The sequence below is a fragment of the Saccopteryx leptura genome, chromosome 2 (genome assembly GCF_036850995.1).
Source record: "Saccopteryx leptura isolate mSacLep1 chromosome 2, mSacLep1_pri_phased_curated, whole genome shotgun sequence".
Lineage (NCBI taxonomy): Eukaryota > Metazoa > Chordata > Mammalia > Chiroptera > Emballonuridae > Saccopteryx > Saccopteryx leptura.
In genome coordinates this window covers 240,234,546-240,522,194 of record NC_089504.1, presented here as the reverse complement: position 1 = coordinate 240,522,194, position 287,649 = coordinate 240,234,546, and the positions used below count along the sequence as shown (strand labels likewise).

Sequence of the window (287,649 nt, the reverse complement as noted above, 5' to 3'; positions counted from 1 at the left end):
GACGAAGAACCAGCACGTAGTTGTGTCCTCTTCCGGGGAGGGGGAGTAAACTCTGGACGCCGTAGAAGCTGCTGTGGTCGTGGAGAAGAACCTGACCCAGGTCCTGGAGGGTCTGCAGACCCTGGGTTCGCCCTGCACAGACCCCCCCAGCTCCGTGATTTCTGAGAGAACTGCTTCTGGGGTGAGGAGCTGAAACTCATCAAGAAGATGAGAGACACCTGAAATGCATTCATCTGGGCCACCCTCTCCCTAGGGGTTCTGGCGATGCTAGGACAATCCAAATGTGTGCTTCATACCTTGTCATTCTTCCACAGCTATGACCCCAAGGCCACAAACCAACCGGGAAGCTCCTACCTGAGCCTACAGCGAGGGGCTGACTGCTCTAAGGAGTACATTCAGCCCCCAGTCAGGAGATGGGATAACTATTCTGCTTCTTGGAATGATTTTCAGGTTCAGCCATTCAAATATTCTTCAAATGCTAATTGGGCCCTTACAATGTTCCTGGGGGTACATGATTGGATGGCTAGGAATGTCGCTGGCTGTGAAAACAGGGCTCACTTACATGCCAGCTCGGCCCCTTACTAGCTGTGTGACCTTGGGGAACTTACTTAACTTCTCTGAGCCCAAGTTTACTCATATGGAAGGCAGAGATCAAAAGACCTACTTATGGGGCTACGATGATTAAATGAGATGTGCATGTAAAGTGCTTTGCAGAGTAGCATCAAGTGGGAAGTAGATCTGATGTTACTGTTGTCGTTATTACTCTACATTCAGAAAACATTAAATAAGTCTGTAATCCTTGGACTCAGAGGCAAAGGGACAGTGGTGGGCAGCAAGACTGGTTGGTAGGTAGAACAGCATCACTTCTGCTAAGAGGGCATAGGAGCATAACATTTGAGAGAAGAAAGGAATATTTGTGATTATCTGGTTCGCTTTACAAGTACGGAAGTAAGGCTGAAGTACGCGGACGTGGGGTAAGATGACTTGTCCAAGGTCACAGAGAAGATCTGGGGCAGGCCTGGGTCAGAGTTCAGACTTCCTGACCCCTCTGGGTAGATAAGGTAGATAAGGCTACCACTGACGAGTGGATGGAAGGGAGGTCTCTCCTCCCTCAATGTAAACCAAGCCCACGCTCGGTCGGAAACAGATGTTCCAAAAGTTTGCTGGTGGAAAATTCAAGTCAATGTATAGTATTTTTAAGGAACGTTTCCATAGAGATGGGCAAATAATTGGGAACAATAATTCTTTGTGCAGACAGAAAAGAACCATTCAATCAAGCAGGATGGGCAGAGGGAGTGGGAGGGGTGTGCCTGTGCTTGTGGAGCATGGACAGGACAGGCTGAGACCTCGAGGTCCAGGGTTAAAAGCCACTATTCCAGAAGGGGGTGCCTGGAATATTCCATCAGTCCTGTACATCGATGAGGCCCAGCCAGCAGAGCTGCACTGACCTGTACTGGACCTTTCTGTAAGCCAGGCCCTGGCTAAGGTATTGACTGCATGATGTCAGCCCTCTCTCAAAAAGCATTTCTGCCTGCAAGAGTTTCCTCTTGCTGCTATAACAAATGACCACAGACCTACTGGCTTAAAACAATACGAATTTATTTTGTTTACTGTTCTGGAGGTCAGAAGTCTAAGATCCAGATGTCAGTGGGGCTGGTTCCCTGCGGAGGCTGCACGGTGAGTATCCATTTCCTTGCCTTTTTCTCCTTCTAGAGGCTGCCTGCATTCCTTGGCTTGTGGCCCCTTCCTCACATCACTCCATCCTCTTGTTTCTGTCATCACATTGCCTACGAATGCTGATGGCACAGGGCAGGCGTGTGCAAGCTGAGGGGCAACTGGAAAGGTACTTAGTGTCGCTTGAGCCCCAGTTTCCTCATCAGAAAGACAGGGGTGATGGGAACACATCAAATGAGGTAAGCGTAAAGGCTGAGCCCTGCAGCCGCACACAGTGAGGACTCAACAAAGGCTGCCATGTTTATAACAGCAATGATCATTATTATCGCCATCGTCATCATCCAATACTCTCATTTCCGTAACAGAATTTGGGGGACACAGATAGAGAGGTGTAACGATGTCTGCCTGGGGTGTCAGGAAAGACTTTTCAGAAGCGGTGACCCCTGAGCTAGCCTGATCAGATGCCTGAAAGAATCTGACTAACAGGCATGGGGGGGGGGGGGAGGTGTTCTGGACAGAGGAACCTGCATGATGAAAGTCCTGGGTGTCAGAAAGGATATGGGGCACTTATATCATAGAATCGGGAGAGGTCTGTGCCAGGAGGCAGGATAGATAAAGGAGAGCTCAGGAGTTAGGTCTTTGGGGCTGTGGCCGGTAGCTCAGTTGGTGAGAGCATCGTCCCGAAACACCAAGTTGCGGGTACAATCCCCAGTCAGGGAACACTCTGGAAGTAAACAATGAGTGCACAACTAAGTGGAACAACAAACGAATGTGTCTTTCTTGCTCTCAAATCCTTCTGTCTCTGTCTCCCTCTCTCTAAAAAAATATCTATAATAATAATAATAAAGAGGTCTTTGGAATCAGGCCCGGGTTCAAGTGCCGCAGCTCCACTCAAGAGATGTGTGACCAGGGCACCTGTTCACCCTCTCTCGTTGTGCCTTCATAAAAAGTAGATGACAAGGGCGCTCACCTCTTAGGATTATAGCCACTAAAGGCCTTTATGATTTGAGAGAGGCTTGGGAGGCCCCCTGGGAAGGGTGCCGCTGACAAACCGGGGAGTCTGGATTTGGGGAATCATTTTCTCTCTCCCCACCTGCCCTCCCCTCCTCGCTCTCTGTCCCTTCCCTTGGCCAACTGCAAGTGCGAGGCGCTGAACTACTCAGTCTGGTGTTTCTGTCCCCATCCTCCTGAACTTAAAAAAATAATAGATTTTTCACAGGTGGAAAAGATGTTACAAGACCTTTGCTTGTCTAGAAAACATGGATAACGATAGCATCAACCTCACACGGCCGCTCTGAGGATTCACGGAGCGGACTTACAGAAGGTGTTTGCTATTGTATTGTAGTAGGTTAACAGCTTACGCTCCGGAGTCAGACAGATTGAGCCCAAATCCTGTCTGTGTCAGTTACTGGCTCTGTGATTGTGGGCGAATGACTTAACCTCACTCTGTCTCAATTCCCTGTCAGCAAAATGAGAATAAGGCTAACCACAGAGGTCCTTTGGGGGGTTCCTAAGAGAATACATACACTATGCTCATTATTATTATAATGAGTATGTTTTTATTGTTCTTCTGCCCTTTCCATTTACATACGGGGAAAATTAGACTCAGAGAGGGGAAGTGCCTTGCCCAAGGTCACACAGCAAGTTGGTGGCCATTCATCACACAGGGCAGCTTCCTGTGGGATCAGAGGTCCAGGAGATTTCCTGGCCTGAGTTCCAGGAGCTGAAACCCGAGATGGTGCAAAGCACTGCCCCTCTGTAGGCTGCTTTCCTCTGTGAAGGGCAAGCCCCCCCCCCCCCTTGCAGCCTACAAATCCGCCTTGGTGGCCCTGCGTCCCAGGACTGTGCAGCTCCGCCTGCTGAGGAATCAGATGGCACTGGCAGACGGTCTCTCCATGCTACTGCAGCCTGCACAGCTCTCATCATTTATTTTGGACAGGACACAAGATGGAATAGCAGAGGAGTCAGCTGCTGGTCAGAGGAAACAGCCAAGGGGCCAGGACCCCTGCCGGGGCTTCCAGGAGCAGGGTAAACACCCCCCACAAGTCGGAATTTGCCCCCCCCCCTCATTTTAATCTGACTTCATCCATTGAGGCTTAATCTATTCGAAGACATAAGAGGCAATCTCTTTTCTTGGCATAAAGTTTTCTACTAAAACAAGTTAGGTAGTATTTACACATTTGTTTAAAAACCAGAGGTTATTTCTAGAAAAAAAGATTAAAGTTAAGATTGGAAAGTTTCAGGCAACAGTTAAGGTCAATGAAAGTAAAGGTTCAGAACCCCTCGCTCCCACCTTCAAACGAGACAAAGGATGACCTTAGACACATCTATTCAGGGTTTAACTTTTCAATCAGGCTCTGCTGCATAGCTGAGCTTCTTGGACCTTTCTAGAGCAGATGCTGGTCTGAATAAAGCTTTCCCTTGCTTGAGGCACAACATAGACACCCCCTAAAGCCCAGACACTGTGCCCACCAGATTCCAACTATTACTCAGACCAACAGGCACTGTTGTAATTGAGAGATGACTGTCAACAACCTGCTGTAACAGCAAGAACGCTTGAGGAGAACGTTCAGGGGAGGGTGGCCTTTAGGGGCCGCAGACATCAGTGTCAGCTGGATTCCATTCCGGGATGGGTCACCAGCACACAGATGGGTTGATACCGACATTTTTCCTTGGCAGGTAGGGCACAGTGGAAAGGACAATGACCACAGGGTCAGGAGACCTGGGGTCAGATCCCAGCTGCAGCCCAGGTCTACCTTCAGCTTCCCCATCTGTAAAATGGGACTCTCCAGGAGCCCGCCCAACAAGCTTCCATTTTGTTTTTTTGTGTTTTTTTTTAATGCATGGTCTTTTCTTTTTGCTTTTTTTTAAAATTTATTTATTTATTTTTACAGAGACAGAGAGTGAGTCAGAGAGAGGGATAGACAGGGACAGACAGACAGGAACGGAGAGAGATGAGAAGCATCAATCATTAGTTTCTCATTGCACGTTGCAACACCTTAGTTGTTCATTGATTGCTTTCTCATACGTGCCTTGACCGAGGGCCTTCAGTAGACTGAGTAACCCCTTGCTGGAGCCAGCGACCTTGGGTTCCAAGCTGGTGAGCTTTTGCTCAAACCAGATGAGCCCGCGCTCAAGCTGGCAACCTCGGGGTCTCGAACCTGGGTCCTCTACATCCCAGTCTGACGCTCTATCCACTGCACCACCGCCTGGTCAGGCTCGTTTTGTTTTTAATAGCCTTTAATTTTTAGAGCAGTTTTAGGTTCATAGCATTGAACAGAAAGCAGAGATGTCCCAGAGATCCACTGCCCCCTCCCACACATGGGCAGCCTCCACCATGATCAATATCGCCCACCACAGTGTCGTAATTGGTGAACCTGCAATGACACAGTATTATCACCCAATATCCATAGTCTACATTAGGGTTCACTCTTGGTGTTGAACACGCTATTGGTTTTGACAAATGTCTAATGAATGGCATGTGTCCGTCATTACAATGTCATTGAGAATAGCTTCCTTGCCTTCAAAGTCCTCTCTGCTCCGGTTAGTCACCCCTCCCCCCACCCAGCCACTGGCGACCACTGATCTTCATTCTGTCTCCATTGTTGTTCCTTTCCCAGAATGGCATGTGACTGGAATACAGTACATAGCCTTTGCGATATGCATTTAAGTTTCCTCTCTGCCTTTTCACGGCTTGATAGCTCCTTTCTCTTTAGCACTGAATAATATTCCATGGTCTGGATGTACCGCCGTTTATTTATCTATTTACTTACTGAAGGACGTTTCAATTGCTTCCAAGTTTGGGCAGTTACGAATAAAACAGCTATAAACATTCATGTGCAGGTTTTTGTGTGGACATAAAGTTTTAACTCTCCAAATTTTAAAACCAAACCAGCTGTTTCTCAGATGCACAGCACCCTCGTAACAGTTTGTAGCGTGTAGGTGAGCCTGAAGGAATCTACTCCGGTTGTGTAAGTCATATGAGTCACTAAGAATTATGAAAACATGTAGCTGACAATACCAGGGAAATGGCTGAAGGGGAGTCCAAAGGGGACGAATTGTCCTTAGACCTATGGGAAATAGCAACCTTTTGTGCAACCAGTTTTTTATAGCAAAATCAAGAGGTTATTAAGGGACTTCCCCACCTCCATCAATTACTATTGTTACCATGAATAACAATAGATTGCCCTCCACTTCAACCTGTCTAGGATTCAAAAGTGCTTTTCGAATGCTAATCCATTCATCTTCACAGTAACCCTGGAAGCGTTCCATTAGGCAAAACCTGTATTATTTTTACCACTATAAAATACATAGTGCTGTTCTCTTGATGGAAAAAATAATTAAGCTGTGATCTGAAAAGAAAAATGGGAAGAAAGTTCTCAGAGTGGTCTGAGCTCACATGGATAGTGTGAGTGACTCCCAGAAGTGTCACACTCAGAAGACCTCTGCCATGGTGCGAAGTGTTGCTTTGGAAGGGCCCCGATGGAAAACCTTCAGATGATCTGAGTACTATGGGGCCCCAGGAAGCTCTTAGGTTCACTGAGTTTAAGTCTACTGCAATAATACTATTTATTATTCTTGGCTACAAGGCTCACGTACTGGGCAACTTTACAAAATCATGTCACCTGTCCACTTTCAATACTTGTATATGGGGCTTATTGTACTTGCCCACCTCGTGGAGGTGCTGTGTCACCAAAACAATCAATGGTGGAGCAGAGAGGCCCTTTAATCATTTGGTGGGCTGTCTCTGGAATCCCACTGCATGCAGTAAAAGAGTTAAATGTCTTAATGTGGATGTTCGTGGTCCTGGAGGGCAAATACCAATTGGTGATCCACTGTGCAACCAGCAAACCAGTGCCCAGGGTGGGGATAGACTAGGGGCAGTGCAGGTAAATGCATGCATGGGTTTCTAAGTGAGAAAGACCTGGGTTCAAATCCCAGCTCTGCCATTTGCTGGCTGCAAAACCTTGGGTAGGTCGCCTAACCTCTCTGAGCCTCTGTTTCCTGCTGCGTGAACTCGGGAAGCCCAGTCTCTCAGGGAGGCTGGCTGAAAGGCCTCTGCAAGTGTGATGATGTTAAGAATCTTGAGATGGGAAAATTATGCTAGGCTATCCAGATGGGTCTGGTGTAATGACAGGGGTCCTTACAGGAGGATGGCAGAGGATCAGTGAGAAGTCTCTATGTCAACATCCAGAAATTAGAGTCATGTCCTCTGAAAATGGAGGAAGAGGCCACAAGCCGAGCAATACAGGTGACTACCAGAAGCTGAAGGACGCAAAGAGTGGATTCTTCTAGAGCCTGCAGAAGGCACTTGACCAGTCAACACCTTGATTTTTAACCCGATAAAATTGATTTTATACATCTGATATCCAAAACAGTGAGAGAATAAATTTGTATTTTTTTTTAAGTGAGAAGCATAAAGGCAGACAGACAGACTCCTGCATGCACCCCCAGTGGGCCCTTGCTCAGATCCCAACAACTGAGCTATTTAGTGCTTGAGGCTAGGTCATGGAGCCATCCTCAGCACCTAGGGCCAACTTGCTCCAACCGAGCCATGGCTGCAGGAGAGGAAGAGAGAAATGGAGAGAGACAAGGGAGAGGGGGAGGGGTAGAAGCAGATGGTCACTTCTCCTTTGTGCTCTGACCAGGCATCGGAACTGGGACAGCCACACGCCAGGCTGACACTCTCCCACTGAGACAACCTGCCGGGGCCTGTACTGTCTTAAAGCCTAGTTTGTGTCAAAACAGCCATAAGAAACTAACACATAATCTTACATTAAACAATTTCACTTTATAAAACAAAAAATGGAGTTATTTAAAATGGAGTCAGGAGGCCTGAAGGGGGCGCTCTCACACACTTCCACTCAACATCAATTACATACCCCAACAGGAAGACTCATATCTTGCATTCCTAACAGGAAGTGTCTCTACCCTACAAGAAGAAAGAACATTTTTCTCCTTGCCCATTAACAAGCTCAGCCAATGGAAACCCTCACCACCCTGAATTCTCACTTTCCTCCCCAAAACTTTTATTCAAAGCACCCACTCCCCAGTTCCTCCGTTTCCTCTATGAAGTAACATTCCTCTGGCTTATTTGCTGGACTTACCTATAGTTTTCTTGCTATAAGCAGGCTTGTCTCAAATTGCAATTCTCTGCTATTCCCGAATAAACCCATTTTGCTGGCAAAATAACTGGATGTTTTATTTTTTAAGGTCAACAATTTCTCGGACTTCATCCTACAGATACAATGGAATAGGTGCAAACTGATCATGTATGGGGTTCTTCGTTGACACCTGCAGGCTAGTTGTCCTGCAGATAAACAGGTTCAGGCTGTGACTCCGTGCCATCGATCGGCAGGGCCTGAGTCACTCCAATGTATGCTCTATCTCTCCACCTACACTGAGATTAGGAGGTGATGTTCCCCCCAGTGAACCCTCCCTCTGCCTATGCCACATCCAGCATTTAAATCATGGGGTGATCACCGTTGTATGGCAGGCTCCCAGCGGCACCCCCAGCATCCAGCACTAAGGGTCTCCCTAATGAGCTAACCCTGAGAAGACCACGCCTGAGCCCAAACAGGACTCGTCTCTATCATAAACTCAACACGCAGTTCTTTGTCTCCGGTGCAGAGCGAGCCTTTCTCCTGATGTGTGAGAAATACTCCTGCCTAATCTACGAGGATTCCTCGAAGAGGGAGAAAGAGAAAGGTAAAATAAATGTATTTCCATGACTTCAGGCACAAATCCCTGTGCGAGGCCTCATGCAATCCTCCGAGCTGGGCTAGAGCTATTTTAAAACTAATGTTGTGCATGAGACAAACCTACTCAATTGAAAAATCTTCTGTTACAGGATAGAGACGGGCAAGAAATCAGTGCTGGGCTCTCGAGTGCTTGATTGCGGTTATAAACACTACTGGCTGCCTCAGCAGAGCTGCTCAGACTCGACCGTAAACCTTCAGTGGGGACTCGAGAGGCAGGGCTGACAAGGCAAGTTCAGGTCCTGAGCCTGTTTTACTAGGAGGCTAAAAATACCCAGAGACTTGCCTGCAAGGGACGCTTTTCTCCATCCAGCCTCCCTGTCCCCTGCGAGAAGAGGGACCAGATAAGGAGGTGGGGACGATGTGGTGGGAAGTAAATTCGCCAAATGTTAAGGACCAGGGATGCAGAAGTGTTGCCTTACACAAAGAGACCTGAGTTTGAATCCCTGCTCTGCCATTTATACTAATTTGTATGGCTCTGTGTCCAAAGCATGTGGCTTTATAAGCCTCAATTTTCCCATCTGTAAAATGCAGCTGATAAGAGCCACCTGTGGACCGCAAGCTTTAGCAACAATGTACGGCAAGCACCTGGCGCAGGCCGGGCCTTTGACAAATGGCAGCTGTTTTGACTCAGTCAAGAGGAGAAAGATCCTTAAACACAATAGGAACTCAAACGAGGAGGAAGAGGAAAATCACGTGCAATCCCAGAGTGGTATGGTTCAGGCAGCAAGTGTCAGAGAAATTCTCAGAAGAGTCCTGCCACGACCGCCCCAATCTGTAGTCCATAGAAGTCTCTCCCCAGCACCTGAAGCCAGATACTAGATTTCTTCAAGCCTGCCTGACTGGCCAGGGCTGGCCCTTCCTTTGCACTACGCACCTACTCAGCGTTTCTAGAACTGAAGAGCATCACTCCTTCTCCGTCACCCGGCTAACCCAGAAACAGCACGGGTGTAAGAAATGACTGAATCAGAGGGTCTGGGTGGACAGTCCATGGGGTTTCTGGCCCCTTCTCTGCATCTAATTGGTTTTCTCATCCATGACTTACTCAAACCTCCGATGAAGCAGAGCAGACTTCACCCATGGGCTGTAGCATCAGGTTCGTTTTTGGATCGTGTTTCTACATGAGCCGAAGGCAGACTCAGAAGCTCTTGAGCTGACGATGGCTCTGCATCTCACTCCCTGAATCCACCCACCGTTCTCATGAAAGGGGACACACTAAGGGCTCACCACGCACCGCAGGCTGGGTGTGGCTGGGAGCCCTGCTTCCTGCAGGCGCCGGGCAGTGATGGGGGGGCCTCTCCCGCCACCTCCTTCGGCTGCCTCTCAGCCACTCCACAGCCTGCCAGCACTCTGTCAGCGAGGAGGAAACTCCGAATAGCTCGTTTCGCACCTGGACACCTGTTCACAGAAAAAGGATGGAGGGGAGATGGTAGATCTGGATCTACAAAGATGACTCAGTTTATCAGTTCCCCTCAGTCATCCATTCACAACGCATCTGGGGGTAATGAAAACATCCAAGGGAAGTAGATGCAGAAGAATATTCTAGATACCTGATAGGCTACTAAGAAATAGGAGCTAGGTCCCCAGTTTCCCAGTAATTGTTTAATTTCAAACCTTCAAAACAGAATGTTGCTGAGTGATATATATATATTCCCCCCCCCCTTAAAAAACATGGCCAAGCATGACCAGGTGGTGGCACAGTGGATAGATCATCGGACTGGGACAACACAGAGGACCCAGATTTGAAACCTCATGGTCACTGGCTTGAGCATGGGATCGTAGACATGACCCCATGGTCGCTGGCTTGAGCCCAAAGGTCGCTGGCTTGAGCCCAAGGTCACTGGCTTGAGCAAGGGGTCCCTCGTTCTGCTGTAGCCCCACCCAGTCAAGGCACATATGAGAAAGCAATCAGTGAACAACTAAGGTGCCACAAAAAAGAATTGATGCCTCTCATCTCTCTCCTTTCCTGTCTGTCCCTCTCTCTGTCTCTTTCATAAAAAAAAAAAAAAAAAAAGGATGGCCAAAATATCTATAAACTGGAAGCCAGCATCTGAGCAGGCATCCTTGGTTCCTGCCCCTCCTTCCCCTGCATCCAAGCCTGCAGGTGCTGCCTCCACACCACCTCCCAGTCCACCTGCTGCTCCTTCTTTGCTTCTGTAGCAGCGCCCAGGCAAACGCTCCTTCCTGTGGGACTGTAATGGCTTCCTAACTGGCTCTACATGTCTTTCCCCTATTGACTTGGGACTCCCGTCATGTTCCTAGAATATGACACATTCTTGGCTGCCTTCGTGAAATAAGGATATCCCATCATGATGCCTGACCTGTGGTGGCACAGTGGATAAAGCATTGACCTGGAACACTGAGGTCGCTGGTTCGAAACCTCAGGCTTGCCTGGTCAAGGCATGTATGGGAGTTAATGCTTCCTGCTCCTCCCCACTTCTTTCTCTCTCTTTCTCCTCTCTAAAATGAATATTAAAAAAAATCCCATCATGAAATTCCCACCTCTTCAAAGTTTTAGACGTCAGAACTCAAATTCCCAGGCCCCCTTGTGGACACGTGATCTGGAACCCACACACTGACTATTCCCCATGCAACACATCTCCAAGGGCCGTTTGCATGGGCGTAGGTGGCAACAGAGACTCCCACCGGTATGTGGCCAGAACAGCGGTGGTGGTGGCCCAGAGGCTGCCATGTTCAGAGGTGATGCTGGTGCCGGGGCAGTGGTACTGTGGAGAGCTGTGCTCCTGGCTTCTGGGGTTCAGCAGCCGCAACAGCTCACAGAGTTTTAAGCACCAGGCCTTTTGCAGGCACTGTTTGGGGGGGGGGGGTGGCTCTTGGAAGCTTTATTTCAAATCTGGTTCTCTCCAGTCTTCCAAATAACTTTGTGAGTGACCTCATATCCTTTAATAAATAAATCTCTTTTCTGCTTAAATTAGACAAGAGTGGATTCTGTTGTTTACCCTCAGGACTGACTAATAGACCCCTCTTCAATCTGTTCTCCAGTCGGCAGTCAAAATGATCTTTTTAAAAATGGAAATCATATCGCTTGCCTCCTTGGAAGGCCCGGTGCATGGAGGGGGGGGGGGGGCGGGGCGTTCCTCGACTCCCTCCGCTCTCATGCCGCATCGCGCTCCCTCCACGGCAGCCACACTGGCCCCTATATAAGTTCTTTCCGTCTCCAGGCTCTGCACCGGCCATGCCCTCCACCTGGCAAGTTTTCCCTCTGGCCCTTCCCATGCCTGAGTCCTTGACGGCAGCTTCAACGCCACCTCTCCCAAAAACCTTGCCAGGACCACCGTACATGCAGCCAAAGAGCATGCCCCCCTGAGGGTTCTTCTCACCGCACCGGGCCTTCCCTTTGGAGGATGTACACCAATCTGTGATGATTTCACTCGCCTCCTTCCTCATTGTTGTATTGTATTCTTGTTTATTGCATTACCTGTTGCATTGGTTATTGACCATCCCCTTCACGATATGATCGACCCCATGAGAGCAGAGATCATATTTTCTCATTTATGCGGGTCCGCATCACACAAGCCCTGCTCTCTGCAATAACTCGATGGATCTTAGTTGAATGAAGGAATCATAATAATAATGGTCAGCATTTATCGAACCCCTATGTGCTAAAACTGTTTTAAGCACTATACATGCATAGTAACTCATGAGACTTCGCATTAACCCTGAGGTAGGCACTGTTATCCTCCCTGTTGGACAGATGAGAAAATTGAGCACAGAAAGGTTAGGTGATTTGCCCAAGGGCACACAGCTAGTACGTGAGAGAGTGGAGTTTGTACCTACGTAGTCTAGGTTAGAATCCATGGTTTTGGTACAGCTGCCTCACGGAAGAAAGGAAGGGAGGGAGGAAATAACATAATGAATGAGCTCATGAAAAAAAAAGCACTATCGAAGTCCAGTATTTCCAGAAGCCGGGCGATCTCTTGAGATTCCTTTGCGTCCTAGGAAGCCCTTATTTAATCGGGTAGGAGCTAACTGTCACTGCCGCACTAATGAGAATTTCACTCGTGGAGCACTTGGGTATTTTACCAATCCCCTTGCCAGGTACCAGTAAATATTATTACATCCACACCTCGCAAGGGAAATGGGGATTCAAACTCAGAGTCACGGATCTTCTACTGTGTGCCGAATCACAGAACCCTGTGGGAAACTCAGAGATTCGCCCCCCGGGACACAAGTTCAGGCTTAACCAATTTAAACCCTACAGGAGTAGCTGGGCTCATCGATGGGTTCAGACCTCGGCCAAGGAGAGCCCTCCAAGACATCTTGTGTTGCTCTTGAGCACCATCAAAGTGATGTATTAGCTAATGGTTTTCTTAGCACACCCCCCCCAAACACACACACACACACACACACACACACACACACACACACACACACACACACACTTTGGACTGAATTCTGAACAGGTCAAAAAGTACATTTTTCATCAGCAATAGTTGAAAATGCCCAAACATCATCGGCGCATGTGTGAATGGTAGAATCTCACGTTTGGGTCTCTTCCGAGTATCTAGACTAATCATGACAGAGGCCAGGCAGACTCTCCCCACGCTATCCCAGAGTGAATGGATGAAACAGAACGCCGGCCAGAAGACCCCTGGCGTCACTGCTTTGAAGGGGTCGGCACAAAGACCTTGACCGTGTTTTCCATAAGGGCTGGGATTCAGCGTGATCTCTGCTTAGCTCTCTGTTTTTATAGCTTCGGTGTATTTACAGACTCTTGCTATTTTTCTGCATTTGTTGGTATTCTTTATGGGTGAGCATGTTCCAGTTGCTTTTATAGTGAGGAAGAAATAATAATACACCTGTTTGTGAACAAGGAGCCCAAGGAAGGAGTTGGATAACTAATTCCGGACACCCTTCAGTGTGGCCACTCAGGGAGCGCTACAGAGCCCTGCCGCGACGAGCGGGGACGCACAGCATTGCTGAGTGGCTCTCAGGGCAAACTGAGGCGAATGCCTGGAGACCAAAGGGCCCGGGGAAAGGAAAGAATCAGGGTTTAGGGCCCAGGTAGGGTATGCGGCTCTCCCGATCTGAGCACTAAAAATGTCACGTCCCAGGAAGCCCTCAGGGCCAGGCACCCAGGGACAGTTGGTCACCTACTAGGGCATGGGGGCAGTGATACAAAGGGACAGCAAAGTTAGACGGCAGCTATGACCACCCTATGCCTTTTTTTTTTTTTTTTTTACAGAGGCAGAGAGAGAGTCAGATAGGGACAGAGAGACAGGAACGGAGAGAAATGAGAAGCATCAATCATTAGTTTTCCGTTGCGACACCTTAGTTGTTCATTGATTGCTTTCTCATATGTGCCTTGACCGCGGGGCTACAGCAGACCGAGTAACCCCTTGTTGGAGCCAGCGACCTTGGGTCCAAGCTGGTGAGCTTTGCTCAAACCAGATGAGCCCGCGCTCAAGCTGGTGACCTCGGAGTCTCGAACCTGGGTCCTCTGCATCCCAGTCCGACGCTCTGACCACTGCGCCACCGCCTGGTCAGGCTGCCACCCTATGACTTTGATGAACATGCAGAATCCTTTAATAAAATGTCTCGTCCAGGAGGCCTGGTCTTTCTCGTTCCCCGAGAGGCCCCCTTCCTTTCCTAAGAGATGACTTTATTCTCCATTTGTTTCCACCGTGGTCTCTTTAAAGTCTCAGCTGTTCCAGGGAAAGCAAATAGGTTTTAAAATTAATTATCAATTAAAGGGAGGTTAATTGGCACCAGGCTAGTCATCTATTTTGTCTGTAACTGAGGCGGCCCGCCCTGCCCCCCACCCCAGAACCCGAAGGCCTATGCCAGGCAGGCCCAATAAACCCCGGCAGTAGAAGTTGTTCATGTGTGACCTGTGGACTAATGAAAGTAATTCTTGGTATTTACATGGTTCCTTTCCCCTGTTGGAAGGTGAATTCCATGGCCGTTTTGATTTTCCAGTTCATCGGGACGCGAGCCAACCTTCTAGGTGGGCTCACCAAATTAAAAGGGGGAAAAAAAGTGTCTTGCAAATGTTTTTACTGGCGTACAGATTTCTCACCAGTCCCCGCTGCACTGAGGGAAGTGACTGTGATCGAGCCGACGAGGGTGGCGAGGCCCATCCGTCACCGGCCTGTACTCTCCCCTCGTCATTAACATCTTCCCCGTCTTCTCCTGTCCCGACTTCATTTCGGCTCTGTCTTCTCGCTTCTCAGCTCTTGGGATGGGATCTTGGGCCATCCTTGCTCCTGTTGGAAGGCACAGGATCCCTTCAGGAAGGGAGAAGGCTGTGGTTTGTGTTAACAATGATCCTTTGCTGGATTCCAGGGCTTCCTCTGACCTCACTGCTAGTGAATATTTATCGAGAGCCAAGAGGGAACATTTGCAAACTGAGCTCAGACCAGACAGGTGAGCCCTTGCCACCAGGACAGTTACGTCATCTGGGGTTATGATCTGCACGCATTTTAAAATATATCAAATTGCAAACAAGACCCAAGAAGACAGGGGCCAGCTCTTCTCTGCATGCTGTCACCAACTCAGGATGCCTTCCAATGCGGAGAACAGGACTTCCAGAAGCCACACGTCATTTGGGTATCCTGGGAATATCAATTGACGATTTGAAACAAGCGAATCTCTTGGGAGCTGGTGTGGTGTGACGGTTGTTAGTGTTAGGCAAAAACGCATGTGGGAGATGTCCTGTAAACACGGCCATGCTTTCCCCCCACCCCCACCCCCACTCCGCTCTCAGTAGGCTCAAAAGGGTAAAACCAATGTACCTCTGCTGGAGTGACATGGGGCCGTCGCAGACCACGTTCACCTACTCAAAGCACCTGATGAAGTTGCTCTCGGCCGCTATGTCACACACAGGAGGCTGGTGTTCACCCCATCGAACAGAGAAAGACACTGAGGCAGAGGGGAGAAGGGACTTAGTGATTTGGGAGAGGAATCAGACGCAAGGGAGAGAAGAAAAGACAAGTTCACTTCCTGGCTCCCACACTGCACATCTGTCTGTGCCCCACCTGCCTCCCCTCCCCCTCGCCCATGGTGTAATCTACTGTTTCTTTTTCTCCATCCTCAGCCCTCCCTTATTCATGTCCAAGTCCATTTCTTTTCCTTCCTTACATCTCTTAGCCCCGGGGTTTCTCCACAATGGCACTGTTGACATTTAGGGCCAGGCCATTCTTTGAATTAGGGCTGTCCTGTGCATTGTAGGATGTTTAGCACCGTCCCTGGTCTCGACCCACTAGATGCTAGTAACACCCCCCCCCCCATCAAACTGTGACAGCCAAAAATGCCTCTAGACATGGTCCCATGGGAGGCACAAGCTCCGCCTGTTGAGAACCAGTGTCTTAACTGGACCAGAGACACTGAAAGTGGTCAGGTCAGCATTCCGGGGACATTCAAGCCTAAGTGCTGCAGCTCCTCTGCTGTCCACCTCACACCCCGAAGGCACACCTCTGGTTGCCATTTGTGGACCCCACATCCTCCAAAGTCTCCAGAATGGACCACCTCGTCCTCCAGTTTCCTCTTCTCCACTGATGACCCCAGTTTACAACTCTCTCCATAAACATGGTGACCATATAACTGCTTGTCCAAACCAGGATCTTCCTGGGAGTGAAAGGGTGTGGCACTAATAATGACGCTGGGATGACAGGTGTAAGCCGAGGAAGTCCTGGGCAGACAGGGACATATGGTCACCATCACATAAGCCTCTTCTTCTAAGGGGAGGATGCACTTGTTTGTGTGTCTAAACCCTGACGAAGGGACTGCCCAACATCACGTTCAACTTCTAAGTCTCCAGCACTGCACACCTGTGCCAGGTTCACCAGATTATTGCTCTGAGGAGTAGCTCACTGAGAGAGGTACGGCACTAGATGAGGCCTAGAATTTTAATAAAGGAACTAGACTCGCCCATGCTCATAGCAGCACGACTCATAATCACCCAAAGGGTCCGGCGATGGATGAATAGAAAAACAAAATGCTGTCTGTATACACAATGGAATGTTTTCTAGCCATTAACTAGGAAGAAATTCTGACACTGCTGCAGCATGCATGAACCGTGAGGACATTATGATAAGTGAGATAAACCAGACACAGAAGGGAAAGCTCTGTATGATTCCACTTAGGTGAGGTGCCCGGAGCAGTCAAAGTCATGGACACAGAAGGCAGAATGGAGGTTGCGGGGGCAGGAGGGAGCACAGAATGAGGACTTAGTGCTTAATGGGTAGGGGGTGTCAGTTTCGCAAGATGCAAAGAATTATGTGATTGAGTGGTGGTAATGTTTGCACAACAACGTGAATGTATTGAATACCACTGAATTATATGCTTGAAAATGGTTAGGATGATATATTTCATGTACGTGTATTTCCTACAATTGAAAAAAGAAATGATTCAAAAAAAATAAAAGGAATTAGATGCACTTTCAACAAAGGCCAGGGGTGTGTCAACAGCACCGGAGGCTGGGTGTTCAGATTCTTCTCTGTGTGGTTGGTTACATTTGCACCTTTCGGGCACGAGGTTGGTGGGGAGCATAGCACTTGTCCTGAGAGAGAAGTCGTACTCTCCTAGGCTGGACAAAACCCGGTTATCAGCAAGAGCCTCGGACAGCATTCCCCAGTGCTCAGATCCTACTGGCCCCTTAGCTCATTTCCAGAAAGTCAGTCACCATCCTAACCCAAGCAGCTCCCAGACACAGCAACCTCCGCCTTGTGTGTCTCTGTGCGGCATCCCTGCAGTCTCTTGTTTGCAATGATTATCTCGAGACGCTATTTTTAAATCCCCAATTAGGAAAAAGGGACACTGTGTCTTCCACCACAGGCAGCCTCACCACCCCCCTCCGCCCAGCCCAACCCACTGACTCCTTCCAATGTGACAACCTAGAACAATCTGTTCTAATCTGCCCCTGTGAGTTATTAGAGGGAAGCTCGGGTGTCACCTTCTCCATGGGCTGTATGAAGAGCAGTCCCTCCGAGGCTGTGCTGTGTGGAGGCCAGACTGGCATCACCGGGATTGGAGTGGAACTCTCTTGTAAACGGGGTTAATCTATACGATCCAGAATGAATGCCATAGGGCTCGTAAACGCAAAAGAGTGCAAGATTGGAAAACTTTGCCGCTCCGGTATATGCCGTGTGAAGTGGCCCTGGTCAGAGGTTAGGAGGAGCTGGGGCAGAGTGTAATGGGTCATGAAGTGTGGACAGCAGGTACAGGGTCAATTAACAGGGTGAACGGCGGCAAGGTTTCCAGATTGCTTTAGCACTATTTACTTACCCTGCAGAAGGAGACGTGAATGAACTGGACAGCTGAGGATTCTGAAGGGGGGCAACTCTGTGTGTGTGTGTGTGTGTGTGTGTCTGTGTGTGTGTGTGTGTCTGTGTGTGTGTGTGTCTGTGTGTCTGTGTGTGTGTGTGTCTGTGTGTCTGTGTGTCTGTGTGTGTGTGTGTGTCTGTGTGTGTGTGTCTGTGTGTGTAAGGGTCTAGAGTCAACCTGAGATCCAGGCAGAAGTGAGGCGCCCTGCTTCCCTATCTGCCGAGCCACGAACGTCTGTGTCAAACAGCTCAAGGTCAGGGCTGGCGAGTCTGGAGAACAAATATTAGCAAAGCTTTTACTTCCAGCAAAGTCAGGCCGCTTCATCTTTCTCCCCGCTCCTTAGGAAAAATATTTTCCAGGAGCCTAACCATTTCCAGACACTACACAAAACCCACTCACCTCCTCGGGAGTTAAGAACGGAGGGAAATGGGAGTTGAGCGTGTTTCCGTAAATATTCATTAACTCCACAGAATGTCCTGGCCGCGGGCGCGCTGTGGCGCCATGCGATGGAGCTCTGCGGATAGCGAGATAAGAGCCCGTGAAAAGGACATACGCTTAAGTGAAAATACCTTGTGTGTAAACACCAGTGCATCCTTCCCAATTTAGGACAGGGAGTGGATATAGGGCTGCATGCCGGCAGCAATGTAACTCTCCATGGGTGACAGGGATGGGTTTTCTTTTGTTTGATGTTACTTCTGCTCACCACACTTCTCAGAGAGAAGATAAACATGAAGGCCAAGGGAGCTTCACGAATATTTGTTCTTCGGTTAATATTAATGTCTGTTCGTGTTTACTCAGATTTTCAAGTGTGCTCTGAATGGGTACTGGCTGGCCCTCGATGAACCAGCAGCAAAACTGTTGACAGAAACAACAGGATAAGGTGCCAGTTTCTTCATAACGATTTTCAGAGCCTTGGAATGGTATCCAGGTGGTTCTTTTTCCTGTTTTTGTTTATTTGTTTGTTTGGTTTTGGTTTTACCACCAATACTAAGCCCCAATATTAAGGGAGAAGAAACTAAGCATTCTTATGTAAGTATTTTAAACTCATGCCCATTTCATGACCTTGTTTGGTCCTTGACTGGCCCCCCGAGAAAGAATTATCATTCCCATGATACAGACTTGAAGAAACAGGCACAGAAATGAAATCCCTTAACCAAAGGTCGAATGAGTTGAACCCCGGCCTGTGAGGCTCTAAAGTTCTCCCTAAGTATGCAGATAGATCTGAAGGTACACATTCCTTTATAAAGCACAGACACACGGAAAATAAATGGAACCAGAGTTCGTCTTCCCTAGTGTGCCACACGAGTTGGTTTTTCAGATCATGAATCACTTGAAGGAAAGCAGGGAAAGGGTGGGGAAACCGAGATCTCACATATCAGAACCCCCTGTCAGGGGAAGATGGGGCATTGCTGAAGTCACAATGTTGATCGCAGGGAAGATGTAACTCAATTCGAAACGTCTGATCAACACCCAACTCTTAGTAAACTCATACACAGCGTCAATTGGAATAGCTCACAAGAGCAGAGAAGCAGGGGGTGTATTGGGAAGAGGATGTGCCTTGCAGTCGGGTGTTTAGGATCCAAATGTCCCCTGCTACTTCTAAGCTGTGCAACCTTAGGCAAAATGCTTAACCTCTCTGAGTTTCAGTGTTCTCACTTATGGACCAAAAGTGATAATACTCATTTCAGCAGGGTTCCCGTGAAGTTTAAGTTGGATGAAGTACACAGAACGCGCATCCCATTGCAGAAGATCAGTAACTGTTCATTTCCTTCCCTTCTCCATTCACTAGATACAAACTTGTGACTGAAGTGACCGAGGCTAGTTCTAAGGCAGGATTGAAAATGGTGTTAATAGACTATGAGGAAATTAGAAAATAATCCCACTAGGAAATGTATCAGAAGCAGAAAAATGATCTATCTTTATGACCCAAATATGTGCATCTATGATCTATGTTCACGCCCTTGTGACCCAAATGTGAAGATGTGCCCGTTTCTGGATTAGTGCCCCAAATGTGTCAAGAGACACAGGCCTACTTTCACAAGTAAAGAGTTCATCCAACACAATCCTTCCCAGAGTCTGCATCTTAAAGCTCCAAATGGAAAACTAAGTTTGTAAATCACAACATACTGTGTCATCTCTCCCTGGGAAATTTTATTACATGTTATTGGCACACTTATTTAATCTCATCACCCTTTTCCACTGAAAACTTATTATTCAACTCATGTCCCAATAACAAGCGCTGGAAAATGCTGTGTTTAGACCAGTCAAAAACCAATTGTGTTTCAACAGTATTAAAAGAAAGAAATATAAATTTCTAGTCACTTCTAACTTGACCTCTGCAATGGGGAATCGGTTCCCACTGGCTTTCTCTTTCAAAGTCATTTCAGCTTCTACATGCACTCACTTTAGTTTAGTCTACTCACTGTAACAAAGGGTGACTTATTCCAGTTTCAGAATGTGAGAGCTAGACTGTTATACCACAGAGGGAAACAACTTTGCCAAGAATAAGGAGTGTCCCCTAAACCTAATGTCCACCACAAGAAACGAACAGAAAGACTTTGCTTGTGTCTGTATGGGCAGATACACATTTTCTGTGCTTAAAATTTCTTAAAAGTTCAACTGTCCATATTTGGCACAGCAAAGAGGATTTCATTGGGCGCATCAGAAAGGTATTGCTTTCAAAAGAGCCATAGAATCAAACAGGACATAAAAGTGCAATTTATCACTTTGTCAAGGTTCAGCAAGGTCCCAGTCCACATACTAAGAGCTCCTGAAGCCAACAGGAGTCATTCATTCAATAATCAATGACAAGAGTCGGTAAAGAGAGTATCAACAAACTTGGAGAATGTTGTCGCTCTTTACACATTGTCGGCCAATGCCAGGCATAAACTGAAGTTTTTTGCTATAGCTGTGCTAGGAAATTAATATAGTCATACAAGAGCTAAACGACATAAAATGCCTTCATTTTGAACGAATAATTGGGTAGTCATTTCAGTCAACATGGTGGCGAGTAAAGGAAGACTCAATGTTGTGAAGATAACCTGTCACATCTATGAAGGCTACATGGAGGAGGCATGATTGTGGTAGCTGTAAAGAAGGAGGAAAGTGGTAGACAGAGATGGTTTGATGAGCTGAGACTTATGCCAATAATAGCTGTAAATTCTAGGTAAGAGGCAAGATATAAAGTAGCATCAATGCCAATTCTTGACTAAACCATCAATTGGGATCTTTTCAAATCCTTGATATGAGTAGTGTCAAAGATAAGAAGATATATTTAAGGCTTTAATGGCAGGTTACAATTAAGGAGGAAGAGGTAACTGAAAAAGAAGGAAGAGGAGGAAGAAGAGGCAATACACAATTGGAAATAAAAATGCAGTTCCATTTATAATACCAAAGAGCATGAAATAAATTTAACGAAGTGTACATAAAATCTGCACAGTAAAAACTACAAGAGATTGTTGAAAGAAAGTTTAAAAGACTAAAAGAAATAAAATGATATACCACATTCATGGATGGGAAGAATCAAATTGTTAAAGATATCGATCCTCCCCATATAGATCAATAGATTCAACATGACCCCAACAAAAACTCCAGTAGAGTTTAATAAAAATTGACAAGCTGATTCTAAAACTTATGTGGAAATGCAAGTGACCTAGAATAGACAAAACAATTTTTAAGAAGAACAAAGGTGAAGGAGTTACCAAACCATGTGGTACTGCATGAAAACAGACTTAAACCAATGGAATAGAAGAGAGAGTGTGGAAATATATATTGAATTAAAATATGATTTGGAATTGGTATATGACCAATTGATTTTTGATAAAAAGCATGAAGATAATCAAATGAGGAAAGAAAAATTTTGCAACAAATGGTGATGGGTCAACTGTCTGCCTACATGGAAAAAATAAACATCACCCCTTACTACATAACAAACACGAAAATTAACTAGGCATGGGTCACAGACAGAAGTGTAAAGGTGAACACTATAAAACTAGAATGAAACATAGGGGGGAATCTTTGTGATCTTGGGACAGGCAAAGATTTCTAAGACAAGACACAAAAAATACCGAGCATAAAAGAAAAAAATTGATAAGTTAGACTTCATCAAAATTTAAAACTTTGCTATGTGAAACACACAGAAAAATGAAAAGAAAAAATCAAGCAGTAGACTGAAAGAACATACCAACACACACACACACACACACACACACACATGCACACGCACACACGCACGCACAGGCATGACAAAGGACTTGCAACCAGAATCTAAAATGAACTCTTATAACTTATTCAAAAGATAAACAACCTCATTTTTTAATGGGCAAAAGATTGTCAAGACACTACTAAAAGAAGGTATATGAATGACCAATAAGAACATGGAAAGGTGCTCAACACTAGTCATCAAGAAAATACAAATAATAACCACAGTGAGATACCACCACACTCCCATTAGAATGGCTAAAATTAAAAGATTGACAATAACACGTGTTAGCTAGGATGTGAAGCAACTGTAACACTTATACATTGTTGGTGGGAATGTAAGAATGAGAAGAGTACATCTACTTTGGACAATGGTCTGGCAATTTCTTAAAAAGTAAAGCTATACCAGCCATACAACCCAGCTACCCTTAGGTATTTATTTACCCAAGGGAAATAAAAACATATGAACACAAAAAGACTCATACAAAAATGTTTGCAACAGCTTTATTCATAATATCCAAAACCTGGAAATAACCCAAACGTCCAACAACAGGTGAATAGATAAACAAATATGGAATGCTGCTCAATAATAAAAGGGAACGAATTACTGATCTATGCAACAGCGTGGCTGAATCTCAAAAGAGCACATATTGTCTGATTACATTATGTGAAATTATGCAAATTGTAAATCTAGAGTGACAGAGACCAGAGCAGTGGCTGCCTGAGGCCTGAGGTGAAAAGGGGGTTGACTTCAAAGAGACTCAAAGGTATTTTTGGGTGCATGTGTGATATAAGTATTCTATACTTGAATTGAGATGATGGTGACTTGGGTGTCTGCATTTGTCAAAACAACCCACACACTTAAGATAGATGCCATTTATTCTATGTAAATTATACCTCAATAAAGTTGATTAAAAAATAGTAAAGGCAGAGGCAAAGATCTCCGTGACATTTCTGGAGCCTAAGGGGGTTTTGGCTGGGTTGTCTTTTGACTCTGCTCTGTGAGTCAGCAAGCGACATTACTTGGGCGTTTTGTTGACATGCAGAGAGAGGCCGGGATTCTGAGTTTTTCTCTGCTGACTTACGCGCATGGCTTTCCAGCACTCAGGAAATGATGACAGTAAAAGGTTTGAGATCAATTCTCATCTGTGTGCTCAGCAGCAGGCAACTCTGATTGTGATTCGCAACATTCTCTCCCTGTCAGCCTCTCTTTGAAAACGCAGACAGAATGAAAAACTTGTCATTTACCTGCAAGAAGGAGGCCAGTTTGGGTAAGCACCAGCCTGAATCAAGAGCCACTTAGCACAGCTTCCGAATGGGAAGAGATGAGATGCTTAGCTCCTCCGTAATGGTCTTCTAACCAGGAGCATGGGCGGAGTCACCTGCACCCAGTGTAAGGAATCTGACCTACTAAAAAGTGACAGTCTCATTGACTGAGGCCCTACCACGTCAGCTTATGCCACAGACTCAGCAGAGCAGACAGCATCTGGAGAACCACTGAGACGCTCGCCTGATTCTCAGGCCTGATGCTGCATCGAAAGCGCCCGGGACAGGTGACATAATCTTCTACCCTACACTTCTGGGGAGGACAAGTCCTTGGACACCAAATGCTGTGTCGACAGTGAGTGACTATGTCAAATGCTAAAGGAGCAATAGACAATCTGAGGTTTAAGATGTGGACAATCCAAGGTCCAGTGTCAATCCACCTGTCACTTTGGGGTCCAGGCAGCCCCTGCCTGTGGGTCTAGATAACCAGGGTGTGTCCTGCAGGTGCTCCAGGACTGGTTGATGAGTCATGAGCTAGTCTACATGGTGCTACTGGCAGGGAGGCAGGGTGGACTTCCATTAGCTGTCCAAATGGTCTGTCCACCTTGCTCCTTAGCCCATTCCACTCAATGCCCGCACCCCTCCCACCAAGAGGCAAAACACGTCCTTAAAATGGACTGCACCATTTCTCTTTTCTAAACCTTTCCACGGGCTCCCTTTGCATTCAGGATAAAACCCAGAATGCCTTAGTGCAAACTAGGAAGCCTCATGCATGAAGTGACTCCCTAGGGCACTTGCTCATTCAGCAGATTCCAGGATTTTTGTCCAGAGATGCTAGTTCCAAGGGTCTGAGTTGGACCCAAACATCTGCATTAGTGACACGCCCCCGAGATAATCCTGAAGCACGGGACCCACGAATCCAGCTTCAGAAATTCTGTCCACCAGCTTGGCCTCCCCTCCCTCCCTCTTCTCCTGTTCCCCTGCCCTCCTCTGGCCCCTGATCCCCAAGCGCATGAGTCCTCTCTCTATCCTTAAAAGGCACAAAGTCTTTTCCCAATGGCGGGGCCCAGAGGGCCTTGAGCAGGCCTTAGCCACCAGCCCCAGTTTCCATCAGCTCCTCCTGCATACATTCTTTGATTTAGACAATTTTCGTTTCTATAAGTACTAGTTTAAACTTAGCTTCAAGGCAAGTTATCAACATGTGTTTTTGAAATGGAAAATTCTAGAACTACCATTGTTCTTTCTTGTTTCAAGATGTTCCAATGGCCTGTATTTCTCTACCTGGAACATCAATCTCAGCCCAATGCCATCCTGTCCCATTCTTTGAGTTAACAAAGTTAGTCCACAATCTGGGAGGCCACCAAGGCCGAAAGGAAGAGGCAGGTTAAAAAAAAGTGAGCAGATGCCTGACCAGGCAGTGGTACAATGGATAGAGCATTGGACTGGGATGCAGAGGACCCAGGTTCGAAACTCCAAGGTTGCCGGCTTGAGTGCAGGCTCACCAGCTTGAGCAAGGGGTCGCTGGCTTGAGCAAGGGGTCATTCACTCTGCTGTAGCCCCTCCCCCCCCAAGGCACATATGAGAAAGCAATCAATGAACAACTAAGAGGCTGCAACAAAGAATTGATGCTTCTCATCTCTCTCCTTCCTGTCTGCCTGTCCCTATCTGTTCTTTTCCCTGACTCTCTCTGTCTCTGTCAAAAAAAAAAAAAGAAAAAGAAAAGAAAAGTAAGCACATATAATAGATAGGTCATAGGCTAGAGAGGAGCAGAGGCCTGCCCCCTATGTTCCTTGTAGGGAGGCAATGCAAAGCTTCTCCGTGTGACTCGGGGACGAGCCCCACAGACACCGCAGCAGAGAGAGGCTCAGTCCTCATACCCATGAACACCTGCAAATGGCCCCACTGTGGACCCTTTAAGTTCGGTTCTGATTCAGGAAGTACCTGCAACAATGGAACCCCGTGCTTACTCCCCTCCGCAGAGGCAGAGTGACACCACCACGGGGTCTCAGGGTCTCATCATCCCACCTCCGACCCCTTGGAGATCAGACTCAACGCTCCTGGAAATCAAAGTTGCCTTAAGTATCTCTTGGGGGAAACACTAGGTTGACGGAGATGCTCTAGTGAACTTCTTTTCCTTGATTTAAGGAAAGAAAGGATATGGGTCACTTTTAAGGATTCCTTCTCTGTTTTTACTAAAAGCTTTGTTTATTTGTTTTCCCAACAGGTCCGCCATGACAATTAACTGGAACCGCTGGACTCCTCCCGGGAGGTGATGGCTCTAGCGGTCATGAACCCCTCGTGTATGTATGTGCACGGCTTTTGATCCTGTTGTGAAAGGTTGGAGACCATGGGTCTCGCAGGAGTGGCTTTGTAACCAGAATGCTTGTGCTCCAATGCCAGCCCTCCACCTCACAGGCAAACTCCCCCTGGCGGGTCCTGTACATCATGGGGGCTTCTGCCAGGGCTGCTGCGGGGTCTTCCGAGATCATCTCCATCAGCGGTTTTCAATTGTCGTGCTAGAAGAATTTTTCAAACATGTAATAGTGACTGTTTAGGTCAGGGGACATGACCTCCTTTCCTTTAGATTGTCAAATTAAAAAAAAATGACAACAGTCCCTGGCCGCGTTGCTCAGTTGGTTAGAGCTTCGTCCTGACACGCAAATGTCGACAACCAAAGTGGAAAAACAGATCAATGTTCTCTCTCTGTCTCCGTCTCTCTCCCTCTCTTCCTCTCTCTCTAAAAATCAATCAATAAATTAATTAAAAATGACAACAGCCAACACAATAGTATTCATCCAGTGTGAATGAATCAAAATTATACCCATTTCTTTGTCAGCTTGGCAAAACATATAATACATATTTTAGTGTGCCGCAGAACTTTAGTAATTAGTTTATGTGTGCCAAGAGATGAAAAAGGTTGAAAATCGCTGGTCTACACATGCGCCCTCCTGGCTACAAAGGTCAGCACGCACATGTGTCCTCTGAGAACCGCAGCCAGCCCCCCAGTCTCTTTCCCCCTCCTCATCACTGCACGCCATCTGTACAGGTGGTTCCCACCCTACAGAGAAGGAAACTGAGGCCAGCGTCCCTGATCAGTGATTGAAAAGGGCTGGACCTGGGAAGTAGAAGGGAAAAGAGAAAAAAAACAAAGATAAAATCGTGCTTCTTTGTTCGCCTTCCAGAACTCAGACTCCCGACTCTCCGAAGCGAGCATTACGTGGAGTTCTGGAATGTCGTTCGGGAGGAAGACAGCTCTCCCATCCCGCCACGCTTTTCGCTCTCCTCTGCTTCCCACCTGCTTGTTGCTGTCTGCTGGTGTCACACCTTCTGCACACTCGGAGCTCAGAGCAGAGTGGGGCTGGGTGAAGCTGGGGCTCCATCTGCCTGCCTGCTTTCTGGGGGGGAGGGTGTCTGAAGGTAACTCAGCACCGGCACCTTTGCCAGGAGCTTGAGAAGCCTTCTGCAGTGCCACCCGGCTCCCATCCTCTCTCGGCAGAACAAGCCGACACCAAATCCAGCCCCTGGTGCCACCCGGCCAGATGGCAGGGGAAGCAAAACAAAAGTGACCTTGTTAGCAGAGTGTGTCTTCCCCGGGAGAAGCTATTTTTGTTGTGGTTGTGAACTGAAGTTGTCTCGGCTGAGTTCGCCTTCCCTACGAGGGTTGTGGAATGTTAATTTGTTCCAAAGTTCAGTATTTTGATTAGAACCAGGAGTGCCAGATTTTGTCAGAAACGTTTTGGAAGGAGGTAGGCTAGTGTGCACTTGCTCTCAGCCTCTCCCTCTCCCTCTCCCTCTCCTTCTCTCCCTTGGATGCCGTACAAAGTAAATGTTGTTGCAGCAGCTGCTCTGGGGGAACAGCTCGTTGCAAATGGAAGCCGGGGGGTGAACTGCCTCCTCCCTCATATGTATCCATGACTTCATCGCCACAGAGGCACAGACCGGGGACAGAAGTAGAGCAACACCGTTAGGACATGCCCTGGGTTTGCAGAAACAGAGGAAAGAGCCCAGCACAGCGCCTGGAACACAGGGGTTCTCAGTGAGTCAACGCGTGCGGATCGGGGAACAAGCTTCGCCGGGGGTGGAAGCCAGCAGTTTCTGCAGCCGAGAGGTCAGGTTTAAAGGCAGTTCTGGATTCTGAAAACCCTCTTTCTCTTTTCTTTTTAAAGATTTTATCTATTGATTTTAGACAGAGAGGAGAGAGAGAGAAGAGAGAGAAAGTAGAAAGGAGAGGGAGGAGCAGGAAGCATCAACTCATCATTGCTTCTCCTATGTGCCTCGACCAGGCAAGCCCAGGTTTTGAACCGGCGACCTCAGTGTTCCAGGTTGATGCTTCATCCGTTGCGCCACCATAGGCCAGACACCTTCCATCTTTCTTTGTCTCTGGTTCCCTTCCCCTGACCATCTTCCCTTTCTCTCTCCCTCTTTTAATGAGTTAGGAACCCAAGTAATGTGTGACTGTCTTCTGGTTACAACACAAACACAGATGAATGTGCCCGGAACCCCTGGCCTCGATCCCCGCCCCACTCACCCCCTGCCCCCTACCCCCTCGCTGCTTTGCCTACCAGGAAACAACACCTTCACTTGGGGGCGGGCTGAAACTCTGCTGTACCCAGGCTGCTCGGGCTGCATTTCTGTACCTCTTTCTTCCTCTGCCTGATGATCTAAAGGGGCCTCGGTTAGGGGTTCAAAAGGGCCGGGCAGCCTGTGAACGGTCTTCTCCAGCAGGGAAGTCTGGGTACCCTGGGCCGCTCCCTCATCCACTTGGCCAGCGTGAAGGCTTGACAGGCTTCTCCCGGGTACTGAGGAATGCAGTAGCACAGCCCCCGGGCAACAACCGTTTAGGAGCAGAGTGAGCCTGCAGCCAGACCTGGCTCTCCAAGATGCCTACGCACTCTCGGCCTCTGATCAATACTTGGAGAAGAGGAACAGATGCCTGCACTGTGCACGCGGAGGCTGCCGCTGCTGCTGGAGGCTGCGGCTCCAGAGGGGCCTGGCCGGCCTCCTCCCCTCCCGTTCCCCCTGTGGGGCCAGGGGGACCAGGCCAGCTCTGCCGCAGCCTGCCATCTGCTGCCGCACACATCTGCCGCCTTCCGTGCCAACCAGCCGTCTGTCCTTCGTCCCCCTTCCCTCCCGCAGCTCCTCCTCCTCCTCCCTCCCCTGGGAAGGTCATTAAAATGGGTGTGCAGATGTTCGAGATGCTTCCCGGCCTGTCCAGGTACAGGGCAGCCAGCACTTCCGCATCGGGACCTGGGCAGCCCGATCTGCAGGCCCCCAGGTAGCTCACAGGGGTGCCCTGCTTTGAGAAAACCCACTAGGAACAAAGTCCACCCCTGCAAAGCAGACGCCTGTGAGCAAAGTGTCTACACTGCACCGTGACCATTTTAACCAATTTAATGATTTCTTTGTGCCACTGGTTCTAGACTCGTGACAGGCACAGGGATCGGGTCACCTGGGAGCTTTATCCACCGTCACCTGGCCAGTCCCAGCCAAAGCAGATTCGGGAAGGTACTGAGAGATGTCCGGCCCAGAAAACACTAACGGAACCCCTCCTCCGTCGCCACCACGGCTATCCTTGCACATTTCAGTTGTGATTTTAAAATCCGTAGATACCTACATAACGGGGAAAGGACGGTCTCTTCAACCAATGCTACTGGGATGCCCGCATGCCAAAGAATGAAGTCGGACGCTTCCCTGACACCATCTATAAAAACTAACTCAAAATAAAGACCTAAATAAGACCTTAAACTACAGAACCCCTAGAAGAAAACATACGGGAAAAGCTCCAGGGCCTTGGACGTGGCAACGATTCCACGGGCGTTATTACACCAGAAGCAGAGGCAACAAAAGCAAAAACAGACAAAGGAGACTGCTTCAAACTTAAACACTTCTGCACATTGCGGGGAAACAATCAACAGAGTGAAAAGGCAGAAGGAATAAAACACAAGGTGTGGTCTTGAGCCTCAAGAAGTTGCCTGACTAGTTGATCTATATACTAACCATCTACTACCTTGTCAATAAGGCTAATCAACATTGTCAGAAGCAAGCACATCCCAGGATGGAAAGGATAAAAATAAAAATGGAACTCAGACCCAGGCATATAGGATACAGAAGGGGGACCTCATCAACCATTTGGGTGACAGATGGAAACACTGCACCTTTTGGCTCCCACAATAACCAGAATAATTCTGGCATAAGGGAGGAAGGGGACAAAACAAGAACCAGGGTGGGGCGGGAGTAAGTAAACAAGCCAAACAACCCAACAAGTTACAAGAGGCACGACAGTCGCCACGTGGTGCTGTGCCAGAAGGAGAGCGCCCGGCACCTGCAGCCAGGTGTGGCTGCAGACATTCAGAAGGGTGAGCAACGTCCACGGCAGGCTTTGAGAGCTGTGCTTCCCCGAGACGGACCTCCGCTTCACTCCCAATCACGTCCTTGCCCCTCCAATTAAACAGCAGCCGACAAGGTGAACCATGTGTGCAGGTTGAGGGGGGGAACCATACTCTCAGGGGAAAGAGGTCGGAGTCAGAGCTGGGATGTAAGGTTGCTGTTTTATGCTTTATTTCTTCTGGGTATTCGTGAGTCTTAGGGTGGTGAACGCAGACCACGTGTTCCCTCTGAGCATTTTGGGCTGTGTAATTATCATCTGCGTCCAGGCGGGGTTTGGGGAGAGGAGGATGGCTAGGAGGATGGCTAGAGTATGTCCTTTCCTTTGCAAGTACTTGGAGGCTACCCCCCGGCAGCTTTGGAAACAGGCCTGTGGAATGCAACCTGTCGTTAGGACACCTGGCCAGGCAGACCTGGGCACGACCACTTAATACACACATATCATGAAAGGGGGAGAAGGGTGGGGAGCAGAGGGAGAGGGAAAGGGAGAAAGAGAATTGCCAATTCCTCAGAAACACAGGAAAGGAAATCCTCTGGTCTGGGTTTGGGTTCCGAGTGACTGTCACACTGAGGAAACTCCCTAAGATCCTGAACCCACCGTGACTCCGTTTCTCCCTTGTGTGTTTTCAGGATGTCACCAGGTTCCTTATCAGACACATTTCTCTTCCTCAGACTCGTGCATGGCTGCGGCCTCAGGGATGGTACTAATGGTGAAGCGCATCCATGCTACTTAATATTCTGAAATGTGATTCGTGACTGCTTTAACAGAACCTGCCCCTCCCCACCCGGCTCAGCCCTCCCTGGGGAGCTCCGTTTTTACTCATTCCCATTCTACTGACAAGGAAGCTGAAGGTAGAAGGCAAATGTCTCTTGTCAACCAGCCAACAGCTGACAACTCCACGACCAAAGATTCCAACTTCTGTTATTTCTTGAATCCCTTTAGACCAAGGGTTGTCATACTGCAGCCCGCAGGCTAAACCAGGTCCAATGTCTGCAAGCTAAGAATGGTTTTTACATATTTAAATGGCTTGGGTGAAAAAAAAAAGTGAAAGAAGACAATTTCATGACACGTGAAAATGATTTGAAATTAAAATTTCTGTCCATAAAGAATTTTATTGACCAACAGCCGTGCCGGTTCATTATGTGGCACCCATGGCTGCTTTCCTGCCTCAGTGGAGTTCAGTAGTTGCAGTAGAGGTTGCGTGGCCTGAAAAACTGAAAATGTTTACTGTCTGGCCCTCTTTAGAAAAGGCATTCCCCAGTGACCTGCCATGTTGGCTGCTGGAGGTTGCGACCTTCCATGGGAACTACTCTTAGTTTGAGAGCTGCTCACCCAAGATTCTCTGCCCCCCCCCACAGCAGCCCTCATCCAAGGAGGTGCAAAGGCCCAGCTCCCTGTCTTCCACATGTGATATTTCTGAAAGGCCATCTCAGCTCCAGGGAGGCCCTGCACCTGCCCAGTCCTGTCCTTACTTCCTTAGGGATGCTATTCCCAAGAACACGTGCCCATAAAGCTACATGAAATCTCTGCCTCAGGATTTGTTTCCTGACCCAGTCTAGGATGGGGCACATAATGAAGTTTAGGGAAAATACTGTCTTTTTTGCTCCGCTAACCAAAGACTAGCCACCGCGTCTCCATCTCTTCTTAAGGTGGGGGTATCATTAATGCCTGATCAATCCCAAGCTGGTTTTTCTGTTGGTCCGATTTAATAGAGAGAATATGGGTACACTTTGGTACATTTCTGGTCAGCTTTTCCTATTGATACCTTCAGAATGCCCCTTTTTGAAGCATTAAAAATTTCCCACTGCTCTGGGGAAAAAGTCACACTGATTTGTATAGCCCATATGGTCCTGCTTTCTTTCTAGCTTCACTTTACCCATGTGCCCCCTTGTTCTCTGACTCTTTGGATGTTAGTGTCTTCTACCACAGTGCCTTTGCATATGTTGCTTCCATTGCCTCGACCCCACTTCATCTCTGGTTCACTGAGTTAACTCTTGTTTAGACTTCAGACCTCAAGACAGTCATCCCTTCCTCAGGGCAGCCTTTCTGGGTCTGATTTCCTCATTAGATACAGCAAGTGCAGTGTCCCAGGCCCACATTCCTTTAGGGGTCCACGAAGAAAAAAAGCTTAATTTCTTTTAAAATCAGGAAAAGAACAGAGATTGTAATAATGACTATATAATGATGAATCCAGCGTGGATTTATACTAATGCAGCTGTCAATGCAATTTTTAAAAATAAGAAGAGGCCCCATCAAGTTGTGAATAATGCACCCCTGGCCTTTCTAGGCCTCCACTCAACCTCCCAGCACCCCTAGGTCAGGGCTTCCTATAAAATGCTTTCACTGTGCCCCGGGCTCTTCCACCAGAGCACTTAGTACAGTTGGCATTTGCCTTTGTCCCTTGAACTGTGAGCTTGATGAGAACAGGGACTGTGCCCGACTTACTTTCCACCCGTCATCATGACGAACTCGGGGCTGCAGGTGTGACTAAGGGAAGGCAATCCAACTGCATAAGTTATCCCACTTTTTAAGCAAGAACACTCATACCAGCTACTTTTCACTGCCCGCCTCGCCTGCAGGTCCGCGGGGAGGGGACAGGACGGAAACCCGGAGGAAAGACTCACAATGGACACGGGAGAATGGATGGTGCCAAGCTTCTCCCCTTGGGGAGCAGGGGCGAGGGGCAGCAGCGATGGAGCATAAACAAACATTTCCTTGTCTGGTAGGTCATTCTGTAATTATGTGCAGGTCAAGTGCTTTAGACTCCCGGAAGTCAAACAATATCTGCTTCCAGAGGCCATTAATGCTCAAGGGCCCCTGGAGTGAAGGGCGACTTTCATTGGAAGGTCTTGTCCTAGGCAGGCAGGAAGCGAGCTGACCGCCAGTCCAGAGTGAAACAACGTAGCAGCAGAAAAGCAATAGGAAGGGGCGCTGACCTCAAAGTTCGGAGAAGAGGAAGGGGAAACAAACAAATATATGAGCCTGGGGAACTGGCCAAGAGCAGCCCAAAGCCCCAGGCCAGGGGCTTGGGGGGACGGGGGTGAGGACGACTCTGACTCTGTGCTCTTAGAAGGAGCTGGCGTCGGCCTAGCGTGCGGAGGACCCGGGTTCGATTCCCGGCCAGGGCACACAGGAGAAGCGCCCATTTGCTTCTCCACCCCTCCGCCGCGCCTTCCTCTCTGTCTCTCTCTTCCCCTCCCACAGCCAAGGCTCCATTGGAGCAAAGATGGCCCGGGCGCTGGGGATGGCTCTGTGGCCTCTGCCTCAGGCGCTAGAGTGGCTCTGGTCGCAACATGGCGACGCCCAGGATGGGCAGAGCATCGCCCCCTGGTGGGCAGAGCGCCGCCCCATGGTGGGCGTGCCGGGTGGATCCCGGTCGGGCGCATGCGGGAGTCTGTCTGACTGTCTCTCCCTGTTTCCAGCTTCAGAAAAATGGAAAAAAAAAAAAAAAAAAAAGAAGGAGCTGGCAGGAGTACTGAAGGCTGGTGCTTTCGCCATCGGACATCCTGCACGACCACGGGCACTCTCCAAGGACGGAGAGCGCGTGGCGCCAGTGAGGGGTTGGACAGCGGGAGGCCGTGTGGACAGGGCACATGAGGCCGTCGCCAGAGGTGAGACTCAGCGTTTGCCACCTTGCTGCCCTCATGCGTTTCCACTCGGCAAAGATGGCGGAGATTTCTCGGTTGGTTCTCAGCACCGCGGCTGCAGTGCTCCGGGAGGGATGGGGCTGGAGGGTAGTGAGGGTAAAGGGGAGGCCTGACTGACAGCCCGAAAGATAAAACTTAACCACACACACAAAACCCCCGACTGGTGGCAAACAGGATGGACAGGTGGCCGCGGGCCAAGACCCTTTGGGTTCCCGTCTGACTTCAGCTCAGCGGCACGGGAGCCAGGGCTTCCCTTTGCCGGAACCGGGCAGATTATGGGAAGAAGCACCAGCATTCTTAAAATTCTCCTGTCCTCACAGACCTAAAATTAACGTGGCTGTTTATAGAGCTGGCGGTGGGTTTGGAATATCACAGTGGTGAATAACATAATAAAAATCCAGTGATCCGGTATCTGAAGTGCAGTTATTTCTGCCTACAGCTACCAACTACAAACGCATTTAATAGGTCATAATGATTAGTGATTATGTCACTGCCCTTTGTGTTCAAGGATGAAGATGATTGATGTTGTCCCTGCATGTGGCAAAGATCACCAAAGAATGAACCATGTAATCTTTCTTTAAATAGATCTCTTTTTTTTGGAGATATCATTCACACACCATACAATTCAATGGTTTTTGGTATATTCTCAGGGTTGTACAACCCATACCACAATCTACTTTTAGAATGTTTCTGTCTTCCCTAAAAAAAAAAAACAAAAAAACAATAGCCGTTAGTCCCAAGTTCCCCTTCCTTCACTTACCCCTCCCCCCCCGCCCCGAAACCACTAATCTCCCTTCTGTCGCTGTGGCTGTGCTCATTCTATATATTTCATATAAATAGAATGGTACACTGTGGTGCGGGACCGGCTTCTTTCACTCGGCATGTTTTCAAGGTTCATCCATGTGGTAGCATCCATCAACGCCACATCCCTCATTTTCATTTCCAAATATTATCCCATCGTGCAGACACGCTACATTCTGTTTATCTATCCGCTGATGGACACCTGGGTTGTCTCCACTTTATGGCTGTTGCGGATAGCGCTGCTGTGAACATGTGTGTGTATGTTTTGGTGTGGACATGTGTGTTATGATTTCTTTTGCAATATACCTAAGGAGTAGAATTACTGGGTCACATGGCAACTCTCTGTTTAACTTTGGGAGGAAATAGCAGACTTTTCCTCAGCAGCTACCTCATGTTACATTCCTACCAGCGATGAGGAGTGTTCCCATTTCTCCACATCCTCCCCTCTACTTATTACCCTGTCCATCTTTATTACAGTTACCCCAGCAGGGTAGTCTCATTGTGGATTTCATTTGCTTATACCTAACGTAAGGAGGTTGAACATCTTTTCATGTGCTTATTGGCCATTTGTATATCTTTTCTGGAAAATGTCCACTCAAGTATTTCGCTAATTTTTCAACTGGGTTGCCTTTTGATTTAATGAATTGCAAATATATATATTTAGAGAGGAGAGGGAGAGAGAGAGAGAGACAGAGAGAGAGAAGGGGGGAGGAGCTGGAAGCATCAACTCCCATATGTGCCTTGACCAGGCAAGCCCAGGGTTTCGAACCGGCGACCTCAGCATTTCCAGGTCGACGCTTTATCCACTGCGCCACCACAGGTCAGGCTGCAAATAATTTTTTATGTAGTCGGATACAAATCTCTTATCAGATATATGATGCACAAGTATTTTCTCCCATTCTGTGAGGCGTCTTTCACTTTTTCTTGATAGGATCATTTGCAACACAAAGTGTTTTTATTTTGATAGTCCAATTTATTTTTCCTTTTGTCACTTGTGCTTTTGGTATCACATCTAAGAAACCACTGCCTAACTCAAGGTCACGATGATTTACAGCTATATTTTCTTCTAACTATTTTCGCAGCTTTGGCTGATACTTAGGTCTTTGGTTCATTCTGAGTTAACAATTTTTATATACGGTGTGAGATGGAAGTCCAAATTCAATATTTGCATGTGGCTATTCAGCAGCCCCGTCACAATATGTTGAAAAAAAGTATTTTCCCCGATTGAATGGTTCTGGCACCGCTGTCAAAAATCAATTGGCATAAATCTAAGGGTGTATTTCTGGACACTGCACTTTATTCCACGGACCTGCATGGACAGCCGTATGCCAGTCCCACACTGGGTTGATTACTGAGGGAGTTTTGAAATCAGAAGTCCCCCAATTTTGTTCTTCTGCAAGCTCCTTTTGGCTAGCTGGACCCCCTCTTTCTCCCCCCCCCCCCCGCATTTCAGTGTGTACTTTAGGGTCAGCCTGTCAATTTCTACAAAGAGTCCAGCTGGGATTTTGATAGGGATTAGGGATTAGCCGGAACACTATGTCGCTCCTAACACCAAAATAAACTCCAAATGGACTAGTGTTCGACTGAAAAAATTAAAACCATAAAAAGTCTAAGGAGAAAAAAAGTGGGTCATTAAAAATACATATAAGCGTGGAGAGAAAAGGCAAACGCGAAACCCAAAGGCCGTAAGAAAAGATGGACAGATCCAGCTACATAAAAATGAAAAGCTTCTATCTGGTGAAATATATATATATATAAACGCAAACAAGAAACTGGAAAAAACTGGCAACACATTTCTTTTGAATTCAGAGAGCTCTTATATACATCTCTATGAAAAGGACAAAGCCAGAACGCAAAACGTACGAAGGACACGAAAAAAAACAACAACAACCCAGTTCATAAAAGAAAAATGGCCAATAAACCCATGAAAAAAAAATGCACTCATAATGCAGGCAAATTAAAATGAGCCGATTTTTCAGCAGTCGGATTGGCGAAGATTAAACAGGTGGATGGGGCCCGGGGCAGCTGAGGACGTGAGGCCAGCGCTTGCAGTCTGGGGGGAGGGTAAACCGGTGCAGCTGTTTGGAGTACAATTCAGCAGTACCCACTAAAGTTAAAGGATGCACACTCCGTGACCAGCAGGTCTACTTCCAGGAATTTACTCTACAGCTATGTTGGCTTGGGTACTCCGAGACCTACAATACGTGGATGTTTCAGCAGCCTCGCTATTTGTAAGAGGACATTCGGCATAACCCACATATCCATCAACAGGCAAATGACGAAGTAATTAAAATTAAGCAGGCAGCAACATGAAAGAATTAAGAGGTCTATATGGGCTAATCCGGAAAGATCTCTGAGATACGCTGATATGAAAGAGGGAATAAAAAAAAAGGCAAGAGCAGAAGATTGTCAGCCCAGCCCTCCAGCAGCGGCGTCGCCTCTCCGCTTTATTTGTCAGGGCTGACTTACTAACTGAATGGCCCTGGGTAAGTCCCTCAATCTCTCTGTGCCTCAGTTTCCTCCCTGGTGAATGGGGACTACACACAGTGCCCCTGTCACAGGATTAAATGGATTCATGCATAGGTAACCTTTGGAAGAGTTCATGATACCCGGCAAGCACGATCTGAATTCTGAATTTTTTTTTAAAAACCCATTATTACGAAACAAAAGAGCAAGAAGTACGACAGTGCCGATAACGTGCTATATAGCTTCGTAGTTAAAAGAGAAAGAACACGTGCAGGTGTAATTGGTCTGCCTGTGCGTGACCATCTCTGTATAAACACAAGCAGACGGTGACACTGGGAGAGGACACAGCAGCTGGGGACCGCAGTGGGGGACAGAATGTTGTGCGCGTGTTAACTAGGCAAAAACAGATAAAATAAAAAATTAATAAAGAAGTGTATACATAAATATATAACCTCATATATGGACAGCAATTTTCAATACAAGAATTTGTAACAGCAGTTACATCTTAAGTGCCATGAGTTGAAAGGAGACTTAACTTTCATCTTTTATGCCACTCAACCTTTTTTTTTAATTTATATGTATATATGAGCTTTATAGCAAAAAGTTAAAAAGCACATCCAAGCAAAAAAAGAAGAGGAAAGGAAGGGAGGAAGGGAGGGAGGGAGGGAGGGAGGGAGGGAGAGAGGGAGGGAGGGAGGAAGGAAGGAAACAGGGAGGGAGGAAGGAAGGGAGGAAGGAAAGGAGGGAGGTTGATTGGGAAGGAGGGAGGGAGGGAGGAAAGAAAGAAAAGAAAAGAAAGAAAGAAAGAGAGAAAAGAAAAGAAAAGGAAGAAAAGAAAAAAAAGAAAACAAGGCCCTTTTGGGCCTTGCTGGAGAGGAGAGGCTCCTCCTGCCTGAACAGCTGGCCCCACAGGGAGCCGGGCAGAGCTGGGTGGGCAGCACTCAGAGCGCGGTTCCAGGCTGCAGTCTGACACAGAGTATTTCTCCCATCCATCTCCCATCTGTAACAGAATCAATATCCACTTAAAAACCTCTGCTGGCTTCCCAGTGCCTACAGGAAAAAGTCCAAACTCCGTAACACAGCGTGAAAAGTCCTTTGCAATGTCCCCTCCACCTCCCCAGCTCCATCTTCTATGCTCCGACCATATGAAGCTGTGCGAGGCTGGGGAGAGTGTGGGAAGGCGGGGAACGGCAGACCTGGGCTGGGGTCTCAGTTCTCCACTCACTAGCCTTGGCTTTGGCCAAGCAATGCAGTCTCTCCCAGCATCATCTGAAAAACAGGGCTAATACCCCCCACTTTTTGGAGAACACTGGAGACTTCATTGAGATGACATACCTTGAGCAGCTGGCTTTCCTGAAACTGAAGCTCGCAGGCACTCAGAGGGAGATGGCCTCCTCTTTGCAGAGGGTGAAGCCCTGTGCCTATCTGGGGGTCCTATAAAAAGGGCAGGGGTCGGAGCTCCATAGAACTGGGAGTAATTCTGACCGTGCTACCTGACTCCCTATGAGTGCAGTTAGCACACCGTCTGGTATACAGGATGGCATGCCATGATCAAATGGTGCTGTCGGGTGGCTCTGGCATTTCTGTCACCTCTGCTGGTCTTTGCAGAAGCTCTTCCTTCTGCCCCCAATTTCTTCCTTTTCTATCTGGCTAACTTCTCATGAAACCCTCCCTGATTCCCCCTTTGCATTCCCATACGATTTATTCATTCACTTGCCCAGGGTGACGCTCACCCCTCTGTATTATAATCACGTGACAGGCCATGGGCCATGTCTTCTTTAACATTCGGTCCAGATGTGGGCAGAGTAGGTGCTCAGCAAAAGTTTTCTGAGCAAATACGACCTTCAGTGAACCTCTGGGCACCAACTTTATCATGTTCACCTGGAGAAGGGGATTAACAGAGAGAGAGAGAATAGGCTTCCAATCCAAGAAAGCGGAAAGAGCTGCGTTGACTCCCAGTGGCTGGTCTGTTGTCTAAAGGAAAGTCGCACAGACCTTTTTGCGTGGGTTTCATAACACTTTGCCATTTCTCACTTATGAGACGTCCCTTTAATGCACACCTGTTTGCATACAATGTAACCCCTGGGCACAATATCGCTGCCTTCTCTTTCAAATGAAATGTTTATGAAGACGTGGCAAGGCATGGGGAAACATTCAGCTTTCCAATTACAGACGCAGGGAGGCAGCAGCACCTGAGAAATACCAACCCTGCTCTCTTCCTGTCTGCGACCCCGGCAAATGTCAGAACAGATGTTTCAAAATTGTGTATAAAAATAAACAAACCGACAATAAAGGGCTCTCTGGCTGGCCCCCACACACTCAATGGCAGCCTGGAGTGTGGTTATATGGCTGTAGTCTGAGGTCCACGTGGGAACACATGTCTATAATGACCCATTGGGTGGGGATAGAGCCCTGAGCTCAGGGGCACTCTCCACTGCCTGCCTCAGCGGGAGCTTCTGGGGTTTTGCATCACCCTGTGATCTGAGTCACTCATAGACAGGGAGTCAGGTAGCACCGTCAGAATTCCTCCCAGTTCTATGGGGCTCCGACCCCTGCCCTTTTTATACGACCCCCAGCAACAGATAGGCGCAGGGCTTCACCCTCTGCAAAGAGGAGGCCATCTCCCTCTGAGTGCCTGTGAGCTTCAGTTTCAGGAAAGCCAGCTGCTCTCGCTGTCACCTCTGCCCAAGCAACTCGGCTTTCTTCAGACAAGAGGAGAGCTGTTCCTAGAGAAGCCATGCCCTAAGGCAAGGGAGGAGGTGGTACTGCCCCCTAGTGTTGGACGAACCACACACACCTCTGTGGCTCAGCAGCTCTGCACAGGGGTTTCAGAAGGCATAGGCCTTCTTAGGATGCCTCTTTCCCTTTAAGGCTGCCCTGCATATCCATTTTAACCAGATTTAGACTTAATAATGGAAAAGCACTCTGTCATTTACCCTGTCGTCCATCCAGAATTCTAGAGGTGGCCCTGGCCCAGCAGTCATTATGCACAAAAGAGGCCATGTGTGCAAGTGCCCAGCAAAGTCCTGGCAAGCCAATGGGCACTGGGAGTTAGTGGAATGAGATTCCAGGGCAACCTTCCCTTTAAAAGGCATGTCCATCAACCTCAGTACAGCAGAGGCTCTGGTCCCCGGCACATCTGTGCTGAGGCAGTGTTCTGGGCAGGCCAGTGCTGCCCCGACCCCATCTATGCATGCAGAAGGGCTCACCCACACAGGGCAGGAACTCCATCTCTGCTTGGGGGCTGAGGGCGGCTACATCTAATGGGGAAAACCTGAAGTTCTTATATAATCGATGCAAGATGTCTTTCTTTTCTTTTCTTTTTTTTTTTTTTTTTTTTTTGGATCAGTTAAAAGATTTTCTGGTCTTCGTCTTACCAAAGAGATTTTCTGTAAGTTTTTTTTTTTTACAATAGAAGTGCTCAGTCATCAGAAAAGAATACAATTCCAGATAAGCTCATGCCTTCAAAAAACAGAATCTGGGGCCTCCCTCTCCTACCCACCCCCCTCCTCCAACAAGGCACGGGTCCCAGTTTCAGAACACTTTCTGCAACTCTCTGGAAAGTTCCCTGACCCTTGTTTGCCTTGGTTTCTCCCACCTATAAAGTGGAGCCATACTGGCTATGATTCATAATGAGACTCAAGGAAAACTGAGGCTGTTAGAGCAGCTTTTGAGCGTCCTAGACTAGGAATTCTCACTATGATAGCTTGTTTCGCCTTCAAAGCACTATAGCATTAACCAGATCTGCCTAATTACATCGCAGAAAAATTGCTTGCATTTATTTCACTTGAATGTGACAGAAATTGGGGTGGTCATGGTCAAAAATATTCCTGCACTGGAGAGATAGACAAATAAACTCTCAGTGTTATCTGATTATCAATGAAGGGTGTGTGTGTGTGTGTGTGTGTGTGTGTTTTAAGGTCTAAACACTGGGTGCACCATAAAAGAACAGTGTCTTTGTGCAATATGCCAGCTGTCATGGGATTCTAGGCAAGATATTATTTCTGATAAATAGATATGGACAATAGATAATGTCTATATTAATATCACTAAAATGTGGTCCTCTGTTGCAGCTCACCCGAGACGGAGACAGGGACGACAGTGTATAAAGAGGCAGATGCCAGACAAGAGACTTTCTTCTTGTGACAGTTTGAGCTCCCCGCTGCAATTAACTTTTTCTCCCCCTCCCTCTCCTCCTTCATCTCATGCAACGCGGTTCAGAAAAAAGGGGGACTGTATTTTCCTCCTGCTGATGGAAGTTGATTAGCAGTCAGGTGGAGTGATGCTCAGGGGACAACACAGCGGATTAATTAAATCACTTCTACTGGCTAAGTGGTGACACTTTGATTTATAGCAGAGCTCACTCAACCAGACAGCAGCTTTTCTTGCATGCCGGAGGAAGAAGGACCAAACTGGCCAGTGGTTGGAGGCCAAGGGCTCTGCAAACTTTAAAGACAAGCATCCTAGTCATTAAAGCAGATGCCCCCGCTGGGCTCTTCTCTCTGGGGTTGGGGGACCTGCAGGCCCGGGAGAGGAACCACAGAGAATGGAGCGGCTGAGGCAGGCCAGTAATCGAACAAGGAGCTGGTGGATCTGTGTCAAAGCACACAGAACTCAGTGACACCCCTGCAGAAAAAGCAAAGCAGGCTTGAAAGAGTTCAGTGCGATTTTCTCCAGGTCTGTCTCTACCCAGTTGTGTGTTAGCACAGCACCTTGGCTCGTCCTGAAGACACAGCCCCTGTGACAGTCCTAGCGCACTGACTTGGGGGCATTTCTGACTATTTCCCACTAAAGCACGGGATCTTCGCAATGAGGAGCCTTCAGACCAGAATGTACGCAACAGCTGTGCTTCTGCTGGTATGTTTTCTGTTATGAGCTGGAGAGAGATTTTGTGGCTGATTCACCCTTTGCTTAGGCCGCTAAGAAGCTCAGTGGCGAACACGCAGCCCACACTGCGTGCCTCTCACACACTTCTGTTTATGAACTTCCTTTATCTGGGAAACTTTTGTTTATCTTATCTTAAAATGTTTTGGGGGGAAGCTGCCTCCAATTCCCTGAGGAGTGAGATCAACTGGGATAGGAGTCAAAGCCCTAGACTTCACAGCGTCTAGAGTGAGATCTGGCCTTGCTGACCTAGGCTGGAGTCAAGCACTTGTGAAGGCACAAATCCTGGGGCCCCCCTCCAGACTTCTGAACCATAATAGCCCAAGACAAAGCCTGGGAATCTTTCTTCTTTAACAGATTCCCCTAAGCACTCCTGGAACATTTGAGAAGTATAGTTTTAGAATTAGACAGCACTAAAGACAAATTTCAGTTCGACTAATTAATAGCAGCTGACCTCAAGCAAGGTTCTTCATCTGTCCAGGCTTCCCTTCCTCGGGCATGTAATGGCCTTGGTGAGAATTAAACCAGACGTCTGGACGAAGGTAAACATCTAACACGGCTGGCCACAAACTGTAGGTCTCAATACATGGTAGACAGCCCAAACGCCCATCAACAGATGAGTGCATAAACAAATGTGCTACCTACATAAACAGAATATTACTCAGCCATAAAAAGGGAGCTCTGACACCTGCTACAACATGAATGAACCCTGAGGGCATTATGCTAAGTGAAAGAAATCAGACGTGAAGGAAGAAATACTGTAGGATTCCACTGGTATGAGGTCCCCAGGGTAATCAAATTCATAGAGATGGAAAGGCAGAAGGCTGGTTACCAAGGGCTGGAGGGAAAGAAAATGGGGAGTCGGTGTTTAATGGGACGGAGTTTCAGTTCTGAAAAAGGAGGAGGGCTCTGTGGATGGGAGGTGGTGGTAGCTGCACAACAATAGGAATGCGCTTACTGCCATTGCACTGTACCCCTAATCATGGTTAAAATGGTAAATGGTGTGTTTTGTATATTTTATCACACAATAAGGGAAAAAATGAATGATAGCTACTGTTACCACTAGGACCAACAACAAACCAAATTTATTCGGGGCTCCCCATGCCCCACCTTACCCCTCAAATCCTCTACGATCAATTTAGCAACAAAGCATCTGGCTGAGGGACCAGAGGAAGGGGAACAGATGAGGAATGGCAAAGAAATGACAGCATCTAGCCCTCTGATTGTTTTTTCCTTAACCCAGGGGTCCAGAAAGTCCCCAAGAAGCCACAGAATGCTTATCCCAACTACGAAGGAAGCTGATGCAACATCAAATATTAAAAGGATGGAGGAACCAGCATAGTTTTCCATATAAATGAATCCAACATATATGAAGATTGCGTTTAAAATTCAAATATAATTATTTTTTAAAAGGCATCCTGTGAGCTCTGTCTCTCTCCCAACACTGACACTTCTGGGCCCTTGTCATGCTCCAGTGAGGTGCCTGTTGGCAGCCAGCCCAAAGCACTTTGTAACATGCCCTCCAGATCCTAAGTGAAAACTGATCAAAGAATTGGCACTGGCAAAGACAAGACTGAAATCAGCTCTCAGAGGGGTGGGGCCAGGCTATTGTCCCTCTTTGTGGGAACAGCTGCTTAACGGGGAATTGGAGCGTCGTGATTATAATATGCATACGGACTGCTCTGTTAACAGAAGCCGGCTCAAAGTACTCCAGGGGCCTCCACCTCGCGATCTGGCAAAGGGCTCAGCGAGGGTGCTGTGTCAAACCTTTTTGAAAATGTCTCCTTGACACGGAGGGTGAGTAAAGGCGCCTGCGAATCTCATTACAGCCCCGCGCCTCCCTCCGCTGTCCGGCTCCCTTGTCCTGGGAGCGGTAGCTGCGCGAAGGTCATTCTGCCCCTGCTCCGGTTTTGGTCAGGACGGGCGGGAGCTGCGGTCATCTGAGTGGCCCTGGGACCCCTGCCCCTGAGTCCTACGGAGGAGGCTCATTTGTCTGCAGGTCGGAAGCTGGCTGGTCTGCAGGTCCCCCGGGGGCTGGTGGAGCGAGGTTCTCCCAAGTTCGAATAAACGATGCTACGCTCTGAGCAGTGAGCCTTCGCCGTGCTGGCTGCAGGATGCCTCTCGCGTGGATGAGGAAACGGCAGGCCATCCCCACACCAGGGGCTGCAAGGAACCCCCAGGACACGCCTGACCTCCGGGTTCTAAGGCCAGGGGAGGGGAGCGAACCACGCAGGTGCTAGAGGCACGGCGCTGGGTTCTCCTGTGCTCATCTGCCGGGATCCTCCCGCGCCAGCCAGCCTCCCTCTCCGCAGAGACGGAAGCTGCACATCAAGGTTAAACCAACCCCACCAAGGTGTCACTGCCAGAAAGTGGCAAAGGCCAGGGCACTCCTCCGGGTCTGTCTCACTCGGAGGCCTTTTGTTCTGTGAGTTGGTTTGTTTTTCATTGCGCCCGCCCAAAGGAAACGGATAGGGTTCTTTTTTTTCGGGAAAAGCTGGCTGCTCCCAAGGCCCTGCCCCGCCCCAGTTCAGCCTGATCTCACTGCCTCCTCTGCCTGCTGGCAGCTAAAAGGCCCCCTGGCCTCCACCTCTGCAGCGACTCTGGGTAGATGGGAAGGGAGGAGGAGGGAGAGGGAACAGTTTTGAAATGAATATATGCATGTGTCTCTCCTTCTAATCACTGGAATGCATTTTCAGGAGAGGTGAGCAGAGGGATTAGCTGCAGGACTCCCATTAATGTTAACTTTATTTCAGTAATGAGGTGCCAAGGCGTGGAACAATCACTGCGGCTAATATAGTGCAATCACGGTGATCAGAACGAAGGCTGGGAAGGGAAGGGATGGGAGGGGGCGGCGTCAGGAGGGAGAGCCACTTGCTGGGGGTGGGGGGTGATGACACAAGAGGCAGCAGGAACAAAACTCTCCAGCAAAAGAGAGGTGGTGGGTGAACCTTGCCGCGGGCTGAGCAGGTTGAATGAGAGCCCCGATACGGAGGAAATACTGATAGCAGCCCCGGTGTGAATACTTACACTGGCCAGGCCAGGTAACGAGCTCTGCTCACCTCACCTAATCCTCGGGAGGAGACAGAGCTCAGCATTATCCCCATGGCACAGATCAGCACACTGAGTCTTGGCCAGGTAATGTGTCCATAGTCACACAGCTGGGGAAGAAGCTCAGTTTGTAGTGAGGTTCCTCCAAATCCCTACATTTGGTGGGGCTCTGCCTCGGCTAGAACACAGGGGGAGAAAGGACATGCAGATGCGGGGAACGCACACGGAAGCACGGGAAGCAGCGGGAAGTGCTCTACTCATGGGCCCGCAGCTCCGACGCTGGGCTGTGCTCACAGGGCTCACCACGCTCCCCCACAGCTGTCCTTCTGCAGTCTCGGTGAGGCTGGGAGGAATGCGGGAAGGGGAGAAAATCACCCTCATCAAACAAATTCTCGGGGCCATCTGCAGCCAGAAAGAAGATCCTCAATGCGCCTGCGAACACAGGTTAGCATGTCATCCGGATCCCCAGGCCACCCAAATCCTCCAGTTTGCAAATGCTTGCAGGCCAGGGACGGTTTCCTCTTAACAGAGCCGAGGTGTCTCCAAGTGCGGTCTGCAGGCTCACCTGGGTGTCTGCTCCGGAGTGCCCACTAAGCACTTCCGGGGAATGGCCGTGGGGCTGCCCTGTAACAAGACCCCTGGCCTGGGTTTCCCGAAGGTTTTCTGTGCTTTAGAGAACTCGCAGGAACACAAGACCCAGCATTTCAATTTGTCTAGAAGCATAAAACACACTGTAGGCCAGTCCTGTCCAAATTCCAACTCCATGAGTCCATTGCCCCACCGGTTGTCTGGAACTATAAAGTTCCTAACATTCAACACATTTATTGAGCATCTACTATGCTCCAACCTCTATTGTTTGCCTTGGAAATTCAGCAGGGGGGCAAATCTCAGTCCCTGTTCCATAAAACATGCGTCCCAGTGAAGAAGATAAGCACATTGACGGGACGTCCATCCTGTCAGAGCCATGAGCAAACTGTGGGTCTGCTAGGGCAATGTTGCCCCCCCAGGGGACATTTTTGGGTGTCACAATTGAGTGGCATCATCCAGACAGATGTGGGGCCTGCACAAGAGCAGGAGAAGTGGGTAGCGAGAAGAGGTCTGGTTCAAACCGTACCATCAAGGATGGGATTGCTACTGGATTAGATACAGGTGTGGGACACAGCGAGCAATCACAAATGAAGCCTGGTCCCTGCTCCAAGTGCCTCCCTAAAAATCATCGACTCCTATCTCTACCTCTCCCCTTAACTCAGTGGTTCTCAGCTAGGGGTGACCATCCCCAAAAGGGACACTTGGCAACCTCTAGAGACATTTTTGTTGCAACCAGGGGAAGGTGGAGGCCAGGGATCTGCTCAACATCCTAAAGTACACAAGGAAGCCTCCGCCCCTCCCCAAGTTCCAGACCCTGCCACAGAGGGTCACCAGGCCCCAAATGACACCAGTGCAAAGGCTGAGGAATCCTGGCCTCCCCCCCCCCCCCCCGCCCCCACCGCTGCTTCCTCTCGCCCAGGGCCTGGCCTGCCAATTTAGTGGGGACTTGGTCGGAGCCTGGAGATTCCAAATCAATGCATGTCGGTGGCTAAGGGCCACACTAACTACATCTCACTTGCTTCTGCCGGTGACACAGATCAGATGCTGCTGCTGTCGCCGCTGCCACCACCTGAAACAAGAATGTTGGAGAGCAAATTCATTATCCAGCTGTTAGGAGCGACAGAGCATGCACACCTCTCCCCCGAACTGGGGTACCTGAGAGCCAGCCCTGCGGGATGATTGATTGGCTGCCAGCCTCCTCCTCTCCGTAACCCTGACACGCCAGGGCAGGGCCTCCGGAGCACAAGCTAGAAAGCCAGAACGCGACGATGTTGGCGGCAACAAATGGATGGGTTAATTTGTTTCATGCCCCCATTGCCACCAGGCTCTTGCAGAGAGAAAAAAAAAAAAAAAAAAAAGGAAAGAAGAAACCCTCCATGTGCAGGGTTTAATATCCCAGCTGCTAGGAATCAAATTAGACAGAAGGAAGAAAATGTGACGTTGGTTGCAGAGACCTGTTTATATTCAGTTATGTTTGCTTAAAAACCGGTTTTTTATCTGCAGGTTACTCGTGCTGGCTTGGACCCCAAGCAACCAAATACCACACTTCCAGGTGGTATCTTTAAGGAAAGCTAATTAGGATTCTTGGCACGTGTGGCACGAAACATTTTACAATTTTCTTCAAAGCAATTTGCCAACATTAGCTAATTAAAACACCCAGCCCTCCATTGAGGGACAATGGGAAGAGAGCAGAATCTTCATTTCTCAGCATCTGCTGTAGGATTAAAACTCCAGGTTCCTGTTGCTTCTACTTGGTTGTGGTTCTTCTCTGAAGGTGGCCTTTCATTGTTTTCTACAACCTTCCCAGGAGCATTGAGAAAAAGAGTCCAGTTTTTCTAGCACATAGTCTCTGGAAAAAGGAAGGGCATGCTAATAAAGGAGTCTGAACAATTGAGACTGGGCTACTAAGCCAGAGGCCAGCAAACTAAGGCCCACAGCTGAATTAGGCTCTTAACTTGTCCGTGTAAATAAAGTTTTATTGTAACACAACCATGCCCATTTGTGAACATATTGTCTATGTCCATTCTTGAGCTACAAAAACAGAGTTAAGCAGTTACAACTATTAATCTGCCTTCTATCTCTATAGATTTGCCTGTTATGGACATTTCATATAAAGGGCATTATACAGTACGTGGTCTTTCGTGTCTGGCTTCTTTCACTTAGCAGCATGTTTTCAGGGACAGACATGCTGTACCATGCATTAGTACTTTATTTCTTTTCATGGCAGAATGGTATCCCATTGTGTGGATGGGCCATGTTCTGTTTATCCATTCATCTCTTGATGGGCATTTGAGTAGTTTCCACCTTTTGGCTGTTGTGAATAGTGCTGGTATAAACATTTATGTACATGTTTTACTGCACATTTAAATTAATTAATTTATTTATTTTTACACAGAGATGGAGAGTCAGAGAGAGGGATAGATAGGAACAGACAGACACAAAGGAAGAGAGAGATGAGAAACCTCAATTCTTTGTTGCAGCACCTTAGTTGTTCATTGACTGCTTTCTCAAACGTGTCTTAACCGGGGGGCTACTGCAGAGCCAGTGACCCCTTGCTTAAGCCAGCAACCTTGGGCTCAAGGTGGTGAGCTTTGCTCAAACCAGATGAGCCCGCGCTCAAGCTGGCAACCTTGGATTTCAAACCTGGGTCCTCCACGTCTGACTCCAAAGCTCCATTCACTGCGCCACCACCTGTCAGGCTGCACATTGTTTTAAAATCACATTTTGTTTATTAAAGACTAAAAGAAAAGTTATAAAGGCACATTCTCCCATTGCACAACATCACAAATATGTATTGACATGACTGAGGCATTTAGGATGGAGAAGCCTCTGAGCAGGGAGAGTAGAAAAGTGGATCAGCAGTCAGGACACAGAAGTTACTTTTTTAAAAAATTTTTCTGAAGTGAGAAGTGGCGGAGAGGCAGACAGCAGACTCCTGAGTCCACCCAACCAGGATCCACTCCGGAGGCCACAGAGCCATCCTCAGTGCCCGGGCCAACTTTGCTCCAATGGAGCCTTGGCTGCGGGAGGGGAAGAGAGAGATAGGGAGAAAGGAGAGGGGGAAGGGTGGAGAAGCAGATGGGTGCTTCTCCTGTGTGCCCTGGCTGGGAATCAAACCCGGGACTTCCACACACCAGGACAACGCTCTACTGCTAAGCCAACCGGCCAGGGCCACTTTTTTTTTTTCATTCATTCAATAAATCCTTATTTTAAAAAGTGTAGGCCCTGGCCAGTTGGCTCAGTGGCAGAGTGTGGGCCCAGCGTAAGGATGTCCTGGGTTCAATTCCCAGTCAGGGCACACAGGAGAAGTGCTCATCTGCTTCTCCACCCCTTCCCCTCACTTCTCTCTCTCTCTCTCTCTCTCTTCCCCTCCTGCAGCCATGGCTCGATTGGAGCGAGTTGACCCGAGCACTGAGGATGGTTCCATGGTCTCCACCTTAGGCACAACACCAGATGGGCAGAGCATCTCTCCCTAGTGAGCTTGCTGAGTGGATCCTGGTTGGGGTGCATGTGGGAGTCCATCTCTCTGCCTTCTTTCCTCTCACTAAAAAATAAAATTAGCCTGACCTGTGGTGGCACAGTGGATAAAGCGTCAACCTGGAAACGCTGAGGTCGCCGGTTCAAAACCCTGGGCTTGCCTGGTCAAGGCACATATGGGAGTTGATGCTTCCTGCTCCTCCCCCCTTCTCTCTCTCTCTCTCTCTCTCTCTCTCTCTCTCTTTCCCTCCTCTCTATAATGAATAAAAAATTTTTTTAATTAAATTAAAAATTTAAAAACTACAGTGTAAGACATACTTGGTACTAATGATATCACACCCTGACTGCTCTACTACTCATTAAAAAAATAGAGAGTCGTTGCCCATGCTGTCCAAGAAAACGAAGGCTAGTCACTTATCCTTCCAGGGCTGCATTCTCATCAGGCACATTCACCTGGGCAGGCAGGAGAAGCAGGTATGACGGTTCACCTGAGGGAGTTCCGGGTAGCAGAAGCCCGACGATGATAATATTACCAATATGACTCGAGAAACAACTTGCCCCATTTCCCCTTCCTCCTCCGCGGTAAAGTATCGCCTCTTACCCCGTGATGAAATGTCTCACTCGCCGGAAGCTGCCCATGGAACAAGAACCACCCCAGGTTTCCTTGCCTTGTAGAAAAGTAATTCAGTTTTAGTAAGTGGTTTAATCTTTAAACATTGGCTCCACAGGAGAAAGACCTTTCGAAGCAACGGGAGCCAGCCAGAATGAAGAGAATTAGTGGGTACCTGACCATCTGTCATGGATACGGGAGAATAGGGAAAAGAGTACCTGCAGAAACAAGTTCCTGGCATTGCACTTTCCCATTGTGGCCAGCAGATGGCGACGTGGTCCTGCAAGGTTGCGTTAGCATAACTGCTGACAATGAAATGACAAGGACAGAGGGCACCTTAAGTGGTGGTAAGGGGACACTTGTGCACCTTGTGAATTGTTTTGCAGAGGTGTAAACACTTCTAAACACAACCTTGGGGGAGAAAGAGAGGCCTCCATGTAACATGTTTATAAAGGTACAGGGATTTGACAGAACTTGCAAGTGGCTTGTGGTCTAATTCTCAATGTCCTCAGAATAAAGCTATCAGTGGTGGTGGGGAGGAAGGTGCCAACGGCATCTGAAATAAAGAGCTTTAAGCAAGTTACAATCAAATAATTATCCTCCAATATTACAGCCATTCCAGGGGACATTATCATTAAGAATCAAGTGGCATTAGATATAACACCAAAAGCACAGTAACCAAAGAAAAATTAGAAAAGCTGAACTTCACCAAAATCAAACTTTTACAATTCAAAGAACACTATCAGGAAAGTGAAATGACAACCCACAGCATGAGAGAAAACATCTGTAAAGCATATCTAATAAGGCACTTGGATATTCAAGAAAAAAAAGACAACCCAACTTTATAAAATTGGCAAAGAAGATATACAACCAATAAGTAGATGAATGCTCAATATCACTATCCATCAGAAATATGCAAGACAGAGGCACGATGAGCTACCACTTCATGACCACTGGGATGGCTATGATAAAAAAAGACAATAACAAGTGTTGGCAAGGATGAGGAGAAACTGGAATCCTCATACAATGCTGGTGGGATTATAAACTGGTACAGCCACTCCATAGACTCAATTTTAAATTCCAGAGAGCCATCTTTCAGTTCTTTGTCTCCCCAATATCCAGCATCCAGCAAGGCACCCAGCGAGTGCTCATTAAAAACCTGTTGAATGTGCCCTGGCCGGTTGGCTCAGTAGCAGAGTGTCCGCCTGGCATGCAGGAGTCCCGGGTTCAATTCCCAGCCAGGGAACACAGGAGAAGCGCCCATCTGCTTCTCCACCCCTCCCCCTCTCCTTCCTCTCTGTCTCTCTCTTCCGCTCCCACAGCCAAGGCTTCATTGGAGCAAAGTTGGCCCGGGCACTGAGGATGGCTCCCTGGCCTCTGCCTCAGGCGCTAGAATGGCTCTGGTTGCAACAGAGCGACGCCCCAGATGGGCAGAGCATCGCCCCCTGGTGGGCATGCCGGGTGGATCCCAGTCGGGCGCATGTGGGAGTCTGTCTGACTGCCTCCTGGTTTCCAACTTCAGAAAAATACAAAAAAAAAAACACAAAACTGTTGAATGAATTGACTGGCTAGTAACTCAGTGTCGTCACTATTCAAGAGGTAATAAAGTTGCATTCAAGGTTTTTCTACCTTGGCACTAGTGACATTTGGGGCCACATAATTCTTCGAGGGGGGTCCTGTGGAACATGGGATACTGAACAGCATGCCTGGCCTCCACCCACTGGATGCCAATAGCACCTCCACCTACACACTGAGAACAACCAAGAATGACGGAAGATTTGACTTGGGGTGGTAAACACACAATGCAATATACAGATGATGTATCCTAGAGTTGTACAATTGAAACCTGTATAGCCTATTAACCAGTGTCACCCCAATAAACTTAGTTCTTTTAAAAAAGTGTCTTCAGACATTGGCCAATGTCCCCCTGGGAGGCAAATTCTCCCTCTAGTTAAACAGCATTGATGTAAACCAACACTTTCCAGGTCCTGGAAGCTACCAACTAGAACCTTAATACCTGGGACGGAAGGACCCTCAGGCGCGATGCTGCAGGAGCACTTTCCCAGAGGGCCAGCAGGCCCAGAACAGACAGTGCTTCCCAGTGTTCCTCCCTGCCCCCTGCTGTCCTTTCGTTTGCATATTAACTCAGCACTTCCTTCCTTTGAGGGTTGTATTAGTCACCGGGGCCCATCATAGACTGGGGAGCTCAACAAGTTTATTTTCTCCCAATTCTGGAGGCTGGAAGTCCAAGATCAGGTGTCGGTAGATTTGGCTTTTTATTTTTTAATGTTTTATTATTTATTTATTTATTCATTTTACAGAGGTAGAGAGAGAGAGAGAGAGAAAGGGGAAGGTGAAGAAAGCATCAACTCCCATATGTGCCTTGATGGGGCAAGTCTGGGGTTTCAAACCGGAGACCTCACGGTTTAACCACTGCGCCACCACAGGTCAGGCAGACTCAGCTTCTCCTGAGGCCGCCCTCCTTGGAGTGCAGCTCCAGTGTCGCTCCCTCTGCTCACGAGGACACCAATCCTACTGGATTAGAATCCACCCTAACAGCCTCATTTGAACTTGATCACTTCTTTAAAGGCCTTATGTCCAAACATTTGGAGTTATCGGGGGTTAAGATCTCCAGTGTATGGATTTGGGGGGCGAGGGGACAGCATTTAGCCCACTATGAGGACTCTGCTCAGTGGACATTAACACAGCCCCTCTCACCAGGGCTGTGCTAAAAGGTTAGGCCCCCCTCCAAATACATTCTTCAAAACACTTTCCTGGCAGGGTCCAGCATCTAGAAGGTGAAACATTCGGCTTACATCAAGGATGATCCCAATGCAAACCTTCCTCCTCCTTTGTACTTGTAGTGCAGGGCAGGCCTTCCACACCACAAGGTCGCAAAGTCCAGGCTAAGAGGAAGAAAGATTTGGGTTTAATCAATATTCTGGTTTGAACTACCGCAACAGTGTGTCCCCAGGCAAAGTCCTTAGCCTCTGAGTTTGTTTCCTTAAAGCGAGGACCCAAAGACCTACCGACGTTCGAAGAGTCACTGTTGGGATTAAATACGAAGCCTTAGCTCAGCGCCTGCCCACAGGAAATGACCGGGGGAAGGTCGGGTCGCCACTATCACACTGCCGAGGCAGTGAGCTGTCCCTTGGCCTGCCTGTAACTTCAAGAGCTCTGAAGTCTGCATGTGGCTCTCCATCCCATGGTGCGGCCTCAAGCAAAACTTAGCCCGTGCATAGGAGTCTTCCTCCATAAAACGAAGATGCAAAGGAACACCTGCCTCAGAAGAGGGTGCAGTTTAAGAGCAATCGTGCATATGCGGCATGGCACATTGTAAGCACGTCACAAGGGTCAAGCAACCTACCCTTCTTTTCATCTTGGTGAAAGGGACACACAGAAGGACCAGGTAGCCGTGGACACTCGGCTGAGCTTTGGTCTTTGACAACACCAGCAGCTGACCACAGGCTCCTCTGTCGTAAGTCCCTGTGCACAAATGCAACAGGACCCAGGGCAGCCCCGATTTGCCGTCACTATCGGAGGGTCGCCCGTCCACAGAACAGCTTCCTTGTTTTAGAGGGACGGAGTCCATGCAGGCAGGGGTCCCACAATATCTCGACAAGGACTGTGTTGAGGACAGAAAACCTATGGAATTGGTGCCACCAAGTGGTACAGAAAGCAATTGTTGGTGCCGGTGCCACCAGCACCTCCTTCTCCTCTCCATCTCGCTGTCCTTGTCCCCTGCCTCCCCTAGAACAGCACCCACGAGCACCATTTAGCGAGGTGGCTGTCCTCACGGCTCTGAAAGGCTGTGGTGAGAAGATGGGGCTTTACGATCACAGTTGTCGCGAACCTGTAGTTCCTCCGAGCTCAATCCGGTCAGTGAGCTTATTCGTGTCAAATAAATGAACCCCACTGACTGCTAAGCTGCTGCAAGACTATTATTTATCTCGCGCTTCCAAGCTGGCACTTGGCAGGCTGCAGGCGGAGCTCAGGGAGGGCACGGATGTCAGGGACTGAGCTCCGGGAGCACACCCTGCGCTGCTGCCCGGACAAAAACCCCTGGGAGAAACTGAGTCCAGCCCGTGTGGGCGACCAGACCTCTGAGTCTCCTGAGAGAGAACACAGCAGTTTCCAAAGAGTGCCCATTTAGGAACATCTTTCAAAACCTCAAAAACACTCCTTTAGACCAGACTTGATAGGGGCCTGGCTTCGGGGGAAACCTGGACTGCCTTGAGCTCAGATCATCCTCTCCCTGCACCAGCCGTCCGGGAAGATGGTCCGTGTGTCCTTCCCAACCATTATATAGATATACTTTAAATTTCTGCGTTTAGTGGTTCACTAACATGAATGTCATGCTAATATTTGGATTGGGGTTTGCCCCATCTTCCCCTCAACTCCCTCAAGAAAGTGGAAGCCTGCATGCCAATCAACTCTGGCCGAGGTGCAATGCCTACAGTTTACTCATGAGGGAAAAGACATCCTTCCCCTTTGGGTAAAAAAAATCAGAATGGAAAGAGAGGCAGAAACACAAAGCCAACATCGCGTGCCACTATACAAGGGCTTGCGCCTCTACCCTGACTTTATTTGAGGCCAGATGATACAAGCACATGCACTTTCCTGCTTCGTCAACTAGTTTAGCTGTGATTGATCTATATCAATTTCACAGGAACTGTCCATTTTAAATGACCAGACAGCAGGATTCCACCTTGATTGAGGCACTAATACAAAATACACGTTCATGTCCAAACACAGAAACAAGACTTTTACATCAACACTTTAATTAGTGGTTACCTGTGGGGGCTAGAAATCTGATTTAGCAATTTAATTCCTTTGTCATCTTCTACATTTTAAAATGTAATTCCCTATATTTTAAGGTTTCTGCCTTGTTCTCACAAAATAAAGGAAGACCTTTCACAGAGTGGTGCCTGCAGAAGCCCTCATCCGGAATTCCAAGATGCTCTGGGCATTGCGGGTTAAGCACACCTAAATAATTTAGCAGGGGTTTAAGGTACAGCTACCGAGCACAGCTCTGTGCTCCCATGCCAAAAGGCAGCTGTTTTCATGATGGAAAACACAGCAGCTGTTTCCACAGGTGCAGAGCAGCAATACATGATAAGTTGGTCCCAGTAGAGAAGAATGTGGTGTCTATTTAAAATTTGAGGAGGAAGAGGCAGAAAATGGCTGGCCCCAGTTGGAATCTTCAAGGGGGGGGGGGAGCCCAGGTTTGAGGAAAATGGGCTCCAGATGGCTGGTCTCCACTCACCCTGAGAGTCAAAGCCAAGGACCAGCCGCGGGGAGACACGGGCTCTGGTCTTGCCTTAACTCATGGTGGGATCTTTGTCTAGTCACAAAAAATCAGAGTTTTGGCTCTGCAAGATACCTCTGCAAGAGGGAACTGAAGCCGGAAGGGTTAACTGACTGAAGGTTGTGAACGCCTGTGCTCTTGCCAATAAACTTACAATGCTACTCACGTAGTTCATATCGCTGTTGTCACACATACACACTCCTTAGTGCTAGTGAGATGTGGCCAACATAGTCTGAAATCTTGAATCTCACTAATAGTGATTTCTCATTTAGCCAATACTTCAATTCTGCAATAATCTGGATGCAAGCTGGCAGAGCTTGCCCACTGCACATCACATAAAAATATCTATGAACTAAAAAAGTCCAAAGACTGCAAAAACTATTTATCCTGCCAAAAAAACTTTGGAAGTACCCACTTAGAAATGATGCATCTCTAAGCAGTTATATAATTTGGTCCCTCTGGGTCTTTAGACCATGCAGTCCTGAGAAACAATAGAACTGGAGTCCAGTTCGAATATCTCAATGAACTGCTTGGCTCACTGATTATAACTGGCAAGTTGGTTTGTTTGTTGTAACGTTAAAGGCTGTACTTTCATCATTTCATACAAAGCCCAGCAGTTTGACTTGAACACCAGGCACACATTAAGGTGTCCACGCACAGAAAGAGATGAAATCCCGCTGGGATGTGGAATCGCCACACGAACAGGACGCACGCTGTGCTCCCGCTCCCAGCAGTCGGCTGTGGCCACCTGTCCCTCTTCACGTGGAAGCGGGCTGGGCAGGGTACACTGCAGACATGTGAGCGAGCGAAAGCAGGGGTCCCAGTGCCCACACTGTACTCCCACCACGAGCTCTGCAAGAAAAAGCCCCACGGGAAAGGGCCGGGCAGGCAATGTACTGCCCTGTCACAGTCAGGAAAAGGGACTGTGCTGAATCTCACTGGCTTTAAAAAAAATGACTGTTTACTTAGGTGTACCTTTCCATACTAGAATGCCTAGTTTCCCAAACGGGCTCTATAGAGGCCTTTCCCATCCCCTCCATCCCCCCACCAGTCCTTCCATGTGCAGAGCTGCTGTTGGGGGCCCCTGGGAGCACGGGTCTGCAGCAGAGAGGGCCTGTCTGGAAGCCTCCAGGTTACTCTGCAGACGGGAGGCTGTCTGCACCTGGGGCCTGTCGGTGTGCGAAGGACACGTGGCGGAGAGACGAAGGCGCTCCAGAGGCAGAGCCGGGCTGCTGGAGACCTGTGAGGAAGCAGCAGCCCCGTGGGAGCCGCGGGTAATTTAATCAGCAGCACTCCGGCACCGCAGAAAGCAAGGGCAGGGACATAATGAAGTCAGCACAGGGCTCCGGCCGCTCTTCTGTGCAGCCCGAGGGGGGAACAGGACCCGAGCACAGGGCCTCTGCACTCAGCATGGCTCCCGGTGACTGTGTCCTGGGCCGACCTGGCCACTGCAGGGGGTAGGGCAGCATCCCTGGCCTCCGCCCACTCCGTGCGCCACACTCCTCCGGTTGTGACAACAATGCCTCAGACAAAACTGCCCCCATTCACTGCCTGGAAGTCAGTTTGGTAACACGTGAGCCACTTGCTTCTGTACACACAGTAGGTAAGTGTAACACGGGGTTGAGAAAGAAGGGGTTTAGGCTTCTTTCATATAAAAATGCCCTGTAAGAGTCACCTGGCAGGCACTTCACATCTCAATGATAAATGGCCAACCAAACGTGGGCAAGGGTTTACCTCACTAGGAGTTAATAAATGAAAACACTAAGATCCATTAGCAAAGAGCTAAAAACTGGTTAACACAGGGTTCTCAAGGGAATGGCAAAAGAGCCCCTCCCATGCAGTTGAGAGCAAAAACTGGTGCAAAGTTATCAGATGAATATAAAAAGTAGGGCCTGACCTGTGGTGGCGCAGTGGATAAAGCGTCAACCTGGAACTCTGTCACCGGTTCAAAACCCTTGGCTTGCCTGGTCAAGGCACATATGGGAGTTGATGTTTCCTGCTCCTCCCTCCCCCTTCTCTCTCTTTCTTTCTCTCCTCTCTAAAAATTAATAAAAAAATAAAAATAAAAATAAAAAACTGAACAAAAAATATTTTTTAAAAAAGCTTTATAAAAAGTATATGCAGGCCCTGGCCGGTTGGCTCAGTGGTAGAGCATCGGCCTGGCGTGCAGAGGTCCTGGGTTCGATTCCCGGCCTGGGCACACAGGAGAAGCGCCCATCTGCTTCTCCACCCCTCCCCCTCTCCTTCCTCTCTGTCTCTCTCTTCCCCTCCCACAGCCGAGGCTCCATTGGAGCAAAGATGGCCCGGGCGCTGGGGATGGCTCCTTGGCCTCTGCCCCAGGTGCTAGAGTGGCTCTGGTCGCGACAGAGTGACGCCTCAGAGGGGCAGAGCATCGCCCCCTGGTGGGCATGCCGGGTGGATCCCGGTTGGGCGCATGTGAGAGTCTGTCTGTCTATCCCCATCTCCAGCCTCAGAAAAATACAAAAAAAAAAAAAAAAAAGTATATGCAAAAGCATATCATCAGTGCATTACTTCTAGTAGCAAAAAGAAATAGTAATAAGCTAATGTGTCCAGCAGGGAATTAATATTACTGTGTATCTGTGAAATTGACACCAGGTGGTCATTAAAAATTATTATATGGGTCTTATGTAACATACACGGATGTCCACTATAGGATTGCTTTCAAGAGGAAACAGTGCTCTCAGTTCTGCCTAGAAAAGTCACGAGGAAAGAAAGACCAGGGTTTATCACTAGGAAGTATGATTTTAGATTACTTCCCCCTTTACATCTCAATTATCTGAAATTTTTAATCTTTAGCACGAGTTCTTTTAAAAATACTAATAAAAATAGTACCAAGAGCTCTGTGATGGACACCCTTCCACCCGGGGGCCAAGCCGTCCCCACTGCCGACGATCTGACATCACTCCCTGATGGGTGTACTCGGGCTTCCTGCCCAGCGCTGGGCCTTGCTGACCCCTTGCAATGCTGTGAGAGGCAGGTGTGACCCCATTCCACACAGGAAGGGCCTGAGTGCCCAAGGCCACACCACTAACGACACAGAATTCACCCCCACCTATGAGTATACCAAATGGACAGCATCTCTGAAAGTCTACAATTCATCTATACACCTCAGCGATGGGAAAAGCAAATTATAGGGCCCGTCCCCAGAGTTCCTGTGCAGGTACACCGAGACACCCCAGGGCCCTCCAAGTTGGTTTTGGGGAGCAGCAAGCTGAAGGCTCCAGCCCCTCCTCTCAGATCCTGTCCTCTGCTTTCCAAGAGCTGCCGAGTGCCCCCTTCAATGCCAGCCCCAGGGTGGCTGGGTCCAGCGCCAGCAACATCCCTGCCCAGTGGAGGCAGGGCCTCCTCTCTTCCACACACACCCATCTCCGCATCCTATCCCCACTCCACTGGCTTTCTTTCCCAGTTGACATATCTCATCTTTATTGCCTCAGTAAGGAGCATAGTAATTAAGAGTCAGAACTGCAGGAAAAGCTTATTTTTTTGAGAGAGAGAGAGAGAAGGGAGAGAAAGAGGAAGAAAAAGGAGAGAAAAGCAGAGAAAGAGAGAGGAAGGGAGAAGGGACAGAGAGAGAGGAGAGAGAGAGAGAGAAGCATCAACTCACTGTTCCACTTAGTTATGCATTGATTGCTTCTATATGTGCCCCGACCAGGGATCGAACCAGCGACCTCAGGCTGAATTATCCAATTTCCTTTGGTCCCAAACACTCAATATTTAATAATTTTTTTCTAAACTAAAACTGTTTTGTCCCTTCTCTGATCTTTTCTTAAAATTCCAATTTGTCATGCACTCTGCTAGGCTCTGGGTACACAAAACCAAGATGAGGTCTCTAATTCTAGAAACCTTGGGTCAGGGGAACAAACCAGAAACAATCCAGGGGCAGGACAGCAGGGAGGGGTCCTGGGTGGAGGGCTGGGGACGCCAGCCCAGGTCCTCGGGTGACTTCATTATGTCTCTGCTGCGCTGGGAGTTTCCAAAACAGTGGACACACCCCTACTTGCCCTTCAGTACAAAAAACATATTCCAGGGCCAAATGCAAACGACCTTTGGATTATCGACCCAATTCAGCTATTTTCACCACCTTGCCCCTCTCCTGGCCTGGACAGCTGAAATCTATACGCTCTCAGGGGGGCTATTTGCGAGTGAGTCAGCACTGGAGCTGGCGAGGGCCGGTGGGAAGGACAGGGGACCAGAGACCCAGATGGAGCGCTTGTTTTGGTTCTGCCATTACATCTCAGCGGGGATCCTGGGAAGTCACAGCACCTCTTACTATTGCCTCATCTAGGAGGTGGAAACACAAGTAAGCTTAATTATCTACCACAGGGTTGTAGAGACTGTTTGTGGAAGCAGTGGAAATGCAAAGTGTTCTCAGTCAATATTCAAGTACAAAGTAAACATCCACCAGTTAACCTTTGTTTTTAAAACTCTTTTCACGTTAAATATATGTTATATTACATTGCTCAAGAGTTCAAATAAGCTCCAAGGAGAGGCTGATACCACTACAACAGAAAACGAACTCAAATCTCACGCCGAGTCACAGAAAATAACGAGACGGTACAATATACGATATGCACATTTCTTTCACATACAATGTTTGATTTAGCACCAATGAGTACACAGAGAACCCGGAATGCCCACTGCAAACTGAACATGTTTCTTGGGCTCTAACATTTAAAAACAACTGCCAGATACACAGTTTCCCCTCTAAGAGAGTATCTCCGCGGGGACAGACTACCTCGGGAAGGTGAGGGTAAGCAGTACCAGGAGGAAGTTCGGAGAAATAACCAATACACACTGATGACACATACTGAAAGGCAAATGTGGCCTGAAGAAAAAGCTCCGTTGGAAAAAAAAAAGTAGATTGTAATACTAGTGCTCAGCTCCAAAGTCAACAACTTGATCGATCAAAAATAACGGAGAAAACCTTGTCCAATCCTGGGGCCAGTGTGGGACTCCAGGAAGAGGCGGACATGGATGAACTCCTGAGAGCAGAGAGTGGTACTATGTGAGGGGCACGTCTTGATCTGAGGCCTGTTGACCTTGACCCAGATTTAGTGTTGTTCTGGAAACACGGGATGTGCCTGGAGCGTGTGGGCCAGCATCCTGCACGACCCGTCCCCGTGAGGGTGGAGGTTAAGTCTCTTTTGGCTCCTTGCTAGCAGCTGAGGTGTTCTTTTTCTTTACAAATCCCAGTGAAACCGGGCGTCTGTACCTGTTACATCTCATGAGGCTGAATGCGGTGATTGTGACTGTTTAAAGCCAGCTGCTAAACAGGTCGCCATTGATGAATCGCCTTAACATGGGGTGTCCACGACAGGGGTGGAGAGGAGGAGGCTGCCGGGATCTTCCTGAGGCTCCCACCAGGCCTCGCGGGGACCAGTCACTTCACAGGAAACGAGAACCAAGTCCCTCAGAACAGCGGGTCAGAACCCAGTTAGAGCAGAGCTCGCACAAAGGTGCACAAGCATCCCAGACGCCCCAAGGAGGAAACCTGAGCACGCGTGGGGCCAGCTGCTACAACGGTCACCGGACGAGTGTGGAGCCGGGCCTGAGATCTCAATGCTGACATCAGCCACGGCGTTCAGGACCCACTCCTAAAGACGCTGTTAAAACACAACCAAATTAACTACCTTGAGAGAACACACATGTTCCAAGAGGCCAAACATTATACCTAGGTGAAAGGATGCTTTTAACTCATGAAACTCAAGAACACAAGAAAACAACAACTCTTTGAATATATTCAAATATCAAGGCAAGGCATTTTGCTATATAAAACATTAATTTTCCCATTATTCCAAAGAAGTCCAATAAATAACTTTACAATGCAGGGCCCCCATGAGCACTGCGAGTGGCCACAGGTCCCCGAGCAGCTGCACTGGTGGAGGCGTCCAAAGCGCCAACCCGTCCGCAAAGTCACCTGCAGTTCTTTTCAAATGTGACCGGCTGGTTGTCTCCAAGCTGTATTACTGATCAGTCCATATGGTCAAGCCCGGCAGGGGGTGAAGCCAGAGAGCACAACCCAAGAAGTGGTCAGAGCCCAGGTTTCTGCACGCCAGCTCTCTCTTATTCCGAAGGACCAGTGACCGCTGAGGACTGGCTCCAGCTCCAAGAGCTCCAGCAGCATGTTCCCGGCACGCCGTCCGCACCCATCACGCTGGGAAGAGCTCGGGAGGGCTCTCTCCATAGCAGTACTTTGCTATGGGATCCCTGTAGGTGTTCTCGTGCTGCACGCTCTGTTGGCAAAAGGGAAGATAAAGGTCCGTGAGAGAGAGCAGTCTCACACCCTCCCTCTCAGGGCTGCGAACGGCAGTGGGCCGGCTGTCAGACACTCCCTGCAGGAGCCTGGACGAGTCCACCTCCAAATGTCACTAAAAGGCTCCAGGGCACCTTCTGGAACATAGGCAAACGCACAACGTGAATGCCAATGAAGAGCATGAAAATGGACATAACATCACTGCATGACTGTTTCTTTTTATGTATACTACTGAGTTTTTAACAAGCTTGCTGGGACTCAGGCAACTCGAGACAACTATTTTTTCTCAGATTATTTTATATTAGATCTTAATCAGATGGGTGCTTAGACCTGACCCTGTGTACCAGAGAATTTCAATCGCTGCTACCGAACCCAGCAGAGATGGAAAAGATACACTTCAAAGTCGCTTTCATAAAGTTTTCCGTACCTGTAAGTTTGGCATGTGAGCCAAATCCCACAATACCAGACAAGCCTCATTTGGCTAAACAAGTGGAAAGTGTGATTTAAAACCAACAATCATCCTGATGGCTAATTTTTCAGCAATTCGTTTTCATGCAGGCGACCTGAGTTTTTGGCTAGTCTGAAGTTCATTAATTAGCTAGCTCAAGACCAATACGAAACATCTACATTGTAGGTATTAATCCAATTTACAGACGTGCAGCCAAAGCTTTTCCTTCTTAGGATACTGTTATCAAAGCAAATTAGCAACTGGGAAATCTCTCTTTATAATAAAAAGACTAAGTCAGAAAGTTTAGCATCTTCACTCACAATGGGAAATAACTCCTGGGTTTTTTTAGTTAAGGAAAGAAAATATTTCGCCTTTCTGGCATTTCTCACAATGAGGGCGCTCTGAATTAAAATGAGTCATGCGTTCAGCCCGCCTCCACATTTCCTTTAAGGCCCATTCAACTGGAAAGCTCTCCCCACAAAACAAGCCCATCAGGAATTTCTTCATGTTTTCAAATGCTCATTATAATCCCTGAAACATTTACCCAATGATGCTGAGTGCTCCAAGAGCGGACCAGAGACATAAAAAGCAGCGTAAAATCAAAAGGTGGACTACAGAAATCTGGCAGAGTACAAGAGTTCCAGAAAATGACAAATGGAGTCAGTTATCTCAGACGAAGCCAGGACAAGCTTGGAGACACCATGAATAGGAGCCAGGAGGAGTGTGGTTGTACAACAAACACGTCTGGTGATTTCACAAAGACAGCCCCCACAACTGCCCAAACACAAAAGCCGAGAGCAGAGGACAGAGAGTGATGGAAAGCAAGACGTTCAGTCGCTTTCAGCTGCAGGTGCAATGTTTAGTGCCCAAAGAGCAAAGCGTTTAATGACAGCATGCTAATAAGTATTGAGAGCTTGACAACCTACACATTTACTCATGTATTTTTAAACACCACCTGCCCCATCCCCTTGAATCCTAAAATAAACCATAACTCTGTCCCTGAACAAATTACTGCTTACTCTCAATGAGGGGTTGCTGGAAAGCCTTAGTCAACTTTCAGTCAAAGAAGGAAGAACTTCTCCCAGAAACCAGACTATAAGGATTCCACACAGACTTAAAAATAATTAAGCTCCCACTTAAAGTATAGTCGTGCCAATCAGTTAAGGGAGATGCAAGTTGATTAGACCTTGATTTAATATAAATAGTTTACTTCTTTAACTTGTATAAATCTCATGTTGATATTCTAAACACTATCATTCCAGCAAACAAAGCTTCACATCAATCTCTTCCCTGTTATCACCCAGATCATACATCTGAAGTCTTATCTCCATTATCACATTTTCATGTTTCCTTCTGGCCCTTACTCCCCCCACCCCTCCCCAAGCTAGAAACACCAGAGCTTCTGACCTGGGATGAGGTCCTGCATTTAGCCAAACACAATTCAAAGTGATCTTCCACGGCCATGAAGAGATTCTGGAACGCCACCGCTGCCCGGTTGAGGAAGCGCTCCAGGAGAAGTTGCTATGGAAACAAAAGTTAGTACCTATAATAAATTCCAGACTCAGCAGCACAAGGTAACCTTGGATATTTCTCCTAAACTAAGAGACTGCTGATGGGGGTGGGGGTGACAGAGGGGAAGACAGCCAGTTCAAACAGGCTAGAGTGCTGGTATCCTATTCATTAGGTATCTGATTGACAACACAATGGCCCATTCTGCAAAAGAACCATTCAAGTAACTGGGAACCACCTCCTTCCTCACAGACAAAGACTACTGCACAGCAGCCATTTCTGACACCTACAAAATCCCCTCCCAAGTTCTCTGTTCAGAAGAAGCCAGGGCTTGTGGTAAAATAAAGGCAGCTCCCTGTACCTTGCTGGGCTGCAGGCAGCAGGAAACGCAGTGCTCGTAGGCGCTGCAGCAGCCGTGCGACAGGCAGCCGTCGCAGCAGTACTGCTTGGTGCCCGGGACGTTGACGTTACAGCAGCCATTCACCAACAAGTCCTTCCTTTCGCAAACGTATCCTGCAAGTCAGAGACTGCCCTGAGTATAAGACCAGCTGGCCTCCCAACTCCCTCCCAGGGGGATCTGGAGCAGCAGTGAATGCACTGCATGCTGAGAACAGACGGAAAAACCTGGAGCCTGGAGCATCCTAAGCACCAAAGAGGAAGGAGGCAGACACTGTGACAGGGGCTTGCTTCTTACATGCGGTCCTTTACAACACGAACTCCCACTGTATAAATAGGCTCTACATCCTCCTCTACCTAAAACAACCTGTTAGTCTGCTGTCGTGTATTTGATTTAATTGCCCTGTCAAGTCACGCCTGTGTTTTCCTGTTCCACCCCATGCAAGCCATTTTTTTCTATTTATGCCTGAATAAAAAATGCCATTTTTTAAACAAAAACTGAAAAAAAAAAAAATCAAGGCATTAATCCCCAAAAGTGAGATCCTTCTAGATAAAAACAACCCCTACCCCCTCCACATACAAGTATCTTCTAAATGCTTGCTATTTCTTTAGTAGTTTGGAGGATTTTTAAAAAATAGTAGTCACACCTCACCTTTATAAATTGACTTAAGCTGTTTTCAGTATACATGCCAGTACTCAATTACCCCTCAGCATCAGGTAAAGAGAGAACTCTAATACCCAAGAAAGACAAATCCTCCTAATTCCCTCCACTCCTCATAAATCCCATCACCTATAAACAGACACTCCCTCCAACCCAGCCAATCCATGCACAACTTCAAGGAAAGAATCACCTTGCAAAAGTTAACTTATTGTTCAGAGATGCTAAATTGACATTTCTCTACATCCTTCTGGGAGTGGGAAAGAAAAGTGTCACAGTAAGTGCAAAAGGGACACCACTTGGCCCTTGGGAAATTCCCAGGTGCATGTATGGGCCCACAGGTGCATTCACAGGCGCATAGGTATACACCCAGGCTCACAGGTGCGGCGCAGCTGTTCCTAGATCATTCCATTTCAAATGCCCCAGCTTCTTAATCCTCAGAGAACAAGACTTGGTGAAGTACGTATAAGGTTGTTTTCAGAAACTACTCCGTAAAACAGTCTGTGCAAAATCAGGAAGCAGAGGTTAAACAACAATGGACGAGATTAAAAGAACCCTTACTTGACACCTGGAAAACTGAGCCTTACCAGGGAACTGGTGCTTTTTGGTACTTTAGCTGTGCTATTCTGTCTTCTAAATTAAGAGAGGATGATACTAATGCCATTTAAACGTTTCTGGGTTCTTCCGAACTAACCTTACTCACTTTCTTTACAGGGATCAAACAAATCCAGGTAAGCCAACATGTTTCTCGAAATTCTGCCCCAAATAAGAAAGACACAGCAATCTTATCACTTCTGTATCAGAAAGATAAATATAATGTGACACAAACTCCACTGGGTGAAATTCTTTTTGCCCTTTTCTCTTTTTCACATTCGAAGGATCAGCATCTCCTGCCTTCTTTCTCTCCCCATAGTTAACTACCAGTAGCCTTGAAACCATAGGTCTTTCTCATTTCTGGTGAAAGCTCATCAAGATTTCACCTTCTGGTTCATAAATCTAACCCTGCAATCATTTCTAACAAGGAATCCTGTAAGATCACAACCGAAGAGTGTGTTGCTATTGACTGAGAAATTAACTTCTAACCTTTGAAAGGTCTGAAATTCTAATTGGTTGTCTTATTTAATAACGTGCTACCCTGGCCATATTCATGATGACATCTACTTTCTAAAAGGCATAAATTCGTGCAAGTTTTCTTTATTAAACTGCTTCTCTCTTTTCCACATTCATAAAGATAATATATAAGCTATGTCTCTTGAATTTTTCATTAATTGATTCTTGGAACTTTTTACAAAGTCTGAGAGTCTTTGTCTCACTCAGATAACCAGAGGAAAATTGATTATTCTTTGAATAGCCACAAAATGACAAATTGTCATTCATAACCTAATATTAAATATTAAAGCCAAGGCACAGATTTCATGTTTTCTCACTATGAGTGTCATACAAACTAAACAGTCTATAAGAAAAAAGAGCACTAAACTCCAAGTTCAGTTCTAGTCCTAGTCCACACCTGCCCACTGACTAGCTGTGTTATCTTATGGAAGTGACTTCCCTTCGCCAAACTTTACTCTGTTAAAAAAAATAAAAATACAGGTTATTTGCAATGTTATTTGATTTTTCCTTAAGTTCTTTAATCTCTTGGTGCCTGTGTCTACACCTCAAAAGTGACAATACCTTTATAGGTATTATAGCAATACCTTGATCTCACAGGACTGTTGCAAAAATCAAATGAGCTAATGGAACAACACAATTCTAGAAGAAAGCACCAAAAACAGACTAATATTTTTAACTCTAAGAGTAACACATTTTGAGTATGTTTATAATTCACTTGAGATTATCTACACAGTCATCAATAAATGCATTTTCTAAGTGCCTACCAAGGCTATAAGAATATCATTTAGGTCACCAATGGGGCAAACTGAGCTCCTATCCTACAGAGTTGACCATGATAAGAAGAAAAGATGGGAAAGCTGTAAGAGATTGACAGGAAGTAGCCTAGGGGCTGATGTGTGATCAGATGCTAAAGCTCTACCTTACAGGCACAAGGAACTGCAGAGTTAGAATTATCAAACAAGCTCCTCTGATGTTGAGGGGAATCTTGAACAATGAGTTAGACATAAAAGACAAAGATGTGAGAAATGTTGAAAATGAGCAAGGGGGAAAAGGAACCATATAAAATGCCTACTTAAAAACCCTAGGAATGGACACACTAGAACACTTTGCTGACTGCAGAAGGAAGCCAGCCTTACCTAGCTCGTCTGTGATGAGGTGCTTCCCTTGAATGGAGTTGCGGCACTGGTTGCTGGGCCGACTGCTGTTTCCCAAGTTAAACTGCACTTTCCACAAAATGGGCTGATCATGGTCCTGAACTTGGAGGAGATTCCGATCTCTCACTGCCCTCTCCTCCTACAAAGAAACCGTAAAGGAGAAAGTTAAAGTATTGTTTCTTATATTTTCACCAAGTTTGTTTGTTTTTTTTCACAGAAACTACAGCAACAGGACAGAAACAAAAATACCTGCACGACAGAAATCTGCACTCCTCTGGTATGAGCAAAATCAAAATTGCCTTTCCTGTACTGCACCATTAAAGAAACCAAGAGGAAGGCGCCTGAGCACCAGAAAGCAAGTGAAGCAAGACAGAGGGCCGCCCTGAGGTCCCCTTCCTAGGGGCTCCCTCCTAAAGGCTTTTCATGTACTTTAAACAGTCCACATTTTACATTGAAGAATATTAACCAATGTTACCTAAATAAGTATAATTTAAAAATTAATTCAAAAATAATCTGTCAAGTGTCACTGAGCAAATGGAACTAACCCTGAAAGAGTGATGGTACAGGTTATATACTTCAAAAAATAGAAAAGGTCTTGGCTGGGTGGCTCAATGGATCAAGTGTCAACCTGGTATGATAAGGGTCCACAGGTTCAACCCGTCTCAGGGCACAAGAAACACCCAATGCATGCACAACTAAATGGAGCAACTAAGTGAAACAGCAAGTTAATGCTTCTCTCTCTTTCCCCTCCTCCCTCCCTTCTTTTCTCTCTCTTTCTGCAATCAATGGGGAAAAAAATTTTTAAATGGAAAGGATCTTTATAGTTACTAAGATTTTTCTAGGAAAATAATCTGAGTTATTAATATTTAAAATGAACATATCCAAATATACTTTGGCACAGCAAACACATTTTTGAGGCCTATCCGAAGAAAGTACCAATGTGTAAGGATGCACCAGGATGTTTACCACAGCACTGCTTATATGGTTCCTTTTTTTTTTTTTAAGTGAGAGGAAGAGAGACAGAGAGAGACTCCTGCATGTAGCCCACCAGGATCCACCACGCAAGCCTCCTATAAGGTGATGCTCTACCCATCTGGGACTGTTGCTGGTTGCTCGGCAACCGAGCTAATTTTAGCTCCTGAGGCCCAGGCTCCACAGAGCTATCCTCAGCACCCAGGGTCAACTCCCCCGAACCAATCGAGCCATGGCTGCAGGAAGGGAAGAAAGAGAGAAAGAGAGAGAAGGGGGAAGGGTGGAGAAGTAGATGGGCACTTCTCCTGTGTGCCCTGACTAGGAATTGAAACCAGGACATCGCATCAGGCCAATGCTCAACCAGTGAGCCAACCAGCCAGGGCCTAAAGTAGTTCTTAAACCTGACTTGCACACTAGATTACGTAGGGAGGAACCTTAAATTCTGATTCATGAGCTCTAATCCAGAATGAGTAAAAATCTTTGTCAATGAGACCTGGGAATCAATATTTTTAAAAGCACCCAGATAATGTAATATACAGATATGGTTGTAGACCACTGAATGCCCGTGGTATATTAAGTGAAAAAGGCAAGTTACAAAATAGTGTGCATATTATCATACATTATATTATAATATACACATACAGATTTATTAGAGTTGAGATAAAGGTATGGAAAGGTATACCACAGACTATTTACATGGAAGGGACAAAAGTGACTATTAATAGCTTTTATCATCTTTGGAGTATTTTAATTTTTAAAATAAAATGATGAAAATATGATTATTAACAACAGAAGACACTAAGTGAGGGATCTATAGGAACCTTGCACTATCCTTGAAACTTTTCTATAAATCTGTAATTATTCCAAAATAAAAAAGTGTATTCAAAAAAGAAAACATAGTTACCAACATTAAAAGACAAAAACTGCCCACAACACCATCATGTAACTAAAGCTATACAGTATCTATTTCTGCATATTTGACCCTGGCATTTACACTTACAAAGGAAGATGCTCTATGTTCAGCGCTTCTTGACACTAATTAGATGGTGAACCATTTGAGCACCTACAATATCTTGAGAATCACATTTTTAAGGCTATATAATAATCCATCATGTTGATGTGCCATAATTTAGTAAACATATCCTCTACAGATCAACACTTAGCTCATTCCAGATTTTTATCATAGATAGTACTGAAATAAAAATGTAGTTTGTTTATTCTCTTGAATAACCTGTAGTAGTAGTTATTAGAAGCAGTCAATGCAGTGCCAAAAACCTCGCCCAAAGTTATAGATGTTACTGTATTTGTAAAATTACCAGCACTTACCTAACAGTGGTTACAATTTTACGACCACCACACCAGGACTGGATTTTCTTCTTTAAAGTACTAAGTGTCAAACAATCCTTCTGTGGCTGACTTTCCACTTCTGTTCTGCCCCTCCCTTTTGTTTCTTTTAAAGGAAAGAACTGGCACCAGCAGGAACAGGATGGGTTATACAAAAACAACACCTGTATTCCTCGGTTGGTGCAAGAAGAGGAGCTAAGTGCAGAAGCCTTGGGAATAAGGGGCAAATCACTTAGGTGCACACTGCTTAACTACCTGTAAATTCATACTCCTCTGCTCTGCTGGGACCTATCAGTTAACTGCATAATCAAGCTATGTGCAAACCCAAGATAAATTAACAGCCATAAAGACTGTTAAGAGGCTGGTCAAAGTACAGTAAACTGGCTCTTACAAGGTTAAAGTGCTTTTAACATTACTCTCAAACTATCCTGTTATTCTTCCTGGGGGGGGGGGGGGGGACAAGCATTCATGGACAAGTGCATCCCAAACAAACCTCTTCCATATAACTACATTCTTGGTAAACAGGAAGGCAATTTTTCCAGCACTTGAAATTGTTTTCAAACATGAATATTCAAGACCTTGCCAAAAGGATTGGGTAAGAGCTGTACAATCAGAAAAAGATTGTACAAGAGATAGTGTAAAATGGCAAGCATAATGAATTAGTACATGTCTGCTTTTGTGGAAGTCCAGTCTTTCAAAGGGTGTGGGGAAGGGGCACTGAGGGGTTTCCCTTATTGGATAGGTTGTTTTAAATTAAACCCTTTCAAAACTGTTTCACTTACCCTATTAGGTTGTCTCAATTTTAAGCTTTTATATACAGTGTGTCTGTAAAGTCATGGTGCACCTTTTTTTTTTTTTTTAACAGAGACAGAGAGAGAGAGTCAGAGTGAGGGACAGACAGACAGGAATGCAGAGAGATGAAAAGCATCAATCATTAGTTTTTCATTGCGCATTGCGACACACTAGTTGTTCATTGATTGCTTTCTCATATGTGCCTTGACCATGGGCCTTCAGCAGACCAAGTAACCCCTTGCTTGAGCCAGCGACCTTGGGTCCAAGCTAGTGAGCTTTTGCTCAAACCAGATGAGCCCGCGCTCAAGCTGGCGACCTCAGGGTCTCGAACCTGGGTCTTCCGCATCCCAGTCCGACGCTCTATCCACTGCGCCACCGCCTGGTCAGGCCATGGTGCACTTTTGACCGGTCACAGGAAAGCAACAAAAGATGATAGAAATGTGAAATTTGCACCAAATAAAAGGAAAACTCTCCCAGTTTCATACCTATTCAGTGCAGTTCGATGTGGGCTCACGCACAGATTTTTTAGGGCTCCTTAGGTAGCTATCCCATATAGCCTCTGCAGACTTGTCACTGACTGATGGCCTACCAGAACAGGGTTTCTCCACCAAACTGCCAGTTTCCTTCAACTGCTTATCCCACCGAGTAATGTTATTCCTATGTGGTGGTGCTTCGTTATAAACGCTATGATATTCACGTTGCACTTTGGTCACGGATTCGAATTTAGCGAGCCACAGAACACACTGAACTTTCCTCTGTACCGTCCACATCTCAGCTGGCATGGCCGTAGGCTGCTCCGCTGTATACATGGTGTTACATCATTGTCTGCGCATGCGCACATGCTGCCACAACATCCTACAGAAACTGGGAGGGTTTTCCTTTTATTTGGTGCAGATTTCACATTTCTATCATCTTTTGTTGCTTTCCTGTGACCGGTCAAAAGTGCACCATGACTTTACGGACACACTGTATTTATATACACATATATATTTTCATTCAAGTTTCCTTCAAAGGTATCAAGATCGTACAATGCATTAAGTAGATAGAGATAAAGGTAGCCAGTGTTCCTATTATCCAAGAGCCTCCAGAGCAGTTGAGAAAGGTGTCAAAAATCAGTGCACGCAACACGACAGGTGCCCACAGGGGCAAACACTGGGAAACAAAGAAAAGAGCCGGAACAAAAAGGAGTGAACACACAAACACACACACAAGAACTTTCTTCATGAACTGTAGCTAGAGAAGTGTTATTCCTAAAGTATGTTACTTAACCTCTGATTTTAAAGGGGGCATATTAATAACTGCCCTGTTCATTGTTCAGGGGTTATCATAAGGCTCAAATGAGATAAGTGCCCCATGTAAGTGGTAAAGCTCTTAAACAGAAGGCATTATCATTAAAAGATTTGCTTATGATTTCCCCCAAAAAAATAGGGGGATAAAGGCCAGAAGGCACCCCAAATGTCTAATACATATTTGAGAAAAGGCTAACTGTAGCCCAATCATGGAAATGTTTAGTTAAAAACAACTGTACTTAAAAAGCGTTTTTAAAGATGTAGATAATGCATATACATTAAGTGAGGAAACAGTATGCCTCAATTATATTTTAAAAATATGAAAAATGAAGGAAGAGCCCTGGCTGGGTAGCTCAGATAGTTACAGCCTGACATGCCAAGGTTGTTTGACTGGGGTTTGATTCCCAGTCAGGACACATACAAGAATCAACCAATGAGTGCATAAATAAGTGGAAAAATCCACTTCTCTATCTCTGTCCTTCCTCTCTTTCTAAAATTAAGTAAAAGTAAAATAAAAAATAAGAAAGAAAAACAAAGGAAGAAAATATGTCCAAATATCATCAGTGACCCCTCACTGGAGAGACCACAGGCCGTTTTCCTCCACTGCCCTGTGCAGTGCTTGACAAACTTTTTAAAAAACATACATACCTCAGTGATCAGTGAAAAACAAAGAGCAGATTAGCAACTCTCTTATGACTTACTTCACTTTACTTTAGACACATAACTTGGCACTGATTTAGAGTTAATTACGTTAAAGCTGAATATGTGAATGTATTTTCAAGGAGTTATGCAAATAGCCCCTAGATGTTCAGGAACTGTATGCACCACTTGAACAAGTCTGAGACCATTTACTTACAGGAAAGGACCTCTAAGGACCCTGGTGGCTCCCAGATTGGGTTTTCTGTAATCTCAGAGCACATGCCCACACAGGGTTAGGGCCACCTTGCCACCCTATGACAGCATCTGGTTTTGTTTCCTTCACATCACACATCCCTACCTGAACTGTTTTGCCATTTCGGCTGCCTCTCGTCGCTGAACATCTGTTACATAAAAGTGCGCAAGTCACCTGGCACCAGTCACCACTCCCGAGCCTCTCCCCCAATGACATCCCCACCCCTGTCACTAATTCCTCCTGCAATCCCATCTCTACAATTTAAACTATCCTCCAAAGCATTAATTAACACAAAAACCAAAGAAAAGAGGAATTCAAAGCAGTAGAGGAAAATCAACTATTCTCTAGAGCAGGGGTCCCCAAACTACGGCCCGCGGGCCACATGCGGCCCCCTGAAGCCATTTATCTGGCCCCTGCCGCACTTCTGGAAGGGGCACCTCTTTCATTGGTGGTCAGTGAGAGGAGCACTGTATGTGGCGGCACCGCAAAGCACGGCGTCACTCACGTACAATACTACTTCCGGTGACGCAGGACGCACGCCTCACGGCTCTGGAAGCGCGTCATATCACTTGTTACGGCTAGCAGTGACAAATATGGAACCAGACATTGACCATTTCATTAGCCAAAAGCAGGCCCATAGTTCCCAATGAAATACTGGTCAGTTTGTTGATTTAAATTTACTTGTTCTTTATTTTAAATACTGTATTTGTTCCCGTTTTGTTTTTTTACTTTAAAATAAGATATGTGCAGTGTGCATAGGGATTTGTTCATAGTTTTTTTTATAGTCCGGCCCTCCAACGGTCTGAGGGACAGTGAACTGGCCCCCTCTGTAAAAAGTTTGGGGACCCCTGCTCTAGAGGCACCCATAAGTTAGTTCACAGTCTCACTGAAGCAGAGCAAGGATCACAGGGAGCCTTCCATGGCCTCGTCTCAACTAATCCCAAACCCTCCCCGCCCATTCCCTATCACCACCTCCATTTGCAGATGAAGAACCCGAGGCCAGGCAAAATGAAGCCCTCCGGTCACCTAGCTCAAGAGTGTGGACAGCCAGAGCCACAGCGGAGAGCACAGGCAGCACACTGAAAAATGCACATAAGAGGCCGCCGGTTGGGTTTCTAGGCCCCGGGAGCTTTTATCCTCTTAAAACTGAGGACCCCCACCCACTATGTGAGTTTATAAGTGCAGTGGCTGTTAGTATTTATTATATCAAGAATGAAAACAAATTCTTAAAATGCTTTCAATATAGTATTTATTCATTTAACAACAATGAATCTATTACATGTCAACTATTTGTGTGTGTTGTGTGTCTGTGTGAAAAACATTTTTTAAAACAAAAAATTTAGTGAGAAGAGAAAATATTTTTACATTTCTGCAAATCTTTCGAATGTCTGGCTCAATGGAAGACAGCTGGATTCCCCTGTCTCCCTCTGCGTTCAATCTGCTGCAGTATTCTATTCAGGCTGAAACACACAACGGAAATCTACCTCACAGATGTGCAGCTGGACATGAGAAGCGCATTTCAGTGGCTTGTCCAGAGAATCATGAATAACCTTTGACACTACATCAGAACTCGACAAGCACTGCTTCTTAAAGTTCACTGCGAATGGCGCAAACACTTTAAAAAAGTCTGGCAGCTCCTCAAAAAGCTAAACATCAAGTCACCGTATGACCAATAGATTCCACTCCTAAGACCAAACCCAAAAGAACCAAAGACATATTTCCAAACTAAACCTTGTACAGCAATGTATACAGTAGCAGTATTCATAACCGCCGAAGGGTGGAAACTACCCAGTGTCCATCAAATGACGAATGGAAAAACAGAATGTAGTAGTTGCACACATGGAATACTACAATATGTATAAACCTGGCTTCTAACTGAAGGAATTCAGACACAGAAGACCCCATATTGTAAGATTTGGTTTATAAGACATGTACAGAACAGGCAAGTTCATAGAGACAGAAAGTTGACTAGTGGTTGCCAGGGACCGACTGGCAAGCATAGAAAGTTACTGCTCAAGCATTTCTTATTCCTACTGTTTGTTAGGCTGTGGGGGAATCAGACCCAGAGAGACCTGCAAAACAAAAATTTTGCCAACAGTTTTTGGGTAATCACAATCATCATCCCCCCCCCTCAAAAACAAACAAAAAATAGATCATGATCGTAAGTCACAGGTTTTTATAAGACAAACGTTATTTTAAAAAATGAACAATGTGCACTGGAGTACTTAAAGGGAGGTTGTACAGAAGGGTAGAGAGTGGACAACATCTGACTCAAGACATGAAAAATTAGTAGAAATGTGCCAGATTGAGAAGAAAGGCAAGCCATCCCAATTGACAAGACTCCCTTGTCTGTCCCAATATTTGAGTGCCCGTGAATTGCCTGGCTGGGATTCTATGAACAACACAACTTTCTGTTCTCAAGAAAATTACATTCTAGAAGGCAGAATGAGAGGAGACAGATAAATAAGTATATGAGCAAGAAATGTTCGGTTCCTACCACAAAGAAAATAAAGCAGGTCTACGGGCAAGGAACTGAAGAAATTTCGATAGAGTTGCCCCATGTGGCCTGAGGTGGAAACAGTGAGCTTGACCTGAAGTGACATCATAGAGTCAGAATGATCCTAGAAGAGAGTCTGAAGTATATCTACGGCAGCAAGAATCCAAAAAAGTATCCACATGGGAGAGTGTGTGTGTGTGTGTGTGTGTGTGTGCGTGCGAGCGAGCATGCCCTGTCTCGCTCCCATCACTGAGCAGAGAACTGACTGCAGGACAAGAAAGGAAGCATAGACCTGTTGGGGGCTACAGCAGGGATCCAGACAGGAGAGGAAGGTAGCTTGACTTAAGGTAGCAGCAGTGAGAAGATATGGACAGACTCAGAGCACACTGTGGAGGCCGAAGATAACAATCTGGGTTCTCCTGGACAGGTCCTAGGCTGGAGTTGCGAACTGGGATCTAAAGAGCATACAGCTGGCATTTAAGCAATGATGCCAGAGATCACCTGGGTTGGGGAGCCGGGAAGGAAGGCAAAGGTCCGAGTCCTGGCTCATTTACAACACTCAGAGGCGCATCAGGCAGAGACGGGACAGACAACACGTGATCATAAGGTGTCTGGGAGGTGACAGAAAACACTCAATGCACATGAATGTCACCCACACATCTCAGTCAATAAAAGAGGCTTACAACACTCAGCCTGTTTGCCTAAGGCGGGAGGTGGGATCCAGTTCCCTAGCTTCCCTTTTCCCTGCTCCCTTGCCAACCCGCTAAAACTAGAGTGTCCACAAAGCTTACTTATTTCTGTCCATTGATATATTTATGAATTTGACCCCTGCCAGTGAACGGGGGGGGGGGGGGGGAATTTAGTAACTATGACATCCTGGGGCACGTTCATCCTTTCTAAAAACCCTAATATTCAAGCTGGACTGCTCAACAAACTTCACTTTTGCTTTGGATAACAGTTCCCACCAAAGCACCCTGTCTTTTCTCCCATAAATTCTCACAGGGGATTAAATCTAAGAGGAAGGGGAGTTTGAGGAAATGAAGAACATTACACCCAAGTTCTGCACAGAAAGGGCACTTCAGGGGTCTTGCTGAGTCTCCCAGGGGGACCCCGGAGGCCCCGAGGTATAGGAAGGGCAGAACGCAGCGCGGGCATCGCCTCGCGGCCACCTCCGCCCCCCGGGGTCTCGGTTCCCCGGCTGTCGCACGGGGCCCCCAGACTGCCGCGACGATGCAGGGAGCCATGCACGCCGGCGTGGCAGGCAGCAAGCAGGTGGGGGCGGCAAGGGTCCTGACTAGCAACGTAAGGGCCCAGAGCCCTGGGCTCGAGTTCTCCCCCAGACAGCCAGCAATGGGCAGTCCCTCCGCATGGCCTCGGTCCCAAGACAGCAATGCCCACCTCCCCGGACACAGGAGCCCCGCGTCTGCAGAGGCAGCTCCTCCACCCGGGGAGGAAGCCGAGCGGCCCAGAGAGCTGCCAGCGGAGCGCGGAGCAAAGCGGGAGGGCGAGAGGCCACTGACCTGCTTCAAGGTGCTGGTGAGAAAGTAGACGAGCGAGAGCCCGAAGACCAGGGCGAGCACCCACCGCTTCCGCAGGAGCCGGCGCCACACCATGGCCGCCAGGTTCACCATGCCGGCGTGGACGCGGGGCGCGGCGGCCGGGGCGCGGAACGGGGCAGGCCCGGGGCCCGGGCGGCATGGCCACTACGCAGCCGGCTGCCCCATTCCTCACGCCGAGCGCCGGCCCCGCGGCCTTCAACCCAGCCAGCTCCCGGCAACCACTCCGCACCACCCCACGTGACCGCGTTCTAAGTCCCACTCCGACTCCCCTTGCGTCACCAGCTAGCCTCATTGCCATTGGTCTCTGCGGAGAGCCGGCGGCTTTCTATTGGCTGAATCTCGGAAAGGGGCGGACAATCATGTGCGTGAGGAGAGAGTATCTGTGCCTGGATCTTAGCGCCGCTCCAGTCAATCCGAGAAAGAATCTATGAGAGGCCGGAAACACTCGAAGTCACGTGCTCCCCGGGCTGCAGGAGTGATTGGCTTGGAAGGAAGTGAATGATGCTACTGTGATTGCTGAATTGTCTGGGCAGGTAAAAAAGGAACGCGGTTTTCTTCCTCACAGGATGGTAGGTGTAGTCTTCTGCCCATGAAGTCCCTAGACCGTTTTGCCCTGAACGTTGGCTGCAGGAATGAAAGCTCGCGGCATTATGTTCAAAGTGCACCTGCCAGCTTCCAATGCAAGTAATGCAGGAGGTGCTCTCTTGCATGTATTTCGCTGCAGTCAGGTAACGGTCCAGAGGCTCAACTTAAAACATAGCATGTATTGAAAACTCTTGGTGTAATTCTTCATAAGGATGTGGTACGATGCGTAGAGCAGAGGGTTAAAAGGCGTTTCATTCAAATGCATTCTACGTGCAAAAATTTCTTTTAGAATTCAATTTTGGAATAATTATTTAAGGCCTTCATCCAACAGAGAACTTGGAGCTTCTTTAAAAGCCAGCATCTGAAAGTGGAATCTTGGGCATTTCATTTAGGAGGCTGGGTCAGATTTGTAGATGGAAGTTTTGGGGTGCTATATTTTCCCCAGGGATTTGCAGGTGATGGGGTATCTTGGAAGGAGGGCATTAAGCTGACCCTGCAAGTTCTGAAAGTTGAGACATAATTACATAATGAGCTTTCCTTCATATATGAAAATGGTGATACTGACCCATTTCTTAGCTGATTTTCCAAGAGAAAGGAGGCTTAACTAGTGGGTTTTCTCTTGAATAAGTGGCCCTAGTAACACCAATGCTGACTTGAATAAAGCTGGTCAGGATTAGGAAGTCATTCAACAGCCAGTTATGGTGCCCTGAACTAAAAGAATCAGATAGCATATTTGGTTATTAAAAAATATTCAAGGAGGCTAAACCTATTTGTGGGAAATCTAAGATCTTTATTTCTTCTCTGGGTTGAAAGGCCTGGGAAGGAGCAAGGGATGGTAGGAAAAGGTAACTGAGAACCCCGTAGGTGTTTACTCATTGAATAATTACTTGTTGAATGCTACTCTGCCACGCAGTGTTCTGGATGCTGAGGTAGAGGGGCAGACCAGGCACATAGCTCCCTGCTCTTGCGGCACTTTCCTTCTAATGCGGGATACATCATAAATAAATAAGCAGACATGTAAATAAATAAGTGCTATGAAAAAGGTGAAACAGGGCAATGTTATGGTTGGTCAGGAGGGGCAGAGGAGGCTGCCTCTGGGAGGAGGTGACATTTGACCTACAAGGAAAAACATTCCATGGAGAAAGAACAGCAAGTTCAAAGGGCCTGAAGCAGGGACAGCTGCCATGTTTGAGAAACAGAAAGACTGAGTACAGTATTGTTAAAAGTGGGAATGCTGTCACTCCCTATGAGTAGGCTCCTGATATATTGTACTCCATGGGGTCTACAGAGGTGCCTCAGTGGCCCTACTACAGGGTGAGAGGAAGGAAGGAGGTTCCTTGCCCCTCCCTCCGACACATGTGCGTGAAGCAGGTCAGCTCCACTGTATCTGGTGTATAGACTGAGTTTCCACATCATGGTGAGAAAGGACACACCCAAGTGAAGAGAGGTGGCATCCAGAGCTACTGTGGCTGGGAGGGAATAATTAAAGGGAGAGCGGGGGGGGGGGGGGAATGAGGTTGGAAATGGGTAAACTCCATTAGATAAAACCTGTAGGCCATGGACTGAAATTGGATTTTATTCTGATTATAATGGAAAGCCACTGGAGGTTCTAAAACATATGTTCTGTATTCCCCAATTAGGACTTAGTTTGACGATAGGACAAAATACATTGATTGAGTTCATGACCATTCTCAGTGCTAAAGAGGCATCAGTGAGAGACTAACCAGAGATTTGGAGCAGACAGAATCATATGCTTATACCTATCCGTGAAGCTCCGAGACTTCCTATGAGGTTCAAGGCATCTATGTCTATGGACTATTCATGTAAGTGTTCTGTTCCATCCAGGACTGGAGTCTCTAGTATAAACTCCCCTGACCTGTGCATCCATCTGGAGAGGAAGAGGAGGGTGAGACTGGCTTTTTCTGGAATCTAGTGGACACACCTCCATCAGGACCCCTGAATGCTCACCTCAGGTATCATCAACATGGAGTTCTGAAGTCCATGTGGCTCCTCACAGTGAACAAGGTGAGGTGTCTCCATGAGAATTCACATCTTCATTACCACTTTATTCAATGTGAGTACTAGAAAGAAGCTTTGAGTTCAGCCACTCCACCCTTTCCTATTTAACAGATGAGGAATCTGGGGCCACAGAGAGGTTCCTGATTTGTCCAGAGTCACACAGCAAGTTAGGGGCAGCATCAGTCCAGAATCCATGTCTCCTCCTGCCAATCTGCTTCTCAGTTCACCTCATCCATCACCTCTTTGCTGCACAGTTCACTGCTTTCTTTCTCTCCCATGAGTACTTCCAACACATCTGGGTCTCAACATTCTCATCTGTGAAATGGGGTGATGATAGTTTCCTCAATAGGATTGAATATTGAGTGGCATACTAGATGAAAACAAGGTTTGTAAAACACCAGAGAGCTCTAGGGAGGTGAGATATGAGGAGTCCTTATTTACAGTTACCATGGCCATCTGACAGGCAGTGGGAATATTGGGAGACTTTGGCTTATGCCATGTATTGGCTTTCAGGTTTTAAGGAAAATGCAGAGACGCCACAGCAGTAACACGGATAACGTTCCACCTGAAAGGTAGGCATCTCTTAGTTTCCTTCCATCTGGGGACTTTGGGCAGCCCAAAATTGGATTTACTGATACCTGTTCTCAGGGTTACTTGTCCGAGGAGCAGGGGAGATTTGATTGGAAACTGCCTTGCACAGTGTTGGCATGTACTACTCAGTACATAACAGCTGGCTATTGCTCGTATGGTCATTTTAAAGCCTGTGTGACAGGTGATACACTTGACTCATTGTCACAATGATTGTACCCATGAGATTTTAATTTATGGAGGTGACTGAGTGACAACTTGGAGAAGCTAATACCCTAGAAATATTTTTATTACTTACATCTCCCAAGAGAAGGGGTCGTGTCACACCATGTAGAGCCACAAGGGGAAGCACCAGGGTCGGTCATGAGTCAGAAAGGAGCAAAGGGGAAGCATAGGTCACAGTTTTTATTGTGTTTTCTGCACAAATCAAGGCAGGGCATGGGAAACAGCTTAGCATTGTCTACTTTGAGTAATGTCATCAGGCACTGCGCTATAAGGGTGGTCCCTGGTCTGGTATCAGTCCTGGGTGATTAAGGGCAGGAGAAATATTGGCTGGATGAATGAGCGTTAGATCAAGGAGGTGGCTGGGGAGATGGGCTCTGGCTTGCAGGGAAGATATAAATAAGTTTTACTATTAGTTTGACCCTGTAATTAGTGGATGCCAAGTAAACAAATACAGAATCTAAGAAAACACCATAAAAACACTCACGAGATAGAATTTCTTTAGTTAAACCCAAGAGAGAACACACCATGGGACCTTAGGTTGAGACAGTCTCCCAGCCCCGGGCCCCCCACCCTGCTGGCATGATACATCCAAGAAGCAAGTGGCCACACTTTTCCTTCTTTGTACCCCATACCAGTTTCCTTGCAACCCTGAGATCGGCTGCAGAACCAGAGTGCCCCCTAGTCCCAGCATCGGGACTGAATTTTGCATCAAGCCTGCCTTTTTCTGCGGGGGAGAGCTCTGAACTTAAATCAGATGATCCTTGGCCAAATCCCAGCTCAGCCACTGCCCAACTCCAATGCCTTTGGAAAGTGACTTCACCCCTGGGCCTCAGTCTTCCTACCCATACATGGCAGATAATGAAACTCAGGTTGCTTGTGAAGGAGGGAATGAATGAGAATGCACAAACATGGCATCCAAATAATAAGCATGCCTGCTGGAGCTTGTCCAGCCTCTGAAGACAGAATTGCTGCCTGCTCTCTAGTGAACCATGAGATTTTTGGAGGCTGAAGAAGAATGGCCACCATGTATTGTACACTTACTCTGTGCTACTGTTCAGGTCAGGACTATTATTTTAAAATATATTTTATTGATTTTTAGAGAGAGAGAAAGAGAGAGAAAGTAGAGGGAGAAGCAGGAAGCATCAACTCATAGCAGTTGCTTCCTGTATGTTCCTTGACCAGGCAAGTCCAGGGTTTTGAACCAGCGACATCAGCGTTCCAGGTAGACGCTTTATCCACTGCACCACCACAAGTCAGGCCAGGTCAGAACTATTTCTATCATCATTTTTACAGATGGGGAAACTGAGGCTCGAAGAGTAGAAGTAAATTACCTAAAGTTCCTCGGCCCAGGAAGCAGCAGGGCCGAGAGTTGGACCCCAGTCCATTTGCCCCCCAGAGGCTGTGCTTCGAATCCGCACATTTCGGCTGCATCCTGTCTGGACGGATCCACTCCTCAACTGGGTCACCTCCCACTCTGGCCCTTAAGTGGTTAAGTTAGAAGCACAGCCCCTACCTCCCCAAGGAATATTCTTTCCCATTTAGGCTGAAATCTTCAGCAGGATGCTGGAGCCCCGGGAAGGGAGGCCTGCTATAAAAAGCCCTTTGGTGGATTGAGCCTTCCCTGGTTTTACGGAGGTCCCCTGCGCCCAGTGAACTCAGAGTGTTGGCGAGCTTAAGGGAGCCAGGAAGACTTTCCAGGTCCTCATGGGGCTGTGGGGGAGAGAGAGTGGCCCCCGTGTGGCCCAGCATGGGCACCTGCCAGGACTCCTTCTTTCTTAGCTTCTTGAAGTGCAGAAGAAGCCCGAGGCCCCTTGAGGATCATAGCCATGGTGTCAGTTGTTGTTGTCATTAATATTATCTTTATTATTATGCCAGACCCAAGGGAGTAGGACCACACATTTTCTGAGATTTTGGAGGAAGCAGAGATGGGCCAGGTAGTAGGGGAGTAGGTGGCCATAATCAAGTGTCTGCCCCCAACCTTGCACCAAATTTGTGACAACATACACCCCCAGGTCGGGTTTATGAAGCTGGAGTAACCAACCCTGGAGATTTCTCCAGACCAGCATTTCCCTTGCTAGGTTTCACAGGTGTTCCCTAAGACATTAATAGGTTTTCCACAGAAAATAAAAGAATTCCATGGTGAAATAAGTTTGGGAAACACTAGGTTTAAGCAAAATTAATTTTTTCAATTGCAGGCCTTCTCAGAGCCTTTAGTATGCTCATTCATTGATTCATTCTTTCAAACACTTCTTTCCTAAGCATGTTCTCTGTACCAGGTGCATTGTGCTGGGTAAGGGAGATGTACAATTGAGGCAAACAATCGTGATCTTTGACTTCGTGGCACAGGGGCCCAGTCTGAAGTGCTATTCTCAGCGCTTACTACACGTTGGAATCACCAGGGGGCTCTGAAGACACAGAGATGCCAGGCCCCAGCCCCAAAGGTTTTGGTTCATTTGGTCAACACTGGGTCCCAGGTGCCTGTACTCTTCAAAAGCTGCCTGAGTGATTCTAACGTGCAGCCGGGGCTGAGAGCCACAGGTAAGTGGTAAATGATGACTTGGGATCCATCCTATGCAGCTGAAGTTAGGATGCAGTGAGGACGGGGAGTAAGAAGACTAGCATTGTCCGGGAAGGAAGGGAAAGGGAAGGCTCCTCCAAGGCAGAGAGATTTCAGCTGAGATCTAAGGGAGGGGCATAGGTACTCAGATGGGACAGGATGAGGGTGACATCCAGGGAAGGGGACAGTCTGTGTGAAGACCCTACAGTAGGAAGCCCTTGGGTATTGGAGAGGGGCACATGAAGAGATTTGGAGTTTGGAGCTAGATCAGGGTATCTGGCAAGTTCATCTCTCTGAGCCTCAGTGTCTATATCTGTAAAATGGGAATGCTGTCACTCCCTATGAGTAAGCTCATGATATATTGTATTCCGTGGGGGTCTACGGAGGGGCCTCAGGGGCCCTACTACAGGGTGAGAGGAAGGAAGGAGGTTCCTTGCCCCTCCCTCTGACACATGTACATGAAGCAGGTCAGCTCCACTGTATCTGGTGTATAGACTGAGTTTCCACGTCATGGTGAGAGAGGACACACCCAAGGGAAGAGAGGTGGCATCCAGAGCTCTGGGGCTTGGTGTTTGTGGGAAAGTGCACACAGTTCTGGGATTTTTCATTGCTGGAGGGGTTAACTCTGGGCTCTCTGTTCCTTCAGCAATGGCCACAGAACCCTTTGCCTGATTTCAACACAAGAGATCCATACTTGCGACTAGAAAAGGCAGTTGGCCCTAGAGGTCTTTACATAGGTACTAGAGACCCATTTACTGAACACTTACTACATGCCTGGTCCATTGAAAAGAGTATTCTAAATTTGATCCTGAGGGAATGCTATGAGTGACTGGTGTTTAGGCCCATTTTTCAGGAGAGAATGCTGAGTATAGGATTGTTAAAAGGAAAGGTGGGGCTGGGGTTTGAATGTGGGCTTTTCTATTAAATCTTCTTCCCATGAGTGTCTGCTACCTTCAAAATACCAGCTGTGACCAAGGCTGGACCTTCCTGGGAACTAGGAGGAGTCATTGAACGTGAAGAGGACTGAGCCAGGGGTCCCTGGGTTCCTGAGGTTGGTTATTCTAGAGTCACAGGACTCTGCTTCCTCTTCAGTAAAGCCGAGCAATCAAAGTGAGCCCTCGAGTGAGTCAGCCTGGGTCAGAGTGCCCCTGCTCCATCCCTGACAAGCCAGCTGTGCATCCCTGGGCGTGTGTGTGTGTGTGTGTGTGTGTGTGTGTGTGTGTGTGTGTGTGTCTTTCTTTTTTCTGTGCATTGGCTTCTGGATCTGTCAAACGGGTATTATTAAGACCTTAATTCTCAGGGTTGGCAGGAGGGTTTAATGAGTTAAATAGCAGAAGGCACTTAGAAAACTGGTGCATAGTAAATGTTTGATAAAGTTTATGACCCTATTGCTGTTAGTATTTGTAGAAGTTTGCGGGAGCTGCCATGGCCAAGAATCCACAGACTGGGGGGCCTTAAACAAAAGAAATGTATTTGCTCACAGTTCTGGAGGCTGGAAGTCCAGGATCAAGGTGTCTTCGGTGTTGGTTTCCTCTGAGGCCTCTCTCCTTTGCCGGAAGATGTCCAGCTTCTCCCTGTGTCTTCTCATCATCTTCCCTCTGTGCACGTCCATGTCCAAATTCCCTCTTCTTATAAAGACACCAGTCGTATTGGATTAGGGCCTGCCTTAATGACCTCATTTTAATTTAGTCACCTCTGCCAAGACCCTGTCTCCAAATACAGTCACGCTGAAGTCCTGGGGGTTAGGGCTTCAACACAGGAGACAGGATTTGCTTATGACATTGAAACTACTATCAATTATTCGTCCCCAATCTCCGCTGGGGGACTGTCTATCTGCCTGACTTGGTGGGGCTTTCTTTTCTTCCCTTCTGGTGCAGAAATCGCAGCCAAGCCCTCAGCTCCGAGGCGAGTGTGGATGAAGGGGGCGTCTTTGAGAGTCTGAAGGCAGAAGCAGCCTCCCCACCAGCGCTCTTCTCCGGCCTCTCCAGCCTCTCCGGCCTCCCGACAGGCAGCCATCCCGCTACCCCCTTCCCTTCCAGCCTGGTGCTGGGGGCCTCTGCCAGCGGGGGGGACGTGTTCATCCAGATGCCAGCATCCCGAGAGGAAGTCGGAGGCCGGGGCGAGGGCGGTACCTACCACCACCGCCCGCCGCACCACCACTTCCACCACGGCAGCCACCGGGGGAGCTCGCTGCTGCAGCACGTGGGTGGGGACCACCGCGCGCACGCAGACGAGGGCGGCGACGAGCAGCCAGGAACTCCTGCCCCTGCCCTGTCTGAGCTGAAGGCCATGATCTGCTGGCTCCAGAAGGGGCTGCCCTTCATCCTGATCCTCCTGGCCAAACTGTGCTTCCAGCATAAGCTCGGTGAGTCCCCGGGGACACAGGGAGTTTGACTGCCAGGTAGGAGGCCCTCCATCCCAAACGCCAGGGGAAGGCAGCAGAGGCCCTCATCATGCAGAGTTCTTAACAAGGATGGGATTCCGAGTCAGACCAGGGTTCAAATTATGCTGGACTAGCTGTGTGACTTCAGGCAAGTCACTCACCTTCTCTGAGCCTCAGTCTCCTCGTCTGTCCAGTGCGGGTTGTGAGAGATGCTCCCTCAGCTGATAGATTTGGTGCGAAGGAGTAGAGTATAGTAACTAGGAGTTCAGACTATGTGGGTCTGAGCACAGGCTCTGCCCTTTTCTAGCTGTGTGACGCTGCATACGTTGTTTAACCTCTCTGTGCCTCATCCGTTAAATGAGGATTACGAGATTGCAGTGAGGTTAAATGAGTTAATATGTGTAAAGTACTTAGGTCAGGGCTATGCAAGTGTAGGTGATTATTTTCATTACACTCATTACTAATACACGTAAAATACTTAACATAGAACCTGGCATTGACCAAGTGCTTAATAAATACTACCTCTTGTTAGTATTATTAGTAAGTAAGACAATGATTCATAAAGTGATTAGCCCAGAGCCTGATACGCACTTAACTTTTAGTAAATGGTTTCTGGTCCACTGGTATTGTTATTATTGTAACTTACTGTTCTCAGATTGTGGTGTTGCTATGCCCCAGAATGTTTTAGGCTATTGTTTTAGTCCTGTAGTAGGAATTAGGGTACAGATGACCTCATGGTCTACTACAACCCATAGACGATATCTAGAGGATATTAGGCCATTCTTTGTGTCTTTTTTGTCCCTTTCTGATGAGTTCTCGCTGACTCCTATCACCCCTCCTTCCTTGTTGGAGTGTTACCCTGGCAGCCCCCCTTTTTCATTCCTAGAAATGGAAGCCACAGGTTCTCCTCTGGTCCCGAGTTCTGGCAAATTCCCAACTTCAAGTTTATTCTCAAGGGTGGTCTTTTTCTTCTCCACCTAGCAGGTCTGTTTACTGTTAATCACAGAGGAGAATAGAAGAAAGGATTGTAGGGCAGCTAGTTTACTTCCTACACTTCCAGTAAGACAGACATCTTTGACAAAGTAGACCCAGAAAAGTACCTGGAGTACACGAAGTGTTAAAAACGTAAAAATGAGCTCCAAGCCCGAGAAGCTGTGTGCATCGTGTGCAAGCAGGATCCCGGGCACGGGCTCCGGCAGGCAGGATCTGCAAATCCCTGGTCAGGGAGAAGTCCAAGCCTGTTGCTTAGCAAACAATGGCAACTGAAGGAATTGGAATAAAATTCAGTTCTCTCCCCCCATCTGCGAGGGTCCTGTTTTTCTGTCAGCAAGAATCTTTCCCCCTTTCACATTAAACTTTTATTTCTTATGGCGTCACAGTCTTTTTCTATGTATGCTTTCGTTACAAATAACACACCACAGATTCTTTTCGGCTTTCGGTATAATAACAGGTATCATTTACTAACTGCTAGGTAGGATACTCTGTAAGCATTATCCCCGCATGAACTAAGTGCTGTTATTATTATGACCATTTTTCTAGATGACGAAAGTAGGGCTCAGAGAGGTGTAGTGACTAGCCTAAGCTCACGCCAAGAGAAGGTGGCAGAGCCAGGATTTGAACCCAGGTCTTACCAGACTGCACAGCGCATGCTCCTTAGCCGGTTCTGTGAAATACCCCAGAGTGACCTCAATCCCATCCCTATGTCAGAGGCCTCTACTCAGGGGCTCAGGGGTCCCAGTGATTTACATGGCAGCCCAAACCCCCCCAGAAGTGAGATTTTGTCTCTTCTGAGGTTAGTCTGTAAACTCTGAGAATGTGTTTTTTAAATGTTGCTCGCCATCCCTAGTCAGCAAGGACAGATGAGTCTGAGTGGTGGCCTTGGCCCTCCTCTGTCCCACAGGCATTGCCGTGTGCATCGGGATGGCCACCACCTTCGCCTACGCCAACTCCACTCTCCGGGAGCAGGTCTCTCTGAAGGTGAGTCACCTGGTGAATTAGTCTCCTGGGGCTGCGAGAACTAATGACCACACACTTAGCAGCTTTGAACGACATCAGGTGATTAATTCACAGTTCTGTCCATCAGAAGTCTGAGATGAGTCTCTCTACACTAAGATCCAGGTGTCAACAAGACTGTGTTCTTACCGGAGGGTTTAGAGGACAGTCTGTCTCTCTGCCTCTTCCAGGTTCTGCAGGTCACCCACGTTCTTTGGCTCCTGGCCCCTTGCTCCTCTTTGAGTCAGCACCAGTGCCTCTCTGTGACCATCTCTCCATGGTCACGTCCCCCTCTGACCCTCCTCTTCTATCTCCCTCTTTCACTTTCAGGAACCCTTGAGATGACATTGGTCCACCTGAATAATCCCCAATCTCTCTCCATCTCAAGATCAGCTGATTTTCAACCATCATTCCACCTGCAGCCTTTATTCCCCATTGCCATGTGATCTAACATAGTCGCAGGGTGCAGGGATTAGGATGGAGACAGCTTTGGGAGGCCACCCTGCCTCTGCCCCTGGGTAGACCCCTTGATGTGCCACCCTTCTCCCAAGCTCTTCCACCAGCAGTGTCCTCCCAGCCCAGTCCCATTACCCTCCTGGCATTCGACCAGTTAGCTCACTTCCAAGCCACCCTCCGGGTTACGGCCGTCCCCCTGGCGCTGCTGGCTGCCCATAGAGCCTCACCACCATCGTCCTGTATTCCCTCTAGTAACTGCTGAGCACTAACCGTGTCCAGTGCAGTGCTGGGCCCATTACACAACTCATCTTGCAAATTTGTCTCAGCAACCTGGTGGGGGTAGGGTTTGGGGCAAGCCAAGTTATTCTTATCTCATTTTCCCAGTAGGAAACAGCAGTTCAGAGACAAAGTTCCTTGCTTGTGGTCACATAGCCACAGCCAGCGCAAGTGGTGGCATCAAGATAGGAACCCAGGCATTGAGCCCACAGGCTGTGCTCACCCGGGTTCAAATTCCAGCGCCACCCGCCTACAAGCTCTTAGACGGGTTACCTTGACCACAGCCTCAGGGGCTACCTCTGGAAAAGGAACTATTCACAAACTCATAGAGAAGATTAAATGAGAGTACAGAGATGTTTAGCACAGTGCCTGGCAAAAGGGTAACATTTAATGGAGCTATTTTTAACAAGTCTATGCTTTGTACTGTGCCTGTGACCCCATCACAGCCGCCATCCTCTCTGGTCCTTCTTTGGAGCCATCTGTCTGCTTTCTCAAAAGCAGCTCACCCTCCATGAGGTGTGGAGGGCAGCTCAGTCTCCATATGATGCAAGCCTATTGAGATCCAGAGTTGGGCATGGAGCCAGAGGTCCTTCCTGACCCTTAGTCTCATCTTCTTCATGAAAACCCCTTTCAGTGGCTATTAGAACAGCAGGTTGATCAACTCCATAACTGGGGATTTGGGGGGCTGGCTGTCTCTCGAATGCAGTAACATGCACATGGTGCCTTGACTTGAATTTTAGGGAGTTAAGAGGATACCTCTATCTGTGAACAAGCTTCTGGTGGTGGAGGTGGTCCTTAAATCTTCTGAAGTGCAGACACAGGTGATGTTTTGCCTGCCTGCACATGTTTTCTGTGAAAGAGAGTCTACGTGACCCTTTGTAAGTTTAGGAATCTCAACTTACTCCTGGAGAACTGCCCCCTTTGTCCGTCAGGGACTGGCTTCTTGGGGCATTGCTAATTCCCTCTTTCTCTCCTAACTTTGGTTTGAATTTACAGAGGACTCAACTAGAATCCATTATTTATTGGGGGAGAAAGGACTGCCGAGTGGATTAATCACACTGATAAGAGCTGTTGGTTGGTTGGAGGTGGTTTCTAGGGTCGTTAACCTTGACCGCTCCTGGAATAATGGGTGGACGGAGATGCATTTATTTTGTCTACTCTGGAAATATGCATCGCAAGGGTGCGCGGGGCGCTGAGCTGTGTCTGGAGACAGTGGAGCATTTACCGAAACCGCAGGGAAGGTTACACTGGGAAAGATATGACCTCATCCTGTTCCAGCAAGGCAGCCGCCCTGCTCCAGGAAGAGCCGGGCTTTTGAGAATCAGCAGCACGGGGTTCTGTGTACGTCTCCCAGGGTACACAGGCGAGGACACGCCAGCCCGGCGCCGCCTCCAGAAACTTCCTGGGATTGCTCTCAGGCCGAGAGGCTGCTGGCCAACAAGCAGACCGACAGCCGTCTGCAGCTCGCCTTCCTGGGGACCAGACAGAAGCAAGGCGGGGGAAGCAGACGTGGGGCCGGATTGTGAAGGGCTTTGACGGCCAGGAGTGCATGAGTTTGAATTTAGTCCTGTGAATATGGCCCTACATTGGACGGTCGGCCGGTCAGTTCAGGGCAGTAGCCCAGAGGGCCGTGCTAGCAGAAGTGGGGGTGACGGGAGTTTCCCATTTGTAGTTGCGAATTGTCCACTGGTCTGGAAAGTCTGAATGAATCCTAGGTCCTAACCACTTAGCGACCCTGAAATATGAGCCCAAACCAGACCGAATGTTGACACTGATGTATTTTACTTAATCCTCAACGAAATTCCTGTTTTTAAATGAAGGCACTGAGGCTTAAAACATGTGCCCTTGAGCAAGAGTTCCTTAGCCTCTCTGTGTCTCGGTTTATAACAGTAAGTGTGGACTAACATTCACTACATGTCAGGTGCTGTCCTAAGCGTTGATGCACATGAATTCCCCCAACTCTGTAGGAGAGATGCAATGTAGACCCATTTTTATGGGCAAGGAAAGGGAAGTGAAAAGAGTTTAAGTAACTTTCCCGGGGTTGGATAGTCCCCAGGTAGCAAACCAGGGATTTGAACTCGGGCCTCCAGCTCCAGAATTTGCACTGTTAACCACGTGGCTCTCCTGCCTTTCCAGATAATTCTCCAAGCAGGTTTCCACATTTCCATCACCTTCTATGTAACCAGGGGGATAGAAAGATGCCCGTGCCCTTCCGTTTACCATCAGCCCTACTTCCTCCAAACCTTTGAGACAGGGAAGAGTTGTCACTTGTCAGAAAATGTTCTGGAATGTTCTGCCATGTGCACCTTTGACATTGCAGCATCCCCACCGATCTCTTACTTTCCCTGCAGGAAAAGAGGTCGGTGCTGGTCATCTTGTGGATCTTGGCCTTTCTGGCAGGGAACACCCTATATGTGCTGTATACGTTCAGTTCCCAGCAGCTATACAACAGGTAAGCAGGGGCTTCGACCCCCATTAGGAAAGTGGGGGACTTTGGTGGGCTTAGGACACGTACCCCTTCACTGGAGAACGATGCACCAGTTCTAGGTCATGTTGTAACTCCAGTTCCACCCCGTTGTTATGAACATGCACGCCTGGGGCCGAGCTCTGTAGTAGAACTGTAATGCAAGCCCCATAATGTGATTTTCTAGTGGCCACATTGTGGCTGGTAGGGGAGGGCTGGCCAGCGAGGGCCTCTGGGATGAGTTTGAAACTCAAGCCAAGCCTTGAGATCGTGTGCATCTCGTTTGGAAATGGACTGTGAGGAGGGAGCCATTTCGTCACTCTCTGGGGCCACCCCCTAAAAGCAATTTGGGGAGTTAGTGCCAAGGCGTCCACTCACATCTCACACGCCGCATTAGCTGCCTGGCCCGGAATATCAAGATCCTAGTGGAGGCTCTCAGAGGTGGAGTTTCCCAGAACCTTGGGTGGATTTCCAGCTCATGTCATTCTCTGGACGTGATCGCAGGCCCAGCACTAGCCCTCTGTGCCCCCATCAAACCAGGGCTGAGTCAGACCTGCAGCGCAGAATTAAAAGAGAAAGACAGAGAGAGAGGCGTTTAGCGGAAGAGCGACAGAGCTGAGGCCCCTTCCTTGTGGGTGTTGGGTCGAGAGTTGTTTGTAAGTGATACTGATACCTGTTATCTTGTTTTGGCCTCCTGGCTGGGTGTTGCTACCCCCACTTCACAGGTGAGGAAACTGAGGCTTACTGAAGCCCTTTCTAATGAATCTTAGTGCCATTAAGTAGCCCTGATCAGCAAGCTTGACCCTCCCCAGGATCTGAAGTCTGAGGACCAACGTCAGGTTTTAGTCCTGCCACTTACCAGCTTTGTGCCCTGTTGCAAATAATGGGATCCCTTTGGGACTCCCCTAGTCTCCTCACTTGTGAAACCAGGACCCAGTTAATTCTCACCTGACCCACCTGAACAGGCTCATTTATGAGGGAGGCCAAATGTGATCACTCATGAGAGGCACTGGTTAAACCAGGAAGCATTTGACATAATCATAATCTTATCATAATTAATGTTATGCTTTTATGACAAATTACCTCTGGGTGTTGGAGCCTAATCAGGAGCAAAGCTGACAATAAAATCTATCAGTTTATTAAAGTTCACACACGAACTTCGTGATGAGCCCATGGAAACATACTTTCTCACTGCCCCTCCTCCAAACACGCAAACAGAAAAAAACCCTAACATAGTGAACTAATCCCCAGATCAGTGAATGTAACACCGATGGGTATCTCTGAGCTTAAATGGAGACTGGAAGCCAGATTTTCATATTATTGCAGTCATAGAAGTGTAAGGGCATGGAGGTCAGCCCACCAGCCTGCAGGGTCCCCAGGGACGGACAGAGCAGAGGCAGAGAAGGGAGCTCAGGGAGGCCAGTCTCTCCCTGATGTTATCACATGAACAGCCACTCAAACTTGGAGGCAAAGAACTCCATGGAGACAGGGCCAGGATGCCGAAAGACCCTGAAAGTATTGTGAGAGATCGCCAAAATAGAATCGTTTTCGCAGACTTTGCCCTACACTAGCTCTTTAAAAGACTTTTATTGTGAGTGGAAATAGGTCTTTAAGAATAAAAGTGGGAAAGTAGACCAGTTCATTCCTAGGTTACTATACCAAGGAGGCCTCGGGTTTGCACTGCTTTCTGCCAGCAGAGTAAGTAGTCCCCTTTCTCTGCGGGGAATACATTCCAAGACCCCCAGAGGATGCTTGAAACTGGACAGCACCAGACCTTATAGACACCAGTTCTTCCTACACATATGTACCTATGATAAAGTTCATGGCTTCTCTTTGGCATGTCTGAATGGACAGCGTCACTGTTCTTACACTTATGGGCCATTTTAAAGAAAATAAAGGTGACTTGTACACAAGTGCTGCAATATCTTGACAATCTCTCTTATTACCAAAGGCATCTACTAAGTGACAAACGGGCGGGTAGCATATACAGCGTGGACATGCTGGGCAAGGGTTGATTCATGTCCCGCCGAGTGGGACATTGAGGGACGGCGTGGGATTTCATCGTGCTACTCAGAACGGCATGTAGTTTACAACTTATGAATTGTTTATTTCTGGGCCTCGACTGGTTGGCTCAGTGAAAGAGCATTTTCTGGAGTTTTCCGGTGGTTAACCGCTGCTAACTGAAACACAGAAAGCAAAACTGGGTAAGGGGGACTACTGTGTGATGCGTTGGGAAAGCATGCACGCTGGGCTGTGTGCACGGTTTCCTACTCTACAGGGGACAGAGCGCCTGGCCTGGCCTGGCCTCAGTGCCTCTCATGTGGTGAGAAGAGAAGTGAGGGGTCCAGCAGAGGTTGAATGCTGGCTCCAGTCCTAGCTCCAGGTTCTCCCTGAGATGGCATGGGTGGGCAGCTCCGCCTCTTAACACCCTAGTTTCCCCAGCTCACAATGGGGTAATCACAGCACCTGCTTCACGGAGTCTTTGGGAAGGCGAAATAAGTTCAAACACTAAAGGCTATAGCACAGGGCCAGCATGATGTGAAAAGCTGAGGGATTTTAGCTACTATTGTTATTACAAATAATATCAGCATCCTCGGAGGTGGTGGAGAGCAGTGCTACTCCAAGCGCGCTCCACGGACAGGTGCCTGTTGGAGGCAGCTTGTTTGTCTCTAGTGAGGTCAGTACGGAAATTGAGCGCGACGTTCACTTTACCTGCTCACGGAAGGGTAAAGGGGTTTACACACTCCGAGTAGCACAGCTATAGGTAGGAACTGAGAGCGTGAACTGCGGCCAGGGTGCCTGGGTTTCAGGCTACCTCTGTCCCTGAATATTTGCAGGACGTTGTGCGTGTTTCTTTCCTTTTCTGCGTCTCAGTTTCCTCAGCCGCAGCGTGGGGTAGGTAATAGTGCCCGCCTTGTAGAGTTGCCGTTGTGATCATCGTCACAGCTGTGGGGCAGATCCACAGAGTGTCCGTTATCTCGGTGACTCCCACCAATAACGCTATGAGGGAGGGTTAGATTCCCATTTAATTGATGAGAGCACTGAGGCTTATAGAGATGGCATTATGTGCCGAGGGTCCAATAAACGAAGAAGCCCGGATTCAAAATCAAGTCTGTCTGATGCAAATGCCCATTACCATGCAGTGTGATGTTGGGCGTCTTACCTCTCCAAGCTTCAGTGTCTCATTTATAAAGTTGGGAAAAGCAACACTCACTGCTCAGGACAATGAGACGTGGTAAGTAAAGAGCTTCACACGGTGTCTGATACATGTTCCCTCCTTCTCTCTCTCTCTCCTTCATAGTATTGGCCTTCCTTCCTTCCTTTCTTCTACCTCCTCTTGTGAAGCCTGTTATGGGCCCATAAAATTGGAGGGGGGCCTTAACTAATTGATACTCCAGTCCAATCTCGTCTTTTAACCCTTAAAGGAACTGAGGCTCAGAGAGGTTAAGATACCCACCTGAAGTCACACAGCAGGTGAGTAACAGATTCAAGAACAGGACATGATGTCTGACTCCCAGTGCAGTGCTCTTTCTGCAGGTAATATTTATCAGGCTCCCAGAGTAGGTAGAAGGAGCTGCTATGGGCCAGTGATCATAAATGAGCATCCTGACTCTTGGAATCCTCCCCACAGCCTCATATTTCTGAAGCCCAACCTGGAGACCCTGGACTTCTTTGACCTGCTGTGGATTGTGGGGATTGCAGACTTTGTGCTGAAGTACATCACCATCGCCCTCAAGTGCTTCATCGTGGCCCTGCCCAAGATCATCCTGGCCGTCAAGTCCAAGGTAGGCACTGGCTGTGGCCACCAGGTAGTTCCAATCACACACGCAGGAGATTCAGGGCACCTTTTGGAGGAGGAAAGAATGGGTGTGGGCAGAGCTGATGTCACATCGTCAAATGAACAGAGCCTGAGCTAGTAGATTCTGTCACTCACCTCTTATCATTCCTTGAAGTTGAGCACGGTCCCTTATTGCTAGTACCTGCCTGTGACACCTCTACTCCAAGTGCATTTATTAAGTTTCACTGTTCTGAGATGCCCTTGATGCAGTTTACATCTGAATTTGACCTGAGAAAGGGACAGAAGCATGTTGGCATGCCCTGGTTCTGTTTCTCCTGGGGAAGGATGGCTGTCATAGGTGTTTGACGCTTTGTGGCTTCAGGAGCATGTTGTGTAAAGGGAACCACGGCTCAGAAGGAGAGAACTCTGATTGATTAGTGATGTCTGCTGTGGACACAGGATGGGAAGTTATGGCAACGATAATTTGCAGCGTACTGTAGGGGAAGGCCTGCAGGCAAGTGTCAGGTTGAGGAGGTCTTGTGGGGGGATGACCATTGTAATTCATAGGACTGAGCAGGGCAAGGACAAAACATCACCTTTAGGATATAATTACTGCTGGTGCCTCTGCAAGAAGACCCAAAACAGGGAGTCTGGACAGAGGCAGATGGACTAAACACTCTCTGAAGTCTCCTGCTTTTCATGCTGGGAAAACAGCCATCTTTTCCACTTTAGGAAGCTTATATCAATGTTTCTCCCCCCCCCCCCCTTTTCCTTTCTCTCTCTCTCTAAAATTAATCAATAAGAAAAAATTTAAAAAAGAAAAAAAGTTGGTCCTGACCAATTTTCTCAGTGGTAGAGCATTGGCCCGGTGTGTGAAAGCCCTGGGTTCGATTCCTGGTCAGGGCACACAGGAGAAATGGAGACATGACCATCTGCTTCTCCACCTTTCCCTTTCTCCCTCCCACTTCTCTCTGTCTCTCTCTCTCTTCCCCTCCTGCAGCCATGTCTCACATGGTTCAAGCAAGTTGGCCGGGGTGCTGAGGATGGCTGCATGGCCTCACCTCAGGCGCTGAAATGGCTCAGATGCTGAGCAATGGAGCAATGGTCCCAGATGGTCAGAGCATCACCCAGTAGGGGGTTTGCCAGGTGGATCCAGTCGGGGCGTCTGTCTCTCTGCCTCCCCACCTCTCACTTAATAAAAGAAAAGAAAGAGAGAGAGAGAGAAAGAGAAAGGAAGAAAACGAGCTTAGAATTAGAGCAGGCTTGAAATTGGCCATCTATCTTGTGTGACAGCTGACCAAACCCATTGTCCAGATGTATAGGAAAACCACACTCCTATATTTCTTCTTTATTCACACTCAGTAGTTCTAACACCAGATGTGTGGGTTTTCCACACCCCAAGCAATTTTGCAACACTAGCTGGGCGTCTTATCATTGAATGCAATTCTGACACTGTCTGCCTGGAGATAGCAAAAGTTCCCACAAGTCAAGAGCTCCGTCCTACAAGACTGGTCCTTGTTGTCACCAGTGCTTGTGACCAACCAGTTATAAATCAAGATTCCCCTGACATCCTCTTTGGGGTCTGTCATTTGCAAGAACAGCTCACAAAACTCAGGAAAACACTTACTTATACTTACCAGCTTTTTCATTATTATTTTATATGTATTAATAATGATTAAAAATGTAGTTTTGGCCCTGGCCAGTTGGCTCAGTGGTAGAGCGTCGGCCTGGCGTGCAGAAGTCCCGGGTTCGATTCCCGGCCAGGGCACACAGGAGAAGTGCCCATCTGCTTCTCCACCCCTCCCCCTCTCCTTCCTCTCTGTCTCTCTCTTCCCCTCCCTCAGCTGAGGCTCCATTGGAGCAAAGATGGCCCGGGCGCTGGGGATGGCTCCTTGGCCTCTGCCTCAGGCACTAGAGTGGCTCTGGTCGCAACAGAGCGACGCCCCGGAGGGGCAAAGCATCGCCCCCTGGTGGGCAGAGCATCGCCCCTGGTGGGCGTGCCGGGTGGATCCCGGTCGGGCGCATGCGGGAGTCTGTCTGACTGTCTCTCCCCATTTCCAGCTTCAGAAAAATACAAAAAAAAAAAAAAATGTAGTTTTTATACAATATATTTGTATTGTATCCTCCACATTAGTGGCCTAAAGCACCAGGAATTTATTCTCGAATAGTTCTGGAGGTCAGAAGTCCAAAACGGGTTTCATTGGGTTCAAGTCAGGGTGTTGGCAGGGCTGCATTCCTCTCTCCATCTTTGTGTAACAACACTTCATCTCTTTTACTGGAGGGTTGTCAAACGTATAATAATTATTAGTAAAGGATATGGTAAAGGACACAGATGACTAGCCAGATGGAGAGGTACAGAGGACGAGGTCTGGAAGGGATCTGAGCATGGGGTCTTCTGTCCCCAGGAAGTTGGGGTACACCATCCTTTCAGCCTGTAGATATGTGTTCACCAATCCAGAAGCTTTCTGAACCCCATAATATTGGGATTTTCATAGGGGCTTCCTTATGTGGGCATGATCAATTATTAATCCCCTTAACAGCCCCTCTTCCCCTCTCTGGATTAAGGGGTTTGTGGCTGCAAGTCTGAAGCTTCTAATTATGGCTTGGTCTTTCTGGTGAATAGCCCCCCCCCCCCACCCAGGAGTCCACTAAGAACCACGGGGCTCTAGTCTGTGTGTGAATCTCCCCCTACCCATCTTTTATAAGGACACGTGTGATTGCATTTAGGGCTCACCTGGATAATCCAGGAAGCTCCCCTTCCCCACCCCTGCCAAGAGCCTTAACTGTATTATGTCTTCAAGGACTTTTCCAAATCAAGTCACTCTCAGATTCCAAGGATTAGGTCCTGGTACCTTTGTGTGACCATTATTTTGCTTATTATACTGAGGCTGAAAGAGAGGTGAGATAATCTGTCCATAAAATACCCAGCTGGTCATTTAATAGAATCAAAAAGAATCCACGCCTTCCGCTCCCAAGGCCACAGCCACACCGGGAGATCATCTGCCAGGCACTGAGTGGACCAGACGCCGGGAGCTCCGGGCCATCCCTCACCCTGCCACTTTCCAGCCACAGGGTAAAGTTCAAGGACATGTTTCTTCCTATAGAAAATTGAGATGTCAACAAAACCCTGCTTGAGATGCTGAAGAGCTATGAAAACTCTATTTGTGGATGGATGAATTGAGGGGCGGGTTGGTCATTGCCTGGGAGGAGGCAGGCGAGGCTTCACCGCTGGTCCCACCCTGGGCATTCTTCCTCATTCTACCCCCTCTGTCCTGCCCCACCTCCTCCTTGTTCTGTTCTCTGTGCTTCAGTTGGATTCTACTTCTTTCATTTCTTTATGTACATGAGCTAATCTGATACGTGGTAGGTGCTCTTCTTATCCCATTTTCCAGATGGAAAAACTGAGGCACTGAGACGCTGAGTAACTCATCTGGACAGCTGTCTCCTGCCCACTCACTTCTGATCCTTCTGCCTCGAAGACCTTTTTCCTTACCTATGTCTTGACTAACTCCCGTTCCTGTAGATCACAGCCTCTTAGATATCTTCCCTGCAGGCTATGGATGGTTCTCCTACTGAGGACCCTCACAGCACCCTATCCGCCCCCTATTCTAGCACTCTCCACCCTGACTGTAATTGTTTGTTTAGTTGTCCACATTCTCTGCTCAAGTGTAACCTCTGTGACAGCAGGAAATGAATGCACCCAGCTTGTTTGTTGATGGATCACCATTAGCTGATATGTACTGAGAAGTGTTCGTTGTATGTATGTATGATAGTTGGGTGGGTGGATGGATGAAGTAGGTGGCTAGATGGAATGGTTGGTGGATTTGTAACTAGATTGGAAGGCAAGTGATTGATTGGATGGATGGATGGATGGATGGATTGATAGATGATTGGATGGATGCGTACATGCATAGGTGCATAGATGCGTTGATAGTCTAGTCAGCTACTCTAACCTCTGAGCAATTTCCAGGACCCAGGCAGAGTGTTAGGCAATGCTATTTGTTCAAGAAATTTTTTCTGGATGCTATGTATGTGCCTGACACTGTTCTTGGCACTGGGGATACATCAGTGAACCAAGGAGATAAAAATCCATGTACTCATGGAATTTGCAGTCTACTGAAGATGTTGTCTTGTTTAATCTTAACAATCCTGGGAGGGTCGATGTTGTTGACATCTCTTTTCACAAGAGCAGAAACTCAGTTAAATAACTTGTTGAAGATTGCAGACCTCGTAGTAAGAATACCGATAGCATTAGGAGCAGCTAGTGTGGAGTCAGCCCTTTGTATGGGCCAGGATGGCCCAAACTCATTTCCTCCTGACATCTGACTTACAGGACAGGTGCTGCTGTTCTCTGGGTTTCTTTATTGAGGTAAAATTCACCGGTAATCATTTTAAAGTGTACAATTCAGTGGTATTCGGTGCATTCCCGGTGTCTAGGAACCGTCACCACTGTCTAGTTCCAAGACATATTCATCACCCCAAAAGGAAACCTTGTACCCATTAAGTAGTCTCTCTCCTCCACCCCTCAACCCCCGGAAACCACTAATCTCCTTTCTGTCTATGGCTTTACCTATTCTGGACATTTCATATAAATGGAATCATACATTATGTGATCTTTTGTGTCTGGTTTCCGCCCTTTCTCAGCATGTTTGCAAGATTCACCCACCCTGTAGCCTGTGTCACTGCTTTTTATGGCTAAAAAATATCCCATTATGTGGTGGCTAGACCACCATTGGTGTACGCATTCATCTCTTGATCGACGTTTGGGCTGTTTCCACTTTGGGGCTATTATGAACAGTGCTGTTTTGCACATGCGCTGACAAGTGTCTACTTGAACCCAGTTTTTCTGGGTAAATACCTACGCGTGGAAATGCTGGGGAAATGAGGATCCACCCAACTGCTTTCCCCAAGTCCTGTGAAAGGTTAAGAAAGCCACCCAAAGCCACACATCTTGTAAGTGACTGAGCGAGGATTCAAACGCAGGCAGTTTGACTCCAGAACCCCTGCTCTGAGCTACTAGATAATCCTCCCTCCCATCTAAGCTCCCTAGAATTGTTTGGGGACATTTCTGCAGAGTTGATGGAGGAGTGGGGTCCCCATCCACCATCGATATAAAATTTCCCCCAGTTCAGACTAGCAGCTACCTCACTTCCTTCTCCTTCAAATGGGTACTGCTTGGGGGGCAAGGGCGAGGGGCGGGGATGGGACCCGGCACCTTTTCCCTGTGCCATCGAGGTGTAGGCGACAGTTATTAATGTCCCCTTGGCAACCATCCAGCTCCCTTTTTCTGATTATTATTATTTTATTTGGCGAGATTAATGTGCCGGGTCAGAGCATAACCCAGCCTGTAAGAAGTGATGTGAATAGTCTTTCTCAAGATAAATTGCAGGCTTGGAAAAGGTTCACAGCCTTTCCTTGCCTGTCTGAGTGCTCTCCCAAATCCTCATCAATCCTTGTCTGGGCAGGAGAAAAGGACGGATCTTCATTTGCAGCTGGGGACTGAGGGAGGGAGAAGGACACATCTGTCAGGGATGCCTAATGGCTCACGGCGCAGATGCGCGTCCCTGCGCCTCCACGCTGTCCGCTGAGAGGGCAGGCTGGCTTTTCAATATTATAATCATTACCCTGGAAGGGCTTCTGGTATTCTGGATTTGCCTGATGGCCCCACGGTCCCTGACGTGTGAGGCTGAGCGAGCCACCAATTCCCATGTGCCTTCCGACACCGAGGATCTGTCCCGAATCCTCTCACACCTGGGCCTCCCTGGAGAGCCATGGCCATCAGCTGGCCAAAGTGGGGACGGGGTTTAACGATGGTGGTCACTGATCTTCAAACTCAGCCCCATACCATCAGAGTGCCCCGGTGTCTAAAGCAGCCACTTGTCATTATAAATCCAGGTAACTTATGTAACCTGTACATCTTGGCCCTGCCTGATCTGGCTCCCACCCACTTCTCCAACCTCATCACCCGTGACTCTCTGCTTTGCTCACTGTGGACCAGCCCCTGGTGGCCTTGCAGTTCCCCTCTACCCCCAGTGCACCCAGCGCCTTCCTTCTCTGGCCCTGTGCATTTACTGTTCCCTCCGTCTGGGGAAGTCTTCCCCATGCCCCCAGCGCCATCTCCTACCTATCAGTCAAGTCTTATTCCAATGTCATTTCCTCTAAGACCCTGTCCCCTCCCTGACCACCTTGTTGAGAGTGGCCATCCCCAACTTGCGTTATGACCCCACCATTCTATCTCCTTTCCAGCGGGTACCAATATCTGAAATGGTCAGATTGTTTTTATTTTCTATCTCCCCCTGTTAGAGTGTGGACTCCTAAGAACAAGGACCATTAGGTTGTCCTGACTCCCAGGAAACGCACAGTAGATGTGACGGGCTGAATGAAGAGCCTCGTCTTTGTGTCGTTCTGGGGGTTGAATCCAGGCCCGCTGCTCCCCCTCCACGTAGCGTTCTCCTTGGTCCCCTTTCTCTCGCCAGTGCCGTGATGTTATGGAGGACCTGTTGGCTTACAGGGGCGCTGCCAGCCCCGGAGAATGTAAAGACGAGTAGGATGCCATCCTAACCTTCATCCTCTCACTTTATTCTCTGCAGATGGCACTTGTGTCTATATTAGCCTCACCCAGACCTACTTAAGAAGGCAAATCTCTTGTCCCAGAACCTTGCACTCCAACTCCTACTGTAAATGGCAGTCCTAATAAAACTATGACTTTTCCACACTGCTCCTTCCTTTATTAAAATGAAATACCCCTGGACCAGGGTTCTAGAGCCGTGCTGTTCAACATAACAGTCAGAAGCCACCTGTGGCTATTTTAATTTAAATTAATTGAGTTTAAAGTTCAGTTCCTCAGTTGCACCAGCCATATTTCACATGCTCGATAGCTACACGACTAGTGGCTGCTATGGTGGGCATCACAGACTGAGAACATTAACATCATCATAGAATATTCCATTGGACAGCACTGTTCTAGAACATTCTCAGGACAAAGTTGGTTCAGCCTCCCAAGAGCATGGGTGGCAGGTGGCTGTCATTTGATGCCTTTCTCAGATGGCAAAAAATAAAAGCAGGCACTTCTCTAAGAACTTTCTGGCGGGTCACCAGTAAATGGAGACAACACTGCAGAGTAGAAAGAGCGCCCACCTTGAACCGGTAAATCTGGGTGGTTCAAATCCTGGCTCCTGGACTTACTGCCTGGGTGACCTTGGACAAGGGACCTCACTTTTGGGAGGCCCTCAGCATCCTCGTTGCCGTAACAGTTGCTTTGATCCTCTTACGTTTATCAGAAGGCAGAAGGCCAGGTAGCTGGTTGCCGGGGAGTTACTAGGACGAGCTATATCCGAGACAAGGAAAGGCTCAGCTGAAGTGTTTCCTCCAAAGGCTGAGCATTGGACCAACTCTCTGTCATGTTCATTAAAATAGGAATATGTATCCAAAGTCATAACTCCCTTCTAGTTCAGCCTGCAAAGCTACCCTGGACAAGAGAAGAGATTTCAATAGGGTGAGATTTTATGGCCCCGGTGGTTTTTGTCTAAGTACAGGGGTGGGGTGAGAGGCAGGTAAAAGTAAAAACAGTGGTTTTCTCTGATGTGAGAGCTAGAAGGATTCATGAGGCTTTTGTGCCATTAAAACCCCTCTGCTTCCTGGGCCCTGACCCGAGCACTTTTGCTCTCAGAGTGGTTCCCCGTTAATGGCATTGTCTTCCCTGCTCAAAGTCAAGCATTCCCCTCTCTGGAGCTCTGCGCCCCTGAGCCGACGTCTGTCTATGCCAGGGCAGGTCTAGGTTTCCTAGGTCTGTGGTTCTTGCAGCACACCGTTCTGTATAGGAAGGTATAGAACTTCTCGAAGGGCCAGCTGCACTCACCCCAGCTCCCCACACAGCGGAGCTAGAAGGGGTCAAAGCCGTGGTCCCAAGGAAGGAGACGTTTGACAATTCCTGGAGATGTTTTTGGTTGTCACAGCTGGGAGGAGTTGCTGTACTGGGACTTAATGGGTACAGACTGGGGATGTTGCTAAACATCCTACAACATGCAGGACATCCCCCCACAACCAAGAATGGTCCAGCCCCGGATGACAGTAGTGCTGTGGTTGAGAAACCCTGGGTTCGACATTTGCTTTGTGGCCCTGGGTGAGCTCCCCTATGGTTACGGGCTGCATTGTGCTGTGTCAGAATTCATGTTGAAGTCCGATTGGCCCTATTACCTCACGCTTGTGTCTGTGTTTGGAGAAAGACTCTCTAAAGAGGTAATGAAGTTAAAATGAAGTCATTAGAGTGGGGCCTAATCGAATGACTGGTGTTCTTATAAGAAGGGGAACTTGGACACAGACATGCCCAGAGGGATGATTACATGAGGACACAGAGAGAAGACGGCCTCCGAAGAAACCAGCTCTCGCCCGATCTCAGACTTCCAGACTGTGTAGGCCCTGTAGTCTGCAGTCCTTAGCTACAGCAACCCTATCGCAGGCCAATACACCACGGACCAGTCCACCTACAATTCCAGACTCTCTTTGTGAGTGTTCTTACATCCATTCAGATGTCTCCTGGCTTTTTACCATTCCCCCTGTTTACTGAGGATGCATCATTTTTTAAGTATATTATACAGTCACAGGGTTCAGGAGTCAAAACTCCAAAAACAGCATATGGTGAAAAGTCTCCTTCCCTTTCTGCCCCCAGACACCCATTTCCTCTCCTAGGAGATACTATCTTCCCTGAGTCTTGTCATAGCTCTTGTATGTGCTTACACTTGATCCTTGAACAACATGGGTTTGAATCTCGTCGTTCCACTTACATATGGGTTTTTCCCCCAATAAATACAGTAAATGTATTTTTCTCTTCCTTATGATTTTCTTAGTAAGTTTTCTCTAGCTTATCTTATTGTCAGAATGCAATATATCATACATATATAATACAATATATACATATAAATACAAAAATACGTTATTCAACTATTTACATTATCTGTAAGGCTTCTGGTCAATGGTAGGCTATTAGTAGTTATGTTTTTAGGGAGTCAAAGGTTATACACGGATTTTTTACTGTGAAGGGTGGTCAGTGAGCCTAACCCTCATGTTGGTGAAAGGTCACCTGTGCACGCAAATGTATGTATTCAAACAGCATCTATGTATTCACTCATCTATGTATTCAAACAGCAATATTCTAACACAGTTCCAACTTTGTTTTTTTGTTTGTTTGTTTGTTTGTAAACCATCTTATGTTGGAGATTGTTCCAGGCAGGAAATGGCGTAACAGTTAAGAGCCAGACAGCCTGTGTTCCAATCCTGTTGTTTGAGAAACGCTTTGCCATTAACCAGCTAGGTGACCCTGCAGGTTATCCGCTGGCTTTCATTTCCTCAGCTGTAACGTGAGATAAGAGCAGTGCCTGCCTGTATTAGTTTTCAATGGCCACCTAACGAATGACCACCAATTGATCAGCTTAGATGAACAGAAACACACCCACTGATTAGTCATCGTTCTGTAGGTCAGAAGCTGGGCGGACTTGACCGCGTTCTCTGGGTAGGGTCTCCCAAAGTCAAAGTGTCAGCCAGGCTGGGCTCCTCTAGATCCTGGAGGATCTACTTCCAGGCTCATTTGGGTCGTCGGAAGACGTGATTTCTGCGCGGTTGTGGGACGGAAGTCCCCGTTTACTTGCTGACTGTCACCGGGGTCACTCCCAACTCCCAGAGACCACTCTGAGGTCCTTTCATGTCATTTCTTCCATCTTTAATCCAGAAACAGCATGTGGAATCCCCCTCCTGCTTCATGGCTGTCTGACTTTTCCTTCTGCTCTTATTTATTTATTTATTTTAAGATTTTATTTCTTGCTTTTACAGAGAGAGGAGGGTAGGGGGATGAGAGGTAGTTGTTTCCCTCTAGTTGTTCAGTGAGTTGACTAGGCTTGTCGTATGTGCCTCAACCGGGCAAGCCCAGGGTTTTGAACCAGTGGCCTCAGCGTCTCAGGTCGGCACACTGTCCACTGCGCCACCCCAGGCCTGGCTCCCTTCTGCTTTGGAAGGGCTCACATGATTAGATTAGACCCACCAGCATAATCACCCTTTTGATGAACACAAAGTATACTGATTAGTAATCTTAATTACATCTGCAAAATTCTTTTTATAATATAACATTTTCCAGGTAAGGTATCTTATCCTAGTCACAGTCCTCAGGGTTAAAGTAGGACACTTTGGGGGACATACAACACGTTCCCTCATGGGGTATTATGAGGATTTATTTGATTGTCTATCTTATCATGTGCAATATATAAAAGTTAGCTTTCTAAGAGCTGCATGTTGTGTTGTGGAAACAGGTCAGCTTTAATATGGGTTTTCTTAGAGAGGTCCTGTAAGGACACTGGATAGTTGTGAATTGTTTAGCCCCCAGTGACCCATTGATTCTGTGGTGCTACTGGACTCAGCTTAGATGTCACCTCCCCCTCATCCTCTTAAGGCAATGTCAGAGCCCTCATTTATTTTCCTATGGTCCTCTCTCTCCCAGCACTTAGCACTCCACTCTGTAATTATCTGGGTTATTATCTTTCCATTGGACTATAAATTTTTTTTAAGTTTTTTTTTGTTGTTGTTGTTTGTTTTTAATTGATTGTGGCTAGAGAGAGAGAGAGAGAGAGACAGACAGGAACATCGAGCTGCTTCTGTATGTGCCCCGACAGGGGATCAAACTGACAACCTCTGTGCTTTGTAACAATGCTCTAACCAACCAAGCTATCCGGCCAGAGCTGACCATAAATTTCAAGGTGCAGACACATGTCTGTCTCATTCACTGATGCAGCTCAAATTTTTTAAAACAATCCTTACAGTGACCCTGCGATGGGGATGGCCATGCTTGCTTAAACCCACTTTACAAATAAAACCGAGGCTCCAAGAGGCCAGTCTTATCAGAGGTCCCCAGGCTTGTAGGTGGCAAAGCTAAGACCCAAACCCAGCTCTACTGACTTAAGATATTTAACAGTAAGTATAACAACTAACATTTGTCCTGTTGGTTGATGTATCAGCAGTATGAAGTGATTTATTTGCATCTTTGCCTTTGGTCCTATCAACAGTCCTATGAGCTAGGTACTGCTGTTATTCCCATTTCATGGAGAGGGAAACTGAGGGTCACAGTCACCCAGGAAAGACGCCCAGCTGGGGAACGGCAAAGCTGGGTTGGCAGGCCAGCGTGTGTTCTGTCTGCAGCTGTCGCTGAAGGTGCTGGTCCTGTTTCATCATCAGGTGTCACTGGAGCAGTGGACTGGATGAACCCCACCCAGATTATGAAGGACAACCTCCTTTGCTTCAATGTCAGTTGATTATAGCCTGATCAGGCAGTGGCACAGTGGATGGAGCATTGGACTGGGACACAGAGGACCCAGGTTCGAAACCCCAAGGTCGCCAGCTTAAGCATGGGCTCATCTGGTTTGAGCAAAGCTCACCAGCTTGAGCCTAAGGTCACTGGCTTGAGCAAGGGGTCACTCGGTCTGCTTTAACCCCCCTGGTCAAGGCACATACGAGAATGCAATCAATGAACAACTAAGGTGCCGCAACAAAGAATTAATGCTTCTCATCTCTTCCCCTTCCTGTCTGTCTGTCCCTATCTGTCCCTCTCTCTGTCTCTCTCTGTCACAAAACAAACAAACAAACAAAAAAAAAAAACAAAGCCAGTCAGTTGATTATAGATGCTAATCACATTTACAGAATAACTTAGAAGCAACACCTGAATTGCAAAACTGGCTACTGTTGCTAAAATTAAATCATAATAATTAACTATCACAATCCCCCTTTTAAACAAGATGTGATTTGGGGGCTGGGGCCAAGGATGTATTCATCTCGTCCAATATATTGAGACTTTTAAAAGAGTGGCTGTTGAATTTGACCAAGAACTATTTCCCCTCCTCCTCGGAGCTGTTCATAAGAAGAACTGCGTTACTAGATTTCCTGTTAAGCCGTGTGTTCTTGGAACAGACCCCACTTGATCATGATGTATTGTCCTTCTGATGTGCTTCTGGGTTCTGCGTGCTGCGATTTTACTAAGGATTTTTGCATTGGCTGTCACAAGTGTTCCTCTCCCTTTGTAGGTGACTTCCCATAAATTGCTTCCATCACTTTTACTTACATCTCATGAGCCACCACTTAGTCACAGTTGCTGCGTGGGGATCAAGGGAGCAACTTCTTATAGCGGGGTTGCCCGTGGGCCCAAGAAAAAGTCAGGAGGCTGGCTTTGGAGGAGGAAGGGGAGGGTGGACATGGGGAGGCACCGGCAGTCTCTGGCCCAGAATGAGTGTAGATGAGGGACCTGAGGTCCAGGCAGGTGTATTCGCTTAGCCAGGACCTCACTGCAAGTCTGTGGCAGAGCTATGACTTAAGCTAGGTCTTCCAGATGCCACAGAGCCCATAAGAATAATATAAAAGACATCCCATGGTAATATAATAGAGTAATAGCAAATAGCTAACGTGCCTAGCCCTATTCTCATTCCTTCATAGACATGAACTAATTAATCCTCACAGCAGCCTTATGAGGTAGATACTCTATTATCCCCAATTCGCAGATGAGGAGACTAAGGCACAGAGAGGGTGAATGATACGCCAAGGGCACACAGCTGGTAGGCAGCAGGGCTGGGATTTGAGCTCCCGCAGACTAGCTCCAGAACCCCGCACTCTGGACTGCTACAGAGTTCTCTCCACCCCTCTCCCCCCACCCCTGCCCTGCTGGCTCCGTGACCCCAGCTCAGATAGTAGCAGCAACTACTCTGTGTGTGGCTGAGGGACAGTCAGATCACTCCTCCCCAATCTAGGTGCCACACGCCCTCCTCTCTTCTCCCAGCCCCTCAGGTCCAGAATCCTCCACTACCCTGCCCCCTCTGTTTCAGGGGCTGCACGTCATTTTTTGTTGTTGATCTTGTTTTGTTTTGGTTTGTTTTTTTCCCTTCACTCTGTCTGTTCCCTGGGGGACTCTCAAAGGCTACATTCTGCCTTCAAGGGACACAGAAGGGCAAGGGCCTGAGCGGGCACCTGGGATTTCCCAAACCCCAGCCTCCGCCTGTTTGGGGGGCAGAGGGGGTGCTTTGCGTTATTTATTTATTTACCTAGTCTCGCTGGGCTCCACACCCCCCAAGCTGTTGCTCCCCACTGGGGAAGATGAAAAACGGCTTCAGACAATGGAAGACAAGGCTTGCCACATGGCCCCCTCGGTTTAATTTCCTTTAATTCATTTTATATTGAACCAAATGATACTGTTTGTTTTTAATGGCAAACACTCAGCACGGAGGAGGGGCGGCCAGGCCTCCTCCTGGGGAAATTAGGAACACAGCTGCTATTTAAACTCTCCTGCCACCCCACCCCTCCTCCCCAGCCCTGGGCCTTTGCAAATCACTTTCCAGGTTGAAAGATGATACCTTTCACCGGCTCAGATGGTCATTGTGGAGAGAGCTGGCCCCAGCTCCACCCCAGCTGCAGTCCACCCCTCTCAGGGTGGCCGCCCTGTCCCAAGGCCCGCCCTTCTCTGGGAATAGCTGGATACGCTGGACTGGGACCAGCACCCAGGGCCATGGCTGTTCCCGGTGTCCCTACTTCCCTGCCCACCACCGATAATCCTGGGCGAGCACCTGGAGCCTCTCCCGGGAACCAGGGATCCCAGGGGCTGGGAGCAGCAGCATGGGTCCCTCTGCACTTTAACCAGGTCCATGTGCAGGTAAAAGTTGTAGAAGCCCAGTCAACAGATGTCCGTCCCCTGGGGCCCCCTGGGGCAGTGAGGTGGCCTGGCTGTCCAGAGCTCCTTTGAAGCCTGAGATAAACCAGCATTCTTCCAACGTCCCCTTTTGGCTTGGGACAGCCAGTTTCAGTTCCTTGCAGGTGGAGAGAACTTGAATGTCCACACCAACCCCCTTGGCAGAGGCTGGAGGAACTCACAAGGCTTTGGCCTGGCTTTGACAGGGCCCAGAACATGATGCTCAGGACCCACGCTGGACATTTAAGAGGCCTCTCCAGTCCTTCAGAGGCTGGCTACACCCCTGCCCTCTTGTCACAGACAGACCCAGAAAGACCTTTTAGTCTACACGTGAAGAAACCAAGGCCCTAAAGTAACTGGTTTCAGGTCACGTGATTTAATCTAGTCATGTATTCATTCTACAACTATTATATTTATAGGGCAGCAACAGAGTGCCGGGCATCCCAATGGGCATGGGCTACCCGGACCCAAGGCTTCAGGCCCCAGAGCTCACAGCTCAGTGGGGCTGCGAGTCAACTCTAGGACCCTCTTGGAAAACAGAAAAGGAGCTCCTACCCCAGCCCCCAGCAAAGTCATCCTAGAGAGGGTGACCTCAGAACTGAGTTAAAGGATGGATGGGAGTTGCCAGGCAACATGAAGCTAAAGGGGCACACCACAGAGAGGGGACAGTCAGAACCAGAGCACTGGAGTGGGGAACAGTTTGGCGCGTGCATTTTTCCAGACCCCCGCTGACCATCTCTCCCCAGGGTGACAGCTGTCATGCTCACACTTCGGCACAGCGAAACCTGGTCGGTGCGCGGTGACTCTTGAATGAACAGATGAGCACATGAAAGTGGTTGGTGCGAATTGGCATCTGGAGCAAGGCACGGAGACCCGAGTCCCCGGCTCTCAGACCCACCCGGCCCAATCTTTCCCAGCCACATTGTGGGACTGTGGTCGCAGCCCCTACTCTGGGGTGCTGCGGGCAGTAATTAGCCAGCTAAGTGGTGATTATGTTGTTCCACTCCAGCTAAATGATTAGGGAGGCAGCCGGGCTCCCCGAGGTGGCTGGAGGCGTCCACCCCGCCTCCTCTCTCTGAGCAGGGGCAGGGAGTTGTGCTGGGGCTCCGCTCAGCAGGTGTTCTCTTGCTGGCTTCCACACGGTGGGTGGGGCGGTCCTGTCTCATGTTTCCCCCAGATGTTCCTCTGTCTCTGGGGGGAAGGTAGGGGCTTGGAACTGAGATTTGGCCCAAGGGAGCCCACGGCTCACATTGCTCAACTTTCAGCTTGACCAGAAAGGTTCCAGAGTTGATTAGAAAGATCTGGGGCTCCTGGGACAGGCGGATCCCAGTTTGAACTCTAATTCTGCTATTTCCATCTGTAATGCCTCTGGCTGCTCACCTCCCCGCACCAAGCCTCGGTTTCCTCATCTGTAAAAGAGGTAATGCTGTCATCTTCTCAGGGGTTTAGGGAAGATTTGAGGTGAGCTAAAAAAAAAATTAATTCACACAATGCAGATGGAGGTGCTTTCGGCTTCCTGGCAGGTAGTAAAGGCTCAGTGTGTGAGTACAGTAACCCTACCCACTACCCATTGTTGTACTGTTTTCAGTTACGATTACCTGCAGTCACTTGTGGCCCGAGAATATTAAATGGATAATCCCAGAAATAAGCCATTTATAAGGGGGGGGGTTGTTTTTTTTTTTTTAATGTTTATCCTTTTGTATATTTAAACTTTTTTTAAGACTTTATTTATTTATTTTAGAGAGAGAGCAAGACAGAGAAAGCATGTGTGTGTGTGTGAGAGAGAGAGAAGGGGTAGGAGCAGGAAGCATCAACTCCCATATGTGCCTTGACTGGGCAAGCCCAGGGTTTCGAACCTGCGACCTCAGTGTCCCAGGTTGATGCTTTATCCACTGCGCCACCACAGGTCAGGCCATTTATAAGTTTTAAACGGTGCACCATTCTGAGAAGCATGAGGAAATCTTGAGCTGTCCTGCTCTGGGCAGCCAGGATGTGAATCATCCCTTTGTCCAGCATGTCCATGCTGCCTGCCTGATAGTCACTCGGTAGCCACCTCGGTTATCTGATTGGTTATCAGAGGGGCCACACTCACATAACTTGTTATTATAGTGTATGGTTCTACTGGTTGTAGTGTACTGTTGTTAATCTCTTACATGTGTATATATGTATAGGAAAAACCGTGGTGTACACTTAGGTCTGGTGCTATACACTGTTCCAGGCAGCCACTGTGGCTCTGGGATTGTGTCACCTGTGGGTAAGAGGAAACTATTGTGTATGTTTTTCTTTTTGTGCCTTCTCCTCGTGACCCTCATGGGTCAGGATTCGGCTGGAGGTTGCAGATTGGGGGTGGAAAGTAAAAACTTGGCCTTGTGGCTCAGTGGCTGAGAGCACACTAAGGCTTGGCAAACATCTGGCTCTTTTCAGGTCCCAGAAGTGCCAAGGTCAGACCTTGAATGGGCCAGAGAAGAAAACAGATGTTACACTTTCTAATTACCTATATGAGCCCAGCCCTTGGCTGGGTCTTAGAGTAGTCTGGGTTTGAATCTGGCTTCGCCACTAACTATGTATCCCTGGGTAAGCGAGTTCACAGCTCTGAGCTTCCGTTGCCACATGTGTGTATGGGACTGATTGGTAATATTACCGGCCTCAAGGAGGAGCCAATGAGGTCATGGATGTAGAAGGTTTAGCACAGGGTTTTCCGCACCTGCTAAATCTTTACTGTGAGGATAAGACCTTTCCTGCTTTCAAAGGGCTGACAAAGAGACGTGGGGGAAAGAGACACACAAGAACAAGGACGGGAGAGAGAGAGAAACCTAGAGAATTATTCCCTGCTCTTCCTTATTCACGGGCCCTGGCACATTGCAGCCCTACATAAATACATGGGGAGAGAGAGAGAGACAAAGAGGCTTGTTGTTCCACTTATTTATGAAGTCATTGGTTGCTTCTTATATGTGCCCTGATGGAGGATTAAACCTACAACTAGGCGTATCAGGACAATACCCAGACAGGTGCTCCTAGCCACTTTACATCCATCCATCCATCCATCCATCCATTCATTTGGGTTTTTGATTTTTTTACCACCTACTCTGTGCCAGGCTTTGTATGAGATTCTAGGTATAAAGCAATGAATAAGATACAGTATCCATTTTCAAGGGACTTAATATAAACAGATGCTGAAATAAATAAAAAATATGTCAGGTGAAAAAAAAAAAGAAAACAATGCTGTGGTGGTGCTACTCTTTTAAATAGGGTGGTCAGAGAACGCCTCACAGAGAAGGTGGCATAGGTGCAGAGACTTGAAAGAAGCAAGGGAGTATACCATGCAGGTATCTGGGGAAGAATATCCCAGGCAAGGGAAACAGCATGTGCAAAAGCCCTGGGGTGGAAGTTCAAGGAGCAGCAAATCAGTATGGCTGGAGCAGAATGGGGGCAGGGCCAACTTCATGGGTATGCAACCTGTGCAGAAGGGCCCCCTCCTGGCTTGATGCCTTGCAGCTGCCGTCTTGCTATTCGTAATAATTTTTTACAAGAGGCCTCACATTTTTGTTTTACACTGAGAATCACAAATTATGTACCACCCCTAGCGGTAGGAAGGACATTTGGGGAGGTCACAGGGAGCCATAGCACCAGAGGCCACCCCCAGCCCACGTATGTTTTCTGACCTTCTCCCATTCTGCCAAAGAGCCAGCCCTTCAGGGAGAGGTCTTCAACGCAGGTTCTCTGACCATTGATCTTGACATTGTCCTCACAGCAGTGGAAACTATGTCTTCTCTGTATTCGTTTCCTACTCCTACTATAACATTATCACAAACTTAGTGGTTTAAAACAACAAATTTATTATCTTACAGTTCTGGAGGTTAAAAGTCCAAAGTCCGTCTCGTGAGGCTAATGTCCAAGCGTCGGCAGGATGGTTCCTCCTGGAGGCTCCATCCAGGCGAGAATCTGCTCCCTCGCCTTTTCCAGCTTCCTTCCAGAGGCTGCCAGCGTGCCTTGACTTGTGGCCCCTCTGTCCATCTGCACAGCACACATCCCCAACCTCTGCTTCCTTCACTCTAACCCTCCCACCTCTCTCTGACATGGAGCCTTGTGATAACATTGGCCCACCCACATCATCCAGGATAACCTCCGCATTTCAGGGTCCTTTTCTTAATCCCATCTGCACATGCACAAAACTCCTCATGCTGTTTAAGGTAATGTATCCACAGGTTCCAGGGATTAGGATGTGGACACCTTTGGGAGGTCATTATTTAGCCTACTTTGCAGATGAGGAAACTAAGGCCCAGACTGAGGAGTGACTTAGGCAAAGTCACCCTCCCAGGACAAGGGCAGACCTGCGATTGGGGGCCCTGTCTGTCTACTTCCAAGTCATGGGCTTAAGATCACCAGGAAAGGAGGCACCTTCTGCTGTTCTCTGCCTCCATCTCTCCCTTGCACCTAAGCCCTAGTGCTTTAGGAGGCAGACAGGCTTAGATGGTTCTGGATCAGAGTGTTTGTGCTGACATGGGGACAGATAAGCACATCCATTCACCTGGGACTGGGACAGAGGGAAGAGGCCGCCTTTCTGCAGCTAACAGGGTCCCAGGCCACTACAGGCTTAATCATCAACACCTTATAATTAGGCCTCTCCTGGGTCCCAGGGAGCTGGGCCCTGTTTGTAAGGAAGCTCTTGATGTGCATGTTGCTGGGACACGTGGCCTGGGCCCTTCTTGTTCCCCAGGCCAAGGCTCTTAAACCAAGAGAACCATAGCCAACCTAACTGGGCGCCAGACTGCTGCTGGCAAGGGGCAGATTTCTCCTTGCAGCATAGTGACTCCTGCAGGGCCTCAGCCTGGCCCCAAGGACACTTTGTCAGCTGGCCTCTGGGGCCACAGCACCAGAGGCCAGTCCTAGCCATTGGCATGCTTTCTGATCTTCTCCTCATCCTGGGTATAGAAACTAAAACAGAGAAAGAAACTATATAGGAGATTGGGGATGGGAGGGAGGCGATGGCAGGTTTTCACCGACTCTGGTCTTTAAAATTGAATATCTAGTTCAGGAAGCAGGACCATCCATGCTGACATCAGACAAACCTGGATTCAAATCCCATCTCTGCCACTTATTAGCTGTGGGATCTTAGTCAAAATGATGAACTTTGCTGAAACTGAGCCTCATATGCAAATTGAGAATACTAATTTACCCCTTGCCTCATGGGGTTGTTATAGTCAACTTTAAAAAGTAGGCAAACAGATTTTCAACTTGTGGCTTTTTAAAAAATAATACATGTGTCCCTGGCCTGTTGGCTCAGTGGTAGAGCGTCGGCCTGGCGTGCAGGAGTCCCGGGTTCAATTCCCAGCCAGGGCACACAGGAGAAGTGCCCATCTGCTTCTCCACCCCTCGCCCTCTCCTTCCTCTCTGTCTCTCTCTTCCCCTCCCGCAGCCAAGGCTCCATTGGAGCAAAGTTGGCCCGGGTGCTGAGGATGGCTCTGTGGCCTCTGCCTCAGGCGCTAGAATGGCTCTGATTGCGGCAGAGCGATGCCCCAGATGGGCAGAGCATCGCCCCCTGGTGGGCGTGCCGGGTGGATCCCGGTTGGGCGCATGCAGGAGTCTGTCTGCCTCCTAGTTTCCAACTTCAGAAAAATACAAAAAAAAAAAAATACATGTAAGGTATTAAAAAATTATAATACCCATATACCCCCAGCTTAAAAAGGAGAAAATTAATAGTGCCGTAGGAGCTCCCTGTGATGCCTCTTGGGTTCCATCCATCTCCCTCCCTCTCTTTGCTCATAAGAAACCACGACGTTTTTGTGGTTTCCATCCCCTCATTTTCCTCAAGCCTGCCTTTCTGTAGTTTTTATGTCTCCTTCCTTGCTGAGTTATTATTAAAGACCAAAGCAGGCCCTTCCACACCTAATTTCCTAGCAGTCAAGTGACTTTCTCCTTGTGCCCTCTACTCTGTTACCAAGCAAGGTTGGGAAACCAGGACATCAAGGTTGTCAGTACTGTAGTAAACTTAAAATTAATAGGCTCTGAGTGAGCACCAGAGGGATGGTATTGTAAGGTACAGGGACCAAGAGGAAGTCTAAGACTTCCTAGAAAGTATGGACTAAGCCCAAGCTTCATGTTCAAATAAACCTGGGTTTGAATGTCAGCACTGCCCACCAACCTGAGCCACCAATTCTTAGCATTCACTCTAAAAATATTTCAGTGTCTACTCTATATGACAGGCACTGCTGAAGTGTGGGGATGCAATAGTGAATGAAATAGACCAGGGACCCTGCTGTCATTTATTTGGGGAAATCACCATTACACAAATAAACATACAAACATAAAACTTCAAAGTGTGATAAGCACTAAGCAGAAAGTAAATTCACGGAGGACTCATTTAGGGAAATGGGAAGGACTTTCTCTGTGAAAATATAAATATTTGAGCTGACGCTTGTAATTCCTTGCCATCCGACTTTGGTTAAAATAGATTCAAGTTTCTCTTCCACAAAACGGGGCTGGAAATTACCCCTTTACACCTTTGTCCTTGGTACTAGGGCCTGGCTCATCACAGACACTCAGTAAATGTCATTTCCTTTCTCCCTATCAGCCCTTGCAATGTGTATTGCTGGAGATCTGCTGAGGAGCTGTGTTAATGAGCAGTAAGTGATGGAGAACCTGCTGCTGCCAACTGAGTTGTGAAGCCTTCTAGGAGGGTCTCACTGGCCCCACTTTTACCGCCTGATAGCTGACCCTAGGGAAGAGAGAGAGAGAGGAGAGAGGGTATATGGTCCACTGTCAGTGGAAAGCCTTCATCTTTTTCTGGAAGTGGTGTAGAGTAATGGAAAGGTGGCTGTGCTGTATATTCAAATCCCAGTTCTGCAACTCATTTCACCTCTCTGAGCCTCCGGTATTCATCTGCATACTAGTCCACATCATACCTCTCCAGTGGGTTTATAACATACAGCAGTGACTTTTACTATAAAGTGCTCAGCACATCCTGGGCACCCAGCCAGCATAGGCTACTCTCACTGTTCCCATTAGAGCAGAGAAAGACTGGGAGAAAGGTCCAAATGTATGGGGGTACTGTTAGGGGGACCAAGAGGAGAGTCAGAAGGCCATTTCACACCATCCCACCTCAAGTCGTTGCTCCATCCTTTCCTAGCTGGGCCACCTGGGCAGGTCCCTTATCCCTCTGAGCCTCAGTTCTCCAGTCTATAACACAGCTAAGAATAGAACTTCCTCTACCAGGCACCTGTGAAATCCTGTAGGCAAGTCACCTCCCGTGGCTCCTGACCCCAAGTCCAGGGAACTGATGCGATAACTACCTGCTGCACACATGGCCTTAGGGGGGAAATGTTCAAATAAGAGGCCGAATGAAGACGGATCAAAAGAATGGAAAAGGCGGCTTTGCTTTTTACAATTAGCGACCTCCTTTGTCTGCGGAGGCCTAGGGGCCACGGGCTGTAGGCTTGGTACTGGCGCTAGCGTCTCCCGGAGGCCTCGGCCGGGAGCTGGCGGTGCGTAGACCCCGGCGGCCGGGGGCGCGGGGCTGTGACCTCATCTGCAGGCGCCGTCCCATGGGGCCATGAGATCATGAGATGCCGGCGCTCGCCGAAGAGTCGATTTGTTGGGAGCGCGGGGACAGCCGGCCGCCCGCCACGGTGATCTCATCCGGCCCGGGGGAGGAGGAGGTAGGCAGCCCCGCCCGCCCGCGCCTCCCGTAGGGAGATTAATGGCGGCCGCCTACCGGTGACGTCACCGGCAGCGCCCGTTGCCAGGTAACAAGCGGCTGTCTGCCTCTGGTCCCGCCCCCACCGGCCCCTCCCCCCACTGCCTTACTCTCAGCCTCTATCTTTCCTGGCGTGCTCGTCTCTTTCCTTTTTTTAAAAATATTTTTTTTTTACTATTGAGGTATAAATTACATATTGTACAGTGTTCTAATTATAAATATACTAGATCGATGAATTTTTACATATGTATGTCCGTATGTTTCAAGATATCAGGAGGCTCTCCAATAGAAATATAATTCGAGCCACGTAGGCAATTTAAAATGTTACAGTAGCCACATTAAACAAGTAAAAAGGAACAGGTGACATTAATTTTAATAATGTTTTATTTATCCCAGTATGTCCAAATTATATCGTTTCAACTTGTAACCAAGATAAAGAGTTTTAATGAGATATTTTACCTTCTTGTTACTGTTTTTCTAGGGCTTTGAAATTCCCTGTGTATTTTATGCTTTCAGTACATCTCATTTCGAAATTAGTCATATTTCAAGTGCTCCATAGCCACGTGATGAATGTCTACTGTATTGGGCCCAGCATCTATAGAACACTTCTAGTACATGGAAGGTCATTACCTTTCTGGTCAGTACCCCTGCTGAGGGTACCTATTATCCTGAATTATCTCATCGCTCCAGTTCTCTCCTTCATCACATACCTGTATCTTTTCTTTCGCTCTCCTTACCTCTCAGTTCATCTCCTAGAACTGCCCTTTCTCTGTTCCTCATGGTGGCTCAAAGCACCAGATGAGAAGTCAGACGGGAGTTAAATCTTGTACCACCTACCTTGCCTCTTTGAGCCTTATTCTTTGCCTGTAAATCGGAGCTTATAACAAATGTCCATCCCCTAGGGTTATCAGAGTTTGGGGACAGCATGCCAGTGTTCCACAAACTTTCATCCCCAAAATGTGAGCCAGTCCACCCCAGTTCTCTCCCTGCACCCTCCCTCCACTCATTCCTCCCTCCCATGCCTCCGTTGAGCTTTCTCATCTGAGAAATGGGAATGATCACAACTGCCTCACCAGAGGAGCATTTGATGTGCAACTCCTGGCCTTAGTGAGTGCTTAATAATAGAGTTGACTTTCTTCTTTCTCCCCCTCCCCTCCCCCTCTATGCCTGGTTTCTCACTCCTGGGCGCCCTTTTCCTTCTGGCTTTTAACTTCTTATTTCTTTCCTCTCTTCTGCCCACATTTCCTTTTTTCCTCTCCTATGTCTATCTCCCTCCTTGCCTGCATTCCTCTAGCCTTTCTTCTATTCCCAGACCCCTGGACACTCTTCAGCCCATCACTCCTGGCCACCCTGTTCTGAAGTCGGTTCTCAAGCTCTCGCCCTCCCCCAGCCTTCACAAAGTGGAGAAAACCGAGATTGCCCCGCCTGCATGCCCCTCAGCTGATGGGCTCAGCACTTCTGGGGTCACTGTTCTGGCTATTTTGTTCTGAAGGACTCTTGTCAGCTGCGGTTCCCCATGCAGCCTACAATCATAACAGAGCCACAAGCCGCCTTCCCAGGAAAACAAGTCTTTGTTTTCAGCCCCTCGCTCCTGCCCAGCGCGCCCATTTTGAAGCTGAAAGTGTGGCCCAGACCCCTGTAGCGATGGGAGCTAAAGCAGGAGTAGACCAGGGCTGGTAAAGCAAATGAGAGAAACCCACCGCAGTTCGAGTATTCCACCGAGGGCTTTGCAAGAACAACTCCCTCTGATCTGGTGCTTTGGTTCAAGGAAACTTTCCGGGCTCCTTTTCTTTACACACCCATTTATTGGGGGAACTGTCTCGCCCTCTTCCTGTGATTCTGATGAAGTTGTCAGTCACGGCACCCGCCCACCCTGTGGCCACGTGATCAGGTCTAACCAATCATAGTGATGCATAGCTAAGGTGCGCTTCAGAATTTGGTCACAAGGATGGAGGCTTGACTTCAGTAGGGCCATTTGGGTTTTGCCATTCTTTTTGGTAAAGAGACCCAAGAGAAGAAGCAAGGTCTTGTGTTATACCGGAGGTGAAGCCATAAGGGAGTTGGCTTGAGCTTGCCAGTGGTCATCTTTACTGCCACAGGTTTGTCGAGCTAGCACTTTCTAGGCATGTCACCTGAAGCGGGTTACCTGTCATCTCTGTGCCTCACTTTCCTCATCTGTGAAATGGGAGCATTAATAACACCTGCCTCAAAGTGTTGTGTGCGCAGACTGGTGCCTTCCACATAGTAAGAGCTAAGTCATCATCATCGTGGTTGTCATAACTGTGACCTGGAGAGAGCCCATACAGGCTGGAGGGAGTGAAACTTTGACAGGAAGAGGAGCTTAGATGGAAGAAGTAGCAGAGACAGTAGCCTGAGCTGAGAGATGGGAGAAAGGAAGAAAGATAGAAAGATAGAATGATAGAAATACAGACAGATCTTTGGCTACATTGTTTGAGCTCCTGAATCTAGTTGTCCTTGAAGCCAGGGCCACCCCTGCCTTCCCAGCATTGTAACGCAATATATCTCATTTTTGTGTAACCTACTTCAAGTTAGTTTTCTGTCCCTTAACCAGAAGAGACATGCATACAAGACTCTTTGCATCAATAGTTCTTATAACAGAGCTTAGAGGCCCAGAATGTCAGAACTAGGTTAACAATCCCATCACCAGAATGGAACACGAAGGCCCAGAGAAGGAGAGCAACTTGCCCAAGGCCACACAGCTAGGAAGGATGCACACATGCACATCTAGCTTTCTGACTTCAAACTCCACACCACAGAAATTGTCAATCACACAAATCAAGGCCTTTCTTTGTTGTTTTCCAGAGAGCTGGTGGGTTTGCCAAAACGTGTGTGTGGGAGTGTCTGTCTGTGCATGTATATCCCATTTACAGATGAGGAAACTGAGGCTCAGAGCATTTACATTTTTGTCCAGAATCAACCAACTTAGGTGGAACTGCAGATCCTATGCCCTTAACCACTGTGCTGTCCTGCTTCTGTAGAAGAGAAAATGTGTATGAAAGAGATTCATAAACAGGCAAAGCTATATGAATATTCATTATTAATCTTGATGCGGAGGAAATATTTCATCCCCATCTGTCCGTTCTTTATCCATTTACACTGCTAATAATGACCTGATTCTTTCTCCCCTTGCTCTTCAGCCCTGCTCTTCAAACCATCTTTCCTATGTAGGTGCATTCTCAAAAATTCTCCTTCTCTGGCCATGTTGTCTGTTTCTCAGCATCGCACTCTCCTTTGTTTGCCAGCCCCTTCCAGAGTCAGCCCTCTGTTATTTCCTTGTTTCCCATTTCATGTCCCCCCCCCCCCATCGTAGCAGTAAGGAAGTCAGAATAGAATCTGCCTTCCCGCCTTGACTGCTCCTGCCCCCTTTATCAGAATCCCAGAGTAAAGAACTCTTGGTATCCCCATCCCATTCCCCCATCACGGGTGGCAGGGAGGCCACACTAATCTGATCACTTTTCCTTGTTCCCTGACACCCCAGAGAAACCACACATTGCATTTGATGGTCGTCAGAAATAACATGCTTAAGAAACCTGGAATTATAAAACTGCTTAATTAGAGAGAGATGGTTTCACTGGGATATGCCCAGTTTTCCCTGGTGGTTTTATCTCCTTCTCCAAGTGGCCCGCCCCCTAGTAGCTAATTGCTACCTTTAATGTGAAGCTGCACAGACAGTCACTCCCTTTATTTCCCGTGACATTGGAGCTGGCTTAAAAAGAGACATTCGCTCTCTGATGTTCCAACTCTCCTTCCTCATCAGCAAACTCTAGGGAGTTTATGTGAGTCATGAAGGAAGGATCTTTAGCTCCAGAGGCCCCCAGTTACGAAAGGAGCACCTACTATGTGCTAGATGCTGGGGATACGGCCCAGAGCCAGATTATCTTTGTGCTTTCGGGGCTTGTGGTCACGTGCGACAGACAGATGTGAAAATGACTTTTTAAATATTGTGAGAAGTGCTGTAAAGGAGTGATTTAGAGGGTGTAACAGGAGCACCTGATTTAGTTAAGGAGTTGGAAAAGGCTTCTCACAAAAGGTGACAGCTAAGACCCAAAAAAGGAACAGCGGTTAGCTTGGTGCAGAACAGGGGACCAGGGTGCCATCGCAGAGGAAGAGCTTGTTTTATATAGAGAACTAACTGAGAGAAGGGCCAAGGGCCTGCTCTGAAATTCTGGGGATGTGTTGCAGTCCCCGTCAGCAGTAATGGGAGGAAGGGAGGGAGGAAGGAAAGGAAGAGAAGGAACATCAATGGATGGGAGGGAAAAGAAGGGGAGGAAGGAAGAAAGGAAAGATGGATGCATGCATGCATGGGAGAGAAGGAGAAGAAAGTTCTTTGGAGGTATGCTTTGGAGATTCAAGGAGGATGACAAAAGCCAGTTAAGGTTGGACGTTGGGAGAGACTGGGCTGTTGGTCCAGAATGAGAGGGAACATGCACTGAGCGTTGAGGGCGGCTCAGGCAGCTGAGGTTGGGTGGTTCAGAAAAACAGTGCTCCCAGCATGGTTATTCTGCAGAGCCTGGAGCCTGCTGTCGGCGCTGGGTTGCCCTGGGCGTCACTGAGCTGCTGCTCCATTGCTCCCACATTCTTCATACCTTTGGCATATAAAACAAACACGATGGGCCTGCCCCACATCTCTGCTACCCTGTCACCACCACCTTCCCACAGGCTCCCCGGGGGAAACGCGTTTCCCTCCAGGGGACGTTTCCGGAGGTCAGGGTCTGGTGGAAGTCCAGAGGAGGCAAGAAGGCTCTTTGGGAAACGACTTCACTACGGGGAGGCAGCCGAGCAGTCACAGAGGTCAGGCAGCGGGGTGAGTAGGCCTCTGGATGCCCTTCCTTGGTCCTTAGTAGAAATGGGCACGTCCACTTCAAGGCGTCCCCTTCCGAGTGGCCAGTGCCCAGCCCATCAAGAATATAACAGGGCGGCTATACAGTCTCTATCCACATCCCGCGTGCCATCCATTTGATGGATACACAACATGTTTTTATAACTTTTTCTCCCTCCTCTCCTTTAAACATATCACATGCTCTGTACACACACACACACACACACACACACACACACACAAAATATTTTTGGAAAAGACAGAAAACACAAGGAAAATGAGTGTTTCTGCATTCTGTGTCTTTCCCACTTAGAACTATAATGTGAGCATTTCCCTGAGTCAATAGATATTCATTGCCAGGATGATTTCTTTTTTAACTTTTTATTGTGAAATAACTTTTAGACTTAAAGAAAAGTTGCAAAAATAGTAGAGTTGCTGTACCCGTTACCCAGCTTCCCCTACATTAACATCTAATATAACATATTACAGCCCTGGCCGGTTGGCTCAGTGGTAGAGCATCGGCCTGGCGTGTAGAAGTCCTGGGTTCGATTCCCGGCCAGGGCACACAGGAAAAGCGCCCATCTGCTTCTCCACCCCTCCTCCTCTCCTTCCTCTCTGTCTCTCTCTTCCCCTCCCGCAGCCAAGGCTCCATTGGAGCAAAGATGGCCCGGGCGCTGGGGATGGCTCCTTGGCCTCTGCCCCAGGTGCTAGAGTGGCTCTGGTCGCAGCAGAGCGACGCCCTGGAGGGGCAGAGCATCGCCCTCTGGTGGGCAGAGCGTCGCCCCCTGGTGGGCGTACCGGGTGGATCCCGGTCGGGTGCATGCGGGAGTCTGTCTGACTGTCTCTCCCCATTTCCAGCTTCAGAAAAATACAAAAAAAAAACCATATTACAGTTAGCAAAGCCAGGAAATTTACATGGATACCGTTACCATTCAAACTACAGACCTTACTCTGCTTTTGCCAACTGTCTCACTCACGTCTTTTTCCTGGTCTACGATCAAATCCAAGATCCCATGTTACATTTATTTTGTCCTGGCCCCTTTATCCTCCTGGATCTGACAATTCCTTGGTCTTTTCTTTGTCTTTTGTGACCTTGGCGCTTGAAGAGGCTGGACAGTTTATTCTGTAGTACGTCACTCAGTTTGGATTGGTCTTCTATTTTCTCATGATTTTACTGGGGTTATGAGTTTTTTGACCAGGAAACCACAAAAATGATACTGTGTGCATCATATCAGGGGGTTCAGGTTGTCAATATGACTTATTACTGGGGATATTAACCTCGATCACTTGGTGAATGTGGTACGTGCTGGATTTCTTCACTATGAAGTACTTAGTTTTCAGGGTAATGTTTGAATGGCTGTTGGCTTTCCATCATAGATCTCTATCCTGATCAGTTAGATTGTAACTTGTTTTGGTTTGTACTATTACAAAGAATTCTACACTGGCCATTCCTATTGGCGCATCTTAGCACACATCTCTGATTATTTTCTTAGGATAAATTTCTAGAAGTAGAACTGCTAGAGCAAAGATTATTTACATTTTAAGGCTATGCATGCCTGGAGCAGGGCTGTTTGTTTCTAGGTTTGTTTGTTCCTTGGTTTGTATCAGTTTTGTTGAGGTAGAATTTAAATACAGTAAAATGCACAGATTTGAAGCATATCTATCACTGAGTACTGGCAAATGTATACACCCCTGTAACCATCATCCCAGTCATTAAATAACATATTTCTATTACTCCCCAAAGTTCCTTAATGCCCCCTTGCAGTGAGTCCATCCCTCACTCCAGGTAACCACTGCTCTGATTGCTATCGCTACAGGTTAGTGTTGCCTGTTCTAGAACTTACTATATGTGAGAATTGTACATTATGTCCTCTTTTATAAATGTCTTCTTTAATTCAACATAATGTTTGTGACATTCATCCATGTTGTATGTGTCAGCCATTTGTTCATTTTTATTGCTGAGTCATATCCGATTATATAAATCTACCACAATTTGTTTATCCATTCTCCCATTGACAGATGTTTAGGCTGTTTCCAGTTTGGGGACATTACAAATAAAACTGTTATGACCATTAGCATACAGGTGGACATATGTTTTTATTTATCTTGGGTATAAACCTAGGAATGGAATTGCTGGGTCATAAGTAGATGTAAGGGGTTTTTTTTTGTTTTTAAATTTTTATTTTTTATTTTTTTTTCAGAGACAGAGAGAGAGTCAAAGAGAGGGATAGGGACAGACAGACAGGAACGGAGAGAGATGAGAAGCATCAATCATCAGTTTTTCATTGCGACACCTTAGTTGTTCATTGATTGCTTTCTCATACATGCCTTGACTGCAGGCCTTCAGCAGACTGAGTAACCTCTTGCTCAAGTCAGCAACCTTGGGTTCAAGCTGGTGAGCTTTGCTTAAACCAAATGAACCTGCGCTTAAGCTGGCGACCTCGGGGTCTCAAACCTGGGTCCTCCGCATACCAGTCTGACACTCTATCCACTGCGCCACTGACTGGTCAGGCGAGTAGGTGTAAGTTTATTAGACTATACAACAGGGTTGGGTTATTTTCAGCTCCATTCAGTAGCACTGGCCACTGAAAGCTTGGGGGCCTTGTCCAAGGGCAAAGGGAGGCAGGGAAATAGAAGTTGTTGAGCACCACTCTATGGCAGGCACAATGCTGAGTGCATTCCATATTTACCTCCTTTAATCCTCAGAGCAACCCCGTAAGATAGGAACTGTGAGTCCCATTCTGTAGACGTGGAAACTGAGGCTCACGAACATGCAGCAAAATAAGATTCAAACTTGGCCCTGCCTGAGTCCCCAAGTCCATGTTATTTCATCAGATATTATCCTGCCTCCTTGGTAACAGCAGATGATGGAGCTGGGAAGGAGGACACATCTTCCCCCATCTACCTCTCAGCCTGTGCTCACCTGCATCCTGTGGTCCATCCCGCCCATGCATCCAAGGATGGGCCCGTGATGCCTTGGTCAGCCCTCATGAGATGGGAGTGATCTGTGTGCAGGGCAGGGAATGTGCCCTCACATTTGGCCTGGAGCCCTCAAAGCCACAGCAGGCACCAGGGAGTGACCCACACTCTGGCTCCCTAGCAAAGGTGTCTGGTTTCTCCTTCCCTGAAACATGATCCATGGAGCTCTGATCTTCTGGGCTGGTGGCAGCGGGTGAGGGCAATGGGCAGGGGCTACGTCTCCCCGGCCATATCTCAGGCCCATTAGGAGTGGGCCTGAGTGCTTTCCAAAGCTGATTAATGGCCTGCCTGTGACCTGGAATGTCATTACTGCCCGGGCTGGGGGCCCCCCCAGCTAGGTCCTTTGGGTCTTTACTGCTAATAATAATTGATGCTTTCTGTGTGGTTGCAGGGAAAGTTCTATCTGGTCATTGAGGAGTTGAGCCAGCTGTTTCGATCACTTGTCCCCATCCAGCTGTGGTATAAATACATCATGGGGGATGACTCCTCCAATAGCTACTTTCTGGGAGGGATCCTGATGGTCCTGTATGGCCTCTGCAAGGTGAGATGGCCGGGGACTGGAGGGCTGGCCTACAGAAGGCCCTGCTCACTAGCCGGGCCTGGGGCCAGGTGGAGAGCTTGGAATGACACCCTACTCTCTCTCTTTTAAACTGAGGTAGAACTCATACAACACAAAATTCAGTGACATGTAGCAGATTCACAATGCTGAGCAGCCACCACCTGTGTCTAATTCCAAGATGTGTTCATCACCTTAAAAAGAAACCCTGTACCCATGAAGAAGTCACTCCCTATTCCTCCACTCGCCCCTCTCCCAGCCCCTGGAAATCACCCATCTTCTTTCTATCTGTGTGGGTTTCCCTATTCGGGAAACTTCATATAAATGCAGTCATACAGTGTGTGAGCCTGTGAGTCTGGCTTCTCTCGCTGAGGTTTCTCCACGTTGGAGCCCACGTTAGGACTGCGCTCCTCTTTCTGGTGAAATCCACCCTCATTTCTTGCCCACAAAGCTCACCAGATACTATCCTTTCACATAATCTTCTTTAGAGTAACCCTTCAAGAGACACACCATTGTTACTCTCATGTTAGGGGCAAGGAAACTGAGGCTCAGAAAAGTAACTTGCCCCTGGGGTCGGTCACCAGAGGTAACAAACAGCATGTGCTGTTATCAAACCCAGGCAGCCTGCCTCCCAGCCCTGCCGCCCTTACCCACAGACCACACTGCTGCTGCATGTTTTCTGTTCCTCCCGAGTTGTACACCCTCAGCTCTGCGGATCAGTATAAAGTGCTCCTCTTTTCATCAGTACAAATCAGTGTTCCCCCCTAACATAAGTACGTCCTCCTCTTTGTTTTTTCCTTCTCTGTGTCTGGCTTTAAGGAATCCTGGGAGCATTGGTCCTTCCTCCCATCAGGACTAGCTAGCCAGGCAATCCATGCAGTGTCTGCAACGGGACTTATCTTGCCTGCTGATCCTGATCGACTGGAAGTGGCTGACTAGAGTGCTAGAGGGAGAATTATGAGGCTCAGATGAAGAGTGCCATGATCGATTAGCAATGCCTGACCTGGGCTTGGGAAGGGCAAATACAGAATGCATGCCATGTATTTTCTATCCTGGCCCAGGTCCAGGGAAGGCTATTGATGTAAGGCAGGAAGACCAAAGGCAAGCCAAGCGGGTGGAAAGGAGGGGTTTCAAATGGGAGGGAGTGCCATGAGCATGCTCAGAGGCAGAGATGAGGGGGTCAGTGCAGGTTGCTCAGGAGTGGTGAGAGAGACCCTGTATAACCCTTGGACACTTTTCAACCATCTCCCTGCTCTCCTTTCAGTCCTTTGACATCTGTGGCCGCGTGGGTGGAGTCAGGAAAGCAGTAAAGCTTCTCTGCACCTCTCAGGTGGGTCAGCTTCATGTGTTTCTGGCCAAAGCCACAGGAACTAGGGGCCAGGAGCCAGAAACAGATCTCATCATGCTTCTCAGGGTATCGCTCCAACAAGGTTCCACAGCTGTGTTTGTCTCTCTCCCCTCCCACTAACAGAATTATGGAGTCCGGGCCACTGGGCAGCAGTGCACAGAAGCTGGTGATATCTGTGCCATCTGCCAGGCCGAGTTCCGGGAGCCTCTGATCCTTATGTGCCAGGTGAGTAGGGCTGGGCAGGGACATCTTAGGCTGAGGCTGGGGGACCAGCAGACCCCGCCCCATGCAAACATCTCAAGGGCCTGTCCCTTGACCCAACCTTGGGGCTCTGGGATGGGTCTTAGAGAACTGTGTGGTCCAGACTAGAGTCAGCTGACTGACTTCAAATCTCAGCTCTGTCTCTCATTAGCTGGGTAGTCTTGGGCAGGTTACTTCACCTCTCTGAACCTCAGCTTCAATGTCACAAGTGAAGAATTCAGTATGGCACAGTGTCAGAATATCTCGATTGTGAAACCCAGCCACACTCTGGACCCTGGGAGGGTCACTTCATCTCCCTGAGCCTTGGTTTTTTTCATTTATAAAATGGGTATCACAATAATGCCTACTTTGTAGAGTTTGTATTACAATTACACAAGATAATCTCTGGAGAGAGCTTAATTTGAATTACTTAGCCATAAAAGTTGCTCTTCTATAATCATTATTGTAGTTATTATTGCCATTTGTTTTTGTTATTATTCATTGTGGGTCAAAACCCATAGCAGTAAGTACCTGTTAGTCCCTTTAACTACCTAAATGTATCCATCCTCCTCTTCCTCCTCTTTCTTATGACATCAGGGGCTAAGATGTCAATTCAGCACATGTGTATGAGTCAGGCACCCTATCAAACACCAGGGAGGGGAGGCAGAGGGTACACAGACCCTGTCCCTCCTCTGGAAGCTCACGGTCTCCTTGGGGAGATAGACACATACATAAATAACTATGAAACAAGGCAGGCGGTGATAAGTGCTGTGTAAGAGAGATTCATGCAGCATCCCCAGGGGACCAGGACAGACAGTGATGAGCTCCACGTTGGAAAGGCTTTTGGGAGGCGTCCTAGCCTGCAGCCCAGAAGGAATGGAGAGCATATGGCTCCTCCCCACCACCACCACCACCTTCCAGAGGTGAGAAGACAGGAGGTGGGGTCCTTCTTTAGCTTCAGCAAAATGTGTTTTGCTTTTGCTAGTTGGGGATTATAGCAGGTTTGTGGGGTTTGGTTTTGTTTCTTTTTTCATTTTTTATTTTATTTATTTATTTTAAAATCGAGAATATTTCTGTATGATCCAAAATTCAGACGTAAGGAATTCATGAGTGAGGAGTCATGACAACTGAATGCCATATGGGACCTGGGTTGGATCCTGGAACAGGGAAAGGGCATGAGTAGGAAAACTAGTCTGATGGGCTCCTAATAAAGCCTGGAGTTTAGTCAATGGTCGTGGATCAGTGTGGGCTTCTTAGCTTTGGCCACGGCCATGCAAGATAATAGAAAGGGAAACGGAAACTGAGTGAGGGGTATGTGAGGAGTCTCTGTTTTTTTCTTTTCTGTTAGTCTAAAATTATTCCAAAATAAAAAAATTTTATTTCAAAAGAAAATGTTTTAAAGGTATTAAAAGGAAAGCGGTGACTGGCCTCCTACCCTTGTCTCGGCCCCCAGCCCTCTAAATACCCACTCAGGTGACTGTTGTTACCAGTTTCCTGCCTGTCTTCCCGGAGATGCTTGATCAACATATGTGTTCACACACGAACGTGTCTTTTTCAAGAAGACATAAGTTGCAGCATATTCTACCCAAGCTGCATCCCACAACTTCCCTTTTTGACTTGAAACTCTTGTGTGAAGAAATTGCCCCTTGTTTGCCTCTCCTTTTACTTTTTGGATAGGACCCCAATTTCTTTAACCATTCTCCTCTTGATGGGCATGGAGTAGCTGATAATCTTTTGCTATTACAAATGTGGCTGCCATGAAAGTTCAGAAACAGGGAGACCTACAGCACCTACGTGGGTCCATCGTGTGGACTCAGTGAGTTAATTAAGTGAAGCGTTTGGAACCACGCCTGGCACGTGCCCAGAGTTCAATAAACATTAGCTCTCATTGGCACGCCTTCCATTTGACACATGTGCGAGCTCTTGGTAGGATAAATTCCTGGGTCAGAGGGTGTACAGTTTTGACAGACATTGCTCAGTTGCCCTCCATAAAGAGTGTATCTGCTTACGGTCCAGTACCGAGTGCGACCCAACCTCCTGCTCCCCTCCCGCACCAACTCGCAGCGTTCTCGAGCCTTTTTTTGAGCTTTGCCAATCTGACAGGTGACAAGCGCTATCTCAGTACAATTTCAATTTGCATTTCCCTAATTATGAGCATCTTTTCATACGCTTCCGAGCCATCTGTATTTCCTTCTCAGTAGCAGTGAGGATTTGAACATGATGTCAAGGTGAAACTGTTTCTTCTTCCCTTCTGGCAGTCTCTCCGAGCCTTAGTCTGTTCGTCTCTCTCCCGTGCTTTCCCTCATACCATGCCATCTTCCCAGAGATGGAGTAGAATTCTTGGGAGGGGTTGGACAAGACTCCATTGTCCCAGACCTCAGAGTGGCAGCCACCCGCAGTGGTGGTTGAAGCCCACAAGCATGGCCTGGCAGAGCACACGTCTCAGTCCTGCTTTGCTGCTGTGAGCTGGGCTGGGAATGGCAAAGGTGACTTCCACAGGTGAAAGGGCCTTGTTCATTCCTAAGTGCATTGAATGAATGACCAAGTGAATGTATAGGTCAAATGTTTCTTTCCTAACAAAGACTTTCCTAAGTCCGCTTCCCCAGACCTACTGGGTGCTCCTAGTTGTATGGCCTTATAGATCCTGTTTTCCCTTCATGGCACTTATCCCAGTTGTGAGCTAGATAGTTAATTAGGCTACTGGTTGTGTAAGGTCTGTCTTCTCTTTACCAAATTAATAGCAACTTGAGAGTGCCAACCACGTATCTCTGGTATATTGGTACAGCAACAATACTGACTCAGTAAATACTAGGTGGATAGATGGATGGATGTTGGGATGGATGGATGGGTGGATGGTGGGATGGATGAAATGGGATGGATGGATGGTGGGATGGATGGATGGATGGATGGATGGAAAGAATGAAATCAAATGGATGGTTGGGATGGAGATGGATGGTAGCCAGGTGGAGGGGTGGGTGAGTGAATCCAAAGATGAGTGGATAGAGTTATAAGTGGGTAGCTGGTTGGCTGGGGAAATAGATGGACAGTTGGGTGGGTGAATAGGTGGGTAGCTGGGAAATAGATGAGTAGCTGAATGGATAGTTGGATAGATAGATGGATATAGGATCAATGGATGGATGGACAGAAAGAGAGATGAATAAAGAGCCCACTAGGCTAAAGGAATATTCTGTCTCCCCTTAGTGACACACTAAGATCAGTGTGTTGCCCACATTCACCCACCCCCACCCCCAGAGCCAGGGCCTGGGAAGCAGATTGTCCATTGAAGCTAGTCAGGCAGAAACTGAGCATGTGCAGAAGTTAGACCTCTTGCTCAGACTGAATGCACTTGCCCAGTTAGTCACTCCACAGTATTTATGGCGCGCCTCCTGCCAGCCCACAGGGGGTCAGGGAAAAGGCATTTCGAACAAAAAGACAGAAACTTGGCCTATTGAAAGGACTCGCTGCCAAAGAGAAGAGTCAGAGTGTGAATAGAAAACAAACTGCCCTCTAGTTCTTGGCCACTCTGAGTTTGTTTTGTTTTTCTTGAGTGTTGATGATTATAAAGGGAAGAGGGCAGGAGAAGGGGGACTCCTGTTGATTTTGTGCATCTGGGAACCTCACACCCTGATGCTCTGTGATAGGCCTTTACTGTTTCTGCTTTTACAGACACCTGGGTGGGGGAGATAGTAACTCTAAGGTAACTCAGAAAGCCTGCTCCTGAATCTTTGGGCAAAAACCAGGGGTCTGGATGGGAGTAAGGGTGAGAGTGGGGTGTTTGGCCCAACCCCAGGTACTCCTTACCCACCTCCCGGCTCCAGGAGGCACCGCCAGGCAGCGGTGAACCGTCCAGCACTGCATTCCCACTGACCTTAAACCCACCCCATCTACATTCCCAGCCCGGAAGCCCAGCCCCCCACCAGGTGCTGGAGGCAGTCCAGGATCCTGCGTTCCTCCCGGGGGACCTGTGTTTTGAGTCTCTTACTTTGGCACCAGATTCTGGCCTGCCTAATTCTCTGAAGAGCAGGCTGTGAGCTCCTGGAAGTCAGGGGCCAGGTCTTAATCATCCTCGTATCTAGAACCTTCCATCCGCCCTGGCATTCATTTGTCATTTGTCAGCTACACTGACGGAGCCCCTGTTCTGTACAGGCTCAGGGTTGGGCAGTGGGAACACATCAGCAACAGTCACTGCCCTCAGGGGCAGCTGCTGGGCCCACTGACCCTTGGGTCCTGCCCTTCAGACTGTGGTGAGGATCCGGGCATGGCCTTCAAGAGTCTCTGTGGCCTGCTCACCTTCTGCCCCCACTCCCCGGCACCTGCCTCACTACAGCCACAATGGCCATCCCTGGGTGCCTCAGACACCTTCGTGTCTCAGGACCTTTGCACAGCTCTCCCCTTCAGCCCGGAATGCTGTATCCCCACCCCCTCTCTCCACCCAGATAACTCCTACACATCCTTCAGGCCTCAACACTTGTCCCTACCTCCAAGACGCCTTCCTTGAGGACCCTCCCCCTATCAGACTGGCCACCTTGCAACATACCCCTACAATATCATGGAGCTCCTTTAGAATACTCCATAATTAGGTACCTACTGCATACCGTGCTAGGAATCAGTTTACAGAGAGCTTCCAGTCTGGCATAGAGAGACAGAAAATAAACAGACTGAATAGAATCCTAACTATGACTGTATAATAGCCACCATGTATAGAACACTTGGCCAGGCATTGTTCTAAGTGCCTTCTTTTTTTATTTGTTTATTATTTTACTTTTAAAAGAACAAACTGTTAAGATTTTTATATTATTTTCCCCAAACGTTTTATTCTGAAAATTTTTCAACCTACGGGAAAGTTGAAGAATAGAGAATGAACACTTTTGTCCTTCATCTAGATTTACCGACCATTAACATTTTATTGCGTTTGCTTTTCTTGATAGAAATTTTTCTTCCTGAACCTGTTAGGAATAAATTCCTGACATTTTAATTCTTCATCCCTAAATATTTCAGCATCTGTCTCCTAAGAACAAAGACATTTTCTCCCATTATCACATTGGCACTAGCACACCCAGGAAATTTGAAGTTGGTATAAAATCCCAATATTTAAATTCCTCCAACTATCTTCAAAATTGTCATTCATAGCTAGGGTTTTCCCCCCCATCCCAGATCCAGTCAGGAATCACATACTACATTTGATTGGCATGTCTAAGTACTTTTACTCTTCCTTTGAGGGGAATACTGTTATTTTCATTTTACAGATGAGGAAACTGAGGTAAAGGGAGGTGAAATCAGTAGTCTAGGTTAAAGCCACAAAGTGGTGGAACTTTTTTAATATTTCCAGTTTCCCTGAGTGTCTTTTGACCCCTGTGGTCTGTTCTCACCCCAGCTGCCAAAAGGACCAGTTTAAAGTGCAAATCATATCGAATCACTCCTTTGCTCAAACTCCTGCCATGGACCTTACTTCTCTCAGAAGAAAAATAAATGTCCTCACGAAGGCTCACAAGGCCTTATATAATCGGCAAGCCCCCCCCCCCCATTCTGATCTCATATCCCCCTCCCACTTACCACACTTCAAGCTCAGCCAAACTCTCCTTGTTTCTTCGGCACACTGGGCACACTCCTGCCTCAGGGCCTTTGCACAAGCTGTTTCATCGGTCTGGAGCACTTCTTTCCCAGGTATCACCAGGACTGACTCCACATCCTTCTTCAAGTTTTACCCAATATCAGCATCTCAGTAAAGTCCTCCCAGGCCACCCTGTTTAACATTGCAACACACACATATAGACACACACGTGCGCAAACACACACGCGCGCGCGCGCATGCCCTATCCCCCTCCCCTGCACTTCATCTTAGCACTTACAACTGACACACTACATTTTAGAGATTCATTTTGCCAGTTGTCTCCCCAGCTGGAGTACATGCTTCAAGAAGGCAGGAATTGTCTGTTTTGTTTCTGCTGAGTTCCCAGCTCCTAGGACCTAGGTGGGCATGTCATGGACGCCCAGTAAGGCATCCTGGTCATACTGACTGCTGTCTCCACAGCACGTGTTCTGTGAGGAGTGCCTCTGTCTCTGGCTGGATCGCGAGCGCACCTGCCCACTCTGCCGCTCCGTTGCCGTGGACACCCTGCGCTGCTGGAAGGATGGGGCCACTTCGGCACACTTCCAGGTGTATTAGGACCGAAGCTCCAGCACACCCAGGGACATGACAGAGGCTCAGTGTTGTTGGGTTCGGTTCTGGGGACTTCCTGGAAAACAGGCCTCAGACCCTGATGTCCTGCCTCCTGCCTTTGTCCACCTCTTCCCCTAAAGCCAGGGCCCTGTCCTCCCCACCTTCACCTTCCTCTCTTGTTCCATGGCAAAGCGCATGTGTCCTTCCCTACAAACAGGAAGCCTCCTAATTCATACTCAGTCTCTGGTCAGGGAGGTCCCACCCCCTCCAAGTCAAAGAACTGGGAATACTCCAACTCCCGCCTGTCGGTTATGTTAACTCAAAGTAACCAAACTGAGGAGGGGCCGAGAGGTTATTACCTCCCCCCCAAAATGGCCCAGATCTACAGATGAGGGTCACTGTGAAGTCTTTTTCAAACTCAAAAGCGGCGCGCCCCACCTTGGGGAGCCCACGCGGCTCCAGGCATCCTGCCTGGTGAGCTCCTGTGATCCTCACCATAGCTTGGCTGGGGAGGGACTGTCGTTTCCTCCATCACACAACTGAGGAAACTGAGGCACGGAGTTCGATGTGGTACCTATGTCAGGGTCACTCAGCGAGCCGTGGCGGACTGTGTCCAGCCCAGGCCTGTCTTGCTTCGGAGCCTGCACTCATCCACCCACTGCTCAGGCACTGCAGGTGTGGGACCCCGCGGACATGGTATTTTCAAAGCAGAAGAGGTGATTTTGATGCCCACAGGTGGACCAGGTACCTAGCATGCTTAATTTGGGCGGCACTGAGAATGCAAACAGTTGAATGCTACCTCTGGAAACCTAGTTGTGGCTGGGTCCATGCAAAGACCTGGTTCTAATTGCTTTTTCCCAAGCTCTGGGCTGGGATTCTCAATCACGTGTGGATACCAAGGAAGGGCAGCTTTGTTGCTACCACTGGGTCTCCACACCCATCTCTCTTTTTCTCTTGGTCTTGTCCCCTCCCTCACTTATGCCTCAGACTTGTCAACAGGCCTGTGCCCTGTGGACAGTACCTCTCCCCTGGTCGCCTTCAGAGCAAAAGGGACAATCCATGAGATAGATTTGTCCACAAGCCAGGGTGGCATGGTCAAGAGCTCAGGAAGCGTTCCTGTAATCTCTGTATCAGAGCTACTAATCTCCATAGCAGAATGCTTCCCTCCTTTGCTTTAAGGTCTGGGGGGAGCTGGCCCAGTTGATCACCTAGAAGCCACTGGAATCTTGCCTGCCCCTAACCTTCTCCCAACCCTCTTCTCGCGTTATCAACCTCGGCACTGTGGGCTGGTGCCAGCAGCGACTCAGAGCAATCTGGGTGGCCAGTGAGCAGATTAGCAAGAAAGCCAGAGGGGAAACGGTGGGAACCTTGCTGCCCCCTTGCTCTCGGCCAGTGTTGACATGCCCACCGTGTCCCCAGTAGATTCACGACATTTGCCCCTGTGTGCTGTCAAGCCAGGACCTTGTCTTTTCCATGACATCCCTGGCTCTTCCCTGGTACCCAGCAAGGCATCCCTTCCAGGGTTGCGTGGCATCTTTCAAGCTCCGTTACTATGGCAATGGCCACGATGTTACAATCCCACTTGCCTGGATAATCAAGTCAGAAAGGGAAGTGGAGGGGAATAGAGCCTGGTGGACGTGGCTTCGCCATCCCCTCTGCCTTGAGGAAGAACCGAAGGGGAGCATCACGAGCTCCTGCAACTGCCCTTTATCGGCAAGATCTCCCCGCCTGCAGAGGCCGTCAGAGGCCGGAGCTGGAGGAGACTCACTCAGGTGGCGGCGTGTGATGGAGCAGATAGAGCAGTCCACTGGGGGTCAGGCCTGGAATTCTGATTCTTTTTAATTGAATTTATTGGGGTGACATTGGTTAATATTGTATAGGTTTCAGTTGTGTAATACTATAATACATCATCTATATACTGTATTGTGTGTTCACCACCCCAAGTCAGGTCTCCTTCCCTCACCATTTATCCCCCCTTACCCTCTCCTACCTCCCCACCCCCTTTCCCTTTGGTAACCACCATTCAGTTGTCTGTGTCTGTGAGTTGATTTTTGGTTTTTGGGGGGGTTGTTTTGCTTACTCCCTTCACCTTCTTCACGCAGCCCTCCAACGCCCCTCCCCTCTGACAGCTGTCAGTCTGTTTTCTATCTGTGGATCTGTTTTTGTGTGTGAGTTTATTTTCCAAACTCCGCATGACTTCTGGAAGTCCCTTCACCTCCCGGTAGCCAGTCTCCAGTGTGGTGAAACCTAGTCTGTCAGCTACTGGAACCAGAGAAACGAACACTGTTAATCACTGGTCAACACACCAACAGTTTTGGTTTTGTCAGTGACGCTTATGCCACACCCACAGAAAGAATTCTCTGATAGTCTACAAACAACAAGCCGCGCCTCTGACACTATAAAGAGTGTCACATGTAGGGAACAACTTGGGGGCAGGTGGGATGACTTAGTGTAGGATTTTATTTATTCATCCCTAACCCTCTGGGGAAAGCCCTGTCTGGAGGTTTCCTGTCAGGTGGGAGCATTTACCTTCTGCTCCAGGGAGGAAGAGGAGCTGGTGTTGGGTTTTCCAAATGCCAAATGTATTCCCAATGCAACACAAAAGCCGCCGAGATTCGCAATTGGAAAAGAACAGAGCCACTCTCCCTTCCCCATCTTGGCTATGCAGCCCATTTATTATAAGCAGGATTCATCGAGTATCAGATCAGAGTACCCTGCTCTCAGTAGTTTATGATTCACTTACTCAAGTTCCACGAAGTCCTTGGAAATAGACCTCTGAGGGTAAAAATATCTTGAGCATAATAAATGTGAGGGAATAAAAAGGCAAGCTTTGGGCCTGAGTGTAACTGACTCGTCGCCTTCCACAGAGGGGGATGTGAGGAGCACTGGGAGACCTCTAGGCTGCTCAGGCTCGGGGCAGAAAGGAACTGTGAAGCCAGTCCTGGAATCTCTCTCGTGCTGTGTTCTGGGCTGAGCCGGGCCACCTTGGGTGTTCTCAATATCCCCCTAAGTTCCCCCCTGCCAATAAATATCTGTCGACGAAACTTGCATTCATGGTCTTGAGTCTCAGGTCGCCTCTTGAAGCTGGGGGAGCCATTTGGGGAGAAATGCAGCAAAGCCTTCTGTGCACTGCGTGGCCATCTGACTTCTGGTTTCCCCCAGCGCAATCCCATGGAGTGGCACGGGCTCCTTAAGGGAGTGCTTCTAGAACAAAGCAATAAGGGAATGGGCGGGCAGGGGAAGAGGCCAAGCAAGAGGGAGCCTTTCTGGGAAGAAGCCTCCCACGGCGGGCTCTGGACCATCACTGCATCTCAGAGTTTATCCCACACTGAGGTCTCTGTACTCCCACACTCAGTCCTTGGAAATGAGTTGATGGGGGGGCGGGTGCTGGGGGAACCTGTCAGGCTCCCCATTGAGGATGCCCCAAGCTTCCAAAGGTGCCAGGTTCCACAGAGCACACGAAGGTACAGGACAAAACACAGAACTGGCAGAAGGGATGTGGGTGTGGCACCTGCAGTGCCCACTGCCATGGTTAACTATAGGTCGTGTGGACCTGGAAGGTATAGGCTGATTTAAGAAGGGTTTTCAGGTGCCGGATTAGGATGGATATTTAAAATGTAAATTACAGTTGACCTTTGAACAACACAGGGGATTGGGGTGCCAACCACCTGTGCAATTGAAAATCTACACATAACATTTGACTCCCACAAAACTTGACTATTAATAGCCTATTATTGACTGGGAAGCCTTCCTGATAACATAATCAGTCGATTAACACATATTTTGTCTCATATGTGTATTATATGCTGTATTCTTATAATAAAGTAAGCTAGAGAAAAGGAAATGTTAAGAAAATCATGAGGAAGAGAAAATACATTGACAGTATTAAAAATTTGCATATAAGTAGACCCACTCAGTTCAAACCCAAGTTGTCCAAGGGTCAACTGTAGTAGCATTAAGTGACAATTCATGCCTCTTAGGGCAATATTATAAAGCCACCACAAAAATATCATCAGGCACCACCCTGGCTGGTTAGCTCTGTTAGAACGTCGTCTTGAAACACCAAGGTTGTAGGTTCCATCCCCAGTCAGGGCACATATGGGAAGCGACCAATTAATGCACAACTAAATAGAACAATAAATGAATGCTTGTGTGTGTGTGTGCGCGCATGTGTCTAAAATCAGTTTAAAAAAATACATCAGCCCTGGCCGGTTGGCTCAGTGGTAGAGCGTCGGCCTGGTGTGCAGGGGTCCCGGGTTCAATTCCCGGCCAGGGCACACAGGAAAAGCGCCCATCTGCTTCTCCACCCCTCCCCCTCTCCTTCCTCTCTGTCTCTCTCTTCCCCTCCCGCAGCCGAGGCTCCATTGGAGCAAAGATGGCCCGGGCGCTGGGGATGGCTCCTTGGCCTCTGCCCCAGGCGCTAGAGTGGCTCTGGTCTCAACAGAGCGACACCCCGGAGGGGCAGAGCATCGCCCCCTGGTGGGAGTGCCAGGTGGATCCCGGTTGGGCGCATGCGAGAGTCTGTCTGTCTCTCCCTGTTTCCGGCTTCAGAAAAATACAGAAGAAAAAAAAATACATCAGGCAGAACTTTTTGGTTGCGATTACTTGAAAACCATTTCAAATATGGCTTACATAAGAGGACTTTTATGTGGTCCCTGTAGCAGTCTGAGCTTCAGGTACAGCCAGTTTCAGAGGTTCGGGGGATGATATTTATGTCTTCCCGCCCTCGGTTCTGTTTTTCTCTGAGACAGTGTGGTTTTCAGGTGTGGGATCCCATGTGGCCGTGAGGTGACCTCTTGTGCCCTGCCAGCTTCCCAGACCCCGCAGAGAACTTCGCTGCCCCAGAGCTCCAGCAGGAGTCTGAGGTTGACCATGAGTTTGTCCTCAAACCAAGCATTTTTGCCTTTGGGACTCAGAGCGCTGGCCAGGCCTGGGTGGGGTGTTGAGCCCAGGAGGGGGGGACAGAGGTGGCTGGGAGGATGGCACCAATGACTCTAAGTCACATGGACTGAGAGTAGGGGATGGGTGGACCCCTAAAGGAAAAGAGAGGGTCTTTTATCTAGAAGAGCAACTTGTCCTCAAACCACTATTGGTAGGAAGAAAGTACAGCTTGGTCTCCTGGCACATGTCACTCGGACCAGGTAAATGCAGGTGCGGTACCCCAACAGAGTGGCCCACTTGCCCATAGTTGGAGGTATCAATGTGCAGGCTTGTTACTTTATCTATTGTACATGACATATACAAGTGATAGTTTTGTGCTTGAACTTGAACCATTGAGCAAGTTTCCCCAACTTGTGGCCCAGCCCACAGGTACGGTTTGACACTCCCCTTGGGAGTTTCTCAGGAGTATGAGACAGAGAAGGGAGGCGAGTGTGTGAACCTCCTTCTGCCCCTGGGAAGGTTGGGGTGTGCAGCCAGATCTTCACATAGTCTTTGACGACCAACCTTCCACAAGGAAATGAAGACACAAAGGCCTTTAGCTGGAAGTACACAACCAGTTTTTTAATAAAGTCATTACAAATATGTACAAAGCGTCTCCAAGGTATGAAATTCCTCTTACAAAAGAGCAAACGAACCAGCAAGGTCAGAACCCAGAACAGAATGTCCCCATGCTTGCCGCCTCACCAGCTGAGCCAGAGGCCTCACCGAGGTTCCAAGCACCCCTCAGCCATCCCCACCACACACACAGGCTCCTGGGCGCTTGTAGTGCAAAAGACCTTGGAAGGATCGGGTGCGGGAGGGGACAAGAAGGAGGTAAGAAAAGCTTCCCATGTCCTAGGAAGTAAGTCAAACAGGCCCTGTTTGCAAAGTCATATGCTCCTCCTAAGGGCCTTATAGAAACAAGAAACACAAAGGGCAGGGGACAAACAGGTGACACCCCAGCTGAACCATCCAGCTTGCCCTGCAGGGTCCCCAAACACAACACTACTTACAATAGATCTAAGTCAGGCTCCCCTGCTCCCGGCTGGCCACCTGCCTTGGGCTTGGGCTTGCCCTTGAACTGGCAATGCCGTGGGACCAGCTCTGGAAGGAAGCCAGCTGTAACACACAGCCAAGCTCATGGGCTTGGGGGGTGGGGGGGAGGTCATGCTGACCTGAGTCCAAATCCTGACTCAGACACTTGACTCTTCTTTATGTAACCTCTCTGAGCCTCAGTTTCCTCAACTGTAAAATGGGAATGATAGCAGTACTGTCTTCCAGAGTGGGGTGAGGAAGAACCAAGTGGGAAATGTGGAAAGCACTCAGCAGGGTGCTCAGGAGCAGGGAGCCCACAAATGGTAGCTCTTGTCTCGTTGCCATGAGAAGCGGCCAGCGCCAGCGTCTTGGTGCTGGAGCTGAGCTGAGAATCGCAGGCTTGTTAATTACCTTCGTGATAGTGTGGCGCTCAGTACATGCGAATACTACAGAACAATCTGCCAGCGAGGCTTGGGGTCACAGTGATGACCCGACAAATCTGTTAAAAAAACTGTGAAACCAGACTGGGAAAGGACATTTAACATCATTTGTTCCAAGCAGGGCTGCCCCTCCACGATTCGTAAGTCTCATCCCAGATGGGATTCGACAACCTGGCACATTGTAGGTGCTCGATAAATAGGTGTGGAAGGAGCGAATTAAACATTTCAAAAAAATTTTCGGTTTAAGCTTTAAAAGGACACTTTGACATCAATTTCTTCTTTCTATCAGCTCCCATGAGGCTAGACCAGGGTATCTAACCTGTGCCCCTTCACCTTCCAAAGCTTCTGAGCCTCTAATTGGCCCAGGGGGACTTACTGGAACATTCAGAAGAGGAATTGATATCAACATACAAGTCCAAGTTCTGGTCACTGCAGCTTCTAAATACCAGGTGGACACTCAGAAAGTCCAAAATGGCAAACCAGTATCCCCAAAAGATGCTTGTGTAGGATCAGAGGAGGACTCCCCCGATTCCACAGCAGGGGCAAGTGATATCTTGTCACAGTCAGAAACATAGTAAAATAGAGCTAGGAGTTCATGAGATCAGATACGTACATTGTAAAGTCAAAGTCACAGCCCCATTGTTCTATGACAGTGTTCTTTCAATCACCATGTGCCATCAACATGGGAAAGAATTTTAAAATGAAACCACTGGAAGTGGAAAGGAAGTCTCCAGTGTCCCAAGGAAAGAGGCTAAAAACACGAATTGGGTTCACCGAGACACTCATGGTCCAGGACCATGGACAGCAGCCAAAAGAGGCAACTGGGCTCCCCCAAAGAAACCTGTTCCTTCGAGCTACATCTGTGGCCAGACGGAGTATGAAATGGAATCCCACCTTTGAAAGGGGGGGAAGAGATCTTAGTGGATAGAGGAGGATGGGGTAGGAGAAAGAAGCTTCCAGAGGGGAATGGATCTACCTTGGAACAGTGAAGTCCCAAGAGGTTGCAATCCTCATGGCTCCTGGCCCTCCCCACCCTCTGAGAGTCAGCATCAGGAAGGAGAAGGCCCTTCTGTTTGCACCTCACCTCATCATGCAGCAAGCTACCTAAACAATGATCTCACAGGCCTCCCTCTGCTTTGCCTGGACACACACACACACACACACACACACTGCTGTCTGCTGAAACCCGATATGAGGTCTTTTTTAAAATTTATTTCAAAACCTCCTTCCCTCCCTTTCTCTTCACAGATGCTCTGCAGTGAAACTAATCAAAATCAATGGCTCCTTGGCAGCCAGAGAAAAGGGGGGGGGGGATGATGCCAGCGCTTTACACACTGTGGAAATATTTTTTTAGGAAAAAAAAAAACACCACCCCACTATCTCATGCAATCCAAGTAATGCAACAGGAGAGACAGTGGAGACAATATATACATATATATATATATATCATGCTTCAATTTACTAATACAAATGTCCATCAAGAAGTCAAATCTCATATAAAAACAAACATTAAAAACAACCCCTTGTCAAAAATCGGGGCGGTCGAGAGAAGTGCACTCAAATTAATGATGTGCAAGGAAAAAAACAACCAGGATTAGATAAATACACGGTTTCTAATAATACAAGAGAGGATGTACAAGGGGAACTTGACTGCAAAGCTCCACCAGAAGGTCATGGGCACCCAGGTATCTCAGCGATGTGGCTTCATTGGAATCAGAATTGCCCCAAAGGCCAACCCGGCATTCAGGGTGTGGATCCTGCAGCGGAAATGTCATAAGCTAGTACACAGGTCAGGGTTGAAAAAGGGGGTTCTCTGACCTTTCCCCTGTGTCTGGGTGGTCAGCGTGTCCCCACTCTGGTGCAGCCTGTAAGCAGCAGAGAACTGTGATCGCATACGACTATAATAATGGAAAACCTCTCCCCCCAAAAGGGGTGAGCTTGACTCGGGCTAAAGAAAAGCAGAGGTTGTATTTCCTATCATCCTAATTAATTTGCCTTCTCTGAGCTGGAGACTTGGTGGGGTCCTTCTTCCCGCTGCTCTCCCCAGACCATGCCTACCATGCCTACGTACTACACACTCACCCTGTAAGCATAACCGTGGGGAGGGCTCATGGTGAAAGAAAACACACATCTGGGGGTCGGGGTGGAAGCTGCCCTCACCTTCAGCAATTTGCATTGCATTTTTTCCTCAAGGATTATTTAGCAAAACATCAGGCATGGATTTTTATTTATTTATTTTATTTTTTAAAAGAAAGACAGCTCCCAGCTTGCAGCAGCACTAAAAGGTCCTACATTGTCAAAGACCTGGTAATTTTCAGCAAAGCCTACGAGGAATGATTCCCATTCAGCCCCATGTCAACTTGAAAGACAGGCTGATGCCTCTGCCGGCTTCTTAGAACAGGAAGCTTGTCTGCTAACCAGCCCAGCGGACCCCCACACCCCCCCACCCCGCCCGTCTGTCAGTACCGGTACCGGGTGATGACCCGCAAATCCAGCCTCCTAGAATGACTCAACCTGCAGCCTGGCCCCTCACCATCTCTGCTTTGAAATCGGCAGTGTGATCCCCTGCACAGAGGAATAATACCTGTTTTTGTTGGATTTTTTTAAAATGAAAGCAAAAAAATTAATCATTGTTCCCTGAAGAGTCTTTGCAGCCAAGTCTCAGTCCAGCACACATCTTTTTTTTTTTTTTAGCCCTTCTAGAAACCTCTGAACATAGGAGCTCATTGGGGGGGGGGGTGCAATTAGACCCTCTGTCAGTCAGTGAGATGCTAGTGCATTTCATTTAAATGACCCGTGCGCTCCCCCAACGTACCTTGCTTATAAATTACCCTTGCCCAGAAAGTAGCCATTTCTTGGCTCTTGAATCCATAAAAACCCCTTGGGGAGTGGAGGAGGCCTGTGAGCTGAACTCCCAGGATCCTTTTTCAGGGGTGGAGGGGACAGCAGACAAGTCATACATGAGGTCAGCGTTCCACCTCGTGACCAGCAGGCCACTCCACGCCGTCCCCTCCCTCCTATCCTCCCGGACCTCCAGGTTTGTTCCAACACACCTCTAAATAGTCATCCCCACAAAGAGAAAGAGAAGAGACTTTCCCCTCATCCCTTCAGAGGAAAAAAAAAAAAAAAAAAGGAATCCAAAACAGCAAAAGGAAATCTCTCCTGTCCCCTGGCCTCGCGGGTCTGGAAACAAAATACCAAGGCAGCACCAGCGGGAACACTCTTAGCACCAGCAGAATTTAAGGGAAGCACCAGAGACACCAGGTTGGCAGGAAGAAAAAACAATCCCATTTGTCTTGATGGGACAGTGAGACTAGTTATCTATCTTCGGGATAGAGAGAGAGGCTAGGACCTGCCTCGACTTGGAGATGCAGGTACCCCAGATTGCCCCTACAAAAGGGCCTGAGCCCACCCCCCCTTTTTTTTCTTTCTAGTTTGCCTTTTGCTGCTTCACCTCTGACTCCACCAGCATCCCTCCCCAGGCGGTTGGTTGGCTCTGAGGCTAATAATTCCCACCAGTCTTGGCAATTTTTCTCGGTACACACAGCAAGCATCTCTTCCGGTGCCCCAGACATGAAAGAGTCAAGTTCACATTGGAAGGTGCAGAGAAGGGAGGGAACCACGTCCTCGACAAGGCATGCACTGAGTAGCAATATTCATATTTTCTTTTTGTATATATATAGACAGAGAGCTGTATGTAAATAGCATTGGGGTGTCTGCTTTCTGCAGCTGGATCTCCAAAGGGCTCCCCCAGTCCCATTCCGCGATGCTCTAGTCTCCAGGCTCTGTCTTTATCCTCCACTTCCTTCTCGAAGTGCCAACTGCAGCCTTTCAAGCTCTGGGCTCCCCCTCAGGACAACGGGAACCAGCTTTCTCCAAGGACACAGGGTTTTCACCAACCTGCAGAAATAGAGATTTGTATTTCGGTCAGTAGGCACGTGCCGACAGCCACTGGGGATGACGTCAGTGCCTTGGGCTTCTGCACAGCCTGGATATCGGGAGGAGGAGGGGGAGGGATGACAGCTGTTAGATACAAAGCTCTGTGTTTGGAGGAAAGGTTCCCCCAAAACTAGTCTTTATTTCTTTTTTACAGACAGAGAGAGAGTCAGAGAGAGGGATAGATAGGGACAGACAGACAGGAATGGAGAGACATGAGAAGCATCAATCATCAGTTTTTCGTTGTGACACCTTAGTTGTTCATTGATTGCTTTCTCATATGTGCCTTAACCGCGGGCCTTCAGCAGACCTAGTAACCCCTTGCTTGAGCCAGCTTGCTTGGGTCCAAGCTGGTGAGCTTTGCTCAAACCAGATGAGCCTGTGCTCAAGGTGGCAACCTCGGGGTCTCGAACCTGGGTCCTCCACATCCCAGTCCGATGCTCTATCCACTCACTGCGCCACCACCTGGTCAGGCCAAAGCTAGTCTTAATGCTCCCCCTGCCAAACTCTATCCACACAGCAGCCTTCCTTCAACATGCATGTGTGCACCCACCCCATCCCTCACTTCCAGACCTAAATGTTGACACAGTCATCGTCTGGGATTAAAAGGGATACTGCATTGTCACGCTGACTTTCTGCTTCTCCAGATCATCTATTCATGTCATAGACCCATAGTCAAGGCAGACTTGTAGGTCAGTCTCTGCTCTCATTCATTCATTCATTCATTCAGCCATCCATTCATTCATTCATTGCCAAACAGCCCCAGCACCATACCAAGTGTTACAGATCCAGTGACATAGTTTTGCCCTTGAGGGGCTCAGAGGCTGGCGGAGGGAGATGGGGAGACATTGATAATGGCAGTGTTGTGTGCATGAGAAGAGCATGCAATCTGGGTAAGCATGGGCTATAGGCACCCAGAGGAGAGGGAGCTTGTGAGGGAGAGGCGGAGTCAGGGAACGCTGCTTAGGGAAAAAGGCAGACCCCTGCTGAGTACCAAAGGAAACCAAGGAATTAGCCAAGCTAGGATGAGGCACTCCAGACAGGGCAGAAAAAAATGGCACAGATATTTGCAAAAGAATTGAAAATGTGTCCCCCACAAAAACTTGTACACAAATGTACATGGGAACATAATCCATAATTGCCAAAAACAACCTATATGTGCATCAACTAATGAATGGATGAATAGAATGGGATGTGTCTGTACACTGGAATATTATTAAGCCATGAAAAAGGAACAGACTACCAACACCTGCTACAATATGGGTGAACCTTGAAGACCTGATGCTACAAAAAAGAAGCCACACACCGAAGGACAAATATTGTATGATTCCATTTAAATGAAATGTCCAGATGAGATACATCTTTAGTGACAGAAAGGAGATAAATGGTTGGCCAGAGCTAGTGGAAATGGGAAGAATTGGGGAGTGACTGCCAATGAGTACAGGGCTTCTGGTGGGGAAACAAAAATGCTCTAAAACTGATTGTAGGGAATGGTTGTACAGCTCTGTGAATATAACAAAATACCTTGACTTGTGTACTTTAAAAGGGTGGATTTTATGGTGGGTGAATTATATCAGAAGAGGAAGAGGAGAGAGGAGGAAGAGGAGAGACAAGGTTGGAGCGTTAGCAGGAGCTGCACATTAACAGAAGAGATAAAAGAACATTTCACGCATTACTTTAAAGCAGGTGGAATAAGAACTGCCACGTGAGCGATGCAAGCCAAGTGGTTTAGAAGAGAGCGTGGGAGAGAGATCACTGTACGTCCTCCAAACTGGAAGGAGTTCGGGATATTGACCTGTATGAACCACACCAGCAGGCTCCCGGTGGCCTCTGGCTCCCTGCCAGGTCTAGTTGACAGCCGGCAGTAATGGGGTAGCAAGATCAGTGCCTGCCAGGGGGCTCTTTAGTCCAGCTCCTCAGCCCTCTCCAGGCTCGGGGACCTATTTCCTCATCTTACCCCTTCAGGTCAGGGCTGTTGCCAACCCAGCGGTAAGTACTGCATTATCCGTCGTTGGTTTCCCAACCCCTGCCCTCACATTGGTACATTCTTCTCCAATTACTCGGTTTGGGGATGCTCTCTGCCTTTTACTTGGACCTCAACCAATACCTGTAACTGCACAGAAGAGGTGAGTCATAAACACAGATCCCGCCATCTGCATTAGCAACACAGGACCTCACTATCTGCATTAGCTGATGGTCACAAAGGTCCAAGTCAGCAACTTTGAACCTTCAGGTGGTGTCGTTACCTGAGCTGAATGAATGTATATGATGAAGGGATAATAGCAATGGCGTCAGGAGAGGTGAGAGAGAAATGTGGTGTTTTGTTTTGTTTGAGAAATGGTATTTTTAAAGCTGTGACCCGCTTCATTCACAAAAGCAATGGCATTTTCTTGCAGAACTAGGTAGGACCAGCAATGGATTTTCACTTTTCCTGTCTGTAGGAGTCACTGAGCCTATGAATCTCTCTAAGGGTTCCCAGAGCTGCTAACTGAATGAGCTCCCACGTCCAGTTACGTGTTGGTTATAGGTTGGTGTCCACAGTGAAATATGAACATCGAGAGCACACCACTCTGGCCCTTGCCCTGTAGCTCATTTGGTTAGAGCATCGTCCCCAATACACCAAGGTTGCAGATTTGATCCCCGGTGAGGACACATACAAGAATCAACCAATGAATACATAACAAGTGGAACAAATTGATCTATCAATCTATCTATCTCTCCCTTCTTCTCTCCCTCTCTAAAATCAATCAATAAAAAATAAAATAAAAAGCACCCCAGTAGACAATATGTCACAATGTGCCACACACAGAAGTGGACCTCAGCACATTTTTGGGGGGATCTTACATTGGATGCCCTCAGCTAGGAATCTAGCTCACAGAAGTAGTCACATAAATGTGCTCAAGGATGTCTCCAATTTTATTTGTAATAGCAACAGTTCGGAAACAACCCACGTGTCCATCAATAGGAGGCTGGATTAACAAATTACGCTACATGCATATTAGAAAGAGGCAGGTCTAAAAATGCTGAGACAGAAAGTTGGCTATGGGTCTTAACTGAAAAGAGCAAATGGCCAAATAGCACAATGCCAGATCATTTTTCCACTAATATGTGTGCATGTGTGTGTGTGTCTATCTCCCTATTAAAAGGTATGAAAGAGAAGCAGAATACTGTAATGGTTAAAAGCACAGACTTTGGAGCCTGACACCTGAGTTGGACTCTTGATTCAGACAAATAAAAGGCTGTGTGACTTTTGGCCAATTACTTAAGCTCTCTGGGCCTCAGTTTTCCCTCATGGAAAAAGCGAGAAACTAATAGCAAATCTCATTGTGTTGATGTGAGGACTAAAGGTGTTAACGTATGTGGGCACCTGAGAATCCAGTGCATAATAAATCTGCATTTATTATTATTATATACTCTAGACCAGTGGTCCCCAACCTTCGGGCCGTGGACTGGTACCGGTCCGCGGGCCATTTGGTACCAGTCTGCAGAGAAAGAGTAAATAACTTACATTATTTCCGTTTTATTTATATTTAAGTCTGAACGATGTTTTATTTTTAAAAAATGACCATATTCCCTCTGTTACATCTGTCTAAGACTCACTCTTGACGCTTGTCTCGGTCACATGATACATTTATCCATTCCACCCTAAAGGCTGGTCCGTGAAAATATTTTCTGACATTAAACCGGTCCGTGGCCCAAGAAAGGTTGGGGATCACTGCTCTAGACCAGTGGTAGTCAACCTGGTCCCTACTGCCCACTAGTGGGCGTTCCAGCTTTCATGGTGGGCGGTAGCGGAGCAACCAAAGTATAAATAATAAGATAGATTTAACTATAGTAAGTTATTTTATAAAGATGTATTCTGCCAAACTTAGCGAAAATCCGACATAATGTACTTGGTAAGTAATTATTATTATATGCTTTAACTTGCTGTAACTCTGCTTTATAAATGTTAGAAAGTAAAGTTACTTCCCTACTTTATAAATCACCATTACTGTGGAACCAGTGGGCGGTTAGAAAATTTTACTACTAACAGAGATACAAAAGTGGGCGGTAGGTATAAAAAGGCTGACTACCCCTGCTCTAGGCTAAGTTATGCCAGGGGAGTAGAGAAAGCTTTACTTTCCATACTTTATGTCTGCATTATTCGTTTTTGGGGTTTTTTTTTGGGGGGGGGAGTTCTTCCCAAGGAGCAAGTAATAATTTACAATTTTAAACTATTTTCTAAACATTAAGTCCGCCGCCACCTAGGAACTGCTGTCCTGCCCCTGGGATGTTTTCCCTTAAACTTGGCTCATAACAAACCCTCTCCAATGCTGACTCACAGCCACAGCTCATGACTGAGGAGATTCATGAAAGCCCTTTAAAAAGCGTCCCAATTCCCACTTTTCACCACAGTATGGAGGGAGCAGGCAGGCCAGGGGTGGGGGTGTGGAGAAGGAGAAATGGTGAGTGAAGTCCCACATTCCAGGGCTTTCAGTCCCCAGGCTGCAGTCCCCGGCACTGGAGCAGGAACATGGCCATCTGTGAACCCCGCTGTCGCACGAGGTGCAGGAGGCTCAATCCTTTCCCCTCTACCTGAGAAAAGTTAGGACTTGCATTCCCTCCTATGAAGCCACAATTATTTTTTTTAAAAAATAATTTTGGGCCATGGCTGGGTGGCTCAGTGAATGGATAAAGTGTCATCCCAACGCACCAAGGTCATGGGTTCAATCCCCAGTGAGGGCACATATGGGAAACAACCAATGAGTACACAACTAAAAAATGGAATGACTAAGTGGAACAAGTTGATCCTTCTCTCTCTCCCTCTCTCCCTCTCCCTCTCTCTCTTCTCCCCCTCTCAAATCAATGGAAAAAAATTGTAATACGGCCCTGGCCGGTTGGCTCAGTGGTAGAGCATCGGCTTGGCGTGCAGGAGTCCCGGGTTCAATTCCTGGCCAGGGCACATAGGAGAAGCGCCCATCTGCTTCTCCACCCCTCCCCCTCTCCTTCCTCTCTGTCTCTCTCTTCCCCTCCTGCAGCCGAGGCTCCATTGGAGCAAAAGATGGCCCGGGCGCTGGGGATGGCTCCTTGGCCTCTGCCCCAGGCGCTAGAGTGGCTCTGGTTGCGACAGAGCTACTCCTCGGATGGGCAGAGCATCGCCTCCTGGTGGGCGTGCGGGTGGATCTTGGTTGGGCGCATATGGGAGTCTGTCTGACTGCCTCCCTGTTTCCAGCTTCAGAAAAATACAAAAAAAAAAAAAAATTTAATACTTTTTTTGCTCTTGCTATTTGCACAAGTGATAACTTATAAATTCAAACAATAGAAGATATAGAAATAAAAGGAAAGCCCCTCTTCCTCCCACCCCTAGCCCTCCCAGATTATTTTCTGAGCATCACAGATACCACGTCTCTCCCCACCCCATCACTGTGTCCCTGGAGCCCAACATAATGCCCGCACATCGTAGGCACTCAATCCAACACGTGGAGTGAGATTGAGTAAGTGCGCACATGACTAAAGGTGGCAACTTCCCCATGCCTCCATCTTTGGTTTCAATGGGCTGATTCTGCCTATGGAGTTCAGGTGGCACCAGTGGTCGGTCCTGGTGTCTAAGACTCCCAGGGACAACACTCTGCAAGGAGAATTTTCCTAGAGGGAAGAAGGTTGCTCTGGTCTGTGTCATTGCTAACATTTCCATCATGTCGCTCATGCTGTCCAATTAGGAAGCCCGGTCTGAAAAGACTGTGGGGAGCGGGCTGAACAAGCAGAAGGCTGGTTTGGGTGTGAAAGAGAGGAGGGGACATCTGGCAGGTCCTGGAAGAAGTACTGGCTCTCCTCTGCCCAGCCTCCTGCTACCTCAATGGTTCTCCATGCCAGCAGTGAATCGTTATCAATGCTATTATGAAGTTATCAGTTCCATCAGTGTATAGTTATCAATATTATCATCAATAGTTATCAATACTCTCACTGAGTAATTATCAATACTCTCATGAATAATAGTTGGTGTTATCAGTGAGCAGTTATCAATGCTTTGTGTATATAGTTATTTTTAAGTGTTGGTGGGACAAAATTCAAGTGCAGGTCAGATTCAGTTGGGAGGCCACCAGGTTTCAACCCTTGCCCACACACTCAGACACTCTGTGTATGGGTAGCTATCTCTGTGCTACCTCTGGTTTCCCATCTGTAAGGTGAGCGAACTGGGTTAGATGGTCTCTAAAGTCCTGGGTAGTTCTGGCTATGTGTCTAGAACGGTGAGCTTTTGAGGCATAGGTCTTTTAAGAAACAGATCAAAGTCATGGTTTCTCTCTCTCAAGTGGCAGGAACAGAGGAGTATGAAATCAGCCAATTTGATGTGTCATATCTGGGGGGTCCCCAAATTCCCTGAGATCTCCCCAAATTCATTCATTCATTCATTTGTGAAGCCCGCACTGTGCTGGTCTCCATGCCAGTACTAGAATACAGTAATGGGCAAAATAGACATGATTGACACCCTTATGGGACCTGGACACCAGTGTCACCCAGGTTGGAAAGTCTTACGCTAGATGTCCGCCCAGCCCTGGTACAGTGGCTTAAGCAGGCTGTTGGCAAGCCACCGAGTGAGACAGGCAGAAGTACCAACTGCTTTATGCAAAATGCACAGAAAAGTCCCTTATCAGTTCCTACCATACTATGACTATGGGCCCACAGACTGAATTGTATACCAAATAAAACAACACTGTCATTTCCTATTTTCTGAACATCATGTGATGTACCTCATGCTGCTCACAAAATAAAGGCACAGGCCTAAGGGGACCCAGCTGGTAAATGGCCATTCGGGACCTAATTCAAAAATCAGCCTGATGCCAAAGTTCATGTCACTTTCCACCCAGCTATCCTGCCTCAGCATAATATCGGGGTGAATAAGATCAATAGTAAGTATATCTGAATCAAGAATTAGGCCCCACAGTGTGCCAGCAGGCTGAAACATTTTCAATCGGGGCTGTCTTTGCAAATGGTGTCGATTCTCGAATCTGTCCCATTGACCTGGGCACATTCCCACTCTCTGAAGACACTCCCCTCCAAAGCCACTTTGTCTCAGTTCCCCTGTCATCAGTGTGTTAGCGTATTACAGTATTTATTAAGGACAAGATCCAAGAATATCAGATGAACGTGGTACATGCCTGGCAGGCAGAGATGCTCTCCAGACCCTAGTGACACTGCTGTGACTTGGAGCCTTTCGTTGAAGTTGGGAAGGGCATTCAAGGAGTCATCTGTACTCACACGCACTCCAACAATGGCTAGAGATTCCACCCACAAAGAACCTTCCACAAAAGCTCAACACAGATTTCGCTGAAGATGGTGACAGCCCAACTGTCACCAAACTGATAGCCATATTCTTCTACACGGAGGCCAGCGACATGAATGAGAAATGGGAACAAAGGACCATGTGTGTCCAGAAAGCCCTTCTGGACCTTTAGTACAAGACTATGATACTCTTTAGATAACCTTTATGGTAAAGGAATGTTTATACAGGCTTTGCTATCAAAATTCCACTTGTGGGCATTATTAAGAAAACCATCTGGGACGCAACCAGAGTTGTACATGCGGCTGTCCTCCGTCATGTTGGAAACAACCTAGATGTCCAACAAGAGCAGGCCAGGAGTCAAAAGGATGGCACAGCCCAATGACAAAACATGAAGCAGCCTCTCAGAAGCGTGTGGGAAAAGATACAAGGCGGAAAGAAATAGGATAGAATAAAAGGGTTAGGTTTCAGAGACTATATCTAGAGTGATTCCATTTGTTAAAGTACCTATCAGTGCGTTTTTTAGAATGGGAAGAAATCGATCAAAATATTAACAACAGGTAGTGAGATCAAAACAATCAACTAAAATTTTTCTTTTATTTGGCATTTCCCAAATATTTGATAATGAACTTGCAAAAAAATTTTTGTAATAAAAAAAAGGCGTTTTTTGTTTTGTTTTGTTTTTAAGGAACATTACATAAAGTTTCCCAAAGCAATTTAATACCATCTTGCCCAAATCTGTGGCCTATGGAACAAAGATTCAATGATGACAGCTCCCTGTGGGGGCTCCAATTTTCTCTCCACAGGAGGGTAAAGGAAGTTTCTCTTTCCCTGGGTATCCAACAGTAATAAGAGAACGCATCTCAGTGAGGTGGGCTAAGGCAGAAGCCCCCTACGGAATAGCAGAGGCAACTGTTTAGGGCAGGAAGGAGAGAGAGAGGACAATTACTGGGTTGAAAGGCAAAATTTCTTAGGCAGCGGAAGCCCAGCCAGGATCCACAATATTCCGAGTGCAATGAGGGTTGGGCATCAGTACAGGGACCAGGACCTCTCGGACCCTGGCTAGAGGTAAACAAGTTCACTTCCACTGAGAGGCCTTCTGTTCCTGAAGTCTAGGAACATCTAAAGCCAGGGGCTGTGATTGGTTCTGTGTCCTTGCATCCTGGTGTCTAGCTCTGAGCTGGTGCTCAATTCATGTTTGCAAATCATGAGGATAGGATGTTGTAGCCCCCTTTCCTGCATCTCATCTGCTTCTTCTCTTGTCATGTGCTGTAGGCATGTATCAATGCCAATACTTATGAAATCCTCTCTGAACTTGGTTTTCCCCCCAGTCCCTTCTTCCCATTGCACTTAGAACTCCACCTCCTTACCACGGCCTGATCTAGCCCCTGACTATCCCTCAGATATCTTCCACCCCAAGTTCATATAGCATTAGCCACACTGCTCATTTTTTTCTTCCTCAAACCTACCATGCAAGGTCTCATCTCCAGGCCACTGGATGTGCTAATCTCTCTTCTCATAACACCTTTCTTGCAGGTCTTCACATGGCTGGTTCCTTCTCGTCATCCAGGTCACCAATGCCCTGGTTCTTCCTCAAAGTGACCACCCCTAACCACTGCAGGTAGGGAGTCCCCTGGACTCTCCCTATTACATTACCTTTGTGTATTACTTTCAGAGCCCGTGGCACTTTCTGAAATGATCTCTGTGGTAGACTGCATAATCCAAAGATAGCCACAGTATCTCCTGCCCACATGCTGTTTTAGAACCTTGCCACTCCATGATGGAGTAGCATCTAATTCCACTCTCCTTGAATAGGAGCAGTCTTGTAACTTTTTTTGTAGCTAAAATGACTTCTGAAGCTGGGTCAGAAAAGGTCAAACAGCTTCCACCTGCCCCCCCCCAGCCCCCACCCCACACTCCCTCAAATGTTTGCTTTTGAAGCTCTGAGTCGTCATGTCAGAATTCAACAACCATGAGGCTGCCACGCTGTGGGGAAGCCCAAGCCACAAGAGGAAGCTGAGTGTAGGTGCTCTGATTGGCAATCTTAGCTAGCACCAAGAGCCAGATCTATAAATGAAGATCCCTCTCCACCTCCATGATTCTAGTCCAGCCAGCCTAGAGCAGAGACAAGTCACAGGGGTGATGCCTGTCTGAACTCCTACCCCATAGAATATATGGGCATAATCATACATAATGAGCATAATTGAGTGTTTTACGTCATTAGGTTTTGGAGTCATTGGTTACATTGGCAGTAGTAACCAAAACAATCATTTGGTTTTCTTCCCACTAAAATATAGGCTACATGAGAGTAGGGGCTTCTGTGTCTTGCTCCTTCCTGTGTCCACAGTGCCCTTGCACATAGCAGGCATTCAATAATTACTAGGTAAATTACGTGAAAGGAGCTGAATTTGGGAAACAATAATACCTGTCTTGCATAGTTTCTGACTGATTCATGTATTCACTGCATATTGTGCACCTACTACGTGACAAGCAAGTCATGGGGGGGGGGTCAGGGAGCTAGGGACACTGTGGGACGATCCTATCATCACATATGGTGATGCCGGAGGGGAAACAGAAGCCCCCAATCCACTCTCCCCTACCTCCAATGTAGGTCTGAAAAGCTGACTTTTCAAAAAACCAGAGGTGCAGTTGCCAGACCCACCCAGCCTACATCTGGCGGTGTATTTAATTTTCCCCGGGTGTGGTTGCTTTTACATCCACAGCTCAGTCACTTGTGCTCTGGCCTCTCACTAGGCAAGCGGGTGACTCTAGACAGGGACCATGTGGCAGGAAGGCTGCACATCTGGCCCCTTCCCAGGGGTTCCTGCCCAACAGCTGTCTCCTGCTACTCCGTTCTTTTCTTTCCTTTCTCTCCCCTCCTCTCCTTTCCCCTCTCCTCGCCTCGCCTGGGCTTTCAAGCTCTAGAAGAACTGCAGGCAGGGTGCAGCTCTAAAAGTAATGCAGGCAGGGTGCAGCCAGATGGGGGAGAAGCCTGAAGGATGCACCTACAGGTTTAACCACTTAATCTCCAAAGTACCTGCCAAGCTCCCGTTAGCAAGTCTGGCTGGCAGGCCTGGCTGTCATGAATTCATTAAAGCACGCTCCTGCTGGCCCGTTGCCTTCCTTGCCCCAGAACCCCCATCGTTGTCGCCTCTTGGGCCTGCAAAATCTACTTTTCCCCTCTTTTCCTCAATCCCAAATCAAGATTCTGCCCACCCGTGGCCTTCTCTTCCAGGCAGATTCTTTGACTCCACTTTCTCCCTCCCTGCCCCTTCCCAAGGCACACTTCCCCCTCCCTCCCACACCTCTGCCGGCCAGCACTCACCATAAAGCATCTTTTGTTCCCTCTCTCCTGTATCTTAGAGCACAGACTGGTTAAATCACACCCATCCTCCTCCTGGCCTCCCCCAGGCTCTCAAAGAAAGGGAATCTCTCTAGTGCAGGAATTCCCGGCTCCCCACCCCCTCTGCTTGCTGCCTAGTATCTCCTCATCCCCTGCTCCCCCAAATCATCTGAGGGGGGCGAGGGCTGAAGGTCCTCAAAGACAGAAACGCCAGTTCCATTTCTGACTTTGCCTTTGATTTTTATGACTCAGGTGGATGCTCTCTGCCTCAGTTTCCCCCACAAAACAATCAGAATGGCAGTAGCTACTTCATAGCATCCTCTTTTGAGTGAACTAAGTGTCAGGCACTGCACTAGGCACTTTAAGTGAATGCTCTACTACCATCCTCCCAACAACCCTGGAGTACAGCTCTAATTTACAGATAAAGGCTCAGAGAGGTCATGGAGCTTACCCCAAGGTCACACTGCCAGCAAGTTCCTGGGGTGGGACTTAAATCCCATTCCATCTGATCCCTAAACCCATCTTAACTGGTGTCTTATCCCGGCCCTCCTGACCCTAAATTCTCCGAAAGGACAAGTAGGAATGGTGTGGCGTTGCCAGGAATGACTATGGTAAAATGTTGTCTACTTTGGGAAAGAAAACTATTAAATGCACAATCATAATCCTAACAGCTCACATTTATATTCCCTTCTTTCGTGCTCCAGGCACTGTTCTCGACCTTTCTGTGTGTGTTAATTCATGATACACTCCTGACAATATCTATGCTTTACATACGATGACTGTCCCTATTTTACAGGCAGGAAAACTGAGTCTCAGGGTGTGTGTGTGTGTGTGTGTGTGTGTGTGTGTGTGTGTGTGTGTTTAAATGACTTCTGAGAAAAGTATTGCTAGCTCACAGTATTGCTAGCTCACAGCTGTGGCTCAAAACACGACTGTTGAAACTATTGTCTGGCATACAGCTAAGGTCACCCTTTGTGCGTAAGACAAGACTTGCCTGCCTTATCCGGCTGACTCAGACCTCCCTGAAACTCCTCAAGTACCCTATGAGCATTCCCATGTCTCCTGTGGTGTACGAAAAGTGGAGAGGTCCTCACAGCGGACTCAGCAAACGGTCTTTGTCCTGTGTATTGACTTCCACTTCCTCCTAACTTACCGGAGGGTGGGAAAGATGGGTTCCCCCAATTAAGCGCAAAGCATAATAAAGCCTGAGCTGCAGGAGGCGAGCGGTGAGAAGAGAACTCCGGTCCCTAGGTTAGGGGCCCAGGCTGGAAGCTGGAGAATGGCGAACCCTGGGATGGAGCGCCCCAATGGGGTGATACACAAACCTACCGGTGTCCCGAGGGAGTAAGGGGCCGCGCGAGAGGCAGGAGAACCCTGGAGGACGCGTCTGCAGGGAACTCCCAGGCAGGGCGCAGCAGGCGGAAGGAGACCCATGGGCGTGGTAAGGGGTGGCCTGGAGGCAAGACGCAGCCAACTCTTGGGCAGAGCAGAGTGAAGAGGGGGAAATAAACTCAACAGCGACAATTATCTGCCGACAAAGCACCAGCGAAACTCTTCTCCGCCCCCTTCACCTGCTGCAGGGGTCCTACCCTGCGCCTGGGCTGGGCCACCTCCCGGCCCGCAGCCTCCTCCTTGGGGCCTGGGGGCACCCCCAGCCCCGGTGCGCGCACGCTGTGGGGGCTCTCGCCTGGCGTTTCCCGCCTCCTGGGTGGGGTGCTTAGCATCTCGCACCACCGTGTCCTAGGAAAGGAGTGTCTTCCCAAAACTCACCTGGACCCCAAGACAGGACGAAGCCGTGCACTAGCTCTGCTCCCCATTTCTAGTGGATTACTCTGGCTTCCTATCTCTTCTTCCAACCCCCTTTCCCATTACCTTGCAACTTGTTCTCCAGACAGGCTTTTTCTGCAGCTTCCCCGACCTTCCATTCTTTCTCGGTCTTGCCACCCGTTTATTACCCACCCCACCCCCACCTGCCTTTTCCCAATTTCACACTTTGGACTTTGGGTCTCTCTCTTGACTCCCTTTATTTTGTCCCCTGAGTCGGGTGCAAAATGTTCCCGCTCCTGGGATTTGGTAGCCCCAGCCTGGCCGCTGCCGGCCGAGGGAGCCCCTCTTCCCAGAGGGGGAATAGCGGATAGGACCTCTGGGAACCCGGCAGGGAGCGCCCCAAAGCGCGCAACTCTCTTCGCCAGCGCCCGGGCTGCGCCGGCCCACGCGACATCTGTCACCCGCGCTCCCGGCTCACACCCCGCGCACCCCCGCAGTTCCCCGGGCGCTGCCACCCCCCACGCTCCGGCTGCCGCCTCTTCCCGCAGGCACAGACGCTTGGGCCTCGACTTCGGGTGCCGCGCCAGCTTCCCAGGGTGTCGGCGCGTGGCGGGGCTCGGCCAGGACCCGAGCAGGCGGCATTCATGGGCCGAGGCATCCTGGTGTTCCTGGCTTTCTCATCTTCGACCTTTACATTCCGGCGTTAGACCCACCTATGGTGGGCTCGGCCTGATTCTCTCCACCCCACTCTCTACAGCTGATTTTTCTGTTCCAGAGTCTAAAAAGACGTTCCTTACTCGTTTGTCCCCCTCTCCCCCAAAACGCCTAACGCAGTGCCAGGCGCACAGCTCGTACTCAGTAATTCCCCGGCCTCAAAGGCCTAGCGCATAGTAGATGGTCAGTACCTCTTTCCGACTAGGACCAAACACACTAAGCGCTCCACACTCATTCCCCACCCCCACCACCGAACAGTGCCTAACCTTTTGCAAGCTCTCTTCCTAAACTGGGCCCAGCACCCACAAGGAGCTCAATAAATGCTGTTTCATTAAGGCTTCCTTATGGAGTTTCCCTAAGAGCCTCAGATCCCAGCCCACTTCGGGGGCATCTCCTCCGGTTCAGCTCCAACCGCCTGGTGAAGAATGAGCCACGCTCCTTAAACGGGACACCTCTTTGGGGAAGGAGCGAAGAAGTTGCCAAAGCGAAGGAAAATTGCAAAGTGCGCGGGCCTTGGGGAGAAAGAGAGCCAGCCAGAAACCTGGAGGGGGTAGGGAGAAGAAGCGAGATGCGCTCCAGGCGCAGGAGAATGGGGAACAGAAACTGGAGAAGTGACACTTAAGGAGAACCGGGTTTGGAGTGGAAATGATGGAGACGGTGGCGACTTAAGACCGCCAGGCGGCTTGGAAGAGGATGGGGAACTTGTCTTGAAACAGCGATTGATTATAATTATCTGGCGTGGCTTGTAACTACGTTGTCACAGCAAGCATACTTTTTTTTTTTTTTTTTAACTTGTATTGTGTTTATTTGAGGGGCTGGTGGGGATTATGGAGGCTGAAGTCCTCCCAAAGCTACCCTGCTGGGGGGAGTGGCAAGATGCGCTTAAGGATTCAGGGAGAAGGGGAGAGAAACGGTAGGCCTGACACTTGGAAGAAGAGATGGGGACTGGACAGGAGGGACAAGAAGATCCTTGTGAGAGAAGGGAGCCGAGAAAGAAGGAGATGGGAAGGGAAGAAAGCCAAACTTGTTCTCTAGTTCCCAGGCCAGCCCAGCGTCTCCAGTCCCCAGCTGCCGCGCCCGGGGACTCGCTGGCTGACTCGCGTACCTGTTGCTCGCTCCGGCTGGGTCTCGGCTCCGGCCCCACCAAGAAGCCCCGCGTTCCTACAAGTTCCGCCTGCCGAGCAGCCAGGCCGCCAGCGCCGCCACCTGCGCGGCCGCGCACAGCCAGGGCCAGTAGGTGGGGAGCGCGCCGGGAGCCGGTGCCCTCCGGCTCCGCGCGCGGCGCCGCCACATGGTGCGCTGGTGCAGCTCGTCGCCGAGCGCCTTGAGCCGGGCGGCCGTGAGCTGCGCCGCGGACGAGCGCAGACCTAGGCGGCCCGCGCTGCAGGCGCACACGGCTGGGGGGCCGCGGCCGCGGTGCAGGGGGCACGGGCACATGACCGCTCGCCTTGTTCCCTCCCCGCGCTCGGGCCGCCCCTCGCCTCCTTTCCCTCCGGCCTCTGCGCCTGTCTCCGCCGCGCTCCAGCCGCCGGGGGCCTCCCCTGGACACCAAGTTTCTCCTGGTGTTGTGCGTTTGTTGTGCTGACGGCGCTATTATTAATTAAAGTGTCACATGGTGGAGGGGGGCGGGGAGGGCTGAGGAGGGGGGTTACATCATCCGGCCCCGGGAGGGAGGGGGGCTGCAGGCAGAAGAAACCGAGAGGTAACTTTTAACCCTAGCAGCGCCGGCAGCAAAGGGGTGTGTAGTTTGGGAGCCGGGGAGCTCGGCGTGCTAGGAAGCCACAGGGCGCCCCGCCGCCAAGGTCCTGAGCTAGGAGGGTCGCGGGGGACCCCCGCGGAGGCGTGGAGCGCCAGCAAAGGTTTTAGCCTTCCTTTTTGTTTTTTGTTTTTTTTTTCCTGAAGCCAGCTCCAGTTCCGATTTGGCCAGGGAAGCAGGCTTGTTTGCCGTTTTGGATGAAGCTGATATCGAATTCGTCTGTATCATTCCAAAATATTCCTAGGCTATTGTTTTGTCTAGGGGAGATAGGTTGGTTCAGAATCTTATGAGAGGGCCAGATGCAACCCAACTTGCCTACTTTCAGGTCTGACTCGGCACCTGTAGGCTTCGGATTTGAACACACGCGACCTACCCCCCCCCCCCCCCCCCCCCCGCGCGTGTCGTTTCGCGGCCAGACTGAACGCGCCCCCAGCGCCGCTAGAAGGAAGCCTTTGGAGGCAGCGTAGGGATTAGAAGGGTTTGTCCTTAGTCCCCGTGGGGCGTGGGGGCAGGCTTTCTCTGCGCACCATATTCACACCGGAAAGACCCTCACCAAGGGCTTTCTAGAAGGAAACTTATTTTTGTCTGCGTCCTTTGTGAATATTATTTGCTGCTGGGTTACGGTTTCTAGAGGTGATCGCGATTTAAGGGCATTGAAGATCCTAAGGGGTCGACAGGGGCTGGGAGTGGGGGGGTGTTCGCGGAGACTTGAGCCCTTCTCTTTCCAAACACATGGCCCAATGTCCCTCCAGACTAGAAAGTGTGGAATTTTCCCTGCTAGTGAAGTTACAGATGAGCGTGGGGGGCTCTCGGGATTCTTAGAGGTGGAGGGAAGGGAAGGGAGGGAGAATGAGACCGTCCCTGATAGTAAATCCATCGGGATTCAGATAACTTTAGGATTCAGAAAACTGGAGGAACCTGGAGGTGGCTCCAAGCCGCGACCTGGGACCCTATGTGGACGCTTTGATTCTCTGCTTTTCTTGGGCAGTATTGCCAAAGCCTGATGAGTCCTTTAGTCACTTGAAAAAACGATTCTTCAAGACAGTGAACCTAGTTTGGGTCTGGATTTAAGATGAGGAGAGATTTCCCTTTGGCCTGCAGCTTGGTCAGCGCTCATATCCAGCTCTGCTTTGTGATCTTGGTGGCCCTTGCTGTCACTCAGCCTCATTCTTTTTACCCTTAATCATGGTCCACATTACTGAGTGCCTTCCAGGTAGGTTACTGGGCTAAGGTCCCTGCCAAGCTGCCTAAAGTAAATCCCCCAATAATTGGGGAGTAGGGATGCTGTTAGTATCCTATTTTACAGATGAGGAAACTGAGGAACAGGGAGGTAGGGCCTCTTTGCCCAAACTCACAGAGATACTGTACTGAGGAATGAACCTAGATCCCAACTAGAGCTGTCTGCCACGAGTTCCTAAACTCTTAACCACGGTTTTATACTGCCCCCTGTAATCTGGGAATAATAATACCTCCTTCCCAGGATGGGGCAGAGATTAAATGAGAGAAATATGTGCCAAGCACCTGGCAGGCAGTGGGCCCTGGATAAACCTTGATTCCCTTTGCTTCTGGCCAGAACCACTCCCCATTCTCCTGGGACTCACCTCCTTAATCCCCTCTAGTCCCTACAGAGGGGACCTGATCCATTGCCGGGGGTAACCGTTCCAAGAATGAAGATACAGTGTCTATTTAAAAAGCCCTTTGGATTTAAATTGAACAATCCCCCCCTCCTTTTAATCTGCACGCTTTTAACGGCTCACTTCATGGACATTAATTTTAATGGGACGATTATTACCCTGTTTGGAAGCCTGCCCCTTGAAACGCTGGGCTCACAAGGTGGCGCTGGGTCCGGTCCCAGCCGCTTGGATGTTTTCTGTAGTAAAGAGTGTTGCCTTGGCCATGGGGAGGTGTCATTTAGCAGAGGGAGAAGGGGAGGAGGTGATGGAAAAGTGGAGACACCACACACACACTCTGCATCTGACAATCCCTAATTTGCTCACGCTAGAGTTGTTCTGGCCTATCCCACCATTCACTGCCTGGGGACCTTGGCCTTGAGATGAGGAGCCTCAATTTCTTCAACTGTAAAGTGGGAATAATGATAGTACCTACCTCACAGAGTTAAATAAGATCAGGCTGGGAGAGCCCTTAATTAGCATTTAATAAATGCTGGCTACTGTTAACATTTTAAAGTCGATCATGTGGTCACTAAACAGTATGCTTTGAAAAATGTTGGAGAGCCCACATACAGAGGGTCCCTGGGTTATGACACAGTTCTGTTCCTATGACAGTAACATAATCCAAATTTTAATGTAAGTTGAAACACACTGTAGCCTAAGTCACTTACCTATCCTAACACAGTTGTAAAATCATAATCTAGAACATAAAAACACAACTAAGCCACAGAAAAAGGAAAAGGACATAAATATACTGTACTGTACACTGTACTGTAGTAACAGAAAAAGAATGACATAAAAAATGAGTGTAAAAAAAAGTATGATGCTAATGGTGTAAGCTGAAACGCATCTCAATTTTTTAGAGTTTTTACGAGAGCGAGCATCATAAACTCAAAAAGTTGTATGTCGAGACTGTTGTAACCCGAGGACCCCCATACTCAAATACATACAGCTCCCCTATTGTGAATTAGTGATCTTGTCACTGATGTTAAGTACTGTTCAGAAAAAGCAAATTCTTTGGGGGAGTAACAATATGATGTTCTCCTGACACTTAAAAAAAATAAGTTTTTTATTTTAATACTTAGTTTAATAAACACATAGTATTTACTCTGTGTCAGGTGTTGGTCTAAGTGTCTTAGACATATTTTTTTTAAATTTTTTTAAATTTATTCATTTTAGAGAGGAGAGGGAGAGACAGAGAGAGAGAAGGGGGGAGGAGCTGGAAGCATCAACTCCCATATGTGCCTTGACCAGGCAAGCCCAGGGTTTTGAACCAGCGACCTCAGCATTTCCAAGTCGATGCTTTATCCACTGCGCCACCACAGGTCAGGCTGTCTTAGACATATTAACTCTTTTAACCCCCTTAACAATCCTCTGTCCTAGGACAGGCACTATTACAAGTCCTATATTATGGATGAGTAAACTGAGGTAGAACATTTAAATAATTTACTCAAGGTCATACAGCTGTCTGGCCCCAGATTTGTGCTCTTTAGTATTATGTCACCATTGGGGACTTGGGAAGAGGGAAGGAGGCTGTTATGGGGTACCTGTGTGCCCTCCCCCCACAATTCCTCTGTTGAAGTCCTTAAGCCCAGAGCCTCAGGATGTGACTGTGTTTAGAGACAGGGTCTTTAAAGAGCTAATTAAGTTAAAATGAGGACATTAGAGTAGGGCTCTAATCCAATATCACTGGTGTCCTTATAAGAAGAGGGAGAGACACCAGAGGCACAAGGAGGTGGCCATCTGCAAACCATGGAGAGAGGCCTCAGAAGAAACCAATCCTGCCAACTCCTTGATCTCAGACTTCTAGCTTCCACTATGAGAAACTAATTCTCTGTTCTTTAAGCCACTCAGTCTGTGGCGCTTTGTTGCGGCAACCTTAGCAAATGAATAGAGGCCTTGAGAGGGGGAGGGGCGTCCTAAAAGGGATATTAGAACCAGATAGTCACCAGGCTGTGGCCACCTTTACTGCCAGCCATGTGCTTGCATGTCTGGGTCCCTGAGAAGGGCTGACGTCTAGAACAGTTCACCTGTTCCCCCTTTTCCTCCTCCGTGCCCTGTTGGAGACCTTTAAGGGAGGACTTTTAGGTGGTCATTTTGGGAAACAGCTCAAGAAATCCAGTTGATACTTTTATTTAAAGAGAACTTTCCCTACCAGTTGCAAGGATGTGAAAACTCTCTCTTATAGTTTAGAGAAGTAAGACCGATTTTTCTAGTCCATGAAGACTTCCTATGGTACACCAGTACTTGGAATTGGGCAGAGCACATAGCAGGTGCTCAGTTAATATCAAAGAAAGACTCAATGAATGAATGGATGGATGAATGAATAAGTGAATGGTAAACATCCTAATTTGTCTCTCTTTCGGACAAACACAGTGATGTACATAGAATTGACATAACCAATAACATAAAAACATTTCTTGTCCCAAATTATTCCTTTACCTCCTACAGAAATTAATACACCAGTGTTTTGATCGGGAAGGGGGGGGGATTTTTCTTTAATTAAAACAATAATTACCTGTCCTGGTGTTTGAGACCAAGTGAGCTTTACCTTATGGTGTTTTAATTCATGTGACTTGGTGAAGTGGTAAATGAATGAACAGCTGTTGCCTCCTCCAAACAGCTGTGTTTCCTGAAGCCATGTATGGATGCCAAGGCTAGATCTGATGCCAGGAGTCAGCTTGGACTTGAACAACAGAGTTCTTGAATCAGAGTGGTTTGACACTCTGAGCCAGAGAGACCTGGGTTTGAACCCTAGCCCCACCATGCAACAGCTAGGCACTTTGGGCATATTTTTTCACCTCTCTTAGCCTCTATTTCCCCATCTGTAAAACAGGAATAATAATTATAGTATCACCTATTTCACTGGGTTGTTGTGAGGAGTAAAAGAGAATGTATCAAGTGTTTAGCAAAGTGCTTGGCACTCAATAAATGTTAGTTATGGTCCTTGTTGACATATCGGGATTATTAAGCATCCACTTAGGAAACAGAACAGGGACCTTGACCCAAACCCACTGGGAAAACAAGAGGATTCGAATTTCAGCGAGTTCAATATTCAATTACATCACAGTTATTCCCAGGAAAGCCCCCTCCATTCAATAGACCCGGAGCAGGACAGCTCTCATCTCTCACATTTATCCTATTTCAATCCTTTGATACCTGCAAAGATGGGGTAGCCCCTTCTCCGGGGATCTCCTCATGATTCACTTGATACCTCTCCCTTAAGAATCTTTTTGTTGTAAGTAAAGAGGGAACAGCAGATGAATGTCCACAGCAAGGGAGAAAAAAAAATAGCCATCTCATAATGATAGTCTCATCAATACTTTAAGTGTAAAGGGTAAACCTCACTTAAATAAAACCTAATGGCTTGATTACTGGAGTCACAAGAGACAAGGTTGATGAAACTTGCACTCCCGCTGTGAAAATTCAGACATACTCGCCAGTTGCTCAGGCAGTAATCGTTTTTTACTGAAGGCAACTGAGCCTGGTATAAACAAGTGAATCATAGCACTTGAAATTATACTGATAAGGGGGTAAATGAGGATAAAAGCTGAAGAACAATTTGGCAGACCCGGTCAAATGGAAAATGCACGTAGCCTGTGACCAGGTAGTCCCATTTCCAACTATTGACTCAAATAAGTGGTTCTTGACTAGGGACAGTTTTGCTCCCTGGAGGCATGTAGTATTTTGACATTTTGGGGTATCAAAATTGAAGGGTGCTATTAGCCTCTGATGGGTAAGAGCTAGGAGTGCTGCTTAACATCCTCCAGTGCACAGATAACAAAGAATTATTTGGCCCAAAATGTCAATAGGGCCTTGATAGATCAGTTAGTATGCATTTGGTACAAGTAATAGGAAATCCAATTGGTAGAGATTTAGATCATAAGGACTTTTTGTTATTTACCTGACACCCGATCCAGAGCAGCAGCTGAGAAGCTATGGTGTGTGGACCGCGGTCCACTGCCTGTTTTTTTTTTTTTGGTTTTGGTCAGAATTTTATTGGATCGCAGCCATGCTCACTTGTGAATGTATTATCTCTGGTTGCTTTTGTGCTACACGAGCAGGGTTGAATAATTGCAACAGAAATTGGATGGCCTGCAAAGCCTACAAATATTACTATCTGGCCCTTTAAAGGGATAAATGCCCAGGAAAGAAAGTGCAGGGTCATATAATAGTTGCAGGTTTAGTTTCCAGAGAATCTGCTCAATCGTCTTCCAGAGTGGCTGTACCATTTCACATTGCACCCAGCAATGGAGGTGTGATCCCAGTTTCCCTGCATCCTCTCCAGCATTTGGTGTTGTGGCTGTTTTTTTATTTTAGCCATCCTGACAGCTGTGTCATGATCTCTCCTTGTGGTTTAAGTTGCTTTTGCATGATGGCCAGTGATGCAGGCAATCTTTGCCTGTGCTTCTTTGCTATCTGGCTTTCTTCTCTGGTGAGTCCTTCTGTTTCTGTAAGTAAAGTTTTATTGGAACACAAGCACACCCATTCACTTATGCACCATCTACGTCTGCTTTTACTCTGTAACAGCAGAATGGAGAACTTGCGCCAGAAACTGGATGGCTGCAAGCCTGAGATATTAACAACCTTTGCCTTTACAGAGATGTTTTGCCAGTCCCTGCCATAGACGAATTAGAATTTATTTCTTGAGACTGGGCACAAGGCTATCCAAACAAAATCAGGGTTTTCTTGGAAAAAAAGAAGGATGTATGTGCTGCCCTGGAGAAGGTCTTACAGTGGTGCTCAGAGATGTTCATTGCAGCATTGTTTGAAATAACCAAAATTAGGAAACAACAAAAATACCCCTCAGAGGAGAGTACATAAATAAAATCTATATTTGTACTATAGAATACTGCTAGCTCTGGCTGGTTGGCTCAGTGGTAGAATGTCAGCCCGGGGTGTGGATGCCCCGGGTTTGATTCCCAGTCAGGGCACACAGGAGGAGTGTCCCTCTGCTTCTCCACTCCTCCCCATCTTGCTTCTCTCTCTCTCTCTCTCTCTCTCTCTCTGTCTTCCCCTCCTGCAGCCATGGCTCGATTGGAGTGAGTTGGCCCCAGGCACTGAGGATGGCTCCATGGCCTCTGCCTCAGGTGCTAAGAAGAGCTCAGTTGCTGAGCAGTGGAGCAAAGCCTCAGATAGGCAGAACATCACCCCCTAGAAGTTTTGTCAGGTGGGTCCTGGTCAGGGTGTATGTGAGAGTCTGTCTCTGCCTTCCTTCCTCTCACTGAATAAAAAATAAAATAAAATTATTTTATTTTATTTTTTGTATTTTTCTGAAGCTGGAAACGGGTAGAGACAGTCAGACAGACTCCCGCATGCGCCCGACCGGGATCCACCCGGCACGCCCACCACGGGCAAAGCTCTGCCCACCAGGGGGCGATGCTCTGCCCCTCCGGGGCATTGCTCTGCCGCGACCAGAGCCACTCTAGCGCCTGGGGCAGAGGCCGAGGAGCCATCCCCAGCACCCGGGCCATCTTTGCTCCAATGGAGCCTTGGCTGCGGGAGGGGAAGAGAGAGACAGAGAGGAAGGAGGGCGGGGGTGGAGAAGCAAATGGGCGCTTCTCCTATGTGCTCTGGCCAGGAATTGAACCCGGTTCCCTGCACGCCAGGCCGACGCTCTACCGCTGAGCCAACCGGCCAGGGCCAAAATTAAATTTTAAAATAGAATATTGCTGCAATTTTCAACCTTTTTCATCTCATGGCATGTGTAAACTAAATACTAAAATTCTGAGATACACCAAAAAATTTTTTCTTTTGGCAATCTGACAAAAAAATAGGTATAGTTTTGATTGATTTATAAAAATCATGTGCCTATACTTGTACATAAGGATCTCTGGTACCAAGAATTAACCAATCAGATGCAACCTTATTATGTGATATGACCAATAAGATGCAACTCTATCATATGACCTCTATATTTGTGGTTCAAGACAGGGCATTCATACCAGACGACTGATGCTGTGTTGGCTGTTGTCATTTTTTAATTTAACAATCTAAGGGAAAAGAAGTCAGTGCCCCCTGATTAAATAGTCAAGTGTTGTGTGTTTTAAAAATGCTTGTAGCACTCTGGTTGAAAATCACTGAATTACTGTAAGGAATTGCAAGGTGTGAATTAGACACATAGATATATTTTAAAAACATAATCTTGACTAAAAAAAGGCATCCACAGAATTATTTGTGCAGTTTGATGCTGTTTATGTAAATTTGAAACACGCACAAAATAATCCTGTAAATTATTCATAGACACACACATATTTCTTTAAAGTAGGTGGAACAATGCCCATGAAATTCATAATAGTGGTTTTGCCTTTGCCTCTGGGAGTTGGAGGTAGAAATAGTAATGTGGCAGTTGACAAAAGGGACTTTGGGGACAATGCACATGCACTTACTAGGCGTTTAAACACATTTCCACGTATTTCAGTTTTAGGAATCTGATGACAAGGTTTTTAATAGTGAAGGCCGTTGGCTTTCTGCATTCTCTTTGCATGTCCGCATTTTACTTTGAGGTCAGGTACACAAATAAGAAAATATCAGACTTCACTGGTTTCCCTGGTTATTACAGGGTCTGATGTCTTTTTATGTATTGTTTATGCCTGCCCAGCATTTGCCCTCTGCCTGTGAGGAGCCCCCCCCCCCCAATACTTTGATTCTGTGATGCTGATAGAGACTGCCTGTTTTTAAGAGCCTCTTTACTCCGTGGTCTCAGGAGAGGGCACAGAGGTGGGCAGCTGACCCAAAGTGGGCCATTACACCCTGCCCTGGCTTCAGAGGTTGGTGGGAGATGGAGGTGTGGCCAGCTTCCTGCTTCCTGCAGAAGCAAGGCCCATTCCAAGCTGTGGTCTTGTAATTATTCCTGGGAGCTCAGCCTGAGGTCTATTTCTACAGTCCTCACAACAAGCCTGCAAGCAAGTTAACCCAGTGTAATCCTTCCTTTTCCTGCTTAGAAGTGATTCTGTCCTGTACAGCTGAACACGGGTGTGTATTGGATTGGCAAATGAAAATCCGAGGCATTACTGAGTGCATGTTCCCAGAGCCCCTCTCGAGAGATAAAACAGTAAGGGGCTCTACAAAGAGGGGTGATGCATGGAAAAGAATAGATGAATTGACATAATACACTGGAATAACTCTGGCATGTGCTGCAGTGCACTTCTCAGCACTCCTCAGCAGTGGTCCCAGGGACCAGGACACACCCCAGACCAATTACATCAGATGTCTGGGGTGGGAGCCAGACAGCAGTCGCTTTTACAGATCCTGGGGGGATTCCAATGTACGGCCAAGTTTGCGATGCATTTCTCTTAAGAAAGGAAGGATGTATTCCTCCAGGTGCTGTGAATGCTGCAGGAAGACTGCCCTCAGCTCTGAGTCCCCTGTGAGGATGGTCTCAGTTGAAGAAATTGCCTCACTCAAGACTGTTTTTCCTTCCAGGGGCAGTCTGCATCCATTGACTCATCAATATAGGGGTATAAAGGCCTGACCCCTGGGACCATATCATAGCTCAGCTTTTCGCTGTGTCCAATTCTGCTTCCTTCTCGCTTCCATAGATGGTGATCCCAAGGTTGTCCCTAATACACCTCCTGTGTGCCAGTCTCCATCTGGAATTGGCTTCCTGGGAAACCCTGCAATAACTATGACAATAACCATGTGGTAGGTCTTCCACCTTTGTTTAAATGAAAGTCCTGGAATCTAAGTCAAAGGACAATTATGCCATCGACAGATGAATGGATAAGCAAAATATGGTCTATCTATACCAGGGGTCCCCAAACTTTTTACACAGGGGGCCAGTTCACTGTCCCTCAGACTGTTGGAGGGCTGGACTATAAAAAAAAACTATGAACAAATCCCTATGCACACTGCACATACCTTATTTTAAAGTAAAAAAACAAAACGGGAACAAATACAATATTTAAAATAAAGAACAAGTAAATTTAAATCAGCAAACTGACCAGTATTTCAATGGGAACTATGCTCCTCTCGCTGACCACCAATGAAAGAGGTGCCCCTTCCGGAAGTGCGGTGGGGGCCAGATTAGCGGCCTTAGGGGGCCACATGCAGCCCGCGGGCCGTAGTTTGGGGACCCCTGATCTATACAGTGGAATATTATTTAGCCTGAAAAAGGAAGGAGATTCCAATACACTCTACAACAGAGATGAATCTTGAAACACTATGCTAAGTGAAATAAGCCTGTTTTCTTTTGATTAGTGTTAGCACGGTATATTTTTTCTTCATACATTTACTTTTAACCTATATATTTCTATATATTTAATGTAGACAACGCTTATTTGGGTCTTATTTTTTGATCCACTTGGACCATCTCTGTCTTTTAATTTGGTGCTTTTAGGTGATTGATGTTCCAAGTGATTATTGATGTAGCTGAATTAACTTCTACTACGATATGTGCTACTATTTTTTTTTTTGTATTTTTTTTTTTTTTCTGAAGCTGGAAACAGGGAGAGACAGTCAGACAGACTCCCGCATGCGCCCGACCGGGATCCACCCGGCACGCCCACCAGGGGCGAAGCTCTGCCCACCAGGGGGCAATGCTCTGCCCCTCCAGGGTGTCACTCTGCCACGACCAGAGCCACTCTAGCGCCTGGGGCAGAGGCCAAGGAGCCATCCCCAGCACCCGGGCCATCTTTGCTCCAATGGAGCCTTGGCTGCGGGAGGGGAAGAGAGAGACAGAGAGGAAGGGGGGGGTGGAGAAGCAAATGGGCGCTTCTCCTATGTGCCCTGGCCGGGAATCGAACCTGGGTCCCCCGCACGCCAGGCCGATGCTCTACCGCTGAGCCAACCGGCCAGGGCCTGTGCTACTATTTTCTATCTGTTGTCCTTGTTATTATTTCTGTCTTCCACTCTTTTTTTTTGTGGTTTTAATTGATCATTTTATATGTTTCCATTTTTATCTCCTTTTTTGTTTTTTTTTCTGAAGTTGGAAATGGGGAGGCAGTCAGACAGACTCCCGCATGCACTCAACCGGGATCCACCTGGCATGCCCACCAGGGGGCGATGCTCTGCCCATCTGGGGCATTGCTCTGTTGTGACCAGAGCCATTCTAGCACCTGAGGCAGAGGCCATGGAGCCATCCTCAGCGCCCGGGCCAACTTTGCTCCAATGGAGCCTCAGCTGCGGGAGGGGAAGAGAAAGACAGAGAGGAAGGAGAGGGGGAGGGATGGAGAAGCAGATGGGCGCTTCTCCTGTGTGCCCTGGCTGGGAATTGAACCTGGGACTCCTGCACGCCAGGCCGATGCTCTACCACTGAGCCAACCGGCCAGGGCCTTTATCTCCTTTTTCAGTACATTGGTTATTCTTTAAAATTTTCTTTTTTAGTGGTTGCCTTAGAGTTTACAATATACATTTACAACTAGTCCAAGTCAACCTTCAAATAACAGTGTACAACTTTACTGGTAGTGTGAGTACCTTATATCAATAACAATAAAACAATCCCAATTCCTCCCTCCCACCCCTGTGTGTCATTGCTGTCATTCATTTTACTTATATATAAGCCTTCTTAAACATATGTATACATGCATGATATATATTCATAAGCATATACGATTGACTACATTGTTACTATTATTTTTGAACAGCAGATAACAATTGGCACTGGTTCCCAGGATGGTTGCCACTTGTAGCTTCCTGCATCAGTACGCGGGGTCTGTCTATATTCACCTGTCTGTTCCTCCAATCCTGGCAGCAGTGGTTTGCCTGGTTCCCTCAACTCTCTTACAGATTCAAGAAGAGTTGTTGATTTTTCAGTCTGTTCAACTCTTTACTTGTTAGGATGGAGTGGAGACTTCCAAGGTCGTTGCCTGGGGAACCAAAAGTTAACCTAAGAATCTTAATCCAGTCTGGAGAAGGAGGAAGACAAGGAAGACGTCCTGGAGGAAGTGACATCCCAAATAAAACCCAGTGAGAGGGAATGAGAGATCCAAGGAAGAGAGTGCACACTGGGGTGGAAAGGCTAGAAGAAGTTGAGCTTAGAACTGAGGAGGGTAAGTGTTGAGAGATCAGGTGACGGAGGTAGGCTGGAGTCTGAATCAGAAGGTCTTACATGGTATTGGAGAAATCTTGTGAAAAGGGAAATTAAGATTCACAACACTGACACAGCTCCAAAGAACTCAGGTCCATTATAGACATTCCTGACTGCATCCTCATGACAGCTCCTGTGATGTCCATGTGCAAAGTGCTTGAGATAATTCCGCGTGGCTTAGAGCACTTTGTAGCTATTAAGTGCCCATATAAATTGCAACTTATTGGCTCAAATATTTGATTTCCTATTTTTCTTTCCATTTGTGTGTCACCTGTAATTAGAGTTCCAAAGTGCTCAGTGCACCAAAGTGCTCAGAGTGATTTTTTTTCTAATAAAAATAGAAAGGAAGGAGAGGAGACTCATCTTCCTTGAAGATTGCAAAGTGGAAAAGACCAAGCAACTCTAGCTTCTGGATGGGCACTTGTGTTGAGATTTATGAGAACTACAATGCTATCCCTCATTTCTTTCTTAAAGGAGTGGGTTAATCTTTCTGCTACTCGTGTGTGTGTGTGTGTGTGTGTGTGTGTGTGTGTGATTGTGCCTATACTGCTTATTTGCAGCCTCATCAGCAACACAAATATTTATTGAGCATCTCTTATATTTGGACACAAACTTCAGAACTACCCCTGCCCTCTCTTAGCTCCACCATTTGTGGATTAACTTGTTCATTTATTCATTTACTTGTTCATTCAACCAACCAACAATTATTGAGCACATTCTAGGAACCCAGTTCTGTGCTAGGGGCTGAAAACACAGGGTCAACAAGATAGACGTGGTGCCCACCCTCAGGGAGCCTACATTCTACTGGGGGTAGACACCCCAACAAATACATAATAGAAAAAACAATTTACCCATTGACGTAAGGGTCAATTTCAGTGCTACACAAAAGTGTGCATGGATAGATTACTTAGCTGAGGTGCCCAGGGCGGCTTGTCTGTGGAGGTCACATCTCAGCTGAGAGATATAGGGTAAAGGAGCGGTATATTGAGAAGTGATGCAGGGAAAGTGTTTTAGGAAGAGGGGAGTGTGTGCAAAGGCCCCCAAGTTGGAAAAGGGCGTAGCTTCTACAGACTACAGGTAGGCTTGAAGAGGAAGATGTAAAATACTCACTGAACCTTCACCCACTGTGGGTGAATGCTGTCAAGGGGTGCAGCCACTTTGAACAAACCGTGTGCTGGTCCCTCAAATCACGAGAAATTATTTAACCCAGCCATTCCATTCCTAAGAACATATCTAAGAGGAATGAAAACATGTGTCTATACAAAAACCTGTATTTATGTGAATGTTCAGAGCAGTGTTATTCACAATTGCCAAAAGGTAGAGACAACCCAAATGTCCACCAATGGATGATTGAGTAAAAATGTGGTCTATGCAAACAATGGAATATTATTTAGCCATAAAAAGGAATGAAGTCCTAATACTTTATACAACATAGATAAGCTTTGAAAATGCTATGCTAAGTGAAAAAAAAAAAAGCCAATCACAGAGGACTTAGTATTATACGTGTCCATTTATATGAAATATCCAAAACAGAGAAATCTACAGAGACAGAAAGTAGAACTGTGGTTACGTAGAATGGGGGGAGGGATCAGGAGTGATAATTAAAGAAAGTGGGTTTTGGGGGGGGTGAAATGTTCTAAAATGTGGTGATAGGTACACATATCTGTGAATATTCTATAAGCCATTGAATTGCATACTTTAAATAGGTGAATTGTATAGAATGTGAATTGTATCTGAATAAGGCTGTTTATAAAAAATTTTGCTATTTCAAGAACAATGGTGGTAACAGGTGTTTTTTAATGTATTTTTATATGATATATATATCTTTAGATTTTATTTATTGATTTTTAGGGAGAGGGAGGGAGAGAGAGAGAAAAAGAAAGAGAGTGGGGAGAAGCAGGAAGCATCAACTTGTATTAATTGCTTCCCGTATGTGCCTTGACCAGGCAAGCCCAGGGGTTGGAACTGGTGGCCTCACTGTTCCAGATTGGCGCGTTATCCACTGTGCCACCACAGGTCAGGCTAGAAAATATTTTTAAAATTTTTATTTATTGACTTTTAGAGAAAGAGAGGGAGGGAGAGAGAGAGAGAGAAACATCGATTTGTTGTTCCACTCATTTATGCATTCATTGGTTGATTCTTGTATGTGCCCTGACTGGGGATCGAACCTGCAACCTTGCCATGTCAGGATGATGCTCTAACCAACTGAACTACCTGGGCAAGGCTTGAGGTGTTTTAAATAGTGGGGTGTCCTGGTCTGATTCACTTTTTCAGAAGCTCTCTGTGACTTATTGCCAGGAGGAATGAGAGCGGAGGAAGAGAGACCAGTGAGGGTCCCACTAGCGGTCCGCATGCAATGACGGTGCCTTGTACTTTGGGCTGGTCGAGTTCACAAATCAAAATACAGGACTCCTAGTTAAATTTAAGTTTCAGATAGGCAACGACTATTTTTAGTAGAAGTACATCCCACCTATTGCATAGAACACAGTAATACTAAGAGTTATTCTTTGCTTATCTGAAATTCAGATTTTGTAACAGGCCTACTTACACTAAAAAAAAACATAATGGTTTATCTGAAATTCCAACTTAACAGGGCATCTGTACTTTTGTCTGGTAACCTTCCTTGGACTAGGATGGTGGCGGAGGAGATAGAGGGGAGTAAACAGATTCAAGAAGTACTATGAAGGCAGAATTGTCAGGACTTTGTTGACATGAGAGAAAAGGGAGCAGGAGAACCAGGTTCCTGCCCGAAGCATCAGGGTGGTGGTGTCATTGGCTGAGACAGGAAACACTTGGTTGTGGTTGCAAAGAAACAAGTAGGGAGGGATGATTTGGAATAATAATAATAAAAAAGGTTAGGGTTCTTATTTCATTGGAGTCAGGGTCAAAGTCATGCTAACAACAAGAATATCTTTTACTTCATGTGAGCCAGGACTGGGACAGCTCCAGGAAAAACTCCCACTTGCATTGATGTGTTGCTTCTAAAGCAGGCGGGTGAGAAATTGGTTCCTGGAGTCTCAGGGTCTGAGCTGGAGTGAGAGGTCCGGCATCCTGCGGACCAAAGCCATGGCTTCTCCCTTTGGGGCCAGCGGTGGCTGAACAAAGCTTCTCTGATGAGGCTCAGGCTGGTCAAATAACACTGACCCTAGGACAGAACCGGTTTCAGAAGGCAGGGCTTTGGAACCAGGATGGGGAGATTTAAGTGTGTGTGTGGTGGTGGGGGTGGAGCGTGGCTTCAATAAAAGCAGGAGAGGATTTAGGAGAAAGAGAGGTACTGTGTGGTGTCTATGTGGGACCACTCTTTTGGATGACTAACTCTGTAACTGGCAGCTGACACCGAAACCAGTCTGCATAGCCTTTTTCTTTTTCTTTTTCTTTTTTCTTTTTTTTTTTTTTTGTATTTTTCTGAAGCTGGAAATGGGGAGGCATTCAGACTCCCGCATGTGCCCAACTGGGATCCACCCTGCATGCCCACCAGGGGGCGATGCTCTGCCCATCTGGGGCGTTGCTCTGCTGCAACCAGAGCTATTCTAGCGCCTGAGGCAGAGGCCACAGAGCCATCCTCAGCACCTGGGCCATCTTTGCTCCAATGGAGCCTTGGCTGCGGGAGGGGAAGAGAGAGACAGAGAAGAAGGAGAGGGGGAAGGGTGGAGAAGCAGATGAGTGCTTCTCCTGTGTGCCCTGGCTGGGAATCGAACCCAGGACTCCTGCACACCAGGCCGATGCTCTACCACTGAGCCAACCGGCCAGGGCCTTGTACAGCACTTTTAAAAAAATAAAATTACCAGAGCAGGCAAATTGTGTCTTGCTATGAACAGTTTTTCTTTTTTTTATATATTTTGTATTTTTTGTATTTTTCTGAAGCTGGAAATGGGGAAGCAGTCAGACAGATTCCTGCATGTGCCCGACCGGGATCCACCCAGCATGCCCACCAAGGGGTGATGCTCTGCCCATCTGAAGCGTCGCTCTGCTGCAACCAGAGCCATTCTAGTGCCTGAGGCAGAGGCCACAGAGTCATCCTCAGCACCCGGGTCAACTTTGCTCCAATGGAGCCTTGGCTGCTGGAGGGGAAGAGAGAGACAGAGAGGAAGGAGAGGGGGAGGGGTGGAGAAGCAGATGGGCGCTTCTCCTGTGTGCCCTGGCTGGGAATCGAACCTAGGACTCCTGCACACCAGGCCGATGCTCTACCACTGAGCCAACCGGCCAGGGCCAGTTTTTATTTTTTTAAAGACCAAAGTTTTATTTATTTATTTTTTTTGCAGAGCATTTTAGATTTTGTTACTATGGAGGTATCAAACAGCAACAATAATGCCTATAGAAATGGATACATCAGGGTCACATTGATATAAAAATGGCTACTTTATATCATGCTGGTGCTTTTAATGTTTCAAAACAATATATATGTTTTGAAATATAAAGTATATTTATATCTATCATTTTTTCCCCTTAGTTCTCACATTATTCTCCTGTCCTGCTGTTCTCCACACATTAGTGTTCCCAAATGAGGTGTGAGTCTCCAGTTCTGTCTGCAAGAACTAAGGAGGTATCTTAACGTAAGTTGAAAAGAGTTTTGTCCTAACTCCTGGATTGTTCAAGAAAGGACTCCTATTGGGTTTGAAGGCTACTCCATGCAACATGCACTTTTAATAAAAACGTTTTTCTTTTAAAAAGTGGAATTTGTTGCTAATAGTTAAAAATCAAGATACTGATTTTTAGAAGATCTGGACCAAGTTCCATGAGTTGGGTGGGGCAGAGTATTATTGGTTTCCCACTCCAGACGGGCATCCAGGCTCCGTGGTCCACGCTTGGCCCTCTTGCTTCCTGTTTCCTGGAGTCACCTGTAGGCATTTGAATCTGTGCTCATGGAAGGCTCTCTGTGGTGGACTGATGAATGGCCCCCAAATATAGCCAGGTCTTAATCCCTGGAACCTGTGAATGTTACGATGAATGCTAAAAAGGCTTTTGCAGATATGACTTAAATCAGTGGTCCCCAACCTTTTTTGGGCCAATGGCCAGTTTAATGTCAGAAAATATTTTCACGGACCGGCCTTTAGGGTGGGACGAATAAATGTATCCCGTGACCGAGACAAGCATCAAGAGTGAGTCTTATCAGGCATCCCCAAACTATGGCCCGCGGGCCACATGCGGCCCTCTGAGGCCATTTATCCAGCCCCCACCGCACTTCCGGAAGGGGCATCTCTTTCATTGGTGGTCAGTGAGAGGAGCACTGTATGTGGCGGCCCTCCAACGGTCTGAGGGACAGTGAACTGGCCTCCTGTGTAAAAAGTTTGGGGATCCCTGTTGGATGTAACAGAGGGAATCTGGTCATTTTTAAAAAAAATAAAACATTATTCAGACTCAAATATAAATAAAATGGAAATAATGTAAGTTATTTATTCTTTCTCTGCAGATCGGTACCAAATGGCCCACGGACCAGCACCGGTCCGTGGCCCCGGGGTTGGAGACCACTGGCTTAAATGAAGGACCTTCAGATGCGGAGAGTCTCATGGATTACCCAGGTGGGCCCAATGTTATCATAAGCGTCCCTATAAGTGGGAAGCAGAGGGAAGTTGGAACACAGACAGAAGGCAATGAAATGACTGAGATAGGAGGCTACACTACTAGCTTTGAAGATGGGGAAAGGAGCCACAAGCCAAAGAATGCAGAGCCAGAGGCTGGAGAAGGCAAGGGGAGGGACTTACCCCTAGAGCCTCTGGAGGAAGCATGGTCCTGCCAACAGCTTGATTTCAGCCCTGTGAAATGGCTTTAGGACTTCTGGCTTCTAGAACCGTAAGAGAATATGTATGTGTTGTTTTGAGCCATGGAATTTGTTTTACAGCCCCAGTGGGAAACTGACAAACCGTCTTACCTTGGACATGGGAATAAACAAATTAGTCTCTTGTCTTGTCCCCTGCTTTCACTTCCTTTTCTGAGACCTGCCATCATCCTGGGGTTCTGGTAGACCTGAGCTGGGGTTCAGCAGGGAGCCTATTGACACTGGGCAGAGATGACTGGCAGCATGAGAGACACTGAGACTGAATCCTAGAGTCCCCCTCCTATGATAGCACTGTAGGTATTTCACTTTGGTTCAGTATCCCTTCCCCCTTCTTTTGTTTTGAGGAACTTTGCCCCCTCCCCCACTTCATGGGGCCCCATAAATCCAGCCCAGTGTAACTCCTGCTCCCCACGCAAGGGCTAAGACTATGACAGAAACAGGCCACTCAGATGTGATTCTGGGATAGTAGTTCTCCAACTGAACTGTGCATTCTAATCTCCCGGCTGGATTATTGACTCAAGAGTCTCACCTGAGGATTTGTCTGCCTGACAAGTTCCCAGGTAATGCTGATCCAGGGGCCACACTTTGAGAATCCCTGCTCTAGGAACTTGATTCCCGAAAGATAGAAAGCAGGTGGTGAGATCATTCAAAACAGATGGTTCGTGCCTGCCTATAATAAAGTCCCTGAGTTAGGGCGTTCTGAGGGTTTGGTTGTTCCTTTGTTTCTTTTAATTTAGCTATCCCCCACATTCAGGCTCTTTTTGCTTAGGATAGCAGGACTTGTGGCTTGCAACTGAAGTATTTTGATGGACTGAACTTGCAAAATATCAAGGAACTCACTGATACTAAAAAAAAGGTAGAGCTCCTGGAACACCAGACGTTCAGAGCCTAGGCTAGATGTAATCTCTGTCTGCCATGACCATGTTAATATAGATGATAGGAAGCCCTTATTAAATCCCTTGTGAACGAATGCTAGGCCTTTTACAGGTACTTTGTCAGCCTTACGGTCATTCTGAAGGGAAGATATTTTTACCTTTATTTTTCACTTGAGGAAATGGAGGCCCAGGAGTTTGCTATTGGAGTGATAGAAAATCAACACAGATATTGTTAGTGAAGAGTAGACAAAAGGACAGTATTTTTCTTCCCTTTTTCATTTTCCCTGGGTGACCAGTGGCCCCATGAACCTACCTGTACTGTGTCTGGAAAAGTCTTTGAAAGAGGCAAGAGGAAATATTGATTTTGACCATCATAATTAGGTGTTGAAAAAATTTCCAGTTTGCTTTTTGTTTCGAATATTAGATCTTCCATAAATTCTAGAGGTAGCAGAAGAGCCACGTTTGGGCTTTTGGCCCACAAGTAGATCAAGCAAGTTTGATGCCTGGAATTCATACGGAAAGCACCGAGAATGAAGTGAGATGTCAGATGAATGGCTGGAGAAAATAGCTTGTTTTCTATTTTTATTACAAAAAGTATCTGTTTGTATCAGACATTTCTTATGCCCCATATTATATTCGCTTCACTCATCTTTTGCTTCAGTTGTAGCTGTAGCAACTGGCTCTACACACCAGGGTAACTTGAAAGTCCCTCCTGTTAACTGCACAGATTATCTCTTGTTTTTTGCCCCAGGGCATTGCTGCTTCCTTGGTGATGGGACATCCATGTGAATGCGTTTACTTGTACTGAGTACTGAGCCTGCAAGTGGGAGACTACGAAAAACTTGTGGCTGAACCTTTCTCTAACGAAGGATGAGCCAGTAGATAAATATTCCCTTCTTATCTCTTGGGAGGACAGTCCTGAGGTGTGTTCTTTAAGGCTCCTTAGAAGGTCCCAGTGGGATAGAGTGTAAGTTGCCCAGAGCAGGACCACTTCAGGGATGCTCTTTGGATCAGCTGTTCTTCTTTCCCATTTCATTCTTCTCGGTCCCCAATCCCTAGTCTCTGGAATCACATCTACAAATAATGAGCTACCTGCAAGCCCAGGTCTTAGGCTAGAACAACACTCACTCTAGAAAGTTAGAACATACAGATGAAGACCACTAAATCACCCATAATACTATCCTCTCTAGAGACCTGTTCTGTTAAGATTTGGATGTGCATTCTTTTGAAATGCATACATACATTTTTTTTAAGACACTACTGAGATCATACTGTATCCTTACTTTTTTTCCATTTGCTATATTGTGAAAATCTTATGTGATTAAATTTTCTTTTCCTATGTAGTTTTCAATCGTGGCCCAGTTTTTTTATTTCTTCATTCATTATTCATAGAGCAGCTATTATGTCACAGGGACTATTTTCAGTGCTGAAGATATAGCAATGAACAAACACATCAGATCTCTGTTCTCGTGGATTTGACGACATTCTTGTTAGGATCTTTCTTACATTCTAATGGGGCAATATTTCTTTTACCAATGCCCTGTTTACATTGCTTCTGATGATCAATCTAAAACAGTGCTTCTGTGAACATTTTTGAAGGTATTCTTTGGACTCTTCTCAATTTTCTTCTCTTAGGATAAATTCCTAGAAGTGGAATGGCTGGAAAAAAGGGGATGGGAATAAATGAGGGTGCTGAGATGCTTATGTAGGTCTGACTGTGGAGCACAGACTATATTAATAATCATACTGTTAATACCACTGAATTAAACCAAACATGGTAACTGGAGGCAGTCAAATAGTTCCCAGCTGGCTTTCCCAGGTAAGTTGTGTGATTTAATAATGAACAGGTCAGACATGGAGTTAAAACAAAACTTAGACATGTTGTTGTGCAAATGACCAACTGTGTGATTTTTTTGGTTCAGTTTCATCATTTGTAAAGTGGGGGAGAATGGTTCTCATTATAGGGGTTATTTAGTCAGTAAATATTTGAGTGCTTACTAATCACCAACCTCTAAGCTAAGAACTAACAGTCCAGTGGGAAAGGAGATGCTAATAAACAATTATATAAATATAAAACTACAAGTTGTATTCTGTGCTATGATAAGCATAGAAGGGCATAAGAATGAAAAACAGAGACCTTATTTTTTTTTTTTTTTAAGGAGATGGCGGTTGGGAGATTAAGTCATGTATGAGAGTTGGTATGACAGGCGTGTAGGAGGAGTTAACCAGGTCAAGGTCGGGAGAAACATTCTGAGGAGGGAGCAGCAGGTACTACAAAGCACTTTGAAGATGGGATGTGATTGTATGCCATTCTCCTTCCAATTTCAGAGCCCTTGCACTTGTAGTTCTTTCTGGAATTATCTCTCCTGATATCTGATCTTCTCATGGCTGGGTTCCTTCCCAATTTAGTCCTTAGTTCCAAAGACATCTCAGAGATACCTTCTCTAAATATATCCTTCTAAAGTTAATGCCTCCACCCACATGCCTGGCCTTATTTTATTACCTTGCTTTATTTTCTTTTAACACTTACTACTAATTCGAGCGTCCATATTCACTTGTTGAACGTACTTCTCACCCATCCCCTTGAATGCAAACCCCAAGATGGAAAGGATTTTTTTGGGGGCGGGGGTGGCTATTGGGAGGAGCAGATTTAAATGAATTCTCAGCGTCTGTCATATAATAGTTGTTCAATGCATACAGAGCTTGGCGCAAAGTCTGTCCTTGCCTGCTTTGCTGCCTGTGGCTTTTGCCGAGCTTCGGTGTCACCGCACAGACCTCCGCCAGCCCGGGACAGCATGGTGGGCGCACTGGAGGCGGGGCTCCCTAACCGGAACCCAAGTGCAGTGGCGGCCATAGTTTCCGGTGGCAGCGGACACTTCCCGTGGAGGGGTTGTTCCGTGGCACCCGCCAGGGCCGTGGAGGACGTGGAGAGCTGGGAGCTCGGGCCATGGGTGACCACAGCCTGGACGAGTTCCGCCGGTGCTGGCAGGAGGAGCTGGCGCAGGCCCAGGCGCTGAGGAAGCGGCGGCGGCCCGAGGCTGCGGAGCGGCGGCCACGGCGGCCCGAAGTGGCCCCTGGGCACGGCGAGCAGGCCTCCGGGTACCTGGCGCTGGCCCAGGGCCTTCTGGAGGGCGCGGGGCGGCCCCCGGCGGCATGGGGGACCTGGCCCGAGAAGCAGGATGCAGCCAGCCGTTCCCGCTCCCCTCCAGCCTGTGAGGGGGCCGGGGCTGGGGCTGGGGCCGGGGAGCAGCTGGTGGACCAGCTCATCCGTGACCTGGTGAGTGACCCTCGCCTCCTGCTGAGCCAGGGCCAGCCCCGCTAAAACCCGCCAGTGAGTCACCACTGCGGGGAGAAGAACTATAATAAGGGCACACACACCTCTGTGCGTGCACAGATTATCTCTGGAAGCAGGGGTTCCCAACTGGAGCGACTTTGTTTAGCAATGCAGATATTTAGCAATGCAGACATTTTTAGATGCTAAATGAGGGGCGGAAGGAAATAGCCGTGGACAGAGGGCAGGTATGCTCATGAACATCCTGCGACACACAGGACACCCCCCCTCCCGCACATTATCTGGCCCAAAATGTCTTTAAGTATAAGACTGAGAAATCTTGCTCTAGAAGGATTCCTAAATTTTTAACAAGGTTGCATTGGGGGAAGAGGACTCTAGGACATGGATAGAAAGGTATTTTAACTTGTTTCTATATACTGTTTGTACTGTTCAAGCGTTCCTAATTGTACATATATTACTTCAATAATAATGAAAGCAGAAAAAAGAGGCACTGCCGTTGGTGTGGAGTTTCTTATTTTGTGGGGCATGGTTCTCTTCACCAGTCTGGAGGAAGATGAAGATCTTCATGCCTTTGTCCCCCTCCCCAACCCCCCCACCCAAAAAAAGTCCCCTTTAGAGTTGGGATAATCAAGATCACCTGAAACATATCCGTGGTTAAGACTTGGAGGCGTCCCTAAACTAGGGCCCACGGGCTGCATGCGGCCCCCTGAGGCCATTTATCCGGCCCCCACAGCACTTCTGGAAGGGGCACCTCTTTCATTGGTGGTCAGTAAGAGGAGCACTGTATGTGGTGGCCCTCCAGTGGTCTGAGGGACAGTGAACTGGCCCCCTGTGTAAAAAGTTTGGGGACCCCTGGTTAAGATAATAAGACAACAGGTTTTAATGGCTCATTTTCAGTTAGGCTTCCACAGCTTCCCAGTTGGGAGTAATTTTGTTATTGGCAAGTTCTGATGAATGATGGCTTAATATTTAATCTATAGTTATATTCAAAGAATATTAATAGCTATGAGTTTTCACCAGGTGTCCAGTCCTGTGCTCTGCTTTATCTCTAAGGTTGGAGATAGCCTTTTTTTTATGTGTGAGTGTTATAAACTTTTTCATTTAATGTGACAATTCTCATGCGTATGAAAATTTATGCCGGTTATGAAAAATGTATGCTGGTATCATAAATTTTCATAGGCATAAGGGAAGGTGGTTTAGCACCTGATAGGGTACTGGAGTCAGCCCAGATCTATGCAGAAGTTGTTCCCATGGAAGTGTAGACTGAGGCAAGACCCTCCCCTGGGGGTAGAAATGAACGGGAAAGTGGATTATTAGGATAAAGGCACATTTGGGGCCTCCATAGCTGAAACCTTCCCCACTGAATGTGACAGTGTCTTCAGGCTTCACAGTCCTGGGAGGTAGGCATTGTTAGTCTTTTAAAATGAGGGAAACTCAAAGAGGTTTTCTGTCTATGGCTCAGGCATATCCAGCTGATAAATTCTGAGGATTGAATTTGGATCCAGATCTTTTGGGTTCTACATTTCATCAGGTAGGAGTTTCCCAAACTCGACTTGGTTTAAGAATCACTTTAGGCTTTATTAAAATAAAGGTTCTGGTGTCTCCCCAGACCTGCTGCTTGAGTCTCCAGAGGAGAGGCCCAGAAATCCGGTGGTTGGGATGATCAGGCAAGTTTGAGAGAGTCTCTGCTGTATAGCTTCCTTTGGTTTGAGGCCTGATTCTCAAGGCTTTGCAGTACTAATTTTTGGGGTAGGCGTTGATACCCAAAGTAGTAGAGTCCTGAATGAAGTTCAATATTTTAAAAATGGGCAGGGCCTGCCTACTGGAGGGTGCAAGGGGCCCAGGAGAATCAAGTTTCATAGGTAGATAGTGAAAGCCTGCCCTGGAACGTGTGCCTGTGATCACTGCCCCCTTCAGAATGGCCGCAGTAGGTACTGCAAGGCTCTACTACTCTGAGGAGCAATCAACCTTTGGGGCAGGTCTGATTTTATTTTTAGTATTTTGCACTCATCAGTAACACTGTTATAAATGAAGTGGTAATTCATTGTGTGTGCTTACACGCTCTCTCCTTGGTACTGTCTCAAAGTTTTAGAGACGTCATTATCTTCTTGATTTCTCCCAACAACCCACCCTTTCCAGTGGCCATTATTAGACCCCTTTGGCAGATGAGCACTAAGAAGGTAATTGATTTTTTTTTTTTTGAGGGGTAGTTGACCCAGTATTTTAAATCTGAGAAATGATGGTAACTTTTATGGAAAAGGCTTGGATTTGTAATTTATTGGTTGTAAGCCTCAAAGCCCACAGAGGTCAGGCTGGTAATGCAGATGAGTGATGTAGGCTAGGTGTTGCTCATTTGGCTCTTGTTTCCCTTGTTCATCTGGTTTTCTGTTATGCTCTTTTCCAGGTTTCGGCCATGCTTCTGTAATGATTTGGTTCATAATGGCTCTTGTTCTTTTTATCACGTTAAATATTATAATGTTGAATTTGTCTTTCTGTTATTTCTGAAGAAAAATACTTAATCGTTTATCTTGAAACATGGCCATCCTCTTGGTTTTGTTTTTCCACTTTTTAAAGTTAAAAAAAAAATCAAACTCTGCATTGAAGTGTACAAATCAGAAATGTATGGCTTGGTGAATTTTTAAGAATGCATATCATGTCAACAGCACCTAGATTACAGAACAGCATCACCAGCTTGTCAGAATCCCCACATGTGATTTCACAACTAGGCACAGACCCAAGTTAACCACTCACCTGACTCCTACACCTTGTTTTAGTTTTGTCTGTTTTTGAACTAGGTAAGTAGAACCATATAGCATGTACTCTTTTATGTTTGGGTTCTTGTGCACATCATTACATATGAGATTTATTCTACTGTTGATGGACATTATTGATAGCTAGTTGGATAGCCAGTTGGAGACTATCAGGAATAGTGTTGCTGTGACATTTTATACATCTTTTGGGACGTGTACTCAGTTTTCTTGGGTTTACGCCCAGTTGTGAAATTCCTGGGTCATGAAGTATGCATATATTCTCAGCATTAGTAGATATTGACTAACAGTTTTCCAAAGTGATTGTATGGTTTCTTCACTTGCATAGTAATTCAAGTGTGCGGAGTATAATATTTCAAGCTCTTCTTTGCCTTAAATGTAACAGCACCTACCTGAGACAACATATGGCAACTGAACTTGACCCCAACATGGGTAAGGTGATGGTAACAAGCTGGGGAACTCATGCTATGGCTAAGCTAAAGGCTGTAGCCACTGCTCATGTCAGCTGCTTGTTGCCATGTAGGAATGTGGGCCCAGTGTTCAGAGTCTTCAGATTTTTGTGTTTTAATTGGGAATATGTATTTTCAAGTGGACTCTATTTTTGCTGCAAAAAGAAAACCACCTAAAACTTTGGCTTCAAACAATACTATTTAGCTCATGTTGTAGAGTGACAGTTTGGCCTAGGCATGGAGGGGTTCACTCATGTCTGAGGTTAGCTGCTGGTCTAGTTGTTGCCGGCTGTGTGTGTGTGTGTTTGGGTTGTGTGTTCCATCACTCAGCAGGTTAGCCATGGGTGGGCCTTCCCATAGTCTTGAGAGCAGAAGAAGAGCAAGCCCCAATGCTTTTGAAGTCTCGCCTAGGTCATGTTTGTTATAGTCACATTGACCAAAGTAAGCCATGTTATAGTCACATTGACCAAAGTAACTCCTGGAGTCTGTGTGTAGTTATCCAAATGCCTGATATAGGGAGCCACAAACAGAGTAGAGACCATTAATACAATTGTCTATTACAAACTCTTTTCATTTTTAATTGTCAGGTATTAAATGGTCTGGAGGAAAATAAAGCAGGCAGGAGGGATACAGTATGTATGTGTTTGGGAAGGGCTGTGATTTTAAATAGTGCTATCTCTGGAAGGCCTTCCTGGGAAGGTCACATTTCATGGAAGAGGAGGGAGCATGCTTTCAGAGATCTGAGGGAGAGGATTCTAGGCATAGAACAGTACGTGCAAAGGTTCCATGGCGGCCAGGGCCAGCTGGCTGCGTGGGCCTGTGCAACCTGCGTGACCACACAAGCCCCAGAGTCAGAAGGGGCCTGTGCTGGGTTTAAGGCTGTTTTGTTGCCATCTTGAAATTCTTAATTATTTTTCAACAAGGGGCCCCACATTTTTTTACAATGGGCTCCAGAAATTACATTGCCCATCCTGTTGGTAGGAATGTGCTGGGAGAGTTGGGACCCTTGACATGAAGCCCTGTATTTATTCATTCCACAAACAAATCCATACCCACACTAGACCAAGCTCCTGACCAGGGCGCTCCTCTTTCCCCTGACTTCTCTCCTTTCTGGATCCTAAAGCTCTGATCCCAGCTTAGACTGAAAAGGGCTTGGCTTTGGAAGCAGAGGCCCAGCCTCCTCCGCTTCACTCCAAACTTCTGTGCATGCATCTCCTGGGCTCCCCCCAGCACTTGCTTCCTCAGTTTTTGAGATTGGCATTTTCTACCTCCATCCCTGCTGGAGGGCCCAGGGGAGTCATACCAGTAGGTGGTAAATGAGAATGCCTCTTGAAGTTGGGAGACTGATACAAATGTGACAAATCCCAAAGGCATTTATTGTGCATCTACTGTGTGCAAAGCACTGTTCTGGTTAGATTCTGTGGTGTTGTAGTTCAGTTACATCATCCACATATACAAACAACAGAAATTTATTGGATACCTTTTGCTGTTTCTCGTAGCTAGGCATGGGGATATTGAGAGATAAATGGGCCTTTTGTGGACTGCTTGGGAGTTTAACCATTCTTTATAGCATTATTTCTTTGGAGAAATGATTTCCAAGTTCTAAACAGCTGACTTACTGATGAACTTTGAAATACCTTAGGGTTCCATCTATTTTGCCTTTTGTAGTCTCCTGCCTTTATTCTATTTTATGTGATGATTACTTATCTCTATAAAAGATTTCAGCCTTTGAGTGTAGACCTCATTTCTTATACATTTGTTGACAGTACTTGCCCTCTCTCTAGCAATAGCATGGGCCTGAATTCAGATAGCATTTTGAACACAAAACATCTTGTTTTTAAAAGTGTATTGCTTTTCTTTGTCAGTGAAATGATCACATGCTCTTAAAAATATTTAGGAGAAGTATTCAAAAGTGTAGAAAAAAGGAAAAAAAATCTCATGTAATGTCATTGCTTAGAAGCTCCTGTTCTGTAGAAAAAAATAAACAAATAAACATGAATTTTGAGACAAATTTGTGATTGTAAATTAACGAATGCCTATTTATCTTGACAGTGTTTTAGCCTCCCCCACATACCCCATCTCCACCCCCAACTACTATTTTCTCCTTTAAAGAAGACATGGGTGAAACTAAAACACACCTACTCTTTCTGACTGAGATTGTGTGGGTCTTCTGGACTCAGCTTCTGCAGCATGTGCAAAGTTGAAATAAATTCCTTTAGAAAAGCCTTTCAGTCACAGCTTTAGGAGAAATGTTATTACATAGCTATTGCTTGAACTCTGGGTGCTTTCTCAGTTACTGAAAACACCACCTAGAGAGATCTTCAGTGTTCCAGTTTGCCCTGGAGATATATGTTGGGAACAAAACTGAAGTCAGTTTCTTCACTTCTTACTGATTTGGCTCTTAGTAATTATCCCTTCTTCTACTAAACAAGAGAAGACCGATTAAATTTCTAACAGTAAGGCACGAAACCCATCCATTTACAGAATTAGTCTTACATTAGCACATAGGAGTACAAATCAGCCTCCCTGGGGACGGATCCATTTGCAATTTCTCTCAGCATTTTTGGAGTGAGTCCAGTAGACTTTGGGAAAATCTAGTATTCACTGACTTTGAATTAACAAAGTAACTTGACCCCTTTGTGGGATTCTTCTTCTTTTTTTTGGCTTGGTTGTGAAAGTATTGATTTTTATATCTGTCTGTACTTTAGGATTGTGGTTCTCACCTATCGGTGTGCCTGAGGATCCCTGAAGAAGAGATGCTTGAGCTCACTCTTGGAAATTGGGGTAATAGGTCTGAGAGGCCCTGGGCATTTTTTTAACTCCAAGATAATTTTGATGTGTAATACAGGACAAGAGTCATCAATAGAGTAGAGAATCAATATCTGAGCCATTAAAGAATTAAAAGCTAGATTGTATGTTACCAAAAAGATGTTTTCCCTTAAATTTGAAGGTAAGTTAATACTTTGAGTTTATTGGTCTTCTGTATCATACATTTGGCCATTCTTACATTGCTTGGACTGTTAATGCAAAATAATTCTCTATACGTTTTAGTCATATTGACATTTTTATAATGTGACCAAGTTTCCATATATTAATATTTCCAGCATCTTTAATCTCTTTCTTCTTGGAATATCTTTGTGTGTGTGTGTGTGTGTGTGTGTGTGTGTGTAATGCCAACTTGTCCATCTTCATGTTAAGTCAGTGTAGATAATAGACTTGGTTAACGTAGCCCATAACTTTTTAGATGGCTCTGTGCTTCAAAATAGGGGAAAGTGTGAGAGTATCTTTAGATTGCAAGGTATTTCTCTGCATATTAGTAGCAAGTAATTCTAAGAGTTCAGTGATTTAAATAAAAAGTTTGATTTAAAAATGTTGGTGTTTACATAATTTTAATGAATGTTTCGAAACAGTTAACACCCTTCAGAACTTACAATTAACCAAGAACCATCACAACTGGTGCATTAACAGTGAGACCAGCACAGTGTCCTAATCATTTGTTGGTGTGGGAGCCATGACACCTGGACTGGTGATTTGCACCCTGGTGGTTGCATTTTTTTTTTTTTTTTTGTATTTTTCTGAAGCTGGAAACGGGGAGAGACAGACAGACTCCCGCATGCGCCCGACTGGGATCCACCCGGCATGCCCACCAGGGGCGAAGCTCTGCCCACCAGGGGGCGATGCTCTGCCCCTCCGGGGCGTCGCTCTGCCGCGACCAGAGCCACTCTAGCGCCTGGGGCAGAGGCCAAGGAGCCATCCTCAGCGCCCGGGCCATCTTTGCTCCTATGGAGCCTTGGCTGCGGGAGGGGAAGAGAGAGACAGAGAGGAAGGGGGGGGGTGGAGAAGCAGATGGGTGCTTCTCCTATGTGCCCTGGCCGGGAATCGAACCCGGGTCCCCCGCACGCCAGGCCGACGCTCCACCGCTGAGCCAACCGGCCAGGGCCACTGTGGTATAACTTTTTAAAAGTGATGATTCTTTTTAGAAAGTGCTCTCAGAAAAGACTTGTGGTGTGGATCCACGGTGATCAGACTCCTGAATTACTTAGCCTCCCCTATTCTGCCCCTTTCCACTGTCGCCAGCTGTTAGCTGCTTATAATATGACAAGGGAGACACTTTTCTGTGTAAGTAACAAGGTGGTATGAGAGTAGCATAGGATGTAGACCTAATTATTTATTGAAGGAAAAAGGAGTTGGAGTGTCACTCAAGGAAAGAAATTGGCAATATTAACAATCTGTTATTGCATGCTTACCCCTGGTACTTGTGCCATGCTCTTTCCACTTTCCACATAATAGTTCATTTTATTCTTAATGACATACTAGTTCGTAGGGTAGTTATATCTGTTTTGCAGATGAGGAAACTGAGGCTCAGCTGCATTTGGCCTGATCTCATGGCTAGTCAGGTGGTAAAGCCAGGATTATTAGTTTGAATCTTTAGACTTCCATGCTGTGCTGCGTCCCGGGGATCTTGGTGGTTGGGATCAAGGACGATGCTGGCAGGGTTGGGTAGAGGCACCATCTTCCAGGGCGGGAATAGAGAATTGGTCAACTGAATAGGCAAGAGAGGGAAGGCTCCTGCACCTGAATAACTAAAAACAAGGTGATTTCTCATGCTTCTTCACAGTAGGGTCAAGTCCAGACACCAGTGTAGACTGAGTCGTGAAGGGACTGATTGAAGATAACAGTGCTTGGCGTATCTCTTAACAATGAAAAGCTGAGTTCAGTTTGCATGAATGCAGGCTTTTCTTTGCTTTTATTCTGTGTATATGAGGATTAGAAACATTTTTCTCTTGTTTTTTTTTTTATGTAGGCAAGGCAGACTTCTCCACCTTACTGTAGTCAAATAATCCAAAAGAGAAAGCAGAAGTCCAGGGTGGCAAATGATAATCTCATCTTGTTGCAGCTTCCCTCACTCCAGGGTTGTGTTCAGAGTCTCAAGTTGTATCTGGGCTAGACAAGGTGATGCCTCTCTTTCTTTCTTTTTTTTATTTTTTTATTTTTTTGTATTTTTCTGAAGCTGGAAACGGGGAGAGACAGTCAGACAGACTCCCGCATGCGCCCGACTGGGATCCACCCGGCACGCCCACCAGGGGCGAAGCTCTGCCCACCAGGGGGCGATGCTCTGCCCATCCTGGGCATCGCTATGTTGCGACCAGAGCACTCTAGCGCCTGAGGCAGAGGCCACAGAGCCATCCCCAGCGCCCGGGCCATCTTTGCTCCCATGGAGCCTTAGCTGCGGGAGGGGAAGAGAGAGACAGAGAGAAAGGAGAGGGGGAGGGGTGTAAAAGCAGATGGGCGCCTCTCCTGTGTGCCCTGGCCGGGAATCGAACCCGGGACTTCTGCACGCCAGGCCGACGCTCTACCACTGAGCCAACCGGCCAGGGCCTGCCTCTCTTTCTTGATGAGTGAATTAAGTGAAGCCAGTTAGTTATAGGAAGGGACCTTGCCTGACATTAGACCATGACTTCTCATTATTTTTTTAGGCAAGGACACCTTTGTCTTCCAATTACACTTGCAGATTTTTTCCTGTTTCTTTTTTTTTTTTCTTGTACAGCCAACATTTCTCTCTTGATTTAACATTCTGTTCCTTCTTTTTCCACAAAGAACTGTCAACTCTTATTCTTTTTTTTCCTCTAGAGATCCTTTTTGGCCCTCACACTTAGCCTTGTGCTGTTTTTTTTGTAGTCGAATACATTTCCTTCTTATACCCTGGATTATCTTTTAGCTCTGAGACTCCTAGATGAATGGGAAACATGACTCCAGAAAAATCTTTACCTTGAATATAGGTAGGGTTTACATTGGTGCTCACACTCCTTTAAAAATGCCAAGACCATTTTCGGTTTTGAGACTTCAGCCTTGTAGTCAATGACTGCCTTATCTGAGTGATGAATTAGTAATTTGTTTGCAACCAGTAAGTCACTGGTGTCAGCCAAAGCTTATTAAAGATGAATTTTATTAAGCAAGTTCTGTTGGGACAGAGAGTGCTGCTTTGTTGAGCTTTACAGAAGCAAACACCAAAGTGAGCTTTGGCAGGTGGATTTGGGAAAAGGCAGAGGAGTACATATGCACACTTGGGTTTTTCTTCTGTTTCACACTCATATTTCTTTGTGCTACCAGGATCATCATGACAGCCTTATCTCTCAAATAAAGCCTGTTACCTCATCCCTAATTGCTTATCCAAAGGCAGGCAAGCTCTAATTTCTCTGCATTAATAAACGACACCGAAGAAGAACTGCTTTGTTTGTACTGGCTCTACTCAGGTTGGGCGGTGTGAGCCCTGAGCGCATTAGGAAGCCCTGTGCCTCTCCAGTGGCCAGGGCGAGATGGTGTTCACCTCACTCAAGAGCAGCATTTCATTTATTTACTCTTTGCTCATGTTCACGGCCCTATTCCTTTTCCTGATGAAAACACTTGTGTGACCTAGGTCAGCATTTCCCCTGTGGCTGTGGGCACTCGCTCCCCTCCGAGTTGGGGGTGAGAGCAGTTATCCTGGGAGGACTGATGGCCTCCCTGATTGCAAGGCTCACTCCCTTGGCTGCCTGCTGCTCACCTTTCCTTAGAGGCCACGGGGCTCTCTCCACAGAGCCCTGCACAGATACCTGTGCGCAGATATGCATGCCACGCCCCAGGCTGTGAGATGGCACCTGCTTCTCCTTTTGGAAGCATAATGAACGGGAAATGGTCTCGTGGATTTCGTACATGAACGTGAAGGTACATGTGCGGGGCTCAGAGAATCGAGAATGGTTCTGAGTTAGGTCTCTGACTGCTCTGCTGCATAGTGAGGATGCTTGGCTCCTCCTGGGGAACGCCGTCATCGCTCTTGTCGCCACCTGAGAATGTTTCCGGTAATTTAAAGGGCCGATGAATACGAGTATTTTCAAATCTCAGAATTGGAAGCTTATTTCCTTTCTTTTTTTCTCCTCAGAATGAAATGGACAATGTGCCCTTCTTTGATATCCACCTGCCTTATGAATTGGCAATCAATATATTTCAGTATCTGGACAGGAGAGACCTGGGAAGGTGTGCACAGGTAAGCTGTCGTTAAAGGGTGGTCAGGAGGGACTGGCGTTCTGTGACTGAAGTATGGGCAGCGCCTTTGTCGGAGAAACTGACTTAACACAGTGACTAGCGCTAAAGAATTGATGAATTGGGTAGCAGCTTTACTGGAAGGAAAGCAGCCTTGGAACTGAAGGAATTGTGTTCCACATCATCACTTGGTGTCTACCTTTCTGTGACCGTCTGCCCCCCTGCAGTCTGAGTTGCGGCTGATCCGTGGCCATGCGCTCCAGGCTGACAGCTCTGTGCCGGCCTTTACTGAGCTAGCCTGAGCTGTTCATGTCCGCGCTGTTCTAATGCAAAGATGCAAGCCTTCGGTTTCATCAAGCCTGTCCTTAGGTTGGGAGCTGAGGGTCAATCTGGGGACAAAACAGTGAAGTCCTCTTTTAGGCATATAGTCCAAATTACCCTTTAAACACAAGAATTCCACTCAGTGAGGTGCGAGGCACGTGAGACCTGAGACCCACTGAGGGAATTGCAGGTCACTGTCACCCATCTCATGCTTACTCTGGGGCATACGTCCATGGAGTGGAGTAGTGGGAGATACTGCCTGGGCCAAACTTTATTGTGCACATGAATCACAGGATATCTTGATAAAATGCAAATGCAGATTCAGGAGGTCCAGAGTGGGGCCCAGTAGTCTGTATTTCTAACCAGTGATGCCATTGTGGCTTTGGCACGTTTTGAGAGGTAAGGGTTTAGGCCATTAAAATTAGTCTCTTGTTCACTTCTTTTTGGGGAAGAGTGTATAATTTCTCACAAGCTAAATGCATCTGTGATTGTGGATTCTTGGCTTTTCATGGACAGCTGTGTCCCCCAGAAGACACTGGAATATTCATTGTCTGTAGCTGCCAAAGAATTAACTTGCTTGGCGGTTACCGTTTCCCATTCCTGGATTCTAGAGTGTATTTTACACAAGTGTCTGTACCTTTAAGAAACAGGGTTCAGCAAAATTGAGTGGTAGGAGAACTGTACGCTAAAATTCAAAGCACCACCAAGAATGTGAAGGTGAAAATATTCAGGTAGTTTGGAAGTGCTGAAAACTGCAGCCAGATTTAGATTCTAGAACTTGCTATTTCTGTGGCAGTTCAATGGATCACACATAAAACAGGACATTTTAGAGAGTTTCTGATTTTAAATAGTTTATACTATTTTTTTATGAAGCATTTTGCTTAATCAGAATTATAGGGCAGGGGAAACGTAGGTTTACAGTTGTTCATATGGAAAATAACACAATAGTTAATAAATAATTATATGAGATAGACTGTGTTTCACGTACTCATAATTAAACATACTCCCTCCACCCCCTGTATTTTTCTTTTTAAATAGGAATTTGAAAAAGTTTTTGGTATTCTTAATTGCCAAAGTATTACTTTGCTAGGGATGTTGGCGAGTCTTTTTTGATGCAGAGTGTGGAAATCTTGGAAGAAATTATTCAAAGGCTAAAAGTCACTAAATAAAAATGAACTGAAGTGTAAACCGTGCTCGGAGCTATCGATTACATTAAGAGTACCCACATTGTCTTCTTCTTTCCCCTCCCAAATTGTTCTTGTTATATTCTAACTTTACACATTGGCCCCGTTCCCAAGAGTTGAAAACAAGGGTGTAGCTGAGTGAGTCCAGCTTCTGGATGTCAGCCCGATACTGTGAGCCGGAGTCTTGGAATAGGGTCTAATAGCGAGCTGCTTTCCACAGAGTCAGCATTAGATGATAAAATCTTCATTCTTGATAGGGAGCTGCTGTTTAAGGAATCTTTTCTTTAACACTGCTTTCTGCTCTCCTGCTTTGTAGAGGGCCATGTGGCTTTCACATCTGTTGCTGGTTTTCTCATCCAGAGGGTTTATCAGTGACAGATAGGATCTAGTGGAAAAAGAGATCCCCCTTTTGGTACAATGGGGCTGCATTTCAGGGTAGATTGGTTATGCTGGTGAGATTATTCTGCAGGTGTGAACAGTTTAATTTGCAGCACAGTAGCCCGATTGTCCACCAGAATTCTTCCCTCTTTGGCCAGTTGGAATTGTGTTGGGTTTTTTTTTTCTCAATCTCATTTTTAAAGCACATGTATAAGAACAGAAAATATCTTAAACAGAACTCCTAAAGTGTCTCTGATTTGTGAAGCCAGACTTTTTATAGAGCTGCTTGCATGAAGATGACCGTGGATGGCTGGTAATCTGTAGAACTGGCTTTGTTTTTTTCCAAGCATTAAAGTAAAACTGCCACGTAATAAAAATAAGTAGCATTTTCATTTGTTTCTCGTGGCGTTTTTATTTTCGAAACAGGGAAGAGGTCCTTCTGTTGGATGGACGGTCTTGCTGCTTTATGACTTTATTGTAGAGAGGGCTCACTCTGTCTCTCTCGTTCTCTTTTAATGTCTCCACCTTGGGATTTTAGTGAAACTGGGCCAGTTACGTGGAATTGGCATCACGAACTGTATGTGTGCCCTTGGGGAAAACCTGTTTGCTCAGATCTTTATGCCAAATCAGTAAGTGACTCACAGTAAGGAGCCCTGATCTGGAGCCACATTACGCTATATGCCGCGGACTGTGCTGGGCAGCTGGTTTTGCTCTGACTTTGTTTCCTTCCTGCATCCCCTCTCATTTTCTGCTTTGTGAGGCTTTCTGCTTTCTAACCTAATGCCCTGCTATGTTAGTGCCGCCTGTGTGCTTTTGATGCCCACCTCTCCAGCTCCGGGCTGTCAGTAGTGTTCCCTCGCAGGACTTAGTGTCTCTGTGGGAGTGCATCACGCTGAACGATCTGGAAACGAAGTGTCATTTAGTAAGCAAAGTTAGGCATTGGGTAGTTCATTGAACAGCCTTATCACCCTGGTATTTATAATTGTATGCTCATTGTATTGTGTGTGCCCACAGGATTCCTGGCACTTGAAAGGATACTGTTTTTAAATGAATAACAATTACAAAATTGTTGGTTTCAAAAATACAAAGTTGGTTTTTATGAGGATAAGTGTACTGTTGTTTACAGCATGAATAATTCTGAGTAGTAAAGGTTTTGAGGTATTGACCAACATTTATTTTTAAAAAAATGATAATTATAAAATCACAGGAAGTTGCCAAAGATAATGCGGAGAGGTCGCATCGTGCCCTTCGCCTGGTTTCTGCCACTGGGGGAACAGTGTCAGAGCCAGGAAACTGGCATCAACGCAGTTCATGGAGCTCATTCTCATTTCACTGGTTTTACACGTACTTACTTGCGTGTGTATTTAGTTCTGTGCATTTTTTTTTTTCATTTTTTCGAAGCTGGAAACGGGGAGGCAGTCAGACAGACTCCCGCATGCGCCCGACCGGGATCCACCCGGCATGCCCACCAGGGGGCAATGCTCTGCCCATCTGGGACGTTGCTCTGTTGCATCCAGAGCCATTCTAGCGCCTGAGGCAGAGGCTACAGAGCCATCCCCAGCGCCTGGGCCATCTTTGCTCCAATGGAGCCTCGGCTGCAGGAGGGGAAGAGAGAGACAGAGAGGAAGGAGGGGGGAGGGGTGGAGAAGCAGATGGATGCCTCTCCTGTGTGCCCTGGCCGGGAATCGAACCCAGGACTCCTGCACTCCAGGCCGACGCTCTACTGCTGAGCCAACCAGCCAGGGCCAGTTCTGTGCGGTTTTATCACGGGTGTAGATTTGTGTGCCAGCAGTGGAGGTGCAGAATAGCTATCAGTGAGGCTCTCTGCTGTCCCTTTATAGCCACAGTCTCTCTTCCCTTGTCCCCAGTTTTTAAGTCCCGACAACCATAGTCTGATTTCGACATCTGTGATTCTGTCCTTTCTAATTTTCATTTTAAAGGTATGTTTTAGTTATGTTTATTTTCTAATGTATAAATTTAGAAGTTTAGCTGCATAGGTAACAATGTCATGCTTTTCAAATAAAAGATAGAAAACTATGCATAAAGAAAGAGGCAAGACCCTGGCCGGTTGGCTCAGTGGTAGAGCATCGGCCTGGCGTGCAGAAGTCCCGGGTTCGATTCCCGGCCAGTGCAAACAGGAGAAGCGCCCATCTGCTTCTCCACCCCTCCCCTTCTCCTTCCTCTCTGTCTCTCTCTTCCCCTCCCACAGCCGAGGCTCCACTGGAGCAAAGTTGGCCCGGGCGCTGGGGATGGCTCCTCAGCCTCTGCTCCAGGCGCTAGAGTGGCTCTGGTCGCAACAGGGTGACGCCCCAGAGGGGCAGAGTATCGCCCCCTGGTGGGCAGAACGTCGTTCCCTGGTGGACATGCCGGGTGAATCCCGGTCGGGCGCATGCGGGAGTCTGTCTGTCTCTCCCCGTTTCCGGCTTCAGAAAAATACAGAAAAAAAAAAAAAAGAAAGAAAGAAAGAGGCAAGACGTGGACGTTAAAAACTTAAGATTCATGATAAAATTGGTGGGCAAGAAGTAGGTGTTATCAAAATAAGTAAGTTATTCTAGAACTAAAACCAGTATATCAGATCATGAAATTTCAGGTTTCAAGGAAAATGTGATCTTATGATCTTTCCAGATGTGCAAACAGAGAAACTCAAGGCTGAGGTTTTATAGTTAAAGAGCTTAATGAAGTCTTTAAAAGTAGGGACTCCATAGAGCAAGTGCAGCTAAATTGATTTTCATATCATAAATGATTCTGCAGAACTGTCGGTGTTGGCAGAGGGGTCCCTTGGTTCTTAACTCCCACCTTTTCCACGAGACTCCTCTCTCAAGGAGCTGTGTGCAGGCCCGAGACCAAGACCCAGGCTCCCTCAGGAGTGCCCTTCGCCAGGTTGTGGGGGCCCTCCCCTTTGTGCTGGGGACGATGCTGTAACCAACCGAGCTATCCGGCCAGAGCTCCGGCTGCCGCCTTTAAACAGGGGTTGTGTTCAGAGAATGCTAGAGAAAAAGGGAGCCAGATGACACAAGAATGACAGTAATCATTTCAATTACTGTTCACTTTACTTTTGTGTGTTTAAAGTTTTCTATTTTAAAAAGTTTAAGAGAAGAAAAAAAGCAGAAAGCAAGAGGTTGTGTTTGAATAAGAATGCACATGCCAGAAGCTGATCTTTAAAAATACAAGCAGTCCTATTTTTTAAAGTGTTGAATTAAAAAAGAAAGTTGGACTTCTTCTCATTCAGTTATTTACAGCAGGCCTACTGTGTGCCATCTACTGTTCTAAACAACAGTGAACAAAACATTAAAAAACCCCAAAACCCTGTCTTTGAGAAAGCTTACATTTTAGGGTGACAAGAGAAGTGGGGATAAATCAGACAGCAGAGGTGATGTTGGGGTTCTCTTTTAAGTGGACCTAGCAAACATCACAGAGAAAGTGACCTTTGAGCAAAGACCGGAAGGAGGGGAGAAGGAAGCTGTGCAGGTCTCCACAGCGGTGACTGCAAGTGCAGAGGCCTTGAGGGGAGCACACCTGCTGAGTTTGAGGAGCAGCAGGCAGGTCACCGTGCCTAGGTTGTGGTAGGCTGAATAATGCTCCCACAGAGATGTTATTCTCCTAATCCTCAGGACCTGTGACTGTTCCTTTTATGGTGAAAGGACCTTTGTGGATGTAAGTTAAGGATCTTGTGATGGGGTGATTATTTGAGGAGGTTCAAGGTAATGACAGAGCTCCTTATAAAGGGGGCAGGAGGTCGAGAGGAGAGAAAATGCCATGCTGCTGGCTTTGGAAGTGGAAGAAGGGGCCACAAGCCAAGGAATGCAGGTGGCCTCGAGAAGCTGGGAGAGCTGAGGAAAGGTGTTTCCCTGCAGAAGCCCCAGGTGGAATGCAACCCTGCTGCCAACCCCTCGATTTTAGACTTCTGGCCTCCAAACTGTAAAGAATAAGTTTTTTATTGTTTTAACTACTAAGTTTTTGGCAATTTGTTAGAGCATTGGTAGGAAACTAGGGGGTGTAGTGAGGGGATGGGGATAAGAGGAGGAGAGATGGTCAGAATGTGAAAGGCACCTAATCTATTAACAGAACTTGAACTTTTATTCTGAATGAGATGGGAAGTCATTGAAGAGTTTTGAGCAGAGGAGTAACAGGGTCTGACTTACATTTGAAAAGGGATGATTCTGACTGTTTTATAGAGAATAGGCTATAGAGAGACAAAGACAGCAGTAAGGAGTCTAGGTAGAAAGTTACCGAAATAATCCAGATGAAATATAGTGGTGTGGACCACCACTGTACCAGTAGAAGTAGGCAGGGTCAGGATTGCCAAGGGGCTGGTGAGCAGAGAGGAGGAGGAGTCAGCAGGAGCTCCAAGGCGTTTGGCCTGAACGACAACTGGATGGACCAGGCGGTCCTTGCTGACAAGGGGAAAACAGTGGGATGTGCATGTTGGGGGAAGGTCAGTAATTGGATGTGAGTTCTGGGTTCCATTCTGGGCTGAAGATCTGAATTTGGAAGCACATTGATGGTATTTAAAGCCAGGAAACTGGATGAAATCATCAGGGAAGTGTAGCTAGAGGAAGGGGTGCAGGGATTGTGTCTGGTGTACCAGTGATCAGAGGCCAAGGAGATGAGGAGACTGAGAAACTGGTACCCGTGAGATGGGAAGAAAGCCCAGAGTGCATCTTGCTTTTGAAGCAAGGGATGCAGGTTTCCAAGGAGGAGAAAGTATCAAAGGCATTAAGCACTGCTGTTAGTTCAGCAAGAGGAGCATTAAGAGATGCCCTTTGGATTGAGCAACTTGGAGGTCACTGGTGACCTTGACCAGTCAGTGGAATGGTGAGGGTGAAAGTGAGTGGGTTTAAGAGTGAATGGGAAGAAAGGAAATTGAGATAGTCTGTTCCTTCTCAAGTAGACTTGATATATGAAAGTGTGACTAGAACAATGATACTTTCCCCCCATTGTGGGCCTCACTAGTAACCCTAATCCAGGCAGAGTTAATAAAGCTAATTTTTGAGCCAAGTTTTTTTTTTTTTGGAGGGGGTAATGCTGCAATTCACAATGGTGCTATAAAACAAGAAGCTGGAGACACTTTTATTAGTGAATTCTTGCAGCTGAGCCTCACTCAGTGGGGCTTTTACTGGGCAGAGCCATTCCAATCCTGATATATTAAAAAAAAGACCATTAGGGCTTCGGAAAATTTAGGCTTGTAAACTTGCTCGATTTAATATAACTTAGGAAACCCAAACAATTAGATTTCATTTGGGTGAGACTCTTTAAAATTTAGTTGTGAAAGTTCTTTTTCATGTTGATTTCCCCCCCACCAGGATTCAAAGACATTCTTAAAGCCTGTCATTTTTGTTCTCCTTTAAAAGATGGAGGGAAAAAAGCACCCTCCTTTTATAGTTTGCTAAAGAAATTGTTGGCACATTTCTGCGTTTAATACCTAATTGTAGGTACAATCCTGATCCCTTTTTGGAAGTAATTCTCACCTCTGGCTTTTATAAATCCCTCAAAGAGATTTATTGTTTGTTATCCAAGATTTAAACTTTATCCTGAATATCACTTTCTGCGGAATAAGCCCTGTGATCTGGGCTTAGTGGTGGGGATGGTGCACCCAAACCTCAACTTTTTGTTCTCAGTTTTTCAATCCGTAACCCTGTTGTACAAATTTCAGATTGTGTCATTTAAAACGACCTGGCATTTTCTTTGAAGCTAATAGTTTGAACAAACCTGTTTTCAGCTTCCAAAGTGTTTAAGGCCTGATATATATGTGAAACTTCTTGAAAAATCTCTGAAAAGGTTCTTCGTTTTAAAGTGGCTGAAATTTGTACAGTTTAGTCCCTATGAACACTCATCCAGAACGTTTAATTTAATTGGGATCTTCTAGTTTGTCAGCACTGAGCACTGATTTGGATTCTCCTAAAATGCCGGTCCATCTAACACAGTGCAGCCTTGTAACTAATGTTTGGACTACAGCATTACAAAGATGGCCCCCTACTTGGGGGCAGTCTTGTGATCAACCCGACTGTAAGGGCGGAGGCGAAACATATCCCTCCTGCCCATGGGAAGTCACTCATGTGGAAAGGCATTGGTTTGGCAGGTTGAGGTGGGAAGTGGATGAGAATTGCTGGTCTTACTGCCCAGTGTGTAGTTAGTACCTAACACCTCTTAATTGAAGGACCAGTAACCCATTTCCATGTTTTCTAAAATGTCTTCTGCAGAGCACTAGGCATTTAAGACCTCCTTGTAAAAAGTGTTCAGGAACCAAGGAAGTTTAGGGAATGCAGCTTCTTCTGCCTTCTCTTTAGAGATATGTAACACACCTCAGTCTATTAGAGTAACTTACAACTGAGGAGCTGTTCTGTTGAGCAGGCATTGGGAAGTATTGGTCTATGTAAGGAAATGGTGACTTACATTTGTGTGATCTCTTAGCTGCTATGAGTCTTAGTCCAATAATTACATTTCATAATTTTTACTAAATTGTACATTTTGTAATTTTTACACATCAGGATTATGTATTCCGAGGATCAGGGTAAATTGCCTTATGTTTAGGTAGCACTATCTGCCTTTGAGAATCCATGAGGGTCTCTGAATGTTGGCTCTTATCTTAAACTTATTTAACCCTGAAATCCAGGGGTTGGTTAGAGAACTGCTCTGCCCTGGAAATACTGGAGTTGTGACCTGGCTCCATCACAGCTGATGTTGGTCTGTCTCTCTCTGTGCCTCATGATTGCCTAGTACTGAGACTCACTGAGACACAGACAGATGGATGGACACCACCCATGTCATGGACAGGCTCAGCTGTGGACCAGACATACCAAATATAAAACCATGGTGTTCTGTCTAGTGCAAACTGGAACTCCAGTGTCATGGAGTCATTATCCCATGGTTTATTGTCTGATCACTTGTGATCAGATGAGGGTTTGTGTCCCCGGCGCTGTTAAGGCAAAGATGGAGGAGTGTAGGATGGCAGTGTGGTTAAGTGGATTTGTAACTGATGCTGTGGCTGTGCCCAGGGTAGGCTACTTAATGGACCCATGTCAGCCTGAGGGGGGGCACTGTAGTGGTTTGCCACAGGCTCTGTCCTCAGACCCATCCTGGTTAACTTTTTTTTTTTTTAAATAATTAAGACATGAAGGCCCACAGACCATATTTTGCAGATGACCTATGTTTGGGAGAAGTCACTAATGCAAATAATGACAGAATTGAGATGCAAAGATGATATAAAATGCTGGCTGGGGGTATGTGTGCAGTGAGCTAGGATTTAAAATGGATAGAAAGTTTATTAAGTTAAGGATTTAGATTTAAAAAATAGAGTAGAAGTAAGAGATGTAGACTTTTTTCTTTAATTTTAATTTGTGTTTTAAAAGACTCTGAAGAATGATAAACACCAAATTGAGATTACCATTGGGAGGAAGAAGATGTGGACACTGAGATGCATAGTTTTTTTTTAGCTTATTAGTAATATTTTATTTCTTAACTGGGGTTGTGAATCCGTGGCTGTTTGTAATACTCTTAGACCCTTTGTGTGCCTTAAATATTTAATAAAACAAAATGAAGAAGCTTTGGTGGACCTTTAGTTCAGTTATCTACATCCTCATGAAGTAGCAAGTTAGCATCTGATAAAATCCTTCTGTTCATGGTGCTTGACAGTCCATAGTTGGGGTATTGTTTAGTCTTGAGTACCTCATTTGAAGAGCGACACTGTGGTGCAGAAATACTAGGGTAATTCAGAGATAACAGGTATGGGAACTAGTCCTGTGGCAATTAGTTGAAGGAAGTGAGTAGTATTTATACCAGTAAAGAAACAACTAAGGGGAAATGTGATGACTGTCTTCAGCCATTTGAAGAACTGTCAGGTGGAACAGGGAATAGATTTATTTTTTCAAAAAAGCAAAAATCGGAGCCAGAGGTGGAATCTGTTTTCTAACCATTGGAAGGAATTTCTTTGTCATAGAGTTGCCTTGCAGTGAGTCAGACTGATTTGGGATGTCAGTTCTTTACCAGGAGCCTTCCACTGATCAGGGGTGTTGTGAGGAGCCTTCCTGCAATGATGGTAGAAGTAAGAGATGTAGACTTTTTTCTTTAATTTTAATTTGTGTTTTAAAAGACTCTGAAGAATGATAAACACCAAATTGAGATTACCATTGGGAGGAAGAAGATGTGGACACTGAGATGCATAGTTTTTTTTTAGCTTATTAGTAATATTTTATTTCTTAACTGGGGTTGTGAATCCGTGGCTGTTTTATTTTTTAAAATGATATTACAGATAAACATTGATTCCACTTCTTTATGCATTCATTAGAAGATTTTTATATGTGTCCTGACCAGGGATCAAACCCACAACCACAGTGCTCTAACCAACTGAGTGACCTGACCAGGGCCTTTCATTCATTCATTCAACTCTTTCATTCTTGACTTTAGTAATTTGAGTCTTCTTTTTTTTCCCTTGGTCAGTCTGGCTAAGTTTTGTCGATTTTGTTGATTTTTTCAAAGAACCAATTTTATTTCCTTGATATTTTTTATTTCACTTATTTCTGTTGTAATCTTTCTTCTGTATGCTTTGAGTTTAGTTTTCTAGTTTTAAGGTGAAAGGCTAGGCTACTGATCTCACATCTTTTTCCATATGGGTGGGAGTTTACAGCTATAAATTTCCAATGAAGCATGGCATTCCCTGAGTCTCATAAGTCTTATATGTTCCATTTTCATTTTCGCTCATCTCAGGATTTTCTAATTTCTGTCAATTTCTTATTTGATTTCTTGGTTATTTAGGAGTATGGTGTTTAATTTCCACACATCTATGAATTTCCCAGATATACTTCTGTTAACGATTTCTGATTTTATTCTGTCATGGCCAGAGAACATACTTTGTATGATTTCAGTCCTTTTACATTTATTCACATTTGTTTTATGACCTAGCATGTGGTCTGTCCTGGAGAATATTCCATTGTACTTGAGAAGAATCTGCACTCTGTGCTGAGTAGAGTGTTCTGCGGGTATCTCTAATGTCTACCTGGTTTATAGGCTTGTTTGAGTCTTTTATTTCCTTGTTGATACTCTTCTGCTAAGTTATTTCTTCATCATTGCAAGTGGAGTATTGAAGTCTCCAGCTATTATTGTTGAACTGTCAAGGCACATAAGAGAGAGCAATCAATGAACATCTGTGGTGCCACAGTGAAGAATTGATGCTTCTCATCTCTCTCTCTTTCTGTCTGTCTGTCCCTCTCTCTTTGTCACAAAAAAAAAGAAATTACTTTGGATTAATACCAACTTAATTTCAATATTCTACCAAAGCTATTCCAATATAACTTTGTTCCCTCTTTCTTTGTACTGTTATTTTGTACACATTATATCTTTATATGTTACATGTCTATCAAAGCAGTTTTATGTGTCAGGCAGTTGTCTATATAATCAGACAAAAATGTTGCAAGCAAAAATACATTAATACTGTCTTTTATATTTACCTATGGAGTGACATTTACTGATGTATTTCATTTCCCTGTGTAGATTTGAGTTGCTGTCTAGTTTCATTTTAACCCAAAGGGTTTCCTTTAATATCTCATTAGAAGTCAAGTCTACTAGAGATGAATTATTATTATTTTTTTGTTTATCTTGGAGTATCTTCATTTCTCTTTTATTTTTTGAAGGTTAGTTTTGCTGGATATATAGTTATTGGTTGACAGTTTCTTCTTTCAGCAATTTGAATATGCCACCCAACAGCTTCTGAGGAGACACATAGAAACCCTTGTGCACAGTGGATCTTTCTTCTCTTGATGCTTTCATGATCCTCTCTGCCATTAGCTTTCAGCAGTTTGACCATATTGTGTTGAGGTATGGATCTCTTTGAGTTCATCCTTCATGGAGTTTGTGGAGGTTTTCTTGACATGTAGGTTCATGTTTTTCATCAAATATGGATAGTTTTCAATCATTATTTCTTTAGCTATTCTTTCTACTGCTTTGTCTCTCTCCTTCCTTTCTGGAACTCTCATAATGTTTATGTTAGGCCACATAGATGGTGCCCCACAGGTTTTTGAGGCACTTTTTGGTTTGTTTGTTTGTTTATTTGTGTATTTTTTCCTTCCTTTTTTTCTTTCTTAGACTGAATAATCTTAATTGATCTTAAGTTTTCTGATTCTTCTGTCAGCTCAAATCTGTTGTTGTGCCCCTCTAGTGAAGTTTTTATTCTAGTTATTGTACCTTTCAACTCTAAAATTTCTATTTTTTTTTAAAAATTTGCATCTCTTTATCAATATACTCTGCTTGATGAGACAGTGTTCATATCTTCCTTTATTCTTCAGACCTGCTTTTCTTTAGTATTTTGAACATACTTATAATGGCTCATTTAAAGTCTTTTGTGTAGTAACTTTTAACAGCTAAGCTTCCTTGGGAACAGTTTCTATTGACTGCTTTTTCTTTTTGTACATGGGTCATACTTTCCGGTTTCTTTGTGTGTCTCATGATTTTTTGTTATAAACTGGACTTTTAAAATAATGTAGCAACTCTGGAAATCAAACTTTTCCCCCTTTGGAGGGTTCACTATTTTTGTTATTGCTGCTGTTTGTTCAGTGACTTTTCTGGACTAATTCTCTGGTTTGTGTTCTTGGTCATGTATGACCACTGAAGTTTGCTCAGTTGCTTAGTGGTTAGCTAGTGATTGGACAGAGATTTCCTTAAATACACTGAACCAGTACATTTCCCAGCCTGGCTGAGGTACACTCTGCATGTTGGAGCATGTCTTTAGCAGGCCAGTAGTTTACACTCTGCTTTAGCCTTTACTTCCTGCTTGTGTAGAGCTTCAGGGTTTGCAAGAGTTGAGAAATCAGGGTCTTCTAGGTCTTTCTTGAGCACACACACATTTCTATTCATGAGTATAGCATTCTCAATTCTCAGAAATATATTGGAGCCTTTCAAAGCCCCCCAGTGGATATGCTATTCCAGGTTTTCCTTCTAAGCCATTTGGTCATTCTCGTTTTAGCCCTGGTTGGTAAAGCTGCCTTAGGCAGCTGCAATGTTCAACCGTTGTTCATTGTTTTTGACAAATGCCCTGGAGATAGGATAGGGTGTGCTCTGAGTCAGGTCAGATAAAGACTGTCCTTCAGAATAGAGCTTTTCAGGAAGCTTCCAGACAGGTGAAATGGTAATGGTTCTCGGGAGATGGCCCTTTTGGGGAGCTGTAAACCCACCTGTCCCCTCCTGCAGCTGCTAGGCTGGTGGTTTCCACAGCTACTGTAGTTGCCAGGCTGGTGGTTTTCAAGGCTGCCATGGAGCTGGAGGAGGATGGGATTAGCGGAAGTTAAAACAAAACAAAACTTCTCACTGAGATTCAGCCATTTTTCTTGAATAAATGCTCCTCACAATGTTGCAAACCTTTAATTAATTTCCAGAGTTCTGAAAAGTTGATTTTGACAATTTTTGGCAGTATTCTTGTTGCTTTTGTGGAGGAGCAGATTTTTGGAGATCTTGATTCTGCAGATCCAAAAGCTCACTCCCTATCAGTTCTCCATTAAGTGAGGCATCCTTGTGCATGAGCGTCTGTCGCACACATGCTGCACGCTTTCTCTTACTTTGTCTCCTGTTCCTTTTTCTTGTCTGAGCATTTGTTGACTTGAAGTGGCCCCAAGGGAGTGTTAAAGAGCACAGGTTGCTGTAAACCCTGGTCACAACTTACTTTATTAGATTTAGAGGTGAGTGGGATGGGCTGCAAGCAGAATGAGTTGCACACCTGAGGCCACGTTGATGTGCCGGGTCATTTCTCATCCCGCCAGTGGGGTTCATCTTCTGCAGTCTGCCCCACCTTGCCCATCCTCTGGTGATGAAATAAATTTGTTGTTCGCCCAGTTAGGGCTGGAAGACAAAGCACTAATAGCTAAAACGGCCATTTCCTCTGGGTACTATTGGGATTTGAAAATCAGTCCAGACATAGCATTCATTTCTCTGTATCAGATCTTACAGCCCTGGTTAACAGCTTGAGTTTTCTGTTAAATATTTTTTAAGGCACACATTTAAAATCTAGGTTTTCACACATAATATAAATTTGAAATTCTCCCACAAGCAGAAGTTTTGAGTTATGGATATTTCTTTTATGATTGCTTCTTTCAGAGGCCATCGGTCTGCAGCTCTGTAACATGAACATACAAGTGCTTGTTGGTGAAGTCAAGTGATTCTGTTCTGCCAAGCTGTGTGCGATTGTATCTCTGTTAACGTTACAGTGTGCGATTTTTGCCTTTTATGTATTTGTGTATTTTTTCTCTTACATGTTATATAATACTTTAACCAAGTAGTCTAAAATGTGATATTAGATAATCCAACAGTCTTGAAATCTTAAATGATAAAATTGGAAACATTTGCTTGTTGTTTTTTTTTTCCACCTCGGCATGTTTTGTTAACGAGACATTTTATACTGCCATAAACCCAGGGCAATAACAAAGGTGTTGATTGATTTTTGGATGACAAGGGGCTTCTCTAATTGCAGGATTTGACACTTGTGTCACTTCTGCCGTTTTAGGTGAGCAAGACATGGAAGGTGATTGCGGAAGATGAAGTGCTCTGGTACAGGCTGTGCCAGCAGGAAGGGCACCTTCCCGCGAACTGCATCTCAGATTACTCCTGCTGGAAGCTCATCTTCCAAGAGTGCCGAGCCAAGGAACACATGTTAAGAACCAACTGGAAGGTAGGCAGTGGCCAATATCATTACCTGTAGAAGACTAGCATACAAGTTCATGGGGATCCAGGCCTGGGATTGATCATCGAGTCCTTCTAATTACAACCTGAGGTTAACTGCCAAAAGCAGAGGGTTGGGGGGGCCAGGCAGTGAGTATACCAGCCACTGTTGGTGACCTGTTGCCTGTTTGTTCAGCCACCCTGTCCAGGAGCGCCCTGTCGCTCTCCAGGAGAGGAAGGGTGGGAGGGAGCGCTGGTCGCTTGTGCGCTGGTGGTTGGGGTCTTTGGTGTAGTGCTCCATGCAGCCCCGTCACTTCCACCATCTCCCTGGATGGACCAGGAAAGCCGGAGCACCCCCTGAATACAGAAGAGGAGCCATTTCCAGTAAATGTAAGAGGAGATTTAAATGGCTCTGAGTACTGTCTTCTCTTCCCTCATATAACCTACTGGCGTGCTTCCATCACATTTATCACTTCAAAATCTCTACAGAAATATTAGATCACAGCTCAGAATTTTCACAGTGAAGTGTTTCTGACGGGGATGACTGTCAAGAGCAGCGATACATACAGCTGCCCAAGGCATGACTGGATGGCAGGGTGGTAGTCGTTCCTCCCTGTCCCCGGGCAGCTGGATAGTCGGTTGTGTGGACAGGATAGAACTGCACTCTTTCCTCTCCCTTAAAGGCCAGTCCTAATAGACTTGGGGATGATTAGGCTTTTGTTCGTTATTGATGGTGACATATTGCCTGTGTGCACGTCTGTTCCTAGTCACCTCATAACCGGGTTCATGACCAATACTCTGGATCTGGGAAACCTCTCGCACTTTCTAGCAAAGTTAATAAGAGCAGTGGTTCTCTAATCAAGGTTCTCAACCCCAGCACTGGTGACAGTGGAGGCGCTGTCCTGGGCACTGTTGGGTGTAGACCAACATTCGTAGTGTCTACCTAGTAGTTGCCAATAGCATTCTCTTTCTCCCCCTGCTGTGGCAACTAAATGTCTTCCAACATCTTCAGATGTCCGGAGGGGCGGGGGGCATAGTCACTCCTGGTTGCTAACACCTTTTAAGGAGAATTAGCATAGCTCTCCTTTCGCAGGCCAGTACAACACCACACTAGGTAAGAATCACACGGGCTGAAGTTTGCGTCCTCACCAGGTGATAAACTCCTGTGCAGGGTCCCTGTGGCCTGTGTGCTTGAGTGGGGTCTGTGTGAGGGCCATGAGAGCGGGGCAGGCAGGAGGGGTTGACACCTGCTGAGACAGGCGGGGAGGGGGGGGAGACAGAGAGCAGAGCATCTAACGCTGGTAGCAGGGGCTGTAATTTAAGGAAAGCTTGAGAGTTGGGCATTAACCAGGGCCTTTCTGTTTGGGAAGAAGGGATACTTTTGAGGTTGATGAGCTTGAGGGCTGCTGATGATCTGTGTTCAGAGATGTCAGAGCCTGAGAGAGAGCAGCAGCTATGTTCTTTGTTTCCTATTAGGGAAAGCGGGGGGAGGGAGAGTGTACACCTTCCTTGTCTGGGTCGGGGTGGCAGAGGTGAAGTGGTTTAAGACCCCAGCTTGTAGCATCTGCCCCGTCATCACAGTACACAGGCTACCTGCAGTTTAACTGAACATCTATTTGTCTTTCTCTAACAAGTGCAAAGCCCTGTGTTCACTAAGTGCTTAATAAGTGGTTGTCAGTTGAATGAACTGGAGTCAAAACTGCAGGCAGAATGTGAGGGAGACTTCTCTTGGGAGTGTCTGGACCCATTTTTTGACAGTGTATCAATGAAGACTGTATTGCATTAGCTGTAAGGATGGGATCCTCCTGATTCTAGAATGAAAGAAAGCCCTAATAAAACATGAAAGTAGTGTTCCAGCAAGTTGCTTTAACTTTGTTTTCTCACCTCTAAAGTGGGGCTCGGAGTAGCCCTGCTCCTAAGATAGTGGAAGGGTGATTGTCTAATGTTGTATCTGACGCTCCTTTTGCAGAGCTGGCCCACGCCCAGGGCTCAGTTTGTGCTGGCCAGAGAAGCTCACAGGCCTTGTCATGCAGATAGTGTGGTTTGGTGCTAGCGGTAGTTGACTTCAGGATGGGTTGGGCAGGTGCTCTGGTTTGGTGTCTGGTCAGTGTCTGGGAACTTGAGTAGGAGCCCCTGGGTTCTCAGGTATTTCTGCAGAGGTGATGACCTGTAGCTGCATGCACTTCCCTGGACCTGCAGTTCAGAGCCAACGTGGACACGGTTCGATTTGCTGGTTGCGGTAGCTGTAGTATTCCATTTCCTGGAGTTTGTATTGACTCCCTTCACTCTGGTCTTCGGGGGATTTCTCTGAGACCGGAATACCAGTGTAGGGGTGCAGCCCCTGTGGTGGGGGTTGGGGGGAGTCACATGGCAGAAATTAGTAAACGCCACAGCACGTGGGTTTTGATCTCAGGCCCTCTCCTTTTCTTTCAACACCTCACCCCTCAAAAGTGCTCAGCAGCTCTTATGATTTTGGCTGTGGCCCTAGCACTGGTGACTCCCAAGTCCTTCCCTTCCATCCCCATATGTCCACTGGAAGGATGTGTCCAGTTATGTCCCTCAGCCTTGGAGTTGGACATCAAGTGATATCATGCAGATTATCTTACACAGAGTGTAGACTATAGCTACTTAGATGTTTGTTTTAATGGATTGGATGTCATCAGCTGTCTCCTAATAACATAAGTAATAATAAGAGTGGCTGCCACTTGTTGTATGCTAACCATCGTGCATGGCACTTATACACACTGTTTCTAGTCCTTGTTCAGTCCAGCTGAAATTACAATTACTTGGAATTCTCAAATACCTTTACTCATGCTTGCTTTTGGCTTAACTCTCCCAGTCTTCCCAACATTTCACGTGTAAATACTTTATATTCCTTCAGAGTCCCTTTATTTTTATTTTAAAAGTAATTCTTTTATGTGTAGAATTGAATCAGTAATAACTGTCATGGTACGCGTAGTTCAGAAGTCTGAAAGGGTGTCCAGGGGAAGATGCATCTTTCTCTCGCTGCTCCTCCCGGACCTGGCCCCTCCCCTAGAGCAGCCGATGTTGCGGGTTTCCTTTAAATGCAGTCTCCATGCACCTCTGAACTCTCAGTAGGGAACAATGCCTTTGCTTCCTTGTCCCAATCCTGATTTTTCCCCTTTGTGCATACTTTGTCATTTAATTCTGTGAGTTGTTTATAAGGGTTAATAGATAAAAAATCATTAAATACATCCTCTCCTCTGAACGTTTTAATCACTTTACACAATTTCTTCAGATACTCGCTACTGTTAGCCTCCTGTGGATTGTAGTCATTTGTGCTGACATGTATCCTTCCTGTCCCCTTGGGCGTGGGGGTGGGGGTGGGGGTAGGGGCAGCGTCTCACACCTGTGCACTCTAGTTCTTGCTGGTTATATGTATGTGGCTTAACTTGTGAATGCTGATAGCTTAACATGTTAATTGTCATTTTTATCCTTTTGACTGTCCAGATGACTTGGAACACAGCATATGCTATAAAGACTCACTGTGGAGCGTGGGGGAAAGCGACGTGCTTTGTCCCTGGCTGTCCCAAGAGTAACACAAACTGCACCCCCTTTTCCTTACGCAGAGCCGCAAGGGTGCTGTGAGTGAACTGGAGCACTCCCCCGACGCAGTGCTGTGTGATGTGCACTCTCATGACGGCGTCGTCATTGCCGGGTAAGCCACAGCCAGTTTCACTTCATACTCTTGACCTTGAGGTCTTTTTGTTTTTCCCGCACCGTGCTCTAAGTCCCTGCAACGCTAGAGCGCGTTCTGGTACAGACGGCCGTGTGGGTGGGGATTCTGGTCTCCAGTGTCGGAGCATCTGAAGTGAGTGGAGGGAATGGATCTCTAACCATTGGTCTCAGCGTGCCTTTCCTCACCGGAAAATCACTGCCATGGTGTGTTACATTAGTTTTCCATTAAGGCAAACAGTTTGTATTTTATGAAGACATAAAAAAGTCAAGCAAGAATAGTAAGTGTTGGCACAAAGAGGTCCAGTCCTAGCTCTCTTGTTCTGAAGCTTTTATTATTTAGGAAGGGCTGTGGCCACACACAGTCTTCCTTCCCCACCACACAGTACATATTTACTATTTAACTTGACCCAAAATAGGCTTTTTATATGTCTCCATGGCCAAGAAACTTAATTTTAGCTTTTGTAGATTCCTCTGGCTTCTGTTCTAAAAACCACTTTCATGCATTCTTCATATTTCACTACATAGATGTAGTGTTTATGTATTTCTTTAATGTATAATAAAAAGCTCAGTTTCCTCTTTTGGATGATGATGTCTTGAACTAGATTCTCAAATTGTGTATTTAATGCTATAGAGACTAGGACGCTTAAAATTCTGAGTCTGGGTTGGCTTTAGAGTGAGCCACTCAAGAGAGGTTCCTACCTGGAGGAAAACAAAAACAAACTTTCAACTTGACAACTTAGTAGTAGCAAGTTTTCCTTCAAAGAAAAATCTTTCCCTCAGAAGCATTCCTTAAAGAGCAACACTTGAGTTGGAATTGCAGTCATTATTATTTTAATATTTTGTGGCATGCTGTGCCTGTGAAACAGTCTTCTTTGCTTTAAACAGGGTATTTTTACTTACTTCTGTTTACATTCAATATGATTTTGTACTAGTTTCAGGTGTACAGTAGAGGAACACTTTTTTATGGCTTTTGTTTTGTTGGCCACAATTAAAAAGTTAATGCCTTTCCTTGGAGCACTGTAGAACTATTGTTCCAGAAATATTAATGGACCAGGAACCTGGAGTTCTGTCCAAACTGTGCGGCTGTAGGCTTCTGCCTCTCACGGCTCATGTGTGGGCCCAAGAGCTCACGGTATGTAAGGCTCCTTCCTCTCACTGATTCGGAGATTCTGTGTTAACTGTGAAAGGGACTTGTATCATTCTGGCTTGAAGGGATTGCCGTGTGTCAGAAAACCTTTGAGGATAGAATGTGGAGATTGGACTGAGGGAGTCATAAAAGAAATTAGAAATAAAGGAGACTTTAATCTCAAAAGCCAATTATGAATTTCTTATCTGGACATGGGCCTGGTGGAAGGCAGGCCAGGCCTTTTTTCCTACCTCCTTGTTCCCTCGGGGCCGGCTCCCCATCACTGATACACCGCACAAAGCGGAGCACCGGCAGAGTTGTGTGGATCGATAAGATGAAACTTGATCTGTGGGTCAGAGAGGCTCCTCATGGCTCCTCTTTCTAAGAGAGCCTTACGTTTATGGCCTAGCATCAGGTACTTCATATCTCGCTTGTATGTAGAGCATCTTGTGTTTATCATTAAAATTTTATCTGGTGGTTACGATGCTTGTTTTCTGGGTCAGATCTTGAATCCCTTTTCATTTGAGACAGCGGTGTTTGTGGTTACCTCATTCCCAATCAATGTTGTATTCACCAGGCTTTCTACAGTTATGTATCTCCAAGGAGCTTCTTAAAGAGACAGTGACCACCTCATCTTTTCTTTCTCTTCTGCTTAGCTTGTATTTCTTGGTTTTTCCCTTCCTTCTGTGTCTTTTTTTTTTTTTAAACAAGTGGAATTTAGTTTGTATAGCTAGAGCTAACCTATGTAACATTTTTGCATTTAAACCTATAAAATATATTTCATAGAATTGATAGAGAACAGAGACTCTTGGAAAATCTCTTGCTTCATTTCAATCCTGTGTGTAAATGTTCCTGGTGTGCAGGCATGTTGCTTAGGCCTAGACTGATTTTTATTCAATTAGCCTTACAAGTGACCCAGTCTTGGTGCTTCCTTATTCTTTTCACCCAGACCCAGAGTAGCCCTCAAATGCTCATTCACTCGGACGGTCACCTGAGACTCTCAAGTACCTGCCAGGTGAGCAGGACCTGGCCCCTGCTTGCTTGAGGCTTGCTTTTCCAGCAGAGGAAATGCAGAATTCTCAGGCTTTGATCTTTTGCATTTTGTCTCCATCAGTCTTTGCTTCCCTTACAGTCTCGTAGATGATAATTTCCAATTACCTTTTCTTGATGCTCTGAGTCCTTTGAAATCTCATTTCAATCTACTGTTATCCTCATTACTCTCCTCAGTGTACCTTTGGATTTTCTCACACTGTTCTAATTAGTTACCTCTGACCACAGCTTTTTAAAAACGGAAATGTAATTTACACACCATAAAATTCACCCTTTTGTGTGTCAGTGATTTTTGGTATAGTTACAGGGTTGTGTAACCATTGCCATTATCTATGATGAACATGTTTATCACCCCAAGTAGAAACCCAGTCCCTGTTCTTTAAAGCCGACCTCGAGTGTGGCCCCTCCCACTGGCATCTGTAGCACCCTAGCCTATTAACCCCCACGTCCCCCACCCCCATCTGCCTTCTCGTAACTCCTGGGGACGTGCTTCACAGTGTCCCCTGAACAGCTTTGTTTGATATTGCTATTTTAACTTCACAGCCACATGTTTTCTTTCCAGTGTGTAAGCATCTTTTAAAACTGCAAGGGCATGTAATATTTCATTCAATGCCCATCGTGCTTATACATCATTTTGTCTGGAGTAAGCATTAAAATTTAATAAACAGGCTGTCCTTTCCCTGCATCCGTGTGCTGCATTATGTGGGAAAATGAAGAAATTCCTAATTTGTCTTGTTTGTTCTCTGATTTCTTAGTTTTTTCAACTTAGACTCCTACAGTTGTAAAGCTGGAAGGCACTTTAGAGATGCTCTGCTCCCAGACACTCGTGTTGTGTGAGGTAACAGGCCCAGCGAGGCCCGCTGAGCCTGGGTGGGCACGTGTCCTGCACCGCTGCGCTGGGCCTGGCCGCCTCCCCACGCAGGGCCGGCCGGGGCTGCCTCGCCAGCCCTCGCTGGTTGCTCTCACAGCTTCTCTGGTGTAGTAGCATTTTGGTTTGTCTTTTGTGGTGTGCATCTTTCTTTTCTGTTAAAAGTAAAAGCAGCAATAAAGCCATGTTGTTTCTGTGAAACTGCGAGAATGTGGAGAAGGGAAAGCCATCTAAACCTTTGCATGCTAACGCCCCTGTTAAGGATTTGGTGTTTATGGTTTATTATTCAGTAGGGGTTTTTTTTGTTTGTTTTGTTTTTTTTATTTCTGAAGCTGGAAACGGGGAGAGACAGTCAGACAGACTCCCGCATGCGCCCGACCGGGATCCACCCGGCATGCCCACCAGGGGCGACGCTCTGCCCACCAGGGGGCGATGCTCTGCCCCTCCGGGGCATTGCTCTGCCGCGACCAGAGCCACTCTAGCGCCTGGGACAGAGGCCAAGGAGCCATCCCCAGCGCCTGGGCCATCTTTGCTCCAATGGAGCCTCGGCTGCGGGAGGGGAAGAGAGAGACAGAGAGGAAGGAGGGGGGGTGGGGGATGGAGAAGCAAATGGGCGCTTCTCCTATGTGCCCTGGCTGGGAATCGAACCCGGGTCCCCTGCACGCCAGGCCGACGCTCTACCGCTGAGCCAACCGGCCAGGACCTTCAGTAGGTTTTTAATATATATTTTTACATAAAATAATTACAGCCTACATTACATTTTTGGCCTTTTTACCTCACTAAACTGATGAAGTTTTTTCATGTCATTACAAACTTTTCATTATATTCTTTGATTTGTTGCAAAAGAGCCTAGGAAATAATTAAATCTTAATTTACTTATTCATTTTCTAGTACTGGACATTAAAGTCATTTCTTGTGTTTTGTTATAAAATGTGAATATATTCTGTATAGAAGTTTGCAGATTTTCCCCCCTTTTTAGTACTATAAGTCTTCTGTATTTAAAAACTATAAAATACATGCTTATTGTAGAAACTTTGAATTCCATGAAAGTGTGTGGAGTAAAGAGTTAAAAGTTCTTCCACTGTCCTCCCTAATTTAATTGTTTTTCTAGGCTAGAGTCCCATAAGTGGAAGTAATTGATTTAGAAGAACAAATTTTTAGACTTTCCAGGTAAAATTATTTTAAATGGCCTCATAACCCTCAACTTCTTTCCAACTTAACTTTTTGGTTTCAAGTGTCTAAATCTGCTTTCTGTCTATACCAGAAGTAACCAGAGTTCATGGCCCTCCATTACTATTCACACCTTCACCTCCTGCCGTCTGACTTCCATCCAGCCCTTCCATGGAGCCACACTCTCACAGGCCACGTGTGGTCACAGACCGTGGCCTTTTGTTGCACCGCCCCCTTCAGCTTCTTGGCACTGTCTGATCTTGTTGACTGGACTCCTCTTAAAATGTGGAGACCAGGCGTTGAGCAGCCTCAGCACCCAGGGAACTTGGAGGGATGTGTGTGTGGAGGGAAACTCATGCTTTCAGGACGGCACTTTGAGCTTTCTTGTGCATCTTTGACCTGCTCACCCCCTGCCTGGCCCTCCCTTCGCCTTGCTGAGTTCTCATTTGGCCCCTTAGCAGTGACATGCAGATTCCCAGAAAATACCTAAGGAAGTTGTTTTTTTTATTGGTTAGGTAAGTGCAGTTCCTTCAACCATGACTAAGTCATTCAAACAACCATTACTTTGATTTTCGAGCTAAAATTTCCTATTTCTTTAACTTGAGAAAAATTTGTGTTGCAAAGCCACCAATCTCTATAATAAACCACCTATCTGTCTTTCTGTCTCAGAATTCAGCCTCTGCATTTTACAGGGATATGATATCACCCCGGAAATATCGTGAGGTTCAGTGTGTGCTTTCCTCATGTTTCCAGAAAGAGATGTTATCTAGAAATTTGGTTGATAATAAGTGATTAGAAAGGGTGGTTTTTGTTTGTTTGTTTCTTTGTTTTATTTTGGGTTTTGGTAGAGACAGTTCTGAGAATTTTAGATGGCTTTTCAAATTATGTTTATCATTGAGGAAAGAGCGGGGCCTAGGAGAGAAAGCAGCCCTGCCCGGCTTTGTGGAGCCTGGACTCTCTCTTGTTCCCCACGTGTGCTCTGGACGAGAAGAGTGTTAAAAACAAATGACCTCATGGGTTCAGAAAGGTCCCATTTTAAAACCTGAGATGCAGGTCTAGGTGTCCTTTGCCAGAAGCGTATCTGCTTTACCGCCACCTGGTGAGGGAGAGCATCTCAGGTACAACTTAGAGGAGGAAGGCAGACCTGGGCGCACCAGAGGCCTTGAGCCAGCTCTGTTAAACAGTTATACCATCACCTCACCAAAAGCTTTTATCAGATGCCCAGGCATATGGTGGAGTTTGCAATAAATTACCTCCTCATTATTTCTTAAGATTCATAAGTGTGGAGTGTGTCAGTTTGCATAAGAAAGCACATTTTCTGTTTACACTGTAGAACCATCTCCCTCCACTTTTGGTTTAAAAAACTATCAGGCACCCTCTTCGTATTTTGGTTTTTCTCAATATTCCTAAGAGTTTTTCTCCCTCGTTTTTCACTGATATCTGCTTTTTTAGGGTACAGTCCCCACCTTTACTGGGACAGTGACTATGTTCATGTTTTTCCAGTGCCAACTGTGGTTGGAAGGGGAAGTGTATCATTTAATGTTGCAAAATATTAGCTCTCTTCTTTCACTGAAAATATCAGTTGTCCCAGATGAAATGCACTGGATGATGCATTTTCATCCATCTTCATTCCCTTTGAAGCAAGTGTGGCCAGGTAGACACGTGACAAAGCTGTGGCCCCTCTCTCTGGCAGCCACATGACCTCTTCTGTCATTCTGGCTTTCATTTTCATCATCTGTCTGCCCACACAACTTGGACATCAGAGGCAAGAGGCTTTCCAGTCTCCCGCAGACATGAAGCAAAATTCTGAGCTTCTAGTTTATATGTGCAAAATTTTGTTTTGTTTTGTTTTGTTTTTTCTGAAGCTGGAAACGGGGAGGCAGTCTGACAGACTCCCGCATGCACCTCACCAGGATCCACCCGGCATGTCCACCAGGGGGCGATGCTCTGCCCATCCGGGGGTGTCGTTCTGCCGTGACCAGAGCCACTCTAGCGCCTGGGGCAGAGGCCACGGAGCCATCCCCAGTGCCTGGGCCATCTTTTGCTCCAATGGAGCCTCAGCTGCGGGAGGGGAAGAGAGAGACAGAGAGGAAGGAGAGGGGGAGGGGTGGAGAAGCAGATGGGCGCCTCTCCTGTGTGCCCTGGCCAGAAATCGAACCCGGGACCTCCACACGCCAGGCCGACGCTCTACCACTGAACCAACCGGTCAGGGCCTATATGTGGAAAATTTGAATTCAGATTCTGATTGGTTCGGTTTGCCCAGTGGCAGTTAAAGTGAAATGTTATCATTGTTTATAGTTTAGAAGTGTTAGAAACTATCAGTTCAGATGTAGGCGTGCATCTAAGATAACTTGAAATACCTTGCTTTTAGCCATTTTTTACTCCAGTTATTCTAGTAATTAAAAATGGGCCTTTGTATTGCTCTAGCCAGTTGGCTCAGTGGTAGAGCATCGGCCTGGGGTGCAGGAGTCCCAGGTTCGATTCCCGGCCAGGGCACACAGGAGAAGCGCCCATCTGCTTCTCCACCCCTCCCCCTCTCCTTCCTCTCTGTCTCTCTCTTCCCCTCCCGCAGCCAAGGCTCCATTGGAGCAAAGATGGCCCGGGCGCTGGGGATGGCTCCTTGGCCTCTGCCCCAGGCGCTAGAGTGGCTCTGGTTGCAGCAGAGCGATGCCCCAGAGGGGCAGAGCATGGCCCCCACCTGGGCAGAGCATCGCCCCTGGTGGGCGTGCCGGGTGGATCCCAGTCGGGCACATGCGGGAGTCTGTCTGACTGTCTCTCCCCGTTTCCAGCTTCAGAAAAATACAAAAAAAAAAAAAAAAAAAAAAAAGGGCCTTTGTATTGACCATGCACCAGGCCAAAATATGGCTTCGATCTGAAATAGTGTATATTTGCCCTGAATTTTAAAATATTTTCTATTCAGGAACTGAACGCCTCAAGGACAGTGTCTTTAAGGCTCTGCTAGTTCCATGTGAATGTATAAAAAATGATTAATACCTAGGACTACTTTGAGGCTCTTCAGATAACAAATTTTTAAAACTATATACTGGTAATAAAAGTTGCATTAGACAAATGTCACCCCGTATTTATACTTACTAAGGACATACTTTCTTTTTTCTTAAAAAAAACAAACAAACTAAAAAACAACTTTTTCTCTTAACAGTTTTTTCTTTCAGCCTCATTTTTTATTGATTTTGTGCTGCTACTTATTATGACATTGGGCTGCTTCCCATAAGGAATTTGATCATTACGTGTTAGGGACCTCTTTTTAAAATAACTTTTAAATTTATTTATTGTCTGCTCTGAGGTATACATGCTCTTCTGGTAAATAAGTCTGAGGTAAGATATTGATAAGAGATGGGAGGAGAGCATTACATTTATTATATATCCTTAATGAAGGAGCTACAGAATATCCTTAATAAATACTGGTGAACTCATGACTGCATTTATCCATCGCTGGTCCTCCAAGGAGTCATGGGAAGGGCCACAGCTACAATAACTCTGCATAATCATCATTGACTCTGGCTCTATTGATTGTGATTAACCAAGATGTATGGAAAACAGTTTTAAGTGTGTAGTGCATGGATCTCGTAAGGTCCATTAAGATGTTCATTATTTTTCAATTGATGCGTCTTAAGCCGCACTTGATGTCTGCAGGAGTGCATTTCCACAGAAAGACTGCGCTTCGGGACCGAGGTCATTTTGTTAATTGCATAATACAACACAGCCATGTTTCATAGAAAACAGTAAATACTCTTGATTTCATTGATTTGTAATCTTTGGTATTCCTAATGAAAGTATTGGAGTATGTGAATAGGTCTTAAAAACCCCTACGTGTTCAGGGAATAAATGTGTCTTGAAATGTGGGTGCTGTCCTTCTTGGAGCCTCGGCCTAATTGCCCTGTGGGCTTTACACCACTTCATCTCGTATGTTTACACCAGTAGAGTCACTCCTTTAGCATTTAGAAGCACACGTGAGTGCTGCGGAGGCACCCCTTGCTTGTGGCAGGTTAACATCCCTAGCTTACAGGCACACTGAAGGGTACAATTATAGGTGGGTACAGGACAGCATGGAGGGTGGTAGAGTTAAGGGACGAGCAGGGCACCAGAACACGCTGGGAGAGGCACCTTGTACAGGCTCTGAGTCAGCCTGGGTTTCTCCTGGGAAGTGACTTCTCAGCTGAGTCTGGAAGGATGACTGGGAGTTGGCCAGGTAGGGTTTAGTGTGGGGCAGAGGTGAGATAACTTGTCCAGATGCTGCCGCTCCTCACTCCCATACCAATACTGGCATTGTAACTCATTACAGCACTTGTTGTCCTGTGAGCTGGATGGAATAGAGCTTCAGAATCCTTCTCAACACAGGGCTATAGGCAGCCGCTACCAATTTATTGCATCTGACATGCAGATGAAACCATTTGCTGTTCCGGGTCTGTGGCCTCCTAGCAAGGTTCCTTTTGGCTGCTGTGAGTACCTGATCAGAGTAGAATCGTGACTTTGTTTGGGGTGGACTGGTGAGTATGGCCCTGTAGAGGTCATTTTACCCCCACTCTGTATGTCCTCCCACCTCTCTTGTGAGGTTGGTGTGGGAGGCCCCATGCCCTGCCCTGCCACACCCCTCGTTAGCGCCCTGTGCTGTTGCTGGTTTCTTGCCTTCCAGTTGAGATACAGGGGTAGAATTGATGAGTCAGGTCAGGGGCTGTGTATGTGTCCTGCAAGCCTGAGTCACAATGTTGAAAACTATAAATTCCTTATATTGCACTTAAATGGGGACGGTGCTTAAAACCTGTATTATTTAAAAGCACTTGTTATCCAGGGAGGTGGAGGGGCTCACTGGCTCAGCAGCAGACTGAAAAAGCCCAAGAATCGTTTTGATCCCAGAGGTGCCACTAAAATGTTTCCTGTGACCTTGCCTAAGTCTCTTAACCTTACTTCCAGCATTCTTAAATAAAAACTCCCCCACCCAGGTTATTATGTAGAGTCTTAAAAAAATTGTTTTTAGCAAAGATGAGCTGGTACCTGGAAGCCAAATGGAACCATGCCCCCCCCCACCCCCCCGCTGGACATTTATACGAGAAGAAAGGTTAGAGGTTGGACATTTATACGAGAAGAAAGGTTAGAGGTTGTTTTTAGCTGTCCGTCTTCCTTCTTTTCCTCTGGTCTTTTAGTCCAAACCAGTAGTCTGTTTATTGGATACTTACTAGTTAATGAAAGCTCTTTGGTGATAAATCATTTTAAATTGGCCATTGCTCTGGCGTGCTGAGCTTGAGAGAGGCTCTCTTCCCATTCTTTCAACAAAAAATCAGCTGTGGTCTCTGACCTATTTATTTGGAGGTAAACTCAGCCTTGCCAAGCGTAAAAAAAGATCGGGAAGGCATACAGTTCCACTGGCCCGTGCCCTGGGCTGGGACAGCCTTACTCATTTGGAAAAGGCTTCTCTTTCAGTTTTTCTTTAGTGTTCTTACATCAGCTCCTACATTAGTTGCAGTTGTACTTTGCACAGGCACTAATTAAAGCGCCATCAACATTGGGGTCCAAAGGCTTACTGACAATGCAACTGTCATAGTGGTGTCTTAATTGGTTGAGTGTAATTGTCATTAGGCAGCGCTAAAGACATCTGGAGCTCTGGAGAAAAATCAACTTTTTTTTCCCCTACCTTGTTTCATTACAGTTCTTGCTGCGCTCCTGGCCAATGTTGGTGAGTGCTTTGAGGTCACATTTAGGATTTGGTTTAGGTCCCTCTGCTCCAACCAATGTTTACCCTTGTGAGAATGTCTGTTTCTTTAGCATGGAGCCTGACCACCACCGCTGTGGTGGCTTTTACCTGTGCTAGATTTCAGAACCTATAGCTGAGCCATCACACAGAAATAGAATATTTTTTCTTGTTCCCATCATACGATAGACATGCAGTCTCTTACATTTTGCTTCCTGAGTCATTTTGCAGCAAGACATTTGTGTTATCATGTTCTTTGGTCATAAAGAATGAAATTAATTTAAATGGATATCTATGGAAAACTTCATGTTTACAGAAATAATTTAGCTTATCCTCTGTTTTAGAGATTTTAATCAGTTTGGACCACACCAGTTGAGTTGTTACTTGTGGATGCCCCTTTCAGTCACCGTTTATTTATTATTAGCCGTGTAAGGCACTGTGATGGAGGCTGTGTCGTTGAAGTGCAGCCTTCATGAGGACTTTGTAGTCAGATTGAGGAGATGTAGCATGAACCCCATTTCTTCAGATATGGGGCACAGTAGTTAAGTCAGAGGATTCATGGAGGAGAAGGGCCTTTGCTAGACCTTGGAGAGTGGTAGGCTTAGGGTAGGTCTGAGGTTCTTGGCCTTGGATGCATATTGGAAACGGTAATGTCTGGTTCCACCCCCAGAGAGTCAGATTTAATTGATCTGGGGGGGGTGTCCTTGGAGATTGGGAGTCTTAAAAACATCCCAAGTGATTCTGTAATGAGCAGTCATGGTTAAGACCCACTGGGTTGGGTCGTGAGGAGGGGAGGTGCTCCAGAAAGATGGGTGCTGTGAACCGGGGTTCAGAGGCAGAGCATTTGGAAGTCCGTGAGTGGCCGGCCTGCCTGGGGGCTATCTCATGCTGAGAGGAGTGGGAAACAAGGCTGGAGGAGAAGTGGATGCTGGTTTGTGGTGTGTCCTTAGTGCTGGCTAGTAGTGAAAACTTCATTCTGTAGGGTGAAGGCCTGAGTACTTACAGAGGGCTTCCTAGGTGTCCAGTGCTCTTCTGGTCTGACTGCTCCAGTCATTGATGTGCGCTGTGTTCTAACCACCCTAGCACCCGGCCAGGGCTGAAACTTTTTGAAGAGAGCATTTATTTAGCTTTAGGCCTGTGGAGTTGCAGCGTGCATGTGTGGGACAGCTTCCTGGGACAAAAGGCTGTTGGGAGCCTGTGAACCCAGTAACAGAGTGCTCCTCTCTGTGCACTCTGCCCTCCCTGTCTCTCCTGCAAGTGATGAGAGAGAGCCACACACTGCATTTCACACTTCACGGTGGTGTGATGTGGCAGTTTTTCAAGTTTTGTTTGGTTGTGGTTGCTTTACCCGGGAACTCATCATGTAAAGGAGATTGGGGCTCAGGTGGAGCTTGGCCACTAAAATTCTCTTCTCTGTACCCTCTGCTCCTCACTGAGACCCCTAAGGGATGCCACCGGGACCACATGAAGACCATGGATGTGGTCCCACATGCAGGTAATAAAAAGCGGAGGGACTGAGACCGATGCTTTGAAAGGAAGTGCGTTTTCCTGGTTTGCGCACTCCCCCTTTTCTCCAAGTTCCTTAGCTCTCTGAATCCCTGAGTTCCCTTTCTTAGTCTTTATTTTACTCCCCTTCTCTGAATTTCTCAGAGGCGTTGCCATTTTTCTCTTTTCTGAATTGGCTAGTTGCTTTCACTTAAAATTTAACCTTAAGAATCTACTCATACACAGTCTAGAAATCCAAACATGTTATCTCTGTTCAGTGTCTCTAGCTGAGCAAGTGGCCTTACTCCAGGGATCCCCTGAGTCGTTGTCAGGGTGCCAGGGGTGAGCCTGGAAGATGGGTGCAATGGGGTGTGTGTTCTTGTCTGGTGTTCCTCGTTCAGAAGGGAGACCGGGAACCCCGTTTGGCGGGCCCGGGGGCCAGCAGCCATGCTTCAGCTCCGGCGGTGGTGATATCGACATCCACCCTTGCTTTGCGTCGCCAGGCTTAGTGACACTCGTGGAGGGAGCGTTTCTGTTTACTGGAGGGTCAGCGGTCAGACAGGCCCATCGGGCCAGTTTGGCTCTGGACATGCACGCTGTCCAGATACTGTCTGCGGAGAGAGAACCAAACTCTCCCATCTAGAGAACTTGTTACAGAATGACCTTTGAATTATACCCTATATGATTTTACTGTCGATTAATAACTTGAGAGGAAGACTACTTCCTACATTGAGTAAATGAAGCACCTCTGAATCAGAGTATTTTTATTTTCTTTATTAAGAAACTCATATATAAGAAATTGATCTATAACTACTTCATAATGAATCATGTCATAGATTTCAGTAATTAAATCTCAGAGGTTATCTTGTTCAACTCGGCACTGACGTGGGATCAAAGAAAGCCTGAAAGGACGGTGCCTGGGCTTCAGGAAGACAGCGATCCCCTTAAATTGTCTTCCCGTCTTTGTGTCTGTGTGGGTGCATTGTGAGACTCTTAAAAACATTTCTGATGGGCCTCCCACAGCTGCTGCATGTGTGAAACAGACCCGGAGTTGCAGATGTGAGGACCTCCGCATAAATACCCGGTGGCAGGCAGCGTGCCCCCTCGTCATCTGGCCAGTCCGTTCTCCTCGCAGTGTTGTGTTGGAGTGGGCTCTGGCCCTGCCTCGGCTTTGATGGAGAATGTCGTTTGTTGGGGTGGCAGTAGTCATAGCAGAGAGCGAGGGCTCCTGTTTTCTAAGCGGGCAGCACCGGGAGTGTTTCAGCAAGAGCTCTCAGGAGGAGCAGCGCTGTCTGGCTGCTAAAGGCAAGCTTTCATTGTTTCAACAATCAGTGTAGGACTTTAATCAGTCACATCTGATGCCCGCATGAGGTATTGGAAAGCTGTGCCTGTTAGCCCATTAGTCCCTCATTTCTTTCTCTCTGCCTGTCTTTCCTGTGTGTATGTAAGCACATTTCTGCTTGTGATCACTTTACTGGGAGAATTTAAGGTAGCAGATGGGTGATTATAGGGAAAAAGGACAAACGGAGATCTCCATACCCTGTTTTTTATAGTATAGAGCTCTCCTTTGAAATTGTCACCATCGTGCTATAAGAATGTGAAAGGCATTCACAGCCTTTCTGTTACCCAGCTGACATTTTCTCCTGTAGGAGTTACTCAGCTAAGCAGCGTTGCAGGAGCAGTCCCACACCAATTCAGTCTCCCATCTCTGTTGTTGTAAGGTCTCCGCGTTTTCTCCTCTGTGGCCCGCCCTGCTCTTCTGTCTCCACTTGGAACCCACCATGTCCTTCTTTTCCAGATACACATCAGGGGACGTGAGGGTGTGGGACACCCACACCTGGGACTTCCAGGCCCCCTTCCTGGATGCGGAGGACGAGGAGGACGACCCTGCAATGCAGCCATATGTCTCCTTTGTGAGGGTAAACCGCTGGCTGGCCGTGGCGGCTTATGAGGATGGTAAGTAACTGCAGCCCTCCTCCCTATTAAGGAAAAAAAAGCTTTACAAATATTAAGCAGCTGTGACTGGCTCCCCCACCCCCAACCCCTGTAATCCCTCATATATACACATGGACACACGCATGTTCACACTCAGACACTCACTCTTGCCTTTATGTGAAGAATTGGCCAATAACCTTCAGTACATTAGTAGGCATTGGAACACAGCACCAATAACTGGTGTTTAATTCCTGCTGGAACCGTCGGACTGGGTGTTAGTGCCAGACACGGGGCCGGCCAAGTCGTCTTAAGCGAATATCTTGTTTGGTATAAAATATTAAATATCCTTGGCCTACTTTTCCTTCAGTCCCTGCCTAGGCCAAAGGGAAGAGTGGAAAGGGGCAGACATAGATAATCTGTTGACAAATATAGAAATAGTAAACTGAAAGTCAGTGCCTACCTTTTCCTGGCTCTTACCTACCAATTTATGGTAATATGTTGTCTCTCTGGGACTGGTGGTTTTTGTGTGTGAGCAACTGTGGATTACAGAAGTAGGTAAGAACAATCTGAAATAGAAACACTTGACAGTTTATAGCTAATAGGAATAACAGTTTCGATGGCCAGGGATAGCCGGTACTCCTACCTGGTACTTTGAACTTCCATTGTGGTGTAAGTTTGCATCTCTGAAAGCAGTGTTTCCCCACTCGCCTGAAAGTTGGACCACAATGCACTTCAGAATGTCAGTGTTCATGTCATGGCATCATTGCAAATCCTCAGAGTTAGAGTAACATTATTGGATAGCTCAGGTGGACAAAACCGTAGTAAAGTAGGTAATGGGGAATTTTGTAGCTGTATGCCATTGAAAAATAAAAATTAGGGCTGAAATCTTGGAAGTATTTTTATTTTAGTATTTTAACAACATGAACTCTATTCTTTTGGTTTGACATTAGTAGACACCATTGATGGATTTTTTTTCGGCCTCTAGAAATTCATTCAGCTAAGCTGGGGTTCTTTTGGTGCGTGATATTTGATGTCTGTTTATTGAAGTGTCCTGGGTGTTCTGGGTAGATAAAATACGAGCAGCTTGAGTGTGTTTGCTCCTTTCCAAATGATCAATGAGTTTTTTAAACAACGATGTAAAGGATGTCGGACTTTTAAGTTAGAATCATACAGTTTCAGAATTATCTGCCCATGCCACACATACATGTGCACACATGCACATTTTTCTTCAGATGGGGAAACTGAGGTCCAAAGCTGCCAGCTGAGTAATTTGCATGAGGATGAGTCATCAGTCAGTGGTGAACCCAGAACTGGGTTGTGTGTCCAGGCCCATGCATGGTTATGTAATAGGAAACACAGAGACACTTATGGACACATGCACCTGACTGACTTGTACCCTGTGGCTCGCATCTTGTGAACTGGAAAACATAGCTTGAGGTGATGTGTGAGTGTGGCACGGGTTTTGTACTGTTGGCTACAATTGTCTTTGTCACCCTGTTCCCAGCTGTGGCGCAGAAACATTGGGGAACCATGTAGATAGGCTAGAGAAACTACTTTCTTCCATTAATTCTTGACACATAATTGCCAAAGTGTATTTTAAATACTTGGTCTAAAAAAATTTCACAGTTAAAATTCAGATACAGAGCATAAAAGTACGAAATGTAGAAGAAAATGAATCCAGAAACTACTTGAAGTGCCCCTCCTGGTCCTCCGCCTCGAAGCTCCCTCCACGGTGTACATGTAGGGTCCTGCTCGAGGACTTCTTTGCACCTTGCTTTCTTCCTCAAACAGCACATATCGGTGCCTTCCTGTCTTAGCACTCACAGGGGAACCTCCTTCTTCTTCCTGTGCAGTATTGCACTAGTTGGCTGTGCTGTAATTTACTTATTAGGGCCCTTAGTGATGCACATCTGGATTGCTTGTTTTTTTTTTTTTGTTTTGTTTTTTTTTCTGAAGTTGGAAACGGGGATGCAGTCAGACAGACTCCCGCATGCGCCCGACCAGGATCCACCCGGCACGCCCACCAGGGGGCGATGCTCTGCCCATCCGGGGCGTCGCTCTGCAACCAGAGCCACTCTAGCGCTTGGGGCAGAGGCCAAGGAGCCATCCCCAGCACCTGGGCCATCTTTTGCTCCAATGGAGCCTCGGCTGCGGGAGGGGAAGAGAGAGACAGAGAGGAAGGAGAGGGGGAGGGGTGGAGAAGCAGATAGACGCTTCTCCTGTGTGCCCTGGCCGGGAATCGAACCCGGGACTTCCGCACGCCAGGCCGACGCTCTACCACTGAGCCAACCGGCCAGGGCTGGATTACTTGTTTTAAAACGGTGCTGCAAGTAGTTGCCTTGAACTGATATCATGGTGGACTTCTGCGGATGTGTCCATGAGGTAACTGACTAGTAATTCCCGGGTTGGAGGTAAGATTGCCAATTGCCCTCCGAAAATAGTGCCACCAGTTTATAGTCTCACCAGAAATATACAAGAGTGACTTTCTTCATGCCTATTGGGTAGGTGGAGATGGTGTCTCGCTGTTGTTTTTCTCTGTAGTTATGTGTGAGCATCTTTTCATTGTATTTCTATCTCTGCAAATGGCACATTTCCTATCTTTTCCCATTTTTCTTCAGTTCATCTTTTCTGGTTAAAAAGAAAGGACTAAGGACTATTTCAAATATCTTTTCAATTTGTCATCTATTCTGGACTTTGTGATTTTTAGAAGATAGTTGTGTGTGTATGTGTGTGAGGAGTTGGTTTTAGTTTGTAATTTAATATTTTTGACTAAGTATACATTTTTTAGGGATGTAAAGTTAAACTAATACAAACAACTAATAACACAATGAAAATGTATTGAGAAGTCTTGCATCTGTTCATTTTTGGCCACTCCATTCTAAAAGCAACCACATATGTATAGTTTGTTATCGATCCTTCCAGTATCTCTGCATTGTAAGGATAAGCAAACATGAGTATCAATTTTTATTCCCCCTTTTTTAAACAAAAGATGATGAACTACCCTATAATACTCCATAACTTGGCTTTTTTCACTTAATGACATATCTTTTTTATTGCATAAATTTGATATGTAACATTGTGTAAGTTTAAGGTATATAATGTGTTACTTTCATACATTTAAATAGTGTAATATGAGTACATTGTTGTCATACTTATTTTATTACATAATTATAATACAACATTATTGTCAAAATTCATTGTATTATGCATTAGAACCTTATGGCTCATTTGCTGCTTGTTATAAGTTCATACCTTTAAACACCATCAGTCTTTTCCTCTGGTAATCAGCCACCATTTTACTGTCATCTTACAGGAGTTATTTCTTTAGAGTCCAAATATAAGTGATTATACAGTAGTACTTGGCTTTCCCTTTCTGACCTTTCTCACTTAGCATATGTTCAAGTTTCATCTGTAAGGTTGCAAATAGCAGGATATCATCCTTTCTTGTGGCTAAGTAACGTTCTGTTGTCTGTATGTACCATGTATTTTTTTATCCTTTCATCCATTGGTATGCATTTGGGTTGTTTCCATATCCTGGCTATTGTGAATAATGCTGGGATACACGGTGACCTATCTTGAGAGGGTGTCCATGACCATGTGTACAGAATATATTTCTTTTCCATAGCTGCATAGTATTCCATTGCACAGGTATTACTGTTCATTACACAGTCCCTTATTGAGGAACAGTTGTATTGTTTCTGATCTTTTGCTGTTATGGTGTTGTAGTGAAAGCCTTGTATTTGTGACATTTCATGTAGGCCTAGGAAGGATAGTTTCCTATAAAAGTGCAAATGGGGTTATATTCTTTTGCACATGTACCAGCAAGGTATGCATGTGTGCTCATTTTCTTTCAGTTTTATCAGTGGAGTATGTTTCAAACGTTTAGGTATTTGTCACTTTGATAGATAAGAAATGGTATCCAAATGTTGCGATTTACATTTCTCTTAGTGTGAGAAGTTGAAATTTTTTCACATGTGTACGTGCTTCTTGTAATTCTTTTTCATCTAGTTTCCATATTTCAATCTTGATCAATGTAGAGTCCATCCTGGAATGATATGAGATGTGAATTCAAGTGTACCCTTTTTCCAGCATCTCTTTTTGGAAAGCCCATCCCTGCCTCCCTGGTTGGAGGTGTTTTTAGATATGAATTTTCTTAGTCTTTCAGTCTGTTTCTGGATGTTAAGTGCTAGTCCAGTTGTTCCGATTGTTCACATTGACACTGTCCTGTTTGTCTGTCGTGTCCTTTTGGGTTTCACACCATGCTCTCTGGGGAATGGTCCCTACTATAGGCAAAATCCACAGGACTTTGGCTGCATTGTTCACACTGAAATCTTCGGTTTGTCTCACATTCCTTTTGGTATTAGGATTGTTTCTCTGATAAGAACTCTTGTGTTTTCTTGTGTCTCTGTCACTCTGAGCTTGTTTTACCAGTTTGATCGGGGTTGTTACTATTTCTGAGATAAACAACAACTTCTCACTTTTCCCCCAGACCTCAGGTGGCATTGCCTTTGGTTTCACTCAGTTTAACATATTGTCACCGTGATATTTATACCAACGTATTCGCGAGTAGTTACTTCTGGGCAAAGACAGATTGAAAGAATCAAATGTACATTTTTATATCGCTCCTCCCAGGAGCAGCGAACAGGCCTCAGATAGCACAGGGCGGAAAGGAAACTTACCTTGTGGGGTCTGTTGTATAAAATTTCTAACTGTGCCCCACAGAAGAGAAAAATTAGATACTCAAGTGAGTTAATGGACTTTAGCTGCTGATTGTGCTGAAGGGAAGCTCGGTAGCCATTGAGACCCCTGGATGGTCAGCCCCAGAGGGGAGATGGAAAGGGCTTTGGGAGAAATGAGTCTCCCTTCCTCCTGCTCAGCCTCCTCGCCCTGCAGGAACACTACACCCACCGGGGGTGTTGAGATTTGGCAAGGTGATCCACAGTTGTGATTTTTTGAATTCCAACCCACTGGCCTCATATTTCTTCTGCCTTGTTTCCGATTGTCAGCATTGGCCCTCCTCCAGTTTGATTTTTACCACTAATTGTGTTGCACGTTACCGTACTGAAATGAATCAAATCAAAATGCTTTTCCTGGAGCATTAGATAAAGCAGGCGAAGGTTCTGAGTAATGAGCAGATGCTGCTAATGCAGGGACAGTGGGAGACCTTGCCAGGACTCCATCTGCTCCATGCTTGCCTGCCTCTGGCCTTGAGCCACCACATTAGGGAATGGCGGTGTGCTGGAAACCCACCCCCTGTTCATAAAGTTGGTCTTGAAAACCCACTCTTTGGAGAGAAATGGGATTATACACTTCTGAGGTGCATAGAAGTTCTTGTTTGTCCCCCCCAGCTGGGGACAGGAGAGACAAGACGCCGTGCGTATTAGCACGTTGAAACCTAGATGGGACAGCCAGCAGTCGTCTTTCTTTGGTGCCACCAACCAGGGCAAAGTGCTTATCCACTCCTGCAGCACTGCCAGTGCAGTTGTCTGACACACACAGGCTCCATTGTCCATACAGTGCCAACCCGGGCTGAAGTGACTCAGATTGCTCATGTTCTGACATATTCACAGTGGACAAGAGTGGGTCTCCCGGGCTTCCTGTGAGCGCTGAGCAGCAGGACTGCGGTTTAGTCAGGAAGCTGTGGAGACTAAATTTAAGTTGAGTAAAAATCAGCTCTTGATAATTTTGCTTCTGTGTCTTGTTTGTATGTGGATGGTGGCATTGAATGTAGTGCCCCAACCTTTGAATGCAGTATGTGGTCTCCTCCCTCCGGATCAAAATTGATGTCTTAGAGGTAGATTATTGACTCACTAAGGCATTGTATGGAATGGCAAAGACAACTGGCTGTGGACTGTGGAGAATTTTGTTGTTATTTTTCCAGGCTTCTCTTTTCTGGTCATTTTTCTCTTAGAAGATTCAATAGTCAGTTCTTGCCTGCAACGTCTCTCCACAGTGCGTAGTTTTAGGAGTCTAATTCAGGCTCTCAGGAAACAAAATAACAACAACTTTCTGACAAAAACCAAAAAAATACCCGGTGTAGTCCTTTGGAAAGATAGGATACATTAATAAGTTTAAACAATTCCTTAACAGTAGGAATGCTCACATTTTAAAGCTATTCAAAGCAGAAATAAAAATTGAAACGCAGATCTGAATTGAGGAGGTTCTTTCTGTTTTGAGGAAATACAATATTTCTTAAGACATTGAACTTTAAAGTTGGCTGCTACCTGATGCGGTCTAAGGTGTTAGTGTTCATAGATAAGCTATAGAGACTGTATTTCTGTGATGGAGGAAGTTGCTGGATAAAAAAATGCTTTTTGAAAAAGTTTTTTTTTTATTCTCAGTAAAAGGAGTTTGATATTCTGTTTGTTTTCCCCTTGCTTATGGATGCTTTGGCCTCAAAATGCATTGTAACTAACCAGCAGTGTTCCTCAAATGGGAGTCTGCAGATAGAATCATGGGTGGGAGTTGTTAGATATCCTTAGGAACATTGTAAAGGATCTGTGCTTTTTTTATGGTAATCAAAATATAGTAAAAAGAACCTGGATCTTTGGACTTTGTAACTGAACCATGCTGCAGGGGCTCAGTATTTGAATTTGCATTTTGCAGTCACAAGCTATTGGCACCAGGTGGTTGGTCACCTGCATGCCTTGTAAAGCTTTTTTCTTTTTTCACACTGGGATGCACAGATGAGTTCTTGGAGGTCTGCACGCTTTCAAGTTTAAAAGACACTGGAACCTTGGCCGGCTGGCTCAGTGGTAGAGTTTTGGTCGGGTGTGTTGAAGTTCTGGGTTCGATTCTTGGCCAGGGCACACAGGAGAAGCCCCCCATCTGCTTCTCCACCCTTCCCCCTTTCCTTTCTCTCTTATCTCTCTCTTCCTCTCCCAAGGCTCCATTGTAGCAGGTTGGCCCGGGCGCTGAGGATGGCTCTACGGCCTCTGCCTCAGGCACTAGAATGACTCTGGTTGCAACGGAGCAATGCCCCAGATGGGCAGAGCATCACCCCCTGGTGGGCATGCTGGGTGGGTCCTGGTCGGGTGCATGCAGGAGTCTGTCTGACTGCCTCCCCACCTCTCATTTCAGAAAAATACAAAAAAAAAAAAAAAGAGACACCGGAGAGGGAAGTTCTTATACACCAGGCACAGACTAACAGGTGATCAATTTCCAGTATAACAGCTGCCTTAAGTTACCAGTGAAAATAATTTGAAATCATTTTTTTCGTGCAGAAAAAGAGTGGCACATTGAATTTATGATAGAAGATTTGGTGCTAATCTTCTGGCTGATTGGATGGTTTTACTGAAAACTGATTTTTAATAAGACACAGTTTGCTGCATAAATTCAAAGTAGCTGTCCTGTCTCATTATAGTGAAGCTTAAAAATGGGAAGGATCAGTTAATAGCACAAAGTAGCTTTGGGGAGGTAGTTGAAACTCGAGAAATAAATTGTCCAAGTTCTTAAATGTACCAAATAAAAACCGAGCATGAATTTGTTTTCTGGAAGAAAATAAGTTAAATTTTAAGTCAGATAATCTCATTTCCTTTCTAATACTTGTAGTTTTGATTATAGCATTTATTCTATTCTAAATCCTAGGGCTCTTTTAAAGCAGGAATAATTATATTTTCAGAATATATTCTCATTTTGAAAGCAAAACGTGCCTGCCTTTTTAGTCAGAAAGCCATTGGGCAGGTGTGTGGAGTAGGAAGGCAGCCCCGTGGGGTCAGGGCACTGGTGGAGCAGAGTCCAGGTGCAGCAGTCACCTGGAGGGTGTGGGGGGTTGGGAGCAGACTGGGAGATCGAGCAGGTACGAATTTGGGGGTGATGGCAGCCAGTTTTCTTATTATTGGGGAAGGGAGGTACAGGTATGGAGAGGGGTAGTCAGAATGAACCCTTTGGGACTGGTTAGGAGTAGGAGGTGCCTGTGGAGTTCTTGGTGTTTAATATACAGTAGACCCACAGAGGTAATAGAGATGTGTGTGCGTTTGTATGCATATATGTCCATATGTTCCTAGCTTTGTTTGCTCCGAAGTGATAGAGGCAACAATAGCTCAGTAGGGATGAGCATTCCTAGCATTCAGATCTTAAAAAGATCACACTCCATCAAAAGAAGCGAGGGCTGCTTGCAGAAATGGCTGCCAGGGCTGGGGCAGCGATGGTTTCCAAACATTTGCAAATTAAACAACATACTTCTCAATAACAAAATAAATTAGGAAATATTTTGAACTGAATGAAAATGAAAAACAGTATATCAAGTGTATGGGATGTAGCTAAAGCAATGTGCTTAGAGGGAAATTTATAGTCTTAAGTGCTTTTATTAGGAAAATCTCAAATCAACATTACAAATTTTACCTTAAGAAACTAGAAAAGGAAGAGAAACTTAAAATAAGTGTAAGGAATAAACTAGTAAAGATAAGAGCAGAAATCAATGAAATTGAAGAGAGAAAAAACAATATAGAAAACTGGTTCCTTTAAAAAGATTAATCAAATTAATAAACCCTTGCCAGAGTATAAGGGAAAAAAGGGAAAAGCAATTAATTACTGACATCAGGAATGTAAGAGGAGACGTCATTATAGATATATAAATGGTAAAAGGACTATAATGAAATACTTTAACCACTTTATGCCAGTAAGTTGAACCAGTTGGATGAAATAGATAGATTGATTTTTTTTTAAACACCCTAACTACCAAAGTCACTTTAAAAGAAGTAGAAAAATGAAATAGCTCTATTTTCATTTAAAAAAAAATCAAATTTGTAATTTAGAAGTTTTACACAAAAACAACTGTAAGCGCCATGGCTGGATTAAAGCAAGTTGGCCCTGGGCGCTGAGGATGGCTCCATGACCTCCACCCCAGGTGCTAAAAAATGGCTCTGGTTGCAAAGGAGCAACACCCCACATGGGCAGAGCATCACTCTCTAATGGGCTTGGTGGGTGAATCTCAGTTGGGATGCATGTGGGAGTCTGTCTCTGCCTTCCATTCTCTCACTGAATTAAAAAAAAAAAAAAAAAAGCTGCAAGCTCGGTGGCTTTACTGCTGAATTCTACCAAACATTTAAGCTAGAAATGCTAGTTTCACACACTTGCACAAAACCAGCTAGGAGGAACACTGGCCCAACTGGTAATAATGAGGCCAACATTACCTTGCTAATAAAACTAGATAAGGAAGAAATATTGTAAAATAACTGGTACATGAAAATAAGTAAACTTCATATTGGTATTTCTTGTGAATATAGATGTAAAAAATTCTCAATGAAATATTTTAAAATTCAATCCTGCAATACATTGAAAGGGTAATTAATACATCATAACCAGTTTGCATTCATCCCAGGAATTCAAGGTTAGTTTAACGTTTGAAAACCAATCAATATAACTCATCATATTAAGAGACTCTGAAGAAAAAAACATGATAATTTCAGTGAAACAGAGAAAATGTTTGACAAAGACCAGTTTATACTCATAATAAAAACTCTTAGCTAATTGATATAGAAGGGAACTTTCTATGTCTGCTTGAGACCATCTGTGCAAAACCTACAGCTAATTTTATATAAGGTTTACCGGAAAGTTCTGTCCATTTTTGGAATAAAACAAAATACAAATTTTTCTTACCGTCAATAAACTTTATTAAATAATATAATTGCCATTATTATTAATGATTTTTTGCCAGCGTGAGGGCAATTTGTATATCCCATTTTTGAAAAATGTTTTATCTTTTGATGCGAAAAATTGAACCAGTGCTGTTTGATATCTTCTTCAGTTTTGAATTTTTTGCCCTTCAAAAAATTTTGTAAGGACAAAAACAAGTGATAGTCGGAGGGTGCTAAGTCCGGGGAATATGGTGGATGCCACAGACATGCTTCTGTAGCATTTCTTCCTTGTTGAAATTTGTAAAAATTACAGTGGCGTAAATGAACTTTATCAGTAGCCATGGGTACACTATGGCTTCACACATAAGACTAATGTGAATCAACTTTGTTTTAGTTAATTTGCTATGTCAGTATGTATACATTAAGTGATAAAAATAGAGAGGCACACATGCGCCAAATAAACATGTGCTTACGTGTCGAAACTTGCTGTGATAGAAACAGACAGAACTTTCCAAGGCAAAGATGTTCTCCTTCACTACTATTATTTAACATTGTACTTGCCTTACTACTTAATGCAATAAGGCAAGCAAAAGAAATAAAAGATATATAATAGGAAAGGAAGTAAAGTTGACTATAGATTAATTGTCTATGAATAAAATTCTAAGCAAGCAACAAAAACATTTCCAGAACTAATAGGAATCTTTAGCAGTGTCAGTGGATGTAAGGTTAATATTTAAAAATCAATTATATTTCCTGAAGTTAGCAATATACAGTTGGAAATTGATACTACATCAAAAATATAAGGTAGCAGGAGATTAATTCAGCAAATTATGTTTGACCTATATGCTGAAAGCCATAAAACACTGCTGACAGAAATTAAAGAAGGCCCAAATGAATGGAGAAAGTTACCACGTTCATGGAAGATTGCATGCCGTTAAGGCCTCAGCTCTACTCCAGTTGAGCTAGAGATTTATTGATAATTCAATCCCAGTCAAAATCCCTGCAGGCTTTTTTGGGGAGGAAATTGACAAACTGACTCTAAAACTTAAGATCATGTCATATAAAAATTAATGGAAAACATTATAGACCTAAATGTAAATTTTTAAAATCTACGTGGAAGTAGACCCACACAGTCAAACCCATGTAGTTCAAGGGTCAAATATATACATATGATATATTTGGTACTGTCTTCCATTCCAGGAATCCACTGGGGACTTGGAACGTATCTCCCGTGGATAAAGGGGACTACTATACTCGGAATTGTTCTTCTTTCCTTGCTTTTTAACTCTGCTTCCAAACAGGACTTAAAAACAAGGTTGTACAGGATTACAAAAAGAAGTTCCTGGATCAGCAGCTCTCTCCAACTCTATTTCAAGGCCATGAAAGGCTTTTCTGCATATTTTTAAGAGTTTGACTTAACGCCTTTGAGGCAAAGGCCTGGACTTGCTCATTAGTGTCACCCCACTAATATTGAGCACAGCAAGGGCCTAGATTTTGGTTTCTAATTATTAATTCTTCTGTAAAAGGAATCCTAGTGGTAAGGCATGAGTCTGGACATTTCATGAGGCCAGAAGGTAAAGATGTTTAAATGCAGGAAGGGGCAGTTTCTGTTTATAGGACAATGGAACCAAACTGGCGTTCCCAACAGCCAAATCACTGACAACTTGAGCAACAAAATATGATAGTAGTAATGAATTATAATCTATAGGATAAAGTAAATATCCACATGTTCATACTGAGAAGCAAATAGATTGCTTTTCCTTATAGTAGTATTTCAATTAATATATGTGGAGGAGGAGGGACAATGAAAATAGAAAATATTTGGCAAGTACCATAATTGTTGCAGGCAAGAACCATCGAGGGAAGCTAGAATTAGTATGATGTGAATAGGGCATTGGCATGTTATCAGATTCTCTCTCCATAAGAGAAAAGTAGTAACTTTACAGTGGAGAGAGCTGACAACACCACCTTAACCAACTGGTGGAAGTTACCATGACCAGTAATGAGGCATTAACATCATATGCCTCCTGATGTTATACACTGAAAAGACACAATGTATTTCTGTGCTGTTTTCGCCAAAAACACATAGCCTGATTTTAAACATGAGTAAACATCAGACGACTGAGAGGCCTTCTACAAGATAAATGAGCAGTATTCAAGTGTCAAGGTCATGAAGGGGACAAAGAATGACTGAGAATTGTCCCAGATTGAAGTAGATGAAGGAACATGACAATTAAATGCAATGTTTAATTCTGGATCATGGACCAGAAAAAGGATGTTGGTAGGATAATTGGTGAAATTCAAATAAAGTTTATGGATTTAACAGTGTATCAACTTTAATTTCCTGGCTTTGACCATGTTACTATGGGTATATACAATGTTAACATTTGAGGAAGCTGGGGAAAGGGTATACTATGACTGTGGTTTTTGCAACTTTTTTGTAAGACTGAAATAGTTCAAAATAAAGAATGTTAGATTATTGAACAGGATTAGATCGTTTTTCATAGGAAATTAATGAGATGCTTTTATATCATATGTTAAATGATTACTCAGGAAAAAATGTGCCTTCTGCATTTCTGTTGTCTGGCTGAACTGGGGGCCTGAGACTAGAACCTGTGTTCTTCTGGACACACTTTTTGTTCTGTGTCTTGCTATTTATCTTTGGGATATCCCCCCCCCCCTTTCTTTTTTACATCCATGATGGTGTGTATCTAATCAGTGGTATTTCATTTCTAAAGAATATTTTTTAAATAACAGTGTAACCACTTTATTTAAAAATGTCAATATTTATAAATACACTGCAAGTTACCTTTTTTGCCACTATTTAAAACTTAGGATAAACAATTGTCAGTATCCTATATCAAATGTGAATGGGAGACCTAGGTTTTTGAAATCATTTTAGTCTGAAGACCAGTGGTCTTTCAGGTAGGTGGATCGTGGGTGTGGCGGTCAGGGGAGAACTCTGTGTTGGACCCTTGTGATCCTCCCAGATGTGCAGGGTCCTCCTGACAGCCTCCTATGTGCCGGGGAAAGTTGCATTGGAATCTGAATGCCTAAGCGAGAGCTCGGAGTATATGTGGCAGGTTTCCATCTTCTCATTTTTGCCTTGGTACCAGGTAACTCAAAACTGACTGCTGTTTTGCCGTACTCTAAATCTTTACATATGGGGTTTGTTTGTTTGTTTGAGCCATTTTAGTACTTTTATTGGAAGGGAATTAATTGATAGTAAGATTTCAGGGTCTTTTGAGGGGTTGGAATGGGCTTTCTAAAAGCTGAAAACTGTCATCACTGGAATTTGTGTGGTAAATCTGTTAAGTTTGAGAAGTCACTTTGTAGTGTGACTACTGAAAACATTTGTAAAACACAAGTCACATTTTTCTAGTTTTACAAGGTAATAGTTTTTACTTTTGCTACTGACAGCTTTCAAATTATTGTTCTTAAAAATCCTTTTATTATGGTTCAGATAAACCCCCATATACCCATCACTCAGCTTCAGTAGTTACCAGTTACCATTCTTAAATTAAGCTTCTAAATACTATAGTTAATGTCAGTCAACATGAGTGCAACTCTTTCTGAAGATAGACATATTTTCCTTTTGGCAATAGGCAGTATTTGAGAGAGAGAGATAGAGTGAGAAAAAGAGGACAAACGAACAAGGAGGCTGAGCCTGAACACCAGCCTTGGCCCAGGCCCTGTGCCGGGCGGCCCTGCCCTGGTCTGAGCCCTGCAAGTGGTGGTAATGTTGTGGAGTTTTTTGGAGTCTAATTCACCTTAACTCATTGATGGGTCAGAGGTAGAATTTGGTTTTTAAATTTAACTTTGTACATCAGAGTTAAATATTATAAAATCATGCAGATTGAGATGGAAATTAATAAATAGTAAAAATATCCCATCACTAATCTTATCATTATTTATAAAAAATGTGTATACAAGTTTTAAATTGTTGCAGTGTTACATGTATAGTAAAAAGTGAGGGCTCTTTCACCGCCAACACGGATTTCCCCAGATTCTCTTGTTAATCTAGAATGTCGTTTTCAGAATGCTGCTTATTTATTGGCATTTTTGTTTGTTTGTTGTTATTTCTCATAAGTAACAGTTGAGCTTTAAAGTGGTGTTCATCCACCTTGTGGGGATGACCTGCACATGCTCGATAGATGCGGCATCAAGGTGAAGAGCAGATGCGGCATCAAGGTGAAGAGCGGATTTCATTCCGCTCTGTTCTTTCCAGGACCTTCGTGATTCAGCCTTCTTTACAACCCGTCTGCATGGCTGTTAATTGCCCCCGGGCCACCTCTTCCATGAAAACCAACCTTTATGTCCTCAGATTTGTTGCTTGTACATCTCCAGTGTACACTTCATAGCGATGTTTGATGCACTTAATGAAGAGGTACATAGTTAGGTAGTGCTATGGATATATTTAAAATTTTTGTTAAAATGCCTTTTCTCTTAGAGCAGAATTTCTTTAGACTCCTGCTTAGTTTCTGATAGGCAAGTGTTTGTTTACATGGTGGAAAAGGAGATTGCCAGCTGTCTTTATAGTCGGCTTCACTCAGTGTCTCTGAGATGTGGTTAATTTATCCTGTCTACTTAACTGTTATGAAGCTGAGACCAAGCTTCAGGTGTTTGTTGCACAAGCTGGAGAGAGTCAGAGCTCCTGGCTAAAAGGAGTTCGAATTAAGAAAGCGCTGAAGACCACCAGACAAACTGTAGTTTAAGAAGTGACGGGCCTATGACTTTCTAGACCAGTAACCTGTTTTAAATTTTATGGCGGGTGAAAAAGATTAAAGGGGAGGGGCAGTGCCAATTGTGTTTTTTTTTTCCAGAACTAGTTCAGCAGTTATTTACCTTTCAAGCAATTAACATAATTACCATTATGCTAAAAAGTAATTTTGGAAAGTTCTGCCCTGAGCTCATATGACTCCACCGGGACAGTTTTAGCCAGGACTTATCTTTTTGATGGAAGCCTAATTGCAATATTGGCTTTGTGCACACAAACAGAAGCAGCTAATTGTTTAGGCAAATAGCAGATTAATTTAAATATGCATCCCTAATAAAACAAAAATGGTATCCATTATGGTCCTTGTTCCCACGACGAGGAATATAAATATTCTGTGCAAGTACCATTAGCCGGAGGTCTTAAGGATTGTCGACATTATTGCACAGTGGTAGCGCTTTCCTGATACCGAGTAATCTTTACAAAAGCTAACATAAATCAGTTTAAACTCATTTAGATCCCATTTCTACTATGTGCAGTTTCATTACCACACTCTGGCGGGCCTCCTCTGGGAGGTGGGAGGGGTACGCTGCAAACTGGCATGGGTGCCCGTCCACAGCTGCTGAGCAGGCTTTATGTCTCCTCAGAAGACTGGCCATTGTCACTCATTTCGTCGTTAATGACCGTCCCTAGTCTAGGTGGACTGGGAGTTCCTTGAGCCCTGCTGCCCCTTGTCAAGGTGCAGGGTCCTAAGCCCAGAGAGCAGGTGGGACTGCCAAGCCCTACTCCTATCCACTTGATCCGGCGATGGCCTTCACTCACTGTGTTATTCTGCATTTTTTTTGTCCACATCTTTTACGTTAGTGAAACAGCATTGTGGTGATGCCAGCACTAGCTCAGAATGGAACATCTTTTATCTAGCTGTTGAGGTTTTGTTGGGGAGAAAGACACCTGCTCCCCATACAGTTTTCCTAGTAGGGGGCAATTGGGGGCTCTGAACACCAGCTCTCGAGTTACGCCTGGTTTGGGGATGATAGCAGTGACCTGCCTCTTAGGTCGCTAGTAAGGAACTACACAGACCCTCCCTTTGCGTTTGCTGAGGTTTCCTTTGGTTTTACCTTGGCCTAGCAGGTAGAATGGGTGTAGCGACCCCTTTCAGGGTGCCTCCTTGCCCTGCCGTCGTTCCCCAGCCCCCCTAGAAGCAAGCCAGGTCATAGTACTTGAGTTAGTCTGTTGACCTGAGCTGGTTGGACGGGAGTGAGGACTCCTGGCCCTGGGAACAGCTGATTCATGGCCTGGGATGAGCCAGTTGGGCCTCAGACTTTGTCTCAGTGTGTGCTTGGAGTAGATGGCTTCATGGAGTTGGGAAAGAAAGCTGGTGTGCGGAGGCAGTGAAGGTTGAGACAGGGCTGTGTGGTGAGACATACATCCTGCCGTGGCGCCGGGGGTTCTGGTTCCTGGTTCGGCTCCATACACTCTCTAGCTGTACCTCCTGCCCTCGGCTTCCATGGAACAGCCCTGCTCCTTTCCAGTTGGGTTTTTTTTTTGTGTGTGTCTAAGCCATTTCAATGGGTTTTTGTTCCTTATAACTGAATGTCCTCTTGCTGAAACATGAGGTAAATGCTCAGTGTACCTTTGCTGATATTCAGCTGAGTGTGGTGCTCTGATGCGCTACCATAGGAAATGGAGCCCGAGGAGGGCACCGCCTGCCGCTGCCCAGGGCCACACAGCACCAGGAGCCATGCTGGCACTATTCCGTCTGCAGTACAGTAAAACTTAGCCTTTCAAATGGCTTCACATTGGATTTTTAAAACCACCACATATTTGAGGAGTGCATTTATTTGGTCCTGACAGGCATTCCCTTCTTCCTTAATGTCATGCAGTGGGTGTGGACCCATTGCAACTTGAAATATTTGGGGAAGTTAGCTACTCCTTTTTTGGGATCTTAAAATTTAGTGACATGACAAAAAGTTTAGCCTCTCTATCGTCTTGTACTTTATGTAAGTCTCTGTTATATTTTAGTTATTAAAATGCTTAGGTTTCTCTTCAGTATGAGTTTTGTGAAAATATGGATCAGATCCTTATATCCCCCCATGTGAGATGTTTGGTCGATGCCACTCATACATCCGATCTGTGCGGACTTGTTTACCATGGTTTCCCTGGAGCCTCTCACAGTGGCTGGCCCAAAGCAGGGGCTCAGTGGGTCCTTGTGGAATGTGTTGTTGCACTGATTTAGCTTTGGCTGAGTATTGGTTAATGTGGATGATGATTTGCTACAGTATCATAAAATATACTTCAAGTATTTATTGTTCTGAGTCCCTGTAGTCTTGTAATTGTAAGAGTAGCCATGATATAATTATATAACTAATAAATCAGCCAATTATAAAATTAGCTTTCACTCAAACATCTCTCTCTGATGGCTGAGGTGTCTGTTCCTGCCCACCTTGCCCATATGTTTCTAGGTTAAATATTGAACACTATAGTTGCAAAGTGAAATTGCAAATCTTATAGAAGCTGCAGGACTGAATAAAAGTGATGTTGCAGAGGCACTAGAAGTGGTAATTATGGGGTAAATTGGTTTTCTCCCTTATTTAAGTCTCTTTAAAAAAATAATTGTCTGCTTATGTAAAAATAATAACAGTGTATGTGGGGTTTATAACATGTAGAAATAAAAAGTATGACAATAGCACAAAGCCTAGGAGGAAGGACACGGAAGAATACTGCTGTGACGTTCTTCTACTATCACTGAAGGTAGACTGTGTGGTGAGTTACAGGTGTATGCTAAAATCCTGCAGCAACCACTAGGATAACACAGCAGAGGTTTTGGCTATAAGCCAACAAAGGAATTAGGAAATGAGGGGAAGGCACAAAGAACAATTGGGACAAATGGAAAACAAATAGAAAAATGGTAGTTAAACCTGTTCTTACTAATAATCACATAAAAGATAGTCTAAGCAATCCAATGAAAAGGTCAATTGTGTGCCATCTACAAGAAACTCAAAGTGGAAGGACAAAATATATATATATACACCATGTGAATATATATATATATATATATATATATATATATATATATATATATATATATACACCATGTGAACACTAATCAAAAGAATGCCGAAGTGGCTATGTCAGCATCAGACAAAGTAGATTTCAGAGCCAAGAGTAGAACCAGGGACAAGGAAGGATGTTTCTTGTAATAAAGGGTCAATTCATTAAGAGGACATAACGGTCCTAAATGTTTATGCACCATAGAGTGACCCTGGAGGACTGTGCCAATGATAATGGCGCCATTGACAAGTGAGGGTCTGAACAAGGTACACACTTAAGAGCTGAACTAGAGGAAATAAAAATGATGGCACAGCAGGCATTCAGAGGAGAATTCAACTGATGGGGCCTGAGAATGCATTTTCCAAACAGGCCCTTCTTAGGATAGCTCTGTGAAATTCAACCTTGTAGTAAAGGGTGTTTTACTGCGCACAGTTCTGTTGGAAAAAATGATGCCAACAAAACCAATACTTGATTAATAATGAAAAATGTGTTTATAGATAAACTCCATGTGTGCTCAGAGTGAGCTGTGGTTGAATAACTTCCATAGTTGGCAGAACACAGGGTGAGTTTACGTCAGTCACTCATTGATCTCATAGTTATTTTATGTACTTGTAAATGCAGCTGCTCATCCTGCACTTTTCTAGCTAAGTTCCAGCCCAGCCTCATCATGGACCAAGTGGCTTTGGACAGTTATTTAACCACCCAGAGCTTCTGTTTCTTCTGTTTTTGTAAAATGACAAGAGAGTAGACCAGTTCTCATCTCATGGCACATATGAACTAATTACTAAAATTCTGCAGCATGCTAAAAAATAATTTTTGCCAATCTGACAAAGAAAAAGTATAATTTTGATTTACAAACAAAAATAATAATAGTAATTATCGACCATTTTTGCTCCAAAGTGACTTTTAAAAAATCAGGTAACAAGAACTAACTATTCAGAGGCAACCTTATTATGCATTGTAACCAATAAGATGCAACTCTATTTTATGACCCAGTATACAGTGTGTCCGTAAAGTCATGGTGCACTTTTGACCAGTCACAGGAAAGCAACAAAAGACGATAGAAATGTGAGATCTGTACCAAATAAAAGGAAAACTCTCCCAGTTTCATACCTATTTAGTGCAGTTCAATGTGGGCTCACGCACAGATTTTTTAGGGCTCCTTAGGTAGCTATCCCGTATAGCCTCTACAGACTCATCACTGACTGATGGCCTACCAGAACGGGGTTTCTCCACCAAATTGTTGGTTTCCTTCAACTGCTTATCCCACCGAGTAGTGTTATTTCTATGTGGTGGTGCTTCGTTATAAACGCGCCGATATTCACATTGCACTTTGGTCGCGGATTCGAATTTAGTGAGCCACAGAACACACTGAACTTTCCTCTGTACCGTCCACATCTCGACTGGCATGGCCGTGGGCTACTCCACTGTATATATAGTGTTATGTCATCATCTGCGCATGTGCACATGCTGCCACATCATCCTACAGAAATTTTATTTTTAATTTTTTTTTTTTTTGTATTTTCTGAAGTTGGAAACAGGGAGGCAGTCAGACAGACTCCTGCATGTGCCCGACTGGGATCCATCCGGCATGCCCACCAGGGGGTGATGCTCTGCCCATCTGGGGCGTTGCTCTATTGCAACCAGAGCTATTCTAGTGCCTGAGGCAGAGGCCATAGAGCCATCCTCAGCGCCTGGGCCAACTTTGCTCCAATGGAGCCTTGGCTGCGGGAGGGAAAGAGACAGACAGAGAGGAAAGAGAGAGGGAGGTGTGGAGAAGCAGATGGGCGCTTCTCCTGTGTGCCTTGGCCGGGAATCGAACCCAGGACTCCTGCACGCCAGGCCGACGCTCTACCACTGAGCCAACCGGCCAGGGTATTGCACATTTTAAAGATTCTCGTGGCACACTGGTTGACAATCGCTGGAGTAGATGGATGTAAGTGTCTGAACGTTGGAAAGCTCTATACAAGTAGCAATTTCTTATTTCTCTTTGCCGCTGATTGTGGTGTCTCCCAACAAATGCCATAGAAATATTTGGAAGAGGCATGTCTTGGAATGCGCCTGCTTCCTGTCTTATATGTAGCGCCATGGCATGGCATTTTCTGCTGCATGTCTTGTTTCTTTTGAGTCAGATTGGAAGGAATTTGCCAAGATATTTGCCGGGGAATGTGTTGTGGAGCCTTTTGCGATCTGTTTATCCTCCAAGTTTATTATAATTCTTGTACTTGAGATAGTGAGTACTCTGTCTTACATAGGAAGCAGCATTTAGCTCGGAAGCTCTGCTTTGGTTTGTAATCGCCTACTTAGGTCTCCTGACAGTTTGGAAGTCTTGAAGAGCAACCCAAATGTATTATTTTCATCTGACTACGTTTATTTAGTGATGAAGGACACTTTATAGTAAGAGCATACGTTGAAAGCATTTATTGTTTAAAGACCAAGTACAAGATGAGAAAAAGGAAAGGTGGGACAATGCATTGCAAAGAGAAGAACCATGAAAAGCTTTATCTGTTTTAGATAATATGATAGAAAGTTGTAAGTCATAGCACTGGATTTGTGGGTGAGCAGTAGAAGAAATTAGTGTTATTAATGGATTAAATATGCTTCATAACACAGCAGGAACTGCAGGATACATAAAAACAGATGATTGGTCAGTCTCCAGCATTGTATATAGTTTATCTCCTTCACCCTGCTCAGCAGTCCTATGAGGTAGGTAATGCTATCTTCAGTTTCACAGGTTAGGAAACAGGCTCATTGTTGTAAGGAGCTTACCCATGGCCTCCAGCAAGTGGTGGAGCTGGACTTGAACTCATAATAGCCACAGACTGTTAGCTCCACAAATTTTTTTTCTCAGTGAATTTTGAAAAAATAAAATCTGTTGGAAATGGAACAGATCATTATCCAGCATGTAGCCAGGCGTCCCCAAACTATAGCCTGCGGGCCGCATGCGGCCCCCTGAGGCCATTCATCCAGCCCCCGCTGCACTTCCGGAAGGGGCATCTCTTTCATTGGTGGTCAGTGAGAGGAACACTGTATGTGGGGGCCCTTCAATGGTCTGAGGGACAGTGAACTGGCCCCCTGTGTAAAAAGTTTGGGGACCCCTGATAGACAGTAATTATTTTCTCGGTTAACACTAAGGAAAAAGAAGTAGCTTAGTAGACAAGAATGTTAAAAAATTATTTGGTGAGAGAAAAAAAGACTAAATGGCATTCTAAGAACAGAAAAGTGAATAAATATATATATATTTATATATATTATACCATTGTATATTATAACACACACACACACACACACACACACACACACACACACACACGGTAGAAAAGTGTAAGTTCCTGCAAACCACTGGTTCTCAAACTTGAGCATTTTTTTTTTTTTTTTTTTTTTTTTATTATTATTATTATTTTTTTTTTTTTCATTTTTCTGAAGCTGGAAACGGGGAGAGACAGTCAGACAGACTCCCGCATGCGCCCGACCGGGATCCACCCGGCACGCCCACCAGGGGCGGTGCTCTGCCCCCCAGGGGGCGGTGTTGAGCATTTTTTTAATAGGTCCCCAAGTGATGCTGGTGGCCCTGGGGCCACACTTGCAGACCGCTGCCTAAGACAGTGTGAGGAAGGTGGAGACATGGCCTATGTGTGAAGGGGTCTGGGCAGCAGCATTCAAGGTGCAGGGGAGAAGGGTGGAAGGGAAAAATCAGAGTGTTTCACAAGTGTGGCCAGGTCAAGTGCATGCTTTCTACTGTGCATTGTGGAAGACATGGCACTGAGGAAGGGTGCAGAACACTGTCCGTGAATGTTTTCAGGTATTGTGGCATCTAGAACACTGGCCTAGAGCAGGTGCTCAGTGATTGTCTGATGCATGAATGAGTGGACACATAGAAGAATGAGTTACGAACTCCCTATGTTAACACCACCCAGTAATTAATACAAGTACCTCCCATTCTTCTTAGGTCTCGTTCATGAAAACACTGAAAACGTTAACTTTTTGGTAAAGATAATGCTAATGTTTGGAAAACATTCTAGGATGTATAAAGGAGACAGGAAATTGTCCTTCTCCTCCTGTTCCTTTCCCCTGGTTTCTTTCCTCAGAGGCCAGTTGCTGTTAATGGTGTGTGTATGTGTGTGTGTGTGTGTGTGTGTGTGTGTGTATGTACATTTTTTTAAAACACAAAAGTAATAGTACTGATTTTTGTCCTTTACTTTTTTCATTTAACAGTATCTTTTGTTGATCATTTCATATTGTTTATACAAGGCTGACTCATTCTTTTTTAACTACTCATTTTACTTAAATTCCAAACTATGGAGATGGCATTATTTAAATAGCTCTCTATTAATGAACATTTAGATAACTTTCAGTCCTTTGACATGATTAAGAGTGTTACAGTGACTATCCTATGTACCAGTGATTTTCAATTGGTGTGTCACAAGAAAATTTAAAAGATGAGATACCTATTTAGTCAGGGGCACTGACTTCTTTTCCCTTAAATTGTCAAATTAAAAAAATGACAACAGCCAGCACAGCAAGAGCCGTCTGGTATGAATGAATCAAAATTATACCTATTTTTTTTGTCAGATCTGCAAAAAAATACATATTTTTTGGCATGCCTCAGAATTTTAGTAATTAGTTTATGTGCCATGAGATGAAAAAGGTTAAAAATCGCTGCTAGATACATTTGTAATTTGGTAAATATCCAGTTGCTTCCACAGTGGGTGAATTAGTTTAATTTCCCCCAACAATTTGAGAGAGAGCCCCTTTCCCTGTATTCTCAAAAAAATGTTTTATGAAATTTTTTCTTTGTCAATTTGATTGATAATAATGGTATTGTAGTTTTTTATTCATATTTTTCTCACTGTGAGTGAATTTATACATTTTTCCTTGTGTTTATGTCACTTGTATTTCTTTTTCTGTGAACAGCATGCTCACATCTGTCCTTTGCTCACTTTTCAGTTGCTTTTGTTTTCTTATTGTATCTTAGAAGCCCTTAATATATTATAGAAATTGGCCCTTTGTTACATGTTATGCAAATTTTTTTTTTTACCATTTTGTCATTTATCTTTTAATTTTCTTTCCAGCAAACAGTTGTGATTTTATAATTGTGCATATGAAGTAAATTTAAAATTGTTGCCTGCACTGTTTTTTTCTCCACAGGCTTTATTAATATTTGGGATATGAGGATTGGGAAGTACCCTATTCACCGCTTTGAGCACGATGCAAGAATCCAGGCCCTGGCCGTCAGCCGGGAGGACATGACTGTAGCCACGGCGTCTGCTTTTGATGTTGTGATGCTGTACCCTGATGAGGAGGGATATTGGCAGATCAGTGCAGAATTTGAAGTTCAGAAACTGGTGAGCTTGTAGTCTGGTCATTTTATTTCTCATTCTTAGAACCTCCAAATCTAATACAAACAATTGGTAATGATGTGGGCAGCTCCCGTTCCCTCAGGACTCCCTGTGGGTCTCGCATCCATAAATTTCACTACAACCTTGAGAAACAGGTACTATCATTTCCTCTGTTTACCAAGAAGCCAGTGCAAACTCAGAGCAGTGAATGGACCTGCCCCCGTCTCAGAGCCAAGAAGTTGTGATTCAGGCCACAGGGCTGACATCAAGGCTTGAGTTTCTCACTGCTTTTCACATGAACAGGATGTCCACCCCTGGAAACGCTAAGGTCGGCTTCTGGCCTAATACAGAGTGAAAATGAGTTCAGTGGAATCATCTCTGTTTATGGCAAGTGAAGGGAGGTTTCCATCTCAACTTCCTTTGTCCCAAGATTTTCTCACCTGGAATTCAGAGTAACTCAGTGGAAATAGGTTTAAGCCAGTGTTGTTTCTGTATCCATGTCCCGGGGTCACATGTGACGCCAAGCTGGCCTTCAGGAGTTCTTCCGTGGGGCTTGTTTCTGAGCTTAGCTGCACCCGCCTCCATGTTGGGGTAGTAAGAAATGGCTTGGTGGTAAGCAGGAAGAGCTCAAATCTGTCTGCTGAATTTGGGGTTGACTGAAATAGACTTGATTTTACACCAGTAGAAAAGTGAGCAGAAGAGCCAACATTGATAATAGGTTGATGGCCTGACTTGGATCAAACCCTGCTCCTCCCCCTTTTCCTGCTGGTGGAAACCTTGTTAGGCTTGAATAACTAAAAAGCACAGTGTTCCTGCTTCACCTCCATAAGCTTTTTGGGCCTTTAATGATCGTGTCTCTGCAGTTTGGGTTTAGTGTCCCCCACAACTGCCTGAGGCAGTTTTCCCATCTTGGGTTTTATTAGAAACATGTGAAAGTACAATATTTACTTGTTTTCAAAACTACCGTCGTGCTTGTTATCTGGTCTCTGACTAAAGAACACTGTAGACCGGTAATAATTATGTGAACTCAGACTTCCTTATGACGTGTGTCCCTCTGTGACATGTAAATCCTGCCTTGGCAGGACGGTGGTACCCTGGCATGCACTGCAAGCTTTCTGAAGTAGTTTTACAGCTCCCGGCAAATGGCACCACCTCTGTCAAGCCGAGGATCTCGGTCTGTCCAGAATCCAACACTGAGATGAAATTAAATGGCTAGACTGAGGATGTCAATTTTAGTAAAATAAGAAATGATTTTTAGAATAGAGAGAGTAAGCAAGCGGGAGGCCTGCATTAGAACACTTTTTATGTGATGTTCCTCACCCTGAACGCATTGTCACAGGAAAGGCACCTGGTGGCCCGTGGAGCCGGGCACTTGTCTTCTCCAGCTCCCTGAACTGCAGGGGCAGTGTTCCGCATTTGCAGTGTTAGCCCCGAGACCCATCCTTTGTGACGGGGCCTTAGGTGCCGGCAGGTGTGGGGCCACCACTCACACCGGTGAGCCCCAGGGTTAGTAGAGTCCCCCAGGTGTTTCCTCTGTCTCTAGCTCCTCTGGACAGGCCTCAGGATTCGAGCTTTGGCCCTCGTTTGGCCGACTTCAGGGCAGTGCTGTCCTGTTAGACCGCAGGTTTTCATAACCACACAGTGTGGCCTGCCTCCTTCTGCTCTCAGAGTTTACTCGAGGAGGTGGGAATCTGGTCAACTGCACTGGGGAAATAGGCCACTTAGGGACCCAGAAGGGCAAATTATTCTTGCAGGGACCTCCCCATATACATGCAGATCGAAGGAAGGGCCTGGTCCTGTGGTGGCATATGAATGCTGTTGGTCGTGACCATCCTACCCTGGAGGACTCTGAGACCAGAGATAGCAGACAACTCAGATACTTTTCACCTCTTGGCAGCACATTTTGGGTATTTATACAGCTGTTAAAATGTGATTTTTGCTCATTTGGAACTGAATGAATTCTATTCCATTTGTGGTAAAAAAAAAAAAAAATTATTGACTAGTAGTTGTATCTGCATGGTTCAGAATGTAAAAGACTCAGTTTACAGTGAGAAATGTCACTTCCACCCTACTCCTCAGTTCATTTCCCTCTTTGAAAGTAGCCGTGCTTAGAAGATTGATGCATGTACACGCAAGTGCATCACGTGCTTCCTCCGTCCACCTTGACACACGTGAGTGCAGAATCCTGTGCCCTGGCTTCCTTGCTTTCCCCTGGATTTACCTTAGAGGCTTTCCCCTGGATTTACCTTAGAGGCGACCCCACGCATATCAGCTCATAAAGAATGTCATCACGCCACTTCCTGTGACTGCATAGTATTAATGCATAGGTGGACTGTAAGTTATTTAATTAATCTCTTAGTAGCACATGTTTAGCTTTTTCCTGATTTTAGTGATGACAAAGTAATGCTATAGCAAGTAATGGTACACATCGTTTTGTATAAATATGAGTTTTATTTGTAAGTAAAGTCCTAGAAGTGACCTGCTGGGTCAGAGCACAGGTGCATTTGACATTGTGATAAGTGTCGCCCTTTGCCCGTCCTTTTCTGTGGGGTTGTTGGTGAACTCATTGACGAGTAGGAGGAACTGTTATCTTTTTGACCAAGTGAGGATGAATTATAGTTGGAAAGTGAAGGACTAAACACCTTTTATTCTTTTCTAGGTTGACTACCTTGAAATAGTTCCAGATACTGGAAGGTACCCTGTGGCAGTGGCCACTGCTGGAGACCTTGTATACCTGCTAAAGGCTGACGACTCTTCCAGAACCCTCCATTATGTCTACGGCCAGCCCGTCACCTGTCTCGACGTCTCAGCCAGCCAGGCTGCTTTCGGAGTGAAGAGTCTGGGATGGGTGCACGAAGGAAACAAGGTACCAAAGAGCGGGACGCGCAGTTAACGAAACAGAGCATCCGGTTTTAATTTTTAGAAGGCAATTAAAAAAATTAAAGCTCTAATATATATATTAGGGAGATATATATTTAGCATGGTAAAAAAAATTCAAGCACTTGAAAAGGTTTTGGAATGAAAAGTAATTGTTTACTTTCTCCTTTCCCCTGGCCCCACTCCACAGGAGAGACTATTAATAGTTTCTAATAGGTATTCATCTAGAAAAACATTCGTGCATTTATACATTAAAAATCATATCTTTGTAGAAAAAAAGTTGCATCAAAGTTTACATTCTTACCAACATAAAAGTACCTCTGACACTCTGAGCAAGAAACAAAGAGAAAAGTTTTTTGTTGAAATTCTTTGCATGATAACTACATTTCATCACTATCCAGCCTTTTACTATCTTGACGGTAGGCCAAATACTCAGTCTTAAAAGTCTTAAAGCTGATTTATGGAAGCCGCTTTCTCCTCCAGTCAAACCAGGGGAGAGAGAGATCAGGTTTTGTTTTTCCTCCAATCTGCCTGCTCTTGACCCTGCTGGCAGTGGTGTGACTGACCCCGGGGCAGAAACTTCTCTGAGCCCTTGGTTCCCCTGACCGCATCCTTCTTCTGAGAAGTCCCTTCTCCACATGGCCGTGTTGTTAACTGGAGAAGCACCAGGCTCTGGCCGCACACGTTCCGGTCCCAGCCCTAAGACTGACTGCCCTGTGTGGGCCTTAGCAGGTTGCTTCCCTCTCATCATGCCTCAGTTTCCTCACTTGTGAAAGGGGGTTCATGACCGGACCTACTTCATAGAATGGCCGATTGAATGAAAAGGGTACATGAAGCTTCAAGCAAAGAGCCTGGCGTGTGACAGTTAACTAGCATTGTGTGCGTCCTCTTATTTCTGCCACTCATCGTTCAAGTCTGGCCTTTGGTTGATTTTTATACCCTGTTTCCCCTAACGTAAAAGTCACCTGTAAGGTCAGGCTTCACTTATCTAGGTGCTTGCTGGTTTTGCAACTTAGTAAGTACTCAGAGAATTGAAGCATCCTGGGCCCCAATTATGTACCGATAAAGCATTAGAAAATTCATGTGGCTCACTGTAATCTCACCGTGAGAAGGGACTCCCTCTGTGCTTAAAGCAGGCGGTCCTGTTGGAGCACATTCAGAATATGTTAGCTGGAAAGTCTGCACAAGTAACTCCTGTGTTTTGTCTTCCTGGGAAGTGGGGGGAGGGGGCAGCAATTGGTTTCCTAAGGCAGTTTCCTTTCTCAGGCTTTGCAAAAACTTTTTTTTCTGATCCCTGGTGAGCTCATTTGTTGAGAGAAGAAAGACTGCATACTTGCTTTCTAATTTTTCATCCATTACACTTTCGAGCTTGGGTTATCTCGTTTATTTCTCAAGTTCTTAGTGTAGTGAGATATATTTAATACTAGCCTGGTGTAAATGTTTCATATTTTCAATGAATTTTTCATCTGGCAGGTCCTATTTCCCTTTGACTTATCCAAGTAGAATTTATTTCTATACAGTTATATATTTTGATATAATCATAATGGATATATTTGTGAAACCAGTTAAAGGGACAGATCAGCACAAAATGAGCATCCTTTAGATATTGGATATACAGGCACTTTTTTGGATGCCTCTGAAAATTTCCAACTCAATTAAAAGCATTAATTATTAGAACCTGCTGGCTAATACCCTAATTTTATGAAGATTCATTTAAAAAAGTTAAAGCCCCTCAAATAACTTGTTACTGGTATTTTTCATTAGAATTTTAAAATTGAGTGGAAGTAAATTTGCTACAAGAAGGGGTTGAAGTATCCTTTGAAATCTGACAGCAGTTAGTCACCCAAATATTTTGTAAGTCCAGCAGCAAGCCTTCGAACACTTGTAGGTATGTGGCTGATTGTTGTTAGCGCTAACTTGATGTTTTCCCAACATGAGTGCCACCCACTCGAACGTGAGGGAAGCCAGGCTTCTATCTGTGCAACTTTCCTTATTTTTGCAGAGGCAGGACTTTTCCTCCGATTATGTTTAATAAATAGATTTCTGCTTCTTCAGAAAAACCCTGCATTTTTAAGAAGTGTAATCGTTGTGCAACATCTCTGAATTAAGCCATGTCATCTTGCTTCTGTCCTATAATGTAATATCCTAACTCCCAAATAATTTCGTGTGCAGATCTCGGCATCACTTAGCTTGTGAATGCCCTGTTTTGGCTGTGTTTGTGCTTCGGCTTGGCAGCCTGTGTCCCGGCACATTTTATTAGGCTGGTGTGAGACTGTTAGCAGTAGCGTTTGCCTGGGGCTGCATCTGCATGGGGGTTTGTGTCTGCGCCTCTGGCCTTATAACTCGGAATCAGATGAAGGCTTATGAGGAGAGTTGGGTTTATCTTTGTTTGTACCTGATGCAGAACTGGGGTTCAGCTGTGGTCCGTTATTGATTAACTGTGATAAAAGCAGACAGTGAAGTCCAAATGTTGATCTAGAATGCATTTGAGTCGGGAACTGAAATTTCCCTAACCTGTAGAGGCAGGTACTCCAGAGGTGATGTGTTTGTGTGGTTGGAAACTATCTTTGCCCCAAACGATGATCACGTTAGCATTTTTATAGGTACCACTGCTGTCTGAGCATCAAATAGTACTGGTTCAAATCTATCCATTCACAGATCTAGCCAGCCCATTGTGTATTCATCACAGATAGTCACAGAGCACCAGTTGTGTTCCTGGCACTGGACTGTGAAACAGCCTTATGCACAGATTTCAACAAACTGGTACTTGTCAAGTAATCCAGCTCTGTTAATAAACAGTTTTCTAAGGAAATGTAGCAAAACGTATCTATTTAACCTTAAGAAAAGGCTTATGAATACAGCTGGTTTAATCATTTCCAGCTCCCTGAGGAAGGAGCGGCGAGAATCTGTGCTCTGCACGTCTTGCATTGCTTATGGCGCAGAGAGCCCCAGACTTGAATTTCAGAGGCCACAATGAGGGACTGCATTTGGAATTGCCAGTGTGTTCATTGCCCAAGTCAAGTAATAAAAAAAATGGCTATTGTCTATGTCTACTCTTTGTTAAAATATCAGATCTTTAGACATCTTTTAAAAGTACTTTTAAATGAGGCAATGCCTTCACCTGATTCAGAAATCAAAAGTTATGAAAAGGAAGGGGTGTAGTGGAATGACCTCCACACACCTGTCAGCCCTCCATCTGGTTTGTTTGCCTGCAGCGAGTTCACTGTCGCCAGTTTCTTGCGTATTTTCCCAGAGACATTCATGTACATGAAAGCAGGTCATCCAGACGTGCCCTCAACCCCCTCTTTCTAAAAAATATAAATGGTTGTAGGAAAAAATATACATATATATAAATGGTAAAATACTATATTATTGTTGTGCACCTTGCTTTTTCCTGCAACAAAATCTCTTAAAGATAATTTTATCATTTCTTATGATATAATAAACAATTCCCTGGTGTTTGTTGGTTTTAGGCTCTGTTTTTCTGCAACTTTATGGTACTGCAGCTTGTGTGGGTATACCTTAATTCGTCTAATCCCCTATTGACGCGTGGCTTGTGGCCTTTTGCTGCTGTGAACAAGGCTTGGGCCACATGAATGTATTTGTAGGGTTAGCTCCTCCAAGTAGACTTGCTGGGTCACAGGGTGCGTGCCTTTATAACTCATAGTTATTGCCCCGCTAGACGGTATCCCTTAGAAAGCGGCAGATGGCCGTGCAGCTCATTCTCCTAGCAGTTCCTTGACATCTTTTTTCTCACAGGCTTTACAGAAAGATCTCAACAGAATGAGGTCAGAAGGAATATACAGAGATCTGTCTTGTCCTCCTCTTCATTAAATTATTTTGTAACTCTCTACTTTTAGAATGAATGGCTTTAGCTAGAAGCAGTACAGTGGGACCCACAGCCCTCTTGGGCCACCGTTCGGTTGGAAAGAGCTGTAACATGTGCTGATGTGTTTCTTCTCAGCTTATTTGCTACCATTTGAGGGAGAGGCTATGGTTCTTTTAAGATGGTAGCTGACCTGAACTCTTTTCTATAAAATGAGGAGGGTTAGAAACACGGCCTTTGGACTTCTGTCCAGCATCTGTGTTTTTTTAATTTGGGATGAAGTGATTAGGTGGTTTCAGCCTTTTCCTTGACCCGTGCAGTTGTCTTGAGCTGCTCCCCCATTGGAAGTGGCTGGGTAGCTGAAGGCTCCTGAAATGGGCTGAGGAGTCCATCGTTTCTTTCCTAACAAGGTCTCCCTCCGGGCCATGCTGATTGCTGGCCGAAATGTTCGGGCAGAGACTGAGATCTTTTTCATCACTGCCTGTGTCTTGCCAGGCAAGGGGTATGTGGTGAGAAGGGCTTCTCAGAGGTCTTTGACTTTCAGGTGAAAATGGACACTTACACGTTTTGCTGGTGTGTTCTTGGGTTCTTGACCTCAGTGGCGTAAATGGCCTTAGAGGTAGCTGTTGCTGAGTGCGTGTGATTGAAGAAAGCACGCTTTACGGCAGTGCCCTGGCCCTGTTCCCTCACTACACTTCAGTGCAGAGGTCAGTGTCAGCCCCGTTGTAGGCCTGTGTGCCCAAACAGCCCTTCCAGATGTGTTTCTGTGTCTTACATTTTCTGGGACTCTGTCAAAAATACTTCCACCCATGAAAATGTGTGTATAATACCATATCATCTTTATTAATTCTTTTGCTCCCTGAATTAAATTTTCTCTCTGAGGGTAGAGGGTTAGAAGATAGAATTGCCTCATTTCTAAGAGCATTATGTTGACAGCGAGTCTCATGCCCCATAAAGGAAGAGAGAGACCCACTTAGGGCTCTTAGCATCATTCTATGTGTTTGGACATGTTTCCTAATTTAGTTCTGAAGTACTTGGCATTCAGCGGCAGGTTGTATTAAGCGGCACGCGGCGCGCATCCTAATCAGGGAGATGCAAGTGAAGTAATCCTGAAGGCTGGGATGTGTTTGACAAGGACGCTGGTTTGGCGCTGCTGCCTCAGCTTACATCACGCTGGAGAATAATTGCTAATGTCTCTTACGATAATCATTCCCTTCACATGGACGTGTAAAGACTCTGGATTGGTTGCTTGCACTCGTCACGAGTTGAACTATCTGTCTGGGAGAATGCTGGGAATCAGACACACAGAGCTCCCGGATTCTGACCACACTCTCCCATGCCTACCCCAGAACATGCAGCCCATCTCTGCTTTGTTCAAGGTTCCATCCCTGAGAAAAGTTAAAGACTTGGTCTTTTACAAGCAGGATGAATACTTTAAAATTGAAATTTCAGAGTAAATGTCTCATTTCCCTTTCACTTTAAACCTTGAAAATGATTTATCTTTCTTCTTGGGGAAGTGTAGGAAAATCATTCCTGGAGACCAGTTTTCAAGGTTGTTGAGTGATGTTGACTACCAGAAGGATTCATTTTTGTTGCCTAGGTTACTGTCATTGGTAATGACTGTTTATTGAACACGTGCTATATGCTAGATTTCTGATGGCACTGGAAGCACAGGCATGAATCAAGCATGACATCTGCCTCGGGGCTTACTGCCCGTATTCCTTATCAGCAGCTCAGCAATGGAGGGGTGACTTTCTCCACATTGACATGGGCATCAGGTCCTAGGGAGACCTTCACATGGGATTTGCTGAATTCCAAAGTGATGAGAAATTATACAGATACACAGATGGATTGCACATTCAAATGTGTTTTATCCATATTTTAGTAGTAAAATGATATCAGTAATTGATTCAGTTGTTAGTGTAATTTCATAATACATGAAATTGTCCTTACATGCTGGAAGAATGCTGAAGCAGCTCTCGGGGCCCTGGGGTTTCTCAGGGCAGACAGGAAGCCTCTGACCTGCACAAGCATGCTGGCGATTCTGTGGGAAGCACTTCTTGGAATGCTGCTGCTGCTGCTGCTGCTATGGACTACGCTAGGACTGCTTTAGGAGGCCCAGTGACCCTGCCCCACTCCTGGGTGGGAGTGCTGGCCTTACAGAAAGTAAATAAGGAGGGAAGAGTATTTTCCGCTAAGTCAGGGTGGTGGTATATAGCCATGGGGGATTGAGCCAGATAAGCCTTTGGCAAGTTACTTACATGGGACAGGAAGGTCATGTGCTTGTTAGATACTGAGCTCCTCTACCTCCTCATCCCCACCAGCTTTGGGTCAGGGTGGAGTTCATCAGGAAAGCCTGGGTGAGAGGGCAGTTCAGGCAGAGGAAGTAGGCTTGGAGGAGGGGGTCTGGGGGGCCAGCAAGCAGCACTAGAGTGATCCAGGCTGGCTGGAGCACAGGTACCGTCGGCTAGTGGGGGAACTTGGCTCAAGTCATTTGTGTAGTAATAGCAGTCTGTGGGTCTTCACCAGCTTCCTTTCCCCAAGATTTGTTTTGAAAGAATGCATTTGGGACAGAAAGGGACAGGCCAATTGAGCTTTTGCAGAACCAGTGCAGTAAGTTAATGTGATTGCTGAGTCACTTGGTGTAATGGCCTTTGCGACATGAAGCCTTCCATGGAGAGGGCTGGCTCTGGATCCTAAATATCTTTTGTCTTCTTTCATGCTTGCACAGTTTTTATATACCAGTGCCACTTGTATCATTTTCTAATTTTCTAAAATATTGATCAATGTTCTTGAAGTTCTGAGCAACCTCACAAGACTATTATTACGTTGAAATATATGCTGACCATTTCCTTTCTCTTGTCTTTTGAATTAAGCTTAGAACTTATTTAGGGCCTAATTTTTCTAACGGCTTTCTGACTATTTATATGTACTTTCCATCCTGGTTTACCGTTTCACTCCCATGGGAGACCGTGAACTTGGGGCTAATCCTTGCTTTAATTTCATTTTATGGATAGTCGTGGCTTTGGTTTCTTCCTGCCAGATGAGTCCGGGGGCCAAGCAGTGGGTAGGTTTGTCAGAAGGGTTAAAGTCAGTTTGTTTTTTAGATAATGAAGATCAAGGGGAGGGCTGTTGGAAAGGTTTGCCTTTGCTCTGTAAGAAGAACAGTGACACTGTAGAATGGGGTGCGTTTAGGTCTGTATCCAGGCAGCGTTGACCGCTCTGCTCGGATTGGTGGTGGGGGGGGAGCTCACAGAGGATGAACCGAGTATTTCAGACATTTTACTATTTTCAAATACACGTCATGGCTTAAACTAGGCTAATGAAATGTTACAAAGTAGAGAACTTTTGCTTTTCTTCAATATGGAGATGAGTATGATTTATTCATTTCCTCAGCACTTCCATCCACCTCCTGCAAAGCCCCGTGTTAGACAGTGGGTTTGTAATTAACATCAATTATTGAGTTGCGGATGAGTTCTTCTAATGGACGCAAAGTCACTCTTTTAAGCATCATCTCAGGGTGTTATTAATTTGTAAGTCAGGCTTTGTAGATAGGCAGAAGGAAACTCGGGCTCGGTACATTGGAAGGCTCACATTCCAGATTCAGGGACTTGCGGGGAGTGATGAGGTTTGCAGTGTCAGACTGCTGCCAGGCATCGTGGGGACTGGGCCGTGTACAGAAGGCAGCCCTGCTGTGACCTGGGTCCCAGCCTCTGCCCACCTCCTGCTCCAGAACAGTCCATTGATGTGAGACCCACCGACTGCACCCAGACCGAATTCAGTACACAGATTGCTTTGGATCTTTCTGGGTTAGGACCTGTGGCCCAGTCTCCACCTGCTCGCCTAGGGGGCCTCTGTGCTGTGACGTTTCCTTAAGGTGTGACCTCTTGTCTCATGTTCACAGTAAGTTTTAAAATATCTATGGAAAATGACATGGAAATAATTCTTCCCCAGCCCCCTTCCCTTTCCCCACCTTTGCTGTCTTTTTACCACCTGTGCCTTCCTCGTGGTCTATTTCCAGTTTCATCAGAGCAGTGGCTGCATGCGGGGGACGGTGAGTGGGGCCCTGGACCCACCTGCCTGGCCTCAAGACCAGGGGCGTTGGGCTCTGACTCTCCGGCCCTCCTCGCTCTGGCCCCCTCTCTCTGGCCCCCTGCTCCCCCCGGGCCGGCATGGTCCAGAACATGCCTCATTCATCCCTGACTGGTATGCACTCCCTCTTCCCTCCTGTCTTTCCTGGTCCTGGCAGGAAAGGCCCATCCAGGTCCTTTTGTCAGAAGGAGCCTTCCCAACTGTTCTGCTCTCAGTCACACACCCCCCCCCCCCCGCCGCCCCAGCTCCACAGTCCGCAGGCCCTACCTCCTATGTTACTGGGGTAATATGAGGCCAGTTTCGTAAAATCATTTAAGCCTCAGTGTCTGTAATCATAAATAATAGACAGAAGTATTCATCCATCTTCCTCTTGGTTGTGAGAATCAAATGGAATGTATTCTGGAAGGATGTGGGTGAAAGGCAGGTCATGTATATTCACAACAGCCACTATGAGGGTGTTCTTTCTGCGCAGAGCACTGGCAAGCATGTCGGTGCAGGACAGCCGTGCACCGCATAGCGGGGCTGAGGGGCGTGATGCCCCAGGGCACGAAGGGGAGCTTGCCCTACACCAGAGGCCTTGTTCACTGTCGTCTGTCAGCTGTCACTTGTTTTAGTGACCTGGTTTTAACCACATTCTGCCTATCTATCCACTTCTAAGCCTTTGTCTAGTCAAATTTGGGGCCAAACTAACAGTTGCCAGGCTAGTCAATAGAAAATTGATACCAAGCCAGTGTAATACCCTGAATTTCATACAGATATCTCTGTGACACAGTGCCTCACTTGTTATATTTTCATTTAAAAAATAATATCCAAGTTGCCTTTACTTTTTCAAGAATTTCATAGTTTGCAGCCTAAGTCTTCCTTCCAATGTAAAATAGATTTAATAATAACATTTCTTCTCCTGGGGGCTGTGATTAGTTACATGTCGTTAATATTTGTGATGTGCTTTGAAAGTGTCCCTGCTCTTTATTATGGTGAGGCCTGTTGGGTGCATAAAAGGCGGCTGTGAGGATTTTCAGCTTCAGTCACACATTTACATAATAATTATAATCTCTTCATTGGACTAAATGCTCCAACCGTGAACACTTCCTGTTCACTTTATGTATCCGTGAACCAGTTCTTTGTGGTCATGGCTCTTTCCCTTATGCTAGTGCTAGGATAGAGACCGTCTCCGGAGATCCTCGAAGCAGAGCAGAGTGTGTTCTCACTCTGCAACGTGGACCTGCCTTCCATGATTGCTTCCAGCACCTGTGGACACGGGGGGTTGGGGGTGGGACTGTGTTTTCCCTGCATTTTCACTGGGGAGAACTCTTGTTCTCGGGTTTCTTTCAGGCTTAGGTCACAATAGGTGTTGGTTTGGCCTCGCTCTGGTCCTTTGTAGACATCTGCCCACATCACAAAGCCCCTGCGTTTGGCACAGTCGCGGTGATTGGCAGTGCCTTCCCGGGCACAGTCCAGTCCTGGAACAGCGGGGGTTGCAGGTGCATTGGCACGTGGTGGGGAGCGCACACGGGCCTTGCCTACCCGGCGCCTGGCGACGCTCAGCAACACCGTCCCATCCCTGAAATATCTTGGCCTCCTGGGCTTGTCACTCCAATTAAAACTTAAACATGAAAGCAGCCTGGGCTGCTTTTCCCTTTGTGCTGCACCGAGTGTGCACGGTGCCAGAGCATGTCATGGAAACTGCTGGGGGCGCTCTGCGGCGGGGTCTGGCTTGTCAGGGGGCCATCTCTTCAGGCTTGCGTCGTGCTGGTTGCTGCTGCTAAGTGCACCTGAGAGGCAAGCTTTTGTTTGCCAACAGAAAGTCACCTTTGGGATGGTGGTGAAAGTCATTTTCCACATGTTCGCAGATACACCCGTTACCAGGCCTCCCGCTCTGACTTATCTCTGGCAGGGACTTACAAAATAGTCTCCCTGGCTGATTGTCAAAAATTACATCATATCGGAGTAAACTGCTTTTAAATCAGACATCCATTATTCATGTATATTAACTGCTTTTTTATTTTTTTATTGGCTGTTTTGTGGATGATTTACTCTTCTCACTAGCTCCCCCCTTCCCAAATGTCTGTCTTTCTCATTCTTTCTTTTTTAAATCTTAGCTCATCTGTGAATTTATAGGGGCTGTTCACTTATCTTTCTTTGCATATGAACATCAATACATGGATCCTGCATTTTTTTGTAGTAAAAATTTTGACCAGATTTTGTGGACCATATTTATGTTGGGTCAGATGGCAATTTGGATTGTTTACATGACTAAATTCTACCCCAAACATGGGAGGTCTTTTTCTTTTGTATCTTTTATTTATTTTTAAATTTTTATTTTAATTTATTGTGTTTACATAGATTCTAGTGCATTTATTTTTTAAAATGAGCATTATTTGTCTTGTATTTCAAGATCTGTACTAACTGAGCTTCTGAAATAGCTACATATGTCGCTGTTGGTAGAAAGCAGGTTGACTTAATGTGTTCATCTGTATGCGTGGAGCGTGTCTTTACTGTAAAGCGCTTGTATCATTCGCCTGTAATTGATGGATACAGGCAGAGACGTGTAGCATTTATTCATTCTTTCATCAGATATATACTGGGTCCCTTCTATGTGCCAAGCACAGTACAGGTGTCCAGGGAAGCCTCTGTTCATTCCCACCCATAATGCTGGCGGATCCCCCGTGCACCTGGCGTCCTGTGGTTGTGGTACATCGCCCCGAGTCAGGGCACTTGACTGTTTGGAATTATAAGGGCTAGATACAGTTTGTTCTGTTTACTTAACCCCAAAACAGCATTGTTGTTGTTGTATATAATCAGTATTTGTATACTTTCATGCACATTTATATGAATCTTTGCTTACTATTCCCTTCAGCATCTCAGACCTTTTTCTTCTAGAATGATTTTCTGTCTTCCAAGTATGTCCTTTCGAAGTTCCTTTAGTGAGGGTCTCTGCCACAAGGGTTCTCCGTGTTTTAATACAAAGGAAGATTTTCATTCCACCCTCATTCTAAGGTAGTTTACCTAGTGCTTTGTAATTCTAGGCGGACAGTTATTTTCTCTCAGCCCTCTGCAGAGGCTATTGGTGTGACTTCCATTGAGGCCACTGAAAAATTAGCTGGTGGTCTCATTGTCATTTCCGTCTAGGACTCTCTTTCTCCCTTTGGCTGCTTTAAGGTCTCTTCCTTGTCTTTAATTTTTTGGGGTTTCACTCGGATGTCTCTAGGTGTGGGTTTAGTTTTATTTTTCCTGTTTGGGATTTCTTATGCTTCCTCCCTTTAGTTGTAGAGATTTCTCAGCCGCTGAAATTTTCCTCCTCGTTTTCCCTACTCTTTTTTGTCTGGACTCAGGGTGGAAGTGTGTTAGACCCACATGTGTCTCCTCCGTGCTGTCCACAGCTCATTCAGACCTTCCTTCTCCGTCCCTGTGCTGCCTTCTGAGAAACTGCTTAATACCTATCTTCCAGTTAGCAAGATTCACTCTTTACTCTGTTTAATTACTTGTTTAATTAACTGACTCATTGACTTTTTAATTTTTATTTTATTTATTTATTATTATTTTTTTTCTGAAGCTGGAAACGGGGAGAGACAATCAGACAGACTCCCGCATGCGCCCGACCGGGATCCACCCGGCACGCCCACCAGGGGCGATGCTCTGCCCACCAGGGGGCGATGCTCTGCCCCTCCGGGGCGTCGCTCTGCCGTGACCAGAGCCACTCTAGCGCCTGGGGCAGAGGCCAAGGAGCCATCCCCAGTGCCCGGGCCATCTTTGCTTTAATGGAGCCTTGGCTGCGGGAGGGGAAGAGAGAGACAGAGAGGAAGGAGGGGGGGTGGAGAAGCAAATGGGCGCTTCTCCTATGTGCCCTGGCCGGGAATCGAACCCAGGTCCCCCGGCACGCCGGGCCGACGCTCTACCGCTGAGCCAACCGGCCAGGGCGACTTTTTAATTTTTAGAAGTCTGTTTTCCAAAGTTGCTTATTCAGTTTTTGGCTTTTGACCCCAGCTCTCTTTTTATTTCTGCAAACATTTTCCTTACCTGATACCCTTTTAAGTCAATTTCTTCTGTTTTCTGCCTGTCACTTTCAGTGAGTCGTTTCTTTCTGTATTATTTGGACATGTGTTTTATTGCTCACACTTGGCTGATTTTGAGTTGTAGATCTCCTGCGGGGCCTGGGTCTTCCTCCTGAGAATACCACTGCCAGGTACTTGAGGGCATGTTACCAACCTGAAAATGCTTTAATTACTAGGCATGGGGGACTTGGGCCTTGCAGGTAGTATAAATTCACCCTCTGCACCTGAGCGAGGGCAGATTTGTGCTTGCACACCACCCTTGGCTGGGCCTGGGGCAGCCTGTTTCCAGGTGAGCTGTCTTTTGCCAGTGAGCAGACTTGGCCCTGGCTTGCTTCTTACCAAGCGTGCCTAGACAAACAAGGGCCCAGCTCTGTGCGGAGGCCTCAGTTCTGGTGGTCCACCGGGTGCTGGCTAGAACCTTTGCCCCTGCTTCCCAGGTCTCTAGGCTTCTCACCCTGGCAAATGTCCCCAGAGTGGCCCTGGCATGAGAGCTCACTTCCCTTTCTGAGTTTAGTATTCCTCATTTTGGGCTCCTCAGAACTTTTCTGATTTCTTAGAAGTTAAACAGATAGGTTGGAGGAGTGTTTATTAATAGATTGACTCATAACTAACATTTTTGGTGTTTTAATACAGGAGGGGTTTCCAGACATTCTAGTCTGCCATATTGTCAGAACTGGATACGGTTTGGGGGTTCTAGAATCTAGATTTAGATTCTAGAATGAGATGTTTGGAAGGTCCTTCTGCTTTGATTAGGATGAAGTGGTTCTTTTGGACAAGCCAGCAGCCAGATTAGACATCCAGAAATGGGGGAAAGGTGTTAAACAAAAAACGGAATGAGTATTGTGTGCTAGACTGTGGTAAGTTCTGTGTTTGCCTGGTAATGTATACCAGTCAGTCTGTATGCTGAGCATCTGGCACATGCTGGGTCCTTAATCAGAGCTGTAGGGATGAGTGGTCGAGTTTCTTTCCCAGGGAACTTGTAGTAGAAGTCTAGGACAGTGTTTTACAGCATGTGTGGGGCCCAGCTCTGTGCACCTCGGCCAATCTGCTAAGCTTACAGTTTCCCCGGTGTCTCTCTTCCCCCCGAGCATGTGAGAACCAGGTCTGTGAAAAAGCGGGGGAAGTGAATGCACAGTCTGCTAGGGCACCTTGGAAAACACCAGAGGAAATATGTGGCCATGAAACCTTCAGCACTGGCAAGGGGCAGCGAGCTCTGTGTGCCCAGGGCCCAGTGAGAACACCAGCTAAACTCCGTGGCAGACAGGGAGAGTGTGGGGGTTGTTTGCTCCACGATTTCTGGCTTCCGTGTGTGTGTGTGTGTGTGTGTGTGTGTGTGTGTGTGACAGACAGAGATAGGGACAGACAGGAAGAGAGATAAGAAGCATCAATTCTTCGTTGTGGTACCTTAGTTGTTCATTGATTGCTTTATCATATGTGTCTTGACCGGGGGACTATAGCAGACTGAGTAACCCCTTGCTCAACCCAGCGACCTTGGGCTGAAGCTGGTGAGCCCTGCTCAAACCAGATGAGCCCGCGCTCAAGCTGGTGACCTTGAGGTTTCAAAACTGGGTTCTCCGCGTCCTACCTAGTTCGACGCTCTATCCACTGTACCACCACCTGGTCAGGCGACTCTGGCTTCTTATCATGGTCTTTCCCCCTCAGAAGAGCAGAGTATGTGTGTTAGTGATGACAGTGGGCTAATGGGGGTCAAAAAAGAGCATAGGGGACTTGTTCCTCTCCAAGACCTCAGGCATGTCTCCCAGGCCATTCCCTTTTGTTCTGCCTCTGCCCAGCACAGCTGTCCTGGTCCTGCACTCTGTTACTTCCTCCCCTTTTTAATGGCAGCAGGCAAGTTAGCTTTAACTCACAAAGCATTTTATTTATTTATTTATTTTTTTGTATTTTTCCAAAGTGAAAAGTGGGGGGCGGCAGATAGACTCCTGCATGTGCCTGACTAGGATCCACCCGGCATGCCCATCAGGGGGCGATGCTCTGCCCATCTGGGGTGTTGCTTCGCTGTAATCGGAGCCATTCTAGTGCCTGAGGCAGAGGCCATGGAGCCATCCTCAGTGCCCGGGCCAACTTTGCTCCAATGGAGTCTTGGCAGCTGGAGGGGAAGAGAGAGACAGAGAGGAAGGAGAGGGGGAAGGAGGGAGAAGCAGATGGGCGCTTCTCCTGTGCCCTGGCCGGAAATTAAACCTGGGACTTCTACACGCTGGGCGGATGTTCTACCTCTGAGCCAACCAGCCACAGCCTTATTTATTTATTTATTTATTTATTTATTTATTATATTTTTTTATTGATGAGTTTTTTTTTGTTTGTTTGTTTGTTTTTTTGTATTTTTCTGAAGCTGGAAACGAGGAGAGACAGTCAGACAGACTCCCGCATGCGCCCAACCGGGATCCACCCGGCACGCCCACCAGGGGCGACGCTCTGCCCACCAGGGGGCGATGCTCTGCCCCTCCGGGGCATCGCTCTGCCGCGACCAGAGCCACTCTAGCGCCTGGGGCAGAGGCCAAGGAGCCATCCCCAGCGCCCGGGCCATCTTTGCTCCAATGGAGCCTTGGCTGCAGGAGGGGAAGAGAGAGACAGAGAGGAAGGAGGGGGGGTGGGGGTGGAGAAGCAAATGGGCGCTTCTCCTATGTGCCCTGGCCGGGAATCGAACCCGGGTCCCCCGCACGCCAGGCTGATGCTCTACCGCTGAGCCAACCGGCCAGGGCCGGCCTTATTTATTTTTAAAATTTTCTATTGATTTGAGAAAGAGAGAAGCATCAACTTGTTTCATTTAGCTGTGAAATCATTGGTTCCTTCTCATATGTGCCCTGACCAGAGATCGAACCCACGGCCTGGGTGTGCTGGGATGATGCTGTATCTACTGAGCCACCTGGCCAGGGCCCACAAAGCCTTTTTAAATGCTGTGTCTTGTAAGGAAGCCTTCTGACCACTTCTCACCCCTTTGGAAGGGCAGCACTGGGATTCTTAGGAGGTGAGCAGCTGCTCAGGTTGATACTACAGCTGGTGCAATGCCTTTGGCAGATAAACAAGTATGAGGAAGACTAGTTTTGTGAATTTGACCAAAGAAAACAGAAACAGAGTTCCTTTCCCCATTCATCAGTATGTGAGTGAAAGTCTAGGGTCACAAGGCTCTGTGACCCCTTCCTGGTGCTCCCTGTATGCAGGCGGTTCCACGTGAATGACGAGGGAAACCCCCTAGCGTTAGGAAGTGTTGGCTGTGCCGCCGCCAGCTCCCCTGGGTGAGGGAAGATGTGGGCCTGCCTTCAGCTCACCACAGTGCAGGGACAGCAGCACTTCTCTGCTCTTCCTTTATGGGTTGGTTGGACAGCCAGTCCTGGGCACATGGAATGGTCTGGGTCAGTGGTTCAGGTCCCACCTGGAGGTCTAGGGCTTGCCGGCACTGGGGCAGTGGCCGGTGCTCCATGATGATGGGCCTGTGGCCACTACCTCCTTCCTGACTCCACGTGGCCAGCCAGCCCTGCTGTTTACACCACCAGCTGCTAGGGCATAGCTGTAAGGTGGGTCTCCTCAGAGAGGCGAGTCCCAGGTACAGGGAAGCAGGACAGCTGGTGGCTGTGCACCAGCTGGCGAAGAGGTGAGGCTGCTGCACGTCACCCGCCATCCCGGTTGTTCCAGGGCCTGCTGCACGGAAGATGATCAATAAGTATTGTTAACTAGCTGGTGTATGACTTACAGCATTATTAATTTTGCCTAAAAATTAGAAACAACCCAAAGTCCATCAGTATGGAATGATATATCCATAGAGAATTCTATGCCACCATTAAAAAACAAGTCTTACCTATAGGTTTTGACAAGGAACGAACTCTCCTGTTATTTACTAGGGAAACCAAATTGAAGAATAATAATCCCATTCATAGAAAAAGAATAATTTTACACACAAATATGGGGAAAGGGGGGAGACAGAGGTGTATAGAAAAAGTCTAGCAGTGTATACACTAAACTGTTCAAGTGGTGATTTCTGAGAGATGGAGATACAGGAGGCCACCACTTCTGTTATATAACTCCATTATGTTAGATGAACTTGGACAAAATCAGAAGGATTCTAAGACTAGGATTTACGAAATTACTTTACAATCTCAAAGAAGACTGAAAAACAGAACGGACGTTCTGCTAACATTCTTTTCGGACAATGCTGGCCTCTCCCAGGTGCCCTCAAGGTCTGCAGGGAAGGCCGCCCAGAATGCACACACTGCATCTCTGTAGTTATCTTTGCAAAATATAGGCCTATCTTAACCTGGTTTAATTGTTATAGAAACTCTTAGAGAAACGTCTGACTCCTATAAAAATTGGCCCTATAACCACTATTTAAGCCCTTTTGTAATACCCACTTGGTACTTAAAAGAAAAATCCCCAGCAACAGCTATTGATTTGGCGGTCACATTAGCACAGAGTATCTTCTCCACGATTTTAGCTCTGGGTAGTTTTTCCCTTCCTTCTAGCATATCCATACACCTCTGAGAGCGAGTCAAGTGGCCATGGATTGAGACTCGCCCAACTAGGGCAATAAAGAGAAAAATTAGTCTAATGCATGGTCTTAACAAGAGGGAGAGTGTGAGCATGAATAATTAATCTCACTAGTCTCTGGCAATCAGATAAAATGAAGTCCCATTTGCTCAACCTTATTAAAAGAGAGAGAGCACGGGAGGGAGGGCGGGGGCAATGGTAAAGGTCGTTAAGGGACTTATAACAGGGAAAGAACCGCCTCTGAGATGGGTAATGTGTTTTCTAATCTCTGTGGTCTTTAACTAAACGTAATGATGAAGGTACTCTTCAGATAGTTCTGATTCATTGAATTATTAAACATTTTAGAAAATTTTTGACTCCTGATGACTAATTTAGATGTCTTGATGCAGAGCCTTTTTGGAGAGGTATGAGATCTCACTGTATCCCTCAGAAATGGTCCATCCATTTGTCAAGAAAGAATTCTAGAAAAAATAAAGAATAGAAACTAACTCAATGTCAGATTTTCATTCTTTTTTTTTTTTTTTTTAATTTATTTTATTTTATTTTACAGAGACAGAGAGTCAGAGAGGAATAGACAGGGACAGACAGACAGGAACAGAGAGATGAGAAGCATCAATCATTAGTTTTTCATTGCGTGTTGTGACACCTTAGTTGTTCATTGATTGCCTTCTCATACGTGCCTTGACCGCAGGCCTTCAGCAGACTGAGTAACCCCTCGCTCAAGCTGGCGACCTCGGGGTCTCGAACCTGGGTCTTCCACATCCCAGTCCGACGCTCTATCCACTGCGCCACTGCCCGGTCAGGCCAGATTTTCATTCTTATATTTACCATTTTATATTTCAAAGGCCTACCTTCCTGCTATAGAAGTTGAAGTATTCATCTTAAATTTAATTTTACTTTTAAAAGTTTTTTTTATTGATCGATTTTCAAGAGACAGAGGAAAGCAGAGAGAAAGAGGCATTTGTTTGTTGTTCCACCGAGTTGTGCACTCTCTGGTCACTTCCCGTGTGTGCCCTGACCAGGGAGCAAACCCCAATCTCGGTGTTTCGAGATGCACTCTAACCAACGGAGCTAACTCACCAGGGCAGAAGTTGAAATATTTTAAAAACAAGAAGTTATTGAATCCAAGAACCCTGTTGAAAACCCTATAATAAATGTAAAATACTGCCTTTATGACAGTCCATGAGGTTCCTGTTTTTAATTTTTCTCCCACCAGTAGCTGACTTTATGTAATTTTTAAGGTAGTCTCTGTAGATAGAAGATTTGATCAATTCTGTGTTCTTACCTGGAAGAATCACCTTATTTTGGATATTTTAGAATTATTGAAATTTTCTTGGAAACTTATTTTCAACTGCTTGAAAATAAAAATAAAATTTAGCTTGCTCTGTATAATCTTTATGGATTAAAAGGGCATTTTAAAATTTGAAATTGCCTTCTTTCGGGTGCTATTAGCAATAGTTAGTTAATATCATAGCATTGCTTGGACCACTAGGAATTTTCAAAGGTTTACTTGTTAGAAATATGTGCTGACAATGAGATAGATGGAGTTCAAGATGGAGACAATTAACTTCTCAAAGCTAAAATAAGAACCTGTGTACTAATACTTGATAAATAAATAGGTTGATAAGAAAAAGAAAGCACGTTTTCGTATGTGTAGTAAGAGAGGAGACTCTCCCTACAAAACATTAATAAAACTTTGAATTCAGTGATTAATTTTAACCCTGTGATCAATAGAACAGAATGTGTGCACAGAACTCCGTCACTAAGGTGGCTCTGAAACTGTGAATTTGGGGGCAAGAACTGTGTCCTCAATACTTACAATAGTGACTGACTCATAGCAAGCATTTAATGTTGAGTTGAATTATTTTTTTTCTTTTATAATTAAAAGACTTACCAGTAAGTAATCTTCATGAAGATCATTTATGACCATGCTCTTTTTCCCTTTTTGCTGGAGAGAAGGCATGGAAGTGTTCAGGTGTAATGCATACACTGTCTAGAGATCTAGAATACCTTCTTATTTGCCTCCATACCTTACGGAACAGAGCTTAAAATTAGCAAGTGGACAGTGACTGATGAGAAAAATGTTTAGGACCAGGACTCTGTTTTGGGGTGTGCAGTTTGGTCTAAAGGAATCACCTAGTGGTTAACTCTGTAAGCTTCCTCCTCCTGATGCGACCTCTCCTTTTACCTTCTGTGATAGAAATACAGGGAGAGGAAGGAGCACCACACTGGCTCAGCTGCAGGTTTCTGATCTTCACTTTTCCATTGATCCCAAACCAGCAGCAGCCAGTGACCTCGGTTTCCACACGCCTTTCTCTGGGTTAGGAAACTGGGAAATCTAACTTCCTTGTTTGGCATTTTTCTTTGGGTCCTTCGAGTTGGTTTGCACCTTGGCCTGAGGAACTCACTCTGGATTTTCCTTTATTTTCTTTTGCATTTCCTTTTGTCACTTTAACAGCCATGTCCCTAGAATATCATTACCTGGAAAAGGTCAGGATGTTCAGTGGCAGAACATCTTTAACAGGAGCTGAGGTAATGGTCTTGCCTGGACAGGCGCCGTAGTGAGCCGTGCTGCGTGTGGGTCTGCTGGATGTAACCGGGCACCTGCATGTTTCTCCCCCCAGATCCTGGTCTACAGCTTGGAAGCGGAACGCTGCCTCTCAAAGCTGGGCAACGCGCTTGGTGACTTTACCTGTGTCAACCTCCAGGACAGCCCTCCCAACCTCATGGTCAGCGGCAACACGGACAGGAGGTACGTCTCAGTAACGGGCCGGCTTCTGCAGCCACAGCAGTTCCTGTCACGGCTCAGCCACCAGCCCTCACTCCCCAGCTTTGCCCCCCAGGTCCAGTCCGGTCCCATAAGTACTGTCCCTGTGAACTTGGAGGACAAAGTCCCGTATTAGGTAATTGTTGGACAGCGCCGTCGCTCCTTGTTTCTGCAACACCATGGGAAGGTTGTCTTTTAAGCCATTTGGTGGACGCAGTTGGTGGAAGGTCCGTTGAGACCACTTGGAATATCTTTTGTCTCCCTGCTGCAAAATTTGTTTGGCATTTAAAAGCTCACTTTCTAATATTAAAAACAATAACCTAAGGGATGAATCATGTACAACAAAATAGGTTTGCCTGCCAAATGATGTCAAGAGTGTATTTCAGAACGCTATGGTGTCCCTCTGGTGATGGGGGAGAGAGACTTCATGTGAACAGATTCCAGTTTCTATTTAGGTGATTAGCAGCCTCTCTTCACACACTGGCTTAGGGAGTCGCATTTTCCCGGTGCCGGGTCCGGTGCCAGGCACGGACGCTCCGGGAACCATCAGCACGAAAGGATTAGTGTCTGAAAAGACTCTCTGTGTCCAAATTTTGGGTTTTTTTCTCTCCCCATGCCCTCTCGCCTTGTCTTTTCTCTTCTTTTTTGAATTTTTGGCTGGTTATCTGCCATGTCTGATCCAGTGCCCTGAAGAGAGGTAGCATGGCCGGAGGCCAGGGCCTGCCAGTGCCCCTCCCCCGGCCTTCCCCAGCCCGCCCCAGTGCAGATGCCCGGCTGCTCTGTGGGGGGATCAAATCGCGAGGTGGGCGCTCCTGCATGCCAAAGCCCAGAGCCCTGCGCACGACTGCAGCAGCTTGCAAAAATAATTATTTTGTCAAATATTTTCAACTTCTTACCTTCACCCCTCTACCAGCCCCCTTCCCTTAGAGCCAAAAGAAAATGTGAGTGTGCTTTACTGAAGAAAAATACTTGATCATTTTTCTCAAGGCCGCCCGAAATCGCTGGTATTTCCAAGCCTTGAGAATTGGACTCCTCAGTGTGTCCAGTTTTTCTCTTTAAAAAAAAGTGAGGCTTGATAAGTGGCCCCACGTGTGTCCTGGTAAATGAAACACATCAGTTTGCAGTTTCGCTCTTGTTTTAGTTTCCGGGCTGCGCTCCACCAAGGCTCTGAGCTTGTCTGACAGAGCCTCCCCACGGGGGCCCAGCAGCTACTCGCTTTCCAGGACAGCATGTGCAGGGGGCGTGCGGGGCACCTGGATGGCGGCTCGGGGACCGGGGTTACGGTTCAGAGCGTGTTTACAGTGTGACCGTTTAGGTGGTCAGCCACAGCCAGGCTCCCAGGAAACTGAGATGGCGTTCCAGAGAAGAGACTCTGTAGCCCAGTTAGCTCTAGGAGAACAGACAAGCCAGGTCGCCATGGCCACTGTCGCTGTGCCTGGGACTGCCGGCTCATCTGAGGTCCGTCTATTTAGTGAAGCTGACTTTCCCTCGGGAGCAGGGCTGCCTGATCATGGGACCGTGGACAGAAGAGAAGCTAAACACTGTGCACAAGGTTTTCAGCCATTCTGCAGTCCAAATTTGACCATGGTTAGCCCATCTTATTAGTAAACCAGTTTGTTTTGTTTCTGTTTTAATCCGCTGTCTCCATGGATGAAAAGAACAGACTAGTGACTTGGAGCTGGGGAGGGGTCTGTCCAAAGTGGCATTCGAGCAGGGCAGTTGTGGGTCTGCATGCCAGCTGCCTGACCAGTGCCAGACATCAGGGCCTCACCGTCCCACATGAGATTATTCCTGAGTCAGAGGAGCACTGTTAGCAATGTGAGCTGGAGAGCTAGGGGTTAAAAATTGTACATCTGGAAAAAAATAAGGAATCTAAACTTATAAATGGTAGTAGAGGGAAATATTATATTTTCCCCCCAAAGCCTTAATAGCTATGAGTAGGCTTTCATTAGGGAGGCACGCCCAGGCTTGTGCAGCTTATGTTTTATTTCAAAAGTGGTAGTAAGGGGTCAAACACTGTGAAGAGAACTATATCCTTGGCTGTTACTTAATGGCTGATGCCATTTTTAAAAACCTGGAACAACCTCTTTTTTTTTTTTTTTTTTTTTAATTTAAAAAACTGAATTTCCTAATACGTTTTTTTAGTACTTTATATATAACTTGAGAATGAAATGAGCTCTAAAGTACAATAACCTATCCCAGACTAAGACAAAGATAGTTTTTCATCAAAATAAGGAAGTCAGCTTGAGTTAATTTGTAAACATGGGTGGATTTATAAGAAGTTTCTTTAGTGAGGGTGGATGGAAATAGACTGAAATTTTTTTTAAAAAAGGTCATTTAGCCTGTGTTACCCTTTCTAGAAAAAAAAAACACACACAGAGGATAGAGTCTGATGAAGATTAAGAGTCTGATTAGAGTAGAAACTGAGTTATTATTGGATTGTGCTTTTCCCTTACTGGGAGAAAAGGGCTATAAAGTGAGGGGGCCAAGGGGCTTTGCCCAAGAGTTTTAACTGTAGATCAACGAGTTTCTCTAAATGCGTGTTTTGTCTTTTCCTGGTAAAGCAGGAAGAAAGTGATGAGTAATGTCAGAAGAGGGGTGGCATAACTTAGGTATTAGGGCTGGATGCTTGTGTCTGTTCTACTTCCCACAGTATCTTCTAGTGCTCAGTGAGTGCCCAACACTGGATGTTTTGTATTTATTCTAAGACGTACTTTTTTTTTTCTCCTTATATTTTCACCTCTGTGAAATCTGAATGTGTCTTTTGCAATGACATCTTAAAATTAAATTGGCAGAATTTTACTATTTTATATAAAGTAATGGTGCTTCTTAAAATCAATGGTGTTTTCAATGAAAGTAAGGGCCTCACCTCACGTTCATCAAAGGCAAAAATGAGTTAATAGCTTAGGGGGGTCTGTTTGGGGGTTGACCAAGCATTTAGAGTATAAATTTGTTTTCCACCAAATTTGGGAAGTGTTTGGCCATTATTTCTTTAAATATTTTTCTTCTGCACTAATTCCTTGCTCTTCTCCATCTGGGACTCCAATGATGTGACTGCTGTCCCACAGGTCATTAATGCTGTTCATTTTCTTTCCTAGACTTTCTGTGCTTTAGATTACATGACATCTATTGACTTAAGTTCAGGTTTGTTGACTGTTTCCTCTGTCATCTCCATTCTGCTAATGAGCCCATCCAGTGACTTTTTTTTTTTCCAGTGACTTTTTTATTTCGGATTTTGTAAAGTGTGTCTGTAAAGTCATGGTGCACTTTTGACCGGTCACAGGAAAGCAACAAAAGACGATAGAAATGTGAAATCTGCACCAAATAAAAGGAAAACTCTCCCAGTTTCATACCTATTCAGTGCAGTTCAGTGTAGGCTCATGCACAGATTTTTTAGGGCTCTTTAGGTAGCTATCCCGTATAGCCTCTACAGACTCATCACTGACTGATGGCCTACCAGAATGGGGTTTCTCCACCAAACTGCTGGTTTCCTTCAACTGCTTATCCCACCGAGTAATGTTATTCCTATGTGGTGGCGCTTCGTTATAAACGTGCCAATATTCACGTTGCACTTTGGTCACGGATTCGAATTTAGCGAGCCACAGAACACACTGAACTTTCCTCTGTACCGTCCACATCTCGACTGGCATGGCCGTGGGCAGCTCTGCTGTATACACGGTGTTACGTCATCATCTGTGCATGCGCACATGCTGCCACATCATACTACAGAAACTGGGAGGGTTTTTCTTTTATTTGGTGCAGATTTCACATTTCTATCATCTTTTGTTGCTTTCCTGTGACCGGTCAAAAGTGCACCATGACTTTACGGACACACTGTATTTTTCAGATCAAATATTTCCAATCAGTTCTTTTTCATAATTTCTGTTTCTGTGCTCTAAATCAGTGGCCCCCCACCTTTTTTGGGCCACGGACCGGTTTAATGTCAGAAAATATTTTCATGGACCGGCCTTTAGGGTGGGATGGATAAATGTATCATGTGACCGAGACAATTGTCAAGAGTGAGTCTTAGACGGATGTAACAGAGGAAATCTGGTCATTTTTTAAAAATAAAACATCATTCAGACTTAAATATAAATAAAACGGAAATAATGTAAGTTATTCTTTCTCTGCGGACCGGTACCAAATGGCCCACGGACCTGTACCGGTCTGTGGCCTGGGGGTTGGGGACCACTGCTATAAATGGTCAGTCTTTCTTACTATGTTGCTTTTACCTCATAGAATATAGGTACAGTAGCTGCTTTAAAGTCACTAATGATTTCCAAAGTCTGAGTTGTTTTAGGGTTGGCATCTATTAGTTGATTTTTCCTTTGAGAAGGGGTCACATTTTTCTGGGTTTTTTTTTGGGGGGGGTGGAGGTGTATGTCAGATAATTTTGGGTTGTATTCTGGACATTTTGAATGCTGTGTCTACTTCCGATTCTGTTGCATAATCCTCTGGAGATTGTTGAGATTTTTTTTTTTTTTTTTGTATTTTTCTGAAGCTGGAAACGGGGAGAGACAGTCAGACAGACTCCCGCATGCGCCCGACCGGGATCCACCCGGCACGCCCACCAGGGGCGACGCTCTGCCCACCAGGGGGCGATGCTCTGCCCCTCCGGGGCGTCGCTCTGCCACGACCAGAGCCACTCTAGCGCCTGGGGCAGAGGCCAAGGAGCCATCCTCAGCGCCCGGGCCATCTTTTGCTCCAATGGAGCCTTGGCTGCGGGAGGGGAAGAGAGAGAGAGGAAGGGGGGGGTGGAGAAGCAAATGGGCGCTTCTCCTATGTGCCCTGGCCGGGAATCGAACCCGGGTCCCCTGCACGCCAGGCCGATGCTCTACCGCTGAGCCAACCAGCCAGGGCCGAGATTTTTTTTTTTTTTAAGGCAGGCAGTGACCGTGGTTAGGCTCAGACAGCCAGTTCTGCCTTGCCTTCTGATGGTGGTGATTCCAGTGCCCGTTCAAGTTCCAGGACCTTCGCTGGGCTTCCCGGGCTCTGTCTGCTGGGCGCTGCTCTCAGTTGCTTTCTCAGAGCCTCTGCTGTAGTCCGTTGGATCTGCCCTGCACAGCTCACAGCTGAGCCTGGGATCTCTGGGTGGGGGGCATACACATGTTATGGGCTTCCCTTATCCAGGGTGCTCTCGTCATCCCTGTACTCTCCAGCCTCTTTCTCAGGCCTCTGACCAGAGATGAGGGTTCTCTCGGCGCTTTACCTACCTTCACGCTACCACCATGCAGCTCTGTGAGTTGGGACTCGTCCCACATTCTTTGGACTGCAGGGGCCCTTTTTCTTGGTTCTTCACAATGGTGACGTTGCTGTTAGAGTTTTAGCTCCTGCCCCAGCCCACAGCTCAGCTGCTGGAGCTCATCCTCAGCATGGGGCTGAGAGAGGAAAGGGAGGAACGAGAAACCCTTCTTCACAACCCACTGTCTCAGCTCTCTGCAGTCCTCAGGTGTTTGCTTTTGGTTTTGTCCAGGGGTTTTGCTTGTAGTCACCAGAAGATAGAGGTGGTGTTGGGCTTACTCCATTTTGGCCAGAATCAGAACCCTCCCTTACTTTTAAATGATATAAATAAACACTGGAGTTGGCAGTAGAGGGCTGTGCTAAGTGAGGTGCTTTCCCATTCTGTTGCTCTGTCTTCTCATCTGTGATCTGCTCATTCTTTTCCAGTGAATTCGGTGATCTAGAATGAAGAGGCTTATCAGGGCTCTGCTGGGGAGACTCAAGAGTTGCGGGGGGCAATGGCATGTTAGTGGGTTGTCAAGGCAACATTCACTGAACCAACAAATCCCACTGCTTTTAGCAGCGTTGAGATAAAATTCCATACCTACAGTTCACCAATTTAATTGTACAATGCAGTGTAAAGTTCACAAGGTTCTATACCCATCACCAAGTTAATTTTAGAACCTTTTCATCACTCTGAATAGAAACCTTGTACCCATTGGTAGTCACTCTAAATTTTCCCCAAATCCTCCAGCTCTAAGCAACCAGCAATCTCCTTTCTGTCTCTAAGAATCTGTCTGCTTTGAACATTTCATATAAATTACATTGTTTAAGATGTGACCTTTTGTGACTGGGTTCTTCCACTTAGCATGTTTAAGATAAATCTGTTGCATGAATCACTACCCCATTCCTTTTATAGCCAAATAATATTCCATTGTATGAATATACTGTAGTCCTTCATTTAGCAGTTAAAGAACATTTGGGTTGTTTCCATATTTTACTATTATGTATGCTGTTTATCATTCAAATACAAATTCTGTGTAGATGTAAGTTTTCCATTCTCTCGGATGTATACTTAGGAATGGAATTGCTGGCTTATATGGTTACTCTGGGCTTAACTATTTGAGAACTACCAGATTCTTCCTAAGTGGCTATTATGAGAGTTATCATTTCTCCACATCCTCACCAGTGTGTGCCATTGTCTCTGATTATAGCTGTCCTAATGCATGTGAAGTGGTACCTCATTGTGGTGTTTAACAATTTTTATTAAATTTATTAGGGTGACTTGGTTAATAAGATAAAGTTTCAAGTGTACCAGTTCTGTTAATACATCATCTGTAAACTGCATTGTGCATTCACCACCCCAACTCAAGTCTTCTTTCATCGTGATAAGCAAAGAAATCAAACAAAAAGTCAAGAACCCTTGGTTTTAGCTTTCATTCTCCTGATTGCTAATGACGTTGAACATCCTTTCATGTGCTCTTTGGCCTCTTTGGATGAGTGTGTATTCAGAGTCTTGGTCCATTTTTAAAATTGGATTATTTGTCTTTTTATTCATTGTTATAAGAGATCTTTATGTATTCCGGATACCAGTCTCTTGTCAGATATGATTTGTAAGTACTTTCCATTCTGTGGGTTGTCTTTCATTCTCTTAATGGTGTCCTTTGAAGCACAAAAGTTTTTATTTTGATGAAGTTCAGTTCATCTCTTTTTTTTTCTCTGTTACTTGTGCTGTTGGTATCATACTCAAAAAGCCATTGTTTAGCTCAGAGTCACAGATTTACTTCCATTTTCTTCAAAGCTGTTTTGTACTTTTGTACTTACAGTGAGGTCACAGTGGATTTGGAGTTAATTTTTATCTATGGTGTGAGGCATGAGTCCAGCCTCTTCCCCTTGTTTTTGGATAGCTAATTGTCCTAGCATCATCTCTTGAAAAGACTGTTCTTTCGCCACTGAATTGTTTTGGCACTATTGTTGAAAATCAATTGACTATAAAGTAGAGGGGTTATTCTAGGTATATTCACCTTTTTAAAATTAAAAAGGATATTAAAGTTACATTTTCCAATTTGAGGGGTCATGTGCCTTATTATTTCGGTGTTACATACCAGTGTCTTTCAAACGCAGGTCCATGAAAGAGTTAACTGCCCTGATCTTCATACATGATCAGGTTAATTCTTTCCCGGACCAGCAGTTGAAAAACACTGTCATATACATTATTCTGTTCATGGGTAGTAGCACGGGCTGGCTTGTTAGGGGTCAAAGAACGGTTCGGTCAGGTAGAGTTCTTCAAGGCCATCTAATACTGATCTGGCTGAGAGTGGTCCAGGGCGGCTCAGTGGTCAGTCCAAGGGACCTGTCACTCTTTATGGGCAATATACAGAGAACCCAGCATCAGAGACACAACTTTTAAGTAGAGAGCTCTCAGCATAGCCTAGTTAAATTAAACAGGGATGGTTTTTACACTTAAAGGCCATCAGCAGTGTTATATACATAAAACTATTGATTTTGGCATATAAAGTTATATTTAATATCCTCTTTAACAGCCCAGGTTCCATGAGACAAAACAGAATCATGTATTGATTTTAAAAAAAAATACTAGTTTTGATTAATTTGGTCTTTTTTAAAAGCCTGCGTTTTAATGCCTTCTTGCTTGTTCCCTTTATTTTCTGGATAGAAATATAGCCCTGAAGGTCAGGTCCTTCTTAATGAAACTGCCGAGCCGGCGTCGGAATAGGCTTCATCTCTGCCATCTAGTACAGTTTGCCTTAATGTTATATGGGATTATTTAATCCAAAGCAATGGGCAGCTAGCCCTGAGTTGTGACCCCCCCAATTAAAGAGTCTCAGAGCTTCCTTCTTGCCCTGACAACCACAAAGCTGTGGTGTGCTGCTGGCCCTGCTGCCTGCTGTTGGGGGGAGGGAGTGGGGGGGAGTGGGGTGTAAATGTTGTATCTGCTCCATCTGCAAGTGTTGTAATAAGTTATTCAAAGCTCTCAGCACAGGACCAACCAGAGCGTGCCTCCCTCTCCGTTCCAGCACGTTTTCCTGCCCATCAGATGGATGCTCCTCTGTTGGAGTCTTTGGAAGGTTCTGGTGTCTTTTGTTTTAATTGGCGGGCTAGAGCAGACTCCTATGGTGTGATTTCCATTAGAGAGGGGCTGGAGAGAGGGAGTGTTGGAACAGCCCACCAAACCCAACCATGAATATTAAACATAATACAATTACAGCTTTTGGACCAATTATTTTTCTTTTCAATGGGCAGAGTTGATGAGTACACGCTAGATAGAGATTCACACTCTCACGTTGGCTTCTTCCTGTCTGGAATCAGTTGTCTTGGCGTACATTTGTGCCCATTTGCTGTGCTACCTGTTTCCCAGCGTCAAGCATTTGATTTGAGTGCTGAGGACTCAGGCTTTGCCAAGCTACGCTGCAGCTCGGGTTGGTGCCGCGCATGGTCAGGTGTTCCAGGCAGACACCAGGCTCTTAATGTGAATTTGAATGGCTCGCATGGACTTCACACACTGTGGTGTTTGCTCTTTCTGTCGACAAGAAACCAGAGTGTTGCCTCTCTAAGGAGATGTCCTGTGAATGCTTTTCCTTTTTTTTCCTATGGGGAGAAGTTCAAGTCTGTTTTGGCCCATTTTTGTTCTCCTTGGTGACACAAAATACATGAGTGCTGTTTCTTTTGGTATATTTGTTTATTTTGTTTGGAGCCATCCATGCTGGTATCTAAATACAATAGGAAAACAGATGGCAAACTTTGAACTTCTGGACCAAATCCGTGTTTGCCTTTGTCTCCTTAACAGCCAAACTGTAAATTATGGAGTATAAATATTCAACAGAGGGGCTCTTTATGAAAATCACCACAGCAGAATAGACCCCTGTTAACCAAATATGCGCTGAAAAGTATTGGGGCTAGAATTTTCTTCTCCTGCATCTTTTTCAGGCCCCCATCAGTAAGTGGAGCAGCCGTGGCAGCTGTAGGCAGAGTTCTCGTTACAGCACTAAGACCTCTGTCCCTTTCCGCAGCCACCAGTGCTGAGACTGAGTGCTGATGGGAGACCATGGCTCTCCAGTGCGTCTCCTGTCCTCTGCACCGCTTGCTGGGAAGTGGGGGGTTGAACAGCGTGCTGGAGTAATGGAGGTCGCCATTAATATGTGCCTCCTAGTTGGTTGCATGTCCCAGCCAGGATGAAGTCATGGACCTTTCCTCTGTGCTCTTAGACTACATGCATATTTGGAACAGAACATGCGTACGGGTGTGTGTATAACTTAGAGCAGTGGTTCTCAAACTTTCTGAAGTCGGGGCACATCTAAAATTGTACAAATAAGTATAGGTGCACTATATACAAATTTGAGAAATGTTATAATAATTAAGTCAACTATTAAAGAAATATAAAGTCCAAGCATGCTTTTATGGTAATTAAACAAAATAAATATGACAAAATTAAATTCTGACATTTAAAAACATTTTTATGTTACATTTTTTGAGTTACGCTTTTTAGAATTCGTAAAAAAGGGGTTAAAAATAAACAAACAAAAAAGTTATCTTTTTATATATATAGATACAGTCTTAGTAAGATTTAGTAAATTTGGCAGGTCCCAATGCAAATGTATTAAGTTTTTTCATTCTTGGGTTTATGAGAAACATGAGCCCGATGTGTCCTAGCGATTTCTTCAATGTTTGGGCCTATATTTGAAAGGCAAACTCTCATTTCCTCATCAATACATTGAAGAATTCCTCTCTTTTTACTCTTAATTGTGTTGAGTGCAGAAAACTCCCACCATACATATCATCTTAACTCTACACCAAACAAAGGATAGAAGAAACTTGCCTCCAGTCTTTCTGGGGAACATGGGGGGGGGGGTAGTGTAAACAATCCAGCACCATAGCTTAACAGCCTTTTGCAGCCTAATCAGGCAAGTGAGGTGGGGGCTTGTGCAGACTATCAGCTTACAGCCAATTCCCCACACCTCTGTCCCCCCAAAATATAAACTCCAAAAACTCTGTTGGTGTTTTGGTCCCCAACAGACACATTTCTCTGGAATACCATAGGGCACACCTGGAAATCTTCTAGGGCGCACACTTTGAGAACCACTGACTTAGAGTAACAGTGCCTGTGCATGCCCCACCCAGCTTAACCAGGACGTGGCCACAGTTCTGAAGGCCCCCGTGCCTCTCCAGTCAGTGAGTGCTTGTTTCTTAAACACAGCTGCGTCTAGAAGTAAAAGCCACCGATATTTCCCTCATTCAACTGCCACTCTTCCCCAAGGTAACTGCTACCTGTTGGAGTTGTCCTTCAAGATTTTTTGCTTTAAAATTTTTCAATTTTACTTAAACAGGTAACCTATGCAATTCTAACTTGATTAATCACGTAAATAGGGAGAAGTCGGTATTCTGGGAAGTTAGCCTTTTCTAAAGGGTGTCTGCACATGCACAGCATATAGCCCCTACACCTGTCACTTGGAGCCCCATGGTCTGGACGTGTAGCAGTGTTTTGGTGATGGCTGCCTGTCAGTGCATGTAGATCTGCCTTGTTCTCTAATGACTGCATGGGCTCCACTGTCCAGTTGCTCCATAATTGCTTTAACCGCACTCAGTTGACAGAGATGGTTAATTGTGCCGTTCAAATTCATGACAACTTAAATGTTTCTAATTTTTCCTGTCAGTCTAATCATTATTCCTTAATAGTAATGTCATTTTTTCCTTAGGTTGCATTTAAGACCTCATTTGACTCTTGCATATTCCCACTTTATGATGCTCTTAGTATTTCTCTTGATTCTGATCACTGCTCATTGAGTGTATGCCTCTAATTGTGGAAACATTAACCATTAACAATTGGAATATTACTTCTTTGCCACACAGTTTTTTCCTTCTGGGCCTTCTTTTGGGCACATATTGAACTGCCCTTTTATCTTCTTCCTTTCTCTTAACCTCTTCTTCACGGTTTTCATTTTAGTGTCTGTGCCACATTCTAGGTCATTTGTCAGATGTAGCATCTAATTCACAAACTTGGTCAGCCTAGCTAGTGAATTGAATTTTGGGGGCTATGTTTTCATTTGTACAAGTTTTATTTGGCTTTTTCATAAAGCAGGACTCTCAGTACTCCTCACTCCCACCCCTAGTGGGTGGGCCTGCATCAAGGTGAGATCCACTCCCATTGGCTTCTGAGATTGGCACCTGCCAACAGCCACACCCCCACCGCACATGCGCACTGACAGGACAGCTCTGGCTCTCCAGGCGTGTCTTCAGCTTGGGCTCTGGGAAAGTTGCTTATTTTGTGAGCTCAGCAGTGCATTTAAAAGGATGTTAGTTGTATTTTATCCAGCAGTAGTAAGTGATCTTCAATGAGTCGGTCAACAGTTGTCTGAAACAGAAGCCCCATCTTTTGCTGCAAAAAAAACAGTGCTGTGGCTAATGGCCTTGTGTGTGTGTGCATTTGTACACATATATTAGATGTAGCCTAGATAAATTCCTGGACACAAGGCTGCTAGGTCAGAGTGAAGTATTTTTTATTCTGATGAATATTACCAAGTCACTCCCAGAGAGGGATCTGTGGTCACATCAGCCGCACGTAAGTAAGTACCATCCACCAGGTCCCTCCCACCTGGAGGGGCTCAGCGTTCTACCAACCTTTATCTTTGCTGGGTACCCAGGGCACAAGTGGTGTGCTGCATTAGTTTTATTTCCTAATATTTCTTATCACCAGTGAACTTGAACATCTTACACATTTAAAAGCCATTAGTATTTTTCTGTGCACTGTTTTACTTTTCTCATTTTAATTTTGGGTCATCAATCTTGACTGTCAATCTGAAGGCATCAGCCAGTCCTTCTGGTTACCCGTTTCCCCATGAGGGGAACACACACACTCTCATATACAGTCATCAATAGTGTCCTTTATGACTTCCTCATTTTTTTTCTATTTAGAAAGGCCTTCCCTGTTTGATTATGTTTAACACTTTGAGCCCTCTACGATTTATTATGATATATGGTAGAGCTCTAAGATGAGAATAGGGTATTTTGCCTTTAATTGCTATTATAAGTGTTTTAAAACCAGTGGTTGTTGGTACATAAGATATAGTGGTTAGTTTGCATTTGATTCTGAATTACTACTGGATTGTTCTAATGATGAATTTACCCACCTCATTTTTTTCTAATTGTATCCAATTTTTTAAAACAATGTGAATTAATAATGGTAAAAGTGTAGGTCACTATTTTTTAAAGACTCTTTATTAGGAATCAGTGTTATATTTCAGCATCCATGGAAATGACCGTGTTTACCGTACTTGTTACAGTACAGTGTGTTGTACTGTATGTCACGGGCCCGCCCGCATGCGTGCGGCTAGTGTTTGCTTTGGGCCAGACCGAGCCCCGTCCAGGCCACAGCCATCTCTCACCCCTCTCCGCATCAGGTTTCTGGGAAGAGGGCGCTGGCTTTATGGGAGAGTCGGGACGCTTTCCCTCCTGTGGTGCTGTGGCCACAGCCCTGGTGGCTGGTCCTTCTAGGCTGGGCCAGCTACTCCTCGACACGGTTTGCCCTTTGTTACTTGATCCATTTAGATTTTCTATCCCTGGGGGTCAGTTTCAGTCATTCTTATTCTCCCGGAAAGCCATTTATTCATGTAAGTCTTCAAATTTGGAAATTTTAAAAAATGACTCAAATAGAAAACCTGAATATATTAAAATGACCAAAGAAATCAAATTTAAAAAATAGATTCATGTAGGTTTTTTTTCCCCGGGTTTTACTGCACACATAGTAAATGGTACCCTTCATCATTCTAAAGTATGCTCTCCTAATACTTTTTTCTCTCAAATCCCTTGCCTGGTATTAAAATTGCTACCTATTGCCTGCAGCATATATTGAGTTTTGCTTTGTGACCTGTCTGAAGCTCTGCTTAATATAGGCAGTCCATGGGTTACGAATGAGATAGGTTCTTTAGGTTTGAAAATGTTTATGTGCACAGAAAGGTAAAAATACTTAACATATCTGTTCCAACTTCCATACAAATTCACCTGAAGAACAAATGTACAGAACCTATCTCGTTCATTCATAGCCCAGGGACTCCTGGAGGTGGGTCTGTCCTGTGTGCACGTGTTGCCCCAGCAGACACAGTAAGTCTCACTGCAGCTCTGCCCTCTGTGTTGTGTTTGCTCTGCGCGTCGCTGCGTGGTGGCTGCTCACAGTCCTGGTGTTTTGCTACATCTCTTTCTTTCAGTGACCTACACTTTTTCAGGGGCATCTATAGGTGGCTCACCCTGAGTCCTTTCCTGTTGAAAGAAAACAAAAAATCTCCCAATTATGCCTTTAAATTTGGTAGGTAAGCTTGGTATAGAATTTTGGTTCTAAATACTTTTCTCTCTGACCTCTGACAATAGATTTGTGTGTGCGTGCTCACGTAACTGAGAATGTGGGACATGTTCCCGGTCACCCCTTCTCACCACGTCTTTGGTGGCACACACATGCTTGTGGTCACGCTGACCACGCTAGCGTTATGTTTGCCCAGGGCCCCCACCAGATAGGTTACAGCGTGGGTCTGCTCAGTCCACCTCCACAGAAGTCTTTTCACTTTCCGTTTTAGCTCATGTGGCTTATTTCAGGAGCTAAGTATGTTGAAGTTTCTGGTGGATAAGAGATTTCTGTTTCATTAACTAATGTATCCTTATGTGGAAGGTCAGCACACACTTGTATAAAAATAGTTTTTAAAGAGGTTCTTAAACACATTCAGATGATTATAAGGCCAGTGATACTTAGATAAGTGGAACAGTCATGGTAAGTGACTGCCAAGTGTCCATATACTCTTCACTATAGCTGTTCCTTTCCCAAATTTTAACAAGATGGTGATGAATTACAGAGTTAAATACTCAAAAAGTGCTATTTCCCCAACCAGGTAAGGGTTCAGGTGGCAGACAAGCGTAATTGGTTTACCTCTTGCCCTTAACAGTATATTACACCAGCAGCAAAATTTCTGTGCTGAGACAGAAATCGGTGGCTGACACCCACGGAGATGCACTGTTAGGTCTCAGCTCCCTCTATGTGGACATGCGTCCAGGACAGGTGTCTTCCCTGAGTGAGTGACAGGCAGCTCCTGGATTTGTCCTGAGCCTTTCTCTTCAGTGTACGTTTAAGTCGTTCTGCTTAAACAGATGTGGGCTCTAAACTAGTTCATATCTGTTGCATCCTGGCCTCCTCTGTATGACCGTACACTAGGAGATAACAGTGTGTATTGGTATTAACATGTTTACAACTGAAGGGGTTTTATAGTCTTTGTACTCACAGGACTGTTGTGCATAGAGCAACCGGTGCCACTGAGGACTGTGTTATTTTAAGCTTTACCTACAATCTCTGCTCATCTGGGGTCTTCCAGGGTGAGGATCCATGACCTGCGCACCGACCAGATCGCCCTGTCCCTCTCTGCACACCAGCTGGGCGTGTCTGCAGTCCAGATGGATGACTGGAAGATTGTCAGCGGCGGCGAGGAGGGCCTGGTGTCGCTGTGGGACTATCGGATGAACCAGAAGCTCTGGGAGGTTCATTCCAGGTAAGGCTGCTTCTCGGGGTTTCTATAAGGACAGGATGCTAGCGGGCCTGCTGCTCCGTGCCACCTGGGGGTCACCGCCCTCACCGTCACCCCACGAGGTAGCTGCTGTTGCTGTCTCCCTTTTCAGACAACGCAACTCTGGCTCAGAACTGGAGCTGGTCAGAGGAGAGGCGTTACCTTTCTCACATTGTTAAAACGGCCGTAATTCAGTCCCAGCTCGGGCAGAGGCTGCATAGGACTCCCTGACTGAGGTGCAGGTGAGGTGTGGCAGTGGGAGGCGGGCTGGCCAGGCCCACCTCACTCCACTCTCAACGTGCAGGAGGTGATTTCCTCACACTGTTTAGAAGAGCACTTAGGCCTGAAAGTTTTCTGGCCTGAACTAGGAGGAATTTGCAATCTCAACCTTTAACTAGAACATTCAGGAGAAAAGTAGATATATCCCAAGCACAGACAGATGGCTTAACAGGTGCAGGTACATCTAAGTGGGCCAACATTTCCCAGCTTGCTCCTGACCTTGAAAGCAGAGGAAGCCTGGAGCAGGGGCATCCACCTTACCCACATCCACCTGGGACCCCGTTTGGAGGCAGGTAGGGTAAAAGGCCACAAGCCTTCTCTGCAGTGGTCCCTTAGTGCCACTGTAAAGACACTAGGGGACAGCACATGCCCAGGCCTGCAAATCCCGATGGACTAGAGCAGCTGTTCTCAACCTGTGGGTCGCGACCCCGGCGGGGGTCGAACGACCAAAACACAGGGGTCGCCTAAAGCCATCGGAAAATACTTATTTCTGATGGCTTTAGCCTCTGAGAAGCCGCACTACCATCTGTAGCAGCGCTATTCAGCTTGAACACATGCCATTATGGACGTGCATTCCAAACTGAACGCCTGCGGTCATGCGCAGACGTGATTGTATCATCGGTCAGGGGCCTAAGGGGCGGGGGAAGCAGGGGGGGGGGGGATGCTCCACAGTCCATAGCAGCGCATTACGTCGTCAGTGGGCGGGTGCAGCAAGCGCCAGAGGAAAGAAGCCTAGGAGGCGGAGAGCCAAGAGGCAGAGAGCCAAGAGAGCCTGCGAGACAGCCTGCTGGTGTAAAAAAGGTTAATAATGTAAAAACAGTTCACACACCATACACACAATACTGTGTAAGTGTAAGGTGCTTTGTGTGTAATCATTACACAGTACACAAAGCAGCTTACACTTACACAAAGCACCATACATTTACACAGTGTGAACTACATCGGTCTTATACTATAAGAGACCACTATAAGATGTAGTTCACACTGTTCCCCAATGTATAATTATCTCCCATATCTCCCACTATTTTCCCATATTCTGAATGAGAAAATTCAGAAAAATTCCAAAGGTGGAATCCGCCACCCCCAATAGACTGAAAGGGGCCTCACACTGAGGAATCTGCTGTGCAGATTCTGCAGTGTAAAAGATCTGCCTCCTATAGAAGTCTTTTGGGATTCCACCTTTGGAATTTTTCTGCTCTAGGAAAAGTTCTAGTGTGAAAAAAATTAAGCAACATGCTCTATATTTGAGCAGAATCTGCTGCGGCCTCCCATTGACTTGAATAGGAGAGGAAGAAATGTGTCGGAACTGCATTTCTGCCGTACAGGGGATCTCTCTTCTGCGGAATCCACGGGTCTCCCATTGAAGTAAATGAGATGTGGATTCCACTGCAGAAACTGCTGCTTTATAGTGTGAAAGAGCCCTGAAAGATACCATGCTGTGCAGAAACTACAGTGTATCCTATGATGTAGTTCACACTGTTCTATATAGAAAACTTGCTACTAATCTGGAAAAAACAGATCCATTAGTTAAGCAGCTATTTATGGAATGGTAGCCCCAATACACTAGGTAAGGAGGTCCATTAGTAATAAATATTTACTTAAGAGTTAAGACTAACTGTGATTAATCACTATGTTTAAATTATTTTGGATTTGTAGCAATGAGAATACATAATGCATATCAGGTATTTACATTCCGAATCATAACTGTAGCAAAATTACAGTTACAAAGTAGCCACCAAAATTATTTTTTGGTTTGGGGTCACCGCAACATGAGGAACTGTATTGCGGGGTCACGGCATTAGAAAGGTTGAGAACCACTGGACTAGAGTCTAGTCACTAGATCCATGAGGAGGCAGCAGGCTTCGTTGTCCGTTTCAGGTCAGGTGCAGGAAATTCTCATTCAGAATATGGGAAAATAGTGGGAGATATGGGAGATAATTATACATTGGGGAACAGTGTGAACTACATCTTATAGTGGTCTCTTATAGTATAAGAGTTAAGACTAACTGGCGAGGTTATGAGAAAACTGATTTCCTCCCCGGAGGGCAGGGCTGGCGAGGGCTACGGCCAGCAGCTTTCTTCCTCCACAAATCCACACAGTTCCCTCTGCCTTCTGTCTGTGGTGCCGCACAGAGTTGCCACCAGGTGGTGCCACAGGGCAGTTAAAAGTTCTGCACACTGACACCCCGAACCGCTGGCCTTGAAAGAGCCCCTCTGAACTGTGTAAGGGCCGGCTCAGCCTGGTGCAGCCAGGCAGGCCCTCCTAACTGGTTTGTAAAGGCACAGCCATTCTCCCACCTAGACAAGGCTGAAGCCCCACTCTTCAGTTGCTGCCGCAGTGCTCAGAGCCGAGGCGGTTCCCTCCTGGGCTCTGGTCCAGCTGCCAGGGGACTGTCTGGCCTGCCTCACTGTTCCCTTTCAGCTCTTCAGCCCTCCTGTCCCTCGCTTTCTGGTGGTGGGGCCGAGTCTCGCGCACACCACCCTTTGCTCTCCATACCGCCTGCCTCGCTGGGCTCCTAGCAAAGCCCTGGGCGGACGGGGCTGCTTGGCTGCCCTTTGACTCTCATTATTCACAAGAGAATCCTCTGCTCTAGCCAAGAAGCGTGTATGAACTCCCCCGTGTCCCCTCCCACACTGTGCCTCCCCCACGGGCTGAGTGCTGTGTCCCATCTGTGCCAGCTGTTGTGTGGGAACATGCGTCTTACCTGTGGCCAGCGCGGCCCTCCCTGGGCTTCACAGGACGTGGTTTCAGGCTGCAGCTCCCGGCTGTGACCAGAGTGAGTAATGGAGGAAAGGTTTTAGAATGAACATTTCATCCCAAGATTTCCAGAATGTGCTTTCACAATTTGGGCTACATGTACCCCTTGACTTCAGGACTGAGGGAGCCTACTGAGGGTCCCCATGCCCACCGCTGGGGCGCCCGGCCCGGGGAGCTTGGCTGACCTGTCCAAGGCCAGCCTGGCAGACGGGTGTTGTCTGCCACGTGCTGCCGAGATTATGCGTTATGTCCACCACACACCCAGTTGTTGGGGGCATTCAGACCTGTGTAGAGAGTGAGGCCCAGCTCAAACTAGCTTTGGGAGCTAAGTCAAGACCACCCTCCGGGGTGTTTGCTCCCCTGTGGAAGAAGCCCTCGTAGCTCCAGCGCCGAGGCCGTGGCAGCAGGGCCGGACGCACTCGGTCTCCGGGGTGCTGACGGGTGCTCTCCCTTGTGCCATAGACACCCCGTCCGTCACATCAACTTCAACAGCCACCGCCTCATCACTGCCAACGTGCCCTACGAGAGGGTGGTGCGCAACTCGGACCTGGACAGCTTCGCCACCCACCGGAGGTCAGTGGGCTGGGCAGGGGTGGTCCGGACGTGTGGGTTTATAGTGGAACCCCACTGCCCCCAAAACTCCCTCTCTGGTGTGCCCTCGGGCACAGCCTAATGCAGATGCAACAGTGAGTGATACTAGCAAACAGTGTGCTCAGTGCCTGTTTTAAGTTTTCCCCACAGAGTCTGTGTCTGCAGGACAGCTGCATGGGGCTGGGACACAGAAAGGAAAGGCTGCCCTCATGTGCCGAGACAGGGCTGAGGGACCAGCACCTGTGGGCCCACGGGCTTGCACAGGGGCTGCTGTCTGCCTCAGCCCCACGCCTGCTGCAAAGAGTCGTCTGTCTCTCCAGGCACCGTGGGCTGATCCACGCCTACGAGTTTGCAGTGGACCAGCTGGCCTTCCAGAGCACTATCCCCATCTGCCGCTCATCCTGCGACACCATGGCGGGGCACAGCTACGACCTCGCGCTCGCCTTCCCCTACGACAGCATCTAGGGATCAGAGAAAACGGGGAGAACCAGGGCTGTGAGTTGGAAAACAGGAGCTCTGCCACCGTGTCAGGTCTGGGGGAGGAGAGCCCCCCAGGTGCACGTGTGACCCCACTTTCCTGGATGCCCTTGCTCTTCCCCTTTGTGTGGACACTTCCTCTGGCCGCCTCCCAGCAGTTCCACCTGCTCCGGTTTCATCTTACTCTGTCCCCTCTGCCGTGGCTTTGAGCTCCCCACACTGATGACTCAGATTTACACTGCCTTCTCCTCCCAGCCCCACCCTCTCCCGCCCTGCGTCTGTGAGTGACCCCCAGCCAGGCTCCCTTCTCTCTGGGATGTCATGGTGGACACTGCAGGGCAGGGCCCGGTAGAAGCTCCAGCTGAGGCCAGGTTGTCACTGTGAACACGGCCTCCTGGGCCCTGCTCCTGCCTGCTGGCCACCGAGCCTGCAAGGCCCCAGCACCGCCCATCCTGTGGGTGCCCCCCCAGCATCACCTGGGCTGAGCAGCACCTTCCACACAGCTGCCCATGGTTTTTAATCACCCTATATATTTCTACCACTTCTTCATTAGTGACTGCTTCGCTTACTGTTGTGTGTATGACGTGTGATACAGAGCAGATATTTTCTACATCATCATTGACTAGACAACCACCCTGGGGTTGGCTGGACTGTGACTCCACAACAGGGTGGGTGAGGAGAGGAACCACCGAGCTAAAACCACCATGGAGAACGGTCCGGTTTGATAGCTTGTTTCAAACCAGCACGCCCCTTGGTTTACCCCATTTCTGGCGGCAGCCTCCCGACAGGCCCGCCCAGTGCCAGAGCGAACACGGACAGGACTAGAGGAGACGAGATCCGTGGGTCACAGCAATAAGAACACTTAAGCATTAGGATTTACTTAACTTACAAGTTGATCCAAAAGATGTGTGTGGAGGTCATACCTTTTCACATACCTGTAGGCCATGCAAGGAAAGTGACCATGGCTGAGGACCACCAGGAAAATCTCAGCCTGCACAGAGATTGATACCATACAGGCTAGACTCATGACACCCCCCACCCCCCATCCTAATGCAACAACATTGGCAACCAAACAAAGAGCTAACTAATAAAAACATACACCTACAAATTCCAAACACTCCAAAATTAACTGGGTTTTAAAGCAGAAAATCAAAATGGAAAATGATCACCTCTGGACCTGGGTAACAATGGAAGCACAACATCAGAACCCAGGAGATGAGGCTGGGATGGGAGGAGTTGTGACTTAACAGAAGAACTATGCTGTCCCCTCAGAAAGCCTAAAACAGGTAATACTGCCAGCAGCTGGTCCAGTAAAATGTTACAAGCTCGGGTATGTGTGTGTCTATGTCCCCCAACCTGTTTATAACTTACCTCCCATTCATGACAAGTGCCTGGCTTTTGTGAAGGAAAGTTTATCGGACCCAAGCTGTCACCTCTGAGCAGGCCGACCTCGGTCAGTGTTTCCTGCTATAAACTGCACATCCTGGAAGCGGTCGACCCCGTGGGGAAAGGCTCAAAGTTCCCTGAGACATGACATTGACCAGCAGCAGAAAAGTCTGGGCCTGTGACCACCCCCTTCCACTCAGCCACCTTACCTTCTTCCTCGTTGGCTCCCCGAGGGAACCTCTTCCCAGGGCCTGAGCTAGTGTCATCTGTAGTCGTCTGTGTCCCGGACTGGTCCCCGCCGTCTCCCCGACAGAAGAGTCGCCTGTGCTGTGGGGGAGCCCGAGGGCCCGGCCCCGGGCTCCTGTGTCTTGATTCCAAACATAGGACTGTTGCTTTCTACTTCATAGTGTGTCTGTGTTGGTACTAATATTAAATTTTAAAATTTATTTACTGCTCAAATTATTTGTCACCTCCTGCATGGCGTAGGGTATCAGTGCCCAGCACACAGCTCTCCCCAGCTCTGGGGATCTCACTATGCCTGGTGGTCTGCTTTTACTGTCCAGAGTTTTACCCAGAACCACCACTACAGGGTTCCTAGCCCAGGATCCAAGAAACCTACAAGATTATATGTGAAGTTGTATATCAGGGCATTTTTCTGAGAATTTCATCTCTGCCACTAGATTGTGCTTTTCAATCCAGGCCACGTGCTGCCTTGGTGCCGCCGTTGCCCAGGCAATAATTCATGCTGAAAGACACCAGGCATCCCCTTCCCGCGGCGAGCAGAAGCCGCACCCTGGCTGGCCACGTTTCAGCGGGTCAGAGGTGGCATCGAGCCAGAGCTCCCCCTTTGGGGTGTCAGCGCTTCCTCTGAGGGAGAGCTGACGACCCCCTCGAGGCCCCACATTTTAGAGGTTAATGCTTTTAAATGATAAACACTGGCCACTGCAACCTTGCCCACTGTTATACAGTGGCCTCCCCTGGTGAGGTCCTAGACTTTCCCTGAGTCCGATGGCCTGCCATTCCAGGCTGGTCCACGCCTGTGGGCTCAGGCAGGGGCTGCTTTCCCCCTCCTGACTCAGGGCCTTTGCTTTGGGCAGCAGCTGCGGCCCTGAGTGGAGAGAGCTGGCCAGCCGGGCCACTGTGCTGAGCCACACAGCCCTGCCCGCTCACCCTGTGCGGCCAGGCCAGATGGTTGCCTGGCTGCTGCTGCAGGGGCCTGCGGCGATTTGGCCGGGGCTGCCTCTGATGCACGATGGCAGGCTCTCGCGCCAGGCCCCAGCGGCTGCCATGGGGACACCGGCTCCCTTGCAGCCTCTGATGTCGAGCGCGGGCTTCCAGCAGCGTGCTTTCGATGGCTCAGCACCGGGACCTGCTCTTCCCTGGGAGGAGAGGGAAAATGGTCCCCATCCCCAGAACTGAGCCTGGTGTGTACTGTCTTCTCTTCCCTCGCCCAGTGCTAGGACAGGTGCTGCCTTGTCATTTCTCTAAGTTGGAGGTGGCAGCAGACTTTTAGCACATCCCCTGACCTTCCTCCTGGGGTGCAGACCGGAACTGAGGGTCCTGGTCAGCAGGTTCATGGGACGAGCAGCCCCTATATGCGGCCATCAACCTTCATCCTGCTGGGGCCACGTCCCTCCACCACGGAACCCCTGCTGGCGCTCGCGCTCTGGTCCTGGAAGAGCCCTGGGAAGTGTGTTAGCAGCCGAGTCCCTCCCACCCTGTTCCCCTAGGCCTTCCCAAGGGCACTGGGTGGGAGCACAGCCCTCGCAGAGGCAGCCTCAGTGTTTAACTCTGCAGGGGCCATGTAAGCCACAGTGCCATTCGCAGCAACACAGTTCAGCTCCAGCCTTGTTAAAGCAGCCAGGTGGGGACAGGTTCAACTGCTCAGGGACAAGGATCGGATGCATATGTGACCTCTCTCCCATTAGCGAAGCACACAAAGAACGTTCTGGTCCCTTGGACCAGAAGATAATGGGATTGTTTTGTTAAAAGTCTAGCAATAATTCGTTCCCTAAGAGGGTGCTTGGCCAAAATTGGAAGCTGCTGTCATCTCACTCCGTTTCCTTATCCATAATTCATGTTTAACATGGCTGCAGAATGTTTCCCCTGAGCGTCTCGTATTAGATTTCCATTACATAGCCCTTTTGTAAACCTACCAAATTGCTGTTTGTGTCAAATTGCCGAATTCGTCCAAAAGCTGAGTTCTAGTAACTTGCCCTCTCGGTCATATGGCAGCGCAGGACGAGATCCCGTTTGCGACCTGATTACTGGGTAAAGAAAGCATAGAGAAGTGACCTCACCCCGCCACCTGGACACCGCCCCTGCCCGGACCTCTGCCCTTGCAGCTTGAGGCCCTCAGAGCACTTATCAGCTTCCTTCAAATATTTGACTTTGCATTGATTCCTGTTTCCTTTTAGTCACTGGTATCATTCCTGATGGAGGAAGGCTGTTAACAAGTGCACCTGTTTGACTTACCACTTGCCTGTTTTAGAACAGATTTCAGAACAAATACCACCTGCTTCTGGCTGCTTGGATGAGAGGCCCGTCCAGGGACCAGGGGTTGGCTGCCCTGGCTCTGGGTCTGTGTAGCCAGAAGCCCCTCCCGGGCGCACCTGCTAGTCCAGCAGGTAGGAGGCAGTGTGTACAGGCCACCTGCCTCCATCCTCCACACACACCACGCTGCCAGAGGCCACCGCAAAGCCTGTGCCCAGAGCAACGACCCTCCACCTGTTAAAGGCCAGCAGCCCCACTTGACTGTGGGGCATTTCTAGGTTTGTACCAACTAACAGCCACCCCCCCCCCAATGCCCGAATGAGCACAAGTCCAGCCTCACAGACACAGTGCCCCGGGGCCAGGTGGGAGAGCTCACCCTGACCGTCAGAGGACCCCCTCAGTGACTAACAAATTAGCTTCTTTTTGAGCAGCATGGACCGGGCTCCCAGTGAATAAATCTCATTTTAATTAGCTATTTAAGGTAAGTGGTAGCCCAAAGCTTCAAAGACACCAGGCCACCCCCTCCGCAGTCCAAACAAGTGGAAATATTTGATGCGTGCCCACATCTCCCAAATTCACACTCAGGGCACTGGGGCTGGTGGGAGATTTGTTATTTATAAAAACACTTTACATTAATGAACTGCTTTTGTTGAGAACAAAACTGAAACAGATTGGGAGCGACCTAGAAAACCCAAGCCTATGGTGTCCATGCCAGTGACCCTGTGGCTCAGCACCAGGGCCCACCTCGCTCGCTCTGGGAGGAAGGACAGGGCGCAGGGGGAGGCGGGCACAGGCCTCTGCAGGGCTGTGGGTTGTCAACTGGAGACGTGCCCTGGATGAGAGCTAACTAGTACCAGATACCCCAGGCCGGGCCGTCAGCAGCTTCCTAGTTGGTGGCCAGGAAACCCAGGGACACGAGCAAGACAAGCCACGACAGCAGGGGGCAGCCCATCCATTCTCTCCCCCACCCCCGAGACTGCCTGGCCATGGAGACCCAGCTTCTAAGGTTGGCCTTTCTCACTAGGTTGTGGCCCCTGGAGGGCAGGAAGCAGAGGCCTGCACTCCTGACCTGCCGCTCTGAATGTTTCAAGGTTGGTAGAATTTAGTGCTAATTTAGGATATAGAGCTCCGAAAGTGACTTCCGACGGTGGTCGTCACCTACCAGAGGTTGGGCCAGCAGCCTGGCACCGTCTGCTGGCATTGGGGAGAGTGGAGGCTGCAGTCCACCTCGGGTGTCCCAGGGCCGCGTTCCTCAGGCACAGCTGGTCCAGACGCCCGCCCCACCCTGCCACTTGCCGACGAAGACGGGATGCGGGCGAGAGCCTCAGTCGCCCTCTCACCTGCGTGGT

At 46.5% G+C, this 287,649-nt stretch overlaps 4 protein-coding genes and 1 long non-coding RNA gene across 10 annotated transcripts; 3 read left to right on the top strand and 2 right to left on the bottom strand.

Moving 5' to 3' along the window:
• The first annotated feature begins 27,129 nt into the window (after window positions 1-27,129).
• On the top strand, window positions 27,130-43,315 carry LOC136393361 (uncharacterized). Of its 4 annotated transcripts, XR_010749081.1 has the most exons (6): window positions 29,533-29,646; window positions 32,148-32,290; window positions 33,026-33,179; window positions 33,724-33,781; window positions 40,556-41,339; window positions 42,610-43,315. It is a non-coding gene; the product is annotated as an uncharacterized lncRNA (long non-coding RNA). The 4 variants fall into 4 exon arrangements; XR_010749083.1 differs by lacking the exons at window positions 29,533-29,646; window positions 33,724-33,781 and adding an exon at window positions 27,130-27,291; XR_010749080.1 differs by lacking the exon at window positions 33,724-33,781.
• A 15,665-nt stretch (window positions 43,316-58,980) lies between these two features.
• On the bottom strand, window positions 58,981-75,542 carry SPRING1 (SREBF pathway regulator in golgi 1). Of its 2 annotated transcripts, XM_066370825.1 has the most exons (5): window positions 75,253-75,501; window positions 65,929-66,085; window positions 62,990-63,141; window positions 62,527-62,640; window positions 58,981-60,651 (listed from the first exon to the last, which is right to left on the bottom strand). In XM_066370825.1, the coding sequence occupies exons 1-5, from the start codon at window positions 75,361-75,363 to the stop codon at window positions 60,568-60,570; spliced, it is 618 nt and encodes a 205-aa protein (XP_066226922.1). In that variant the 5' UTR covers window positions 75,364-75,501; the 3' UTR covers window positions 58,981-60,567. The 2 variants fall into 2 exon arrangements, with proteins under 2 accessions (XP_066226922.1, XP_066226923.1); XM_066370826.1 differs by lacking the exon at window positions 65,929-66,085 and having other exon boundaries at window positions 75,253-75,542.
• Window positions 75,543-75,716: 174 nt separating this feature from the next.
• RNFT2 (ring finger protein, transmembrane 2) lies at window positions 75,717-133,170 on the top strand. Of its 2 annotated transcripts, none has more exons than XM_066370823.1 (11): window positions 75,717-75,824; window positions 77,722-77,901; window positions 78,409-78,467; window positions 83,143-83,630; window positions 85,549-85,625; window positions 88,724-88,824; window positions 92,468-92,621; window positions 122,226-122,375; window positions 123,655-123,720; window positions 123,862-123,963; window positions 130,010-133,170. In XM_066370823.1, the coding sequence occupies exons 2-11, from the start codon at window positions 77,878-77,880 to the stop codon at window positions 130,142-130,144; spliced, it is 1,356 nt and encodes a 451-aa protein (XP_066226920.1). In that variant the 5' UTR covers window positions 75,717-75,824; window positions 77,722-77,877; the 3' UTR covers window positions 130,145-133,170. The 2 variants fall into 2 exon arrangements, with proteins under 2 accessions (XP_066226920.1, XP_066226921.1); XM_066370824.1 differs by having other exon boundaries at window positions 75,728-75,860.
• Window positions 133,171-139,189: 6,019 nt separating this feature from the next.
• HRK (harakiri, BCL2 interacting protein) lies at window positions 139,190-155,087 on the bottom strand. Its single transcript, XM_066370822.1, has 2 exons — window positions 154,657-155,087; window positions 139,190-140,433 (listed from the first exon to the last, which is right to left on the bottom strand). The coding sequence occupies exon 1, from the start codon at window positions 154,986-154,988 to the stop codon at window positions 154,713-154,715; it is 276 nt and encodes a 91-aa protein (XP_066226919.1). The 5' UTR covers window positions 154,989-155,087; the 3' UTR covers window positions 139,190-140,433; window positions 154,657-154,712.
• A 21,419-nt stretch (window positions 155,088-176,506) lies between these two features.
• On the top strand, window positions 176,507-284,253 carry FBXW8 (F-box and WD repeat domain containing 8). The gene is made up of 11 exons (XM_066370821.1): window positions 176,507-176,932; window positions 187,084-187,188; window positions 201,552-201,716; window positions 205,297-205,385; window positions 218,610-218,767; window positions 241,238-241,434; window positions 244,088-244,294; window positions 263,400-263,527; window positions 278,128-278,301; window positions 281,816-281,926; window positions 282,265-284,253. The coding sequence occupies exons 1-11, from the start codon at window positions 176,603-176,605 to the stop codon at window positions 282,407-282,409; spliced, it is 1,809 nt and encodes a 602-aa protein (XP_066226918.1). The 5' UTR covers window positions 176,507-176,602; the 3' UTR covers window positions 282,410-284,253.
• The last annotated feature ends 3,396 nt before the right edge of the window (window positions 284,254-287,649 follow it).

What these genes read in the sequence shown, in the direction of transcription:
- SPRING1 (XM_066370825.1), bottom strand. Translation starts at nt 75,363, where the DNA reads ATGGTGAACCTGGCGGCCATGGTGTGGCGCCGGCTCCTGCGGAAGCGG. An exon ending in TCACCAGCACCTTGAAGCAG is followed by an intron (nt 66,086 to 75,252) that starts GTCAGTGGCCTC and finishes GTTTCTTTGTAG; the next exon opens with GAGGAGAGGGCAGTGAGAGA. An exon ending in CCTCATCACAGACGAGCTAG is followed by an intron (nt 63,142 to 65,928) that starts GTAAGGCTGGCT and finishes TCTGACTTGCAG; the next exon opens with GATACGTTTGCGAAAGGAAG.
- RNFT2 (XM_066370823.1), top strand. Translation starts at nt 77,878, where the DNA reads ATGTGGCTCCTCACAGTGAACAAG. An exon ending in TCCTGGCCGTCAAGTCCAAG is followed by an intron (nt 92,622 to 122,225) that starts GTAGGCACTGGC and finishes GTGTGGTTGCAG; the next exon opens with GGAAAGTTCTATCTGGTCAT. An exon ending in CTCTGATCCTTATGTGCCAG is followed by an intron (nt 123,964 to 130,009) that starts GTGAGTAGGGCT and finishes CTGTCTCCACAG; the next exon opens with CACGTGTTCTGTGAGGAGTG.
- HRK (XM_066370822.1), bottom strand. Translation starts at nt 154,988, where the DNA reads ATGTGCCCGTGCCCCCTGCACCGCGGCCGCGGCCCCCCAGCCGTGTGC.
- FBXW8 (XM_066370821.1), top strand. Translation starts at nt 176,603, where the DNA reads ATGGGTGACCACAGCCTGGACGAGTTCCGCCGGTGCTGGCAGGAGGAG. An exon ending in ACCAGCTCATCCGTGACCTG is followed by an intron (nt 176,933 to 187,083) that starts GTGAGTGACCCT and finishes TTTTCTCCTCAG; the next exon opens with AATGAAATGGACAATGTGCC. An exon ending in TGTTAAGAACCAACTGGAAG is followed by an intron (nt 201,717 to 205,296) that starts GTAGGCAGTGGC and finishes TTCCTTACGCAG; the next exon opens with AGCCGCAAGGGTGCTGTGAG.